This window comes from Cnephaeus nilssonii (assembly GCF_951640355.1).
Source record: "Cnephaeus nilssonii genome assembly, chromosome: 7".
Taxonomy (NCBI): Eukaryota; Metazoa; Chordata; class Mammalia; order Chiroptera; family Vespertilionidae; genus Cnephaeus; species Cnephaeus nilssonii.
Window position 1 is genome coordinate 67,012,306 of NC_137078.1, and position 287,443 is coordinate 67,299,748.

Here is a 287,443-nt window from a genome sequence, read left to right on the forward strand (position 1 = left end):
ACTGGGATAGGGCTGGGCCACAGTCAGCAATGGGGACTTCATTCTAAATCTGAGGGGGAAGCATGGGGTGTACTGAGCAGGGGACTGCCATGATCTTTACAGTTACACGTATTACGTGATCTTAGGGAGTGTAGCTTGGGGTGTGTAGCAACAGGGAGGCTGGAGAGATGAGGGTGGTCCAGCCCAGGGCAGTAGCAGCTGGGGGTGAGAGTGGTCCATGCTTGCATATATCCTGATGGTAGAAGTAACAGGATGGAAAAGATGTAGGAGGTGAGGGGAGAACAATCAAATTGACTCCATGGTGTCTGCTCTGAGGGACCAAGTTTTGAATATGGAGATACTTGCTGATGTCCAAGTGCAGAGGTCCTGGTGGTAGCTGGATGCCAGGGTAGAGTCCGGGCTGGTATGTAGCTTTGAGACTCATCACGGAGTATTGAGAGCCATGTGACTGGCGAGGTCACTGAGAGAGTGTGTGTGGACAGAGAAGAGGCCGGCACGGAGAGAGCCATTAAAAGATCTGGCTGCATATAAATGCGATTATGTACGTCAGACTGACGTGAGCTGGAAGTGGGCAGGTAGTGCAGTGTGATGGGGGGTCTCGGCTGAAGGAGGACCTGCCTGGCCATCCCGGAGGGGCTGGCAGTGAGTACATCTGGACAGGCAGAGCCCTCGGCTCCAGAAGGCAGGGGCTGGGGCTGGGGCAGCCTCTGGCTTTGAGAGTGGAAAAAGCACAGATGTAGAGTCTTGTGGGCCTTAAATCTCATTCTTGCATCCACTTCCTGGCTGTGAGGTCCCAGGAAAGGCCCCTCATCTTTCCAAGCCTCAGTGTCTGTGTCTGTAAAACAGGGCCAGGGGCACTGACCTCTCAGTGCCAGCCACCTGCATGGAAACACCCGGAGAACGAGGGTCCTAAGAGAGTGGGTGCCGATGGATGGCGGATACGGGCCTTTTCCAGGTGTTGACTTGGCTCTCTCCCCACTCCAGGATCTGGACACTAATGGTCTACCCAGCACAGGCATGCCCACTCCATAAAATCTTGGACTTTTGTGTTGGGAGTGTTTGAGTCAGACCCTGGCAGGAGAATTATGCAGCGCTTACCATGTTAACACATCATAAACAGATGGGATGGGTCTGAAGCTCCACAACAGTGACTTCTGCGATGGTCCCCCAGACCCCTTATAAATGAACTGGTAAGAACAGCGACCAGGGCATCGAGGGCAGATGGTCTGCTTTGGGTTCTTTTTCACCTTGTCCCAGCTAATGCTGCTGAGATGGCTGACTCCACTGGCCTGGTTTCCAAATGTCACCTTCTGATTGATCTGCTTGGATTCAGAGGGTACAAAGAAGACCCAGCTTTAATTTAGTTTTCCAACCATTCCCACCAACTGACTATCTGGGCCCTCCGCATCCCTGGATGACCTATTTTGTAGACCCAATAGCTTTCCCTGTTACTGTCAGGAATTAGAAGAGTCGCCTTTTCAGGCATTAAAACCTCTCATCTAATAAAAAGAAATCTGCATTTCTCATCAAATGCAAAGGGGTTGTTTCCCCTGCCCAGCTCTGGGTGAGCCCTGTTACCTCCTCCCCTGCTGAAGGCTGCTCTCGGCTCCTGCAAGGCTGGGTGGGAGGTGAGATGAAGGCAAGGAGGACAGCAGTGCTCTCACTGTGGCAGCTGTCCAAATGCTGGCTCTTTCTCCGGTTGAGAACTTAGAGGGTTTTTTTTTTTCCCCCAGAGCCTTTGATTTTCTCCCCAATGTGGCAAAGCCCCCCATAGCTGGCATCTTCCAACTCTCCCACCGCTCCTGCTCTGATAGTCTATTCCTCATTGCTTCCCCTCTCTACCCGCCCCCCCCCCCACCGCCCAAGGATCCTCTGGCCTCCGTCCTCCCCACAGGGTGGTTGGTTGGGGAGGGGTGGTATATGGGTGCGGAGCCAGCTCAGCTCTCCCTCAGCAAGTCCTGCAGGGGTGGTCTGGCTTCCTTCTTCCGAATTAGGACACATTGTCTTTAGCTCTGGGGCCTCAGTTATGACTTGCAGACACCAGGAAAAGTTCCAAGTAACATTGTGTTACACTTTAATTCCGTTGCCTCAAGTGCTCAACTTTTACCTTAAGTATAGAAAAGTGGGTAAGTGTGCAGGTTCTGGAGTTTGGCACTGGCTAGTGACCACGGGCAAATCATCTAACATCTCAGAATCTCAGTTTCTTCGATGTGAAGCAGGGACAATAGTCTTTAGTCTCAAGGATGTTGTGCAGGTTGAGTTGCTCTTTATATGCCTGGTGGCACAGGGCAAGCCCTCAATAAGCGGAAGCAGTGCTCTGTGCATCCCTGCGGGGTCCCCACTTTCCCCAGCCCAGACTGGTGTCCGGCTCCAGCTAATCCAGAGGTGGCTCCCTCCCGGCATCTCCCTGCCTACAGTGCTCTTCTTGATAAAATGCTTAGCATATCTTGAGCATCGTTATCTCATTTACAGCTCACAGCAATCCTGCAGGATAGGTATTATTGTCATTCCCGTTTATAGACGGCAAAACTGTCACTCGGAGGAGAGGTTGATCTCTCGCACAGGGTCGGATAACTTGTGAATAGCAGAACTGGGACTCGACCCCCATCTCTCTGATTCCAAACCCTGCACGTATTCGACCACTCATTTTACTCCCCCGGCCTGCTCTTTGTTCTCTCTGTTTCCTCTGCCAAGAGCTCTTCTGCACTCTGTGGACACAATGGAGCATCCCTTTGAGTGAAGTCACTTCCTGTTTGAAGTGAACCTTGGAAATGGATCCCCCATTGCTCTGTAGAATGGCGCTTTCTGTGTTGCATAATAACCAATCCCCACGGCAGCTGCTTAGAAGTAATATGGATTCCATCCACTCCCTGTCTATTGTTTAAGCTATATAAAGTTGCATTTTTATGAAAAGCATCCAGTTAGCATTGAGTTAGCATCTACTTGGCATCCAACACTGCTTTAGTCATGAGGGGGAAGGTGTTTTCTGATCTTACGCTTAGAATCTATTTGGAGAGGTAATATATATGTTGTAGACACCCATGAAGGGGAACAGGTAATTAGTACCACCAGGAGCTCAAAAGCGGGAGCAGCCTGGTGGCTGGGTGGGTGGGGCGATGGAAGGCCTGGGCAAGGAAGTCACAGAAGGCTGACTGGAAAATCCAGGGCTGGGGCCGAGCCCTGAAAGCTGGGTAGAATTCAGATAGAAGAAAGTGAAGGCGAAGAAGACATGTTTGGTGTATTTGCAGCAAAGAGCAAGGAGGTGCCCAGAGAGGCAGAAGCCCAGCATGGGTGCAGGAATGCGTTCTTCCAAAGGAGCCTCTCTTTTACAACCATGAGCCTCTTTGCTCCCTGCTTGGGGGATTTTTATGACCCCATCCATCTGTTTGCAGTCAGCCTCAGGTTTGCTTTGAAATTCAAAAGCTGAAAGGGAAATGCTATATTGGAGCCAGAGCAGCAGGCTGGGCAGCTGTCTCTGAGAAGGAGGGAACGGCCTCATGGAGCATAAACCACAGCAGGCAAGCACCTCTTCTCATTGGCCAGGCTCCCTTGAAGCATGGGACCAGGAGCGCTGGAGGGGTGGTGGATCATTAGTTCTAATGAGGGTCTGAGCTGGCACCCTGTGTGCCCATCAGCAGGCGGCCCACGAGGGCATCGAGGTCCAGCGTGCGGATGAGTGGTCCTTCAGCCAGGGCTTCATGCCTGGTCCGGATCTGTCCTGCCTGTGTTTGTTGCTCTTTCCTGCTCTGGCAGACGCGCCCGGGCCCGCTGTGAGAGTTGGCTCAGCCCTCTGTGCCTCCTGAATTCCCTGGCCCAGTTACCATCCCTGCATTCCTTATGAGCCTCAATATCCCAAAGAGGCAAGATATTTTCCATCTTCTCAAATAAAAGACTTTCAGCGACAGTCATTGATCAAACTTAAAATCCACAGTCTGGATTTCCAAGTTCTGTTCTAGGTCACTTACTTCCCTCAGCCCCGGTCCCCTAAGACCCCTCCGAGTTAATGTCCTTTGCGGGGCCCCTGGTGCCTCCTCTAGCAGGTCTCTCTGAGGCCTCCCTACCTGACATAGGGAGGGAAGTATGTACCCACCTCTTCAGGAAAATCCTCCTGGGGCTCCTCTTACCCATCCTGCCCACATCCCACACTCCCAAGGCTGCTCCTCCCGCCTCCCATCCCAAACGCCCCCTCAGCATGTTCTCCACACCACAACCAACCACCTACCCTGGGTGTGCCTCTTGGCTTCCTCTTGAATGTGTTCAAAGTGCTTCTATCACAGAGCGGGAGCTTCTCAGCAGGTCTCGGAGAAGTCAAGGGGCCCCTTTAAAAGACAGTCAAGCTTCTGGGGCTCAAGGCAGCAGTAAGTTGGTGAGCTTTAGCATTTGATGCAAACTAACTTTTTGGAGGGGTAGCTGAGTTAAGAAGTTGGAGTGTAGAGAAGGACCTTGACATTTCAGCCTATCAAAGCTAGAGGGAGGATCTTTTAAAGATCATTTGCTCTAATTCCCACATTTTTCTCAAATGGGAAACCGACTCTCAGAAAGGAGATGTCATTGGCCTAGTGTTATTCATGCAGTCGGTAGCAAAGCAGGACTGGAGCCCAGTTTGAGGCTCAAGTTAGCCATAATTTTCCATTTACACTGTTTGGGGACCCTGAGTGACCGTTAGGGGATTATGAAATTCAAGGCACATGCTCCTCCTCCTCCTCGACCTCCTCCTCCTCCTTCTTAAGGCACATGCTTTTTTATTAACAACAATAATGCGCATTGATGTTGACCTTACAGATAGAAAGCATTTTCGATCCATTGTCTCAGTTAATCACCATTACAACCCATAAACGAAGTTATCCTTACCCCCATTTCCCAGTCGAGGCTGGTAAGACTGAGGGCTAAGTGGCAGGCCTAAGGAAAGACAGCCAGGATGTAGTCAAAGAGAGCCTTGGGCTTAGTCCTGTTGCTCTTTACAGTATGTCACACGACCTCCCTATCCCTTGAAAGGTCCTGCTCTCTTTTGGAAAATCATGCAGAAAAGGCTGGGATAGAACACAGGATAAAAGGATTTTTGCTGCAGATCATAGGGACTGGTACAACATCTCAGGACTTTTCATTTCTCATAATTGAGAGAGCATATAGAGTAGGGGCTCTCAACCCTTTCAATGTTCCATCTTATTACAAATATGTAATAATGCCCCTTTCTGTGCTGAAATGAAATTTGTGGATACTATAACACACTTACATATATGATTTTAAAACTTTAATGTAATGCCCTAACTATATGGAAAAAGAGAAAGAAAAAGGAAATAGTTGATGATAAAACAACATACAGTTTTGTGTGACAGTGCTTGGGTATAACAATACCAGCAACGTCATGCACTAGTGAAAAGCTGGCACCTATCTGCGGAGTCACCGTGAACGTAGCAGCAAAACTGCAGAGGGGCACAGGCATGCTGCCCTGGTGCCCTAAATACACAGGCAGCGTTGACTGCAGGTGGCTCTCGGCAGCAGTGAACAGCTCTTGGTAAAGTTTGGCACAAAACGAAGTACATTCTTCTTTCAATGAACATGGCAATTGCATTCCTGTAAGATGCAGTGTTTATTGCCACTTTGCAAAAAAACAACAACAATCCACAACTTCGTGTTTACATAAAAGAGTCTAGGCTCAGATAATTACAAATGCTTTTCTCCTTTAATGAATGTCTGGCAAGACATGCAAAAATTGTGCCGGATGGAGGCTTATTCTCTGTGTGGGACTCTTTACATCCCTCACCCATGATCGTGTCCCCTTCCCAACAAATGTATGAAAGCTAATCCCCCCGCCTTCCCCAGATTTCCAAAACATCCAGTGGGTGGTGGTCCTACCCCTGTTGAAAAACATAGATTTGGAGGTTTTCTATTAGAAATGATGCATATAACTGGGAAGGCTCAGACCTGTATTGTACCCAGAGGAATAAAAATTTAAAAAAATATATTTTTATTGATTTTAGAGAGTAAGGGAGAGAGAGATAGAAACATCAATGATGAGAGAGAATCATTGATTGGCTGCCCTCTGCATGCTCCGTACTGGGGACTGCTCTGCACACCCTGTACTGGGGGTTGAGCCTGAACCCAGGCACATGCCCTTGACTGGAATCGAACCTGAGACCCTTCAGTCTGCAGACCAACGCTCTATCCACTGAGCCAAACTGGCTAGGGTGCAAAGGAATAAAATTTAATCCTAATCTTGGACAATGCTTAATCTTCAGACATAAAGTAATAAACTAGATATTAGTTCATTCAGGGGATGCAAAGATGAGTAAGACCTGGTCTCTGCATACATGGGCTTTGCCTTTTTTTGTTTTCAAGGGTGATAAGACACATTCCCAATTACTATGTATGGGTGCGAACATTGAAAAGTGAAGGAGCCTGATAAAAAATACATTTATTTGAAATATGGAGTTGGAGGAGAGCTCTACAGAGACCCTGGACCCCCAGAAAGAGGAATGAGTGGGTCCTAGAGCAAACGAAGCCCGAAGCATTGCTGGAGGTGAAAAGGACAAAACTGCCAGTGTCCTACTTCAAGCTCATCATGAGAAGGCAGGGTTCTCTGGAAAAGACAACAATGCTGGGAAAAATAGGAGGCAGCAGGGAAAGAGGGGACCAAATATGAGATGGGCAGACCCTACAAAGAAGCTATAGGCATGAGTCTGCAGGGGCTGGGCGGGGCTGCTCAGGACGGGACACTGTGAGCATCACTCATCATAGGCTCGCCAGGGGTCAGAACCAACTCAACAGCACGTCACACACACAAGACGTAAGGAAACCCTAACCTAAGGCAACATACACATGAAGTGTGGCCTGGACTTTAGAAGAGGTGCAAAGTGTGAGGCTGGGGGACCAGGGCAGCTTCTACGAGGAGCAGAGTTAAACTAGGCCTTGGAGAACAGAAAGAGAATTTTCAGGTAAAAATAGGGAGCAGGGGAAATTGGCTCTGGAGGGGATAGTGGGGGTTGATAGTGGGAGTCAGTAAATGGGGGGTCGGTATAGGGACATGCAAAAATTGTGCAGGATGGAGGCTCATTCTCTGTGTGGGACTCTTTGCATCCCTCACCCTGGATCGTGCCCCCCTCCCAACAAATGTATGAAAGCTAACCCCCCTCCCCCATGGCTCTACGTGGCTGGAGCATGAGTTGTGGGAGGGTGAAGGAGACAGGTGGCTGGAGAGATGGGCCAGGCGAACTGCAGAGGGCCTGGGCAGTGGGACCAAGGGGAGGGGAGGGAAGGAGGAGGCAAGTGTACTTTCCTATCAACTCCAACTCCTGGAGGAAGGCCCGGACCCTCACAGGAGCCACCACACACTGTACTGCTGCCCGCCTCCCCACGAAGCAGCAGGCTTGGGGAGGAAAGGGGAGGGTTCAGTTCTCTAGTTGGGAGCTCAGTGTAGGGCACAGTAATTTTTGGTTGAATAAATGAATTTTTTTGAACAAATCTACACATGCCCAGTTCTGAACATAGGGCTTGGCCCCCTGCCCACTCAGGTTTGTGGAGGGTTTTGGAAGCTGAGGGGAACTGGACTCTCTGGTCCAACGCCCTGTATCCAGGTGAGATGAGGCCAGAAGAGGCACCCGTGAGTCAGGAAACCAGGGCTCTGCCTCCCCTGACAGGTGCCAAGATGCCTGGGGTCAGTTTCCCCTTGGTGGTCCCCTATCTGTTCCATGAGGGGCGGAGCCCTCTCCAGCTCCCACATCAAGCCTCTCTCCTTCAAGTCACCTGTTTGGAGCCTGAGGTCACAGCCTGAGCAGCACTACCCCTGAGGGCAGCTAAGTCAGAACTCCTGCTGAGGGGGACGGGGAGGGGGATGGGGGGGTGGGGGATGGGGGGAGGCTGTGGGTCTGGCTCGGGGGGGGGGGGGGGCGCCCCAAGGGGGCGGGAAGGAGAACTTTGCCATCACCTGCTGTCAGGGCACTCCCAGTGGTGCTGCCCATGCCCGCCCACTCCCAACTGTCATCACAGGAAAGTCCTGGGACCATGTGACTTCACGTGTCCTGTCGCTGGGACCAGGGGGGCAGGGAGCTGGGCCCCTTCATCTTCATCATCCTCATCACCGTGCAGAGACCTCAGGGCACTCAGGGTCTGCAGAGCACAGGCCCACCCTCTTCCCCCTAAGTCCTCACGGTGCTCCGTGGGCCGGGCATCCTCTCCCCTTTTGGTGGTGGGAACAGAGACTCAGCGGGAGGAAGAGACTCCATCCTAAAGCTGCCCGTGGCTCCCTGCTGCCCGCAGGGCAACGTCCAGGTGCCTCAGTGGGTAGGCCACAGCCCTCACACGTAACTCTGGCCCACTGCAGAGCCGGCCTCCCCTGCCACCTCCCCCACACCCTCCAGATCAAAGTCAGTGAGGCCTCCTCAGTCAGGTGCCCGGGGACACACTGCTCAGATCCCTGTGACAGTGGGCACATCTCCCCTCCCCCAACCTCTCAGCACAGACTCCGAAGTGTGAAAATAAGGCCCCCGGAGCCAGCCTCCCCACTCCTTGGCACCTCCTCCCTTCCTGCCCTGGTCCAGGGTGCACCTTCACACTCCTGCATGGGGCAGCCAGGGTGATCTGAGAAATCGGGCCCATCAGATACCGTAACACCAGCACGGCCTGACTTCCGCACTGCAGACGGCGCTCTCAGCACCAGCATGGGTCACTTCGTGTAATCCCAGGGCGACTGAGGAACAGAGAACTTGAGTGATGTGCTCAGGGTCACCTAGTTGACCTCAGGGGCTCCCATTGCCTTCCTGATAAGGTACCAACTTCTGCATGTGCACAGCAAAGGGGTCCAGGCCTGCCGCTGCCCTCCACTCCAGCCGCATCGCCTTGGCCTTGACGGCTGCGCCTGGCTGCGCTAAAATACTCACAGGCCTCCAGCACGTGGCTACAACCACCAACACGTGTGTTGGGCCTTGATGTCCAGGAATTTTACATTCACTATCTCATTAAAACCTATTGCAACCTTACCGGAAGTATTTTTATTGTCCCCCTTAACAAGATGAGGAAAATGAGGCGGAGGCCCCTGACCACCTGCCTTTGACCTGGCTGAGCCTGGAGAACCTTTGTGTGGGGGAGGAAGGGGGAGGGGCTGCTCTACTGAATTTGGGGAGCCAGGCAAGCCTGGGAAGCAGCTCATGTTTTCAAGATCCCCCGGAGGAGGACACTGCTTGCTCCCAGACCTGTCCCTGGAGGCCCACCCATCTTGGCCGCTCATCCCAGGCCACAACCTGCTCAGTGAATCCACGCCGGGTCCCTGCTCTCGACAGACACCGCTGAGTTCTCACTCCCCTTGGTCCTGACCCTCTGGTCTGTGTTTTTCTTTCTCTCCACTTAGGCCTCTTCCCACTACTCTCTTTCATTCTTCTCTTTACCTCTCCCCAGAAAGTCTCTGACTGTCTCCTCATCTGCCTTTGTCTGTCTCCGTGTTGATCCCTCTCCCCTTCTCCGGATCCCCACTCCAGTTTGCTGCGTATTTTCTGTCTCTTCCACCTATGGCCCCCTGCACCCTTTCCCCAAGCCCGCTGCTCCCTTCCTGCTCAGCCCCGCCCACCCTTCCAGAGGCTCAGGGAAGTGGAGGTGGTGAGAATGAGGAGTAGGGACCCTTCTGGGAAGCCTGGGAGGCTCCAGCCCTTGCCTGGGGGCTTGTGTCTTCAGGTTGGAAACTTTATCATTCCTCTTTCGTGACTGATGGGGCGGAAGAAATGGAAAATACCAAAAAAAAAAAGAAAGAAAGAAAACACAGGAAGTGTTTTGCAAGCCCAGAACTGACATAAAACAGGGTATTATGAATATTTTCTGAAAATAATTTCTTTTTATGATGCTGTAACAGTGGCCAGCCCTGTCTGGCTGGCTTGCTGGCTGCCGACAGCAGCAGCTGGAGGCCCCCCACCCTCACCCCACCCAGCCTGCCCCAGCCCGGATCCTGCCCCTCATCAGGCCTGGGTGTTTCCTCGGTGGGGGCGGCCCTGGAAGGTAATGACGAGGTGGGAGGGCTTCCTGCAGACTCTGAGCTCTGGAGCTCCTGGGTCCCTTAGCTCAGGGAAGCCCAAGGCCGGCGGGTATTAGCGTATCTCTATTCACCTGCAGCTCAGACGGCCAGGCATGCTGCTCCAACATACTTGACTGAGATCATCTCGGACACCCAGCTCCGGGGCAGGGGTCCAAGCCCTCCCAGAGATCCTGATGCCCTGGGACTTACACTCTTGCGATCTTGTCCTGTCATTGAACTCGACACCTCTGCTTCACATCATGTGAACTTGGCCACGAAAATTCCCTCAGCCCTGGCTGAGTGGCTCAGTTGGTTGGCGCATGTTCTCATACTCCAAAAGGTTGCAGGTTCGATTCCAGTCAGGGCACATACCTAGGTTGTGGGCTTGATCTCTGGTCAGAGAAAGTTTGGGAGACAACCGATTGATGTTTGCTGCTCACATTGACCTTTCTTTCTCTTTCTCTATCCCTTCCTCTCTCTTAAAAAAGAAAACAAAACACACCGATAAAACATATCCTCAGTGAGGATTAAAAAGAAAAATCAGCCCCTTTTATGGAGACCCTTGTTCCAAATTACCCCAAGCAATGGAGGTTATTGGCGACTGGGAGAGCTGATGGAGTGAGGACTCTCACAACACCCGGAAAATGATTATTGACTGCAGGTCCCCGCCCCCACTTCCCCTGCCCGGAGGAGCTGGCATTGTCCACACCTCCCTCAGTGTCTCTCCGTCTTCCTAGCTCCTCACTTCTTTCTTTTGCTTGCAAAAGAAATGACAAAACTTCTCGCCCTGATCTTAAAGGTATCTGCCCTCCAGCTCCTCTGAGGAGGGAGAGCTGTTTTTTTCCTACCTCAAGTCCCACGGAGCAGTGTTCCACACAAAGATGGTGCTCTTTTCCAAAGGAATTTAATGCATACAATTTGTCCCACTTCCTTTCATGTAGATATGGAACTGAGGTCCAGAGAGATCAGAGGGCACAGAGGTGGGAGAGATCGGCCTGCCTCTGCCCTGGGAGGTATCCCTCCTCCATTGAGAGTTCCCCCATTACCCAATTCCCATGTTGGGGCGCTCACTACTTTCTTGGCAGTGGGTCTGGGTTCTGGGAAGCCCTTCCCCTCCTCCCTTTAGCTTCCCCTATGGGCCCAGCTCGGAGCTTGGTAGCTATACAGAGAAGCCTCCTGTCAGGGGCAGCCCCACAGAGATTTGGGGCCAAGATGGGGTCCCCCTGAATCTAATGATCTAACAATATCAGACGGGGCATCTGGTTTCTCCCCAAAAGGGTACTTCAGCAGAGCCAGCTCAGAGCAAAGATAGGAGGGGGCACTGGGGCTCCCAGGTTGGGAAATGCGGACACTTGAGTGTTCCAGGTACCGAGGTACAGACACTTGAGTCTCCCCCCTGCCACCCACTGCCATGTGCAGAGGAGTGTGTCAGGGGCTCTGAGGAGTCCCTGGTCCCCTCAGCCACCCATTCCATCATGTCTGAGACCCCATTCCTGGGCAATAGCTTCTCCAGGGGGCACTTAAGCTGAGGACTACTTACCCCAAAGAAGGACTAGGTCTCACTCTGCCACTGAGCTTGCAGGAGGGTGTGTGTGTGACAGAATCCCCCTTCCTGATAGCAGCTGGTGTGTGAGGGGCCCCAGCAGGAGTCCTCACACCACTGAGACCATCATGGTGGGGCTCCCCACGCTCCCTGCATTAGGAGCTGGTGGATGGGACAGAGGTCTGGGCAGGCTTCAGGACACGGGAGAGGCTCTGTCTTGGTCCTCAGATGGGTCCTGACCTCACCCACCGGCCTGTGAAAGGGGATGGGGATGCCTCCCTGCCCTCACCGGCCACAGCCCACACGGAACAGCACAGCATCGCTGAGCTGAAGTTAAGAGAATCGGTTTGGAGCTTGACTGCTTAGATTGCAATCTTGGCTCCAGCATTTACAAGCTGTGTGATCTGGTCAAGTTACTGAACCTCCCTGTGTCTCGGCTACTTTATCTGTAAGATAGAGAGAGCAAGAGCAGGTGTGAGGATGAAATGACTGAAGACTTACAAATGCTTAGAACATTGTCTGGTACATAATAAATGTTCAATAAATGTTAGCTTCCAGTTGTTGTTATTACCTAATCTGAGGGGTGGGCCCACCACACGCAGCCCACATTGCTCTTAGTAGGAGTCAGCAAGAGCTCACTAAGCACGGCCAGTGACCTGCCTCTGGTGAAGGCTCTGCGGTTCCAAAAGCAGACACCTCTCCCCACCAACCTCTCAGTGACCTGCCCCTGTCCCCCCAAGTCCCATGGAGGGCACATCGCTGGGCTTCTCAGAGATGTTGGTGCTCCCTCAAGAGTGTGTTAAAAGCAGAGAAGGTATGCGGAGAGCTCACTCAGGCTGTAGAGGCGAGAGTGGACCAGAGGGGACACAGCTGTGGGTGGCAGTGAGTGGCTCAGAGGAAGGTGAGGAGGTCTGGGCTCTAGCACTGGGATGGAGAGAGGAGAAAGGATGAATAATGAAGAATCAGTAGGTTTTGGAGAGTGAGGGAGTGAGAGAAAGGGAGGCCCCGAGGGTGGACCTCAGGTTTGAGGTCTGTGGGCAGCTTATTCTTGCTGGAGAGGGCTATCCGGATCCCCTTGGCATGAGGCCTCTCGAGCCATTGGACTGCTGCCCAAACCACCCTCCCAGAACCGGCCTGAGTTTTGCATGGAAAATGGGCCCATCCCAGTCCCTCCACGCCGCTGCCTCGGGCCTTGGCCCTCCCAACAAAGGCAATTTCCCCCAATGTTCTCTGGCAGGAGGAGGGATCCGTCAGCACACAGAGATGCATCCTGCTGAATTCATAATGTCTTTTATTAATATATTATGCTACAAAAATATTTTTGGCAAAATAACATTAATAGCATCTTTCTTTGTCTTCTATTATATTCTTAAAGAACTCTTCATGATAATTCACAGAGGTGCAGGGGAGAGGTGATCGAAAGAACAGCATCACGGATACTTTCAAATACATTAAGGTCTGAAGCATGTGTCACACAGTGCGAGTCCGGTGGGGACCTTCTGCGATCCCTCTGAGGCCCAGGACTGGAGCCGGGGCTCTGGCTGCCTCTGTTCTGGGCCAGAATCTCCCTTGGCCAAGAGCCAGGCCCTGCCACCCCAGCTACGGGGGCTCAAGGTGTCTGAAAGCCCCACCGGAAACTTCTTAGACTCAGGCCCCATTCAAAGCGCACTTTCCCCCTAGTGGGACTCTGGATGGAGGGGCCCTTTGAAGCTACTCTGCCACCTCTCCTGCCCGCTGCGTGCTCCCAAGCCCATAGCGGACTGCGGGTCCTGGGAGGAAAGCCGAGCATTGATCCTGGGAAGGAGTGGCGCCTCGCCTTCATGGAGCCCCGAGATTGCACACAGCATTTGCCCATATCTCCAGAACACCCCAGGCAGGAAACAAGGTCTCTGTTTGACAGATGAGGAAATGGATGCTCAGAGAGGGGCAGGGACTTGCCCAAGGTCACCCAGCAAAGTGAAGGACTCTCCAGAGTATCTCCGGGAAGGAAGTGCCACAGTCAGAGAAAGGGTGGGGGAAGCTGATGCTCCTGGGCCAGGGCCAGGGCCAGGTGAGGCTCAATGGGCTCTCATGACCCCTTCCCTCCCCAAGGGTTGGGGCAGGAAGGCAATAAGCTCCGGGTTGGAGCCAGGGTCCTGGGTTCCGGTTCAGCCCTCCTCCAGGGCCCAGAAGTCCCCCTGCCCCAGGGCAGCCAGCAAGCCTGCCAATTCCGTCAGGCTGGCCGGGCTCTTGGAGAACTGTGGCGCGCGGCTGGACTGATTCCTGAACCTTATTGGTTTAGACAGCCAGCCGGGTGATTTTTTTGGCTGCTTAGATGAAGTTTTGGAAAAATCACAATGTTCAAAGAACCTGAACATTACAGAGCCAGGAGGGGCTCTCGATGTCATCTGCCTTAGTCCCTTGCCAAGACTTCAACTCTCTGCCATCTCTCTCCAGCCAGGGTGCCTACTGCCCCTACTCACACACCTCTCCTGACAGAAACTCACCTGCAGAGGCACCTGTCCATTCTCAAACAACGTAGGCTTTGTAGAAACTACTCCACTAGCAAAGCTAACATCTGCCTCTCTCCTTCTTTCCTTCCTTCATTCCTTTCTCTCTCCTTCCCTTTTTGCACAGCTGTTGAGTGCCATCTTTGTGTCAGATGAAGATACAGATAATGAGTTCACATGACTCTTGCCACCATGGAGCTCACAGTCCAATAAGAGAGCACACGTGCAGTTAGACAGTCTCAGTGGGTGTTGTGCTAGATGCTAGAAAGCACAAAGGAATCACAGGGGGTTTCTTGGGGGAGGTGTCATTTGAATTGATCCTCAAAAATTGAGCAGCTCGGGTAAGAGAAGGGAGTTCCCAGGCCTAGCAAGCGGCATGTGTGAAACGTCCTATCTGTCCTAGCAGTGACAAATATGGTTCGGTCTGGTCAGGCGCAGAGTGGGAGAGATGAGAGATGCGGCTGGCAAGCAGCAGGGCCAGATCATGGAGAGTCTAGAATGGCAGGCTGAGGATTTGGTTCTTCTCCCACGGCCATTGAAACATTATAGCCAGCTCCAATTCTGTTCTCTGCACAGAAACCATCAAAGCTGCCGTTCCCAGGCAGAACGCCTCTTACCCTTCACGGTGTTTGTCATAAGCTTTCCTTTGGTGGAGGACCTTTCCTAGGGATCTGTTGTCAACGGCACCAGACTGGAGGCTGGGCAGGTAGGACAGAACCCCAAGCCTCTAGGTTTGCCCAAGTCTGGCTGAGGCCAAGACATAGAAGATGGAGCATTCGACATCAGGAAAACTCACTGATGGTCTTTCAGAGCAAAGGCGACCTTGCCGGTCAGTACAGGTGTCCGTGCTGCCTGGACTCCAGATCTTTGACTCTCAGAGGTGGAGGGGCCCCCGACGGCCCTGTGCAGCTCCTGGCAGCCTGACTCGTGCACCTTCGGTCCCGGCCTACCCCTGCTGCGGGGTGTCAGGCAGCCTGGAAGAAGACTCACAGCACGGCTATGCTGACCAGCCCCAGAAAACTCCTGGGTCAGTCAGTCAGGTTTCCTGAGAGACAGGGGATCTGGGCCACCCCCGACCTGTGGCCTCGCCTTAGGCAGGTCACGGAACCTGCTGGGTCTCAGCCCGTCCATCTTCTCAAGGCCAATGTGAAAGCCCTAAGACATGTACGCGATGCTCTCAGAACAACAGGGGCATTTTATGAGGCTGAGCACATAGCACATGCTGGGAAAAATGTCAGCAGTGGTGGATAGATCATTTCCAAGTGTGTGATTGGCTGCTGATGGAATGAAGGCTCTCAGGCCCAGAATGAGAGAATTCACGCACCCCAGCCATTCAATTTCCATAAATGTGCCTCAGGTCTTCTGGGATATAAACAGCAAGCTCAGTTCATTTCAAACCCTGGCCAGTGGGTGGTCCTCAGAGATCAGCGCACTTCGGCTGCAGATGTCTGACCCACGCTGGCTCTGGCTGTCCGGGCGGCACAGGTCCACCTAACCAGTTAGCACATCCATCTTTCTTTAAACGCTTGAGTGCTTATCTGAGGGAGAGCTTGGAATCTCCCGAACTGCACCAAGGAGGGATCTGGGGAAGACTAGGGCTGAATCTGCCTGGTTAGGGGATGGATAGGATAACCTCGATGTTCCTTTAGGAGCCCAGGACTGTGCTGCGTGTCCCTCTCAAGGCTGAGTTCCTCTAGGTCGGAAAGGTGGCGAGATTCGGGCCCGACATGGAGACTGGCACTGCGTGTGCTTGATAATCACACACTGCATTAATTTACCTCTGGCCCCGTGCCTGGCACAGATCTGGGCACGCAGTCAGGTGCCTGGACTGTTTACCCAAATGCTTCATCTTTAATTAACCTCAAGTTCCATCTCAATACATCGCATGCCACACTCTGCCCCGAGCAGAGGGAAATCTGGCCTGTGTGTTTCTAATTCCTTTACACTTATCTCATCCAAATAGTGCTCCGCACGAAGTGTTTGATGTCCCCCAGGCCTCTGAGCCTGCTTTATAACTCAGCTAAGCCCCTTCCCGCTCAGAAATAGGAAGTCACATTTCTGCCAAGGATAAACCCTGGCTGGGGTCAAGTTCAGTTTACAGCATGGTGCCCATGGGGCTGGCTGGACCCTCTGAAGTAGAGCTCAGGGCTCCTGCCAGGTCTCAGGCTCAAACACATCCATCCAGGGCTGAGCTGAAAAGAATTCAGAGGCCTGCCAAGATGCCAGTGGGACCTCTGACCATCCAATGAGCTGCCCTGGACCCTACTACCTCAGAAGGGAGACAGCTGCCCAGCTGGGACTGGGGCTAGTCAGTCACTGCCAGGGAAAAGCCTGGTGCAGTGACGCTGGAGAGCACTGGTCTGGGACTCAGCAGATATCCAGCTGTGCAGTTTTGGGGAAATGCCCCCTCCCTGGCCTGATTATTACTCTTACAGTTAGAGGTCAGATGAGGGGTTCATTCTGCTCTCCGGTGCCAGGGCCCTATAATTGATGAGCTACCAGCCCTATAAGGGCCCAGGACTGGAAGGCAGCTGGACAGGGTCCTCTGACTTCTCGGCCACCGCCTTGGGGGCAGAGGAGCTAGGTCTGTCTCTCTGAGGCGAAGTGGCCTGACCGTCCCCATTTGACTGGCTGCCAGTCTCCTCACGCTTCCCACAGCTGCCCCCCCGCTCCCCCCGCCCCCTCTACTCCCTAGCCTCTGATTTGGCAGAAAAGCCTCTCATTGGCTTCAGGATAAGACAAGTCTGGGCCTGGGACACGTGGCACACACAAAGAGCCCTTTGGCAAGAGTGACCAACATGAGCAACTGTGGCCAAACAGTCTCTTTGGCGGAGTAAGAAGCTTGTGCTGGCCCTTGGAGCTTCCCTGTGCAGAGAGAACGTGGCAGAATATGATCCAGGAGATAAGCATCACTTTTCAATCACATTTCTTTGGGGCCATGTCCTGGCTGGGTGACCTTGAGCAAGTCCCTTTACCTCTTTTGGGGGCTCGGTTTCCTCACCTGTGAAATGGGGATAGTTGCATCTCATAGAACTGGCGTGGGGATCAGTGATAAAGTGAGTGTGCAAAGTGCCTGCCACATGGTAGGCTTTGGACAAATGGTGGCTCTCGTTACAATCATTACCATGTGACTCCTAGAGCCCCTGTCCCTAAAACTGCCCTCTGTGCCGACTCCTGTCCTTCGGCGGCTCATTCCAATTGGCCGTGACTTCAGTAGCATCTCCTGTAACCCAAGCTGGATTAATGCTATCAGAGCAGAGAGGTCTGGATTCACATCCCGGATCTCCCACTTGCTGTGTGACCTTGGGCAACCAGTTTCCTCTCATTGGATCTTAGTTTAACCATCAGGCGCATAGGCCTGGGAAACCACCTCCCTCAGCACCGACATTCTTCCCCCACCCAGTGCTTTGGTCAGAACACTTACCAAGAGCTCCGGAGGCCCGTTCACAGACACCCAGGGTTTACAAAATAGCAGCATTCTCTTTCCGAAAGTTTCTTCCCAGCCCTAGGATGCATCCACGGGAGGGAAGGACCGTCAGCGTTCACATCTCTGGCTCCCAAATCCAGCTTCACAAAAGCTAAGCTTGTCTGCCTGCCCCTCCCTCCGAGGTCCCCACGGTGGGAGAAGCCAAACCCAGACACGGGAGGCTTCCGCTGGTCCAGGAGCAGGCACCGCACAGCCAAGGTCCGCATGAGGTCGCAGATGTCCTGACAGCCTGGCTTCACTGCCTGGGTTGGCGTTGGGGCTAATTAAGGGGTTATTGATATAGGCCACATAAAAATAGTTTTATCAGTGGAATAAATACATTTTTCTTTTTTAATATGGACACATATTTTACAAAAGAGCCCCATAGCACTATGGGAAATTAAGATCCTTCTACAAAAAAGAAGATGTAACTCGGGTACAATAAAGCTCTAGGGTTCTAACGGATCCCGACTGGACTGCCCGTGAGGTGTCAGGCCCCCCTGGGAGCGGGGTGGCAGGGGCAGTGGGGTGTGGCCACAGACCCTCCTGCGGTTTCTCTGGCTTCTCTGCATGGGCAGCCGAGGTCAGGAGGGCCCGAGGGTGTGCAGCAGGAAGGGGGCTGCAAAGCTGGCAGCGACGACGGCAGGGAGGAGGCCCAGGGCCGGCTGTGAGTGGGCAGGCACTGAGCTGCTGGCGGACCCCGGCTCCTCCTGCGGCTGGAGCTGGTCGGAGAGCTGGAAGAGGGGCCTGGCGGTCCCGGAGCTGGAGCTGTGCGTGGGCTGGAGGGGCAGCGGGGGCGGCGAGGCGGTGGTGCTGGAAGGAGAAGACACAAGGAACTCTGAGTGACCGCTCAGCAGCCCCATCCCGGGCTGTGGCCCGAAGGTTCAGATCTGACTTTATAAAATGGAGAAGGAAACAGGGGAAGTGAGCAGCCCAGAGCCAAACAGCAGGCTGGCTGAGCTCCAGAGGTTGCACGCACCCTCCTGTGCCAGGCTCCAGGGGGTGGGGGAGGAGGTGGACTGGGCACTGGGAGCCACAGGGCTCGTGTGACCACTCAAGAGAACTGAGTCCCAGGCAGAGGGGATTAAAGTGTTATGGAGAATTAAAGTGTAATTAAAGGGTAGCTGGGGTCATAGTGGGGCCATCAGCCTCCACACCTCTGTATACAGATGCCCTGCCCTCCTATTGCTCTCCCACAACACACACACATCACCCCTCCCCACCCCCTTAGCCCAGCAGCCGTTTATTGAGAGCATCTCTGGTCCTCCGAACAAACCTTCACAGTGGCTCGCATCACCCCCTTCGCCAGAGGAGAAAACGGAGGCTCATGGGGGCTATGCGGTGACCAGGTCACTGAGGAAGTGGAGGCAGCACCTCCACGGGGCAGGAACCCTGGGGTCAGCGTAATCTCAGTTCACTCAGGAGTTTGAGTGAAAGGTGCAGTCCTTCATGAACTTATAAAAACAAAATCCTGTTTTGGAGGCAATGGTTAAGGATCTTGGCTCGAGAAAGCTTATGTGAGAGAGAGGAAGGGAGAGAGACAGGGAGACAGAGTGAGACAGAGAGAAAAGGAGATTAAGGACGGAAGGAATTGGTGCCATTGGGAAGTGAAGGGTAGGATGGGGGCTAGGCGGGGTGCAGGACCAGGTCACAGTTCAAGTCCTAGAAGGAGAGATGGAAAATTATGAATAGAGGGACAGGGACGGGGCAAGTGGGGGGAGGGGAGGGGAGGCTCAGGGATAAAGGAAAGGGCTGGCCCTAGAAGCTATGGGCACATTTGCCCTATGGACCCTGGGCTGGGGGAGGCAAATGGACATGCAGGCCGAGGATCCAACAAGCCCCAAACAGCAGAGGGGCAAGGATGTGAGGGGACAGCAGGGGCAGTGGGGCACAGAGGGCCGCTCCAGTGCAGGGCCAGGAAGGCCTCCCTGAAAAGGTGACTCTGCAGCCCCCCATGAAAGCAGGAAGTCCAGCCTGCACATGGCTGAGGGGGCCAGCAGGACGGAGAGGTGCTCACAGAGTGGGGCCCGAGCCGGCTCTGTGTGAAGCCCTTAGCATATAGTGCTTCTCACGACAACCCCACAGGCAGGTACAACTGTTATCCCAGTTTACTTCTGAAGAAACTAAGGCACAAGGGGTTAAGTAACTTGCTCTAGGACGCAGGGCGCGGGGCACACAGTACGTGCGGGGTGGGCAGGAAGCTTGCCCCTCTCTGGGAGACGTTTGTGTTGTGTGCCGGGATGGGGACCTTTTTCTGTGGGTAGCCTCCTCCATAGGAGACACTGCTCCACTTTCTCACCCTCCCACCTGGACAGGCTGCTCACCCCCGGGGGTCTCCTGGAAGTCTCCCACCCCACCCTGGCCAGAGTTTCCATGTGCTGGGTACAAAGTCCCAACAGGTGGCCACAGTCACCTGGATGAGATCTGTGAGCATCTCGGCCACAGCCCTGCCCCACCGCCATGTGGCTGGATGCCTCTGACACAGCCTGGCTCAGCCTCAGCCTGGGGCTGCTGGGCAGGGCAGTCTGGGGTCACCAAGCACAGCCCTGCCCCTACGTGGGCTGGGATCTCTGCTCTGGGAATGGGGTCTAGACTTTTGCTCAAAGCAAAGTTGTTACTCTCCTTCTACTCTGCCACTGGCCATGCTCCGACCACAAGGGCCAGGTCCTTGCAGGAGGTTCTCAGGAGAGGAGGGAGCACACTCGTGCCATGCACAGGGGACAGAGGGACGTGCTCCTGGAACAGGAGGGAGGGGCCAGACCATGTGCTTTGAGTGCCCCTTATAATGCACAACATCTGGCCTGTTGTGCTCCCCATCCCATGCCTCAGCCATTGGAGAATGGTCATGGTCTGGGGCCAGCTGACCTCACCTCCCAGCACACACCAACCCTCTCCAGGCACATCTAATGTTCTGTGGCCAGTTTCCCACTCCCCTTCGAATGCTACTCCCCTTCGAATGCTACTCCCCTTCGAATGCAGACTCAATGTCCCCTCGCCTAGGAGCCTCTTTGTCCGGCAGCCTCATTGCCCTCTGGGAGCATTTAGGCTCCCATAAAATCTGGTACATTTCTCACTGATCACACTGTGTCACAGGTACCTAGAGGGCACACAAGGTTTGGATGGGTTTCTGTAAAGAGCTTCGAATGATGCCAGGCACATGGTGCTACATGGTATTGGCTATTTTTGTCATCATTACTAATACGCTTGCATGTGTCTGCCCTACTAATAACATGCTCCATTCATAGAGCACTTCCCACGTGCTGGCAGACACTGTGCTGGATGCTGGGTGTGTGCCTTTGTTATCATCCCCATTTCCAAGATGCAGAAACTGAGCCGGAAGTAGGTTAGGACACAGATGTGTCCTGGGCAGTCTGCTGTCCAGCCTGACCCGGCCTGGCTGCCGATCTCACTGTGCAGATGAGCAAGTGTGCGATGGGAGGGCCCAGGGGTGAAGTGTGCTGCTTCCTGCTGGGACCTCGGAAACCCATGCCCGGCAGGGTCACTGCCTCAGCCCCTTCCCTCCCTTTCTTTTCTAAGAAAAGGACCCCCATCCCTGCATACAACACAAAAGGCCATGAAAGTTCCTCCCAGCTGCTGCCCCGTCCTTTCAGCCTGAGCAGCAGGAAGGCGAGGAGGGCTGGCCTCAGGAGAGGAGCCTAGGGTGCCATGTGGGGTGCTGGAGCGGCGGTGGGGGCCCAGGCCATAGAAGGAAGACCCAGGAGGAGTTATGAAAACTATCTCACAAAGCATCCGAAGGCATTTGCTTTTACACTTTGAAAACCAAAGATGCAACCACTCCTCTTCCCGCTTGGAGCCAGAGTGGAGTGGGGTTTATTGCTTGGAAGGAGTCCCAGGGAAATGGGGGAGGCGGCAGGCGGGGGCAGAAAGCCCCTCCAAATGCCCCACCTCCCTTGCTCACAGAGCTTATTCCCCAGTCCAGATCCCCTTCACCCCCCACCCGGACCCATGCTGGGAAAAGTGTCTCATGGCAAAATGGCCTCAAAGCCAAACCAAACACTCTGAGTGTTCCCAGGCTCCGCAGATGGCTGGCACCGAGGGGCCCAGTCTGCTCTGAGCCGAGGGGCTTCTGGAGTGGGGAAGGACCCTCTGCCCGAGGGAAGGCAGCAGCCTCGTTCTAGCCAGCCCTCTGTTCCTGCTTGCCACGTGACTCTGGGCAAGTCCTGTCCTCCAGGCCTCAGTTTCCCCAGGTGTACAATGAAGGAGCCTTGGACTTCTAAGTGTTTTCTAGCAGCAGAAGCCAGAAGGTAGAAGTCCAAAGTATAAAGCACAGAAAAGCAGGCTGGTGCTTGAGACAGTGTCAGCTGTCTGTCCCCCAAGACCCCTTCATAGGGCTTCCTGGAGCAGGTGGCCAATCTTGGCATCAGAGGGTCTCCAACAGCCATCCAGGCTGGGTTCTGGGAATCTTGGGGCTGTGGCTTTCTTGCCAACACAAGGGGCTGCTGGGTTGTGTCCTGGGTGGCTTCTGAGCAGGCTCTAAGGAGACAAGGGGAGATGGAGCCTGGGACAGCAGAGCCTGGTGCCAGGGGGCCCTGGTGCTGGGGGGCCCTAATGCCAAGGGGCCCTGATGCTAGGGGACCCTAATTCTGGGGGGCCTGGTGCCAGGTGGTCCTGATGCTAGGGGGCCCTGACGCTGGGGGTGGAGGTCTCAGTGCGATCCTGCTGGAGGAGACCTCACTATGGTTCCAGCCCGGGCCTGGCCTCTCTGGGCCAAGCGCGCCAGACACGGGCAGAAACGTAAGTGACTATAGAAAACCTGGGCAGTAAACTATCTGATCTTCCTTTTAGTCACATTTTTTTTTCCTGACATATCTCCTCAGGCAAGGGAAACAAAAGAAAGAACAAACAAATGGGACTACATCAAACTAAAAAGGTTTTACACAGCAAAGGAAACAATCAACAAAATGAAAAGCAACCCACTGAATGGGGGAATATATTGCCAATGATACATCTGATAAGAGGTTAATATCTAAAATTTATAAAGAACTTACATAACTCGACACCAAAAAAATTAAACAATCCAATTAAAAAATGGGCAGAGGACCTGAATAGGCACTTCTCCAAAGAGAACATGCAGATGGCCCATGGACATATGAAAAGACGCTCAACGTCACCAACGGTCAGAGAAATGAAAATGAAAACCACATGAGATATCACCTCCCACCTGTCAGAATGGCTATCATCAATAAGTCAACAAACAACAAGTGCTGGCGAGGATGTGGAAGAAACGGAACCCTCGTGCACTGCTGGTGGGAATGCAGATTGGTGCAGCCACTGTGGAGAACAGTATGGAGGTCCCTTAAAATATTAAAAATAGGACCACCTGATGACCCAGCAATTCCAATTCTGGATATATATTTGAAGAAATCCAAAACACTAGTTCTAAAATCAGGCACCCCTATGTTCATTGCAGCATTATTTATAATAGCCAAGATGTGGAAGCAACCCAAGTGGGTAAAGAAGAGGTGGTACGTATATAAAATGGAATATTACTCGACCCAAAAAAACCCGAAATTTTACCATTTACACCAACATGTATGGACCTAGAGGGTATTACGATAAGTGAAGTAAGTCAGACGGAGAAAGACAAATATCATCTGATTTCACTGATATGTGGAATCTAAAGAACAAAATAAATGAACAAACAAAACAGAAACAGACTCATAGATACAGAGAACAAACTGAAGGGTGCCAGATGGGAGGTGGGCTGGGTGAAAAAGGTGAAGGGATTAACAAGCACTAATTGGTAGTTACAAAATAGTCAAGGGGATGTAAAGTACAGCAGAGGGAGTATAGTCAATAATATTGTAATAACTACGTATAGTGCCAGGTGGGTACTAGAATTATTGAGGGATCACTTCATAAATTATATAATCGTCTAACCACTATGCAGTACACCTGAAACTAATATAAAGTAACATTGAATGTCAACTGTAATTGAAAAGTTAAAAAAAATTTTGGGTTTGCCTGCGGCTCAGCATCCCGGCATCTCAGGTCCACGGCAGCCTCCACCCCTTTGGCCATGTGGTTTTCTGTAGAAAGCCCTTCATCTCCCCTCAGACTCCAGGGTCACTTCTGACCCTCAGGGCCCCGAACCCCCAGCCCTCAGTGACTGATTCCCTTCGCAGGCAGCACAGGCAGATGGACTGTGGCTTCAGGGCTCTTTCAGTTGCAACATAGTGGGGAGTTGACCCTGCCCAGCCATGGCCTGAGCCTCTTCCTACTCTGGTCCCCACCAGCACTTAACACAGGGCTGGGCATCCGTCTGAGGCCAATGAGCTCCTGCTCAGTGGGGTGGAGGGCAGATATTGTGCAGCGCCAGCCCAGTGGCTCATTTAAGGCTGTGAGTCTTTGATGTGCCGAAGGCCCATGAGCAGCTCCTGCTGTGAGGGGGGCATCTTAGACCAGACGCTGAGAGTCAAAGGCTCACCGCTGGCCACCAAGCCTGGAGACAACTGGTACCACTTTACAAGCACCATCTCGTTGATCCTCTACGCCTCAAAGCAAGTATGAGGCGCAGGGCTTAGGATCCTGTTCTACCTGAATTTGTCTGTGCTTTTACTCACTGAGGGAGCTGCTTCCCATTTCTCAGGGGGCATCTTCTACCTCTAATAGACGGGGTCCTGGCCGCTAGCCGATCACCCTGCCTAGAGAGAGGTCGGGGCTCTGCTAGGAGAAAGCAAAGCTGGAGGGCTTCAGGCAGGAAGGGCTGGCCGGCAGGAGGGGCGCAGAGCCCGCCCGGAGCCCAGGGGCTGGAGCCCTGGTCCTCAGCTCAAACTTCAGAGGAAGCTGAGGGCCAGACGGCAATGACCCCTGTCCTGCACCCCCTACCTCTACATGGTGGCACCCACAATGCTCTGTGTCCATCACATACTGATGCCCTCTTCTTGCTTCAGGCCATGCCCAGCTCTGGCAGCACCTGCCCCCTCATGACTGTCCTTCCAATCCTGGTGGCCCAGCACCCTGCTCCCTTGTTCATTCAAACCTCTACCCCACCACACACACACACACACACACACACACACACACACACACACACCACACACACACCCTGTGGACTCGGAGAACCATAGAGCTGGCATGGCCTTCAAAGACCAGTCAAGGCCCTAACAGCACAAAAGGAGAAACTGCCACAGGTCCTAGCTCGTTGGGCGGTGCTCTGCTCAAGGCCAGTATGGGGACAGCCCTGCCCTGCTGCCCTGCCCGGCTCTCGGATGTGGAGCCCTCTGCCGCCGGTGTGCAGCCATGTGCGGACACAGGCTCAGCCCTTTCCACGGGTCCCCATAAATCATCCTGCCACGGGCTGCTGCTTCTCTAAACTTCCTCCCGTGTGTTTACATCTCGGGTAATGAGGGGCAGGGGGAGGCCAGCCTGCTCCAGGTGGTATCCTGCCCAGGCGCTTGCAGCCCCTACCCTGGCTCTCGCCCTCCTCTCCCTCAACACACCCTCAGCGAGGCCTCCAGGGACGCACAGAAGTCCAACCCAGATCTGGCCCCCAGGGGCTCCCAGCCTAGAAACGCAATCTAGAAATTGCAGTCTGTGTGACTACTTCAGGATCAGACACCCACAGGCGCTGCAGGAACGCAGGGGAGGGGGCAGCAGGGAAAGCTAGGGCAGGAAGGGAGAGTTCAGTGAGGATAGGGAGACGCTCGCCAGGTGAGGGTGGCAAGGGCGTCTTCATGATGGTCGAATGACTGTGACCCTTAGCATTAGACAGACTCCACACCTGACTTGCTGTGTGGTCTTGGGCAAGTTACCTGACCTCGCTGAGCCTCAGTTTTCTTATTCATCAAACAAGGGCTCCTGAGAGGACTGAGGGACATGGTGAATGTAAGAGCCTGGCACAGAGCAGGAGCTCACAAATGTCCACTGGCACCCACCCCAGCCGGGAGAGAGGCAAGTACAAAGGCGGAGCTGGGGGCTTGGCACAGTCCATTGAGAGGCAGCCCAAAGCCTGGCACAAACAGGGCCCTCTATCCCTTGGGAGGAGGGGCAGTGGGTAAGCAGGAAAGGGGTGACAGGCACTGCATCTGGGCAGAGCTGCAGGAAGTTAACCTGGTGGTGGTGGGAGCTACAAGGAATCTGAATCTGAGGAGCAGCAATGTGCTAGGACCAGGAGGCCTGTTAGGACCCTGTTGCAGGATCCCTGGTGGAAGGTGAGCTGGACAGAGAGGAGGGGATGGAGAAGATGAAGAGGAGGGGTTGGAGGGGATGGAGAGGAGGCGGTGGAGAGGAGGGGATGGGAGGAGGGAATGGAGGGGAGGGGATGGGAGGAGGGGATGGCTCTAGTGGGATTTAGGGGAAAGAAAATGAGAAAACTGAATGGAATTAAAGTCCCAAAGAAAATAATTTGGTTAGAAGGACTATAAATGGACCCTAGTCTCCCAGAGAGCTCTCCTCAGCCTCCTCTTGGAGAACTGGGGAACCTGAAGAGGACAGAGTGGGACCTGGGAGCCACAGAAGCTGTGCCTGCACCAGGCCGCCCTGGAGCCCAGGCCTGCTCCCTAAGAAGCAGGGAAACTTTCAACAAACAGGCTGCCTGTTGGTGGAAACTTCCTTCTCCAACCCAACCAGATGGGAGAAAGTTACCCAACCATAGTTTACCTGTTGGGACCGGGAAGGCTCCCTTTCCAAAGAAAAGCTGTTTTCTTCTCCTGAAACCAGGCTCTGTGTTTCAGAGCTACGTGTTGTGAAAAGGAAACTGTTTTGGAGTCATTTGCCCAAATTTACCTTTCAGACATGGTTAGGGGCTGGGGGTCTCATGCTAGAGCTGACAGCCCAGCCTCCTGTCACCTTGGGGGCTGGACCCGCCACTGGCTGGGTCTCCTGGTCACTGGGCAGGTTGATCAGGGCTGCGGGACCCGCTGGATCAAAGCGCTTTAGGGGCTGCCGGGGCCTCCCCAGGCTGCAGGAAGCAGCTCAGCAACCCTATGCCCTCGCTCCAGGTCTGAAGGGGGCGGCCATGCTGGGCCCATGCTGGGCACGTGAGTCGAATGTGTTGCAGCCAATACAGCTGCAGCAGTGCCTCTGCCCAGGCAGGCCGGGCTGGCGAGGGCTCTGCAGAGAACATTTCCCAGGAACCCAAGTCAGGCGCTTTAAGCCAACACACAGCCAAAGGAACAATGGACTCGACTCTTGTTTGCTGGAAGTCTCTTTAAGACCGTGCACACCCTGCACTTTAAGAGAGTGGACTGGACTATGTCAACTTCATGTCGATGACTCAGACCTGGCTGCAGGAAGATCATGCCTGAATTGCGCAGGAGGCAGCTCCTGATTTCTGGGTGACCCCGACAAGCCCCCGCCCCGGGCCTTGGTTCAACATCTGTAAATGCAGAATGGGGTCTGCATTTTCCAAAGCTGCTCAGAAGAACCTCCAGTGCACATTCACCACGCGGCTCTCCAGGCCCCTGCATGTGCTGATTTGGGGGGTCTGCAATGGGGCCTGGGAATTGAATTTGTTTAACAAGGGCCCAGGGTGATTCTTTCTGGGAACTCTGAGGGGGTCCAGATGGAGACTCCTCGTCTCCGAGGGCCCACTGCGGGGGCACGATGCCCAGGGTGCGGCTTCCACAGAGAGAAGGTCTCTGCCTCTCATTGATGGTCACTTCCTGGACATCTGGGTGCCCTGGGGACGCTGTTCACCAAATATGAAGATTCTTGCCCCAAAGTGGAATCTAGGGAGACCGCGCTGTACTGAGCCTGCAGCAGGAGAGGTGGGAGGGCAGGAGGAGTTTGGTGACAGCCAGGCAGATGTGGTGCAGGGTGGGGGGAGGGGCACACAGGCAGAGGATAAGGAGGTATCAGTGTAGTAGAGGGATTTCTGCACCTGCCCATTTTTAAAGAGGTTTATCACGAACTCCCCATCCCCTTCTGAGACGGAGCCCACAGCCTCAGGGTGCCAGGTGTCCTCTGCCATCTCCCTCTTGCAGCCTCCCTGCCAGGGTGTCAGCCACTGAGACCTCCAGGCACAGGGAGCTCACGGCCTTGGCTGTAGCCAGCCTGTTCCATTTCCTCATGGCTCCCATGGAGCCCGCTCTGCACACCAGGTTCATCCCAGGCAATCAAGGGCAAAGCAGACTTTTGTCCATGGCACTTGAAGGAAGCTTCTAGTCCCTCGCCTTTAAAATGAAGAAAATTACACTTGCTCTCATTCTGAGGGTAACAATGAAAAGTGAGATGTGCGTGTGCTCTATCAGCCTGAAAGATGAACAGGAGGTCCTTTGGGGATGGGAACAAGACAACGCTAAGGTTTCTGCAGGGCTTGTGGGTGACAGTGTGCCTGGCTCCGAGGGGCCTGAGGCTGCCTGGAGAGATGCCCAGCTCCCAGCAGACCTGCCCCTCCCCAGCTCACCTGTCCTCGATGCGGACCCAGAGGTCATTGAACTGCCGTGGCCGCTGCTGTTTATTCTGCCTCTTGTGCCACTTGTTCTGCCGCCCAAACTCCTCCAGCTGGCTGAGGCTGTCGGGGAGCAGGAGGTGTGGGGATAGGGCTGGGTCCTCCTCCTCAGGCGGGGCGGTGGGGGTCACCGAGGGTGCTGCGGGGACGGCAGCAGCAGGGGTCACGGGGGCCGGGCTCGCTGAGGTCCTCTCGGATGGGGGTGCAGGGCTCCTGGCGGCAGGGCTGGAAAGGGCGACAGCTCATGAAGCTCACATGTTGCAGCGTGTCATTCATGTGTGACAGGGGATGCAAATCAATGGGTGAGCTGTTGTGGCAAGAGAAGATGCTAGCATGCCTCTCCTGGGCCCGGTGAGGATAACCCAGGGCAACCAGTGTCTGGGGCTGAGAGACGGAGCTTTGACTCATTCTTTCATTTATTGACTCAATATATATTGAGCATCTACCTTGCACTTTTCTAGGAATTGGGCAGAAGCAGTGACCTAAACAAAGTCCTGCCCTCTTACCAGTAGAGCTAACAATCTGAAGCAGAAAATGGAGAGTAAGACATAGAGGATGTCAGATGGTGATGACTGCTGGGGAGATCAAGCAGAGACAGGGGAGAGGGTGGGGGTGGGGTGCTGGGTGGGGAAAATGGTCTGGTCACTGCCGGGTGCTGCCGGGTGATGTCTGAGCTCAGACTACTAGGAGGTGAAGGAGTGAGCCATGTCCTTGGCTCTGGGTCTCATTTATTCAACAAGTTCAGGATGAGGGACTTGGGGTGAGTTACCTAACTTTGCTGTGCCTTAGTCTCCTGCTCTGTAACATGGGGATATTACAGCCTGTACCTGTAATATCCCCATTAGGATTATGTAGGTGACTGGCAAATAGCAAGCAGCTGAAACAGTTAGGTAATTAATATTATTAATTAGCCCGGCCAGCGTGGCTCAGTGGTTGAGCATCAATCTATGAACCAGGAGGTCATGGTTCGATTACCGGTCAGGGCACGTGCCCAGGTTGTGGGCTTGGTGCCCAGTGTGGGGCATGTAGGAGGCAGCCAATCAATGATTCTCTCTCATCGTTGATGTTTCTATCTCTCTCTCCCTCTCCCTTTCTCTCTGAAATCAATAAAAACATATTTAAAATATTATTAATTAAATATTAACATTGTTGCTTGTGTCATTCAGCCAACTACCCATTCATGCATTTAACACACCTCCCTGAGCACCTTTTCAGGGAGGCAGGACAGTGTTAAGCAGAAGAGAGCTCAAAGTGGAGACTGACAGACATGGGCGCACATCCTGACTCTGCCACTTACAGGCTGTGTGACTAAGACAGGTGACACAACTGTCTCAAGCAGCAGTCAGCTGCAAAACGGGAGTGGAAATGCTACTCACTTCATGAGGATGGTCACATGCCTGGCACATAACAAGCCTCTCTGTGATGCTGGCCAGCAAGCAAATGAGCCTGGCCGGTAGCAGGCGCTAACGCATCCACCTGGGTGTGAGTAATTCACATTCCCTACAGAGGTGTACACAGACACCCCTTAGCCTGGGCGCATCCTCTGCACCTCTGCTTTTATTCTCTCCTGTCTGTGGCCCAAACAGAATCCCAAGGGGCCATCTGTCTCTGGGAGAAAGTTGGCCACAGTCTCAGGAGCTGCAAAGGTTAGGTGGCCCCCAGGGCAGCGAGCAGCCTGTACACTCCCGTGTGCACAATGGGTGAGGGAGAGAAGGCCATCAGCTCAGCCTGTCCACCCCCAGCCCCCACGGCAACTCCAGATTCCCAGGGTCCAGGAGATGCCGCAGATGCTGGGGAGATAATTCAAAACAGGCAGACAAAACGATGGCTCCAGGAAGCACCTGTGGCCATGATGGCTTTTATTGTTGGGGCCTCCACAGCAGCCCTGCTCCTTCACTCCACCTGCAGGATTTCAGTCTGCACTCAGAGACCAGGCTGAGAGCCCTAGGAGCTGGGTCTGGGGTGGGGAGTCGGGGGTGGGGAGAGGAGAAGGGGACCCTCCTGCAATGCCTGGGATCTAGATGAATAGGAGCCGAGGCGGCCTCTCCAGCCTGCCCCCTCCTCCACCCATCCCTACCCTGACCTCAGATACAATGAGCTTCAAGGTGAAGGGGGAGCTTGAGTAATACTCTGTCCCCAAGGCTCCCTTGTCCCTTACCCCTCAACACATGCCTGCCCAGCCTAGCACCATCTGACTGTACTGTGCTTAAATGTTCAGGAAGAGCAGTCTTGTCAGGCTGGCTCAGAAGATGAGAAGAGGAAGGAGCCCAGAAAGTTTGTAGTCCACCTTGACCCCCAAGTCGGACACAGGGGGTGGTTAGGAGCTTAGGGAGGCCCTAGACTGCCATTTACTTGAGCTGTGTACCCTTCTGAGATGACTTCACCTCTCTGGGCCTCAGGTTCCTCAGTTTTAAGATGAGGATACTCGTAGTTCCTACCACACATGACTGTCATGAGGATTCAGTGAGTTAGAAACGCTTAGAGCCTGGTACACAGTGAGCTACTACAAATATTAACTATGATCATTCAGGCTTCTTTTGGACTCTGGGTCTTGTAACGTCAGGGACGGGGGCCCAAATCACACTGTGGTCACCCTTGTGGGCTGGTGAGGAGGGTTCTTTCATGAAGGCTGGGCGGAGCATGGGCTGCATGGGACCCCTGAGCTCGAGGATCCTGTGATTGACCCCGGAGCTGCCCAGCATGCTGACACCTCTGTGGTTCCATGCCTGGTGCTGGCACTATGGGCCACACAGGGACCCAGCTGACCCCAGCCTTCGGGCAGCTCCTGGGAGGGAAACCCCCCACAGGAAGAGAGGATGCCATTATGTGGCTCTGTGAGTGGAGTGGTGTGCTCTAGCAGGACAGTCGAGGCGATGGGCACGGCCAAGAGGCAGCACTGGGAAAAGTATGGTCAGGGAACGGTGAGGACCAGGTGGGGGTGGGGCTGGGACACAGGAAAGAGGCTAAGCCACTGCTCACCCTGACCATGGCCCCATCTCAGTTCAGAGCCCCAGCATCCCCCAAGTCCTCTAGGCAGCCACCCAGGCATCCTATAGAGCCCTTCTGTCCCACCTGATCACCAGTCTCCAAATCCTGAACAACTCTCAAAATTTAACCCTCCTCCCATTCCACCATCTCTGCCAGGCCCGCCACCCTTCCCTCCTGCCAAGGCTGTGCTCCAGCCTGCTGTCCAGTCTCCCCACCTCCAGCCTAGCTTCTCCTCTCTTAGGTGCCTGGGTAAGGTCAGTGCCTACAAGTCCCCATCTCACCAGATGGCCTGAGCAGGGAGGCAGGGAGCAGCCCGCCATGCAGCCCACGATCAGTCCTGGCCCGTGGACCTCCAGCAGCAGGCCAGCCAGCCCGCCCCCCCCCCCCCACCGGTGCAGACATCCCACTGCTTACCTGTGGATGGTCTGCCCTGCGGGTGTGTGCTCCACCTCCAGCCCCGCCTGCCGGAGGACGTCAATGACTGTGTTGTTCCCCAGAAAGTGACCTGGAACACAAGAGACAAGTGGGCTCAGCTGTATGCCAAGATACCAGTGACTTACACCAAAGCCGAGGCCCAGAGCGGTACGGCATGTCAGGAAGATGTCCTGATGCCACCTTGCCTGGGTCCAAATCCTGGCTCTGGTGGTACCTTCTTGTGCCTCAGTCCTCCCCTCTGTAAAGTGGGCACGATTGTGATAGCAACCTCCAGAGTGGCTGTGGGGACCGCAGGAACAGTGCTGGCATGCAGTGAAGGCTCAGTGTGTCCCATGGCATCGCTGTGCCTCATACCATGAAGCTGACCCAGCCTGGAATGTGCAGGTAGGGACAGCCTACAGCACTCCATTGGTGGGGGGTACATTTATGAGGCTCTTCTCTGAAGCCAGCCTGTGCTAGACACTGAGAATACAGGTCTAAATCCCATAACCCGCAGCCCAGCTGAACAGGTACCACCCTCCTTCAGTGGGACGCAGGCCTGAGGTCTGAGAACACAGTGAGGTTCCAGTTAGGAAGGTTAGAGAGGACTCTCGGGAGACCGAGGGACTGTGGAGACAGTGGCTGCTGGAAGTTTGCACCCTGTTGAGCCCCTCTTGCTCCCTGGGCTTCAGTCTCCTCAACCTGGTCAGTATGGGCAGAGTGGTGGTGGCCCCTGGCGCCCCCACCTATGTGCCCACAGGCAGCTCCCTTCTGCTCACCATTCATCCCGGAACCTGGGGGAAATCCCTGCATGGTTACGGTAATTGCCTGTGACGGGTGGTGACAGGTGGGAAGCTGGGAGGTCAGCATGTTGACAGCCCCAGGGAGGGCTGAGCACAGAGGGTGGACGGGCTGCGGGGGAAAGGAGAGACTCCAGCACAGAGGAAGCCAGGCTGGGGCTGCCCTGTGGCTGGAGTAGAGGGTGAGCCCGTAGTCCTTCACCAGCTGGCCCTACACTCGCCAGCAATTTCCCCACCCAGCAGTCTCTCTTGCCAGCCCGCCACAGTCCCTGAAAGCCACCTCTGGATCACTGCCCAAGATCACTGGGCCGGGATCCCCTACACTCACCCTGAGACCTTGAGCAAACCCATGAGGCTGGCATGCCTCCTTTCTCTCCATGTACAAGGGAGTGGGCTGCATGATACCCATGGCCTCCCCTAGCTCTCAGATTCCGTGAAGAAGGCTTTGACTCCAGAGACCTTTAGGAAAATGTGTCCTCCCTCCCTCCCTCGTTCCCTTTCTGCCTCCCTTTCTCCATCTATCCAGCTGACAAACGTGGAGTGAGAGCGTACCTAGTGCTGGACATGTGCACAGGTAGGGCCTGTTGCAGGCACCCACAGTCTCAAGAATGAGGCTCTTTTGATCCAGGCACCAACACTATGCTGAAGGAAGCTCACAGGAGGCATGTGATCCAACCTGGGATCAGGGCAGACTTCCTGGAGTGGCATTGCTGGCTGAAGGATGGGATAAGAGTTAGCTAGGTGAGGATGGGAGTGGGGTGGCACCGAAGAATGGCTGCCCAGGTAGGGGGAATGGCACGTGCACAGACAAGGAGGTAAGTGAGGCTTCTGGGAAGCCAGCTGCAGAAGACACTCTGACAAAGCAGGTACGACAGGCCCTCCCAGGCTCCGGTCCTGACCCAGTGCTGTTGAGGACAGAAGACCCAGGTTCCTGCCAAGGATGTGAGTCTCCACTCTAATCCTGAGCAAGTGGCTTCTCTGAGCCCAGCCTGTCTTCCTGAGTGTCACATAGGCACATCTCCCTCTGGCCACAGCTCCCTCTGGCCACCTGGGCAGCTCTAAAGCCCTAATGAGGCAGAGGAGGGAACGCCCTTCTGAAGAGCCCAGCGCGCACGTCCAATGGATGGGCTGGGCTGGCCCCTGGCTGAGGCCACAGGCTCATCCCCACTCTTGCTTGTCCCAGAGCAGGACTGGGCGGGAAGGGGGACGGGGCGTGCAGCCTCCAGGGCATCGGTTGCAGGAACTCCTTGCTAGCAGCTCTTGGAATCCACACTTGGCAGAAAAGCCAATCCCTTCCCTGCCTCCATGGAGACCAGTTTAAAGACCAGGCTTCTAAGCCCAACAGTGGTCCACCCAGAGGATTTCAGCGCCGCCAGGGAAAACAGCCGCCTCGGGCTGCACAGGGGCAGCAGTGAGTCTTCACTGAGGGCCTTGCGGCTGCTCCTAACGCAGCATCCCTGGGGCTGGCGCAGGGGCACCAGCAGGGGCCAGGCCTTACAGGATGCCCACCGGACTCGGGGCATTTCCGGTAACTTTTCAGTGTCCAGTCGGTGCCCCATCTATTCCCTCCACCGCAGCCATTTCAGGCCCTAATTGTGCAGCATAAGACCCCAAATAGAAGACTTTAGATACTTGAAGAAGTTGGAAGCAATCAGAAAGGATGTTTTCAAATTGCCATCCACTCCTTCTGTATGCCAACCTTCACCCTCACCTCCTCCCTCTTGTCCCTCCCCTGCACGAGGCTGCTCCTTTTTTAAAAAAAAAAAAATAATAATATTTTTATTGATTTCAGAGAGGAAGGGAGAGGGAGAGAGAGAAACATCAATGATGAGAGAGAATCATTGGTCAGCTCTTTTTTGCATGCTCAGCACTGGGGATTGAGCCCACAACCCTGGCATGTGCCCTGACCTGGAATCGAACCCTGACCTCCTGGATCATAGGTCGACACTCAACCACTGAGCCACGCTGGCTGGGCATGAGGCTGCTCCTTGCACAGCTCCAGGAGGTGCCCTTTCCATGCAGGCTGTGCCCCAGGACCACACATGCAAGCCATTCACACCCACCACCCCAGTCCCATCCCATTCTTTAGGACTTGGTTTCACAGGATCACACAACTCCGTTCTGCCCTGAACCACACTCCTCTCACTGCTCCCTGTTTGTCCTATTGGAGAAAGGGGGTCCTCTTTCTCCTGCCCTATAAATATGGGGACCCTGGGAACTCTGTCCATGGCCCTCTTTTCTTTTCACGCTACGCACAGTTTGTGGACAAATCATCCACCATATGGTGTCAGTTACTATGCAGTGCTGACCTCTGGAACTGCAGCCCCTGCTCAGACCCATCTGTCCAATGGCCTGCTGGAATCTGCACCTAACATCCCCCAGAGCCAACACAATCAGATGGGCCCTGTCTTGACTCCTTTCTCTTCCTCCTCATCCCCATCCGTTCAGTCATCAGAATCCCCCCGATTTTACCGCCTAACCATGCTGGACTGAAATCACTGCCCACACCATCTGCCCTTGTCCCTGCCAGGCCACCATCCTCGCTGCAGCTGGGATGCTCTTCCCATACCCAGAGCTGCCTCTGTCAGAGCATGTTCCCAACAAGCTGCTGGATGGGAGACTGTGAAAGGACAGGGGACATACCTGATTCATCTTTGACCCAGGGCTGAGCCTAAGTCTGGCTCACAGTGGCGGCTTCATGATTGTTGAATGAATGAGTGACAAAAACTGCTACTCCATATCCTTTCCATGATCTCATCCAATCCCCAGGAGGCCTGAGCTCATGATCCCCTCCCCTCTGCTTGTAGCCTGGGCCGGCCCTTTGGTGTTGTTCATGCAGATTCCACCAATCCCAAGAGCTTGGCTCCTGAACCTGCCCCTGGCCCAGTGCATGTTGTCCCCAAGGGCTGGCAGACAGGGCCTAGGCTTGCCTCCAAGACCGGAAGTCCTGAGACCGGTGCCACACCCACCCTGGAACCTGCGGGAAGGTGTGGACAGTTTCCAAAGGGGCCCCGGTGTTGGGGGTTAGCCTGCATGGCTTGCCCAGCTCCCGGGTCTCCTGGCCACCGCTCAGCAGCTCCTGCCAGCACTGACAGCTGTGCTCTGGCCAGCTCTCTGCAGGAAGGCACGTTCCATTTCATCTGCGGAGGCCACGTGGATGAGGAAAGGACGGAAGAGAAGGAGGACAGTGGGGGATGGGGCCCACAGAGCCACAGACAGTGAGGGAGACACACAGAGAGGCAGGGAGGGGACAGAGATGCTCACAGGGACACCAGGAGCTCCAGGCGGAGAAAGACAGTGGCGAGGAGGAGAGGGGGGCCCAGGCCCAGGCAATGAGAGACAGACAGCGACACAGACAATGGTGGGAGAGAAGGCAAAGGAGAGACACCCAGACAGAGAGTAAAAGATAGAAAGAGGCAAGGATGGGGAAGTGAGATACAAAGAGACAGAGACAGAGAGAAAGGCTGAAAGAGGAGAGAGGAGAGAGGGAACCCCGAAATGGAAACAAGGAGCCCGGTGGAGGAGAGACTAACCCACTGAGGACATCAGGATGGCTTCCTGGAGGAGGGGCCCGGGTAGCCAGGACTCCCAGGATGGGATTCGGAGAGAGATGCAAGGAGCAAAGGCCTGGGGGAAGAGTAAAGGTCTGGAGAATGTGGGGCTGCTTTGGTGTCGCCTCACTGACTCTGCAAGCCAGACTGCACGTACAGGGCATTCAGATACAAACGGGAAGGTGTCCTGCTCTGAGCGGGCACAGTCCCACCATGTTTTAGTGCAGAGAAAAGGGCTCCTCTTTCCCCCGGGCCCAAGCAGGCCTGTGCCAGAGCACAAGGCTCAGTGAGCACAGGCTGGGCACCGCCCACCAGCCCCAATTTACCCTCCAGCACAGAAAGGCCAGGTGGGACAGACAGAAGAATCCTATTGCTGGGTTAGGGCAGAAAACCTGGCTCAAAGGCCATCTGGTTGTGTGACCTTGGGCAGCTTCATTGTCTGCTATGTGCCTCCATTTCCCCAAATGGTCCAGAGGTCCTCCCACCTCTATGATTTCATCATCGGATGACCTGAACACAAACTACTACTTAGTGAGCCCCCCGGGTACACGAGGCGTTTCCAACATTGTTTCATTCCATCCTCATGGCAGCCTTCGAGGTCCCCCAGTTTCTGAGGGGACAGCACTCGCCCAGGTCACACAGCTGGTAAGAGGCGCAGCGATGTATGTCCTCACTCACCGCACATCCCTGCACACTATTCTGAAGTACGTGGCGGCTGCAAAGGATCCTGAGTTCATGTGTTGGGGGCAGGAAATTGTCAGAAACATGTGTACCTTCCAAGGTTCACCAGATCGGAGGGAAAGTGTGTGAGCGCTCAGCAAGAACAACCTGCCAATTAACAGGGTAATTTCAAGACAGTTGTTGGGGGGCCGGGTGGAGGGGAGGACCAGATGTTCCCACAAAAGCTCCAAAGTAACACGGGCTCCCCTCGGCCAGCACACATGTTTTCTCTCCCGTGAGTCCACTGGGTTTCCAGTTTTCTCCTCCTGGAAGAGGGATCCCGAGCCCATATTTATGTTCCGTCTGAAATTAATGCAAGGGAAACTTTCAAATGCTAATCTAGCTGCCAGGAGCAGCAGCCGGATGTCAAGCGACAGGGGTGTTTGTTTTCGTGAGGAAGTGTGACAGGAGGGCTGAATGGAGGGACCAGGGGAAGGACGGGCAACGGGGGGCCCCCTGGGGGCTTCTCATCTAGCAGAGCTTCCTTGCTCCTTCTCTGGGCCAGCCCAGGGCAGGGTGTGGGCTTGGACCGAAAGGACACCTCCTGCACCCAGTCTTGTGCCAGGGCCTGAGACACATGTCCCCACTCCGAGGCGATCACAGGGTGGAGAGGAGACAGGTAGCATGAGCCATGCAAGGAGGGAGGGACTCTATGTGGCTGAAGAGAAAGGGGCGGGACCCAGACTAGGAGATCAGTGAGGAGGGACCACAGGTGAGTCAATGGAAGGAAAGAAGGAAAGGCCTTCCCGACACTGGGCATTGCACATGCATGGGCACAAACGGAAAAGCGCGTGGAGTGCGCTGGCCACCAACAGTGGTTCTGGGTTGTTAGAGCAGAACGTGAAAGAGGAGGTGGGTAATAATGACAAGGGTTGGGGCAGGAGGTCTGAGTGGTGGCATTCTGAATCGAGGCAGGGTAAACTAAGGAGGTAGGTTTTAGCTGGTTCCAAAGAACACTTCCCCCAGGCAACTGTCCAGCTCTGCAGGGAGTGAGTGCCCCGTCTCTGGGGGTGTGCAAGCAGAGAGTCAATGAGTGCTTGTCAGGCCGGTGCAGAGGGGATTCAAACACCCTACAGGGAGCTGGGGCTGGCTGGGTGGCACCCAATTCTGCCCCCTTTACTGTTTGATCCTCGCTGGGGACTGTTAGAAGTCAGGGTGTCACAAATGGAAGAGCCCTGAGACTTCAGCTGGCAGTGCAGATCTGTCCTTAATGATGCAAAGATGGGTACTGAGAAAGCAACCCCCTACCGTTTTCCCAGCACTTAGATTGTACCCAACACTTTGATTCGTTTTCTCACTGAGCTCACAACAGTCCCACTGAGGCCAGCAGACTGTCTCAGGGTCACTTAGGCAGAAAGGGCAGAGCAGGGTTTGCCTGTGCTCACACAGATTGTGTCCATCTAAGGCACTCCTTGCCCAACCAGGGTAGCTCAGTTGGTTGAGCGTTGTCCCATGCACCAGGAGGTCACAGAGTTGATTCCCTATCAGGGCACATGCCTGGGTTGCAGGCTTGATCCCCAGTAGGGGACGTGCCAGAGGCAGTCAATCAATGTTGCCCTCTCACATCAGTGTTTCTCTCTCTCCCTTCCTCTCTCTGAAATAAATGAAAACATATTTCTTTAAAAAAGGGCACAAGGCAGGCTCCCTCTTGGGGCTGGAGCTGCTTCTGGGCTTTTGACACCCTAGATTGGGGGTTCCCTTCAGGACCTGTCCTAATTGTGCACTTCCTCTTAAAAGTATGCCCCTCCCCCCAAGTTCGCCCTCCAAGCCAACACTCTTGGTTCCTCTGAAATACCCATTTCCTTTGGACCAGATACTCCTTCAATCAGCATTGGGTTTAGAGGTGAGGACACAGGCCCTGGGGGTTTTGACTCACTCTGCGGGCTGGAGACAGCACTGCTTTCTCCTTTCTCCTTTCTCCAGGAGCCTTTACTGGGACCTCCCACAAGTCAGGCATGTGACCTGCAGGGGACAGTGCCCAGTCTAGGGCTCACCTCAGGCATGGTAACACCCTACAAGAGCCAGAGGCTCCCTTTCTAGAATCACAGCACCCAGGACTCCAGGAGAGCTCCCTGTCGGCCAACGATGTGGACAGGGATGGGGCCTACCCGCGCCTGAGCCTCACTGTCACTTGGAACTGAGACCAGTGGGGTTTCCCTGTAAGTCTCCCAGCTGAGTCCTCACAGGTCAGAGAGCCCTTCTGCTCCTCCCTGGGATGGCCCTGCTTTCTCCTGTGTGGGTCCTGTCTTTGGAGGAACGTGGGCTCAGAGGGGCCAGGACCCTGAAATAATAACAACACAGAGCTCACGTTCACCGAGGGATGGTGCTGCCCAGGCTCTGAGCTGCACCAGCACCAGCCCATGACTCCCGGGCTCGTGTCGCAGAGGGGAAATCTGCAGCCCAGAGAAGCCGGGCCGCCCAGGCTGCTTCCTCTAAGTGCTGGGTTTCCAACTCAGAGCCTGGCTCTGAAGCCCATGCTCTCAATCTAGGACATGCTCTTCCCTCCTGCCTTGCCCACACTGGCTAGATAGAGCGCTGGACCTAAGGCTGGCATTTCACCCATCCTGCTCACCGATGACACAGCCTTGGAGCTCAAGCCTGGAATGAGGACCTCTGTTCTTCTAGACTCTCCCCTGTTCCAGAGGCCAGGGCTGGCTCCTGTTAGGGACAAACTAGCAGATGGGATGTTCCTCTGGCTGGTTGGATGCCCTGCACGGGAACAGTGACTCTGGACAAGGGCTGCAGCCCAGAGTAGGTGTGCCATCTGCCAGATGTGCACGTGGTGGGGCACAGGGTCCTGTGAAGCATGCAGAAATTCTGAGATACTTCCAGACACTGTGGCCCTGCACTCCAGCATGGGGAGCATGGCTGGCCAGGGATGTTTGCCTGAGAGGGGAGAAAGCAGCTGGTGTGTGCTGTCCATTTGTTTCTAAGGTTGAAAAGACCCTACATGGGCCATGACTGCTCTTCTATATCCAATCATGAGCTCTGAAGGGCTTCCTTCTGTTCCTGAGGCCATGGAGTAAAGAGCAAGGGGGGAAGGAAGTGGGTGCGAGTCTTGTCCTGAGGACTATGGGATGATGAAAGAACTCAGAAGTAGCTGGACCTGCATCCAGGAAACTTCAAGTGGTCTCACCTCCTCCAGGGGAAGCCTTCTCTCACTCACTCTGCCTCCTTTCACTCAAACCTCTGTCAGGTATGTGTGGAATTGCTGAATGTTGGGGCTAGAAGGGATGCTAGCCCTCACCCTGTCTGGTGTCAGCCTGGAGACTGGGCGTGCTGGCTGTGGGGGTGCTTGGGGTAGCAGCTAGAGCCCCTCTGTCTCTTGAGCTCACACGGCCTGCCTATTATCCTGCTTTCTGCCAGGACCTCTGCTTCCTGTGGGGGCAGGTGCCAGTAGGCCGACATGAAGGAAGTTCCAGGTCTTGGAAGGCTCTTAGCTCCATACTCCTCCAAAGGAATCCAAGAGGGATTGAAGCAAACTAGGCCAGAACGTTAGAATGCTATGATGATAGACGATGGGATATGAGAACCACATGATCCTAAAACAATAGGATGCTTGGTTCAAAGGACTTTGCCATGTCAGAAGTTAGAATTACTTTCAGATTTTAGCACATGAGGGTTACAGGATGTGTGATAACCTGTGGTAACCTCTGGCTCTCAGAGTTCGACATGAATGAGGTCTCCCTTGAGTCTGGCTAAGTCTCCAGCCCAGCTCTGCCAGTTCTGACATTACTCATTCTGTTCCAGGCTGCAGGATGGTTGCACAAGTAAACACGTCCTGAGAAAGCCCAGTTCCCTGGAGCTAGGGACAAAATTGCCATTTTTGTCTATTGCCTGGGACTGAGCCACCCCTGCCCCCACTCCCTGAGGCTTGGGATGTAGGAGATGCCCTGTGACTGAATGGAATGAACTCGATTTTGGGTGATTTGGTCCTAGATGTCTTTATAGAACATTCCTAGGTGTTGGCAATTCTGAGGAGGTGTGTGCCTGCCCTGGAGTAGTTCATATACAGTGGGAGGCTCACTGAGCAGGGGGTACTAGGATAAATTCAGGAAGTGGCCTGGAGGGCAGCATCCTTATTTGCACCCCAGCTGTTCAGTGTTGCTGTAGGAAAGCTTACAAGCTGTGTCTTGAGATTACTGCAGGTTCACGGGTCCTCATTGCCAGCATCATCTGTGTTCTTGGCAGACAGAGCAGGTATGTGACAGGCATGTGTCCTAATTCTGATCCACAGCAGGCATCACTAATCAATCAGGGCCTCTTCTCTGCTGAGCTCTGATGTGTGTTATCAATCTTTACATCCACCCACTCCAGGTAGCCACTACCAATCAATCACAGTTGGCCCATGCTATGAAATCTATTTTACTTCTGGTCCATGTCAGTTCTTGTGGCCAGTCTCTCTTGAATTTGTGGCAAATGTTCTCTTCTCTTCACACCAAGAATCTCCCATCTTCCTGACTTTTCTCTGCAGATTACTTCACATTTTACTTTACAGAGTGGAGCTCTTATGAGAAGCAATCAGTTGAGACCTCTCTTGCCTTCTAGCCTGCTGGCCTGCTCTCTCCTTCCCTTTGATTACAGGGGGAGGATGTCCTCCTCTGCCGAAGGCCACACCCTCTGTCTGAGCTCTGGTCACTCACCTCCTGCCTCCTCAGAGCCCTGGGCCAGTAATTTGTTCCCACTCTCTCTCCTGTACTACCCTCCCTCTAACTCTAGTCTTTCCAGCGTGTGTTAAATATGCTCACTTCTCTCCTATCTGTAGAGAAGGTGGGTGGAATAATACAGTTACCAACTTTTTATTTTGCCAAGTAAGGACTTGAAAAGCCCCATTTGTCTTATATCACCATTATTTTTTCAAAAGAATAGTTAAACTTCAAACACAGTAGAAAAAAAGATCATTTCAGACTAAAAGATAAGCAAGCAAATTGCATAAACTTAGCTAATAAAAAATTCCCCAACTTGTACTTATTTTTCTCAGTTATTTGAAGATCAGAGGAAATCCAAAAACCCACCTAAGATCTTCGGGGGCCCTTCAGGGTCAGCTTGTCCCTCTGCAGGATCCTGGCAGTCGGGAATCTGACCTCCCCTCCCCCGGGCTGGCTCACTCCTCCACAGCAGTGGCTTGGTTCCTTCCAGAACAGTGATTTGTACACTCGTCACAGCTACCTCCCCGAGAGGCAGGGCTTCCATCCAGGCCCCCAGACGTCACCCAGGCCTGCTCCGAGTTTGCACATGTCTGCCCCCCAACCACCCCTGAACCTGCTGAAGGATTCTTCTGCTGGCCTCCAGAAAAGGCCAAATAGAAACATTGCAGACATGAGGAGAGTATTCTTTTGTGAGGTGCACCAGCTAAAAAGACAACCTCCCCACAAAATGGTCAGCATTTCTGGAAGTATCCAGGCAAGGGCACCTGCACAGGAGAAATGGCCAGGACCTGTACCCAAGAGGCCAGGACCCAGAGGTCTGCCTGCACGGCCTTGTGGAAGACACTCACCCTTTCCGGGCCTTGGTTTTCATCTGGAAAATGTGTGTATTAAAACCCATCTTGTGGTGTTACTGTGAAGATCAAAGGCAATGTAATCCAAGAGGATAGACTGATGGCTGACACACAGTAGGGGCTTTATTATAAGAATCCCTCCACCTTGGCACAGAGTTTTAGCCTGGTGATCTAAAATGAGTGTATCCAACATAATCGGATGAGACGGGCGTATTATCCCCATTTTACAAAGGAGAGGCTGAGGCCTTTGGAGGTGAGATGGCTTTCCCAGGCTCACTTAGGGGACGGTAGTAGAGCCACACTTTACACCCAGGCATCCTGACTCCAAAGCCCTGACCCTTTGCCCCAACTTCCCCTGTGGAGCAGCTCAGAGGAGGGGCCAGTCTGCCGTCAGCACTGGAAAGGTCTGGATAGGCACTGGGCGGGTGTGGGGAGTGGGGGAGAGATAGGCACTGGGTGGGAGGGCCAGGCTCCAGTGCCACTACCCACCGCCTTTCTTAGCTTGCGTGGCCCCTCCCCAGTGCACCAGAGCCTGGAGCCTTCAAGGCCTTCACTGGCTTCTGAGGCGAGCCTGTGGCAGAACCACAGCAGGGGCCCTGCTCAGACACCTGGCAAGGCTGGGCTAGCGTTGGGTGGGTGTCTTATAATTATGTTTCTGTTTCCCAAGCTATTTCCTGGGACACCCAGTGAAACTGGTTCTGGGAGACCTATGCTTGAGCAGACACACATGTGGGGGGTGGCTAGGCATATCTCCAGTGGCATAGACCCTCCCTCCCTTCCTTCCGCAGCCTTGGGGGCCCTGTGCCTTCTTTGAGGATGGGGCAGAGGATGGATAACAAGGGTCAGACTGACTTAGGTCCCCAGGACCCAATGATATGGGAAGGCCCGAGACGGAACCACAGAGGCACCCAGAGTTCATGGCCTTAAAGAGGCTGCCCCAGAGGCCCTGTGTGTCTGAGGCCATCCATGTGCCTCTCCTCATCCATGTGCTCAGGGCTGCAGAGGAGGGAACACAGGCACAGACAGATGAGCCCTAGCTCTTGCCCTTCAAGTATATGGGGTTGAATGGCAGGAGCAGGAGGCAGGGGGAAGGCAGACCTCAAACAGTGGACATGTCCCATAGCGTAATCAGGATCCTTCCAGGTTAGACCGACTGCTCGACTTGGTCTAACTCAGCCTGACCCAGGCAGACCCTGTGTGGGAAACGGTCCAGTGAAGGGAGGGGTGAGAGGGCAGTGGCTGTGAGTGCTCACCAGGCCTCTTGCTTAATTCTCATGAAACAGGAGGTGAACTTCATCAACCCAAACGGTGGTAACATGAAAAAATACATGTTTGTTGTAGCTCTGGAGCAAAAGCTGACTACTAAAGGAGGCAAATGCAATATCCTGGTCCCAACATGGACATCACTGTCATCAGCAGTGCCAGCACAGAGACAGGGAGAAAGAATTTGGAGAAGAAGAGGGATGGGGGGAAGGAACAGGGAGAGACGCTGAGCAAGCCCTGCATCTAGACATTGGGACTTCACTTTGTACAAAGAGGCCAGAGCCCCCGGGAGAAGCATCAAGTTCATGGTCCACATTGGGATAATAAACCTTGTCGTAATTATCATGATGATGATCATGATAATGACCATGATAATGGTAGCCGCCATTGTGAGTTCTTACTATATGGCAGGCTATTTAAATGTTGTCACTGATTTCTACAACTCTTCTCCAAGATAGATATTTTCAATTCATCGAATAGTTATTGCTATAACTCATAGAGGAGGACTTGAGCCTCTGAGAAATTACCACCCAGAGGTCATGCAGCCTGGATGGGGTTGGGGCTGAGATCTGGAGGCAGGTCTGGGGCATATCAGAGCCCACCTCCGCCCGCTGGGTCACATGGCCCTGGCTCTGCTGGAGGAGGCGGGGGGGGCGGGGGTCCAAGGCTGGGCTGGGTAGTGGGAGCAGGCTCAGTTCTGGGCTCCCAACATAGCCTCCTGGGACATGAAGGGGCCACAGAAGCTGTCCTGGCCTTGGCCGGAGCCACCCCCTTTGCCCACGGGGACTATAATGAAAAAACTCTTGACTAGAAGCATGAGAAGCACGTTGGGTCCCAGGTCTGCTGAGCACGTTGTAGCTTTCCCTGCCCCATTGTGGGCCTCAGCTTTTCCCTTTATGAAGCAGAGGTCAGGAAAGGGTTTAGCAAATCTCCCAGCCCTTAGGAATTCCGCAAATAATCCCTTCCCCACTCCGGTCCAAACCTGCTCCGAAGGCAAAGAAACAGATCTTGTCTTCGTTCTCCTGAAGAAGCGCCATGACCCTCTTCCCCATGCGCTCGTTCCGCTTGTAGATGAGCTCCTGGCGGAAGTAGCTGTCGATCTCCTGGGCTGTCACCTGCTCGTGTGGCGGGAGCGTGGTGTTGATAAAGTTGGGCAGCTGTAAAGGTAAGACAGAGGCTGCCTTCAGTTCTTTCTGGAGCAAGGTGGGCTTCAAACACACACACACACACACACACACACACACACACACACACACACACAGACACACACACAGAGACACACACACACACAGCCTAGGTGGGCGAGCAACTTACCTTTCTTATGTCCCCCCAGTGGGCTGTATGTTTTTCATCAGTTCCAAACCCTTTGAGATGAGTGTGGTTATTCCAGTTTTATAAGTGAAGAAAGCAAGAATGGAAAGGTCCAGAGACATGTGCAAAGACACACAGTTAGTGAAGAGGCTGAGCCAGGAAGAGAGCCCAGACTGCTGCCCTCCCACGTGTACCCTTCCGTGTCTCTGCCTCGGTGAACCTCAGCTTCCAGGCGTTGAGGTCCCAGGAGGTGGCCAGAGCTCAGCTGCTTCACTGCCCTCCCTTCGGCAGTCTGGCACTGGCACATCCGGGAAATTTTGTTCAGCAAGCAGGTGTGGATGGTCAGCTGAGCTGCATGGTGTAGCAGAAAGGCCATAGGGTATGGGTTTCAGGCCCTGTTCTGACACTGTGTGACTTTGGACAAGTTACTTAACTTTCCTGAGCCTCAGTTTCCTCAGTTGTAAGATGGGGCTGACAATATTTTTTGGGGTGGTTACATGAGATGATGGCTGCTCTCATGAGCCACATTCAGCCCACTCCATCCTGCAGAGATGAGAGCAGAGGTCCTAACTTGGGTTTTCCCAATGCCTGAGCCTTGTTGCCACCACTGTCTCTCCATCCCCAGCTGCACCACTTCCTGGGACATAACCAAACTCCTCCATCCTTCTTAGAAACTTCAATTCCAAGACACGGCTTCCTTCCATAGTGGTGGCTTGTTTAGCAACCTGGCCTGGAACTATACCGATTTCTCAGCTCTGGGCCCACTGTCCACACCCAGCCACGTGACCTGGGGCCAGCATCACTGACATGCTCTTGAACTAGGCAGAGAGCAACTTGAGTTCAGGGGAAGAGCCTTTATCAATGCCTAGAACAGAAGAGGCATCCAGAAGAGGGTTCTGGAACTTTGAACATAGAGCTGTGTTGTCCTTCCTGACCACATGGCCTTCTGCATTCTTCCCTTCCCGGCATGTTGTCTTTCCATTTGGGTGGCGGGTTCAGATGTCCTGCACCGTGGCCTGCAACATGTTGATGTGACTTAGAGGAAGCCATGGCCATGGAGGAAAGAGAACAGACCTTCTCTTTCCCCAAACCTGTCAACGTCCACGCTGTTGCTCACGGCATGTCTTCCTCCTGGTGTCTCTTCTTCCATTTCTCTGTCTTCACCAATCCAGGCCTAAAGCACAGGCCACGAGGCCCAGCTGACTGATGGACTAGCTAGATGGAGAGTCTGGCACCAGAAGACTAATTTCCTGCAGGTTTTAGCCCCCAGAAGAATCATGTGGCCCGGCCACATGGCTTCTAGAGCCACTGACGAGTTGTCAACACTCTTTCTGAGGAAAATGAAGGCGTCAACGGAGGCTGAGCCCCAAGGGACTTAGAGAAGGCCGAACATCTGTCTCTGATATCTGCTGGCCAAGGACCAGTGTGCTCCTCAGGGTGAGAGGGGAGGGGCTGCTTTGCCAGAAAGGCCTGGCTTGTTGTTCTAGGCTGAGCAGGACAGTGCTATGGTTGGTGTCTCCTATAGAATTGTAGGTAGCAGCCATGCCAGTGTCTGATAGGCTGGTGCCCACGGGCTTTTGGGCAAATGGATAAATGAAGAAATGGAGTTCTTACTACATCCCCTACTGTGGAAGGGATGATTGGCAGCCCGGACAGCACAGGCCACACTTAGATTTGCTGCAGCCATAAGAAAGGCAACCCTGCAGGCTTCCCCTGGAGGGGAATACAGAGAGCTGGGACCCAGAGGGGTTATTTCTGGAAGCATGGCCCTCTCAGGCTTCTCTTCATTCCTTGAATATGGGAAAGAATGTAAGACACTGTTGTACCAACACACAAATATTTGTTCATACAGTGAATGAATGGATGGTTGAATGAGCTGAGAGGCAGTAGAGTTATGGTGATATGAATATGGGTCCGGAAGTCAGACAGCCAGGACAACTTGGGCTGGATCCCTCTTCTGCCACTTTCCAGCTGGGTGGCTCTATAACTAGCAAGTGACTTGGCCTCTCTGAGACTCGGTTTAGAAATTGGTAACATGAGGGTAATATTTTTATTGTCCATACTCAGACACTTTTGAGAGTGAGAGCTCATATATAATTAAGAGTCAGAATAACTACCAGGCGTGGGGAAGTCTGCCCTAACCATGAACCTGGAATGTCCTGGAAAAAACCAAGACATGTTCACTCTGTGAGGTGCCTCCTGTGGTTCCCCAACCCCTCGGCACCCTCTCAGACACAGATCCCACAGTGTTCTCATGGGCAAGTCTGACTCCCCACTGGGCTACAAGCTCCATCCATGGCAGAAGAGCCAGTCTGAGGATGCTCTATGGCCTCCTAGTTCAATACAGGGTTGGACCAGTGGGAGTTCTCAGAAGGTGTCTGTTGGATGAATGGGGTGAAGAAAAGGGATGAGGCCATTGGGGCCTCTGATGCATGAAGGCAGCGCTCAACTGTCAAGACCTGACCCAGTCCTGGTCGTGGGTCAGGGGAGCCCACACTGAGGTCACACCCACAGCCCTAGCCCATCTTCTCACCACCCCATCTCAGACCCATCACTCTAGGGCCCTGGGGACCTGACGTGTCCTCTTTAAAATCTTATCGTGTGTCCTGCACTTACATTTGTCACAGAAGATTTAAGGCTGCCAAAAAGTCTAATGACATCATTAATTTGCTCTCATCCCCACCCAGGCTCAAACCCAGGACCCACAGGACCCACCCTTGGCATTGAGCAAAGGCCCATCAGCATGAAATAGGCAGAGAATGTTGGCAGCCACTGGGCAGCCCAGGGAACTTGGGTGCCTCACCCAACTCCTTTGCAGCTTTGACGTTCAACTTTCTGATTATTGTCCTTTTTAAATGTTCTTTAGCTTCCTAAGGAATGAATGGAGATTCACTTTTCCGCACATGCACACTCTTGGTCAGGAAGCAGAGGAGGCCTTCCTGGTTCTCTGACGGCTCCGAAGGCCATCTCTTTGTCATCTCTGTCTCTGCCCCTGCCCTAAGCCACCCTTACTGTGGCCTCTGCCATCACAGCTCCATGCCCCAGGTTAATCGTATGAAGCTGACATTTAGTTGTGACTTCTTCTGTGCTATGCATTTTCCAAAACTGATCTTACTTAATCCCTAAAATGACATAGGCAGCTCATCCGCCAGAGACAGATCACAGGAAATCTGAGCTTGCCATCTCTGAAGGCCACGCCATTCCCTGCTCCCTCAGCTTAGTGTCAGCCACAGCCTGGCGAGGCTCTGTCCTGCATGCCCCTTCCCCCAGCTAGGCCACACCATGGCCTAGACATCTCAAGTGGTGACCAGGTCGCCTCTGCAACACAGCTCTGTCTGCTCAGGGCTCACCAGCTTCTCCCTAATGGAGGACCCAGGGCAGGGTTCTGTCACAAAGCGAATGACTGGTGGAATGCCTATGAGCCTTGTGGTGTCGGAGTTCTCTCCTGCCTCCTTCACCACGATAGTCAGAGCTCTCAGAATCTGAGTCTCCTGTGGCCAGGTCTCTGGATCCTTTCTCCTTCCTTCTCTACACCAAACCATGCACAACGTGTGTCTTACTACATTCGTTCATGCACCAGTTGCTCACTGATGCACGCTTGTGCCAGGCCCTGTGCTGGCACTGGGACCGAGAGATGAGCACCACACCCTTGCTCTCAGGAGCTCTGGCTCCAGTGGGGTGGTGCACGTGCAGAAGGACACAGCCTAGGCCCTGTCTGTGCCTCCAATGCAAACTCTCACCCTCTTCCTGGTAGGGCCATGCTTAGCCTCTCGGGGTCCCACCCACTGTCTGCCCAGCCTGTGGGTGGTTTTTCCTCTAGGCTTTAAAACAAGGCAGAACGCTCTGGGCTAGACTCCAGCCCAAGCTCTGAGTCTGAGTAACTGTGGGCTTTCTCTCCCTGGGCTTTAATTTCACTAGATGCTGAACTGGACGCCCTGTTCTTCCAGGCTAAACTTCTAGGGTCTACACACATCAGACTCAAATACTGCTCTTCATAAATTGATAACCCAACAAATAATGAGTGGTGTGGCCTTGGGCAAGTCTCTTCCCCTCTCCGAGCCTCAGTTTCCCCATCTGTAGAATGAGGATCCCAATGGTTGGAGAGAAGATTGTGTCTGGCACACAGTAGGCATCTAATAAATGCCAGGTGGGTTCACATGGGCCTGCCCTTGGGAACTAGTGACACAGGGGCTGTCTGGGCTGGAGGAGGGGAGCCTCACCTGTGACGTGTCGTGGTTGAAGATGACGGCATTGAGATCCCCGCAGTTGTAGTGCTTGATGAGGTCCTCCGTGGTGTAGGGCGCCTGCAGGCTCCCAGCCCGCACACTCTCGTGCTGCAGCAGGGTCTGGTTCAGGGCAAACAGCACCTGGGCAGAGGGAAGAAAGAGAAATAAGCGCTGTGCTCAGGGACCTGGCTGAGGTCCCCGACACCTCCAGGACTGGCGGTCCTCCCTCTGGACTTTGGGGCAACAGGCCCTGAAACAGAGAAGGTGTGTGGGGCCGGCACCAGCTGGCGCAGTCTGAGCGTTTCCACATTTCCCGCTCCTTACTCACCGGCCTCTGAACACGTGCAGCCTGTTCCCGTCCCCAGCCCTCTGCCCACACCGTCCCCACTCCTGTGAAGAATATTAACATCGTTTTTTAAAAAATGGTTTTTAAAAATTGATTCTAGAGAGAGGGGAAGAGAAAGTGAGAGGAAGGGAGAGAGGGAGGGAGGGAGGGAGGGAGAGAGAGAGAGAGAGAGAGAGAGAGAGAGAGAGAGAGAGAGATATCTGCCACCTCCTGCATGCCCCCCACCAAGATTGAGCTGCCCGCAACCTGGGCATGTGCCCTGATCAGGAATCAAACTGGTGACCTCTCGATGCATGTGACGATGCTCAATCAATTGCGCCACATTGACCAGGGTTGAGTATTAACATCTTATCTAATGACTAGAGGCCCAGTGCACGAAATTTGTGCACGGGGAGGGTGTGTCCCTCAGCCCAGCCTGCACCCCTCTCCAATCTGGGACCCCTCGAAAGATGTCCGGTAGGATTGGGCCTAAATGGGCCGTCGGACATCCCTCTCACAATCCAGGACTGCTGGCTCCCAACTGCTCGCCTGTCTGCCTTCCTGATTGCCCCTAACTGCTTCTGCCTGCCAGCCTGATTGATGCTTAACTGCTCCCCTGCCAGCCTGATTGCCCCTAACTGCCCTCCCCTGCAGGCCTGGTCCCCCCCAACTGCTCTCCCCTGCAGGCCTGGGTCCCCCCCCCCAACTGCCCTTCCCTGCTGGCCTGATCGCCCACAACTGTCCTCCCTTGCAGATCTGGTCCCTCCCAACTGCCCTCCCCTGCTGGCCACCTTGTGGCGGCCATCTTGTGTCCACATGGGGGCAGCCATCTTGTGTGTTGGAGTGATGGTCAATTTGCATATTACTCTTTTATTAGATAGGATAGAGGCCTGGTGCACTGGTGAGGGCTGGCTGGTTTGCCCTGAAGGGTGTCCCAGATCAGGGTGGGGGTTCCCTTGGGGCGTGGGGTGGCCTGGGCGAGGGGCCTGTGGTGGTTTGCAGGCCGGCCACACACCCCAGCGACCCAAGTGGAGGCCCTGGTATCTGGGATTTATTTATCTTCTATAATTGAAACTTTGTAGCTTTGAGCAGAGGCCAGAGCAGGCCAGGGCGGGTGGGAAGCTTGGCTTCCTCCATCTCCGGGGAAACCCAAGCCTCCTGTTTTCTCCGTGGCTGCAGCCATTTTTGTTGGGATTTATTTATCTTCTATAATTGAAACTTTGTAGCCTTGAGTGGAGGCCAAGGCAGGCCAGGAAGTTTGGCTTCCTCCATTGCCAGGGGCAACCCAAGCCTCCTGCTCTCTCCAGCTCTGTGGCTGCTGCCATTTTTTGGGGGGATTTATTTATCTTCTATAATTGAAACTTTGTAGCCTTGAGTGGAGTCCACAGCCGGCCAGGGTGTGCTTGAAGCTTGGTTTCCTCCATTGCTGGGGAAACCCAAGCCTCCTGCTCTCTTCATGGCCGCAGCCATCTTGGTTGGGTTAATTTGCATACTCACTCCTGATTGGCTGGTGGGCGTGGGTTGTGGGTGGAGTGGAGGTACGGTCAATTTGCATATTATTCTTTTACTAGATAGGATGTGACAAAATGAGAACCCTAATTGTGTCTGGGTTTTGGAATGATGGGTAAGTTTTCCTTTGGGCTCTTCTTTTCCTGTGTTTAGGAATGTTCTAGAATGAGCACAGACTCACTTTGTAATCGGGAGCACCCCCCAAACAAAGCAAACAAACAAATGACCCAAACAAGCTTAGATGTCAAGGCCTAACCCAAATGCCATCTGTTCCAGAAGCCATCCTCATACCAGGAAAGGCCTAGGAGCTGGGCCCCCAGGGCTGACCCATGCCCCCCAGGTCAGACACATTCACACATGTTTCCTCAAGAGCCTCTATGCTGGGCCCTGGGGACACTGCTGCCACCCAGGCAGACCTGCCAGGCATCGGGACCACTTGGAGTGCTACTATCAGATGCCCAGCTCCCACCCCTGGAATTGGAATCTAAGGTGAAGCCAGGATGTGGGTTTTAACATGCTCCCTGGAACTTCTTCACAGCCCAATGGCTCCTGGTGTTTGAGGACCAGGGGTCTAATGGAACATGGCCCACCTGAGGTCTGAGAGCCCTGAGACATGATCTTAAAGGTCCCCTTTTAGATGGGAAATGGAGGCCCATGAGGGGAAGGGACTTGCTCAGTTTCACACAGTGACTGTATGCCAGACTCCCTTGGCCAACCAATAGGAGGAGCCGGACATTGAGTTATTTAGCACAAATATAGGGAAAAACTTGTTGCAAGTCCTGTGCAAAACATTGGGAGGTGGTCTTGGGCTACCTGGCCCGTCAGTCCTCAGGCCCTGCTTATTCTGTTTGTACACTGTGTTGGATGATAGTCCCCCCAGCCTCTTGATCCACACCAATTCAGGCCCAGGCATCTCTCACTGGGTCCACTGCTCTAGCCACTCCCATGCTGTCCCTACAGACCCCTCCTGTCCCATCTAGCCCATATTCTTCTGCCACCGTCATCTTTTAAAAACACAAATCTGATGGTCTCCTCTTTTTTTCTCAAAACTTTCCTGGGTGTCTCCTGCCCTCACATAAAGGCCTAGCTCTTCAAGAGAGTATGCAAGGCAGTGACCTGGACCCTGCTGTGGTCAATGACCATGTTTCCGACCCAGCCCTTGTGTCCTCAAGTGCTCAACTATGTAGCCATCTCTGTGCCTTGTACATGCTATTTCCTGTGCATTCCATCTCCATTCTCCACTTACAAATTCAGACTTGGCCGTACAGGCTCAGTTCAGATATCTCCTCCACTAAACTTCTCTGAGCCCTCCATGGGACTCCCAAGGTCTCCTTGTATCCATGCCCTTGTCCCCGGAACTCAGTAGCTCCCTCCCATTCTGATTCTGGGATGTTAGTAACTAGTTCAAGTAGCAGCCTGAAAAGCTCTAATGTGCTTCTTCTGCCTCTTGCACCTCCACTATTGCCCCAAAGGCACCCAGGCTAGCCTGCGGGGGGATGAGACATGGAGGGCAGAGCCACATTGCTTCAGTTGTCCCACCAAGACCATCCTCACCCAGCCAACAGCCAGCCAGATTCCAGACATGCAAGCAAGCCCAGCAGAGTCCACTTGCAACTGGGCCCAGATAGCTGAGCAAACGCTCACCGCCATCGCCACACAGCACAGTTGTGGCGACACTTCCCTCTGTGTTTCCCTCCACTACAGCATGAACATTAGAATGTAATGCTGTCTCTCCCAATTGGCTATGAGCTTCTTGAAGACAGGAAGTGCTCCTTACGCATTTTATATTTGTAATACTCAGCATGGGACCTGGGAAAGACAGCATGATACCCCACCCTTTCCTTAGCACTTTGATAGCTGCTGTGGTCACTTCATAGTTCAAGGCTGCTTGGCAATCCCCCAGACTAGCCCCTAGAATGTTGGCACCCTGCCTGCATTTGGGGCACACCATGACCACATGGCAGAAGTTCCCACCAAATGGTGTCACTGCATGGTTCCAGACAGAAAAGCTCATGCAATAGGTACACAAAATCTTCCCCAAATACTGTCATGGGCAATGGGGCCAAGCTGTGCTTGTTAGATCAGCTCCACCCATCTCCTCCCACATTTATTTCTGGCGGTGAGGAGAGCTGGATTGAGCTTGGATGCAGCAGTCCAGACTGCTCCCCCTAATGAGCTGGCTGAAGATGAGGTCAGACCCCACCACCCCACCTCTGGGCCTTCTCCAGGCTCTGGCCACTACCCCTGAAATCCGATCTGCGGCCACCTGGTGCAGGGTGTTGATGGCAGCATGGTGGCTGGGGATGGATCACAGGAGGCAGTGGACCTGTTGCTGAGGACATTGCTAAGGCAACAGGCACTTCCTCCCACATGGCACATGCCTTGGATGAAAGCATCCGTGTCAAGCTGGAACGCTCTGCTTTCCTCCTCTGGGGGCTGAGACACACAGACCTCCTGTGACCACACCCTGTTGCTGCACACACCTGCCCAATGCTTCTCAGGGTAGGCCTGGCCGAGCACCACTTGGCCTGTGATGAGGTCATCTGCTCAGGCACCCAGAAGACACGCCTGGAGGAGAAATGGCTCCCTTGGACCTTCTTAGCCACACGAAGTCATTTCCTCAGTCACGCGGCCCTCATGGAGCCTGGAGGTACTCTAGTGAATGAAGCACTTACAATCTGCAGGGTGCTAAGAACAATTCTGGCAGTAGAGAGTGCTGGCTAAATGACACTTGGAAAAACATAGTTAGACCTTAACTTTTCTTGACTGGAGCTGGACGGGACCTTGGAAGTCATCAGGTCCAGTGGTTTTCCAAACCGTTTTTAGCCATGGGATTCCTTCTTTGTTGTTATTGTTTTCCAGAGGAATCTTACTTGGAATTCAAAATGTGGAGCAGATAAAAATACTTTAGAAACTTCCCTGATTGACATAAGGGAGGCAGGCTGGAGCCTGAAGTCCTGCTGTTTCAATGTCCCCTGCAGCAGGGACTCCCAAAGCTTCTCCATGGAACTCATGGGTACCCTGGAGCCCAGTTTGAGAACCACTGATCATCCTGTGCCCTCAACACATAGAAGAGGAGATAGGAGCCCAAAGTGGGCAGGATGGGGCTCACCCAAGGCCACACTGTGAGCTGGGGTGGAGTGGGCTCACACCCAGTCTCCTGACACCCAGCCCAGGATGCTATGCAGTCCCTTGGACCTCTGGGGCAGGACTTCCAGCTGTCCACTGGCACAGTCCACGTTCATCCTGACACACGGCCACACCCATGTCCTTTCTGGAGCCTTGTGGAATAGCCAGAAATGGCCAGGAAGTATTTATTATTAGCTTGTTACAGATAGAAAACTGAGGCCAGGTCACTGAGAGGCATCCAGTGGAGTATGGTGGACTGGGACTGAAACCTAAACCTGTCATCTAGAGACTCCCCCTACTTCTGGGTGGGGATTGGTGCTTCCCTTGGTCTTGGCACTTATCCCACTGAAATGTTCTCTTCAGATCATGCCCTGCACTCTGCTGGTCTAGATCAAGAGCTCTGCAAGGGCAGGAAGCCTGCCCTCTGTTCACTGTTGAACTGCAGACATTCAGGAACTGCTTCAGGTAGAAGGAGGCTGACCCTGAATCCTGCGCCCTTTCCCCCAAGCCTCCCACCTTGGATCCATCCTTGGCCATTTATGAAGCAGTCCTCACCACGTCATTACTAGGATCACTATGTTTACTGAGCACTTACTATGTATCAGGAACCCTTTAAACTCATATTAATTTAGTTAATCTTGATCATAATTCTGAGGTAGGTCTAGTACTAGCCCTATAGAGTTTTAAAAACCCAAACAAATCACAAAGAGACATTAACTCATCAAAGGTGACAAAATTGGGGGTGCGGGGGGTGCGGGATGTGCACTTGCACGTTGGCAGTCTACCGAGGACCATCCTCTTGGTTTACCACTGCTCACCAGAGCCGCCCTCAGCTCTCTGTGGGAGACCGCCAGCAGCAATAGTGTCCCTATTACAAACAGGACACCAAAGAAGCAGAGGGGAAGGACAGGCCCAAGGCCACATAGCTTGTAAAGGAAGAGCTAGGATTTGAAGTCATGTCTGTCTGGCTCCAGAACAGGTCCCCATGACCAGGACTTCAAAGCAAAATGTGCTCCATCCTGAGCATTCTTGGTGCTTCCAATAGACACAGGGAAGCTACACTCATTCATCCATTGAACAAACATTTACCTTCTGCTGATTCTCTGCAGGGATCTGGGATTGGTGAATTAATTGGGTGTGGTTTCCACCCACGTGGAGCTCATTTTAGAGACAGATTTGCCAACTGGCCGTGCCAGTAGAGGGTGGGTAAGTGGGGCTCGAGGCTCTGTGTAGAAGCACCACCTTGCCTCCCTCCCATTCATCCTGAATTCCCGAGCCTGCCCTGCTCACAGGCTCCCGGGCCTTGGTGCCTTCTGCTCCCGGCCACTTTAGCATAACATCCCCTCCTCGCCCGGAGCCTCGGTGGCCCACTCTAGGATAATGTTTATGATAAGGCTTTGACATGGAATAACAAACACCAGGTGAAGGCTAGAGCCGCCTCGCTCCCCCTGGACGTCTGTGTGCAAAGGCCCTGCCACCAAGAGCCCCTGAGCATCCCGCTGGCCCCCCTCGCCAGTGCTCGCCGGCCGGGAGCTGGCCTGCGGCGTCTGCTGAATGTAGCCCGGAATTTAAACACATCTTCAAACACGGGCCTAGGATGGAGTGAGGCAGGCGCCAGGAGGGTGCGGACGGGTTTATTGTTGCAGATTAGTCTAGTAAACAGTCCTGAAAGGGCTGAGATGGTGAACACTGAGGCCTTGTGTTCACTTGACGGCTCAGCAATGTCCTTTAGAGAGGAAGGCAGCAGGGCCCTTTGTCAGGAGTGTGTTGGGACCTGGGGCTCCTTTGGACAGGCTGGGCTCTCAGGCTGGGGTGCGAGGTGGGCGATGAGCACTTCTCACAGGGAAGTCACAGCGAAGGCCCCACCCGCTCAGCGATGCTTACCGAGCACCCGCCATGCGCCAGGCCCAGCTCTAGATGCTGGGGACATAGGGACAAAACAGACCAAAGCCTGCCTCATCGAGCTTACCTGCTGGGGGCACATGGAGAATAAAACAGAGAATTAGCAAATACTAATATTTTGAATGTTAGAGACATAGCAATGATTCCACTGAACTGGAAGTTAAGTCTGCACCCTAGCCACGGGCTCCTCATGCTTCTGGATCAACAGGCAGAGAAGGGAGTCACTGTGCTGGCTGGTGACTGGTCCTGACTACCGAGGGAGCTGGACTGCTACCCTCAATGGAGGTAAGGAAGGGTGTGTGAGCACAGCAGGTCTCTTAGGACATCTCAGTATCACCACACCCTGCCCTAACGAGCATCAGTGAAAACTACAACACAATCCAGGCAGGACTATGGATGGCCCAGAACCCTCAGGAATCAAGGCCTGGGTTAGCTTGCTAGGTACAGAACCACAACCAGCTGAGGTGTTTTCGGGAGGCAGAGGGAATATGGAAGTGGTAAGGGAAGAATGGGGTTTTAAGTACAGGCTCCGACCATGTGACTGGTTACAGGAACAAGGACCTTGTTGTCAGGACTATTTCTTCCTTATTTTGTGAAGAATGTGTATGTTACATTTTTTGTTTTCTTCTTTCTTTTCTTTTTCTGTTCTTCTCCCCCATCATGTAATGTCAGATATACTGACTTTATGTCATAGTATTTAAGTACTGTTGACTCTACATCATATATAGGTAAGTTATGGGACATCAAGCAGAAGAGTAAACAGCATTCTGGGGAAGGCATGAGTGCCTTTAGGTTATACACAGGATCATGACACCAGGTCAGGTGGAATTATGACCTTCCTATTGTCTGTTTTGTTTTTTATTTTGAGATTAAGTATGGTTTAAGGATATGGTTGCCACGTTGACAAGGGTGGACTTGTGATGTCAATTTTGTCAACTTGGCTAGGCCATGGTATTCAGATATTTGGTCAAACATTGTTCTAGATGTTTCTGTGAAGATACTTTTTAGGTGAGATGAACATTTTAAACCAGTAGACTTTGAATTGATTACGCTCCATAATAATTGAAAAAGGGAGGGCTTCATCTAATAAATTGAAGGTCTTATAGAAAAAGACCAACTTCCCTCAAGGAAGGGAATTCTGCCTACAGACTGCCTTTGGACTTGAATTCCTTTTCCCTGAGTTTCCAACCTGCCCTGAAGATTTTAGACTTGCCAGCTTCCACAATGTGAGCCACTTCCTTAAAATAAATATGTATTTAAGTATCTATGTATCTATCCATCCTGTTAGTTCTGTTTCTCTGGGAATCCTGACAAATAGAGTGTTTGTATTACATAGAGAAAAAGAGGCAGAAAAGGGGTGGAGAGTGATGAGGGAAGGGGGAACAGCAGGTGCAAAGAACCTGTGCATATGTGAGGAGGAGCAGAGGCCAGGGTGGCTGGGGCTCAGTAAATAAGGAGGTGAGCAATGGGTGATGAGGTCAGTTGATTAGCATGCCAGGTTCCATGAGCCATTCTAAGGATATTGAGAAAACATCCACCCCATAATCCTTCTGGAAAAGGGATTATTCCCATGTGACAGACGAGGAAACCGAGGCCTTGAGATGGTAAAGTCACCTGCATAAGGTCTCACATTGGAGAACTGGAGCAGGGATTCAAACACAGGCCCAGCTGACAGGCCGTGGGTACTTTCTGATCTCCCTAGGTACCACCTACCAAGCCACCTTCACCCCACCATTGGTGGGAAGAACAGACATAAACAGAAAGTGGGGGCCAGTGTGGGAGGCCCACATTCTGAACAGTGAGCTGGGAAGGAGAAGGGGTGCTAGAACCTTAGCCCTGGAGCCTGGTCAGAGCTGACATAGGAGGAGAGGAAAGAGATCATGTTTGCCAAGGTAACCCTGCCTGGAACATGCCCCCCCCCCCCACCACACACACACACACACACACACACACACACACACACTGTTTTCACTCTTTCAGACCCTAATTTGTGCCAAGCTTTTCTTCCTTGCTTTGCCTCTTCCTGGAACCCCCTGGTTCACCTGCTGCAGAGGCTGCTTCCTCAGAGCACTTCCCCGGGCCATGCACTGGGCAGGCTCCTGCCTAATGCCCCCAAAGCACCTGACACTTCCTGCTTCATTGCCATCCATGCTCATCCTTCCTGCTCCAAGGGGACACTTGAAGGGCAGGCAACTCATTTGTCCTTGTGCTGTTTCTCCAGCAAAGAGCACAGTGCCTGACCTACATAGCAAAGGCTTAAACAATATTTTAGAATGAATTTGAATAAATGAATGAATGAAAGCTGAATGAACCACCCTTTCCAAATCCCATCCCAAGCAGCTCCCTGTGGGGACCCAGTGCCTCTAGGGTACAGAGCGGGAGAGCTGAGCCCCCTGGATCCTGGACCACTCAGTCTGTCAGCGCCCTGGGTCGGGGAGGAGGGCAGTCTACCTGGCAGGAAGCCTCCCTGAGCTGGGGGGACATTTCCTCAAAGGTCAGAGCCAACCAGGCTCTGGCTGAGCTTTATTTATTTATTCTCCTTGCCCCATCGGCAGCACCAAAGCAGTGCTGACAACTTCCCTGCTTCCTGCTCAGTATCCGAGTCCCCTGGGCCCACGGCACAGAATCCTGTCTCCGGATACTGTGCTACTAAGCAGCGGGCATCCAAGTAAACACAGGTTTCCTGGCACTTGGACTGGCTCTGGACTGGGAGGCAGAGCGAGGATCTAGTCACCATCTGAATCACCACCAGGAAGCCCTGGGCAAGTCGCTATTCTTCCCCAGGCCTTGTTTTACCCACCCACGAAAAGGATCAATTCACACGTCACTGAACAAATGTTTATTGAGCACTTAGGTACCCGATATTGTTCCAGGCCTCGGAGGCAGAGCAGTAAACACAACAAATAAAGTTCCCTGCCATAAAGGAGCTTTTATTTGTTGGAGGAAGCTGGCAATAAACAAAAACAACTAGTAAAACATCTATGTTAGAGAATGACCATCGCAGGAGTACAGAAAGTGTGTGTGTGTAGGGGGGCGGGGTTTGACATCTTAGATACGATGTCCAGGAAAGGCACAGTGAGAAGTGACATTTAAGAAGGGATCTGATGAAGATGACAGAGGTGGTCCTATGGGTACCCGAGAGAAGAGTATTCTGGGCAGAGGAAACAGCACGTGCAAAGGCACGGAGGCAGCGTGGGCCTGATGGGCGTGGGGAGCAGAAAGGAGGCAGTGTGGCGGGAGAGAAGTGGGGGAAGGGGAACTGGTAGATGAGGTCTGTCTCAGGCAGGAACCCAACAGAGAACAGATGGCGCTTTGCCAGTGACGTGAGTTCCAGTGAAGGAGCTTCAGCTGAAAGGGTCATTGAAGCGTGTTGAATGATGGGAATATTCACAAGAGTTGTGGACAGGGGATGGGGGAGCACGAGGAGTAGCAGCAGCAGGAAGCTTTCCTGCCTGTAAGCCTTGAAGCGAAAGGGGTGGGTGGTCAGGAACCTGAACCTGACCAGAGTCATCGCCTTCAGAAGGCAGCATCGCTCCCGCTCTCTGGCCTGGACCACAGCGGCCTGCAGGTAGGAGGGGGCTGGTGGGGGCATGGTATGTCCTAATTGCCTTCGTCTCCTGCCAATGCTTCCCATTGGACTTGGGATAAGGGAGCCCAGATGATGTCACATCTGTTCAGGGCTCAGAGCAGGGACAGCAGAGGGTCTTTCTGGAGAGGCAGCGGGGGGATTTCCAGGGCCCAGTCAGAGAGTGTGGCGGGGTGGGCGGTGGGGGCACATCCCGTGGGGCCAGTGGGCTTGAAGGTCTTTGCCTGCACCCCGAGTGAGTGGGAAGCCTAGGAGAGTGTGAGCAGAGGCCTTCCCTGGTGGCTGTGTTGATGTGGAATCAGGGAGGCAAGAGCCAGGAGATCAGCCTGAAGATGAAGGCAGCTCTGTCTTCCTCCTAAGGAGGAGGAACCGAGCACGCTCCTCCCTTCCCCTCACCACAGCCTATCCCCAACCTTCAGCCACAACCCGAAGAACCATTGACTTGGCCTCTAGCACAGACGTTCCCCGCTCCGTGGACGCCCACCCGTTGGAGCCGGTGGTGCTGGCCACATCCTCCATCTGCCCTGCAGTGTGGGCTGGCTGGGCCCTCTGTGCTTTCCTGGGCGGGCAGTGGAGGCTGACTCACTAGCTTTCTTTCTTTTTTTCCCCTGAATGCCTCATTTCTCCACCCAAAGACCACCCTTAAAGATCCCAGCTTTCCTCTTCTGTCCTTCAAGTCATGCCAGGAAATGCTCATAAATCCAGAGCCACCCACATGAGGAGATTAGCATTCTGCTGGATAGGAGGCTGATAGCTGGGCTGGGTCTGGGTGGGAGGGGCAGGCCCAGAGGCTGGGTCTCTAGGAAAGAGTTTTACGTCGAGTCTGCCCTATTGGAGGAGCCCCTTGGTTTTCTGTTCTAAGGACAAGTAAGCCTGAGGGGAGGCTGCAGCCCCAGATTCTGGTGCTGCAGGCTCTGACCCAGTCCAGTTGTGAGAGCCACTCTGCAGGCCGCAGGATGCCCCTGAAACTCGAGGATGTGAGACCCCCCTCAGCTCTGGAAGTCATGCTTTGAGCCCAACATTTAGCAGTGACATCCCATCATCTCATGATTTAAACAGTCTATGGTTCCAGGCACTTTGCACATGGAAGCTCATTTATTCTTTACAGTAGCCCTGTGAGGCCAACATTCCTGACCCCATTTTGCAGACAGGGAAACCAAGGCTCAGAGAAGGAAGTGACATCCCATGCTCTCCCTTTGCTGGGGCTCCGTGGCCTAGGGTGTTAGCTCTGCCCAGGCTTAGTTCCCTGAGTTCTCCCTGCCCCTGATGTCAACTATTTGATACCTATATGAATTGCTTTTGCTCCCCAGGAACCACCTCTGATCATCTAAATTGATTACACGTTGGGCAGGAGAAAAAAAGAACAAATTATATCAGAATGTCCCAGAGGATCATCTAGGCTGACCCCTTCTCAGTTATAAAGCTTTGAGGAACTTCAAGGTGGTGGAGGAGATGGACAGAGAAACAGGAAATAAGGTACCCGCTAAAAACCAAGTGAGTATAAAACCAAGTGATACATTACTGATAAAAGGGGAAAAAAAAACCCCACAGGGGTGTTGGGGTCTTTGAGGGGGCGGTTCAAATACAGCCTGGGAGTCAGTGATGAAATCAGGCTTAAGCTGAGCTGTGCAAGATGAGTGGGGTTGAGAGGGATGTATATAGGTAGAGGGACATGGAAGTAGGTGGCGTGTTTCAAGAGGTGTCAAGAATCAGGCCAGGAACGGGTCCAGTCGGTGGACTTGGCCCCTCTCTAATCCGGACAGCAGGCTAATCCCCAGTGGAGACTGAAAGAGATGGGGACCCACGGATGAGCAGACTGAGAGACCTACGGAGGGGTGTCTACACGGTAGGCGATTGGTGGGCAGTGGCCCTGGTTACCATCATCATCGTTATTATATGAAGTGGCTGCACCCATTGGTTGAAGGAGTGTAGTTTTATTTTTTCTGCTGTCTCAGACCTGCCTGCTGACACAGCTGCCTAGACTTCAAAAGGCAAGTCTCCATTTTCATTTGCAAAACCAGTATGAAATTCCTAGAGGGCTTGTCTAATTCCTTCTGGTCTGACCACACAGCAATTACCAATTTGCAGGGTGGCGGGGGGAGTCTCAGGCCCCGCAGCAGTGTGGGGACCTCCGCTCTGCCTGGGTCCTGGGCAGCAGCCAGGAGGATGGGATTGGAGCACGCACCTCCAGGTGGCCTGGGTGGGAAGCGAGGGGCTGGTTCCGTGAGCATGAGCACTCCATGCTGGTGAGTGACACCGTTTGTCTGCTGAACTGCAGGCTACCAATGCTTCAGAGATGAGTGGTGCATAGCAACAGAAAGCGCAGGGCTCTGGCCCAGGTTCAAATCCAGGCCCTGCGACACGCAGGCGGTGTGAAGCTCCTGGTCTGGACCTTTTGGTGATATGCTGCTATGAGAACATGGGACTGGCCCTTCTGCTCTCTGGGCCTCAGTTCACCCATCTGCCAAGTGGGAGAATAATATTTCTCTTCCCTGCCTAGTGAGCTGGCATTCTAAAAACCTGTACCCTCCTTCCTCAGGGTATTTTTAAAAAATATCTGTTCCCTAAGCAGAGGTGGGGTGGCTCTGAGCAGCCAGCGTGTGTGGATTGGGTTCCCATTCACTCCTCAGGGTTCAATATGGAGCAGTTCCAGGCCCTGTGTTGGGTGCTGGGGCCACGGAACCAAATGCACACCATTTCTATTCTCAAGGAGTTCAAGGTCAGGGGTGAGTGGAGCAAGGGAGGAGGTACTCAAGGGAGACTTGCAACAAGATGCTAACATCACTCATGTCACTTATCACACATGACAGCTGGGCTCAGGGATGGACACAGAGGAAGGACAGACCCAGGCTGCCGGGGAGGACCACATACAGGATTCCTGGCAGAGGTGATTGTACAGGGTCGCCTGGTAGGACCATGCTGAAGAGCAAGAAAAGGAATTCCAGGGAGTGTCGATGCCCGTGCAAAGGCTGGGAGAAGCTGGCAAGTTCTGGGAAACGCAGTGACTCCCGTGGGCTGGAGGGCAGCGTGTGGCTGGTGGAGGGCATGAGATGGGATTGGAGCCGGGAACAGAGGTGGGATCCAGAGCTCAGACTTATCTGAGGGACCACGGGAGCCACTGACATTATGAAGCAGGGACTGACCAGCCAGGCTTTCGGTTCAGAAGCTGCCCTCTGGCTGCTGTGTGCAGTGCAGAAAGGATGAGGGAGCAGAGGCTACAGGCAGGAGATGGTGTTAGCCCTCTCCAGGCCAGGAGAGGTGGGGAGACCCCGCCTGGGCCTAGTGGCCTTGGGGATGTATGGAGGAAGTGAAGGCTGGTTCCAATGCCAAATCCTTCCTGGCTTGGATGTTCTAGAACCCTCTAACTCAGGGCTCCGAGGGTCTCTCCTTGCACACACTGCCCTTTCTCCCTGCCGTGAATTTCGGGGTTGGGCCCTCACCCTCTTTTCCTCCACTTCGGGAAGCCTTGCACCCCACTCAGGGGAGCAGCTGGACAGAGGAGGAGCAGGTCCAGAACGGGAGGAAGGAAAGAAGACTGCGTGGGCCTGGCACAGGACCCATGGCCTTGGGAGCCAGGGGTTGGATGCTCTTGCAGGAGGACATCAAAGGAGACAGCTGGATAGAACTTGACCTCAGAGACAAAACTAAAAGCAGTCTCAACGTCTCCCACTTTTTCCCTGTTCAAAGTCATAGGAGGCACTTCCTGGCGGCAGGATGGGAGCGGTGGAGATGGACTCTGCCAAGAGAACATCAGGCCCGGGAGAGTCCTTAGAGGACACTGAGGCCCAGAGACCGCAGGAACGCGCCCACGGCCACACAGCAAGCTGGGGATGCAGACTAAGGCAGGAATGAGGCATCTGTCTACTCTACTCGGGTAGCTTGCGTCTCCTATGCCCCCTATCCCTTCCTTACCCCCACCACAGGCAGGGGAAATGTTTTTAGACCTGAGGCAAAAGAATGTGGAACTGAAATCTGAGCCTGGGGTCTTGGGAAAAGAACACAGAGCAGTGAGACACATTCTGGATGAGCACAGATCTGCTTACACTGCAGATGGGAAATCCTCAGGGCTATCTGAGGCCTCCTTGCTGTGCATGTCGGACCTGGGAGGGCAGGCCGAGCGGGAGCTGATGGGAGCAGAAAGAGATCTCCAAAAGTGCTGGTTAAAGGGCCAGTCGGCTTCTAGGATCCACCACGGCCAGAGGACTGCTCCAGCCTCTTGCCTGCCTGCAACCTCCTCACGGGGCCTCAGGCCCACGCTGGCATTCCACTGCCCTGCCTGGCCTTGCCACCAGGGCCCTGCCAGGTCAGGGGCAGGTGTCCTCGCTGGCCCCCACTGGTCCACACCCACACATCCATCCTGCCCGCCTGGAAGCTCACCTCCTCTAAGAGGGCTCCCCCTCAGCTCCAGTCCATGTCTGTCTCCTTGTGTGAGCGTCTGGGATTGGGAGAGCCCGTGTTCAAAACCAGGGGGTGTGCTTTTCACAAGTGGATGGAGGGGGCACTCTGGAAGCCCTGATGTGGGGCCAGAGCTGGGCATGGAGGGGGCCCCAGAAACTGTGCAGTCCAGGGCTTCCCGCTGAGCCGTTTCTCCTGGGGGCCCGTGTCGCAGATCCAGGGAGAGGGGCTGTGGGTGAGTAGCAGGGAGCTCACCCCCTGCCCGCAGGCCCTGCCATAGTGGGCACAGATGCGACTGTGGAAAGGCCTCTCCTTGTCCTGTCCTGACATCTCCTCCGGGAAGCTGCACCTCCCGTTGGAAGAGCCAACCTGCTCCCAAGACGGGCCGCTGTCCCTCGGGAGAGGAGGGCCCAGTGCCTTCCCAGGACACAAAGCGGGCCCCCTGCCACCTTCCCTCTTGGTCACACCCAGGCATAAGCAGCCAGAGACGGGCCCTGGGAGGTTAGCAAGCCTGGGAGGCTCCCCCTCAGCTCCTCAGCCCCCCTTTGAAGGGGATCAGGTTCCCCCACAAACATAATTGAACAAAAATATGAGAGAGAAAAGGTCTTTGTTCTCCCATTTACAGCGTCAGAAAATATGTAACAAATTAGCCGTTTATGAGGTAAGAGAACAGGGTTGTGCGCTGCGGCCGGGAGGCAGGGCCGCCGTACAAGGGGGCCTTTCAGCGCTCGGCGTGTGGGGGCAGCCGAGCCGGGAAGGACGGGCTCTGCCCCAGGCCGGCCTGCCTGCAAGCACGGCCTGGCACCGGCAGGACGGAGGGAGGCCCCATCTGACCCCCTGGCTTGGACTGGGTGAAGCCTGGCGAAGAGAAACATGGCGCCAACCCGTCAATGATGAATGCAGCTCTTGGAAGGGGCTGGTGGCCGGCGCGTGGAGCGGGGACCAGCGGCCTGGCTCCTACCCCCGCCTCTGACAGGTTCCCCGGAGTGACCCTGCATGATTTCTTCTCCTTCTGGGGACCTGCTTTGCCATCGCGAACAGGAGGACCTTGTTCACAATATCTCAGGGTTCCTCTGACACTCGTCTAACTGCAGTAAGCCTGTGCGGCGCCCCGGCTGATCGCCCCGAATCTTAGAGATGGGGAGGCGATTCTTGGCATTGCACGGGCTTTCTCTCTCAAATACCTTTGATTCTTCTTCCAGGGCTTGATCAAACATTCCAGCTAAAGCATCCAACACAGGATGTCCTTCAGGCCAAGGGGAGGGGGCGTATGTGGAACCAGGGGTGGGGTGGCTGGCTGAGCAGGAAGCAGCCGCTCAGCAGGGACACGGGAGAGCACCTCTCTTCAACCTTGTCCTGGCCTTTGTTTGCTCACCAGTGTGCCCAGAAGAGCAGGGGGCTGGGCTGAGAGCATATCGCAAGAGGTTCTCTGGGTTATCCAGCGTGGTGATTCTGAGAGCTGGGATTGAACATCCTCTGACTTGACCTCTGACCTTAGCACTGAACAAGTCCATCTCCTGCATTCGATGGCTTTGGCATCTCACCATTTGGAATTTCTGATTCCGAGGTCAGACCCTGTGTTTGCAGGGCCTGCATTTCCCTAAAACTAGGGATGTGGCAGGCCCGCAAGGCCCTGCAAACCTGCAGGGCGGGCTTCTCCCCTGCGGCCATGGTGTGGGACTCTCCTCCGAGACTCAGCCTGGGCTCCAGCCTGGCCGGCCTGCACTCTCCTCTCTGGTCGCACAAGGGCAGGAGGCTCATGGCCCGGGCCTCCTGGCAGATGCTGGTGAGATCACGAGTCCGTGCCAGTCTGGTGTAAGGCATCCCCGAGCAAACGGGGTGCCGGGCTTCAGCATGAATATCCTGAGTGTTTCGTCTGCAGTCACAAACACATCGCTTTCCTGGATCTGATTTTATTTATTTTGATTGGATCTTAACAGTTCTTTACAAGGCTGAAACTGAAGCCGCCTGGGGTCCCCGGGAGACTTGCTAAAACTTCAACTGCACCCAGTTTAGCAGAGCGACTTGAAAGTCAATCAGCGGCGAGGGACAATTCGCCTCATTATTTCCAGTCCTGGAATTTGGCAGCAGATGGAATTCTGGGCCTGGCGTGGACGCGATGCTGGGCGATGAACATAGCAGGGTCTGTCGCCCAGGTATGTCAGTGCAGGGTCTAGGGCTGGACGGGCTGATATTCCCTGGGAGGGTAGGTGGTGCCAGGAAGAATTTCCCGCCAAGGGGAACAAGGGTGACAGGGCCCTGACCCCAGGCTCAAGGCTGCTGCTCCAGACCCGTGTGGGTCAATGCTTTAGACTCAGGATCCCTATCATCCATGTGGGTCCAGCCAGCTGGGCTCTGGGGAAGCAGAGGTGAGATGGGACATAGCTGCTCTCCTCCAGGAAGCAGACCAGAGATGGGGGTAAATTCTAACAGGAGGGACGGGCCCTGGGAACGCACAGGAGGGAGCACCTGAGGCCGAGGCCCCTCCACGAAGCCTCACTTTCTGGGTGAGGTCCACTCGGACCCCCTGACTTAAGATGGTAACTCCGCTCCCCACGGGCACTCCCACCCCCATTTACTCTGCTGTACTTTTCTCCAATCACCACCTTCTAACTCACCATGTTAGTTTCTCGTTTATCACATCTCCTCCCACTAGATGGTAAGACACTCTAAGGGCAGTGATGTTTGTTTGGTTCACTAATATCTCTCCAGCCTCAGCACATAAAATGTGCTTAGTAAATATTTGTCAAATGAAAGAAGGAATGAATGAATGAACCTGTGGTATTTTATTACCGACTCCTCTTCCCAGGTCCCCTGAGAGTCTGTTCTTGCAGCAGCAGGGAGGTGGTACCTGGGGAGAAGGGATGGTGCTTCCATACTAGCAGGTCAACTGCTCACTTGACAGACAGAGCTCAGAGAGGGGCAGGGGCCTGCCCAAGGTCACACAGCACAGGAGCACATGCTTGGACAGACCTTAAGGAGGTGCCTGTGGATCTGTCTGCTCCCAGAGGACTTCTCCGAACTTGCTGTGGCCCCAGGAAAGAGGCCCTGTAGGGAAGGGGGACCAGGAACCCTCAGAGAGGCCAGCAGAGATGGGCAAGGTGGGGGCCCTGGCTGCTGGGCCTTGTTCTTGCCCACCAGTCTCACCTTCCCTCCCCATGCAGGAGTAACAATAAGTCAATAGATGCCATTTATTACATTCTGAGAACTCTGTGCACACATATACAAAATCTCATTTAGTCTTCTCTCAAATCCCATGGTAATTATGAATAGTTGTGTTTGAAAAAGGACAAAACTTAGGCTCAGGGAGGCCGAACAACTTGCTGAGGTCACAAAGGTGGTTGGGAGTTTTGATCTCAGCATGCTCTCTCCTTCCTCCGGGTCTTTGTGCCCCCGCCATAGGTGTTGGTGCTATGTTATGCTGTGTGGTGTGTGGTGGTGCCCTCCCTGCTTGGCACTCCTTCCCCTCGCCCATGGCTCCCCTCCTGCAGAAAGTCGCCGAGGAGTACAGGGCCCTCTGTGTGTGAGTAGCTGAGTCTAAAGCATTGACCCACACGGGTCACTCTCACACACAGGTGCTTATTGGAGGCAGTAAGCCAGGCATCTGAAAAATGGGTCTAAGAACCCCCAGTGCTGTGGCAGGGTCGCGGGGCCCGGAGGAGCCTGACTCAGTCCCAGGACTTGGCTTTGGGAACAGGATTCGCAGCTCCAGGTCTCAGGACTGGAAGGAACCCGCTTGTTCCCCAGGCCTGCAGGCACCCTGGCCTGTCCTTGCCTGGCAGGCACTGGGGGCTGTGCCAAGCTCCTGAGCAGCCCCACCACCACTCCAACTTCCAGAAAGTGCTTTCGCAGAATTGGCCCCTGCCCGCCATCTCGGGTCAGCCCGCCGGCACTTGTCTGTGCGCTGGGATCCTGCAAGGGCTGCAGAGGTTTGGAGCAGGAACCGTCCCTGTGGGTCAGCCCTTCTCCAGGTGGACGCCCGCCTGGAGAGCCAGTTCTCTCAGCACCAGCACGGATTCCAGACCCCCCAGCTCTGGCCACTCTCTCTGTACACCCTCCAGGCTGTCATCATCCCTCTTCAAAAGCAGATGCAGTCATTGGAGAAGGAAAACATTCTACAAGCGTTGGAACAATGAGGTGCCGCTGATTAACTCTCAGCCAACCAGAAAATGTAATTAACCTCCCTGTCCAACCCGGAGCACTGGGTAATGCTCTCTCTCTCAAACCTTCCCACACAGACGCACACATTCATGTGCATGTGCACACTCACTCGCACACCACTGAGCTCCTGCAGTGTCTAATGTAGACACACATCTAGATGGGTCCAGATCCCCAGGCACACACTTAGTCACACTCAGAGTCACACACAGTCTCTCTCTCTCTCTCTCTCTCCTCCTGTGGCGATCCTGCTCATCCCTAGGCCTGACCCATCTACCATGTGTTGTCCCGGGCCCCTTCCTCCCTCCCACAGTGGGCTCACTCCGGGGAGAGGTCTCTCCACCTTTCTCCTCTGGGCATCCACAAATCCCAGAAACGAGGCTGTTGCTTAAGTTTTTCTGTTCCGGTGTGGAGTGCAGCCCCCACCTCAGCTATCTTGGTCTCAAAAGGCCCCTTTCAGTACACCCAGCACTGAGCTACCTCATCACAGGCAGTGGGGCAGGGCCCAGGCAGAAAATCTGGCTATGAAATCCAATGCTACTCACTCAATAAGCTTGGCCTGGTCCCTGGGTCTCTCCAGGGTATTTCCTCATCTGTAAAATGGGAATGTCTTTCTTGCAGGGTTGCTGACAAAGTTAGGAATAATGTACATATTATGCTTTTCATTTTTAACTCTTTTAATCCCCTTAACAAACTTACAAGAGGGGTGCTACTATTAGCATCACCATTTTGAAGATGAGAAAACTGAGGCACATAGGCAGAGAACAGCAAACACGGCTGTGTGCGTTATTGTAGCAGAACCCCTTCCCAAGCGGCCTTTACAACAGCCGAGGGTCAGGAAGCCAATGCTAAGACACTCTTGTGAGCACTATTTACCCCTGATCCAGGTGGTCCTGTGGGAGCAGGCTATGTCCCCCTGAGCATGTTACACAGGGAGCACCATCCTGGGCCACCCTGCAGGTCCTGGAGTCAGTCCACCTGGCCCAGGTTCCCTTGCTGTGAGGCCGGCCTCGCTGTCCTGTGCCATGTGAGGGTCGGGGCTGGGGCTGGTGGTAGACAAGCTACCCTGACGATGTTGCCAGGGGCTGTGCTGTCAGCATCTCATCTTGGACAGTTCCAGGGAAGCTCGCCCTGGGCACAGGACCCAGGCACACCTGTGATTCCAGAGGCTGGCCTGGGACGCTTGGTCCTCCCGGAGTCTCTCCAGGGTATTACCTGCTCCTTATCCCAGGGCTGGTCCCCTTCACCTGAAGGAATGTGACCGAGGGACGTGACACTGGCAAGGCTTTTGGGAGCCGAGTGTAAGAGGGGGCTGGCCTGGCCCAGTCAATGGTGTGATGAGGTCTGGTGTCACTCATGTGTCCCCTGGGCTACTGGCGTTCGCCCAGGGACTGCTCTCTGGAGACTGGTGCAGGCCTGGAAGGCAGGAGCACTGAGCACACATGGCAGGTGGCAGAAAGCCTGCCATGTTGGTGTAGTGTCAGCACATTTTTGGAGCAAATGCTCTGAAAATCCCATCCTCTGACTTCACTTCCAGGTGGGAACCAGGGCCTTGCTGCCCCAGCAGGGTCGTGCCCGGGTCACTGCCTGGGGCTGGAGACTTTGGGGGCAGGAGAGAGCCCTGGGAGGCCCCTCCTGATTTCCCTGCCCTGGAGCACAGGCCTCTGCTTGCGCTCCCCCTGCAATGACACCCAAGGCTTCAGGGAAGGGCGCTCCGGGGGGCAGGCCTGGCTCTTGAGAGTGGGAGTATGCTGGCCGGTGTGGCGGGAGCAGGGCCGCTGCTTGTCTGGGAGGAGAGAGGGAAGCCTCGCCGCAGCCTGAGGCTGGGCTGGTGGGAAAGAGGCCTCCAGCCCCGCAGGACCTCTGGACAGGACAGCGGAGGCTTTGCCACGGAGAGCAGTGTGAAGGCCGCAGAGGCCTGCAGGTCTCCTAGTCTAACCCTCTGGGCTCTCATGAGGTGGGGCAGGCCTAGAACTGAAGCCTGAGTCCCTGTCAGAGCACCTTCTGCTGGGAAGCTATATAAGGTGTGATATTTGAGGGGCTCCAGGAACGCCACCCCACCCCCCCGCCCCGGCAAGAGGGTCCCCCTGGGTCTGACTGACGTGGCACACTGCTCCCTCTGAGGATTGTAGGTGTCTGCTAATGTGAGCAGCTCCCTGGGCTCCACGCCACCCCTCCTCCCCAGGGAAGTGGGTGTGTCCTGTCCGGGGGCCTAGTCCCTGCTGCTGGCCCTGGGAGGGATGTTGGCAACATCTTCCTTCCTGCGCCTGGATTTCCTTGTCTGCAAAGTGGAGGCTGTTAATCCCTACCTCCTAGGGTCACTGTAAGGGTCAGTGACACACGTGGGAATCACTGGGCACAGGGACTGACATGCACAGGGTTTGGGCTAGGACCGTGGTCGGCAAACTGCGGCTCGCGAGCCACATGCGGCTCTTTGGCCCCTTGAGTGTGGCTCTTCCACAAAATACCACGGCCTGGGCGAGTCTATTTTGAAGAAGTGGCATTAGAAGAAGTTTAAAAAATTTGGCTCTCAAAAGAAATTTCAATCGTTGTACTGTTGATATTTGGCTCTGTTGACTAATGAGTTTGCCGACCCCTCGGATGGGCTAGGACCTCCCTGCTGGGTGTGGGAGGGAGCGGGCAGCCCCACCAGGTTGGCTGTAACTGGGAAACAAGGGGCTGCAGGGCCTGGTCAGCCCATGGCCACGCATCGTTCCTAGTCCTCTTCCCTCTCTCCTTTTCACCTGCCCGCAGGCCTGCCTCTTTAGGCAGCGCAGGTGTACCAGTGCCATTCCTGTCAGCACTGCGGAGGCAGGGCTGGGGGTGGGGAGCCTTCAGCACTGAGAGCTATCAGCTCCCCTCAATGCTCCACAATTCAATTGTTCCTCAATGACCACCTCCTGACACCCACTTTGTGGTTATCACACGACACTATGGGTGGATGAGGGTGCCCTCCCCATTTCACAGATGAGGAAGCCGAGGCCCACAGAAGTGCCGTAAGGTGCCCAGGCATACAGCCCACCCAGGAGGCGGAGGAAGTGGCACTTCAACTCCTGTGTGCCTGCCATGTCCATGCCCTGTCCCCTCGCTCCTCACACTTGCTGGAAGCAGTGGACACCGGCAGAGAAGGGCTGTGTGGGAGAGAGGTCCCTGAAACTAAGAGGTGCAGCACAGGTGCAAGTGACAGGATGAATTACTGAGGGTGACATTGGAGGCTCCTGGACCTTTAATAGTTTCTTTCCTTCCACTTTGTTCCATTGTTCCCAGGCCCCGGAGCCTGTGGAGCAGCTAATCACGGGCAGTTACCGCAGTGGCACATCATAAACAGTCTGTAAAAGGCCCAGGGAGCTCAGCTCGCACTGCACAGAGCCAGACAATACCCCCTTGCACACATACACATGCATGTACACACATGTACATTCACATGCACACATTCATATACACATATGCATTCACACACATATGCAAACACACATGCATTTACAAGCTGCCCATAGGAGGAGGCACAGCCCTGGGATTGCTGTGTCTTCATCCCAGTCACAAGCCCCTGTGAGGGAGATGGATGGCCAGGCCTGGGGGATCTGACTCAGAGAGAGGGGTGACTTTTCCAAGGACACAGGGCAGGCTCTGGGTGGACCACGGACTGGACGTCTTGGTTTCAAAGACCAACATGAGCAGGAATAAAGGCTGACCCCGCTGGTATTCCCAAAGCACTTCCAAAGTTGAGTTCTCATGAATTCTCACAATAGCTGTCGTGGAAATGCAGAAAGTGAGGCACAGAGGAGAGAAAGCCACAATCATCACCAGCCCCGGTGCTGCAATGACCTTCCCACAGCAAAAATCTGCCCGCACTGCCTTGCTCCAAAGGCCACCGTGGCTCCCACTGCCCCTTACCTTCATGCTTGAGCCCACTGTTTTTAAGACTCCCCTCTTATTCTCCCACAGTACTGATCCAAAAGGTAGTGACCTAGTCAGGAGTCGCCTAAGACACGGTTCTCTTTCACACCTCCATGCTTGTGCGTAAGCTCTTCCTCCCCCCTGGGAGATTCTCCCACCTCTTCTCCACCTGGATTGAGCAGCCATTCTTTATGGGTTTGCACTGAAGAATTCTTGGATCTCTGGGATTGGATGCTAAACTCTGCAAGGGCAAGAACACAGGGCTCCAGAAACAGCGCCCAGCATCCAGCCTGGCGCAGAGTAGGTGCACAGAAAGACTCTCATTTCTGTGAGCACGGTCCAGCCTTGCAGGAGGCACCCTCTCTTACCTCCTATGAGAGGAATTCCTACAGGTGCAGGGAGCCCTGCGGGGTGGCGGGGGACACTAAGTGGGAGGAAGCTGCAGTGCCCAGCATGTAGCTCCAACCCTTTCGGAGGCTGTAACGGTTTGTGGGGCCTTGGCTGGGAGTCAGGAGCCTGTTTCTTGTTCTGCCTCCACCACTAACTTGCTGTGTGGCACTGGACAAGTGCCCACCCTTCACTGGGTCATGGTTTCCTCATCTGTTCACGGGCATAGGTCAGAGGCTACCACAGAATAGAGACCAGGTCTGCGTGCTCATGAGCACATGCTGGGTGCCTGGTAGATGGTAGACGCTCAGGACACACTTGTTAGCTCACCAGCAGTGATTCTCAGTGGGGAGGCTGGGGTGTCAGACTCCTGCTGGGGGCTGGGTGGAAGGTTGCCTGTGCTCTGAAAATAACGCAGCCCATCCGGCTTGGAGTGGCCAACGGTGGGCTCCCTCCATCACACATGGGCCCGGGCATAGGGTGGGGTTGGCAGTGAGCCCAGAATTAATTGTGGTTGAAGGAGAAACACCTATCTGTCTTGCCTGGTTGTACCATAGCTTTTGGTTGTGGCATAATTCATTACATATGTCATTTTATTTAATATAAAGCATATTTAACTCATGATATCTAGTGTATTTTACATATGTAATTTATTTCAAAATATGTATTTATGTTGAATAAGTAAAAGAGGGTCTGAGATGTTCATGTTGAGTTAGGAGCCATGATGTTCAATGTGCAGAGAGAGGAAAGACACCTCCCTGGAGGAAGGGTTGCTCTGAGGAAGACATTCCTGTGGAAGGTGGTATTCAGGAAGCCACTGGGGTCCCTTGTTCTGTTTCTGTAATGGCCCACTACACGCTGGGAAGCCTCCTTGCCCTGCTGTCTCATGGGTCCAAGATCCATACAGGATCAGGGGAGTCCGGTGTGCGACTGTGGGGTGAGAAGGGGAGGGGGCTCCAGGGCCCCTGCTGGGGCTGCTGAGGGTCCACCCGGGCTTCCTCGCCCCCTTCACACCATCCACTCCAGCAGGCTCCCCAGAGGCAGGCCCCAGCCCCTGAGAACAGTGGGCACGTGGTGGAGGAGCCCAAGCCCAGGACTCTCAGAAACATGAACGACCAAGGACTTTTGCAAGCAGGTAGTTTGGTTTCTCAAACCAACGGTGCGTTTAGAGCATCTGCATGTGCTCTGCAGCCAGGCCCCTGGGTTCGAATGCCTTGTCACCTCCTCTGTCTGTGTGGCCTGTGGCAGGTCCCTTGGGCTCTGCTCTGTATGTGTGGCGCTTAAATTGCCCAGGAAGCGTGGGGTGGAGAATGCCCAAGAGCTCCTGGAGGGTCCAGAGCCTGAGAGAAGCTCTCCTCGGATCCCAGAGGCCCCTGCCTTGCCTGGCTGTAGTGAGCTCAGGTCGCACAGCCCCAGAGGCCCCTGCCTTGCCTGGCTGTAGTGAGCTCAGGTCGCACAGCCCCGAGAAGACAAGGGCAAACTGGGAAGGGGCCTACAGGGAAAATCATCCCAACAGTTACTTAGCGCTGCTGGGATGGGCTCGGAGCCCCAGCAGGGAACACCCACCAACACTTTGGCTCACAGTGCGATCCCTCCTATTTTAATAGGAGGCATTAAAACAAGTGATTGACTCAAGCTGGGGCTGTTACCACCTCAGGACAAGACAGCCTCTTCAAAGGCCAATCAAGAGAGCTGGATGCTGGGCCATAGGAGGTGGGGGGTCCTGGCAGGGTCACAGGTGCAGGGACCTCAGGCCAGGGACCGCGGGCTAGAGCCTTGCTTTCTTTCTGTTAACTGCTCAGGGCCACACAATGTAGGGATTCCACATAATAAATGCTCCCCCTCCTTTCTCCAAGGCTCCTCAGCTCCCACCGTGGGCCTCACCCCAGTGGGGCAGCATTTTCCCCCTTGCTGGCTGGTCCCCTGGAATTCCAAAGTCTTCCAAATTTCCCTTCTTCCTCACAAACGGGTCCCTGAACTGAAAATCCCCCCACCAAGCCTGGCTGGTGGGGGTCTCTTAACCTGTAATTTGGCCCCCACAGCAAGGGCGGGGCAATGCAGGTAGGAGGGATGGCCAAATCGCTGTCCCTCCTGTCCTCTCACCCCCTGTGCGAGAGGGTCACTGTGAGTGGGAGGTGCATTGGGGCCACCGGTTGCAGCCTTTGAGGGGACATGTAGCCTCAGTTCACAAAACCAATAAAAAGGACCCTCGTAGAAAGGTTCTCTTTGGGATGAGCTGGTAGAGGCCAGAGGTGCAAGCCCTTGGGTAGGTGGCTCCTTGCCAGGATGTGGGCTCCCAGAGGAGCTCCTGTCCTCAGGCCTCTCCCAGAAGCTGCCTGTGGTCCCTCCTATTCCACATGGACTGGATTTACCCCAATGACAAAGTGAGTTTCCCCATCAAGAACTTGTGTCCTAGAAAGTGAGGACCTGAAAGATCAGGGCATTGCGGCTCCTCACCAGACAGGTGTGGCCTGGAGTGTTCCCACAGCAGAGGCAGCAAGGCAGGGCCAGAGCCCAGCACCTTCATCGCCACCCCTCAGCTACGGTGGGCTGCCTTCTTCTGTGCATGCCTTCTTGTCTGTGACACGCTATCCACATGCCAGCAGAGCTGGTGGGGCCTATGGAAGATGATGGTTTCATCTGATGCCTACCTAGGACAAGAGGCCTGAGAGGAGGATGACAGGCCCACGGTGGCCCGGAGAGGGCCTGTCAGCCTGTCCCTTATGCTTGGACAGGCATAACTTGGTTTTTCAAATTCTTCTAAGAAGCTAATTTTAAATATCCCATGGGCAAGACACAAAGAATGTGCTGGCGTCTCAGACCCAGGCTGCCCACAGAGCCCTAGATGGCCTTGAGGAGAAGCCTCTTGGCGGTTCCACAGGAGCCCTCCGCGGGGCTGAGATTGGGCAGAATGGGAGGGAAGTGAGAGAAACTCAGGAGCTCTAGGGAATAGGGACTGAAACTCAATTCTCGCACAGACTCAGACCCGTAGAGGAATGCTGGCAGATCACTCCTCCGTGCCTTAGTTTCCCCAGCTGTCACATAGGGCTTATAATTTTAACCAGCCTGCAGGAGTAGATGCCCTGGTCTCCACCCTCCTGGTCCTCAAGCCCATCTCCCAACTTTTCAAGTCACCACTCCTCTCTACCTCACTCTCGAGTTCAGGTCACCACTCTGGTCCTCCTTCCCACATCCTTGTCCCCTTCACTTCCTTCTCCATCAGTTCTAAGATCCAAATCAAAACACAAGCCCCCATGGCACAGTCAATGAGTATTCCATGGATAAATCCATGCGCAACCCTCAAGACACTCCTGGAAAACACTGATGACAAAAAGTCCTTAGGACAAAGGCAGGTTGTTACCCAGCATCAGGGCCCCTGGCTCTCCTGGCCTTTTGTCAATGCTCATCCATGGTTATGACCTGGCTGCTTCTCCAAAATGTCAGGCCCTCTCTGGCCTCTGGCCTTGAACTTGCTTCTCTCTTCCACTCCTCTGCCTAACTTCAGGAATGAGGCCCTTTCCTGCCCGGTCAGGAGTCCCCCAGTGCTCCCGGCACTCAGAAGGATCTTCCAGGGTCTCACTGCCCTGCCCTGGGATGGCCCTCTCACGGGACAGGACCTCCTTCAGGGCAGCAGAACACCCTGGCCTTATTCCCAGACGGAAGGATGGGCCTGGCCCAGAGGAAGCCCTCAGCACATCTCAGATAAACAAACGAAAGGCAGATCACCTGCAGTGACATCTAAGACTAGTCCCTGGGGGGACAGTCGGGACAGAGGGAGCTCCAGGGTATCACATACACCAGGCATCTGCTACTGAGAAATGAAGGGACTTAATACAACCACTTGAAGGAGAAAACCCTCCAGGCTGGCAATCAGAAGGAGCTGGGTTCTAGTCCCAGCTCTGCCCCAAAGCCCTATCACATCCCTTTTCCAGGGCCTCAGTTTCCCCTCCCAACAAAAGGGACATGACCCCACTTTGCACATCTTTGAGGATCAGACAAGATAGTGGTGGTGAAAGGGGCTTTGAGAAGTACAAAGCTCTAGCTAGACGTATAGGATGACAGATATTATTCAGGCACAAAGAGAGGTTTCTCTGGGGCCTGTTATCTCTTCTTTATTTTCTTTCAAGGAAATGTCTCAGCTCAGCCCGCCGGCATTATTGTTGGCACTGCGCGCCAGGGGCTGAGGGAGGCAGAGAGGGAGAAGGAATCTTTAAGAGAGACTCTCTGGGGGACACTAATATTTTTAATAGTTTGTGGGTTATGAAGCAAATCTCTGTTCTCCGTATTATATATCTCGGCTGAGCCTGAAGAATGTTTCCAGAGACTTTAATGAAACTGAAGCAGTTACCCAGCAGAGAGAGAGAAAGGAAGAAAGAGGAGATTTATTTGCAGAGATGTTTGCTCAGAGAGAGGAGAAAGCGGCCGGAGGCAGGGGGCCTGACTCAGCCACATTCCCGGGGCCATCGAGTGCCCTGATCCTGTCCTTGGTCGCACTGGACCACCTGTCCTCACCTTTGAAGAGCACAGACGTGCACATGGCCTCTTCTCCCCAAGGCTGGGGGATGCCTGTGCTTTCCCCTCTAATTGTCTGGAGAGGAGGGCGAACTCGCCAGCAAGGGGGGGGCAGTTGGGGGGGGGCTGGCTTTTATAGCACGTAAGAGAGCCGGCTGCAGCCCAGAGCCTCGGTGGGAGAGCGGAATTATTAATAGGTCCTACCGAGGCCTCGGGAAAAATGCAGGACTGCGTGGAGTTTAAAAGGTCAGCGTGAATAACAAAAACAGACTTTCTGGGGAGTAAGAATGGATTTAAAATACACTCAGCGGAGCCTGGGGCTCCTTTGCTGTGGTGGGCGCAGCATGAGCGTCTTTGTGTGTTTGCAGGCCTGTGTGCACACCTCTGGGTTCTCGAGACATTTGTCAGCTCCCAGGGAGCTTTGCTAGAGCTTTCAGCCTCACAGGATGTGTGCTCTGGGCAATTTTTGAGTGCCAAGAGTGGCAGCTCAGTGGCTGAGCGGCTGTGTGCCAAAGCAATCACTCACTCCCTCTCTCTATAAAGTGAGGAGAGTGAATTAGCTGGTCCTGAGAACATTTCCAAAGCTGTGGAAAATGGGAAGAACCTGGCCCGGCACTACACCAACCTGGGTTCCAGTCCTCAGCTGGCCATGCAATGGGTTAGGTGACTTTGGGCAAGTTGGTCCCTTCCCCTTGGCCTTGGGGTGTAGTTCCCACCCTACAGGGCTGCTGTGGGGACAATGTGAGCAGAGTGTGGGGCATGCCTGGCACACTGAGGTGTTCAAGACACGTGGTTCTTTTCTCCTCACGGCAGGTCACTTCTTTCAGAGACTCAGCATTCATCTTCTACCTGCATTTTAGAAGAGTCATTCGTTCGATCAGACCAATAGTTACTGCATACCTACTATGTGCCAGGTGCTATTCTAGGATACAGTAAAAAAAAACTCCTGACCTCTGGAGCTCACATTTTATGATCCTTGGCATCTGCCTGTACTGGGTTAGGTGAGTCAGATGCTAAAAGAAGATGCTGGAGGTGGGAGCAGAGACTGGGAGCCCCAAATCTTGCATCTAGTAAGACTGACATTTACCATGACTGTGGAGGAGGTGCCTCATCTCCCCAAACCTTGGTTTTCCAATCTACAAAATGGGGTAACAATAGCAATCCTTTTTCTTTCTTTCTTTTTTTTAATGCACAACATTAGTAGGGACTTAATAAATACTTGTTAGTGAATGACTAGTAAATGTAAAAACATTTGTAAACTTTAAAGGACTATAATCCTTCCCTTTCTACCTTTCATAGTCTTTTGCACATATATTAAAGCTTCATGTTGATGGGTTGTAGTGAGAGTCTCTAGCAAGTCCCAAGAACTTTGTAGTGGGTACTATTATTTGAGCACCTGCTATATACTGGCCTGGTGCTGGGTACTGGTGCATATAGATGAATCTTCTAGGAGATTCCTTGCCCTTGTTATATTGGGTGGTTGGGGAGACACAGCTGAAAACAGTCATGAACCATTTGGGGTTATCTGTGTGGGACAGAGGGAGGCATTGGAGCTCATGGGAACCCAGAGAGGCATCTAGCCCTGCTTTGAAAATCTGGTAAGACTTGGTGACTTCTTTAAAAAAGGACCCCTGCCCAACTGTCACAGTCATAGGCTTCTAGTCTCAAAGCATTCTTTAAGACCACTCCCCCTTTTTTTCCCCACAGGTTTAGAAATTAGGATCATATAGATCAAGTTCTTAGGGCATACATATGGAAGGTGGCAGAATCTACCAGGTATGACTTCCAGACTAGTAACCCCCTGGAACTTACATTTCAGGAAATCTGAATTTCTTTTAGTACAAATGTCTGTGTAAGGCAGTGATTTAGTGATGATGGTGGAATGCCTGGAACTGTGGGAGATGGTGTCTGAGAGGTTCCAAGATTGGAAGTCCTGACCTGAGTCTGGATTTACCTCTTCCTGAGACAAGGTCAGCAGGGGAGAGGACACATCACAACTGAAGAACCATGGTGTGAGGTTTTAAGATAAAGTCTCAGGTCCTACCTGGCTTCTGGTCAAAAGGTATAGCCTAGAAGAGAGGCTAAAATTTACAAACTAAAATGACTCCCCCAGATGGAGCAGTGGCATTTGGTTGGGTTCAGACAACCAAGATCCTGAAGAGTTGTCAGGTGACAGAAGATGCTGGGATGGGTGAACGAACCTTCCCCCTTGGCAGTCATAGAAAACCAGGATCTCATCTCCTTCAGTAACATTTACCTGTACTTCAGTCTACCTTGATCATCCCCTCCTGAGGACTCATATGACCCTTATTATAATAACCATGTCTTTTGGGACCTAATAGATTTTCAGAATATTGCTTTTTTGTACTCTCCTAAACACAACTTTCCCCTCATGCCACATATTCTGCCTCCAGGCAAAAGTGCAACACATTGGCCATCAGGGAGCCACCTGGTGGAGTAAGGACTTCCAAAATTTCCCTCCTCCATAAAAGCAATAAGAACACTGTGAAAAGAACAGTCAGAATCAATTTTTTTTTTTCAGAACTCTGGAAATTAACAAAAGACTTGCAGCAATCTAAGGAGCATTTATTTAAAAAACAAACAAAAACAACAGCTTAACTTCAGTAAGAATAGCAAATGTTGTGTTATTTTAACCTTCCCTATTCCCACCCCCAAATCCCTTAATGGTAGCCTTGAAAACCAACACCTGCAATCACAGTAAAAATCAGCAGCCTGGCAGCCACTAGGGGGTACAAAACGGTGTGGAAGCTCCTTTAAAGCCTCATTCCTAGAGAGCTGTCATTCTATGACCTGTCTGGTGATCCCTGGAAGACTTTATCAAGGCTGTCTGCATTTGACCTAACTTGGAGTTCTTTAGTGCTAATAGTCATGTCCCCAAGGGTGTTTGTTGAAAAACAACCAGAGGCAATTGTTTAAGCAGCCTGAGGCAGTGGATAACAGTTGGGGCAAACAATAGATCAGTAGCTGACCATTAAATGAACTGAGGTGAGACTTTAATGGCCGCACATGACAAAGAATACACACATTAGAGTAGTTAGAGTATTAGTGCAGGAAAGTCACTAAGCAAACAGTAATAACAACAAATAGAGACAACATATCCGGACCTGAGTAAGAGGCAGAATCTAATTTCTAGAGTTGTCACATTGTATGATTTTAAATACCCAGTTTTTTTAAAAAAATAAATAAATAAAAATAAGACATGCATAGAAACAAGAAAATATGGCCCATAAACAGAAAAAGCAAGGCAATCAATATAGAAAGTGTCCTGGAGGAAGTCCATAAGTTGTACTTACTAGTAGACAAGGACTTTAAATCATCTATTTTAAATATGTTCAAAGAACTAAGGAAATTATGTCTAAAGAACTAAAGGAAAATATAAGAATGGTGTCTCACCAAACATAGATTATCAAAAGACATAGAAAGTATTTTTAAAAGAACCAATTGACTTCACATATTGCACAGATAAAAAGTACAATAAATGAAATAAAAAATTCACTTGAGTGGCTCAATGGCAGATCTTAGCAGGCAGAAGAAAGAATCTGTAAACTTGAAGATAGGTCAATGAGATTACTCAGTCTGAAAAACAGAAAGAAAAAATAAAGAAAAATGAACAGAGATCTGTAGGAAACCGTTAAGTATATGAACATATTCATAATGAGAATCCTAGAAAAGAAGACAGAGAAATGGACAAAGAGAATATTGAAGAAATAATAGCTGTAAACTTCCCAAATTTGATAAAACCATTAATTTACACATCCAAGAAGTTCAATGAATTTCAAGTAGGATAAATTCAAAGAGATTCAAACTTAGACATATCATAAACAAATTGTTGAAAGCCAAAGATAAAGAGAGAGCCTTGAAAGTAGCAAGAAAGAAATGACTCAGTACATTTCTGAATAAAATTAATAATTGACTTCTTATCAGAAATCATAGAGGCCAAAAGGTAGTTGGATGACATACTTCAAAATACAGAAAGGAACGGAATTTCAATTAAGATTTCTATATCCAGTAAAACTATACTTTAAAAATAAAGAAGAAATTAAGGCATTTTCAGATAACAAAAACTAAGAGAATTTGTTGCCAGCAGACCTTCCCTATAAGGAATTCTAAAGGGAGTCCTTCAGGCTGAACTGAAAGGACACTAGACAGTAACTTGAATCCATATGACAATATCAAGGTGAATATATGAGATAGTATAAATAATTATTTTGGTTTGTAACTCTTTTTTTCTACTGATTTTAAAGGCAACTGTATTAAACCAATGACTTCAAATCTGTTGATGGGCTTTATGATACCTAAGATTATGATTCGTAAGAGAGCTACACAAAAAAGGGGGAGGAGGAAAAGAAGCTTTGTAGAAACAGTTTAATATATTATTGTAATTAAGTTGACATTAATTAAGATGTTAATTATAATCCCCAGGGAATCCACTAAGAAAATAACTACAAATACAAGAAATCATAGACCTGGATTCACATGTCACTTCATGGTCAGATGACCTTGGGCAAGCTACTTCCAATTTTTGAATCTTAGTTTCCTCATCAGACAAATGGCTATACTTAATCCACAGATTGATTCATCCCCCAATAAGTGAGCGAATGTGCTGTGCATGTTGGTGGGAGAACACTGGTTCCTTCCATTGGACTGTTGCAGGCCACACTGGTTGTGAATCTTGCTTTCTTAATTGTGTGACATTGAGCAAGTTATTCAACTTCTCAGAGCCTCATTTTCTTCTTCTGTACAATGGCAAAAACAACAGTCTACATGGAATTAAATGTTGCCATGTGCTTATCTTTATTTGGCAAAGTGTACATAGTAGGTATCTATTTCATGTCAGTGATTATTCTTATCTGTGAGCAATCCAAGGGCCGGGATCTCTCCTTAGTCATTTCTGGGTCCCCAGAGCCTAGCATAGAGCAGCTGCCCAGTAGATGGAGTGTTCATTAAACTGAACCAAAATTTGCTATCCCTTTTGTTATCCAGATGAAGCTTAAGACCCTGTGAAAGTTCACACCACAGGGGAGAGGTTTGGGGCTCAGGAAGCCAGGGCTGGAATTAGGAGAGAAAAGTCATGGTGGGATCCATCCCTGTCCCCTGCTGAGCCTGGAAGTCCCCAGCCAGGCCCAGCAGTATTGTGGGTGGACTCCTTAGAAGCAAATGTCATAACCTCAGCACCAAGAGGGGATGGGTTTGCGTTTTTCCCACATTAGGACATCTTGCTAAGAATGGGTTCCTGGCCCAGAAAGATATCTGGGGTTCAAGAGTGACCAGGCCTGTTTCAAATCTCTTAAAGGAGCCACACATTTTCCTTCAGCCCTGCACCGCCCCCCTTCTTCTTCACAGCTTACCATCCTGTTAGTCCCTGCTTCCCACCTCCCTTCTCCTTCCCATGTTACTCTGTATTCCTCCTCATTATGGCTCTGGCCAAAGTCTCTAAGAGCCTCCTGGCTGACTTGTATCACCTGTATCATCAGGCCTTGCAGAGCCAGGAGAGAGGCCAGCTGGGTTTCTGGGGATGTACCTTCCATGCCTCGGGTCCAGCTGAGAGCTCTAAGAGCGATGAGTTGAAAATAATCCCAGAGGGCAATTGCCTGTGAGCAAACGAGCAGGAAGCAGAAATCATGTTGCCCACTATGCGCCAGGCCTTTTCTAGGCCCCATCCACGGGTTTCTCCATTTAGTCCTTACAGCTACCCTATGAGGTAGATACGATTATGTCCCCCAATTCATCCCATGAGAAAACTGAGGTACAAAGTGGTTAGATAATGTGCTCCAGTCACAGAGTGAGGGGTGGAGCCGGGACTGGCATTCAAGCAGTCTAAGGGCAAGGTCACGCTCTTCACCAGAACGCACTTAGCCTCTCAAGATAGGACATCCACCCGCCCAGGCAGGCCAGGGCAGGCAGCAGAGCCCCTGCCTTTGCTTAAATGAGGGCTAATTTCAGAACTTGGGGTTGGATTTCAGGAAGACAATCAGCTTCAGTGAAAGCAGCACCAGGAGAAAGCAGAGTGAGAGAGGAGGAGAGGGTGCAATTTGTTTGCAATCAGACTTGACCACGGTCTTCCCTCCCCACCCCTTGTCAGTCATCCACAGCAGGATTCTGAGCCAGGCTAATTTTTGTAGAAGTTATTCTCCTAGAGACCTGGAGATGTCCTAGCAAGAAAGAATGTAAATGGCCTGCTTGGATGATGGGCAAGTGTAGGGAAGGCTGAGGCCTCTGAGGGCCTCGTACAGCATAGAGCACCCCATCTCTGGAGGGAGTCCACTCCCCTAAGTCCCAGGTTGTAGACTACCTCTGGGTAGTCTGAATCTCTGTGTTTGCCTTCAGCTGGCTGAGTGTCCTTGGGCAGTTCACTCACCTCTCTGAATCTCCTGTTTCCTGTTCTGTAACACAAAGGTGTTGAATGATGCTTTCTAGGGTTAGTTACAGCTGACAGCTCAGATATTCTTCCCCAAGCTACTTCCTGGGGAAGACTAAATCCTTTGGTGGCACTTTTAAAGAGACACAGTACAAACCACAGACCCTGCCTCTGTCTGCTGGTTGTGAGGTTGCAACTTGGGTAAGGTTGCAACCCCACAACCAGCAGACAGAGGCAGGTCCAGAGGACAAGGGACTAACCGGAGGGCCATGCAGCAGATTCAGCATGCTGGGGCCCTGAGCAAGTGGGCAAGGAGGAGAGGAATGAGTGGCTCCGTCAGAGAGCCAAGACTGGCCCACAATGACGCCCAAAAGGAAAAGGGGTCTAAAATCAGGGGCTACGGTTAGAAGTGCACACAGCTTGCTGCCTGGGCAGGTCTGTCATCCCAGTATTCCTGCCTTACCCTCTGCCTAGTGAGCCAGGCTTCAGGCCCCACAGAACAGTCTGGGAACAGGCAGTGTGGGGTAAGTGAGATCACAGATGCGAAGTGCTCTGATGGCAGGACGTGACGCTACACAGCGTAACTGGTGTTACCTGAGCGGCTGCCACTCCACCACAGAGTCTATTCCAAAAGCAGAGCCTGCTGCGTAAAGAACAGGACTCTGACAAAAACAGCCATGCCTTAGCCGGCAGGGGACACACGGGATCAGTTCTACTCCGGGCAGTCCCCACTTCAAATGCAGAGGCCTGACCCCTCCTTTCATCCCGGCCCTGGATCCCCACCACACACAGATGCACACACAGGCACTCAGGCACACACACACTCACACACATGAATGCACACATATGCCCTCTCACACGTTCATGCAGATGCAAGTATGCTCATACTCACATGCAATAACATACACACTCACACTACATGCACTCACACACACATACTAGTACACATACACATGTGCACACACACTCACACCTATACAGCCTCCCAGTCAGGCTGAACCTGCCTCTTAAGTCCCAGACACCACAGACTTCTCTTTCCTAAGCCGACACCACCTGCCTCTGGACCTCCATCCACATCCTCCACCTGGACTAGCCTCCCTGGATTCCTACAATCCAGGCTCCAGCCTACAGCCAGAGGGCATTTTAAGAAATGCAAGTCCTATCTCTGAGAGGAAGGGAAGGGAGAGCAAACTAAGGACGTTCGGAGCCGACAGCTCTAGAGTAGGCCTGGCTCCTGAGTGAAGTGCTTGGTGACTGGGTAATGCTGACAGTGTCTCCCCTGCCCCCACCCCACCTCATTACCACAACTGCCGGCAACAGGACGACTTACTGAGCAAAGTCAAAGGCCATGTGCTTAACATCTGTTGCACTACCGAGTCCTGCCGAGGCTCTGCGCAGCTGGGAGCGAGCCCCCGTCTACCTGGTAGAATAAAGGTGAGGACGCTGAGCCGCATGTGGGCGCTGTGGAGCACAGAGTCAGCCCTCCATCCACGGCTGAGCTTGTCGCCCTCACCGTCCTCACCTTGGCTGTAAATCTGGTTGGTGTGGGCACCTGTGAACTGAGAGCCCTGGAGGGGTTTACCTCCTCAGATTCAGTTCTGGGCCCTGGGGTGCAGCTCAGGACCCGAGCAGAATTTAAATGTGTTGAGTGAACGACTTGCTCATCTTGTCTGAGTCTCAGCTCATAAGAGCATAAGGGGAAGACAGAGAGCAGAGGCAGGGTTGGCAGGTCCATTTCCCAGATGATCTAAGTGTGGCTCCGATATGTTTCAGGACTAGGCTGTGCTTTGCATAGCAGAGCATCCTTGTAGGGAACGGTGGTTCCTTTTTCTACATATGGGCGCTATCACGTTGGGGATGAGGATGGTCTCAATTAGTCCTCAACACATCCTCTCCATTTTCGGAAGTGGAGACTGAGACTCTGAGAGTTTCAGAGACATGTTCAAGGTCACACCAGTCAAGCTTATAAGTGGGAGAGCCATCATTCAAATCTAGGTCCTGAGTCTAACATTCTTTTCTCTGCTCAGACACACCCTACAGGCCCAGCACCTTGGGCCTCCCTGAAGCAAGGCCCCAGACTTGGTCCCCAGCATCGCCCAGATCACTCACGTTTGAAACAGAACTTGGCAGACCCACTGGGATTAATTAATTACAGGCCTATCTTCAGGGTGGCCCCGTCGGCTATCTCGGCGGCTGCATACCTGTTGATTGCATAATCCATAAATACATTTGACATCTTTAATTGGAATCAGGCCCCCGGCCCTGCCCACAGTTGAGTTACGAGCTCCAAACTCCCTGTTGGCAGTCCCGAGCTTCTGCTTGAATGGGGGCTCAGGGAGGAGAAATCAACTTGGGGCTCGATAACATTTCTCCAGGACCACAGAGCAGAGAAAAAAATCATTGCTCCGCTGTGAGGGCCGGGCTCTTCCTCGAGTGCTGCGACAGCGGACCACTTCCCCATCCCACCTCCCCCATCCAGGAAGCCTTCCCGGCTCCGCACCACGTGACAGTAAAACAACCATCCTGGGTTTGACAGATGAGCTTTTGGGGCTCTCTGCTCATCCCGCAGCAGTCTGACTCTCACTCATCTCCTCTCCTAAGGTAGGCTCAGCCCCTCCCCAGTCCAACACACACAAACCAGATGTCACAGGAATAAGACAAGATGCCCTGCTTGCCCGGACACTGCAGGGGTGCCCAGGCTGGCGTCGGAATCCGGGAACTGTCACCTACTGGGTGTCCCACAACCTATCTCGTCTTCCTGGACTCATTCAGTCCCTCACTTGCTCAGCATCACAGAAGGCTATCAGCCTGCCAGGCTCTCTGAGAGGTTCTGGCTGCAGGGACAGAGGGGAGCTGTCGCTCAGGAGGTTCCCTGTCTGGAGGAGCCCACAGCTTGGAGGGAAAGTGTGGACAGAGGGGCCAAGGGAGGCACAGGCCAGGGGCAATTATCTGGGATTGGGGAGGGATGAGGCGGAAGGGAAGGGGTTCCCCAGAACCACAGACCTGAGCTGAGCCAGTCTTCCTGGACAGATCCTGCAGGGTCTCAACCCTCATCCCTCCCCTTCCTCCCCAACACACCCCTCTCCTCTGCCTTGTTTGATAACACAGTGGGTTGTTGTGAAAATTACACAAAAAGCCTGTAGAAAGTGCCTGGCACAATGCAGCTCTTTGATATTAGGTTCTCTTTCCAAGCTTTTTCCTTCTAGACTCATGTGGAAATTGCATTATTGGTAGGGCACACTGGGATAAAAGACAGGGGCTCTGACCACCCCTGACCTTGTGCGGCCACCCCTAGGGCTCAGGGGGTCATAGTTGGGCCCACCTGTCAGGAAACGCCACCTCAGGGTGCTCCGCTCACACCCCAGGCTGCCTCTGTAAGCCGACTGCCCTCCCAGGAGATGGCTCTACCTCCTGTCCTGCTTTTCTGACTCTGCCTGGTCCTCCATTGGGGCTGTGACTGTCCAGAGGGAGGGGACTAGTCCTACACATCGTCCCTTCTGCTCCCTCAGCCCAGTCCCCACGGAAAGCTTTCAGGTGACACCGTTTGGAAAAACAAACTCCAGGAAGGAAAAGGTGTGTCCTGATAGGACACATAGGCAGCCAGCGTGGCGATCGCTTGCTGTGGGCCCTGGGCAAGTGATCTACGTGTCTGAGCTTCATTTTCCTCCTCTACGCCCCCTCTTAAATGGTTAGCTGAGTGATTCAGTCATAGGAATGTGTCTACTCCATTCAGAAGTTGTTGTAGATTCCGGGGATAAGACAGCAAACAAACTCTCTCTTGTGTTGCAGTGATGCTCTAGTGCAGTGGTCGGCAAACTCATTAGTCAACAGAGCCAAATATCAACAGTACAACGATTGAAATTTCTTTTGAGAGCCAAATTTTTTAAACTTAAACTTCTTCTAATGCCACTTCTTCAAAATAGACTCCCCCAGGCCATGGTATTTTGTGGAAGAGCCACACTCAAGGGGCCAAAGAGCTGCATGTGGCTTGTGAGCCGCAGTTTGCCGACCGCGGCTCTAGCGGAAGAGACGGGCTAATAACCGAGTAAATACACTGTGTCATGGGGGATGGCAACCTCTAGGAGAGATGTAGTCGGGGTAAGGAAGATCGGAGGGTGCGGGTGGGGTGCTATTTTATTTAGTGAGGTCAGGGAAGGCTTCGCTGGAAAGGGGATATTAGAGCACAGATCTGAAGGGGGTGTGAGAGCAGGCACGGGGGGGGGGGGTGGGTATGGAAGAACATTCCAGATAGAGGACATCTCTAACACGAGGCAGGGCCTGTGGCGCAGTGAAAGGAGTGGGAGGAAGAGAGGATGTTAGGTGAGGTCACGGTGGTAACAGGTTGGGATGGGGTGGGGGGATCATTACGAAGGGCCTCAGGCCACCATGAGGACACTTGTTCTTTTGGAGGGCTCTAAGCCAGGGACGACGACATGTATTTTAGAAGCTAACCTTGACTCCTGTGTGGGAAGTGGAATACCAGGGGACCAGGGGGAAGTAGGGAGCCCAGGAGACAGGCTTCCTCCCTAATGGGGAGTTAGAGCGGGCTTTGGGCCAGGGAGATAGAGGAGAGATGGTGAGCGTGGATGCCTTGGATCCAGCATGACGAACAGCCCACAGGATGTGGGGATGAAACGGACACAGATAGGAGGGGAAAAGGCCAGTTGTTTGGGCTGGAGCACCTGCCGGAATGTGGGCTCCATTTCCTGAGACGAGGAGCAGGTTTGGGAGTTAATGGGAGGCCCCAAGTCTGTTTTGGGGTGTGCTAATGTTGAGGTACCTGCTAGGCACAGAGAGACATTGGGAGGCAACTGGACACAGGAGTTTGGGATTTATAGAGAAATCCAGGACGGAAATAGATGTTTGGGAGATGACTTTAAAAACGAGTTATGATGGGGAAGGGAAGGGGTGTGTGGATGCACCCCGGAGCTCTCCATGTTTAGAAGTCAGGAACGAGGAGAGCCAGTGAGGACATTGCAAAGGCAGAGCCAGCCAGATAAAGGGAGAAGAACGAGGGGTGGCCTGAAATTCAAGTAAACATTGTTTTAAGAAGAAGAAATTAGCAACTGAGTCAAAGATTGCTGACAATTAGACCCCCTTGTAGGAGAAGACAGATAAGGTGTATGTGGGACCTGAAAAACGGAGGGAACCAAACACAAGGTCATTGACCTCCTCTCCTGAGATGCCAGCTCAGAATGGGTCTTTTTGGAAATTGAATGGCCAGGGCTGTCCAATCTCTCTAGATGGGCTCCCAGCCCCGGGGCCATAGCCTGAGAAGAAAGCCCCAATAGAGGCCGATGTTGGCCCCAACGCCTGGAATGCCTTTGAACCCCATAAGGAAAAGTGGGAGCTCGGAAGCAGGTAATTTCAGCCAAGTGCACTGTGTTTGCTTAGAGTTTGGGTGCAGCAACCAGTTAATTACTGAAGTAAATCATGTCACCGTCCCCTGTAGCCGCAGTGCAATAACACCATGCTGACCACACTTTTAAGGGTGATATAAGCCTCTGAGTGCAAGCTAAGAGGTTTTATAGGCCACCCTTTGAATGAGCCTCTTTCTCCCAGAGCCCACAGGAGTCGTGTGTGCCCACACCCACTCAGCGGTGGGCCTAGAGGGTGGCTTTTGGGGGTCACCTTCTTAGAGAAGGTCAGTATGACTTGGGACCAGTCCAGAGCTGGCTGGTAGCCCAGCTGGGAGGTGGGAGAATTCCATCTTTTGTGTCTTCTGCTCATGTCATTGTGACGTGTTTCTCTCACTGTCCAGACACTGCCCAACTCAAATCCACATCAGTTCAACAAACATCTACTGGGCCTGGCCCAGTGCTGAGAGCTTAGAACCCAGAGTTGCCACCGTACTGCCCTCCAGGCAGTCGTAAGAGATGGGCAGAGACTCTGCTCCTGGAGTGAGGCAGGATGAACTGAGTACCTCACAGGAGACAAAAGCATAGAGCAATGTGAGTGTCGAGGGTGGATGATGGATTCTGGGACATCTGTTCCTACAAGGCCTACACGGATAATATTTCAATAGACAGGATTCAGGGATAAAGAAATTCCAGGCAGTGAAAACAGCACGCGCAAAGCCCAGGGACTCATTGTATTGCACAGTTGGACCCTCACAGAAGCTCAAATTCCTCGACTCAGACACTTAGAATCAGACTCTCAGGTTGCTTGGGTCCTAGAATGCAAGAATTTTGGCTCATTGAGCAATACAGAGGTGCACCTGGCCAGATCTCTCCCCCAGGGCAGGAGAGCCCACCTCCAGTCACCCACAGGCGACACCTTCCAATATGGGTGGAGACACAGGGGCGGATTCCATCCTGTCCAGTCATCCACTCAGCATCTTTGTCCCCATCCATCAATCTCCAGACACTGACCAGGTGCGCACTGTGACCAGCTTTGTTCCACTGTGTTCCAACCCTGCTGCCTGTCCCTTCCTTCCTTTCCAGCGGGGCTGGCCTTTCTGTGGTGTGTCAGGGGCAGGGCCAGGCCCATTGGTGTGCTTGTGCTTGATAGCAGCCTAGGATCTTGCTGAGGAGCTTAGATTCTGGCCGAATCCTACCCTAACACATTTTACCTCCCTAAGCCCCAGCTTCCTCTTTAATTTAGGATAATAACAACAACAGCAAGCAATGATTCTGCTTTTACTACGTGTCTGGCACTGGGTTAAGAGCTTTATAGGCATGATCTCTGCTAAACAATCTATGATACAGGCAGTATTATTTTTCTCTCTCGTACTGGGAGACCAAGGCACAGAGAGGTAAATTAATTTGCCCATGGTCAACCAGGTAGTAAATGGCGGAGCTGGGATATGGACCAAGAAGTCTTACTCCAGAGCCTGCTATTAATGACAGTGATAATCATCGTCATAATAATCTACCTTTTTCTAGGAGTTGGTGTAGCAAATGTATTGGATCAATGGATGTTTAAAGTCTGTATTGAGGGGCTTTGGATATCAAGTATATGGCCTGTGGCTGCTGAGAAATTGTTGTTGTTTTTTTGTAGTGAGGAATATATTTTTTACCATCTGAGTAATTTCCTTTTAAAGTGTTTAATTCTCATTAAAAACTGTGTTTAATATGTTCATTCCAGGAAATGAAAATGTTTTATTCAAGTTGACATCCCCAGAATAATGCCTGGCACACAGTAGGGGCTTAATGGATGCTTGCCAAATGAACAAAGCCTCCTCCCAGACTCACACAGTGGGCCTCCTCTCTCCAGGCTGGGCACGTCCAGGGGTGGAGGCAGTGAATCTATGCTTATAGGCATTTGCCAAGGGTGTCTGGGTGAGTGGCAGGCACGTGAACATCCCGTGGCTGGTTCTATGGCGATACTTTAACATCTGCTGTGAAAAGACCCCTAAAGCCCCTCAATGCAGAAGCTTAAAAAAAAAAGTAATATACAGCTAAGATGTGGTTAATACATTCAGCATGCCTTCCCTCTCCAGTTAATTAGAAAACTTTATTACAGGAAAGTCAAAGTGGCTTTTCTTTCCAAGGGAAACGTACCAACTTCGGAGAAGTGAGAACGAGGGATGCCAAGAGCTGCTCCATCATCGTTCCCACCCCATTCTTTCTGTGTCTGCTGACGCTTGCCCACTGCCCGTCCAGTCAAGCTAATCTGAGAAATGGCTTAGCTTGCACCTGGGCCGTGAGAAGAAGCTGACTTGGTAGAAATGATGTGTGCTCGCCTTGAAATCAGAAGGCCCAAGTTCTGGTCCCGTTTCTCCAATTTGCTGCATGACTGCAGCAGGAAATGCAATGGTACAGGTCTGGTCTCGCACCTGTTGAAAGGCCTGATAACTGCCCCTATCTCTGCGGTGCCTGGGAGGTTGGGTGAGACAGTGAGGCACGTGAAATATGGAGGCTGGCTCAGGGACACTAGTACATCTGGTCAATTCAGGGAGAAAAAAAAAGAGAAAAAAAATCCCTGTAGGGGCTCATCAGGTCCTGCAGACCAAGCATCTGCGGCTCACTGGGATTTCTGTAGTTCAAACCACGTTGAGCTGGTGCACGGACAATGGGTGGCCATATGGGGCTGCAATGCCTGCCTAGCCCGGGAGTGATTCACATCCTGGAAGACATTCTGACTTAACATAATGCAGGCCAGGTTAGGTTGAAGCACACACATCCACTCAAAAATGAGGGCTGGCTGCCCTCTGACCCTCAGTGCAACAGCTACCTCCCGGGCAGTGATCCTAAGGAGACAGGAGTGTCCACATCAAAGGCGGAGAAGGGGCAGATTTATGGGTGTGCAGGGGCTCCTCCCAGGTGTGCCTGCTCCGACCCCTCCCCGCCGGAGCATCTGGAGAGAGGCATTGGCCTTGGGAAGGCGGAGAGAAAGGGCTTTTCCTGAAGCCAGTGCCTTCTCTGGCGTCTGACTCAGGGAAGCTGGGCCTGCTGCCAAGGCCCCAGCTGGGGTTGAAGGGAACATCACCTCAACTGACAAAGCCTGGAATGGGTCCTTCCTGGCCAGGCAAAATGACTCCTCCTTCGTGGTGCTCTGCAAACACCTTCCCCAGGAAGCCTCCCCTGGTTCCCTCAGAAAGGACAGGTCACCGCTGTGTTCTCAAAACGTGCGTCTACCATAGACCTTCTCTTGGAGGGAGGGCCCGGATTTCATTCATCCTGCAATGCCTGATGCATAAAATAAGCACAGTGCCTGATGCATAAAATAAGTGTGGCGTTGCCACGAGGGGACTCGTTCTTGACATTCCTATGTAGAAAATCTAAACAGTGCCCTCTCACAGGAAAGATGGGGAAACTAAGGCCCAGACTTGCCCAAGGTGGCTGCCAGGAGCCAGCAGCCCATGCAGGACAGAGCTCAGGATGCCCTCCCACCCACCGCAGCGCCGGTGGCCTTTGCATGCTTATCTGGGCTTCGGTAGAAAGTTCTCTCTCCCCGCCCTGCCTTAATCCACCGATGAGGCTGTGCACAGCCCAGCCAGAGGGGGAAATAGCCGCATTACAAAAATCATACGAAAGAAATTATGGATGGAAAAATCATTACCTTATAAATCGGCCGAGCTGTTCAGAACTTGTAGGAAACAGGGCATATAAAATTCATATGGCACGTTGGGGCTTTGATAGCGCCTCATTACAGCTCTCAGACTCCAGTGAAAAATGTCCTCACCCAGAGAAGGCTAATTTTCCTTTATTAATGACATGGGGCGGGGCTTATACCATAAATTCCAGCTACCTGAGGGCCCTGGGCTTGGGATAAACTCTTTTGAGTGACACATCTCTCAAGGCTGCACTGTCCCTCCTTCCTCCTCCCCCACCAACTGCTGTACCCAAAGGAAGCAAGACAGGGGAGGGGGACACTACTCAGGCCCCCCACCTTCACACCACAGAAACACAATTTGGGGGTGGTGGTGGAGGAGGCTAGCTTTTCTCTGATGAGGGCTTGACCTGAAATGTTTAATAAATCAACTCCTTAATGGGATATGGAGTGCTGAGGATAAGGGGAATCACGTATTATCCCCAAATCTAGGTGTAATTCCTATAATGGGAGTGGTGTGCACTATGCCACACTCCTCACAGCCTGACTGTGACCAGGATCAGGGCTCAGGCTATTCCAAGTGGGCAGGACTGGACCCTGGTCACAGGCCCAAGAGGACCCAAGAATATAGAGTCACAGTCATAACATCAGAGAAGAGTCAGGCAAGCCTGTCCCCTGAAAGCAAGCCTGGCTCCTAGCCTATGGTTTGCCTTTGTCACAGCTGCAGTCAGCACCCAGAGTTCCACAACGCAGAGGTCTTCTAGTTAAATTCTCTCCCTCCCATGACACAGATGAGAACACTGAGGGGCCACACATACTCCCCAAATGCCAGCACAGTGACCTGGAGGGGCAGGGAAAGTGAGCCCAGGCCACCTGCCCCTACCTAGGGCGATTTCAGCTGCCCACACTTCCTCTGCAGGATGAAATGATGGAAAAGGACACCAGACACAGCCAGGCCCATGGGCTCCCAAGAGAAAAGGAAAAGGGAGACTTTGTCTGTCTCCCCAGGTAATCACATGTCCTGAAACACTCCCCAGTGGCCACAGCTTCTTGAAATGCCCCAGCTGTCTTTGTCCGTTTGGGTCCACATTGAGCAGCCCTTCTCACCTGTGTGTGGCCATTCCAAGCTTGTGCATGCCTAAACTGAGGTCTACAGCAGCCTCCCAGTCCAGGTTACAGATGAGAAATTCGAGGGGCAGAGCAGGAGATGGTTGTTATGGGCTGAATCGTGTCCCCCAATTTCATATGTTAAAACTCTCGTCCTGGCTGGCGTGACCCAGTTGGTCATCTGTGCACAGAAAGGTTGTCAGTTCTGTTCCTGGTGGGGTGGCTTGCGGGAGGCAGCAGATTAATGTTCTCTCATCTTTGTTTCTCTCTCTCTCTCTATCAATCAATCAATAAAATTTTTTTAAAAAACAAAAAACTCTAATCCCAGTTCATCAGATCATCAGATGTGAATGTATTTGGTGATAGGCCTTGGAAGTAGTTAAGTTAAAATGAGGCCTGTAGGGTGGGCCCTAATCCAGCTTGACAGTTGTCTTCATCAGAAGGGAGATTAGGAATCACAGAGGGGCACCACATGTGTGCACAGAGAGACGGCTGTGCACAGAGGCAGAAGAGGGCTGCTGTCTGCAAGCCTGGGAGAGAGGTCTCGGAGGAAGCCAACCCTCTGGCACCTGATCTCGGACTCCCAGCCTCCAGGGCCATGCACAAATGCCCATTATTGAAGCCCCCAGCCTGCGAAATTTGTGATGGCAGTCCGAGCTAAGATAGCGGTTTACCCAAGATTTCCCAAGATGACATTTGAACCCAGGTCTTCTGACTCCCAGTTCTGATTCTTCCCTACTGACCAGTGGGCACCTCTCAAAGCCCCTGGGCATTCAGAGATGACAGAAGTCGCATCTCCAATGCCTGGCACCTGGCTTGGCAGCCGGTTTTGTGAGTCTTGGCTGTTTTGTTGAACCATGTGTGGGCTTATGAGGTGGGTTTGCTGGGTGAGGGGGTGATGGGGGATGGGAGGGAGGATAGGGCATGCCCGGCCCCCGAAGGCAAACTTGGCCCCCACTGGGTGCTTTTGCCTTTGTGACAGCTGAGGTCAGTACCCGGGTTACACAACCGCCTTCTTGCTCCGTCCCCACCCCCCTGCAGCCAAAAGCGGAATCCCCTGATGGGATATTTGGCACAACCTGGGGTTTCACAGGCCTGTTCCTTCCAGAAGAAGCTGCAGACCCAGCCAGCACTGGCCCACAGACTCACAGGAGAATTGCAACACCGAGGCGTTCACCCAGATCAAATTCCCCACCGTGGGTCTTTGAGCTACTTATTTATACGGTAGAAAATCTATTTCGCACCCTCAGCAGGGAGGTGGCTGGACACAGACAACAGTGCCATTGGGGCACAGCCTAGGAAGCATGGCTCCCAGGGGACTCTGCCACCAGTCACAGAAGTCCGCCAGCTGCAGACTTCTCCCAAGAGCTGGCGCAGACGCCCTGGCCAGGGCAGGGACAAAGCCTGGACACAGGCTCGGGGCACACATGACTGCACAAAGGCCTTTCTCGCAGGCTGAGCTGCCTCCTGATGCAGGCAGCGGGCTGTCCCCAGCGGGGCTGAGCTCGCTGGCAGCAGTGGTGGACAAGCTGCTGCTGGACATTGAGGAAAGGCCCTTAAACATCACATGGAAGGTTGACCAACATGACCCCGAAGGCCTCTTCCAGCCTTGGAAAGGCAGGGGGTTAGGATCTAGATCCATCCAATCACTGAACATTTGCTGATGAGCCCTGTGCCGTGACGAATGATACTGCCAAGGGAGCTGGTGGGGGAGAGGGAATGGGCTATTACAATCCAGAATCAGGTTCACAGAGACAGACGAACGTTCAAGGTGTGCCTGTGGCTGACACTGTCCATGCCCCTCCCACCCTCTCCCTGAAACACTCCCGGCCCATTTCCAACTTCTCGGCACCTGCATTTCTTTGCCCGAGGCCCCCTCTGACCACCAGGTCGCACTGGCCTGAGCAGATGAGTGCTGCAAATGAAGGCTCCCCTCTGGACCAGCGTCCATAGGAACCAGGGTGTGGAGACCTCAGCTCCCTGCCTCAGTGCAGGGTTTGAGGTGCGTGTTCTATACCATTTCTAGGTCCCAGCAGAGGGAGCTTCCTCTGCCCAGCTCACCTCTCCCACCCTCTGGGTTCAAGTCTCCAAAAACAACTTGTACCCAAAACCTTCACTCAGGTCTGCTTCTGGAGGAACACCATCTAAGGCAAACGGAGGCTGTCCCGATCCCACAGAAAGTGGGGTGGGGGTTGTGGCCAGGGTTTGCCCCCAGAACAGAGCTCATTCCAGAGGAGAAGGGCGCCTTGCAGGTGGACGAGGGCAGCTGCACAGACAGCAGTGTGTGGAGGACAGAAACAGCCTCGTCAGGGCAGAACACAGGAGGGGAGACTGAGGCCGGGCCCATGGGGCCTCCTACTCAACCAGCCTAGTGAAGGCTGCACGTCACCCATAGGCCCACCCCTCTCACCTCGCAAGGGTCTCTCTGCCTCTGGCCCCCACCCCTGGCCCACATCTACTCAGCCTTCAGCCCCGCTTATCTTCCCCTCCTTCAGGAATGTCTCCCTGGGCCACTTCCTCACTCTGCCCCTCTCCTGCTGTGCCCCCTACACCCTGTGGGCACACTGTATGGATGCAGCAGAGCTGAGATGCCACACCAGGTCTCTCTCATGCCCCAGACCAAGCTGCTTCCTGCCATGCTATCTCCCTTTCCCTGTGCCTGAGCTGCGAACTGGCTCAGACCAGGAGGGGAGTGAGTGTTGGTTGACTGAATAAGTGAGGAACTGTAGGAGGGGGAAGGAGGGAAGGAAGAAATCCTGCAGGTTGGCCCCTGACCCCCCTCTCAGTCTCCTCTGGCCCATTCCATATTCCATATCCTCTGTGTGGACGTTCTACCAGGGATGGCAGAAGGGGCCTGAGCTCGAGGACTAACTGGCTGACAGATCCCTTTCTCCGCCTCAGGCTGCCTGGAGTTCTTTACTTACTCTCCTTGCTACCGCACACTCCGCCACCCACCCCAGTCCTCAGAACTGAAGTAGCTTGTCAGCACCTAAAAAATAATGACTAATAAATCCTCGGAATGGGAACCTCGCCTCTGAAACACTGAGGCCTCTTGGGGTGATAACCATGTCCCTCAGCCTAAGCGGATTCACAGGAATGTTCCTGGGCCTGCCGAGTGTGTGCAGGTTAGTTACCGAGCAGGGCATGGGGTGGGGCAGGAAGGGAGGGGAACAGATGGAGAGATGAGAGAGAGAGACAGAAAAAGAGGGGGAGGGAGAGATGAGAGAGAAGGAGATAGGGAGGAAGGAAGGGAGAGACAGAGAGAGAGGGAGAAGGAGAGGGAGAGGGAGAGGGAGAAGGAGAGGGAGAGGGAGAGGGAGAGGGAGAAGGAGAGGGAGAGGGAGAGGGAGAGGGAGAGGGAGAGGGAGAGGGAGAGGGAGAGGGAGAGGGAGAGGGAGAGGGAGAGGGAGAGGGAGAGGGAGAGGGAGAGGGAGAGGGAGAGGGAGAGGGAAGAGAGAGGTTTATTTTTTACCATTATGTTCAGAAAGAAGCCTAGGCTTTCTTTTGAGTTAAACGTTAAGCTGAAAAGATGTCAGTTTTCTGGAGTCAGAGGCTTCTGTTCAAGGCCTTCTGCCACTTGCTAGGGGAGTGACTTTTAGGCGGTGGCACTCAGTATCCCCAACCCTAATGGGAGTGATGATCTCAACGTCACAGGCCATGGTGAGAACTGAGTGTGTGCGTGCGCGTGAGACGGTGCTGACTTACTAAATACTAGACGAGAGCACATCACCCCACCTGCACCCCTTTTCTGGGTCTTCCATTGACCTTACAGGGCAGGAACTATTTTATTGATAAGGAACCACTTTATTGGAAAGGGAGCTGAGGCTCGGAGAAGTCATGTGAATATCCCAAGATAACTCAGCTAATACTAGTATGTGACAGAGGTGGGATGTGAGCCCAGGCCACGTGACTCCAGAATCTATGCTCTTAATTGACACAATTAACATAGTAGGTCCTTGAAATGAGAAAGGAGCAGCCGGAAGGCAGCATAAACCAAAGCCAGGGAAGCCGCCAGGAGCCATTCTGAGCTCTGCACTGGGGCTGAGCTGGGAAAGCAAAACAGAAAGACAGAAACTGTCCAAAATATACCCCAAACCCAAACACCACAAGCCACAACATGGCCCCTGGCGCAGCTGGGCTCCCTAGAAATCCCGAGACAGACGAGGCAGGGAGAGGCTCAGGGCAGAGCTGCTTGGGGAGGCCTTGGGGCTGCCTGCCCCAAAGAGCCCCTCTCCTAAGGACTCGAAGACTGTCTTTGTTGCTGCTGGAGACTAGAAATTCCAGCCCAAAGTCATCTAACCCACCATGAACAGAATTGAGTTTCTGTCTCCCCCCACCTCCCGACCCAGGATTCATTTTCACGATCCCCTTTGAATGGTGCAAGCTGGAGAGAGCCAAAAACAGGCCCCACGTGGCCACACAGTGCCAAGAATCTGAGCCTCCCCACAGCCCACCAGGGCCACCGCTGCCGGACAGGTCTGGCCAGAACTTTCCGGGAACCAGTAAACTCTCCAAGCATGCCGCACTGCTCTCAGCTCCTGCTGAGCTGATCCATTTCTGCTAACCCAGAACCAGCCAGGCTCCGGGCGCTTGTCGCACATTATCTCACTTAATCTTGGAGGAGGCAGCGGTACTATTGTAATCTTCCCTCTGCAGATGAGGAGACGGGCTGGGTAATTTGTCCAATTTCACTTTCCCAAGCGTCTTTGACTCAAAAGCTCTTAACAACCGTAATACCCGGCCCAAAGCTGAGTGACTCCAAGAGTATTTTTCTTGGCCATCTCTAAAATGGGGGAGATGGGGACTCACACCTCTCCAAAGGCCAGGCGGAGTTCTCATACTCTCTTTGATGTTTAAGAGTTTCACTTCCAGGACGTCTCAAAAGCAGCCAGAACCTGGCGGGGCAGATAGAGGGGGGAGGGTGGGAAAGCCTGCCATGTGCCCTGGAAACAGGCCTCGCAGAGCAAAGCCTTTCCTAATGAATGTGGCCAAGCAGAGTGGCCCCTGTGCAAATACCCTGAATCGGGGCTCGGTTGGTGCTGGGACCCAGGTCCACTCACCGGGGAGTGGTCAAGCCTGGAAATGTCAAGCTCTGGGGGATGAGCAAACAAATTCCTGTGAAATCCACATTCCTTGGGCTGCAGCCTAGGGCCCAGACCCACCAGTGTGCCCTGGCATTGTCCGGCAGTGGCCCGAGTTGGGCAAGGGGGCAGGATCAATATTTGCTGGTGCATATTGGGTCCCACCTCCAGCAGCATCTGTGTTTGGACAACCCTACCTCCCACTACCCAGCATCTCTTGTACTTGGAGCTCCAGGGTTGGGGATAACTTTGGTGGGATTTCTGTAGCATCTGACCTCTAACCTGTCACATATTTCAGAACTAGACAGTCGTGCAGGAAGCCTCACTCAGGGCCTGCTTGCAGACAAATTTAGTTAATATGGGTAATTCTGGAAGTCATCCTTGATTCCTCATCTCTCCTTCCAAATCCCACTGTCAGCCTGTCCATCCATCCATCCATCCATCCATCCTCCCAATATTTATAAAGTTCTAAATAGTTCTGAAAGTTTGTTTCCTCTCAATAGTCCCTGGCCCTGCCCAAGCCCAAGCCCCTCTTGCCTGAATACCTGTATCCTGCCTCGAGCCCTGCAACTTGTTCTATAGGCTGCAATTTGTTCTAAACCACCATTACGAGCCTGTCTCTCCCTGCCTAAACCCTGCCATGCTCCCATACCTGCAGGACCGAGCCTAGCTCCTCAGTGATTGCATTACTGTTTCCTTCTCCCTCTGGCCTCATTCTGGCCTCCCCTCCACAGGAGTATGATGTAACGCAGGGCTCTGGACTCCGAAAGACACGGCTTTCAACTCGGCCACTTACAAGCTATGTCCTTTCTGGCAAGACACTTACATTTCTCAGCCTCTGTAAAATGGAGGCTATTGGGTATGAAACTGGGAAAATGTATTTCAAACTCTTAGCACACGCGTACCACCTGCAGAGTTAGCAAGATTAATCGTGCTACAACCCAGAGACCCTGGAAGGGGCCACATGGAGGTGTGTGAATGCCTCGCCGGCTCTCGGATTCTCTCAGGAGGCTTTCCCAGGTTTGCTCTCTTCCTTCCTCTGATCTCTCCACTCCAGAGATTCTGGTTAGGGTTTGAGCAGGGAAGGAAAATATTGGGGATAATGCCTTGGGCGTCTGAATTAAGATTTCCTTCCTTTGAGGTTATACAGTCAAGATGCAACCAGAGCAGGAATGTTTTCTTCAACCAGTGAAACTGAATCTCTTAGCTCGTTGCCTGGAATAAACCATAGTCCTCTACTGTTTAGTGGCGAGGGTCTCGGCTCTGAGTGTCAGGAGCCACACTTTAATAAGTAGTGTGAACCACGCAGAAAAGAGTGCCTTAGGCCCTACTAGGGTAGCCACATCACAATTTGCATTTTGCAGTGAGGGCAAGTGAAGCTCAGAGAGGGAAACTAATTCACCAAAGGTCAGGTTCTGACCTCTCACCCCTGAGCTGGTTTTCATTTTGTTTGTTGTTTATTTTATTGAGTTTATAACGATTTATTGAGAAAGGCAGCTTGTGTAGGTGCTGAGTGGAGAGAGCATGGCTTTTGGGGTACCCCACAGTCTGAAGTTCAGATCTTCCACCTAATTAGCTGTGTGACTTTGGGCAAGTTGCTTGCCACCTCTGAGCCTGTTTCCTCATTTGTGAAACAAGGGTAATCAGCCTCCTCCTTGGAATGATGGGAGATGAAATGTAAAAAGGGTCAGCAGAGCACCTTGCACAGGGCTGGGCCTCCAGAGGACCTCAGACTTGTGGCTCACGTGGGTTTTCGAGTCCGACTGTCTGGGTTTTGTTTAAACATCTTTACTTGAAGTATTTCAAACAAACAGAAAAGTACAGAGAAATCGAACAAATACCTAGGTATTTGCCACTGAGATTTAACATTGATCTTTATAATATTTGCTTCACATATTTTTTAAAATAAATGAAATTATAGCATCAGAAGTCTCCTTGCCCTCCCCTTGACCACCTCACTTCTCTCCCCTTCAGAGGTAATCACTTCAAAGGCTGGGGTGCACCCTTTCTGTCCGCATTTTTATTCCTCTATTACATGCATATGTGTGCATAAACAATATGGAATATTATTCTATTTTTTAAATTTGCATAAGTGATAGAAGACTGCACACATTGTTCTATTATTGGCCTTTCTATCCATTATGTGAGATTTACCCATGTTGACACATGTAGGTCATTCATTCCAATTGCCACCTATTGTTCCATCGCACAAATATACGATGCTTTATTTACTCATTTGATGGACAACTTCCCAGCCGTGCTCATGCTGTTTTCACTAAACAATCATAAAGAAGAGAGGTGGGGGAAGAGAAGCCACTCTCCCTGCAGGATGGACAAGCTACTTTCTGCGAGGCTGGACTCAAACAAAGAAAGGCCCCTGAAATGCTGATCAGCCTGGGTGAGTGGTGCCAAGACAGCCAAATGTTTCCCCCCCTTGGAACAGGAGGCTGCTGCGTTCTCTGCCAGGAGGAGAGAGAAGATGAGGCAGGATCCCTGCCCGCTTCCACACACACATCCCCTCCACACACTCTCTGGAGTGCTCCCCACCTCTGCTCTGTGGGTCTTTCTGCCCCCCATGTTTGCTATGGACCCAGGCTCCCCCCTCTGCTGCTCTGTCTGCTGCAGGCTTGGTGTTTGGCACACAGTAGGTGCTCAGTTAAATAATAGCAATGGATGCCTAAGAGAGTGAAGTAAAAGTGAATGAGTGCATGAATGATGAAAGGACTTAGCAGATGAATGCAATTAGCTGTCAAATGTCATTTTGGGCTTAGAGAGCCTCTCCCACAACTTGGGAAGGCAGCTTGGATCGGGCTGAGATTCCCATCCTTGGTTCTAGGCTCAGCCCTGCCGCTGACAGCCCAGGCTCCCCGCACAGCACGTGCTCAAAAGCTGCGGAGTCTTCCCAGAAGTGACGTTTGAGGTTCTGAGCAACGCTAAGCCCCCCCCCCCCTGCTCCAGCATATCCGCCCCCATGCCCGGGCTGCACACTGTCCACACATGGCCTCTCATTTTTCAAGAGCACAGTCTGGGATGAATTCCTTGCTCACCACCTATGGTAAAGGAGATTTATTACCCCACGAACTCTTTTTATCCTCTTCCTTCCCAGAGACTTGGATGGATTTTATCTTGATAAATGATGAGGCCTGGGCCCCGTGGGCAGGGAAAGAGGTAGGCGGGGAGCTGTGCGCCCGGATAGGAGAAGGAAAAGGAAAAAGTACTAGAGGCTGTTGATGTGCAGGAGGCGCTGTCACTCAGAGCTCCTCCACGGCCGGAGATGGCCCCAACTAGGAGTTTTGGGACAATTTTGGCAAGCTCCGGCAACTTGCTGGGTGATCCCAGTGGCACGGCCTTCTTCATCTGTATCCTCTGGTGCTTTGGACTCAACTGTTATAAAGGCACCCTCCGCATCTAATTGCTCAGTCTTGGTGCAAGGCAAGGATTTTCCTGAAGTGGCCTCTCCTTCCTCAGCCCTGGGCCCTTCGTAGGTGCTCCCTAATCAGGGACCTCTTTCTGTCCTCAGCCTGCCTCCTTCCTGAAGCCACTCCCAGAGGTTGCTGCCTGAGTGCTCATCTTAGCCTGCAGACTTCGCAGGTGCCCTGCCTGGCTCTGGTCCTGTGAGCTTGGGCTCTCACCACATCCTAGCCCTGCCATACTGTGTGTACCCTCCTACCTATCCTTCGGCAGGGCCAAATGCCCTCCTTGGGGAAGCTTAAGGTCCCCTTCTCAGTACCTACCTCTGATCCCTCAAATTCCTCCTGAAGACTCTGCCTGAGGCCTGACTGCTCACCTGTTTGTCTCTCCAAGTCACCCCACCTTGGCCACTGGGTCTGATCCAAGGCCCAGTGGGGCCTGCACAGAGAAGGCCTCCGACAGTGAAAAAAGGGGTCGAGGGAGAGAGAGAACGCTCCCTGAGACCCTGTCTTAAGTCAGTGGTCTGTCCCTGGACACGGGGACTGTCCTTTGCTTCTCTGAGAACTGTTTTTGCCACACAGTAAATGCTCCACACATGGTAACTCCTGCTAACAGTGTCTCTGTGCTAAGCACTGTGCCAAGCACTTTGTATCTTATTTAATACACTTAATGACCTGCGTAGTAGGGTTTATCATCCCGTGTTAGACGATGAGGGTAAGCCTGAGCAGAGGGAAGCGACCTCAAGTCCACACAGCCTGTAAGTGCAGTCAGATCTGAACGTGACCACCCTGCCTCTGGAGCCTGCGTTTCCATTCTGCCTCGCCCGCACCTGGTGAGCAGCAGGGCTGCGGCCTCTTGTAGAAGAAGCCCGCCAGGCAGAAGGGGCTCGCCTTTGCCCCCTGGAGTGGCTAAGCCTGCAGGCACCCCGAGAAGGGCCTCAGGCTGGTGGCTTGGTGGTAGCTGGAAGGGGGTCTGGGAGCGGTGGGGAGCTCCTGCCTCGGCTTGGGGATTGTGGTGGCTTGGTCAGGGCGGTGGCCCTGTGTGCTCCCTAAGCCAAAGACAGCCAAGCAAGCAATGGCCACTGCTCAGCTTGGAGAGGAGCAGAGGAGCTCCTGCTGGGAGTTTGCCATTTCCTTTTTTAATCCTCACCCGGGGATATTTTTTCCATTGATTTTTAGAGAGAGAGGAAGACAGAAGGAAACACTGATGTGAGAGAAACACATCAATTGGTTGCCTCCTACACATGCCCTGATCAGGGCCCGGACTGGGGAGAAGCCTGTAACCGGAATCGAACCCGGGACCCTTCAGTCCACAGGCTGATGCTCTATCCACTGAGCCAAACCGGCTAGGATGGAGTTTGCCATTTTTTCAAGACACGGGCTGCCTATCCTACAGCTGGCACTACGCTTCATGCCAGCACCTGGCTTTGTGGGCCTGACCCTCGTGTTCCCCATCCTTCTTTTCTTCTTCCTCCTCCTGCCCTCTCTTCTCCATCTGGCCTATCCTCCCACCTCTGGCTGTCCTCTGCCTGCCAGTGCTGCGGTCCGGTGGTTACAGCCCATGGGGCCCAGCTGGCCCATGTGAGCTCCAGCTGGAGCCCGGTCCCTGCATCCAGAATCAACCCCCAACACCCTTCTGCCCCTACCCTCCATTTCAACAACCGTGTCTGAGAGCAGCTCATGAGCCCCGGGCATGGCCTGTCTTGGTTTTGACTTGTAAAGCTCTGGATGTGGAATTCCGAAGTCTTTTTGCAGCGGCCCCTTTCTGGCCTGGCCCTGGGGTCAGGGGAGGCTTCTGCATGCACCCGCAGGCCCTCAGGCAGAGCCCAGGTGGGCGCCTTCCTTGGCCGCTGCTGCCCACTTTGGTAAGAGAAGCTGGGGTTACACCCCTGGGCCTCAGTGGCCCACTCCCCATTTCCACCTGCCCCAAAGGGAGAAGGCTCCGCCCCGCTGCCCCCTGGAGGGGGAAGTCCTCAGTACCTTCTAGCCCTGGCACCTCTATCTCAGGGCTGATCTCATCCCTTCATCCCACTTGGTATGATAACGATCACTCCTCTCACCGGGCAGCTCTTCACAGTTAACCAAACCCTCAGGCGCTCATGAGCTCACTCAGCCCACACCACAACCCCGGCCTGTTGACAGATGTGGAAATGCAGCACAGGGAGCTGAGGCCCAGCGGGGGACAGAGTGGATCGGAGATGTGAATCCTGCTGGTCAGAGGACATGTCCGTGAACGCCTGCCATGGGCCGGCTCAGTGCAGGGCCCTGACAGTGAACAAAAGGCCCCCGACCTTGGCATCCCGTGCCTTTCGTTGTCCTAGAGAGCTCAATGCTGGGTGATTTGGACAGACTCACGCCACTACTTCTACTCCTTCATTCTTGCCTTTCTCTCTCAAACTCTTCTTCAAACTCCCAAAGGCTCAGCTTAAGTCTCCTTTCTCCAAGAAGTCTTTCCATGGAGGCCCATGTCCCACTGCAGGCCAGCTAAGCTGCTCACCTTACTCTGCTGCAGGCAGCCAGACTGGTGACCTGCTGAGTTGACCAGCAGAACAGCCTGATTCCTCCTTCCCTTGTCTCTTAACCACCGCCTCCTGTCACCTGGCACAGGGCTGGGCACCTAGAAAGAATGCCTCATACACTAGCCCAGGGCTCACATGTGTGGGGAATGGACCCAGAGCTGAATCTTTGCTACAAATGACATGGAGCTCTGATGAGTCCTGGGTTCCTGAGTGACAGCAGGCACCTTCCTTTCCTCCTCTGGACCCCAGTGTCTTATTAGTAAAATGACAGTCTCATGGTCCAATGGAATCTAAGCCCTGGCTAGCATCAATTTCAACCTTCAGTGCTGCAGGGGAGGGGACAGGTTCCAGAGATGGTCATTAGTTCCTGGCAAAACCAGGATGATACCTGGTCTAGCCTAGGTGACCAGAACAATCCCTTCCAAGTTTAAATTCTTTATCTGAGTCTCATTTTCTCATTTGTGACGTGACCATTAAGTTTCTAATGACCCTCCCAACCTTGCATCCTGGGCTCCTCTCACTTTCTGGGAATGGTGGTCATAATCCTGGCCAGACCCAAGCTTTGAGTTAAACATGCAAATCAGTGAGAGAGGCAGACACTTCTGGGCAGTGGAGGGACACAGCAGCCTGGGAGTCAGTGGGGCCTTGAGCTCCAATCTCAACTTCCCTCTTGCTAACAATATATTACCTAAACAGGTTTCCTTATTCCTGTAAAAGGAAATACTGAGAAGTGCTGCAATGATACAGGTGACATGAGGTGTGAATGGAAAGGGCCTAGCACAGTGCACAGGTTATTGTTACCATGACGATTGTTACTATGACGATGGTTGATCATCAGAGGTCAAGAGGCTCATCTGCACTGACTAGGTGCTCAGCCCATGTTCAACAGGAAGGTTAGCCCTGTCCACATGCTAGGGGCTCCCAGGCCTGCAGGCGATCAGTCTGGACATAGAAACCATCAGGGACCAGGGCCTCTGCCCCTCGAAGGTCCCAGTCTGAAAGAGGTAGACGAGGGCAGGCCACTCAGCTCAGGGCTGGTCAGATTGTCAAGAGCAAAGAGAACACGTCTCTGTGTAAGTCCCAAAAGGGGACCTTTAATTCTTAGGAGATGAGGGAAGTCTCAAGAGATATAATTCAACTCTAGAAGTTTTGACTGTTTCTCTCCAGTGGCCCTGAGGAGGCAAGAGGGGGTCCATCCTGCCTGTTTCCCGAAGTCAAGGGCTCACACTCTGGGAGAAAGACATTGGTCCCATCTCTTCGAGGCTTCTGAACCAGTGAGTGGCCCGGCCAGGATAGCACTCCCTGTTTGCCAACCCCATTATCACCAGCACAGACCTCCCCAACCTTTCCTAGTCCAGGAGAATCTTGGAAAACTCCCAAGGCATGTGCTGTGATGAAGGTGAAGGCTAAGCCAGGAGGCCCCTTGGCTGTGTTCCTCCTGTGCTTTAGAACTTGGCTGTGCCTGTGATGCAATTCAGCGGACCCTCTCCACCTCACCCTTCCCGTCCAAGCCTGTTATTCCCTGACTTTCTAACAAGCGCCCAAATGAAGGCAGGCTGAAAGGCCCCGGGGGCCTCTACGTCCAGGAATGGGCTATTAGTGGATTTCAAAGGCCCATATTTGACTGCAAAGCTGCAGCCAGCTAGACCCTCATCCTCAGGCCCTGTCATAGCCAATCTGCCCCTCACCAGCTGGTAAGAGATTTCCCTAAACTCAGCTCTACAGTCAGACATCAGAGCCACCTGCCTGTCTCCGCAAGGAAGTAAAATGTGTAATGACAACTGCATTTGCAGAGCTGCCTTGGATTGTGGACCCAGATGCTCTGAAATCATTCTTGGCTGTACTGTGTGCAGTGGCACATCCGCTAACAAATGAGAAAACAGGGTCTTTAGCAGAGAGGGAAGGCGAAGATGTCAGTCCTTCTCTGGCTTGCACCCACAGCCAGGCTCCATATCTACCTTTTTCTACAAAGTTGGGGAGGAAATGGTGTGGCATCAGGATGTGAAACTAGGAGTGGCTGGTGGGAGAAAGAGAGCAAAGCGATGAAGCTGCAACAAGAGGAAGGCAGCACCTGGTGCTTCCTAGCAAGGTGACCTGGGTCAAGTTCGCCAGCCTGTCTAAGCTTCAGAGGGGCCTGGGAGGAGGATTAAATAAGATAATGTTTGTGAAGTACTTAGCATTACATACATTGGCTTCCTTCCACTTTTTCTGGAAAGGAGGAGAGAAGGAGGGAGGGAGTGAAGACAGAAAATGGTGATCTCTTCCAAGGACAGGCAAACATGCCCAATGGACATCAGAAGTGTAAAATTGTGTGTTTGCAGGCTCTGGAATAACTTTCCTGTGACATTCTGGGTTTTAATGGATTCCAGAAACCTTACAATTTCTCTGCAGTCAGAACAGGATGTTTAACTTTCGTCCTTTGTAAAAAAAAAAAAAAAAATACCGATGCGCTCACTAATCTCTTCATTCACTGGAAATATGTGGGAAACAATGAGACGTGGGCTAAAAAAAGGCCAACGTGAACTACTCCGTTTTTAAATAGGAGCCACCAACACGAGTGTAGCAAATGTGGCTGGAATCAATAACAAAACTCTTGGAGATGAACCATTGCGAGTGATACTTGATCAGGGGCAAGCGCTTGGGAGGCTCCAACTTCGGAGGCCGGGAGTGGGGTTTGGACTTCCTTCAGTACCTCAAGGGCAGGAAGAGGAAATGCTTTTATCGGACGGCGGTAGGAGGTGACCTGGCTTACCGAGAAGACACCATCCCCTCGTTCTTTTCTCTTGAATTCCTTCCTAATGTGAGATGCGGGAAGGAAGCTATTTTACAGGAAACCTCAACGTGGGAAACTGAGCGGTACCCAGGCCCATTGGCATTTGCCATCTAGAGGAGAGTGTCATTTTTTTTAGACATGAATCCCTGAGCCAGATGCTTCAGGACCTTGCACATGACTGTTCCCAGCTTGGTCACTGGTGCTCGGTGAACACATCTGAACGAAGGAAGGAAGGAAGGAGGGAAGGAGAACTGAATGAGAGCACAGGTGGGACTCGGCTTTTTCAATTCGAAAGCAAGGTTCAACTTGGGGACGTTACTCTGCTCGGCTGCAATCAGCCTAGAAACCTCTGGGGACTTTGAACCATGAGGCCTCACCTTCCCCAGCGTGGCAGGTGTCCTCAGTCATTTTTGTAAAAATAGAGATGTCTGTCCTCATTCGTTGGGAGACAGGGGAGTCTCAGTCCCAGCCACCCCTTCTCCCCGAGGCTTTGCTCTGGACCCTGCCCGTGAGCATCACACAACAGTCAGGGAACGGTTCAATGCCCCTCTGAAGATTCTCTGATTGGTCCTTCTTCCTCTTCCCGCCTCTCCTTCCCTCAAATGAGCTAGGTTCATCCTATATCTGTGCTTCCCCAAAAGGGCCCCACAGCATGGGGCTGTCTCTTAAAGTGCCAGTTCCTCCCCACTTGAGGACAGGAGCTGTTCTATCCATATTCCTATCTCGGTTGCCTAGAATTTAGTTAGTTTTCAATAGTAAGTTTACTAAATGGTGGGCAGATAATGATTGGATGGGAGGAAAAAGAAAAGGAAAACTCTCCAGGCTTGTTGAACATAAACACATAATTTAGAGCCACAGGCCCATCATGCCCCGGACAGGGTGCTCATCATCACCACCAGGACAGGCACGTCGGTCTGTTTAGGCAGGTGTGCACCACCTTGGTCTCCAAGAGAAAGGGACGCGTGATGGTGCGCGCCTGGTCTCCATGCTGATCGTTCCCAGCCTCCTAGGCTCAGCTACCTAGCAAGGGGTGGCAGGAAGCATGTTGCCAAGTCTTGGGGCCGTGGAGTTGACTAATTCTTGGCAAGGGCTGCTTCCTCTTTGTCAAGGGAGAAGGCGGGTAGAGGACAGGGAAAGAAGGCTTGAGGAACATATTTCTGAGGCTTGAAGGCCATCAGATATTACGCAGAATCACGTTGCCTTGAGCACAGGGGAGCTGAATCAGAAGCACATGGCATACATTCCCTCCCAGTCACACATAGTTTGAAAAATCAGGGCAAAGCAAAGAGCACTTGGAGGCCACCAAGGCAACCAGAACTGGCCCCCAGAGGTTGTTCTAGGGCAGGAGGGCAGGGGTATGAAGGCAGAGGGTTTTTTGGGACCTACTCCATCATACCATTAGCCCCTGACAGATACACTAGGGCCCCCATCATACCAACAAGAAACTGGGGGCCCTAGTGTATCGGTCAGGGTCTAATCAATAGACAGACACTGAATGGGTTGAATGTTTATGTTCCCCAAATTCATGATGAAACCTAATCCCTGAAGTGGTGCTGTTTGGAGGTGGGGCCTTTTGTAGGTGTCTAGGTCATGAGGGCAGAGCCCACATGAATGGGATTAGTGCCCTTATAAAAGAGACCCCTGAGCACTCCCCTGTCCCTTCCACCACATGAGGACACAGAGGGATGAGTGCTGTGAATGAACCAGGCCCTCACCTGAATCTGACCCTGGACTTCCAGAACCGTGAGAAATACATTTCTGTTGTTTATAAGCCACCCAGTCTATAGTAGTTTGCGAAAGCATCCCACACTGACTACGCCAGAAGCAACACAGTGATCGGAGCTGTTGAAGCCCGGCCCGCCGATGGGAATTCTGTGCCGGTATCTGTAGAACAACTTACACCTTTAAAGCATTTTCATAAATAACTGAAAACTTACAGCCTCACCTCCTCTTCCTCAAATTCCAAGCTCAGCTCCCCCCATCCCCCAGCCTCAGTCAGAAGGAACCCTCTCGTGAGTACCCCCCTGCCTATCCCGCAGTGTGGCTATTATCACCTGCCGTGGAACCTCCTGGGCCGTGTCCCCCTCCTGTCTCCCAGCACCAATTACGGAGAGACGAACACTGCTCCCACCCCCTGCCCCAGGCCTGTGTTTGTGTTAGGGACGCAGAGATGGGTGAACCACTTACAGTTCCTCAAGCCTCTCCGTCTGGTGGGGAGACAGACCTGTGAGGGGAGAAGGCAGCAGACAGCATGATGTGCTCTAAGTGTGATCCAAGTGCAACAGGAAGCACTGTCAGGGCGTGATCAATGGTCCATTAAGGGTGCCAGAGACGACGGGTCAGCCTGAACTGGACCTTGAAGGATGAGGACGGTTTTCTAGGCAGAGGGAACAGCCTAGGAAAGACGTGGAGGCACTGAATTTCAGAAAGTATCAGGGCAGCAGGGCGATGTTCCTCAGGGTTAGAGCACACAGCACCATCATAATTGCAATCATAGGAATAACGGCAGATACGCTCACCAGTTTTCTATATGCCAGGCGGGGTCCTAAGTGCTTTACCCGTGTCTACTCTTTTCATCCTCACAAGCAAGTCTATGAGGTGGTACTATTATTTCCATTTTACAGTTGAGGAAACGGAGGCACGGTCGCTTGCCCAAGGATGCATTTATGGTAAGAAGCTGAGAGTCACCAGGGCTGAAGCTAGAGGGCTGGGCAGGACTGGGAGTGGGGGGAAATTGGAAGGACCTGGGAAGCCTTGCACACCTGCTGATCAGAAGGGCTCCTCCCTACTCCCCCCCCCGCCCCCAAACACACACACACACTCTAACCAGGACCAGACCTGGATCAGGTTTGAAATCTGATAAGAGGCAAAATGGCTTGGAGTCAGCAGAGGAAATACATTCACTTCCAAGAAAATTACATTGTTGTTTAAGAAGAAAAAGAAAAGAAAACCTCTCCCCACCCCCATTGAGCAACTTGGAGCCCTGAATGAATGTGCTGGCCTCCCACGGTGTGACCCTTTCACCCTTGATGGCCTCGTCCATAAGGACTCAGGAGGGGCGATAGTCAGGGCAGGTGGGAAGATGTGTTAGAGGGGCTGGTCCTGGCCCCTCACTCGCTGCTTCACAGATGGGGAAAGAAAGGTGGGGGCTCCCCATGGGCCCAGGCAGGTTAGTGGCAGAGCCTGTGCAAGGGCCCTGGTCCTCAGACCTCCATTCCATGCCCTTTCTTTACCTCATTCACCCATTTCCTCCAGGCTCCCTGGAAGTCATTAGCTCTTGTCACCAGCCAGTCCTGGATCTTGGTACAATCAAAGGCAACAAGGCCTCTGCAAGGATCAGGGTCTTCTCTGAGGCGGGGTGGGACCAAGAGGGCCAACAGGGGCCTGTGCCTTTGTGCACTGCTCTGCTCCTGGGACAACTGGGACGGGAGTCATTCCACACTTGCCCCTGTGGGAACAAGTTCTACTCACGACCCATTGGACTGTGGACTCCTAGAAGAGAAGGCGGCTCTTACACCTGTGACACACCAGGTGTGTCAGCCAGTGTACCCTGGAGCTTCTGTCACCACTGGGAGAGCAGCCCGCAGGGAGTCACAATAGTGCTGTTCCCATCCTCTCTGGGGAACCCTCTCCATCTGCTCATGTCTACTTTGTCACATACTTTCTAGCTAGTTTAGTTCCCCCTGGACCCACGTCTGGTCTCCTGGGGTGACTTTCCACGCCCTGTCCGGGTGGGACATGACTCAGGCTGTTGTCGTTCCAGATGAGCTTGACCAGCCATTGCATCCCTTGGACTCATAGACACTGGCTGCCACCCTCCCCTGCCACCACAGGGAGATGTGGGAAGAATAACGGATGAAGGAATGGATGGACACATGGGTGGATGGATGGGTGAAGAGATGAATGACGGGCCCAAGGTCCCACTAGGAGCATGGCAGACAGAACTAGAACCCAAGAGTCCCAACTCCCAGCCCAGGTACTTGCTTCCACCTCCATGTGCTCCAGGAGGCAGCGGAGCAGAGGTGAGTGGGGTGAGGGAATGGAAAGCGAGGTGAGGGAGGGGTAATGCAAAGGGACAAGTGAAGTGAGAGAGTCAGAGAAGGGCTGCATAATCTTGGGAAAGCCACGTGGCCTAGCATTAATATCTGACTCAGTCACCAGACTGCCGAGATTCACTTACTAGCTGGTGATTAGCACGTTACTTTAACTTTGGGTGCTTCTATTTGTTTGTAAATTGGGGATAATATCAACTGCCCCCCTTATAGGGTTTTGATGAGGTTAAATGTGTTGATATTTTTAAAGCACTTAAGACAGAGCCTGGCACACTGTGCCATATAAGCATTCACTCTCATTCTTAGTTATGAAAAGCTGAGCATCAAATGGCAGGAGAGGTGCCAAAGAGGGTGACAGCCCACAGCTATTATTCCTATGTGCTGACCAGGTCCCATCCACCAACCCAGCTGTGCCTTTCCCAGGAGCCTGCCCTGTGGACCGCTCTCAGAAGGAACCACACTTGCTTTGTGTCCCTCCCCTAACATGCATCCCGGGAGCCCTGGCAGCATTTGCCACCAATTGGCCCTGTGGCTGCCCAGGCTGCCCACACCTGACTACTCTCCAGCACTCACGTTGTAACACTGCAGCCTTGTATAGTCTTCACTCCACTTGTTTCTCAGCAACTCCACGAGGTGGGTGGGACATAGCATCCTTGTACACAAGAAGAAACTGAGGCTCTGAGAGGTAAGGCAGCTTGTTTGAGGGCAGCAGAGCCCTGAGGGCCCAGTGGAGAGTGGAGGCCTTTTAGTGAGGTTCTGAAGGGCCCAGGAAGGAATCACAGAAGAAGTCCTATGCAGACCGATCCTTAGAAGTTATTTTTATATATAAAGGGAAGGCGAGTCTTGGGGAGAATCTGGCTCCCTCCGGGGATAGAGAAACCCTCGAGTTGCCTGAAGACTGGAGAAACGAAGGTCACAGGAAGGGCGTGAAGGGCTAGGGGTGTGAGGCATCCAGGCTGGGAGGCTGCTCCCCGTGGGGCCCCTCAGGGCTCCTGTGCCTGCCAGACCGGGTGCCTCCCACGCGTGAACCCAGGACCCGGGAGGGGAAGAGGGCGGTGTGTGGCTTGCCCAAATGTCACAAAGGGAGCTTTCCTGAAGTGTCTGTGATGCTGTTGCCAGGCCCACAGTCTTTATTTGCTATTTTCCACCAGATTTACTGAGTGGACACATTCACTTCTGGCTCACTATCTAAAGAGCTGCAAACACACACTCTTTACAACCAAAGGGAGCCGGGGCCGCAGTCAGCGTGTGGCTGGGGCGCGGGGACGGTGCTGCACGGAGCAAGCCCACAGGGCCAGAACAAGGAAGCAGAGTGTCGGCTGTGATTCGAAACACAGCACTGCCTTCCAGATGTGTCTACACCACCAGATTTTCCTGTCTAGACTATGGGACTGATTTCCCACTCCCAGTGGAGAACTATGGAGAGGTCTGAACGGGTTTCGAACAATGCAGGGCCTCTGTGGCCCAGGGGAGCCTGAGAGACTGCCCCAGCAAACACCTACTGTGTGCCAGGTCCGGGGGTGAGAATGTTGCCTGGAACATTATTTGACTTGGTCAGGAATAAATGCAAAGGGCAGTGGGCTTGGGAGCCATTTTGACACTAAATAAAGTTGGTCTTTGCCTTTTTTTCCTTTTAAAGGCAAAAGCTGGCTTTCTACCTAAGAACAGGGGCCATAAGAGGATTCTGATACTAAGGGGGGACGTGTGATGGGAGAACTGGCTGTCACATGCCTCAGAGCAGGCCATGGCCAGGCCGGGGCCTTGTCGTGCAGAAAGAAGACTGCCTGCCTATCAGAGGTCAGGACAGGGTGCACAGCTTGTAAAACTGGAAACCTGCCCAGAGAGCCCCTGTCTAGTGCTGGAGCAGCGGGTCCCGTGGTGAATTCCCACCAGGCAAAGTCAGTAACTGAGTGAGCAACTCAGCAGCTCCTTCCATCAAAGGAGGTAGGAGGAAGCAGACTTGTGACTTGGATTTTAAAAGACAAAAGGCATTTACCAGCAGATAAGGAGGTGGAGGGGGCTAGGCTGTTTGCAAGTCCTTATGCTCTTAACCAAGAACCTCACAGGCTTGATGGATGCTAGGCCGGCCTGAGACAAGAACCACAGATCCTCTCAGCTGGCAACTGCCTTTTGGATGCTTCAGATTGGTACCCACTGGCAGAGAGTAGAATGCAGGATGGTCAGTTGGCCTGGCACCAAGCCCAGCCATGTTCAAGGACCTGTGTGGTCTAGTGCAGAACCTTGGTTTTCCCAAGCACAAGTTGGAATAGAAGTCCTGTCCTATAGCCCTCATCACCCCACACAGTAAGCACAGCTCCTAAAGGTCTTTTGCAGAAAAGATAAGAGTAGACAGAGACACGGAGGGTTAATGGGAGACCATGGCAATACTTATGCTTGCCAGGTGGTCTGGAGTCCAGTGATGCATGGAGTAATTGAAAACAGAGCTGGAAGGGACATTAGAGATAAAATAAGCTCTGTCCCCCTCACCCTTCCACTTTAGAGATGAAAAGACTGAGGTTCAGAAGTGAGAAGTGGTTATTCTTATCTCCCCACTCGCTGCTTCTGAACCCAGGAGTTCCTCAACCTAGTGTCTCCTTACACATCTGCGCGTACTGACTTGCAGGTCCTGAAGGGTTCTGGTGACACACTCAGCGCTGTCACCCAGGGCTCTGCACACTGAGGGAAGGTCAGTGCTGAGTGGCTCACGGTTCCGACTGAGTGGTTTAAAATGTGTCTCTAGGGTGGGCTGAGCCTTAGGTGTTAAATGGAGATCAGCCCCTCCCAGACAGGAAACAGCCTCTGCTCCAAGTTGTTAAAAGCAGGTTAACACTCCACCGAGACTTCTTCCTGAGCCCACGAAACCGGACGTTTTCCTATGGTGATAGCCACGGGGATTCGCTCTCCCTCACACATGCACGCTCGCATGCAACCTGAAATGCTACCCATTAAACCTGACGTTTACAGCTAAGCTACAGCCACGTTTTCTCTTCGGTATGACTGATTCCATCCCCGGGGCGGTCACTACACTTCCTCAGGGTCCCCAGCTGAGATGTGCACCAGTCACAGACTACTATGGTCCTGGCCTCCAAACACTGAGGTCTGTTCATGTTCGTGGTTCCCACTGACCCTCCTACCGTGCTGTGCACTGCATAGACACACAGGATATAGTTAAGCAGCGAAAATGGGAGAGAATAATGTCCCAGATCAAATCCAAGACAGAGCTTTTCTACAACTGATGGACACGAAAGGAAATGAGGCTCCGTCCAGCGGAACAGGGGCTCTGCCTCCCAGAGGTCAGCCGACCTGAGTCCGTCCACTCACCACTCCTACAGGCACAGTCATGAAGAGGAGCCTGTGGTCAGGCGAGCCTGGTTTTGTCCCTCAGTAGCTGTGGACCTTGGACAAGCCAGGTGGCCTCCCTCTCTATGCCTCAGGGAGAAAAATAGCCCTAAGATATTAAGGCTGCTGAAAAAAAAAATCAAATAGAATGACTCTCGGGGAGCCATGCGAATCCTCACTCAGAACAACGTGATGTCATTATTGCTATGTGTGAGAGCACAAGGCAGAGATCCAGCGAGGGGACCCCAGCTCAGGACACTTTGGAACCCTAACTACTCCTGACTCTGACCCCTGGCACAGACTCTCCTATCTCTGGAGCATTCAGTCATTAAGTCAGAAGGTCAAGGGGTCACCGTGTGGAGACGGGCTAACTGTATGGAGGGGCAATGGGGATGGGTGTGCCTGTACCTCTAGGATTCAGAGCTGGAGAGGAAGGCACAGGTCCATGCAGCAGGAAGCCACAGTCCTGTCTCCCAGAAGCCCACGTGCACACATGCCAGAAACACCCCTGGCCCAGGTACTGGCCCCCGGCCCTCAACAAGGCGGGAGGGTCCTGGGGGTCAGTGAGTGCTGCCTCGATCCAGAGCACGTGGGCGGTGGCACTGGGTCATTTTCTACTTACTCATTAAATATGCGCACAGGAAGCACCAACTATGCGGCACCGGGCTACGTGCGAGGTCGTTCATTCATCTATCATTCCTTCAGTAACAAGTGTCTGTTCGGTTCTGTGTGTTAGGCACTAAGCCAGGCGCCGTGCATCTAGTAGTGGGTGAATCACACATGGCCTATGGTCCCATTACGATCCCAGTCAGGTGGGGGAAGGGAGGCAAATACAGGGTGAGCAAACGTAGGCTTACAGTTGCTCGTATGAAAAATAACACAGTAATTAATAACTAACAATTCAAGAATGAAGTTCATGTTTCCCATACTCACAACTATAAACCTACTCCCTCTCCCCCGTATATGTTACAAATTGTGGTAGGTATCATAAAGGGATCACATTGGGGAGAGCTAATAATGTTGGTGACAGGCAAGGGGCATTGAATCAGACATCTGAAGAGAAGTCTGTTGAGATTTAAGTGGAGGCCCAAAGGACGGGAAGAACTCAGCTATGTGCACTTGTGGCAATGGGGGTGGGTGGGGCAGGAGAGTGAATGGAGAGCAGTGTGGCTGAACGAGAGGGAAGGGGAAAGCAGCAGAGCAGCGGCAGGTGGCCTCCGGGGCAGCGCTCCACTCTCAGTGCATGTCCAGCTTCGGATGACAAAGGCTTGGGGCCCTTGGAAAGACACAGATACATCTGTGGCCCTCCCTTCCTTCCTACTCCCCTATTTCCAATAAATGATGGTACTCCGTGTTGGCATGTGCTGTGAGGACAGGGATTCTTAGAAACTTTCTGGAGCGTATTCTGCCATCCCTATCAAAACCCTCACACACGTGCATGCTTTCTGAGCCAGCAGTTTCACAGCCTCAGAACTCTCCCTAAGAAACACACTTGGGAGGCATGCGAAGGGCAGTGTGTGGTAGCATCATTTATAAAGTGACACATGATCTAAAAGTCAGTAATAGAGAAGTGATAAAAAGATACAGTCTTCCATAAGAAAGCACTATGCAGCTATTAAGAACATCTTTGTAAAATGCTTTAAGTGAGTAGGTTATAATGAAATAACTAAATGTGCATAGAGAGGAGAAGAGATTAAACTGAGGTGAATTCACACAGCGCAGCATCACAGGGCAGTGACACGGACACACAGCATCTTACAGGTGAGCCGCCGATAGGGGCAGCCTCAGGGGTGATGCTGAGTGAAGAAGCAAGTCTTAAAAGTATATGCACAGCATCTTTCCCTTTTTAATGAGCTTTTTTAAAGGAAAATCAAACAATAAATAGTAAATATATGATACAGATATCTTTTTTAAATTAAAGGAACGAGAAATTAAAAAAAAATTTAGTTAGTGTGAGTTATCTCTGGGAAGACAGGCCAGGAGAGAAGGAGCATATAAGTTGATGTGAGTGACTAGTAGTAATTTTAGCTTTGGTGTTGAGTGGTATGTCCATAGTTGTTTATTACGTTATTTATAAATAAAACAAAAACAAGGAAAAAAATAAGGTCATGTAGAGGCCAGTGATGAGAGTGTGGCATTGTGATAAAAAGATAAGAGTATGTGGCCTTATGTCAATCTTATTAAAAAATACACAGACATAGAGATATACAGTGGACCCCTGAACAAGTCTGAAGTCCGAGTATAACTACGGTCAGCCGTCCACAAACCAGGATTCCCAACCACAGAGTTGACCCCTGAACAATGGAGGTTTGAACTGCGCAGGTCAATTGAAACCCGCCCCCCGCCCCCCCCCCCCAGCATGTAAGTGGACACACGCAGTTCAAGCTCATGTCTTTCAAGGGTCAAATGTATACCCATTGGAAATAGATGGAAAGCAATAATGTAATAATTATTTCAGAGTGATTTTTACAGACAGAATGCACTTTTCTGCCTACAATAAATTTACATGTTGTAATGAGCTTTAAAGAGAGATGGCCAATTCAAACGCTAGCTATAATTTTGCAGGGAGCTCAAGAAGACCAGGCATGGGAGTGGGAGACCAACCCACAGTCCAGAAGGTTGATGTGGGTGGAGGCTAAGACTGAGACGTGGATAAAGAACCATGGGAGGCACCCCAGGCTCCAGGCCAAACCCCGTTCTTTCACTTTTTTACTTCTTCAGGCATCAGCATCTATTCCCTGTCTGGCTGTCTCCCTCCCACCTAACCCCTCAGCATCTAGAAGAGAAGCCTCCTTAAAGATGGGAAAGTCCTTTTAAGTGCAGGTTTTATTTTTAAGTTGGTAAACAATAAGTACAGACCCTGTGAGATGATCAGGGTTGTGTTCAGCCACTGGAGTGGTGGCTATACTGTTACACAGCAGGGGACGTGGATGCAAGGTCAGAACTGGGGCTGTGGAGGGCTGAGCGGGAGCAGGGCCTGGGGAAGGGACACGGGGAACAGCATGTACACAAGTTCACTGCCCTTCCACCGGGGGTGCCTGTCCCCCTCCAGCGCTGTCTGGAACTGTGCTGCCCCATTCTGGGACCCAGTCAGAAGGCTTCTTTGCCTTTCACAATAAGCTAGGAGCTCCAACATGCACTTTCTCAGCAATGAAGATAATATTTGGCCCCCATATTCCATTTCATTTCTCAATTGTTTAGAACTTGAGAGGCACTGTTTATTGGGAGCCCCCTTAGAGCAAAGTGGGGATGCAATGGGAAGACAGGCTCAGGAGATTGGATCTTAGCCTGCAGATCAGGGGGAGCCATGGGAGAGTGTGTGTGTTTTAAACCACACATCACAGCTTGTGCCTTCTTGGCCAATAAGCCCTTCAATTAGCCTCCGCTCTGCATGGTTTGGTCATGTACCTGCAACCAGCTTGGGCCTAGGTGGTGCTGGTGGAGAAGGGAACGTATGAATACAGGGCCACACGTGGTCAGGGAGAGGTGGGTTTGTTTGGGAGCCCGGATGTGTAGGATCTGAAGTCCCTCAATCCTGTGTCATCTGGCCCAGGTGTATCTGAACGTATTTGTGTCCCATGTGTCCATGTGAGCCCAGGACCGGAAGGGCGCTGAGAGAGAATGAGACCAGCCAGCGTTCTGAGAGCGCTTCGTAGGCACCAGGAGCTCTGCTAAGAGCTTTACGCTCACTTTCTTGTTTTTATCCTCATGATACCACGAGGTTGGTACTATTATTATCCCACTTGATAGCTGAGGAAACAGAGGCACAAGAGGTTAAGAAACAAACCCAAGGTCACACTTCTAGCAAAAGGTACATCCACGGGCACACTGAGGCTTTCTGATTCTGAAGCCACATCCAATTATGTCCCAATGAGTCTGTGGGTGGGTGACCTTGTGCCATGGGTCCTGAATGGCACACGTGCCAGGTTTATCTGAATATATGTGACAAAGACCATGCTCTATGTCCCGACAAACACCACGTGTCCGTGTGTGCTCTTGGCATCTTTGTGTCCATGTATGTCCATGTCCGTGTGTGTGTGTGTGTGTGTGTGTGTGTGTGTGTGTGTGTGTCCCAGTGGTCCTGTGCTTATTTGCATGGATCTACGTGTGTTTCTGTAGATCTATGTGTGCCTCTGGCTGTCTGAATGTGCCCATGTGTCTGCACATCCGTGGGGAGTCACACAGGGCTCAAAGCCACATCTGGCTCTGACATCCTGCCTGTGGGGAGAGAGTGGCAGACACACTAATCCCGGGCGTGTGAGCCATGGACGCCTCCTGCCCTGTGAAGCCTGGAGAGATCCCACAGACGCCCGCTCCACAACAGCGAGGCAGGCAGGCGGGCACGCTGCTGGGGGCCTGGCTGGGTTTATTTTCAGCAACCGAGGAGGCCCCGGGGCATTTAATTAATTCCACTCCCTATGTAAACACCAGCAAACACCGGGTTCCAAAGGCAGAAGCATGTCCCGCCTCGCATCCCCTGCGGCTGCTACCACACGTAGGGACGTCACTGTGGTGACCGCCCATGTGTGCCTGCGTGCCCGCCAGAACCATCTCGTCCGTTCTGCTGCCAAGTCAGTCTTCTCACCCCCCTCCTCCACCCTATGGCACCTCCCCTGGCTCAGCCCTCACCAGCTCTCTGCTGCACTCCTGCAATTCTTGGGGGGTCTCTGTTCTCAGCTCCCTCCAGTAGTCGACCCTCCTCCCAGGGACCAAAGGGGAGGGACCGAGCTTTTAAAAGGCTGGCATGTCTGATGTTTGGTTCAGATGGAGCAGTCTGCTAACCTTGACCTTGACATGCACAGTCTGCCTGTGTGACAGTCACCTTGTGTGCCAGACAGAGAGCGCCTCCACGAGGAGAAACAGGCCGAGATCCTGGGTCCCAGGGTTGGCTGCAGCAGGGACGAGCTCTGTGAGCAGTACACACTGTGCAATCAGCATGAGGGGTGTGGGAACTCACGCAGATCTCCACGTCCGGCCCCGTGGAAATAGCCCTAGTGGGCAGTTCTGGGGACATTTCTTTTCAGTGAGGAAGATGGGAGTGAGGAACGGCTGAGGCCCCTGAGGGGCAAAGCAGAGGTGACTGTCAGGAAGGGGGCAGGTAAGCGGTGCCCATGGGGGTCAGGGACCCAGGGATCAAGAGGAGAGTCTCAGAGCAGAAGCTGCTCACTCCCAGGTCACATGGCAGGTCCTGCTCCACTAGGTGCTAACAGTATGACCTCGGGGAAGTCCCTCGGTGACCCAGCATCTTTCCCCGAGTGTGCTGTGACAATGACTGTTACTCTAGGTGCTTTCACTTTCTAAGGTGCAGCGCCTGGCTTCCCACATCTTCACTCACTTCCTCCTCACAGCATCCCTGCTCTCTGCCCTGCCCCAGATGGCAGACAAGGAAATGGAGGTTCAGGGTGGCAACTAGTCCAAGGCCACACTCTGGTTAGGCAGCAGAATTGAAATTTAATCCCAAGTCAGGCTCTCCCAGAGCCCTTGCTCTCACACTGCCTCAGTTCTCTAAGTCAGAATGCTGGTATTTCAAGCTTGATGTGCAGATCCACTGAAACTCAGACCGACTGGCAACAAGAGGGAGATAGCTAGTGGGTAGGGAGTAGAAGAGGAAGGCTGAGAGAAGACAGAGTGGAGGAGACAGAGAGAGAATAAGCGTGGGCCTCTATCTGGGGCTGTTGCTCTGAGATCCTGGAGGAACCAGGAGCCTAACGCCCTCGTCTGTGTCATAGAAGCAAGATATCAGCTGGTTAACTAGCTCCAGAATAAATAAAAGGCCCTAGGGCACGTGTAATGTCTGCACCAAAGCAAAACACATTTGCAATCATTTTGTTCCAACTACCGGGAGGCAGCTGCTCAGTCTCTGACAGAGGGTGGCAAACGCAAAGCCCTGGTTCGGTCTCCATGATGTCTCACTTAGATGTGTAAATGCCATTGGCTTTCTCTTTATTTACCAAGTTGCTTTTATTTCTTATTTTAGTGAAAGTTAAAAAACAGGCACAAAGCATTTGGGAGGGCTACGCCCACCCCAACTTTCCCAGAGGCTCTGAAGTTCCTGAACCCTTACTTCTCTCTCCGTGGGGATTTTAGGAAGCTGAGCCTGGTGGCTTGGGAGGGGTGACTGTGCCTGCCTCCCAGGGCTGGTGGGAGGGTGAAATGTGACCAGGTACATGGAAATAAATTCTAAAAGCAGCAGACCCATGTTTGTGATGCTTATGTAATGGGAAAGCTGCGGAGCCACCCGCCTCATGTCCATAAATAGGTCTGGTTCTCTGGTCTTCCCGGAGCGGAGAGGCTCTTTCCTACTCACTTTGAAAACAGAAGTGGTCACTGCTTTGGCCAATGAAAAGTGAATAGAAATGGTGTTCGCCACTTCTCAATGGAAGCTTTACAGCCAGGATGAGATCGGCCTGTTCTCTCTCCATGCGGCAGATAGCGGCTGCTCGGAGGTCCCCAGAGACTCGGTGTGAAAGACATCTCATTCATCCCAATCGCTCTGATGGCATCCACTCCCTGCTCCCCTATTTATGACAGTCATGCAACAGAGACGAGAAATAAACCTTTGTTGCTTGCAGCTGCTCAGAGTTTTAGGATTGCTTGTTGCAGCAGCAAATCCTACCTATCCTGACTCTAACCTCCCATACCTACATACCTACTGGAGGTCCACAGAGACTCGGAATGAAAGGCATCTCATTCATCCCAATCTCTCTGATGGCGTCCACTCCCTGCCCCCCCCCCCCCCACTGTCCATGCACTACACAGCAGCCAAAGTCATCTTTTAAAGCCACAAAACTGATCACAGCAAGGCTTCCCACTCTCCAGGCCACTCTAAATCCCCAAACAGGATAAAGTTCAAGGACTTCCTGGACCTGATCCAGCTTAGCTCTCCAGTCACAGCTCCCACCACCTCTTGCTTCAGTCTCAAAGTCCTATTCATACCAAAGTTGTTTCGCTCTTCCAAAGGTGCCATGCTTTCTATCACCCCCAGGGCTTTGCACATGCTGTTCCCTATATCTAAAGCACTCTTCTCTGTCCCCCTCATTTAACTAACTCCTACAGCTTTGGGCCTCAGCTTAGCTCTTACCTCCTCCAGGAAGGCCTCCCTGACTCCCAAGGCTATGTGTCTCCTTCACTCTTCTGATTGGTATCACTGTGTATTGTCTACATACTTGCTGACCCCCTTTGGGCTGTGGACTCCTTGAAAGCAAGAGCTGTATTTTGTTGTCCAGAGTATCCCCAGTGCCCATTATGGTGTCCGCCACTTGGTAGCTATCAAGCAATTTTGAATGAATGGATGATTAGTCTCTCCACACACACAGGTCCTGTAGCTGTGGGAGGGGTCAGCGGCTTAATGAAGCAGGAGAAGCTTCCATACACACCTCCCCCCAAATCTCTGGCATGAAGGGAGAAGGCAGGGAGTCTGTGGTGATAAACGGAGACCTTCCAAGTGGCTCAGTGGCCAGGACACTTGGAGGGCAGCAGCCTGGTGCCTCCTGGGGAGTTAATGGTTTTCAGGAGCAGTTTAGAAACAAGTCCCACAACCAGCCCAAACAAAACATAACCTCTCCAGGCCCCTCTGTCCCGAGTGCTCAGCTCAGAGAGAGCTCAAAGGGGCTTAATGAATTATGTCCACATTTCTTGCTGATAAATGACAGTCTCATGCTCCATTACCAAGTGCTGGTTGTAATATTTAATCAAAGTCTAGTTTCATGCATCAGTTGGTTTTGGAAATAATATTTATGGGTCTGGAATGCCTTCAACCTTCAGGCATATGGCCGAAAAGAATCATTATTTTGTAGCTACTGGTCAAGAATATAGGAAATGAGATAAAGGAACTTTGAAGTTCATTGGTGCATGCTCAATGCCAGGACCTTTACTAGACTAGTTTCTTCACACCCAGGACCCATCCTCAGGTTCAAACCTTTGCTCTATGGTGCCTCTATCCTCTCTCAAACCCAATTCATCATCTAACCCATCAGTTCAAGTCCCACCTCCTCCAGAAAGCCCTCTGTGATCAACCCAGCCCCCAGGGAGGTCCTGTTCTGTAAGCTCAGCTTGCTCTCTGTCTACCACACATGCACGTGCCGGGATGGCTGAACTTTACCCTTGGCCATCCCACATAGCTGGGGATCTTCTGGGTTTGCTTATTGTCCCTCTCCACCTCTCCTCATTGTTGGACACCTACTGGTGTTAGTGAAAGTCCATTTGGACAGAATTGAATTTATAGCCTTTGGATCTTGCACACAAAGGAAGTTTAAAAGTTATCTGATTCTATCGTAAATCACTCCCTGAGTTTTGCTCTTTTCTCTGTGCTCCCTAATTCAGTGAATATGCCAAGCCAGACACCTGGAAGTCATTTGTGAGTCTTCCTTCTGCCTCTTTTAATCATTCATTCATTCATTCATTCATTCTTCCATTCTTTCAACAATTAAAAAAAAGAGGTATTACCTGCTTACTGACTGCTAGGCATGTGCTAGGAGCTGGGGGCAAACTGGTGCATTAGGCAGAAATATGGTCTAGTGGGATTTTACCTTATATATGTTCAAATGGTTTTTCTCCTCTACATTCCCAAGGCCTTGGTCTGGACCTCTTCATCTCTAATTGGCTTCTAACCAGTCCCCTGTCTGCAGCCTTCTGTACCTCCACAACTTCATCATCACACCAGGTCCACAGTTTTGAGAACATGGAAGTGGGAGTGGGGTGGGGTGGAGAAAGCGGTGAGGGCGAGCTCACAGGGGCTGGCTTCTTGCTCCCTATGTGAAGTTGGCTAGGTCTTTCCCCCTTGAAGCTTCAGTTTAATCAAATGTGAAGTGGGTCAATAATCCACACCTTCCTGTGGATCTACCTTGGAAGCAGATCTGGAAGAATTAACAGGAACAATTTACTGAATGAATCAAGCACATTACACATATTTACTCAATCTTCCCAACAATCAGAGGTGGGCAGCAGTTCCTATTCCTACTATTCCCATTTTGCATGAAAACTGAGGCTCAGAGAGGTTAAGTGGCTTGGTCGGGTCACACAGCGCTAAGTGGCAGAACTGGGATTCCAAACACAGCATTGATTACTCCAGATCTTAACTTTGATATTTACTAGCTCTCTCAGTCTGTGAGCGGCTTTGAGCGGGGTGGGGTTTGTGAGTCATGACTCAGTTTCCCCCAAATAGAGAACAAGAGATACCCTGTCTTAGGAGACAATCACACTTAAATCTATGGCTTTCAAAATGTTTTCAGATGCTTCATCTAAGTGAAAGTTGTGAAAGCCCTGGGGGTGGGGGTGGTGATTACAGGATAAAGTCAATAAAACAGTCTTAACCTCAGCAAAGCAGGTGGATCTTGCCAAGGGCAAGAAGGGCCAAAACGGTGGTATCACCGCAGACAGGAGCACCCTGGGGAAACAGGTCTGCTTCTTCTCAAGGCTGGAGAACGGTGCCGAAAGGGTCAAGCAGGAGGGGAGGGGGCCAGGTTCTTGTCTCCCAGAATAGCCTTTCAGTTTCTCCCCCAAACCAGTCCTGGGTGCTCCCCACCACCCCCAGAAGCTTCCCCTCTCATTAGGGTTTCTCTGACAACCCCAAGGATTTACAACGTGAAATGTTTCCATTTCCCTGACATGATGTCTCCGCTTCAAAGCACCCGCGCCTGCCCTCCGGAGCCCGGGATGGCGGTGATTTTGAGAGAGAGACAAATGAATCAAGGGGCTGACACCCATCCCTTTCTTTTCCCCCCATAATACATCTGTTTATTATTGAACGGGGGCTCGCATGGTTCCGTGATGAATTGTCTTCTCCTCCGTAGCCGTGTCCCCAGACGGCTGGGCAGGCTGAAGTGTCTTCCAGGAGCATCTGCTTTTGATCTCTGGTCCTTTTAAATCTCGGGTTAAAATCTTTAGCCTGACGGGTCTGAAAGGCAGCTTCTAGCAGGCAAGCAGCCCTGACGCTCTCGGAGAGGATCATCTGGGTTCTCTCCGGAGAGAGCCCTTGGACAGGCTGACAATAGAGTGAGGGACTTTCTGGCCGGAAGCAGCCCCCGCTTGGGGCCCGAAGGTGCCATTCTCATCTGTAGGCGTCGTGTCCCTTGGGACCACGGAGAGTAGGACTTGGGCTGCTCCATCCACCCCCTGGTCTGGGTGCTGCCTGGACACAGGCTGAGCCTGGTCACCGGGTCTCTTTGGAAATGGCACTTTTTTAGGGAAGCTGCATTGACTACCTCCAAATTGGGCCACCTGCTCACCAAACTCAGGCCCTCCCTTCCCAGCACCCAGCTAGATGGCTTCTCCAGCCTCCCTTACAGGGGACAAGGCAATGTAACTGGCTCTGGCCAATGGGACACAAGGCCACTTGCAGGCCTGGCCCTAACACCGTCCCCTGAGTGATTCCTGCTGACTCTCCCCACAAAAGCTGCCTGGTGTCCCGGTCCAGGGAAGAGCCTCTGTCCGCCTGGGTCCCCGAGCTTTTCCTTGACCCACCACGATACTCACACTGCGGCTGTGAAACCACAGAAGTTTGAGCTTTGCTATCACCACCATTAGTGTTGTTCTGGGTTTGGTCCCTGAGGTATTGCAACCTTCCCCTAACCCCCCACTCCAGCCCCCTCTGCTTCTTGGTTGTGCTCGGCACCCTTGATATTTCATTCTCTGGAGAATTCATGTGATGACTGCATCTCCCACTAGACAGTGTTAGTGGAGACCGTCTCTCCTTCACCACTGAACACGTGGGCTCAACACAGCACTGCACACACAAGAACCCAGTGAACAGCTGTAGGACGACTGACTGGCTAGGGCAGTGGTCGGCAAACTCATTAGTCAACAGAGCCAAATATCAACAGTACAACGATTGAAATTTCTTTTGAGAGCCGAAAACCGACTTCTGCGCATGGGCCACGAAGTTTCAATCGCACTGTACGTGCGTGCCCACACGTGGTATTTTGTGGAAGAGCCACACTCAAGGGGCCAAAGAGCCGCATGTGGCTCGCGAGCCACAGTTTGCCGACCACTGAGCTAGGGGATGGTAATCCTTCCAAGACCCACAATCCTCCTTGGCACTGGAGTGGAAGTATGGGTGGAAGCTGCCCAGAATGTAAAGCCAGGAGCCCTAGCTTAGATTCCAGCCCTGTCATGCAGGGGCTGAGAATCTGGTCATCTCATGTCACTTCTCTAGGCCTCAGTTTTCCTTATCTGTTAACTGGGTACAAGTGGGACAGAATAAAGGATGGAGAGTGTGAGGAACTGCCAAGCACAATGTGTGGCTTAAGTCACATCAGCAGCGGGTACCTGAATCTTAGAATGCCAGGGGTGGAGGTGACCTGTTACAAACAGCAGGGAAGGTAAGGCAGATGTTATCAGCAGACGATCAAGATAAGACACTGAAAGGCCTAGATACTAGGTCAAAGGTTGGCAGCTGCATGGATTCAGTGGAAGGATTGCAATGGAGGAGATGACAGTCACATCTTAAAGCCGTGGTGAAGATTAAGTGGTTAAAACTTGTGAACGCACCTGGCGCAGTGTCTGACCTGGGGGAAGGCCTCTGTAAATTCACTTATTTAGCTCTGTCTGGTCTCTAAGCTTCTTATTACCTGGAAAACATTGTCTAAGTTGCTGAATATCTCTGCCTGTGTCTTCTTTACCTCATCTGTACAAGACGCCCTGCCTACCTCACCAACCTGCTGTGGCCGCCAATGCAAGCATGGTGTCACTCTGTAAATTGCACGGTATGCTACCTATGTTAGTGGTTAACCACAATGACTATTGTTAGTGGTAATATCAGCAGCTGCGGCTGAACATAGTGAAGTAACTCCAGCAGAATTGGAGCCCAGGATGAGGTCCTCGGCACCGCGGCCATGGTTGTGAGGATAGAGCCACAGTGAGGGGGATAAAGAGGGGCTGCTGCGGGAAATGTAGACTCCAGGGCTGAGAAAGGGGCAACAGGAGGGGACCAGTTAGGAGGTTACTTATCATATACAACTGTGGATGGTGACTCGGCCTGAGGTACTGAGCGGGAGAGGTGGTGAGAAGGAGGGGGATCTGGATATATTTAGAATGTAGAGAAGACACAAATGCTGGTTGACTGGATGTAGGGTATGAGAGAAAGAAAGCATTTAAGACAACTCTCAAGCTTTCGGCCTCAGCAATGGGCAGAATGGAGCTGCCATCTGCTGAGCTGAGAAGCCTGGATGAGAACCAGGACTGGGACCAGTGGAGGGAGAAATCAACTGTTTGGTTCTAACGCTGTTAAGTTTGAGCTGTGTATTTGCCATCCAAGTGAAGATTCTATCAGCTGGTGGGATAAATGAATTCAGAGACTTCATATGAATGGAGAACTTGAGCTGAAGCTATAAATGTAGACCTCAGTGTAGAAATAAAAATGGGGATGAGCAGATAAGGTAGAGAAGAGCACTGAGGATTGAGCCCTGGGACCCCCGCCCCCCCCCCACTCCAAAGTCAGGTCAGGGAGATGAGGAACCAGCCAAGGAGATTGAGAAGGAGCATCCTGGGAGGAAGGAGAGCCAAGAGAGAGTAACGTTCTGGAAAGTGTTTCAGGAAGGAAGGTGCGCTGATAGGTTGAGTGAGGTAAGGGCTGAAAAGTGAACTCCGGATTTATCAATGAGTGCATGGCAAGGAGGCGATAACAGCTGCACGAGGTCTTGCCTCGTCTGGAGGGAATAGAGGCCATAATCAGAATGTGGGCCATCTCCGTGGCTCCCGCAGGGCCAGTGCAATGAAACAGCGGGTAGGAACCCAGTCTCCAGTTTCAGGGCCTGGGAAGTGCAGTCTGACAGGCAAAGCTTTTAAATTTTATGAGGGCATCCAGAGGAATAGGAAGGGGGAAAAGGTAAGCTGGTAGGGACAGATTTATGCTCACCATGGAACTACATAAAAGGTGCCAGGGGTTCGGGCACCCTGCACAGACCACAGTGAAGTCGGAGACAGAAATCATTTCATGGAGTCCCTATGGAATGTCGTCCAGCCAGATGGCTCCTCAGCCGGTGGACACGTGTCATCTCGACAGAGTTACCAACAGGAGTGGATACAGTGACTGAATTGCTATTTTTTGTTTTCCAATTCGATTCAATTGATCATATGTACCATTTTCAAATACCTAAAAAAGATTCGTTTTCTAGGAATTGCCCTCATTCCAACTCCCAGCTTTCCCAGGGACGAAGCGCTTTCCCAGGGACTCCCGGGAGGAGCAGCCAGAGGGAATGGCCAGCATGCGGAAGTCAGAGCGGGGGTATTCTCACTCCGTTATTCCTGGAGGGGTGCTACAGGGCAAGTAACTCAGCCTCACTGAACTTACTGTCCTAGGTGTCATCTTTTCAGAAAAGCTCAGTTCGTACCTGCCCTTCTCCAAGCCGGTATCCATTCCCTTTTCCACCTGCTCCTCTCACAGCTTGTTGACAGTTTGAGTGTAAGCTCCATGTTTAATTTGTCACTGTGTACACTGTGCAAAGAAGTCACTAAACACACAGTTGCTGAGTAAATGCGCAGTTGTGACCTTCCCAGGGTTATTCCAGGGACTAAAGGAGAACAGGCCTGAGAAAGCCCCTGTCCACAGTGTGATGACGGAGCAGGGGCGCGCAATGCTGGTGAACAGCCCGGATTCATCAGAAGGAGGAACTCGGGTTCTGTGAGGGCTCAACTGCTCTGGCTGCCCCAGGATCCTGGCTTTGGTGATGGGCTCGCTAAAAGTGATTTGGGGGTGACAATGGTCTTCCAGGCCTAGCCCTATTTTCATAGTAGAGGACAGGTGCTTCATACCCCAACCCTCCCCAAAAAACTGCTGTGCATTCACCCTCTGAGAGTTAATCGTGATCCTCCTTGAACTTATATTCTCAGCCTGTATTCATTCACATATTCACCCATCCATTCACATTCTTTCTTTTCTTCAATAATTCAAATACTATGAGTGAGTGTTTAGTATATGTGGTGTACTGCTCTGTATGCTGGAGATAGAGTGACAGCAGGATGGGGTGGGGGTCTTGTGGACACACATGGGAAGAATATTGAGACTCTATAATTGAGGGCCAGACTGCTGGGTCCACATCCTGGCTCTGACATTTAGCAGTGTGACACCAGGCAAATTACTTAACTTCTCTGTGCCTCAAGTTCCATATCTGTATAACGGAGATATAACGGTGCTGACCTCGTTGGGAGGATTAAATAACTCAATCATATACTAGTAAAATGCTTTGAATAGTGCCTGACACATAGCAGGTGCTCAACAATTCTAGCCATTCTCCCAGCAGTGAACACGACACAGCCCCTTGTCCTCACAGAGCTTACACAGACAACAGGCCCACAATACCGAGCACCTGGTAGCAACATAGCACAACAACAGGGCAGGACCAGGGAACAGATATGAGAGACCAGGGTCAGGAAGGCTGTCAGGGGATTGAGGCTTCCAGGCAGAGGGGACAGGGTGTACAGAGGCTGGGTATCCAGGCCCCGTGAGCCTGTCCACAGGAGGGAGCCTGCCTTTCTTTTATTTCCTCTGCACTTGCTTTCCTCAGCTGTGCAGAGCACTGATGGGGTGGGTGGGATTTTAGAAACGCCTGTTATTCACCACTCTCTTCTCCAGCTCTCACCCCCGGCCTTCATCCTTCCCCAAGCCCAAGGAGGAGACCAGGGCAAGGGGATGGAGGGCCAGGAGCAGGGCCCTTGGGCTACTGCTCGGCCTTATTTATCCCAGCTGTGGGTGAGAGGACTCGTGGTCCTGTGATCTCCAGGGTGGTCCTGGAAGCAGGCATAGAATGAATTCCATGAAGGGCATGTCACTCACAGTTGTCCTTCCATACAGCCACAGGGACAGGATGAAACAAAGGAAGAAGGCTTCCAAGCCCCCCCCCGCCCCCCCCCCCCCATCACTGGCTACATCACCTGGCGAACTTCACATGAGGGGAAAGGCTCTGGGCACAAACTGCACCATGGAGAGCCTCACAGTCAAGAAGCTTGCCAGACAGGCTGGCTGGTGTTTAAAGGTTTGGCTACAGGTATTTTCTGAGCACCTAACGTGTCTAAGTGCCAGGGCTGGTGAGGCCTCAGAGGAGCAGGAGAAGAGGGGGTTTCTGTCCAGCTGGGAAGGCAAGACTCCAAGCTCTGAAGTTTGAATCCCTGCTCCACCACTGGGATGGAGTGTGAGCCACTGGTCATGACACCTCCCCTCTTTGGGCCTCACTGTTCTTATCTGAAAAATGGGAGCAAGGATCCCTGCTCATTCTGCCTCAAGGAGTGGAGGGCTGACCAATCTTGAGGATAAGAGTGACACTGTCAAAATATGAAGCCCTGTGTAAACTTCAAAGGCCACCTGGACCAGATGAGCATTCCTGCATAGCATGACGCTGGGGTCGGAGACCTCAGCTCCAGATCCAGCCCCACCATCTGCTAGCTGTGTGCTCCTGGGTCGTTCACATCCACGTTTGAATGTTAGCATCTGTAGCACGGGCTCTTGGGGCTGTGGTAAAGATTAACTGAGAAATGTGTGGGAAGTACTTCAGGAACTAGGAAAAGCCAGGCAGGTGAGCAGCTGTTACTATTGTAGTAGTAGATCATTTGACATACTTGACCATTGCAGGAGGAAGGGACTGCTCCCTTCCCTTTGTCATGGGATACTGGGACCACAGCACAGTGCCTGTGGGATGTGGGGAATTCCCTCCCTTAGGAACTAGGCTCTGCGGGCACCGGACCCTTGGAATATTTGAAGTTCGGTGTCATGCTGGTTTTGCAAGAAACATGTGACCAATTTTGCCCCGCAGACAAGGAGCACCTGAGCATGCAGCAAGAGCACTGAGGAATGCTGGCCGCCTTCTCAGACAAGTGGCTTTTGCAGGAAGGGAAGGTAGAATGTGGTGAACTTCAAAAACAGGCAGGGCTGCTACACTGTCCTCAAGTAACCCAGCTTAGTTTCAGGGTTAGGGCAAGCTCAGCCTCCATTTATTTATTATTTGTGGTTTCTCTCTTAAATCTGTCACTTTTAAAAACATTTTGCTGACATAAACAATACATAAAAATACGCAGATGTCATAAGTAACAGCTGGACAGTGACATTAAACCAGTCAGCGCACAGATCGTTCTCAGTCACATGTTTGCCTCTAACCGCCATCCTAACTTCTACAGCCATTGATTAACTTCTCCCATTTTTAAACTTTATATAAATGGAATTGTACAGGGATATTCTTTGTACTTGGTGTCTTTTGAAAAAAACATCTTCATAATTTTGTTCGTGATTGTTTATTTTATTGCATGACACTGTGATTCATTCACTCTCACTGCGATATCATATCCATTGTGAGAATACACCATCACTTATTCAGCATTCTACTATTGATGGGCACTGGATCGTTTCCATTATTAGCTGTTGTGAATAGTGGTGTTAAGAATGTTCTTGTAATATTTTTGGTGAATATATGTGTTTGTTTTCCACTGGGGAGTGGAGATCCCAGGTTGGGGGTATACTTATGCTCTGCTTTATCAGACCCTGCCAGAGTCTCACCCACAGTAGTAAGAGTTCTAGTTGTGAAGGAGGACATTTCCAGTAAGAGAAAGAACAGGGCGGGAGTAAGGTATGTGGATGTGGCAGTGAGCTCCAAAGAATTTGGAGCACTGCCTGGATGCATGCCCGGTGACGTGTGCTAAGGGCACAGACGTGGTTCAGATGCGACTCTAGCTTGGGGCGATGGCCAAGGTATGACCACGAAGAACCAGAATACCTGGTAAGAAGGCCTCAGGGAAAAGAGGTGAGTCAATGGAAGGACTGGAACAAGGCTCCTGACCGCCTGCCTTCCATCCACCACAATGTTCTAGCTCAGGTTTGCCTTGCCTTATGAGGTTTCTAGAAGTGCCTCCTGGAGACTGGCAGATACTCAAAGAGCTCTCAGGACAAAACCAGGACCAGAACCCAGGTCCATCTAAATCTAGAGCTGCATTCCCCTGTAGCTCTTGTCCTATCCCAGGCATGTAGATGGGACACTCTCCAGGGAATTCCCAGGAGAGGGAGATCTGCGCTCCAATGCACAGTCTTCATCACAGCTCGAGCCCCACACCCAGACACAGAGGATGAGTCCAGGGGCGAGCAGATGGTGTCATGCCATCCACTCACCACTCCAAGCCCAACACCCGCTTCTCCTTGAAGTTCCCATAAAGCACAGCCTGTATCTGGTCACTATGTGTGAGCGCTGCAGAGAGCTGAGGGTTGCTCTGTTGAGCAGAGGGAAGCACACACATTTTCAAGCTCAATAACCTCACTGCCTGGCAGTGGGTGCCCTGGGACTGCCCAGCCCTGGCCCCTCCCGCCATAGCGAGAGAAAGGCTCCTTGTTGAGGAGAGGGGCTGGCAAGGCAGCCTCCATGCCTCGCTCTCCCAAGACCAGGTGTGTTGCCCAGCAGCAAACCAGAGCTGTCCTGGAACCAGCCTCGTTTAGACTTTGTCACCCCGTCCATCACCCTGGCTTGGCTGCAGGGCCCAAGGTGCCAGGAGCTGGAGTTCGCTCCTCATTTATTTTCAGCAGTTCCCTCAGGGGAGGCTGGAGTAAAAGTCTCTTGCAAAGACAGTGTCAGAAAGCCCTGGGGTGCTCTTCTCTGCTGATGGGGACCCAGAGGGCAAGGACTTCTTCAGGTTCCACTTCAGGGGAGGGTGGGACAGGGATGGAGCTGGAGATGAACCCAGACTCCCCCCAGCTACCAGCCCTGCCTGCCAGTATCAGTGTTTGCCTTTCTCCCAGAGCCTGCCCATCACCCCCATCACTGGGACTTGCTCCACCAGTGGAGGGGACAAGCTACCTGGCGCTCCAGCCCAGGCGGCAAGACTCACTCCCACCGTGGCTGTCGGGGCACGGCGCCCAGCTCTGGGCTGCAGAGGGGCATGTTATGATCTCCAGCCCCAAACCGCAGGCCGTCCCTGCATCTGTCAAGTGCGATCGCTCCTGGGCCCCTGCCGGCCCCTCCAAACAAGCTATCTTTATGAAATGGAATGACTACCCTTCATATATTAAAATAACACCTCCCCAGGAAGGACCTCGCATCAGGGCTGCCGCACAAAGGGACATTCACGGGCTGGCAGAGGGAAGCTGGTGGAGGCTTGGCCCAAGGCCCAGAGGGAAGAGAGGATGGGGAGCTTGGGGCTCTGGGGTTACAGACAGGAGGGCGGTGAAGGGGAGGCAGAGATGGGGGCTGTGGAGGCAGGCCAGGTTTCCCTGAGTGCAACCCTGGGCATGGCTGTTTCCGGCCTGGTCCTCAATGCCATGGTCTGCACTGCCTAAACGTCCCCCTGGAATGCAAGCGGGGACCCTGGTGGGGAGGTGCGGGTAGAAGACCTCTCAGGTGCCAGGACCCGCTTCCCAAAGACCCCGTGGGAAGAGTGGGCATAGAAGCTCAGCCTGTGGGTCCACAGAAATCGGGCGGGCGTGGGGAGCCTGGCATGGCTGCATGCTGCCCGTGGGCTGAGCTCGCCCTCTCTGGGCCCCTCCGCCCCTCAGGCTGGGGATGCTGCTCTGGACTCGGATGGACCTGGGTCATGGTGAGGTAGGTGCTCTGCATCTTCAAGGGGACTTCTGAGCCCAGAACCAGCCTCGGTAATACCGCCCTCACTCCTTGCTGGCAGTTCTCGAAGCCAAGGAACTCTGAAGAACCACAGGTCTTTGGTAACCTGACCTGAACCTACATGAGGCTCAAGTCTTTTTTTTTTTTTAAGAAAAATTATTAAATGTTTAATTAAATATCTACAAAGCCATAATGTTGTCAACCAAAGAGCCTTGATCTGTCCCACTTTTGTGAACAGGCATGTTTTGCTGCACCGCTATTAATGCGTATGATTATGGGTGCCCCAGAGGAATGTTAAATGGTAGCTGGATATATACCATATACCATATTTTATGCTCTAAAATAAAAATAAAATAGAAAAGAATTATGAAGCAAATGTGGCTTTTAGGGTTCTGGATAAGGGATTGGGGATCTGCTCTACTCGGTTGCAGATTTCTTCAATTGCTAGTACATTCATTTGTTCATTCATTCACCCAGCAAGTCTTCACCGCTTTCACCATGTACTTTTATCCTTTTGCTGTTAGAGAAAGTCCTGACTATGCACTTGTTCATTAGCAAGCACCCACTGACCCACACTGGATGGGGGATGCTGCGCTGGTCTCTGCTGCTGAACTTGTCCCACTGAGCTACAGTCCTGTTTCCATCTAACTTCCATCCCAGGCCAGGCTTCCTGGTGCGCAGGGCTGTCTTCTTCCACCTTCCCCCTCAGAGTGTGGCATGCACTGGAGCTCAGCAATTCAGTGCCCGCAAGGATCTCCTACAGAGGAGAAGGCCCAGCCCTGCTGGCTAAGGCGCTCATGCGCACCTGCAGAAGCAGGTCATCACAGTGTGGCCTGGAGGCATCACAGACCAGGAGGGCAGAAAGGGCCTGCCAGCACTCTGGTCCAGCCCTTTCCAGTGCTTTGGTCCCCTCAGTCAAGGTTGTGCCAAGGTCACCTGGACACCACTGAGACCCATCCCATAACGCACAAGGCCAGTTACAAAATACTCTGCTATCTGGTAAGAGAAAATCCTCTTTCCTGGCATTCTACCCATGAATCTCAGGAGCAGTGAGAGATGAAATTTGTTCTAATGAGCCGGGGGGGGGGGGCGGGGGGGGATCAAGGAAGGCTTTCTGGAGGAGGTAATATTACACAATTCTGAAGAAAAAAAAGATAAAGCCCTGTGTATTTGTGCAGGGGTCCTATGTGTGTGTTGTGTATGTTTGTGTGCTGTGTGTGTGTGTGTGGTGGGTAGATGCTGTATTTCAAGGAAGGCACTTGGGAACAATGACGAGTCCTGGCCATGGAGGATCCTGTTCCAGTGAAGGACTCGCTGCCTCACCTGCTGGCAGTGCTGCTCTCAGAATGCAGCCTTTCATTGCCAGCCACTCGGGGCCTGCCTCAGCCAGAGGTCAAGATCCTGCCCTTCTAGGAGCATTCCTCACCCAGTGATGGACTGGGACAGGTGTATGGAGTCCCAAGCTTCCCCAAGGAAAGGTGTTCACACCTGCATCTCTGTGCCCAATATGCTTCCTCTGCAACCCCTTTGCCAGACAAATGCGTCAATCCCAACGGGATCCTTAATAAACTGTCTCAGAATCTGCTTCCCAGAGACCTCAACCTGTGACACTGGGAATTTCAAAAGAAGGGCATGAGGGGACAGTTGGAACAGAAGGCTGAAGAGGCAGGCATAAGGCACCTGCCCTTCAAATTATAGGGCCTGGCCAGGCCCAAATGCCCCTCTCTCCCCGCAGACCTAGTCTTAGCACGGGGCCAGCCTGTTCTCACAGAGGTTCAGGGACCGGTGCTAACTGGCATTAGCTGAGCACGTGCCACTTGCCAGGCGCTGCACACCTGTTATTTAATGGGGTCTTCACAGCAGCTCTGCTAGGAGGTATTACAACTCCTAATTCTTAATAGACGAAGAAACTGAACACTGGAGAGATTCAGGACCTGCCCAAATCACGCAGCTCGAAAGTGGCGGAGCCCAAGATTGAACACACGTCTGATTCCTAAGTCTGGGCATTTCCCCAAAGGTGGCCTCCACTCTTCCGCGGAACAAAAGCACTGCGATCTCCAAGGCCCGAACCTGGCCAGTAGTCCGTGCTCTCTAAGTGGAGGCTGGGAAAACCTAGCTTTCTTCGTGCTAAGAGCTCAACTATGGCCAGGGTCAAGGCTGAGGCTGTGGCTGGGGTCAGGTGTGTGTGTGAGTTTGGGTTCAGTCTGAGACTACCCGACAGCATTTTTGTCTCTGTAAAATTAACTAACCATGACCCTACTGGAGCCATCCTGCTCCCTCAACCCAAACACCATCTTTCAAGAGAGAAAGAAAGCAGAAAGGGGTGGGAGTGGGCACCACAGAGTAAGGAGACGGATTTGAAGGGGTCCTATTCAACCTTTTATCCATCATCAAAACCCTCTGTCATTAGGATCGCTGTGCCCGTCTGTCCCATAACATTTACAGACAATCATAAAAGGGAGGGTAATGACCGCAATTACAACTGAAGGGCTGCTTTAATGAATATTAAACAGCTTTGAACATCAAAGTATTGACTGAAGTGGAAACCTAATATCTCTCCTCCCAGCCCCTTCCACCCGGAGAAAGGGCAAGGCAGATGGCCTGGCCTTCTGCGGGGCTGTCAGGAACAATTTGCACGAGTCACCAAGTGGCACTTTGAACAAGCCCTTCTGCCTAGAGGCCGGCCCAAGAAATAAAGGGATCTGCCATTATCTTCTCTGCAGCAGTCAATCAGCAGGGAGGAGAGGGGCCATCGCACAGAGGCAATCTGGAGCCCATGAGAGGCACACAGGGTGTCCCCTCCGAGGGGCATCTGCTCAGGTCCGACTGGAGAGAAGATCCTGCTAACCAGCACTGCTCAGCAGCAGGGAGCGGGGGCCTTGCTATCTGGCCAGCCTCCTCTGGCTCCCTCAGCCCTCCCAGGCCCCTTCCTGGTTCTGTCTGCCTGCGAGTCCTCTGCTCTTCTTGCCTCATTCATTCAGATATTTAGGGAGCTGAATGAGACAGTCCCTGACTCAAGCAGTTGCTAGTCTAATGGTGGAGACAGAGGTATTCTGGTGCAGAGAGATAACCATGTGGGCAGACTCATGGGGAAGAGAGGTGTACATGGGGAAGACCTGGGCCAGGGGAAGACCTGGGCCCTCAAAACACCCAGAGTTGCGTTAGGAAAATGGACATGTCGGCAGCTTGTGGGACAAGTGCCATGTGAAAATCCAGGAGGAGGAACAGTTGGGACTCCTTGACCAATCTGGGAAGACTTCAGGGAGGAGGTGACCTTGGAGCTGGGCATAGAAGAGAGAGATTGTGGGGCAAGGAGGCATAGGACACTCCAGGCATAGGCAGCCACTCTCCCATGCTAAGCCTCCTCCTTCCTGATTGCCTCCACCCACTCACTCTAACTCCCCAGCACACCCTTCTCTGCACCAGCTCCCCACACCGGCCCTGGGATTTGTTGTTCATGAACTGCCAGACAACTTAGACCAAGCCTCCTACAAGTTGCATCTTCCTGTGCTGGTCTGGCCAGTCCTTAGCAAATGTTTACTGGGGTGGGTGTGGTGTGACGGACAGGCGTTGCGCGTACTGCTTTCTTGAAGGACCCTTGTAGTCTGCCAGCCTTGACATTAGTGAGGCAGCTTCTGCTCCTTCTCCAGAGCCAGGTTCTCAGGTATGTTTTTCTCTTGTAAACCTGGTATAGGAGGCACAGAATATGACATCATGAAATGGCTGTGGAATGAATGAGCAGCCTTTGTTCCAGCAAATGGAGGTCCAGGAAAGAGCTGGCACCTTCTCTCCCCCAGGAAGGAGTCCAGAGTCCCTCAAGGTCACTCTTGGCCCTCTGCAGTCTGACTCTAGGGACCCTGCAGGCTCTTCGCTGTGGATCCCAGCCCCTCTCCACTCTAGGCCCAGTGCTGGGTAATCCAACTTCCTCTGAGGATGGAAATTCTGTAATCTATCTGCACCACTACCATGCTGACTGCTGAGCACTTGAAATGTGGCCAGGGCAACTGAGAAATTGAATTTTAATTCTGTCTAATTTTAATGAATTTAAATTTAAATAGCCACATGTTGCTAGCAGCCACAAATTCATCATGGTCTCTCAAACGTGCCAAATTTTTTCCATGCCTCTGGGCTTTGGTGTATATTGTTCCCTCTGCCTCAAATGTCATTTCCCTCTTCTCTTCCAGTTTCACAACACAGCTTCTTGAAGAAAGCTTCCTAGGCTGGGTGAGATGCCGCTGCTACTTCCCGCAGCTCCTGCGTTTCCTCCGGCCACAGCACCCACTGTGTGTAGTGTTGCCTATTGATTTGTCCATCTCATCTTCTAGCCTAGGGATGGCTGTGGGAGAATGCCCTCCAAGGGTGTGCATCGTATCATTTGGGAACTTCTGCACACCCCACACCTGCGGCTTCTGCACATTCCCTATGCTCTGCTCTTGCCTGAGACCTGACTGTGGCTCTCCTACCCCTCAACTGAGCCGCATTCATTGGTGGCCCAGCTACATAGTACTGGGCAACAAAAAGGGCTGGCGATCATCCTCAGGGCAGAAATGTGTATGGGGGGGGGCGGCTCCTTGGGGTGAAGGAGCTGTGTCAGCTTCATGTCTGTGTCCCCATTGCTCAGCACAGAGTCCAGCACAGTGATGGGGTAAGGATTCTATGGGGAGTGATGGAGGGAGGGTGGACCAGGAGCTACCTGGGGTGAATCAGGACTTGAGAGCCCAAGAAAATTATTGGAAGCCAAAGGTCCATCTTCACAGGGTTTCCTGGCCAGCGCAGTTGGAGTTTGGTGGGGGAGGGGCTCTGAAACTGGTCTAAAGGCAGGTGGAGGGAGTTCCCTCCCCAAATCCCCCAGGGTTGCACTGGCCTCCCATTACTATAAATGAGAATGGCTGCTAAATCCCACATTAGGCTAAAAACTTAACACCTAGTAAATATTATTAATCACATGTACTGCTAATTAACCCCCACTGTCCCTGAGGTTCCAGCAGGCCAGGCTACAGAATCTGTCTGCATCCCCAGGTTGCTCTTGCTTGTCCATACACACTGCACACAATCTCTGGGCCCGAGCCCATGGGATGAACCCATGACTGAGCTTCCTCAGGAGCTCACAGTGGGGAAGGAGATAGATAGATTTCTCCAAAACCTAACTTGAACGTAAACTAGCATGAAGCATGCAGAAGGAGCTGCAACAAGGCAATGAAGGGAGATGGGTAGTTGCAAAGGGGAGAGGAAGGAAGGTTTCCTGTAGGAGGAGGAATCTGAGTCTGACCTTGAAGAATGGGGAGGCAGGTTGTGCTAATGGGTCAAGGTCAGGGAGGCCATTAAAATAGATGGGACAGGGTGACCACAGGCTAGAATGGGGGAAGCACAGGATGTGGGAGAAGCAGCGAGGAGTGTATGAAGCCTGGGTGGGAGGGAAAGGGGCAGGAGGAAATAAGAGTGGTGTAGTTAGCAGGGTTCACACTGGGGACACCTGGCAGAGGAGTGTATTCTGTAGGTGGAGACACTGAGGTACTGAGTCCTTTCCCAATTCTGGGCAAACTCTTATTGGAGTAATCCCCAATCCCTATAGGAAACCATGTTACTGTGGTTACAACAATAGAGCAGAAAAATGCTACTGCCACAAAAGTCCTCTAACCAAGTGCCTAGGATATGTCATCCCCTCTCTCTCCTCCAAGACAACCCAGCACAGGAGGGAGGAGAGACCCAGAAAAGCATGTCAATCCACAACCCACTGGAGGACTCTACTCTCTCCCCATACTCATCACTGCTCTTCCCTCTGCCAAATGCCCCAAACATCCCCCACCATAAATCTGCCTCCAGGTGAGAAATCCCACTAGTGCCATTCTTCCACTGGAGTTAAGTATTGTCCTCCTGATATTATGTACTCTGTTTTCAAACGATTAATTCCTCCCTCCGCTCTCCCAATATAACTGACTCCTAGTGCAGCAAATCACATAAATTAAATTTCAGTAAGCTTTCCTTTAGATTAATTAGATTTAATTCAACATAATTTAATAAACAGAAACCAGTCAACATTCTGAAGTTGAAGCCTGGGGCTTGGAGGACACAAAGATGGAGCATGCCCTCCAGGAGCTCACGTCAAGAGGGAAGGGAGGGAAGTGGAGCATAAATAACAAGGGGCGCTTGGAGATCAAATTAAGTGAGGCAACACATGTATAAGTGCCTGGCATGCCTGGAGGGTCTCAATAAATGGTTGCTAATTTTAAACTCCACCCCTTCATTTTTCTCAAAGGATTGAAGTCTTGGAGACACTATGGTGAGAGGAACAAAGAGAACAAACTTTCCAGAGAAGGTGAAGGAGAAGCAGGCCTGGCCAGGGCATTGGCAGCTGGGGCTGGGTAAGGGGTGCTAAGCTAGGTGTCTAACAGGAAGTTGTCTGAACAGTCCCCTGACTCAGCCTCTCTCTTTGGGCCTGTTTCTGGTTGGCTTTCTCTGGGGAGTCGGTGTGACCACCTCCTCATCCCAGGCAGCAGAAATGAGCTGGTATCCCACATCTACCGGGTCACCCAGCCTCCCGGGGCTGCACTTTAACCTCAGATGGATATCTGCCCTTTTGCCTCCTTTAGGGCTGACTCCAGGTCTCCCACTCTGTGGCTCTATATAAACCCTTGTCCTTTTCTTTTCTCTCTCTGCATGTCAATCTCTCCATCCCCCCCTCTCCCTCTCCCCTTTCTCCTGCCTCTTCTTTCTTTACCTCTCCTCCCCCCAGTCCTGCCAAGCCTCTGTCTCTCTGGTTTGTGCGTGTAAGAACATACCGACATACATACATACATACATCTCCAACACTGAACCAGTTTCAGAGGGAAAGAGAGGGGTGCAGGAAAAGGCTTTAGTTCTGGGGAAGGCTTACCTATTGGCTATCACCCTGCCTTACCGGCCCCTGTCTCCGCGCATGCCACTCAGACCCAGGAACTTTGAGTTTTGACTGAGTTTAGAGGCCTTCACAGATCTACTGCCACATCTAGATTTTCTGCGCCTAGAAATGAGTTAAGGATGGCTCAGAGAGTGGTACAGACTTGACTAAGGTCATATCACAGGCCCCTGGCAGAGCTGGGATCAGAAGCCAGGATTCAGGACACCAGCTCTGAGCACTCCCCACTCTGATGCTCCACCTGCAGCACTAAGGCCCGTGACCGAGAAGTAATAATAGCTACATCTGTGGTGTCTGCCATGCACCAGGCACTGGGCTCAGTGGTTGCATGACTCATCAAAGAAGACCATCACTCATTTCATCTTGAAAACAAGCCTATGAGGTGGTCACTATTATTTTCCCCATATACAAACGAGGGAACTTAGGCTCAGAGAGGTGAAGGAACTTGCTAAAGATCAACAGTGGTTGAGCTGGACTGGACCTGGGTCATCTAGCGCCAAGCCCCATGCCCCTTGCCGTGGTGCACTAATTATTGCCTTTCTGAGGACCCAGAGATTCTGATCACAGTCTCTCTCTTTCAAAATCTCAGTCTTGAACATGACCTTCTTCCCCTGCTCTTTGCTCTATTCTACCCTGACAGGGTTTGAGCAGATAGGGCTCTGTCCAACCTCCCCATGAACATAGACTCCCACTCTAGACCTGCTAGGCTGCAACCCCGGTTTGGTGGCAGCCTGGCTGAGGACGGTCAACCACCCCACAGGGAAAGCGGGATTTCTTCACAGCTGCCCCTGAAGTTCAAAGGAGAAGGGGTCCAGAATCTTAGCAGGATGGCTTATACTATGACAAGTCCTGGAACATTAAAAGCAAAAGACAGCTTAATAATGCAGGGGGAAAAAAGCAGTTCCCTTGGCCGGCTCTCGAGGGCATCCATCCAGAGCTTAGTGGGGTCCTGCCAGTGTCAATCCCTAGTGCTGTCTGTCCTCCTCTGGCAACAGGCGCGATGTGCCCTAGAAACACACACAGTTCCTGCCCAGGTTCAGCCCCTTCCACGGACAATCAGGGCCTGTCCCTGGAATAGGCTTGGAAGTCTCCTGCCTGCAGATGACAGGCAGACCATGTGAGCACTGGCCTCGCTGATCTGGGGAGGAGGTGGGGGGAGTCTGGCTCCAATAACACACATGTTCCAGGCACAAAAACGTGGCTATTCAGGCAGGGATGCCATAACTTCCAGCAGCTGGGGCTGCAGGGCCCAGGCTGCCTTGGCAAATATACTTTCATACTTACTGGAAACACTTTCTTTCATGCTGGGGGATCTGTTCATTCGTTGGCTGGGCCACTAACACAGCTTTTTATAAGGGAGTTCTGTGGTCAGCGGATTCTGATCGCTAAGCTCTCCTCAGCCACCATTGAATAAAGGGGATATTTAACCAAGAATGGGTAGGCCCACCTCGCAAAGAAAATGATGAGAATAGAAACTAATATAATTTCCAAAATTATTTGTTAAACAGCATTCTATATGGTGTCATATACCCAACCAACCACCCTTCACATTCCCTGTATCCTTTCTACTTAATAGATGAGGAAACTGAGGCCCAGACATAAATCAGGGCTTGAGATTGCCCCATAAATATGGGGGGGAAGCCAGGATTTGAACCTGACTTCGAGCCTGATGCTTTTGTATTATGCTGAGGGATAAGGAAAGAGGGACTGGTTAGGGTTTTTGCTGCCTCTTTCACTACACATTTTCTGGATTTCTTTTCCTTTCTCCTTGGAAAGTTACATTGATAAGTGCTCTCTACCACGTGATTACAGAGACTCAAGAATGAACTGTGCTCTGTGACCACGAGAACTGAAACCATGGACACATTTTCACTGCAGTGGAAAGCTTCTCACGAGTGACTGTGAACTGAATAAAGGGCGGTGTGTACAGTGACGAGCCCATTTTTATAAATATGCATTCCTCTGCATGCACCTACATAGACATGGGTTTGCATGGGGAAATGTCTGGATCGACCTACACCAAATGTTAACATGTTATTCCGCCAGACAGTGGAATTTTCTAATTTTTTGTTTATGTCTTTTGTAAAGATTGCGCACTCTGTAATAATACATATTCGTATGATTTTAAGAAGAGAAAGAGAAAACTTTGGAAGCAGATCACCAACTGGGTGAACTCAGGCGAGTCACAGAGTTCTCAGCCTCAGCCTCCTCATCTGTAAATGGGGCTCAGACCCAGTGCTGCCAGGCCTGCTGCTGCCAGTAGATAAGCTAATGCTGCTCGGTCTCTCCTGGCTCCTGCTGTTGGGCTCCAGGCCTCCCCTGTTTCCCATAACCAGTCTCTCACCACCTCCTCTGTCCCTCTTTGCCCTCCATCCTGCCTGCAGCTCTCACTCCTTCAAGCCTCTCTGGCCCTTGCTCCAACCCATGCTGGTTCAGAGCCAGGCCAGCCGCACAGAATCCACCGATTTCCCAGCCTGGACCAGGGTGGCATTCTGATGGTTTTCTCCACTGACATGACCTTTGGAGATGCCCTCTGGACAGGCTTGGGTGGGATGCCCACCAAGATGACTCTCCAGAAACTGCTGGCCCCAGTTACCTTCTTCCCAGTGCCATGTTAGCATAGAAAGACACAGACATTGGGGAGCAAGTGCCTTTTATTCTTAAGGGGGGGAAAGTCAAAGAATACCCAAGTCATTGAATCTTTTGGAATCAGTCAGAACAATGCACTAACCACACATGGGTGAGGTCCTGGACATGGGTCCAACATGGTCCCTGCCTCAGGAAGAGATCAGGGGTTCTTATAAGAGCCATGTACTTCCAGAGGGAACGCCCTTACCTCCTCTATCTCTCATCTTTCCTCCAGGACCAGCTGCATCATTTGTAGGGCCCAGTACAGAATGAAATGATGAAGAATTTCACAGTGGTGATAGCAGAACACTGAATCAGTGGGGCCCTGTGTGACCACGTGGGTCTCTCACTGAGGGAGCTGGCCTGCCCCATTCAGAGCCCACCCCATGCCCTGCGCACAGTAGGCAGGCAGGCAGGCAGGCAGCAGGCACATGCTTGTGAAAGTGGACAGAATCGGTGTGGATCATGCAACCGACAGCACTCTGGCCTCCTCATCAAAGCAGCTGGGCTGAGGTGGTTTTGTTTTTCTTTTCCCCAGTCTCAAGTCTTTACATCTCTTGGAGGAGGGGGATAAGGGAAGCAGGGGGTCAGGGGCCAGAGGCCACACAGAACACACGCCTCCCTGGATGAGTGAGTGGGCAGGAGCGAGCATCAGGCATTTCTGAACCGTTCCCCTTCTTGTTTCTTGCCACAAGATATAAACTAATCTATTTAGTTAGAAAAACATGGTTTATTGCAATCTAAGTAATTTGTATTTCTTTTTCTACCACAAGATGTAAACTAATCTAGTTAGCTAGAGCAAGTTGGTTTAACTGAATTCAGAGTAATTGCCCTCCAAAGCAAAGCGATGTGTGTGTTTTTTTGGTCTCCTGGCCTTTTTTTTTTTCCTTCCCAGTATTCAAAGGTTGAGACGTATGTGCACTTATGATTAAATAAAACCCAGCCGTCTTTTGGTTTGCTGGGGCCTTGGCCTTTCTGGAGGGTCTCAGCCCCCATCGCCACCACCTGGGATTTCCCGAAAATGTGCTGGAGGTGGCATGGAAAATCCAGTATGTGCTCTGGTGGAAAAGCAATTTGTAACAACATTTCCTGGAGCAGTGGAGCTCCAACTCATTGGGAGGGTATTTACATACGCTGGGAGGGCTGGCGGGGCAGCCCAAGCCTGGGGAGATAGATGGACATGGGGCCTCGTGGTCATCTCAGGCTGCGGGGGCTCTCCAAGGTGGCCCCTATATGCCCGGCCCTGTATGGCAGAACTCCCTCCTCCCAGGCCTGCCACGTCCTGGGGGCTGGCAAGGATGCATTTCATACTCCTTAGCCACTACTCTCCCCACGGCCATGGAAGAAGACCTGGGGGTCTCAGGGAGGAAGTGACCTGTCTGTGGCCTACAGGCTGGGAAAAGCCCGGGCTGCCCAGGCAGCATGCCAAGCCCACGGGCACACCCCTCTGCAGCAGGCTGCGGACTAATTCCCCGAATGGCTGGGCAGCTGGACTCTGAGAAAGTCCTTTCCACTTCGCCAGTTCTGTTTCCGCACCAGGCCTGGCTTGGTCTTCTGTGAAACAGCCTTTTCCCTTTGCTACTTGGGGAAAGCGCCTGCCTCCTCCCCAAGCGCCTTTTCCACGCTGACCCCTGGTGCTTGTAGATCCTCCTAGCCCCTGTCTCACTCCCCACCACCGCGAGACAGACTCCCCCTCTCCGCAGCATCTGTGATCCTGGGGAGGGCACAGCCTTTTAGCCACCTGCCCTGGGCTGGAGACAGGGTCTGGCTGGAGTTAGCTGCTGTGGCTGCCAGGAGTCACCTCACTGGAAGCGGGACAGCAGGGAGTGACCTCGATGATACCATTTGTAATGGCAGAAAGACACCCGATAAGAAACCTTTGGTTCTGGCAGAGCCAGCTGGTGGCTCCCCTGGCATCTTATTCTGCCCTTCATCCTTAGATCAGGTGCCCACCCTTCCCTGCTAGGCTTTGATAGATGATACTCGAGGTGGCTACTTTTTTGTCCCTTGAGGCCCCAGCACAGACCCTGGCTCGTGAATGTGAACTCCTATCGAACAGTAGAATCCGCATTTCCCTTCTCCCTGCCTTTCCTACCTGTCCCATCCCCAGCTTTAGGAGCAGAGCAGACATGTCTTTTTTTAATCAAAAAACATCAGAGAGGCAATCAACAATAAAGGGACTTATGGAGAGGAGGGGAAAGAACCTACTGTGTGCCTACACAGGCAAATGTTCACATAAACACTCACGAGGGGTATTACTGCTGGCGCTTTATAGATGAGGAAACGAGGTATGGTTGATCAATCTGCGCAAGCTCAGCAACTGAGACATCTCACTGCAGAACCCAGCCCTGTCTCCAGATCCCGTGTCACAGTCACAGCCCTGCATGGCCACCTACTTTGGGTAAAATGTTGGACCTTCTAACTCTTCCAGGCTTCTCAATTCTCTGTAGATATCCCAGTGTTTCCAGACATCCCCATGGCAGGGTCTGGATAACTGGAAATGAGGGAGATCATTCACCTTCAAAAAACCTTCCAGCACCCAACAGACAAGGCTGTGAGCTCTGAACCCCAACAGTGTCCCGGAAGGTCAGGCCAGAGACCACAAACACCTTCCTTTTCAGTCACCTTGACAAAAGGACGCCTGGCTTAGCCCTCAAAGGCCAGAACCAGCCCCAAGAATGTGAGCGAGAGCGTAAGGAAGAGGGTGGGATCTGACCTGAAACCTCTCACACACAAATGTTTTTCTTAGGGAATTTCCACCCCTCAGCTCTTTCAGGTTCCTGTCCTGGTGACCTGGACAGATTCTGCTGAGCATGCCGGGGGAGGGCAGGCCTCCTGGGGAAGGCCACGGAGCTGGGCCAGTGTGACGGACTGTTGGAATTAATGAAGGAAGGGGCCCGAGCCAGCTCATTTGCCCATGGGCAATTTTAGCAGCAGTGTGCAATGGGATAATTGAAATCAGGGCTGAGTGCTGGTATGCAAGGAGCCGGCTTCCAATACAAATACAGAAGACAACTCCGGCACCCACTGGGCCTCTCTCCTTCCATCACCAAAGTGTCTGGGCCCAGCCCCCCGTGGAGAAAAAAGCCTGTGCATTGGCACTGTTGCAGAGGCCCAGACAACAGAGTCTGAAACGGGCTATGGAGATGGAATTACCCTTCTAGTGGGTCCCAGGGCTTAATGCTGGGGGGGCCATGGTGCATCACATAGACGCGGCCCTCTGTGCCTAGTGCTGTGGGTACTGACCTGGTTATGTTACTGCTGCAGTTAGCTGGTTATTGATAATAGGAAAGGAGCAAAAGGAAGGCCGGGCATCATAGGCATGTCCTCTGGGCAGCTTCACCAGGAAGCTGAGTTTTACACCCTCCACTCCCTGCAGATTACTGGGGGAAGGGACTGGACAAAGGGGGAGATGGGCGCATGCACCGTGAGGCAGGGTGACCTTGGGAAGGTGCTTGCTGCTAGTCAGACCTGGGAACAGAGATGAGTGGCCAGAGGGGGCGGGGCCACGACAAACCCATGAAAATTTGAGAATACATAATCCCCCAAACAAAGGAGTTTGCTCTCTCTCGGCTCTCTGGTTCCTCTGGCTTTGCTCCTGCCCGTGTTCCTTCCATAGCCATGTGGCCCCGCGAATCCCACGTGGAATGGACTGATGAGCTGCAGCAGGTAACACAAACCAAGCTAGCCTGATGCCGGATTGGACTGCATCCCAACATGGAAAAGAAACTCTGGGCAATGGCCTTGATCCTAGATCTGCTGAAAGCAAAATGGGACTTCTTCTATGGCGGGATGGAGGAAAATGGGACCTTAAACTCAGCGGTGTCATTCCATAGAAATAAAGCTTTCTGCAATAGCTCATCCTCCTGTGCAAGTCTCAGAAAATTCTTTTTCTTGGGACATTGCAAGAAGCCCACTCCCACAAGCAACTGATGTAGACCAGGAGAGCTCCCCACTGGTCCCTGCCCCCTCAGAGCTCAGTCATGGGGAGACAGACACAAAAACAGCCCCCTCCAGTACAAGGAGGTAAATTTCACAAGGCAGATGTAGCAGGAAATAGGGGCACCGGGGAGCAGGAGGGGCAGGCAGGACTTGCTCACCCAGGTCTTCCCAGTACTTACAATAGTGCCTGGCACATAGTAGGTGCTCAGTAGGCATGTCTGCAGCTGAAAAGAGTGAGACAACTGGGGAAAGGCATTCCAGGCAGAGGAACTTCACACATAAAACTTCGGGGGAACAAGTGATAGGGTGACCTGTATAGGAAACTAGAAACATCTCCCTAGAACTGGGCCTCAGGAGGTGCGGGAGCAGGTAGAGACTATAGACCCTTCTTAAAGGCCCCTGACAATTAAAAATACCAACTCAAGGTCACATACAGTCCCTCGGTGATGTATTCCAGAGTCAGAGGCACAGGGGCTCACATTTAATGAATGCGGAATACACCCCAGGCCCTCTGCTGGGTCATTTACACACTTACACCCACAAGCTGCCTCACCCAGTCCCATCTCACAACCCATTGAGAAAATCTTTATGGGCCCATTTTACAGATGACTAAAGTAAGACCCCAAGAGGAAAAATAAGATACCTGAGCTCACACAGCTCGAGAGGGGCTAAGAAAGCCAGGTGGTTAGAACACTCAGGCTCTTTCACTCCCCAGAGCAGAGCTGAAGTCAGAGACGGGGGCAGGGACGAGGGCTAGGCCTTTGTCCAGTTGTTCTCTGAGGGCTGGCCCCAGCGAGGGCCCAGTCAGAACCAGAGCACCCTGGCTCCTCTGGCTGGGGGTGGGGTGTCCTGTCAGTCATAGTCTCCTGTAACAGGGCATGAGGTGGCTGCTGTGCCCGATTCCAGGCCCTGGGAGCTGAACACTCGGGGTGAGCCCTGCTGTGCCCCCACCCCTCCCCTGCCCCTGAGGTGGTGACCCCCAGCTGCCTCGCAGCCGTGGCTGACAGGTCTCTGGGAGACACCTGTTTTTCATTGCAAGCCCCTGTGGCTCTCTGGCAGCGGCTGTGTTTGCTTTTGGGAGTGTGCAGGGTGGGAGAGGGAAGCTGTCTCTGTAGGTCTGTCTGCAAGGACCTGGGGTTCCTGAGGAGGCCGCAGACAGCCCTGAAGGAAACAAGGGTGGTGAAGGGATCCCCAGTGCATCACAGATGCTGGCCTGTCTCCTGTCCCTCACTCAAGGAGGGGCAGCAGACTTTTGGTGGGGGGGGGGGCACAGTAAGCGATAGAGGGAGACGAAATCACTGAGGACAGGCCCTTAAATAAGCCTCCCTGCTGCACAGCCATTCATTCATTCATTCATTCATTCATGCATTAATCATTCAAACAGTCTCTGAGTGCTGGAGCCACAAAGATGAATCAAACTCCTCCCCCTTGGGCTCCCCCCGCCCCGCCCGACCTCAAGGGGCTCACAATCTGATGGTGGTAGTGGGGGGAAGAGCTACGCAAACAGAGCAGCCTTGTGATGAGTGCTATGACAGAGGGCTACAGCAGAGAGGGCTGGGACAGGCATGCAGGCTGGAGGAGCTAACGTCTAGGGAGAAGGTCAGTCAAGGAGGGCGCCCAGGAGGACGGAGCACTTTACAGAGTCTTAAAGGTGGAAGAGGAAAATGACACCTCACACAGGGTGAGCAGCAACGGCCGAGGGAACAGAAGCGAAAAACTACACAAATGGCAAAAATTCCATATGGCTGGAGCACAGCCTCTTAGGCAAACAGCAGGACTTGGGGCTGGAATCAGGAAGGGGCAGGCTGAGGGGCTTTTCATCCCCTCCTTTAGTGCCCGCCCATCTGTCCTCTTCTCTTCTCCTAGTCAAACCCACTTCCCGTTCATTCTCCTCTCCATTCTCACTTTTCAGTCCTCTCCCTTGCCCATATTCCAGCCCTGACAGCAAGAGCCACACCTTGAAAACCACTACTGTGCCTCAGGCGCTGGCTGAAGCACTTTACACAGTTTAATGTTTGCACTTAAAAAGGTTTGATAAAGAGCACACTATTTTCTTATTTTACGGATGACGAAACAAGCTCTCTGAGGTTAATTTGACCAGATCACCTCACAGCTCCTGTAGAGCAGAGCCAGGGGTCACACCCAAAAGCCAGGTGTCCCAGACTGACTGCAGTAAGCAGCAGACCAACCGGAAGACTGTGGGCCATGGAGGTGAAGGAGAGCTCTACAGGCCCTGGGCCTGCTCCCATGATGAGCACACTGTGGGCCACACAGAAGACCCAGCGACAACGCTTCCCAGGCATGCCCGTTTCCTGAAAAGGAAAAAGGGGGGAATCCTAAAATAGTGTCTGGCCCAGGTGAGACTACTAGAGCAAGAGCCTCTGTGAGGAGCTCTAAGAAGGGGTTGGGGAAAGTCATGGAAGGCTTCCTGGAGGCAGGGGCACTGGGGCTGGCAGTTCAGATAGAGCCGGAATTCCAAAAACCACTAGATGGTGAACCTGAGATGCTAGATGTGTAGGCCCAGGGTGTTCCTCTGAGATTCTAGCCTATCTTTCCTGCCACAATGAAAATCCACTCTCTCACATGTGGGGGAAGGTGGGGTGCAGCAGGACAATGTGGAGAGAGAAGCTGCTGCCTCCATCACTCATGGGACATTCTTCCCAAGCTCTAATGGGTTAGCAACCAGTGCTACTGCCTCCCTCCTAATCTTTCCCGGGCCAGGCCTCCTGGATTCCTGTTGTAACCTGTGACATACATGGTGAAGAGTAGCTCTGTACCATTCCAAAGCCTGTTAACATGCATTGTCCTGCCTCATTCCCACAACAGTTATTCTTCTTCCCATTTGGCAGTTGGAAGAACTGAGTCAGAATGAAGTCTTAACAGTCAGGTGCTGCTTGGACTCAGAGAAAACCTCCGACTTACACAGCTTTCAAGTGCCAGCTAGAACTCACCACCTCTCTCGCGCGTTCTGGGGCTCTCAGAGTGCCCCCAGTGGGCCTCAGACCCAGGCTCCATCACACTGCATGGAAAGCGCAGGGCCACCTGTCTGTCTTTGGGCTGGGCAGAGAATGCTTTATTTATCTGGATCCCAGCAGCTCTTAGGCAGTCTAACACACAGGAAGAGCTCGACAAGCACATAGCAAGTGGATGCATAATAAAACATTAGTATTCTGAGAGTCTATGGTGTTTCAGAGTGGATCCTATAGGTTAACTGCTATCACGTCTTACAGAGAAGCAAACAGACCGAGAGAGACATGGTCAAGGTCACGTAGCTATAAGTGGCAAACCAGAATTAGAATCCAGGTCTGCCTGATTCTAAACACAGTGGCTCTGCTATCCTACAGGATAAAGACATTTCTGTTGACTTTACTAATCCTCTCTCCCTCCCCTTCCTTTCTTCCTTTTCTCTGTGGCAGACAAGCAGTGGTGGAGGAGGCCACGTGGAAGCACGTGCCCCAGATAATCATCGGAAAGACTGGCCAGAAACCAAGATGGGGCTGGAAAGAGAAGATCAAGCTCTTCACACCCAGCCAGACTCCTTGCCTCCTGCACCCCCACGCAGCCCGGGGGAAGCCAGTGACCACAGCCAGAATCAGGGCGGGGAGTGAAGAGATGCGGAGCTCGCGCTCCTCCTGCCCAGGCTGGCGGGGGCAGAGGGGCTTCGTAGCTCAGGTCTAAGTGGCCCCAGAGAACCTCAGCAGGACCTAAGGGACATTTCGTCCTCCTCTCTCGTTGGGGAGGAACGTGTGGATGCCACTTCTGCTGGGGTGTCTCCTTGGAGCCCACTGTTTGATTATCAGTCTCTCCCACCTCGTGCTCTGTGTTTACTTGCTAAATGAATGAGGCAATAAACAAGTAAGTGGGCCAGTAAATAAAAGAGTAAATAAATGACTAAATAAACAAGGGAAAATGAAGTAGATAAATAAACAGATGAATGAGAATGAAGGAGTGCATGGCTGGCTGGTGGGGTGAGTAATGGACGGCGTGCACGCGGCCTACCCCACAGCGAGCTACCCAGGAGACCGAAGTCTCTCTGCCACAGGGAGCTCCAGAAATCTACGGTGAGCCAAAGAGCAAAGGCTCCTGAGGCTTCAGTCCTGTCCTGGGGAGGCATTGCAGGCAGAGAGGAGCTTCCTTAACCCCCTCCCAGGAGAGTCTGGGAGAACAGTGGGGCTGCTGGTACACGCTGCCCTTACCTGCCGGGTGACCTCGGGGAAACCAGGGCCTCTGTATGGACCTCAGGCTCCTCATCTGTAAAATGAGAGGACCGGGCTGGACTAGGCAGGTCCTAAGGGCCTTCTAGTGAGACAGCGCACAGGGAAAAAACTCTAGAGAGGACGCCACTCAAGGAACAGAACTCACATCTCCGAGTCAGCCCTGGTGCCCGAGCTGGGTCACTCCTGCAGGTCAGCTCATGCAATTAATTAGTCCTTCCAATATGGGACACTGAGTGCATAGCATGCATCACCTTATGCACATGACTCTCAAGAACTAGGGGAGCTCAGAAGGGGATATATCAAGAAGGACTTCCTAGAGGAGGGGGTTCTGGTGCCGGGCCAGGAAGGACAGGAGGATTTAAACTGGTGAAGAGGTGCTGAGGAGGCTCCAAGGTGGGGTCAAGAACCTGTAGGAAGAATGCTTCCTTCGGCAGTGGGAGCTGAAGGAATGGAAAGGCACCTAGGACCAAACAGGCCTCAGCTTCCTGAAGGCCTTTCACAGGAAGCTCAAAAACCTCTGGGACTGGCCTGCTACTTTCTCCTTGGATATGCGAGTTTGGTGTTTTTGTGGTAAAATGGGAATGACCATGGTGCCTGTATCAAAGGGTTTTCCTGAGAACAAGAAGAGGTAATGCATGCCCAGTACCGGGCACATAGTAGGAACTCTGCATCTCTAGGAGGTAGGAAGAGGCACGTGTTATCACTGTGCTGCACAGTGAAGGCAATGAGGCTCACAGAGGGGAAGTGATGTGCGCAAGGTCACACAGCCAGTCAGCCCTAGGTCTCTGGACTTTCTACCCCTAGGCCTCATCCCCAGAAAATCAGAGGTCCAGGGTGTATCTGTTTAAGACACTAGACTCCTCTGTCTTCAGAATGATGCATCACCTAGACCAGTGGTTGCCAAGAGGTGGTCTGCGGACCACTGGTGGTCCGTGAGGTCCGAAAGGTTGGCGACCGCTGACCTAGACCACATGACTCTAAGTCAGAGCATTTTTATCCAAAAGTGCTGCACATTCAAGGTTCCAGGTGGCCCTGGGGAAGCGGGGTGGCTCCCCTGAGACCTGCCTACCTGCCCTGCTCTGGGCCTGAGGCTGCCTCTTTGGAAGCCAATTTTAAAATGAAAAGCATTTTAAGGGTTGCTCTGAAGAGAGTAAACCTTGATTTTCGGAGTCTTGTTTCTGGTAACCAAAGCTCAACACTCGACTATACAGCCACGGTATTTTGAGAATCTGTAGGTTATCTGTAGTCCTCCGTTCTATCTCTTTTATGATGGCCCAGCAAAGGAATGGAGCTTTCCCAAGGCCACCCGGAGCCAGTGGTGCACGCAGAACCCTAACCCACCCTCTCAGACTCCAAGTACAGTGCTCCTTCCACTGCAGAGCCCGGCCTGACTACGGGGACTGCTCATTTTATCACAGGACCTAGCAATGCCTTTGAGGTTTGCATCCTCAGCACCCTGCACCGCACTTGGCCAACCGCACGCTCACTCAGTGCTTCTCAAACCAGGCCTCAGCATTTCCTCTGTGCCTGGAGCTTGTGAAACCTCTCCCTTCGTGGCGTCTCTCCTTGTCTTCAGATCCCCCAGGTATGACAGGTCAGGATGGTCCAATGGTTGGAACGAGCTGACCTGTGAATTTCCAGAAGTGGAGGCATTTCTGGGCTGGAGATGATGCAAAAATGCACATTCCCTCTGACAACAGGGCAGGCATTCTAGGAAAACAAGCCTGCGGTGGGGCTGGCAGGCTGAGCAGAAGCTTCCTAAGTCCTTCCTGGACTCCTTCCAGCTCCCAGCCCTCTCTAGTCTGACACACACTACCTTCGTCACAAGGGAGAAAACACAGAGTCACTGTCTCCCTCCAGGCACCCCAGACTGAGTCTCAGTGCTGGGGGCTCCATCTCCCCTGTCCACCGACACAGTGGTACCTCTGCTCCATTTTAACTCTCTGGATTTTTTTTTTTTGGTATGTTGCAAAGATGCTTGGAGACCCTAACAGTGTGGGGCTCAGCAAAGCCAACTGTCTCAGAAATGCTCTTTGGCCCCATGACCTTATTTTGTTGTTGTTAATCCTCACCCAAGAATACTTTTTCCACTGATTTTCAGAGAGAATGGAAGGGAGGGAGAGAGACAGAGAGAGAAACATCAATGTGAGAGAGACACATCTATTGGTTGCCTCATGCACGGGGCCCGACTGGGGCCAGAGATCGAGCCTGCAACCGAGGTATGCGCCCTTGACCAAAATCAAACCCAAGACCCTTCAGTCTGAGGACTGATGCTCTAACCACTGAGCAAAACTGACCAAGGCCCCCTGACCTTTTATTTGCAAAGTATCTACTGCGTGCAAGGAAGTCTGCTAGAAATTCTGACACTGCCTGTCACCTCTGTATCCTTAATAAAGGACTTCACATCCATTTCATAGTAGTTGCTCAATAAATGACTATGAAGAAAGTTAAAGGAGCTGATATTTACTGAGTACCTACTACTATATGCTAGATTCTGTACAAATAACTCCAATCCATTTCGCAATAGAAAAGTAAGTCCTGTGATCCCCAGGTGACAGTAAAGAAACATGTTCAGAGAGGCTAGGTAAGCTGCCCAAGGCCACACAGCTAATAGGTGGCAGAGCTGGGGTTTAGACACAGGCCTGTCCATCTGTAAAGCCACACACTTTCCTCTGTCTCTGCCGCTGCAGCCCTTCAGGTCTCCATTTAGCCAGTGGGGTGATCAGCATCTACACTCTTCTTGCTCCCTGGAAAAGCAGCAATGTGGGCTGGCCCAGGCTGCTTGCTATCTGTATGGAGGGTGACAGAACCAAGAGGCCTTAGGCGGGACTCCACTAGAGGCCAGGAGCAGAACTGAGTGGGTGACCAGGGTCGGGGCCTGGTCTAGGGCCAGGTGGGAATCACTCAGTCCTTGGCTGGAGCCGGGGCTTACTCCCAGTGGGTGGCCTCCCTACACCAGAGCCCTGCCTAGTGAAAAGGGGTCCCAGTGACACCCCAGGTGAAAAGGGATCCCAGTGACACCCACTCTGCTTACTCGTCCCCAGTGACTGTGGCACAGGATCAAAGCAGAATACGACACAGCAGTGTTTTGTGAGCTGAGAGGCTCTTCACCCCAAGTGACACCGCCGTCCAGCATGTGGACTGCTGCCCTGGACCACAGTCCGCCAAGGAAGCAGCCACGCCAGCTCTCCCTGAGGCGGGAGGAGGAGTGCCTGGGGGGCATCTCATGAGAAAAGGTAATCCCGTCCCCCGGGACTGATGCCTCTAGCCCTCCCATCCTCCCCCCAATTCCCACCTTCTCCTGCTTGACCCCCAGTAGGAGTGGGTGCTACTGGAACCCCAGATGGCTGCCGGACAAATGGTGTGGCATTTTCAAAGCAGTAAATTTGCCCTCACGTAGGAAGAGGAACGGAAGGGAAAACCTGCAGAATACATCCGCTCCGGACCTCCTCCCACGGTTCAGATTTCACAGCTGCTCCTCGAAAGAAGGTTCTCCTGGGCCGCTGTGGCAAGGACCAGAGCTCAGGGCCGGTGCGGGGAGGGTGCCGGGAGCCAGCCCCCCTTTGTGAGTCATGCTGCTTGAGTGACTAAGACCTGCAGGTGCGAAAAGGGCAAGGCTCTCCTGTGACCAGAGACAGGGCTCAGGTTCTATTTGGGCCAGAGGTGTCAGGGAGTGACCCCAGCTGGTGTCCATTCCTGAGAGGTCATCCAGGCCAGAAAGTAACTGAATCATTCCCCTGATATTTCTAGCCAACCGATCTGGCCTTTTTGAAACCCAGCCCAGAAATGTCAGCTTCTTTACATCATAAGGTGGGACAGAAACTTCTCATGATTCTGGTTTTTATTAGTCCTACCTCTAGTTCCTTCTTGTCACTTTCCCCCAAAACAACCCTACACTTTCTCTGGTCTCCTTCCACGTTTCCCGAGGGTGGTACTGAAAATAGCCTGCAAAGACATATTAACACCTCGCACAGCCTCTTTCACCTTTGTAAGTGGTGAAGAACTAAAACGGCATCAGGAAGTTAAATTGAAAAAGAATGAGAAGGAGCAGGGATTTGAAAGAAAAATTTTTATATTTTATACTAGGAATAATCCTGGTTAATATTTCACTTCATGTGATTTAAGCACCAGTCCCCGAGTGAACGGGAACAATATCTGTACTTGAGTGGCAGCAGGAACTAACATTTACCGAGAGCTAATAACTTATCAAGTTCTATTTATATAAATTCTTTCATTTAATCCTCACTGAACACAGCTCAGAGAGGCCGTTACCATTATTATCTCCATTGTACATACTGCAAAGGATGCTGGAGCCTTGCGACCTGGCTTAGTGTAGATTCCATCTCAGAGGGCACAGAAAATCTCAGCCATTCCGTTTGTTCTATGGAGTAGGGTCTTTTCTTGGGGGGGGGGGGCGGGGAGGGGCAGTGAGAGATGAAGTTAATACTTCTTTGAGCATTTACTACATGCCAAGCACATGCTAAGCTGTTGGCAAGCATAATTTTTCTAATCTTGAATCCAGTTATATGAAACGTGTTATTATCCTATCTTATAGAGATGTCCCCAAAATCTGAGTTTGCCGTGGTGCATAGAAGAGGGACTAACGAGGAGGCTGGGTCTCTGCCCACTCAGTTGGCTACACTGCAGGGAAAAGCTCCCAGGCCCAGGATGACACCGGGGAGGCAACATTGCATGCCACCCAGCAAGCACGGTGCAAGCGTGCATCTGCTCTCCCTTCTGCAAGTCTGCCCTGGCCACGTCACGGTGCCTTGAGCCACTGGAGAGGAGCACACGTTTCTACCAAGGGGCTCTGGCTCCCAGGAAGGGGTGCTTGGCTTCAGCCCTACTTGATTTGTCAGGGCTCTGCTGCTGTGCAGAATGGTGGGTTCCAGCTGCCCCAGCCAGGCTGCTGTTCTATAACCGTCCCCTGGTACACCATCCAGACTGCCTCAGATTCGGCCTCAGATGCTGCCGGCCGTGCTAAGAGCTGGGTGGCAGGACCTTTCCGGTTGAGAGGCGCAGCCATTGCTACCCCCAGTGGCCATGTGCACAGAGGGGTTGGGGAAGATGGGAGGGTAGAGGGTAGACATATCTTCCAAGCATTTTCATAGAGGAAGGAGACCGAGGAGAATTCCCTGGGGCATGCAGGTCACAGGCTGGTGCAAACCTCTCAGCCCATCCCCCCTCCTCCAGCCCCCATGCTTTCACGCAGGGGGTGCATCTTAACAACCTTTTCTAAGTGCCAACTGTGGATTTGCCCGAGAGACGCAGATACAGTATAAATCCTAGTTCCAGGTTCAAGAAGTGGATGGAAACCAGGATCTACCCACAAACAAGTTCATGCAGCCCAAGTACGCACTAGTGGGGATTGTATGACGCAGGCCGAGTTCACAGAATGGAGAGATGGAGGTGAAGGGGGGGTAGGGGGAGTCCCCTCGAAGGGCCTTGGATGGCCTGGGCGGGCTGAGATTGAGAACTGCAAGAAGCTAGAAGGCCATGCTCAGAAGGGGGTCAACATGAGCTAAGGCGAGGGCAAAGGCCTGGTGCAAGGGACGGTGGCCCTGAGGGCTGGGTGGGCTCCGACCATCAGAGGCGCCAGGTGCTGCCTTCCTACTCTGAGTGACTCAGTCCTGCAGTCCCGTTTCCCTGGCAATGTGGGTAAATACGAGGCCTGTAAATCCATCCACAAACATCCACTGTTCCGGCACCTTCTCTTTTCCAAGTTAACAAGCCCAAAACCATCCCGGGGAGTGTGAGCGTGGCAGTGCCAAGCACTGCAGAGCCACTGTGGGCGTGAGGACAGGCTTCCCTCCTCCTGAGCCCCTCCCTCTGGAGAGCCATGCCCTTCTAGGCCAAGGGGGCGGCAGGGGAGGAGCAAGCCAATGCCCCAATTGCCACAAAGGATACTGCTCCTTTATCAGGAGAGGCCTCCCCATTAGGAAAAATGCAGGACCACCTATGAGAAGAGGTGCCTATTGAGGATGCTGGCCCAAGGTGCCAAGAAGAAGAGGCTGCCGACGGGAGAAAGCCCTCCCAAAGAACACCGGGTAGGCATTGCCAGGAGTGGGCAAGCCCCAGGCCTATCTGAGCTTCTGGTTCTTCCAGAACAGGGAGACATTCTCCTTGCCCTGACCTCTGTCTAGACGCTGAATGAAATGGAAAGAAATTGCAAGAAAGATCTTGGCTTGAACAGTGTGTTTGCTCCTCTTCTCTGCAAGGGAGCCAGTCTTCGTGGATAGGTGAGCGCTTGGAGATGGTTCAGCCCTTGCAACATAGAGGGTGATCCATGGACCGGCAGCATCAGAAGCGCCTGGGAGCTGGTCAGACAGGCTGACTCTTGGGTCCACCTCAGACTTTCTGAGTTAGAATCTGCATTTTGAGAAGATCCCCAGGTGATGCATGGGCACAGCTAAGTTTGAGAAGCACCTGCTGCTCATTCTACTTGTATACTCTTCCTACTGCTTTTCAAAACTATCTCATCCTTCAGTTTCTCTGAGTCAAAAGCCCTCTCCCAGGCTCTCACTGCACTGACTCCTGTAGGAAAATAGCTGGGTATAGTGTAGGTGGCTCACACTACGCCACCTTTATCTCTCCTCATATTCATTGACCATGATGCTGCAATGCTCAGTGGGACCAATGCTTCCTCATCTCTGATTCCCCAGCACCCAGCCAGGTAGGTGCTCAGGTGTGGAGTGGAGGCTGGTTGAACTGCATACCCTCCCAGTTCCCTGGAAATCACATCTTGACATTCCCCTCGCCCCTCCCAGAAGGTGGATCCTGAGCCACCCGTCAGTGGAGGTTTAGGGTTCCATTTCCCGAATGGCTTTTGGTGTCTGACAGAAGACACTAAAGAAGAGAAAGACCAGGAGGCCAGGTGATTTATGAGGGAAGCTGGGCTCTGACAAAGCCTGAGCCCCGGAGATTGGGGCAGGCAGGTGCACAGTGCGCAGCCCCTTCCTGAGGGGTGCGGGGATTTCTCTAGGTATCTTCACCTTGATCCCTTTGGATCATCCCTGAGCTCCTGGCTGATTCCAGCAAGCCCCTGGGTCCACATTCTGAGACAGAACACGGCCACTGGCAGTTTGGGAGGTCGCAAAGAAAGGGAGCCACAGCCTCGGAGGCTGTTAACCAGGACTGCATTGTCCCACCCCCTCCGCAGGGTCTCTGGTGGACAGAGAGCCTGAACCAGCTATGTGACAGGATACGCATGTACACCTTCGCTTGTAAGTTGGCAGCATACAGCTGAAAACTAATGTCCAGTCATCCCTTGGTCCCCCTTCCAGGGTGCCTTATTCTCAGGAACACCCCCTGACACACACACACCCACACACACCCACACACATCAAAAAGCATCTTGAGGCTACAAGTGGTCCAGGTGGTCTCTCCCTCCCAGCAGCCCTCCTCTCCAGGGCCCCAGGTGGTTAGGATGTGATCTAGGGTCAAGCTCCTCACTTTACAGATAGAAAACCTGAGGCCCAGAGTGGGAAAAGGACACAATAGGGTCTCACAGCAGCTTGGGAGCAGAGCTGGGACCAGATTTTCCATCTGTTGACTCAGGTGTTCCAGAGACCACACCCCAAGGGTCTTCTCAGCACACCTGTCCAGGCAGAGGAAACAAAGGTGGGTGTGGCTGCCACTGGGGGAAGACAAAGGTCTGGCCATATCTTCAGGGCTGAGCTGGAGGCTCTCTAAAGTCCCTCCTGCTCTAGAACACCGAGGACTCCACACAAAGAAGGCAGGGCAAGAAGGATCATCTCCATTTTTCAAATAAGAAATCAAAACCTGCACAAGAGAAGTGGCTTGTTTTACACATAACCATCCATCCATCATTCTGATACCTACTATGTGCCAGGCACTGTTTTAGGTGCTGGAGATAAAGGAGTGAATGAGACAGAGAAGGTCTCAATGCTCACAGAGTCCGTATTCTTGGAAATGACACAGGATATAGGAAACTGAGGTGGATAGAGGCTAGAATGTCAAGGCAGCAAACTGAAAGTGGCCACCAAGTCTGACGTTCCTCCCATCAAGAGGTGAGGTCCCCACTCCTTGAATCCCGGTGGGTTCTGTGATGGCTTTGACTAAGCCATAGGGTGAAAGTGATGCTGTGCCCAGGTCAAGGGCACTGGCAGTTTCCACTCTGGTCTCTTGGAACACTCACTCTTGGAGTTCGGTGCTGCCACGTGAGAAATGCAGCTGTGCTTCTGGGGACAGCACGTGGAGAGCCCCTGAGACTACATGGAGCGAGAAGGTGAGCACCCAGTGGAGCCCAGATTTCTGCGGTACCTGCCTTTGAGAGGGGAACCTGCCTGAGCCCTCCACACCAGCCCAGCTGCCAGCTGAATACCCTGAGTGATCTCACAGGATGCTATGAAGTGTAGAATGGCCCAGCTGCTCCCTGACAAATCCCTGACCCGCAGGTCATGAGCATAATAAAGGGACTGTTAAACAACTAAATCTGGGACAGTTTGTTGTGTGGCAATAGATAACCCAAAGGTCAAGTAGTGACAACTATCATGAGGAAAATAAAGGAGAATAAAGGGATATAGAGTGACAGGGATGTTACTTTCTAAGATTGCGCCTCTCTGGGAATGTGATATTTGACTCAAGGCCTTAACAAAGGGAGGAAACCAGCATGGAATGATCCAGGGGGAGAGTGAGGGCCAAGGAGCCTGAACTGGGAGGGAGATCTGCTCTTCTGAGGAACAGCGAAGCATCCAGAGAGGCTGGCCACAAGGCCCTGGAGAAAGGAGAAACCTCTGCACTTCTTCTACGTGTGGAGGGAAGTAGGCATGGCAGGGCCAGAAGGGCAGCAATATGCTCTGGGCCATAAGGATTCCTTTGGCTCCTGTAGGAGCGAACATCACTGAAGTAAGGACACGCATTGGGAGGCTCCTGCAACTCATACAGGGGCTTGGGCGAAGACGGTGGCAATGGGGATTGTGGCAAGAGGCAGGATTCAGAATTTAGAGTGAAGTGGCCCAGCTGGGACTTTCTGATGGCTTGGATCTGGGGTGTGGAGAGGAAAAGAGAGGAATCATAGATGGCTCCTGGGATTTTGGCCGGAGCCATTCGCCAAGACAAAGCCTTGGAGAGGAGCAGCTTGGGAGGTGCAGGAGGGGTACCTGACATGCAGAGTTCTAAGATTCCTGACAGACATCCAAGAAGAGTTGCTGAGTAAATAGTTGGAGATACTTGTCTAGAGCTCAGGGCTAGAAATAGAAATTTAGGCGTAATCAGCATGTCCCTAGCTAGCTCATACTTATTGGATCCTTATAAATCCTGGCCTCAGTTCTAAGACCTCTGTGTGTCCATGACATACATGGACAGTATACGTGGAGTGCAAACATGGCTTGGCCTACTGAGTGACTGCTGGGCCACACTTCTCCCAGGTAGCAGCTGAATCAGGGGTCTATGCTGCCCAAGAGAACGTTCTGCAATGACGGGCATGCTGTGGGCCTGTGCTGCCAGTACAGCGGCCACTCAGCACGTGTGGTTACAGAGCCCTTGAAATGTGCTGGTGCAACTAGGAAACTGAAATTTTAATTTAATTGAGTTTAAATTAAATTTAAATAGTCACAGATGGCTAATGACTGCTCTATTGGACAGCACAGACAAAGGGTAGAAGGAAGGTGGGGGAGGACTGACGTTATGAAGTTTAGTATGTGCCAAGCTTTTGACTCTGTTTAATATGCTCATCTTCACAACGATCCTGTGAGATGGGAAATACAATTATTCCCATTTCACAGACAAAGAAATTGAGTCCTGGAGAGAGGCAATGACTTGCCGTGGTCCTTTCAGCTTGAAGCCTGCACATAGGTCTTCTGATCCTCAAATCTCTGGTTCTTCCCACCATACTAGGCTCACCCCACACCTCTTCAGGTGCTTGAGTGGAAGACCCTTCCCCGCTCCAATGCCCTCCTCCCTCAGTCCATAGAGTGTGCCTGGGTCAGGCAGTGCTGCCGCAGCCCACTCGCTCAGAGATGTCTGGGGACACGGCCTGATGGTGGTGGGGCACAGGGGCCCCTGGCTGCCTGAGTGAGGGGCAGGAGGGCCCCAAGCCTGCAAGCATTACATTCCCACTTGCGTGAGCAGCTTTGGGGAGTTCTCTCGTGCTGTTGTAATTTATTGTTTCTGCTCTAATGATTGCTCCATGTCTGATTATAAATGCCTTCTGGCTGGGGGCCCAGATTCAGAAAATTCCCATGATCTGCTTCCAAAGTTGATGGAACCACAAACGGGACCCATGTTCCCTTTTCGTCATCGGCCACATTTCCAAGGTAGGTAGGGGTAGGAGCAGTTCAGGGCCTGACACAGGGCTCCGGGTGGGGCTGTAAGAGAGGAACCTGATCACCCGGAATTCCAATAAGAGTCGCAATGAGGCATCTCCTGCATCCTAAAGAACCTCTGAGATGGCACTGGAATGAGCCTGCTCCTCTCTTCTCAAAACAGAAGGCAGAGTCTGAGTTAGAAGCAGCAGATGATACAGCTCACAATGAAAGGGGCTTCCAGACAACTCGTCCAACCTTGCGAACACCCTTCTCTCCTTATCCACCTGCCAAATTCCACCTTATCCTTCAGGAGGCAGCTGTGGTGGCACCTCCTGCAAGAAGCCATCCCCCCACAGGTCGTCAGTCTCTGCTACTTGTAAACCTCCTCTAACATAGTATAGAACTATGGTAAGGAGACCTGTTGTGTATTGAGGCTCCCCTCTTCGCCAGGTGCTGTGCTGAGTGCAGGATGCAACTTATCTAATCCTCATCCCATCCCTGTTGGGGAGGCACTAACTTCACTCACATTTTACAGATGAGGGAACAAAAGCTCAGAGAGGTTAAGTGACTTGCCTAAGGTCAAACAGCTATCAAATAATGGAGCTGGATTTGAATTCAAAAGATTCTAACTTAACCTCACACAGCATGTGCTTTCACACCTGTCATCACAGCAATGCAATGATCGGTTTCATCTCTCACTTCGCTGCAATAGAGCTTCCGGGGCTGGGGGCAGGTCTGACCCCACCCAAGACAGGTGCTCAGAAATGGACCACCGTGAAGACAGCCCCACTGCACAAAGTAGGTAGTAGAATTAGGGTAGTCTCTCATTACTGGCAGGGTATTTAAGTAGCCTAAAAAAAAAGCAGCCAATGCGTGCTTAATGAGCAAGTGAGACATGGTTACACAGACAAATGTTACATCTCAACAGGGACTGAAAGGCCTGAGTTTTCTGGGTTAGTGCTAATTTCAAATAGCACATCCCACTAGCTGCTAATGTCACCGGAGTGGCCTAGAAATACCAATATTCAGGTACCTAAACTGCATCACCTCAATGATTCTCATGCGCGGAAGAGGCATCCCCAAGGTCCCCCCTTGTCTTGTGATTTTCAATTTTGGAAATAAAGCCACAGAAGGAAAGAACATCAACTTTATGGGCAGGCAGACCCATGCAAAATCCACTTTGGCCACTCATTAGCTAAGCCATCTCGGACAAGTGTCTTCCCTTCTCTGAGCCTCAAATGAAAAAATGGGGCTCAGAACTGCTGCCTCGCAGGGCTGTTAGGAGAGTAAATGGAGAGTCTATGGGGAAGCACCCAGGAGGGGCTTAGGAACTATGGGGTCTCCCTCTCTCTCAGATGAAGTCAAGGAGGAGAGAGCCATTCTTAACCACAGACCTGGCTGAATGCAGAGGCTTGGTGCTCTGGTAGACCAAGGACCAGAGAGAAGACTGGCTGACTTGGGGCTGCCATCCTGAACTGGATGCTTCATCACTAACAGACTCACAAAGAATGTGGATCAAACAACAGTATAGTCTAAGACCAGCCCGGCACCAGGGCAGAGGAGAGAGAGAGGTGGGCAAAATCTTGCCCCCTCCCAGCTACGAGCCCTTATATGCTAGGATGAAAACACAAAAGGAAAGGAGATCAGGATGGGGAGGTGAGGGGGGACGGGCAAAGGACAGGTAGACAATGTGGGCACCCAGGTGCCGATGTGGAGCCCCCCTCCCCAGGCCTGGGAAAGTCAGGGGATGCTATGGAAGAGCTGTCTTTAAGAATGGGTAGAACTTGTATGAAAGGGTGTCTCCAGTTAAGGAGGGGACAGACAAAGGAGAAAGCATGAAGAAAAAAAAAAGATAAGAAATTTTAAAAATTAGATTGCCATTATATTTTAGACTTGGAAAGGAGCCCTGAAAAATCCTCCTTGTTGTCAAAGGTATTTTGTTTCTTCCATTTATGAGCTGTGTGATCTCACCAAGTTAATAATTTCTCATCTGTAGAAAGAGATGATCATAGTACCCACTACACTGGAATGCTGTAAGGAATAAGTAGGTGGAAGCCATCTACAACATATTGATGAATAAATAAGAATAATCACTGTCATCACCACCATCATTGTCATCACCATCACCATCACCATCACCACCACCATCATCATCATCCTTAGTATAAATGAGGAAACTGAGGCCAGGAAGAGGGAACTGTCCAGGGTGACTTAGAGTGGCCGGCCCCAATACTTTCATTTTTCTAACAAGGACAGAATTTTTCAGACAAGCTTCCCATGACAAGTGGTGCTCAGAGATCCCTGATAAGGGAGCAGGGGTCCTGGAGATGGAGACACCCAGTATTTACACAAAAGCATCTTCTCTCAAGGTCAGTCTTTCCACCTCCTGCCCTGCTGGTGCCACTGTCCCTCAGCCGGGCTGTCCCCATCTGCAGTCGATGACAGAGGGCAACATCCCAAACCCAGCCACCAGGGAGAGGAAGCAAAGGCCCAGACTCAGTGAAGGGTTTTTGGTGTTTTTTTTGGGGGGGACACACATCTGTCACGACTTCCTTGTTCCAAGAGGAAATGGGAAACCCCCAGATCCCAGCCCGTTCCCACAGCGGTCTCCAACAATATCATCATTCTCCAGCTCTACTCCTCATTATATATTTTGCCAGCCGCAAACGGGGCCTAAATTACATATCACAGCTACCAAACCTCGGGCGCAGGCCCACAGAGCAAGGCCTGAGGGAAATTAGGTGAGAGCAAGGGAACTCAGGCCTGGAAGAAGCTAGACACCAAACAGAAGGGATGAACAGTCCTCTCACAGGATCTTTCTCGCTTAGGGGTGAGTGGGGTTCAGGCTATAGGTGTGGCGAGGACAGAGGGGACCAGGGAGAGAGAACTCAGGACTAAAGAGTCACAAAACCTCTGGACTGTTCTAGTCCCAGCTCTATCCATCGGCAACATGGCCTTCCACAAACCTGTCAGTCTCCTGTCTGTTTATCTGACCCCTCCTTCTGTCTCCAGTCCTGGGCTACACATAACTGGTAGGTCGGGGTGGGAGGTGTGCACGGAGACATGTGCTCAGTCTGTCTTCCTTCTAGAACCACTGGGAAAAGACATTTTCCTCTCCTGCCTCGAGAAGTAGTGTGTTTTCTGTGACTTCAGTTGAGAAATAATGTTTTCTGTGACTTTAGCATAGTAACAGCTGGGAGTCCCAGAGGAGTTCTGTTCTCTGGGATTGAGGCTGGGAAGGGAGCAGAGGGATCTTTTTTTTAAAAAAAAACATTTAATCACCTTTATTTATTTGTTTGCTCTTGTTAATCCTCACCTGAGGATATTTTCCCATTGATTTTTAGAGAGAATGGGAGAGGGAAAGACAGAGAGAAACATCGATGTGAGAGAAACATCGATTGGCTGTCCCCTGCAGGAGCCCCGACCAGGGCCAGGGCTGGGGAGGAGCCCGCAATCAAGGTGCATTCCCTTGACCAGAATCGAACCTGGGACCCTTTGGTCTGCAGGCCAATGCTCCATCCACTGAGCCAAACCGGCCGGGGCAAGAGGGATCTTTTTAGCAGATTCTTGTGCTCCTGCCTGTACAACTGTGGAGTTAGGCTGGATTCCACTCAACTGGAGCACGGAGCACCCGGCACTTGAGACTTGTGGGGTGGAAGCGATGCACACCCCTGGAGAGATGGCCCTGGCTGCTCTACAGAGTAGTTATAACAGACAAACAGGGCCTGTGAGGGAGCCGGGGACAAGGCCCACTCCTAGAAGCCGAGATCTGAGAAGGCTTCCTGGAAGAGATGGGATACGAGGTTGACTCTGACGGGTTCATAATCCCGCAGAAGAGGAAGAGTGTGTGTGTTTGTACGTGTGTGTGTGTGTGTGTGTGTGAGAGAGAGAGAGAGAGAGAGAGAGAGAGAGAGAGAGAGAGAGAGAGAAATACTGGCAGACAGACACAGGGGTCAGGAGGAAGAAGCAGACCCAGAGGCAGGGAAGAGCTGTCCAGCCTCAGGGCCTGGGGTAACGGCACTGAGAGGAGGACCAGGACCAAGACCCTGTGATCACACAGAGAGCCTTGAAGATGGAGTCCTTCAAACATCTATGCAGAGCTTCCCGTGTCTCAGAGCCTGCCCGAGCCCAGGCCTCTGGGACCCTTCTTGCCCGCCCCCAGCCTCTGCTCTCTGTCCATCCTCCACACGGCACTCTGAGATCCAAGCAAAGTTAAAAACCTTGCAGGGTTTCAATGCCCCAGTGAAAACTCTGTCAGGGAAGGTCCTTCACAATCTGGCCCCAACCTGATTGCCCAGCCTGTTGTCCCACAGCATCCCCGAGGCCCCTTCATCCCAGCAGCATCAGGCTACCTCTGGCCCCAAGCACCATGCCCTTTCCCCGGTGACTCTGCCCACACTCTCTGCTCCTCTGCTCACAATACCTGTCCTGTCAACTCTGATTCTTCAAGGAACAACTTTGAAAACTCTCTCCTGGCTCCCCGGTGCCGGCCAGCCCCTAGCCGATGGGTGCAGCAGGCTCTCCCTCGCCCTGCTTCATGAGCAGCTCCCACCATCAGACTGAGCATCTCAGAAACAATAAAAAGGATAAGCAATTAAATGGGCTGTGTTGAGGGTTATTAGGGGCAGGTACTATTATCACCTCATTTACGAACTCATTACTGTTCTCATTACTATTATTATCTCAGCTCCCATTCCTTGGAAAGGACTGAGCTGGGACTGACCATGACTATCTGATAGAGGCCACATGCCAACCTCTGTGTCACCACTGTCTCCCCGAGCGATGACATGCCCTTAGTGACCTGAAGAGCAGCGGTGCCAGCCCCGGAAGCCTCCCACGCCCTGCGGTTGTTCTCTGCCCCATCTGCCGGCCAGCTTCCTGGGCAGGCCCTGGCCGCCCAGCGTGAACCTGGTCCCATCTCCCTGTCACATGTTCCTGGCACACAGACACAGATGGCAGCAAGACGTGAGCCTGCTCATCTGCGTGGAAGCAGGGACAGAGGCGGCATGTGGGAACCCAGATAGACAGGCTTCAGTCAGAGAGAAAATAAAGTGAGCAGTGTGGGCCGGAGCTGGGGAGGGGGTATGGCAGTCCAGGAATTTGGAGGGGAAAATGCCCATAATGGCATATTTTCCAGCAGTGAAAAGCATTAAGACCCACTTTAAAAATGTAGTTCTCACCACAGCTATTCCTGGACGTCAGCCCAGCAGAGCAGTCGGGCGTATGAATGACAGTCTGCCCACATGTACCCACTCCCAGCTCTCTGTCCCGGTCCCAAACATCTTGCTCTCCACACCCCTCCTCTCTGCTCACTGGAGCTCCCAGCAGCAGAGAACAACCTAAAAGAAGAGGGCCTCTGAGACTCTCCTCGCCCACCCCTCACCTATCGCAGAGAGAAGAGGGAAGGGACCTAGTCAAGGTCCCAGGATCTCAGTGGTAGAGCCAGATGCACACCAAGGTCTTTCAGTTGGAATCCCTCAGAGCTTCCACCGGCCACATTGTGTCTCAGCACCCTCCCCAATCCACCTGACCCCTCCAAACAGATGCACACACATGCATGCACACACACCTATGAACACACATGCATGCATGTATGCACATAGAAATGTATGCCGGTGAGCACACAAACACAGTGCAGATATCTATGCACATGCATGCAATTATGGCGCACGCACACACACACGTGCACGTGTGTGCGTGCAGCCCAGTGTAGAAAACACTAAATTAGTATATGAAGAGCCAGGAAACCTGGGTTCTAATTTAATCTGGTCATGCCATTTCACAGCTCTGGTCCTCGCATTCATAAACCAGGCTGATAACCCTGCCTGCCTCGCAGGGTTGTCGTGAGGCTGAGAGAAGGCATGAGAAGGCGCTGATGAACTGTGTGACCTGCCTGCATCTCTTCAGAGGCTGAGAAGTGGCAGCGCTGAAGCCCAGCTACTTGGATTGAGTCCCTTCTCTGCCTGCATCAGCTGTGTGACCCTAGGCAAGTCCCTTACCTCTCTGACTCTCAGTTTCCTCATCTCAAAACAGGGATCATCCAAGAACTGGCCCTCTGGGTTTTAATGTGATTAAGTGAATCCACAGTTGTGAAGTTCTTAGAACAATGCCTGGAATTTTGCGTGTTCAATAAATGTTAGTCAGTGGTGTACCATTATCGAATTAACACTTACTAATGTTGTTTGGCAACACGTTGGAGCTCAGGAAATGTTTGTCCAGTGAATGAATGAACACTACCGGGGAGGGCAGTGATGCTGTCAGATTCCCTCCCCCCGCTGTTGGAGAACTGCTCTGCAATGACGTCTAGCCCCGCGGATGCCAGGAGCTCCTGGGATGCCTTTCATGTTGTCACGTCCTCCTCCCACAGGGAGCACCAGCCTCGCTCTCCTGGAGCACAAGCTGGGCAGCTCCTGGGCTCACCAGCCCAGAACACGTAAGACCTTAAGACAGAGGAGGGCCAGGGCTGGGAGCGGGCAGGGCTGGGTGAAAGGCCTAGAGCACGGGGTGGCAGTGTCTCCATAGTTGGGGTGCTTGTTTATACACGTTTAGGATCCTGCTGTAGCAGCCAGCAAGCAAACACTCCAGGAAACTACCGTCTCCCAGGCCAAGTAGGGCTCGGGCGCTGTGTGTTCCTCTCTATGAGTGAATGGGCTGGACTGCAGCCTAGCAGCTGCAGGGACACGCCCCACAAGGACATCCCTAGCTACCACCGAGTGTCCTCCACAACAGAAGAGCCTGCAGAAATCTGCTGGATCCCAGGCTTGGAGGGAAATAACAATGACCATAACAACAATAATAATAACATTAAGGAGAATAATTCCGAACACTTATTGCATATTTACTAGGTGCCGGGCAGGCACTACTTTAAGCCCTCTATGCATATTAACTTGTTTGATGTGTGTAGGTAGTAGATACTATTATTATACCCATTTTACAGAAGACAAAATGGAAGCAGAGGAGGTTGAGGAACTTGCCCAAGACCGCAAGACTAGTAGGGGACACAGATGGGATGTAAACTAGGCTGCTGATGTAAGAGCACATGCTTCTTACTTTCTATGCCCAAGCATCCACTGACTTGTCATTTCTAAACAGTTTAGAGGTTTTGTTGTGTGTGTGTGTGTGTGTGTGTGTGTGTGTGTGTGTGTGTGTGTGTGTTTTGGAAGCCTAGATGCAGAGGCACTTGACCTCAAAAGCAGAGCACAGGCTTTGGAGCCAGGGCGCAGTGGGTTCAAAATCCAGTCATTGGGTGGTTCCAAGTCTTTAGGCAAGTTTCTTCTTCCCGCTGAGTCTTGGTTTCCCAGTCAAAACCAGTATGAGAATAATACTGGCTCCCCCAGAATGGGGTTTTGAAAGTTCAGTGAGGACATGCACACAAAACCTCTACACTAGGACTCGCACACAGCTAACATGCAATAAATGTTCATTTTCTTCCCCCACTTTTGGCAAGAAATTTCAAATGTGGGTGAAAAATAACTATGTTCCCCACAGGTAAATTGTACCGAAGTGCAATCAATATCAAATGACAAAGTGTTTATTGAGCATCTTTATAACTTTGTGTTATTCCAAGTCCATATGACGAACTCTTAGCCTTCATGGAGAAAGGTGATGGGAAGAGGAAAGAGCGCAATCTCAAACAAAAAAATACCCAAGATTTTTTCTTTTTATATTGCTTCTGGGCAAGAACACAGAATCTAGTTCTGCAAAGATTGTGGGATTTTGAGCCTGATTCTCTATCACAGTTGGTGAAACTGAGGCCCAAAGGAGGACAGGGTCACATAACGAGCTGTTGGCCCAGCCGCCCAGGCTTGCACTAGGTCTCCGACTCCAACTCCACCCCACGAGGCATGCATATGTGTGTCCTGTGTCTCAGGAAAGAAATAACACAATGTAGAAGGTTTCACCGTCTCTCTCTTTCCCAGCTGTGCATGGGATGCATCAACAAAAAATAAAATAAAAAACACAGAATGCCTTAGAAGGCAATGTCAGCTCCAATCTACAAGATAGGCCATCAAGTGGAATTTACTGGAAATCAACCATGTGTATTTACCATGCACCTATTGCCTGCCAGGCCGCATGCTTGGGGCTTTACCCACATTATCTCTTCTAATCAATCCTGACAACAGTCATGTGAAAGTCACTCAGACTGTCAGCTTGCAGTTTCTGCACCCTAGTACATGCCATGCACTGTGGTGAGCAGTTACCAAGCCAGGGCCATCCCCTGAGATGTGTGGAAGGTCTGAAAGAAGGAAGCTAACTAGAGAATAAGAGATGGCACTGAAAGACCCAGGAATGCATAAGCCCAGGATGAAGGGGCCACAGGACATGGAATTCCTGTGTGGTGTGTGTGTGTTGGACAGAGGGCAAAGGCAGATAAGTTAGATCCAGCTGGGTGCAGAGGGAAGACAGCAACCCTGACATTGAGCTGCAGATGGTGGGCACCGTGAATGGTAGGTCTGTTGAATGAATGAATAAGTGCATGAATTAAGAGCCAGTGGAGGAAGAAGTAAAGACCAACGGGAAAAAAAGTAATAATCAATGAGATGCTCTTCTGGAAGCAGAAGCCAGACAGAGCAAGATGTGCAAGTCATTTGCTGGGGGTAATGCTTGCAAAAGTTCAGGGGGGGATGGGGAGCAGAGCAGGGGGAGTTTTCTGACTGTGATGATGGCCATGGGCACCACAGTCAGAGACGTAACAAGCAGACTGATTCTGGAACACAGAAGAGGAAGAATGCAGCTCTGACCTCAGGGGGACTCTCCAGGAGGGAGTATCTCAGGGGAGCCTTGGAGGTTGAGAAGACAGAAAAAAGGGTGCTGGAATTCTTAGATTAGGGAATAGCTCCATGAAGGTATGGAGGTAGAGTGAGTCTGATTTCGACAGCAAATACAAAGTAGTGCAGCATTCCTGGAACTCAGGAGGGGCTGGGGAAGTCGTGGTGGCCTAGGGAATGGATTCAGACCTCCCAGCACAGGCAATGGGGAGCCTCTGAAAGGAGGGCCGGTGTGTGAATTTCTGTTTTTGATCTGTGGGAAGCATGTGCAGGGGCAGAAAGTAGGTAAGCAGAGAGCAACGAGGAGGCTGCTGCCTGTTCCAGGGAGATGACAAGCCTCTAGAGTAAGCCTTGTATTGGATGGGCATGTAGCAGTCGCTCTGAAACTAGTCTGAGAGACTACTCTCTAGTTTTGCCTTTCCAAGAATGTCATATAAATGAACCTGCAGTATGTGGGCTTTTGAGTCTGACTTCTTGCACTTAGCATAGTGCATTTGAGATTCATCCATGTTGTCAGTATCAGTAGTTTTTTTCCTTTTCTTTGCTGAGCAGTATTCCACTGTACAAACATACCACAGTTTATCCATTTCCCAGTGTAGAGACATTTGGGTTGTTTCCAGTGTTGGTGATTACAATAAAGCTACCATAAACATTTGTGTACAGTTTCTGTGTGGAAATAGGCTTTTATTTCACACTAGTGGCCCAGCGTGTGATATCGCGCGCAGTAGGCTGCCTGCGGCTTCCATGGGAGCCACGCTGCTTCTGCGGGAGGCAGGAGGGACCTGCGCTGATTCCATGGGAGGCTGGAGGGAGCCGCTGCCGCCTCCGCCCGCAGAAATGGGGGGTGGGGGGACTTAGAAGTGCTCCATGCGTGCGCAGCCTGTTGAACGGCCGTTACTGTGACACCGTAATGGACAATTAACATATTCCCTCTTTATTAGATAGGATGGGTAAATATGTAGGAGTGGGGTTTTCACGTATATTAAATGTGTTTTTTTAACTTTATAATAAACTGAAAAACTGTTTTTACAGACTGGTTATTCCACTTTGCACTCCCAGATGAAATGCTGAGAGTGGTAGTTGTTCCATAATCTTGCCAACACTTGGTATTGTTAGTTTTGCTTGTAGTAATTTCAATAATGTAGCAATTCTTACAATTCTCATGACAGTCTTATTTTGCATTTTCCTAATGACTAAAGATATTAAGCATTTTTAATGTGTTTATTTGCCATCCATATATCTCCTTTTGAGAAATGCTCAAATCTTTTGCTCATTTTAAAATTGCATTCATTTTCTTATTGAGTTTTGAGGGCTTTATATACAGCAGTGGGCAAAAGTAGGTTTACAGTTGTTCATATGGAAAATAGCACAATAATTAATAAACAATAATATAAGAATAAGCTGTTTCACATACCACTATAAACCTACTTTGCCCACCCCTGTATATTCTGGAGACAACGTTTTTTTTTAAAATCGGGTAGGGGATTTGTCTTGTTCCCAATCTCAGGGGGAAAGTATTTAATTTTCACCATTGTGTTTGATGTTAGTTGTAGGTCTTTTGTAGATGTCCTTTATCAGATCAAGAAAGTTTCCCTCTAATCCTGAGAGGTTTTATCATGGACAGTGTTGAATTTATTTGTCTATTATTTGTCTATAGTTTTCTTTCTTGTAATGTCTTTTCTGGTTTTGGTATCAGAGTAATGCTGACCTCATAAAGCTGGGAAGTGAGTTGGGGAGTGTTCCCTTCTGCTCCCTCTGTTTTCCCCTTTCACTACTTTATAGTCTCTTCCATCAGCATTACCACTTTTGCTAATTCAAATGACTTCAGAGACTAACTTGTGCTACAGACAACAGCCCAAAGATAACTAAGATTAGGTTTCTTCCACCAGGAACTAAAGAGAAACAATAATAATAGGTACCTGCTCTTTCCCATGCATTTTACTAATATTAGCACCAAACCTACTGCAATCCTGTTATGCCAGTGTACAGGGTTTTTAGGGTGAGAAAGGTGAAGCTCAGGAGAGTTAAGCAGACTGCCTAAAGCCACACAGTTCCCATGGAGCAGAGGTATGGTTTGAACCCATGTTCAAAGCTTCTGTTCTTCACACCTTGTTTTGTCATTTCTCCTAATATTTATGAGCACCGACTAAGTGCAAGCTGCTTTGAATGCTTTAAGGCTAGTATTCTGTTCACAGTTGATCACTGTGAGTTTCTGAGGTACGTGTTACTTTCCCCATGTCAACAGTAAGGAAATTAAGATGCAGAAAGGCCAGAGGCCTCACTCAAGGTCAGTCAATGGTGTGAGACACCAAAGACTCACAGTGACAGGGCACAGGAGGTAATGAGCATAATAACATAATTAACACACTCATATATGACCTATCTACAAAGCAGCTTTGCAGAGTGCTATAATCGAGACATAAACGGAGGGGGTGAGAGCAGGGGAGGGATTCACTGGGACTTGGGCGCTTCTGGAAAATGCACAGGAAAGCTGGTAAACAGTGAAACCAGACCGGAGGGCTGGAGGAGCCGGAAAGTGGACTGAGTTAAAAATCTGGGCAAACAGCAAAGGGTGGACACGGCCCATGGAGCAAATGAAAGCCAAGACAAGCAGGGCACGTAGCTGGATTTTCCAGTGTCACGACGCTGACGCTGAGCAGGGCTGACAGGCACTAAAATAGGAATGGCTCACATCTGTGCAGCACTTTCCTTTCCAACACATTATCTCCTCCATCCTCACAAGCCCCCGCTGGGTTGTTGGTGATCTGGATCTTAGAGGTGAGGAAACTGAGGCTCAGCCAGGTGCACAGCTTGTTGATGATTCTACTCTGCCTCCCAGAAGCCCCAGGACCGGACTTGATTCCAGAGCCCATGATTCTACCAGGAACAGAAAGGCAAGGACAGAGCAGACCAGAGAGCATGGATCTGAAGTCAAATAAGCATCTGAAAAGGCTCTGGGGCTTTGTTGACATGGCTCTAAAATTCGAGGCAACCAAAATTCTTGAATTTTAGGCCATGGGCTTTGTGATATTGAGATAGGAAGTTCTGAAATTTTGATGGCACAGGCTCTACAATCTTGGGGTCAAAGACTATAAAATAATGGGGATGGGAATTGGGATAATGGGGATAAAGGTCCTGTGATCCTAAGGACAACTCCCGGGGGTAGCAGACAGACCAGCTAAAGGTTCATAAGCAAAATGGAATCATCAAAGATAACAGGGGTTAAGCCCAACATCAAACTTTCAAATCTGTCACCCAAGGCAACCTGTGGTCTCTGGAGTACCAGGTGGTAAATACACCTCTCAGACCATTGACATTTCACCTCCTGATGCCCCTGACCCAAGGGCAAGGAGATAAGAGTTGGGCATAAAGGATGGCCTTCAGACTTAAACCCCAAATGTGCTTCTTTCCACTCCTTGAATTTTTTAAAATATATTTTTATTGATTTCAGAGAGGAAGGGTGAGAAAGAGATAGAAACATCAATGATGAGAGAGAATCATTGATCAGCTGTCTCTTACACACCCCCTACTGGGGATCGAGCCTGAAAACTGGGCATGTGCCCTGACCGGGAATCGAACTGTGACCTCCTGGTTCATAGGTTGACACTCAACCACTGAGCCACACTGGCCTGGTTCCACTCCTTGGATTTTTTTTAAAAAAGGGTCAACATTTGTATTTGTAGGAGGGTGATGGAGAAGAAACGCAGCTCAAAGATCTCACTCCAAATTCTCTTCTTGGCACTTGGCTTGTTGGGAGTCTCCTCACCCCTCTCTCCCACCTCCGGAGTCTCTCTTCTGCCTATAGGTCTTCAGTTCCCATGACTTTGCTAAGCACTTGATGTGTAGTTTTTCAATACATCCCCATGACAAATCTATGAGACCAGTATACTACCAATAACCACAGGAGAGAAAACTGAGGCTTAGGAAGGTTACGTGACCAATATAAGGATACATGGGTTGTAAATGTCAGAGGTGAGTTGGAATAATAACTGTAGTTCTACTACTAATAATAATGGTAAAAATAGCTAATAAATAATAATAGTAACAGTAATCATGGGTAACACTGATAGATGCTTACTATGGGCCAGGTATTATTCTAAGTGCTTTTTACCTATTAACTTCTCAAAACAATTCTTGTGGGAAGTATTATTATTATTCCCATTTTACAGATGAGAAAACCAAGGCAAAAAGAGCTAAGGAAAATGACCAAGGTCCCACGATATGCTTGATCTGAAGCCTGGTCACCTAACCTCTCGAGCTAACTCTGCTGGTGTCTTCCCACCAGTCTACTGTAACTTTCTAGGCCATGGTTCTTCAGATCTGTATCCTCAAGGTCCCAGAAACTTACTAGGGAAAACAATAAAATATTCTGAGAAAAGTCCCTGAAAATCAAGACATGACATTTCAGATTTCATTCATTCATTCAAAAAATACACACATTTGCCAAGCTCCTAGAATGGGCCGGGCAAGGAGCTTACATCCTCGACGGGGAGAAAGAACTACAACACGTAAGCATATAAATACTATGATTTCAGGAAGTGACACATAATATAAAGAAACGGAGAGAAAGGTAAGGAGTTAAAGAGTGTGAGTGAGAGGAGACCATTTAAATCAAGTGGACCTTTTATTGGTCAAGGACCAGCCATGCCAACCTCAGGAGAAAAGAGCTCTGGGCAGATAAACTGGAAGTGCAAAGGCCCTGAGACAAAAGTGAGTGTGATGTGCTAAAGAAACAGCAACAATAGAATGAGACTGGACAAGGACAAGGAAAAGGAGACATTTTTGGTGAAGCTGGAGAGGCAAACAGGAAACAGGTCTCTAGGGGCCAGGGTACGACTCTGATTCTATTCAGTTCACGATGAAGGCTTCAGCCCGGTTACAGGAGGAGTGAGAAGAGGAGGCTGAGACAAGCCGGTAGGGAACACTGAAGTCACCTGCTGAGGCTGCCTTGACCACCCTCAGCCTCTGCTGACCCACTGACCTTCGCCTCTACACAGAGTGGAAGAAAGATGGACCCCCAAATCTCAGCCACCAATATCTCACGGTGTGAACTTGACAAGTTGCTCAGCCCCTTAGAGCCTCCATTAGTCTGTCTGCAAAAATGACAATGAAGATTTAGCTAGAGGAAACAGTAGAGGGACCTGAGACCTGAACCCTGAACCCTGGGCCTCCCTCCAGGAGGGAGGAGAGCTTCACTTCTGTGGACACAGTGCCTGGCACAGGGCAGGCCCTCAACACGTTTCTAGAGAGTCAGGCTCCAAAGAGAGAGCTCTGGGGGCCACAGGGGTGTGGTGGCCCCAGAAGTCCTGCAGGGCCTGGTAGGCCGGGGGACAGAGCAGCCAAGGCCTCAGGTGCCTCCTTCTCTTCCTTCCCAACAGCCAAGTCAAGCGGGCAGCGGCAGGCCCATGGACCAAGGGCAGACAGGCGGGCGGGCAGGCGGGGGCGGGCCGGCGGGTACGGGGAGAAAGAAGGGCATTGTCTGCCAAAACCCAACCAAGGGGCCAGGGCCACAATGCAGGGGATTCTTTCGGGAGAAACAGACATGCCTTTCTTTCCACCAACCGCTGCTAAAACAGCACATTGGATTTGATTCTCTCCTATTTCACCCCAAACAAATGATAAATAAATAAACCTTGGTGAGCTCAGAGTACTGGAACCAGGACCCTGGGCCCACAGCAGAGTGGACGCACCCACCCGGGTGAGCGGGCTCCAGGGCCAGGTGTGTGGGTGTCTGCAGGGGCGGTGGGCAGGCTCCAGGCCATGTGGCCCGAGGAAGTCCTTCCAGATGTAGGGTGGAGCTGCTCAGGCTGCACTGTCCTCAAAGCCGAGGGAACATGGTGGGAGGATGGGGAAGCACATCAGAGGAGGCGATGGACCTGGCCGTAGGAAAGACGGCCCTGGTGGGCCCCAAGTAAGCAAAGTCCCAATGTCTCCTGACCCCTCGAGTCTGTCTGAAGTTGTCTCTGGAGTGATTTCACTGGCACATCTGCCCGACCCTCCCAAATGCTCAGTGAGGTGACAGAGCAGTGGTGTTTCAATCTCCCCACTTTAAGCACTGGGCAGCGAGTCTCAGATGCGACGTGCCTTGCTCCAGGTTACCAGGCAAGGTGATCACAGAATGCCAGAGGTCTCCTCCAAGGTCCTTGTCCTCCAGGTGATCAAACTGAGGCGTGCAGTGGTAAAGGACACTCACTGCCTGAGCCATAGGAGCCAGGTCATCTGACACCCTGACTCACACACTCAGCATCTTCAGTGACGGGACAAGGGGAGGCCCCTCCCACTGGGGGAGCCTTCTCTTGACTCAGGAATTCTTCTCAGAGAAGTGAGCTACAGCCTCATCTGAAGAGGCCAGGCACTGTGCCAAGTGCCACTGCAAGGCACCCCTCAGTCTGGGGTCCCCCCCATGTCATGTTCTCATATGGCCCCTGTCTCTGTGCACCTATGGGGCTCCTATCCTGCTTTCCTTCCTGCTTGTCCTAACTCTCTCCTTCCTCGAGGCCACTGGCATACCTCCTCCTCCAGGAAGCCTCCCCAACTCACTCCTGCCTCCACTAATCTAGGCCTCCCTATAGCCTCTGCTGGCCATCCTGACAGCTGGGTTCTACTGAGATGCCAGGCAAAGACCCCCAGCAGCCCTTAGGTAGGGTGCGGAGGGCAGCCAAGCCAACACTTGCCTCGCACCAGAAGCGTGCCAGGCTGCTGCAGGCCTCTGCTCCCACCCACTGGCTGTTGTTCCTTGTATCTGAGACATTTAACTTCTCTTCTTAACTCAAACTCCTCCCCCTCTTTGACTCCTCCCCCGACACCCAAGGCCCTTGGTGCAGCACGCCCCTTTATCTCAGCACCTGTCACCCACTCTAAACTGACATGTGCATGCCTCTCGCTCCCACTACGCGGTGAGCCCCTCAAGGGCGGGGTGCACAGTGTGGAGAGCAGAGCTATCTCCATGGCTCCTTAAGTCTGTACCTAGTCCCACTCATTCAGTATGTGCTGGGCTCCAAGTGAGTAGGAGGAATGACCCTGCTCTTACACAACTGCTCTCCCACGTGACTTGTTTCCTGCCTGGGGATGCTGTGACCTTCCCAAGGGCAGGCCCAGTCTCTCCTCTGGGCTGGGTCTCCTCTCACAGACTCATTTTGCTGTGACAGAGGGACTCCACCTGGCTCGCGCCCCCTGCCCCAAAAGGCTCCCGCTCAGCCCAAAGGCCACTCAGGGCCGGGGAATGCTTTCCTTGTTTTAATTTCTTAGCTCCTGATAACACATGACTGAAAAATGCCACAGAGGACAGCCCAAACGCCCCAGAAAAATGGGACCGAAGGAGCCAGCTGGGCATAAGAGCTTGTCCCAGTGCAGATGAAGCAGAGGGGCCTGGACCGACTCCGAGGAAGAACCAACAGCTTTCTGAGAAATCAGGACAGCCGAAAATTAAACACATACATACGTGCAAAGGCCAAATTCCTCCCTTGGAGCTTTGGAGAGACACTTTCACAGTTTTTCATGACATCATGTCAAATGTTTCCAGGCATCCCAGACAGAGTTTGGCCCTAAATACTGTGTATTCAAGTCACACGGCCCTTTGCTCTTAGAATGATAGGGCCCAACAGGACAGAGGACATCCCTGCCTGCTCTGCCTTCCTGCCCCTCCCACGCAAAAGGAAACCCTGCTTCTTCCGAAGTCCTCTGGGCTGTGGGCCTCGGGCGTCCGATGCCCAGTGCAGCTCTGCACTCGGGCCAGAACCAGTCTTAGCGACACGTAAGAACCACGCCGTCGGGCAGCCTGTGACCTACCAGCTCTGTGACCTTAAGCTGGTCACCTCACCTCTTTGGGTTGCCCCATGTTATTAAATAAAATGAAGACAAGGACTCAGCATATGAACCAGCATACGGACTTGCTCTGTGGGTCCATGAGACAAAAGCTTCAAGCCTGGCTTCGGGAGGCACCGAGAAAGTGAGTTTCCCCCTCCCTTCCCCAGCCGGGGGTCGGTGGCTGAGGCGGGGTGCCTGCCGCTCACCCCAGTGCCTTTCCAGTGACTGGCTCTGCCTCCCTCAGAGGCGTTCCAGGGACTTCAGAGACCAGACACTCGGAGCTCCATTCTCCCCGAGTGGTGGTCAGCCTCTCTTCTTTCAACAGCTCTCATTTTACAGAGACTACGATTCACTCCCACAAGCATTTCCCCAGGGCCTACTGTGTGCCCAGGTATAGGAGAGGTTCAGGTCACAGCTTCAAAATGTGGCAGAAACAAAAGATACCAAGTTACAAGGAAAGGCGGGTGGGGGCCACAGCCGGATCCAACCGGAGCACAGGAGAACAGTAGGTGACGGGCAACTTGGAGATGAGTGATCCCGGCAGGTGGAACCATGGGGTGTGTTCTCTCGATCACACGTTCACCCCTACTACCTTCCACGCAGGCTGCAGCCTCCAAGGCCCCGGCTGAACGCCCCAGTGCTTGTTCAGGCCTCTAGCTGCCCCACCTCCCTTTTCATAGAAATTCTCCTCCATCAGCTGCCACCGTTCATGGAGTTCTGTCCCGGGCTGCAGCACCATGGAGGGAGCAGCCCTGGGAAGCTCACGGTGGAGAACCTTCCCTATTGCAGGTAATCGCATATCATCTGCTAAGTGCTGTGGGGAAGGTGGAGCAGGGGCTGTGGGGGTGAGAGGAGGGAATAGCTAAAATGGTGGTTGGGGAGCTGCCCAGAGTTTTCCAGAAGAGATAAAAGACTTGAGCTGACAATTGCCAAAGGTCATGGGGTTGAGCTGGGTGCTTGCAGGCATGTGTGTGCATGCCGTGTAGAGACACACATGCAGGCACGGGGGCATGGATTTCAGCAGAGGGCCAGCCTGGGCAAAGACGCAGCAGCTCTTGGCATCTGGGCACAGGGAGAAGTTGCGCTCTCCTGTTTGCATCCCACGTCTCTGGCCACTGCGACCCCTCTGGTGCTGCTACGTCTCCTCTCCCTCCTCTTGGCCCTGAGGATGACTATCCTAACTGCAATCAATGGTCTCTTTTCTTTCTCTCTGTGCTCTATCTCCTCCCCACCCATGGCTTCAATCCTGCCCCCGAGGCCTCCTGAATCCTCCTCTCCAGCCCAGACCCCCTCCCTGGGGCCCCACTTTCTGACAGCCTGCCCACTGGGGCCCTTTGAATTCATCTCCCCTTCTAAACAGGCCCCACCCCGTACACATGTGTCCTGTACCTCATCAGCCACCAGGCCCTAGGGCTCCCTCCTTCGTGATATTTCTCCTGGTTCGGATCTCCTTTCCACACCCCTCCTACTGCCTCCACCTAGGCCTCTGCACTTTCCAGGCTGCTGCTGACAACTACGACACTGCTCTGACCACCTCTTATCATCTCCTCCTCCAATCTCATGCTCCTTCCAGCGCCCTACCTGAGTCCTGCCTCTCCTTTATAACCCAACTGTCTGCGGTACAGACATATGGAGTAGTGTGGACTCTATGCCACCATCTGATTCTTTATAACAGTCTCCTCAAAAAGTGGCCAGTGGCTCTGCATCCCTGGCTTGGCCTTCAAGGCTCCCTTGCCTGGTCTTCTCTCCTTGGTCCAGTCCCAGGCTTCTCCCCTGCACGCACAGGCCACCAGTGCTCTGCTACAGGCACACGGCTTTATTCCTATCTCTGGATCGCACCACCCACACTCCCACCTGAGTCTGCACTTGACTTTCTCCCTCCAAGTCTCGACCATCCTCTCATCTCAAGTCAAGGCCTCCATGAAACCCCTCCCGCCTAAGCCTCTGATATCTCCAGTCCCCTCCTCTGCCGCCCTCCTTTCCAGAATGAGGCTCACTGCTCACTCTGCTCCTGTGGGCCTCAGGCTAAGCCGCACCAGACCAGAGTCCCCTGATCAGGAATGCCAGTAGCAGGGGCTTATGGTCTGCCCATCATAGACCTGATTTCAGTTATGCCTATGGATAACTCTGGGCAGCTTGTATCTATTAGGCCTCTGCCTCGGTTTCCCTACTAGGCAACCTCATAAATCGCTGGCCTACCTAGTTGGCCCTGGACCACCCTACCTGATATTGCTCATTTCCTGGATGCCTGTTTCTTTCATGACATCAGTAAGAGAGAGAGAGAGAGAGAAAGAGAGAGAGAGAGAGAGAGAGAGAGAGAGAGAGAGAGAGAGAAAGAGAGAGAGAGAGGGGGAGAGAGAGAGAGAGAGAGAAAGAGAGAGAGAGAGAGTTGTTGCTGCTCAGAATCTGAACCAGGAGAAAGCTGCTGGCCACCCCATTTCACCTATGACCTCTTGCCTCTACCACTGTAGAAACCCTCCCACCATATAAGACCTGAGGGCTACAGAGAGTTAGTTACAGTTTTGGAAACTCAACTCACACTGACCACCGCCCACCAGTCAGCTACTTCAGCTTCCCCTCCTCCCAGCCCTTCACCCCTCTAGACACTGAGTTCCCTAAACCCTCCGATCCTGACACCTGGCTCTCCCCCACAATAACAATAACAACGTAAAGATCTGGTACTTAATAAGCACTTACTACGTGCCAGGCACTGATCCACACACTTTACATGTAGTGATTCCTGTAGGCCTCACAGCAGCCTTTGCAGTAGGTTCCTATACCTCTACTTGATAGGTGAGGAGACTGAAGCACAGGCGCTTCAGAGACTGTGCTCTTTTCCTCTGTTCCTCTCCATCTCCCACCCCTCCCAGTAGGGCCACCGCACACATTGGTGCAATCTGACTCCTGCCCGAGACAAGCCATGTATCCAGCGCAGGGCTGCATGCACTCATGGATGTCTGCTTCTATGTCACACAAAGGCACCACACACGTGGGCCTGCTGCCCAGATGAGAAACAAGGTAGGCCTAGCTGCTTATTTACCTATGAGTTGGAGCTAGATTTCTATAATTCTGGTACCTATTCATTCATTCAATTAAAATTAATTTTACGTCTGTGTCCGTCCCAGTGAGATAAACTGACGTAAACATTCATATGCATGGACCTGCTCCCAAACAGGAATTAGCAGGTTCCTGAGAGCAGGGACCATCTCACAGAGAAGTGCCGTCACACTCATTCCCTGGGTGTTGAAGATAATGACAAACAGTAGGTGACATCTGGATGAGGCTTAGCTGTCCTTTACTACCTCCATCCTCAGGTGGCAGATGGTAAGCAGACCAGAAGGATGGGGACCAGAACCCATCCCTCAGACTCTCCACTGCCTGGAGCTGCTCTTTGGGGAAAAGGAAAGTTATCTGCCCACCAAAGCCCTTCAGGAAAAAAAAAAAAAGAGCAGGCCATTCCTTTAAAGAAGGGCACGGAGGGCTGGGACAGCAACTTCAGCTGCCTGGGTGTGGGAAAAACTCTGAAGGTCAGAGGAATGGAAAAGGTAAGTCAAGAAAAGAAGCTGGCATTTAGCAGTGGAGATAAACTGAGCTGATAACCGGCCTTTGAACATTTGGGTTATTTATTCATTTGCATTCAGTTCTTGGGAAGTTGTTAATTCCAGCTAAAATTCCCCGGTGCCCTGCTCACGTGTGGCACATTCTGTACCCATCTGGCAGCAAGACAGACACCTCTCCTGGCAACTGCACTCTGAAGTTTCAAACACATTTACATGTTTCCTCCCAACAATACTGGGGCAGAAAAGAACACCCGGGGTTACTGTGCTGCTTCTCCCTGGCGGGACTGCTAGTCTTGTCTGCAGTAGGAGTTCAACAAACACGCGAGGAAGTGAACTTGGGCCAGGCCCAAAGCTGGACTCACCGAGACGCTTTGTGAAGCAAACATGGCCGAGGGAGAGTCAGAGAGGGACGAGGGCTGAGGTAACCACGAGGTCCCCTTTGCAAGATGAAGATGATTTGTTCTGGTAATTTTTTTTTTTCACATTCCCTCTGCTTAAAGAAACCCTGCCAAAGAGAACTCCTGCTCTGATTGTCCATGGAAAGGTTCCCTGGAATGTTGGACCGAGTCTCTGGAATGTATGGATTTAACGAGCCAATTTGGAAATTAACGGAGATGAAAAGGGAGCATTCTGGTTACATTATACACAGAATCCCTACCTGCGTGAGCGAGGGGGTGGGGGGAGGGACCTTGGAGCTCCCCATGAGCAGGCTTAGCACTTTCCAGACCCGAAGCGTTGGCCACCCTGCAATTTTAGGGACGGGAAAGTCCAAAAAAAGATCACTCACAGTGGGGGAAGGACATACCCTTCATTAAAAATCCTGAAATGCTGAAAACATGGTTTCCAAACTTTTTACTGAGCAAAGACCTTCCCACCCAAGGCCTGCTGAGTGTCATGTTTTGAAATATTTTCCCTTACGGTACACATTGCATCCCTATCCCAAATGATTCTGTCCGAGTGCCAATCCAGGCTTCTGATCAGGAGGAGATAACAGAGTCTGAGCCTCGGATACTGATCTGATGTATGCAGGGGCTAAAAGCTTGCCATTTGCGTTATCTTTGCCGTTTTGCTTCCAATAAATAAAACAGTCCTTTGGTTGCTTGTATGTTTAATATTGAACAGCCTTGAGATTTCAACAAGTGCTTTCTACTTGGCCCGGGAACTTGGGGCCCAGGCTGGGACCGGTCACTTCATCCGGCTTCTCTCCTGTGGCAGACGAGGTGATGGACACATAGGGGAGGAAGACAACACATCCACCAGGTGCGCACAGGCCAGGGAGAGGCTGCCCCCAGCACGCCAGACCCAGCTCTCCTCACCCCAGGTTCTACCTCACGCTTTAGGGCTGCTTCCCTCCATTCAGGGCACTGAGCCATCTGACTGGGTCTCAAAACATAAATCCTTTTTGTTTCGAGATGTAGTCCGGGACTTTCAGCACTGCACATGATTTTTCCTCGGTCTTTGATTTTTCTTCCAGGACTTGATCAAGTGGGTTCAACTCCAGCATCAAGGCCAGTTCAACCCAGAGTCCCTGGGGAGGGGGGTGGCCTGTCAGGTGGGAGACTGGGAGGGTTTTCCACAAGACACAAGTCTGACTCTCCTGGGAACTTGAGGGCTGCCCCCTCTGGCATTACAAAGTGACGGGAATATCTGGCAGCATCCAGGACCAGGTTACAGATCCAGATTTGCAATTAAGCATCCTCTCCTGGTAAACAATCCCGTTTAGGGCCAGAGAGTCCAGTGAACTCTCGTGGAGCACGTCAGGGTGGAGGGAGAACCCGCCAGAGGCCTCCGGGCTCTCCTGGGTAACATCTGGCATCTGACTGCCCCCTCCCTCCTGTGTCTGGAGGATGGCCGCCCAGCTGACCCTAGCCCTGCCCCCTCCCCAGGCCAGGAAAGAAACTGACCTCTGGGGGAATCTGTCTCTGCAGGGCCTCTGATAAGGAACCCGTGATCTAGGTGTGATTCATACCCTCCTCCTACTTTAGTTCACAGGGAAATGGGGTGCACCTTCCTTCCTGGCATGCTGTGATTGGGGCTGGCCTAAATCAGTGTGAGTCCCTCCCACATTTAACCACCGGGTACTCCAGGTCATAGAGAGCGGAGGTACTCAAACAGGTTCCGGAAACTTGCGGCAGCCCCTGCGCCGTGAAGGATAGAGCAAGGGAGGAAGAATTGCCCTCCCTCTCCCCTTCCTGTCCAGCCAAGAAGACAAGAGGACGACTTTGCAGGCAGACACTCCTCGCTGTTTACAAAGGGGGAATAAACCCAAACAAATAAAAAGCCTAGGCCACACTCAGCATCACAGCCACACGAAGCGATCCGCGTCACTTGAAGACTGTTTGGTACAGTTTACAAAGAGGCCCATTGAGCAGTAGGGCAGTGGCAGGCCTGCACATTCTGACATCTGGAAGCATCAGCCAGGCCACGGGAACCCGCGAGGCTGGTCTCCAACGTGGACACATGCAGAGCGGAGCCTGCCTCATGCCCACAGCTGGGCTCATCACTGGCCCGGCTGTCATCTCACACCAAAAGGGAATGTCAGCCATGTCTAGGTGTGTAAGATGCAGGTCTCACCTTAGGAGCCAGGGAGGGACTCAAGGATACTCGGCTTTCAGCGTGAATGACAGAAGGTGGTGCTTCCTAGACTGCCTGACGGACACGACAGAAGCCGGGTGGACTAAAACCCACCTGGAAAAAGGGGTGCATCTCAGCCTGGGCTGCCAAAACAAGAGATTATAGAGGGGGCTTGAACAATGGAAACGTATTGTCTCGTAGTCTGGAGGCTGAAGTCCGAGGTCAGTGTGCCAGCCAGGCTGGGCTCTGGCGAGGCCCCTCTTCCTGGCTTGCATATGGCACCTCGGGCTGTGTCCTCACACAGCAGAGAGAGCCAGCACCAGCTCTCTGGTGTCTCTTGATATAAGGACACTAATCCCATCACGAGGACTCTACCTTCACGGCCTCATCTAACCCTGATTCCCTCCCACAGGCCCTTTCTCTAAGCACATCGGGGCTACGAACCTCCAGCCTGTGAATTTGGGGATGACACAAACACTCAGTCCACGGCAGCCGCTCACCTGAACGGCCGGATGCGGTGGGCGTGCAGCGGGCTTTTCGATAACAGCTTTGCCCAATCTTAGGAACAGACTGTAAAAATCAGTCAGGTCCATACTTCCAATATGACAGTTTAGTGTCCATCGAGTAGGCTTTAATAACGCCGACAAAATTTCAGAAATTTGAAACCCACGTCCATCACTTGGCAGATGTTTAAATCCCCTCAACCACGAGCTAAATGAGCAGTTAGCCCCCAGCCTGCGTTAGAGCAGCTGCAGTGATGGGAAGGCAGGGCCCCGGAGGCAGCCTCCCACCGGTGGACTTCTCTGCCTGTGGGCTGATTCCTCCTTGCTGGCTGCGGTCGGCCTCCTGGAAGCTTTCATCCACTGATCTGGTGCCGAGCGAGAGCAGTTCAGAAACGGAATTAACGGAATTACCAAGCCTCACCCCCCACGGCCTGTGAGTATATGTGGATAAACCTGAACACACACACATACACACTAATTCTCCATGTAACCAGAAGTCCCATATCTGGTAACTTCCCATCCGGAACACATGTTCACACGACAACATCGCCACTGCCCTGCATTCCTGCACTTGACTCCTAGAAGAAAGCCTTGGCGGCTTCATCTGAAATGATTTAGTTTAGCTCTGCACTCGCTTCTGATAGACCTGGTTCTCTGGCTTCCTCGCTCCCAAGAGATTAAAAGCAGCCAATAGGTCGCAGAGGACACCGGCTCTGGTAAGAAGTCAAACCTTCAGCCTGACTCTGACGGGGGAGATGGAGAGACAGTCACCAAGACTCCCAGAAACTAGAGGACGACAGCAGTCTAGGATCATCGAGGGAAAAGGGGGCCCCTGGTACACACCTCTTCATGCATGTAGGGCTACTAAAATGGCCCCATTGAAGAGTTTGCTGTTGTGTGTGACAAACATACTTTTAAAAACTTCCCATCCAAAATCACATGTCAGCTAACACCATGATACCTAAGAGTTATGATTTTATTATGTAGATAATTCACTTTTGGTGGAAGCGCTCACTCTAAACTGATGTTGCCTAAATGAAGTGTCGCTGTGTGTTATCTCACAGTGTACGATGTGGTTTTCAAGAACAAAAAATAATGCTCTTGATTATGATGCATGGTGCAGTGGTGGGCACCACCCTGGATGACTGATTCCCATGGCTACCGGAGCAAGGCAAGAAAGTATTGCCTAGTAGAGGCACTTACATTACCTGCTTTCATAGTGATAAGAACTGCTGAAATTAGCATCTTAATACTTGATTCAAAACAAATAACATCCCTGCCTTGAGATAACTGGGTGTTCATGACCCAGATGCACATTTCCCCATGAATATTTATTTTCAATTCTAATTTGCTCAGTAAATCCTTTTCTAGAGAGCCAGGAAGGTAAACTGCAGGCTGCTCCTTCCTATGACAATCACTGTGGTTTTACTCCCTCCACTACCCCCGAGGTCCCAAGCTCCCAAGAGAGTTGCCAGAAGGTCAGGACTTGAACATGCGTGGCCAAGAAGGGACAATAACTCTAAATTGTCTGAGAAGCTGGAGGGGTACAGCTAATGCTAAATAATGGTTAATCCAAAGTCATTCATCCTGGGTTCGAGGAACATGGGATCACACCCCGATGTGCACATGCAAGTGCACGCATGCACACACACATACACACACACACACACACACCAAGACACCACCGCCCCTTGGAATCACCACAACCACTCAGCATGTATGAGCCCCAAGGGCAGAAGCACCAGCAACAGTTAGGGGTCACATGCTGCTCTATCCTACCTAATAAAAGGGTAATATGCAAATAACCATCACTCTGCTACACCCACGATTGGGCTGGTGGGAGGCTGGGGGGCGGGACTCGGGGTGGCCTATCCGGCCATTGAGAGGCGCAGGGGGCGGGACTCGCAAGTCCCGCCCCCTGCGCCTCTCAACGGCTGGATCAGCGGCCGCTGAGGGGGGGCCGATGGGGCCGAGGGGGGACCGATGGGGCCGGCGAGAGTTGTGGTGGGAGCGGTGGCAGCGCCTGGTCCCGCCCCTCAGCGATCTGCGGTCGGAGAGGCATAGGCGTCCGGGTCCCTCCCCTCAGCGATCGCGGTCAGAGCCCGGTCCCGCCCCTCAGCAATCGCGGTCAGAGCAGCGGTGGCGCCCGGGTCCCTCCTATCACTGAGGGACCTGGGCGGTGGCGGTGGCAGCGCCCCAATCGCAGATGGCGGCGTGGGGCCCAGCCACTGGGGTCCAAGCCCCCACCCTGAAAGAAGGTGGAAGGAAAACTGCTACCAGTAGCCAGGTGAAGGAAGGTCTATTGCACGATTCTTCGTGCAAAGGGCCTCTAGTATTAGATAAGACTGTCTCTGTGGGGCTGGGCAGGGGCACTTCAGAGCCTCTTTACCCTCTCACATCGATGTCTCTCTCTCACATCGATGTTTCTCTCTTTCCCTTCCTCTGTCTATATAATCCTATCTAATAATAGAGTAACATGTAAATTACCATCACTCCGCTATGCCCACGATTGGGCGGCAGGAGGCTGGGGGGCGGGACTTGGGGTGGCCTATCCGGCCATTGAGAGGCACGGATCCGCTGCCACTGAGGGGGGCTACCCTGCTGTTGAGAGGCTCAGGGGGCGGGACTCCCGCCCCTGTGCCTCTCAACGGCCAGATCCGCGGCCGCTGAGGGGGCCTGCCGTGGACACCCAGTTGCGCCTCTCAACGGCAGGATAGCCAGGTGTCCGCGGCAGCCCCCCCTGCAGCCGCCCCCTGCGCCTCTCAACAGCAGGGTAGCCCCCCTCAGCGGCCGCGGACCATCAAAAGTGGGGGAGCTGGGTGCCTGTCTGCTCTGGCACCAGGCCTTTCAGAAGCCTCCGCTGAGCCGGAGGCTTCTAAAAGGCCTTGTGCACCAGCGGACAGGCACCCAGCTCCACCGCGAAAAGCGAAAGCATGTAGGGGACCCTACACGTGCATGATTCAATCATGCACTGGGCCTCTAGTCTATATAATAAAAGCCTAAGCAACCATTACGGAGGATCAACCAAAACGACTTGTCGTTATGATACGCACTGACCACCAGGGGGCAGACGCTCAATGCAGGAACTGGCCCCTGGTGGTCAGTGCGCTCCCACAGGGCGAGTGCTGCTCAGCCAGAAGCCAGGCTCATGGCTGACGAGCACAGTGGTGGTGGCGGGAGCCTCTCCCACCTCCACGGCAGCGCTAAAGAGCAGCAAGCCGAGCGATAAGGAGTGAGCAGGTGGGTGGTAAGGAGCGAGGGCGCCTGGACTATGAGAGGGATGTCCACCTGCTGGGAGTGGGCCTAAGCTGGCAGGCGGACATCCCCCAAGGGGTCCCAGACTGCGAGAGGGCACAGGCCAGGCTGAGGGACACCCCCCCCCCTCCTCGCGGCCCAGTGCACGAATTTCATGCACTGGGCTTCTAGTATTAAAAATAAACATATCCTCAGGTGAGAATAAAAAAAAAAAAAAAAGACAAAGCAAATCACATAGCCAAACCCTACATCACTTCAGGCTTAGGGAAGGAGAGGCAGGGAGTGAATATTTTTAAATAGTGATCTAATCTGATACCCCATCTCTGCCATAATGAAATTGGGCAGTACAGTAAAAGAAATCGGGTGCTGGAAATGAAAGGCCTGGGTTTGTATCGTGGCTACACATCCTACACATTTCTGAAGGCATCCGACATAGCATACGTACTCCTAAAATATTCCTCATTCACTGCATATGCACTGAGAACCTGCTATGTATAGGAATACCATGGCAGACCCTGAGCCAGACGGGTGAATCAGTCAGGTATGGCCCGCTCTCCTGGAGGTGTGAGTGAACTCTTTTTTCCCCTTATTTTTTTGTTGTTGCTATTGTTGTTTTTGTTCATCTTCACCCAAGGGTATTTTTTTCCCCATTGATTTCTAGAGAGAGTGGAAAGGAAGAGGAGAGACAGAGAGAAAAACATGGATGGGAGAGAGACACATCAATTGGTTGCTTCCCACAGGCACCTCGAGCCCACAACTGAGGATGTGCCCTTGACTGCAATCGAACTTGTGGGTGACGCTCTAACTACTGAGCAAACTGGCTAGGGCATGAGTGACTCCCTTAACCCTCTGAGTGCCAGCTCTCTCATCCACCAAGTGCAGAGAGACCACCTCAAAAACATGAGAGAACCATGGGAAGCTGGCCTGCCTACGTGCAGTTTAAGTGGAGAAAGGCCTCTATCAAACACCATGTCTTCCATGACGCCCAGGCCAGTGAGTCCTGCTGGAAGTGAGCTCTCACCAATCTGAATCCTTAAAACAATTAATTACCATGAGGCTCAAGGTGCATCCAATCAATGAGAATTATTGAGGTCCACCTTGTGCCAGGTAGACCTGCCCAGCCCCAAGCCCCTGCCTCCCAGACACACATTCTAACAGGGAGGAGAGGTGCCTTCTTCCAGCGTATTGTGTCAGCACCCGGCCCCATGCCCACAATAGGTGCTCCAGAACCTCCGGAACCTCCTCAATCGATTTTCTCACTCTTTCCTGGAAACAGCCTCAATGACAGATTTCCACCAAAGCCTTCTCATTCACCCAGAAAGAAAAATGCAGTTAATCAAAGCAATCTGGACTTTTCTTTCCATTCCCACCACCCCTCCACCCCCACCCCAGCGTGAAAGCTCCCTAAGTGATTAAATGTTATAATAAAGATTTGGCATATTTACCTTGACAAAGACTGTGCTTTTGTGGCATCTCATGGAACGCAAACAGATTGAAGAGCCAACACGGAGATGGACTAGCAGCAGAGACCAACCAGGAAAGAAAACAACCAAACCTCCAAATAAAAAAGCCCTCTTGGTCTCCTCCAGGAACCTCTAATCACACACAGACGGGGCCACGCATGGAACTAACAGCGCCTTTCCAGCAAAAAGGACGCTCATTAAGTAGTTATAGAAATTATTGCTATTATTAGCAGTACCGTTATTATTACAATAAATTAAATACTGGCTAGAAAATCAAGTCTTTCTTTGGGACCTGGTTCCTTCCACTTTTCTGAGACACTGATGCTATTCCGTGGTGGTTCTTCATGGCCCACAGGCGACACTGACCTCCTCGTCCTTGTATCAGAGCCCCCCTAGGCAGTGGTTAGCAACTTACTTTCCAATCACTCACTCATCCAGCAATCGTTTTTGAGCACCAATTCTGACCCTATGCTGGTCTACAGACCATACTTTTACCTCTCCAACCCTTTCTCCTTCTAATTCTCTAACAGAAATCCTGGCCACATGGCCTCGTGCCTTCAATGCCCTTCAGATTTATGACTGTTTCCACCTCCTCCAGGTAGCCCTCAATGATGCTTCTAGGCATCCCTGGGGACATGAGTGCTCTCCCTTGTGGCCAACTGCACATGTATGAACATGCTACCCACACTCCATCCCTTACCCACCTAGACAGAGACCTTGGCTCCTGCCTAAGACAGCATTAGGCAATAGTTGGTGTTCAATAAATACTTGTTGACTGACGTTTTTGTAGACATAAGTCAACACCAACCAATATATGCTTACTTAATGGCACACTTGAATCAACAAACAGAACACTATTCCGATCCTTCCCTGTATGTGATGTCCCAGAGGGGGTGCTCAGAGTGGTGCCAACAAACGAGATTTTGGTGAAGCTTTTATAGTGGGGCCTTGGTATCTCATCTTAACCTTTTAAACTTGTTCCTACCTCAGCCTCTCCTGACTTCATTTAACAGTACCACCATGTGCAAGCACAGTACCAGTTTCTGATCTCATCAGATATTGTCAGCTTCACCTCCAAAACCCACCTCCATCTGCTCCTCCCAGGCCCAAGCCATCCTTCACCTGGACTATTCCACCAGCATCCATACTGGTCCCCCAGTTTCCTCTGCTCTTGTCCCCAGGGGAGCCCATTCTGCACCACAGCCAAAGCCATCTTTTATATATAAAAGAAAATCAGATCTTCCCCCACTTTAAACCAATGGCTTCCACTGTTAGATTAAAATCCAAATGCCTCCTGTTAGCTGTAGGCCTAGCAAGATCTCACCCCGCCTCCTCTCTGCTCCACCTCCTGACACTGTCCTGTGCACATAGGGCTCCAGTTACGACATCATTTCTGTTCCTTAAACGGGCCTCAGGGCCTTGGCATCTGTGTTCCTCCGCCCAGGATGTGCTTTCCCAGGTGTGCACGGCTGGCTCTCCCTTGTCCCCCTGGATTCAGCTGGAAAGGCACCTTCTCCTGAAAACTGCCCCTCCCCCCTCCCCCCCACACTCCCCAGCACCCTGGTCCCTCTCCAACCTATTGCCTTTTCCCTTTATACCCCTTATCAGGCTTTACAATTATTTACTTGTTTATTCACTGTTAAACTCTCCCTGGAATGGAAGTTCCACGCAGGAAAAGGACCTTTTCTGCCCCACTCACCACTCTATTTTCAGCATCTGTAACAGCCTGGCACATAGTGAGCATTCAAAGCGCACTGATGGAGGGAGAACAAAACTCCCCACTCCTAGGTGTGGGCTGCTCACAGTAACATCTTTCCAGAGAGTGCACAGTTGGAAAGATGAGAAAAAGAGTAACTTTACTGTAGAGAAAGTGATAAGCAGTGCGTCAGCCAGTGACCACGGCTAATATCAACAGTGATAAGTCGTGTTGATAGCAGGTGCCATTGATATAATATGAGGAGAATGGCACTAATCTTCCTCCCCCAAACACAACCCCCGTCTAACCATAAGAAAGACACCAGAAAAATCCCAAATGAGGGACAAGGATCAGATCAGGACTCAATGCCAAGGTTATCAAATCCAAGGAAAGTCAGAAAAACGGTCATAGCCAAGAGGAGTAAAAGGAGAGATGACAAGTACATATACTATGGTGTCCTGGAACATAAAAGGGACATGAGGGGGAAAAGGAAAGCTGAACCACGCAAGGATTTTAGTTCATAATGATGGATCAATATGGTTCATTCATTGTGACAAATGTACCATCTGTAATAATAAAAGCATAATATACTAATTAGACCAGATAGCTGAACAGTGGAACGACCGTCCGGATGAAGCTGGGGGCTGCTGGGAGCTGCAAGGGCCAAGGCAGCCGGGGCTGCGAGGGCCAAGCTCCTTGCACGAATTTCGTGCAGCGGGCCTCTAGCATTAACATAAGGGCCAAAATAGGGGGAACTGGGTATGGGGAACTCTTTAGATCATCTTCTCAATGATTCTATACATCAAAAATTATTCTAAAATTTAAAAATCTATCTAAAAACACATTTGTTAAGTGAGTGAATATACAGCAGTACATGCTGCAGAGATATTTCCAAGTATTTTTAAAGATGTACTGAGTGAGCACTGACTCTAGCATGACACTAGAATACTGACGAATTCCTGAGGCCAATTCCTGAAGTTGAGCACTTGTGGGACACTGTTTGCAGCATTATTTTGTTTACAACACACTCTGAAACACTGTAAAGGCAGCCCTACCCGAACTGAACTTCCAGTGGTTCAAAATGAGGAGATTGGGTCAAAGACAAAAATAACAAATCTTGCCCTCTTTGAGGAAGAATCATATTTCCTCACTGCTCTTAATTCCGTCCAGCCACTAGCACTGTTGAGGACCTACTGTGCACCCAGCCCTTGGCTTAGCAGCCAGCTCCTGTTCTGGATGGAAGTTCAAGTTCCACCCACAGTGATGCTGATCCAACATAAGACTCTTTTCCAAAGGGTCAAGTGGAGCAGTACAGATTACACATGGCACAGATGTTCAGAGAAGATGGATCAAAGGAGTGGGGCAATCAAGGAAGCCTTCCTGCAGGAAGTGCCAGGTTGGATCTGGAATTAGAAATGGGATTTAGAGAAAGAAGAGGAAGGAGAGAGGGTACTGCAGGCAAAGGTCAGAGATGAGCAGAGCCAGGGTGTCCAGAACTACCTGCAGCGAGCAGCCTAATTAGAGCTGTAGCATATCTTGGGGGAGCCATGGAAAAGGAAGTTGGCAGGTTGAGCCGGGGCCAGATCAGAAAAGGCCTTGAGATCTTCCCAGAATGTTGAGGCCAAGAACCAACACCTCCTCCATGGAGGCTGTCCCAAATGCCTTGGCTGCAAGTAAGCCCTCCCTTCTCAGGGTCCTTCCCCAGCACTTTGACTTGGCTCACTTCTCTCTCCATTCTTCCTTGTCATACGCTGTTTGCATTCCTGTCCCATCTCTCTGTTACCCACCTGTAAGCCTCCTGGGGGCATAATCCTTTTCTATCTTATCTCAGCTTGCTCTAGAGGGTCCCAAACATAGTAATGGCTCAAAGAAGCATCTGGTGAATGAACAAAGGGAAGAAGAAACTGAGTGCCTCAGAAACTAAGAAGCCAGGACTTCACCCCTCACACCACAGATTGACATGCAGGGTTTGCAGACAACTCTAGGCTTGGTCAGTACGATGATACTTCCTCTACCATCTCACCAACCCCTCCTTCTGCTTTGTTTTCCTTCAGCACTTACCCAACTCTGACTTGTTTCTTGTCTGTCACCGCTCAGTCATTCAACAAACATGAGCTGAAGGCCTACTATGTGCCAGGCATGTCCGAGGTGCTTAAGGGTACAGATAACAGAGACAAAAATCTGTACTCTCATGACATTGACATTCTAGCGATGGAGTAAAGGGTAATAAACAAAGTATGTAAAGTATATGCAATGCCAATTGGTGACAGGTGCTACGGAGGAAAGACAGAAAGGAGTGATGTGCAGTTTTAAATAGGGTGGTCCTGGGAGGAAACTATCTTTGAGAAAATATCTGAAGGCAGGGTGAGCAGGAATTATTTTCTGTTGTGTTCACTGACACATGCCTAGTACCTAGAGCAGTACCTGCATGCAGTCGGCACAGAAACATGAGTGTGTTGGGAAGGTTAATTAATTTTTCTAATTAAGCTTTTTATTTTGAGATAATTGTAGATTTAAATGCAGTTGTAAGGAAGAACACTCTTCCCCCAGCTTCCCCATAGGTGACATCTTATATAACTATCGTACAGTCATATCGAAACTAGGACATTGACACTGACACAACCCACTGACGTGACTCAGATTTCACAGTGTTAGATGTGCGTGTGCGTGTGTGTGCGTGTGTGTGTGTGTGTGTGTGTGTGTGTGTGTACATGGTGTATTTGGTTTTATGCCATTTTAAGGGTTAATCCATGTTTAACTAGGAGGCTGGACATTTTCACATATGTGACCTCCATTAATCCTCACAACCACCCCAAGAAGGTAGGTACTTCACCCCCATTTTACACGTGTGAAAACTGCAGGGCTCGGAGAAGGAACTTACTGGAAGCCACACAGTTGACAAGCAGAGAAACCAGAACTCTAAACCCATGGCGGTCGGGTTCCTTCCCTGGGGCTCTTTCCTGAACACAAGAATGGCCTGAATAAAATAAAACAAGATGAATAATCTGCGAAAGCAGGGACCCAGAGGAAGGCCCGGCTCCAGGAGACGTTGGAAGGGAGAGGAAATGAGGGAGGAGTGGGTGAGGATGTCGCTGGGATTCTGAGTCAGGGAGAACAGAAGTACCATTCACGGAAAGAGGAATGGAAAACTGGGGATTCTGAAGGAGGAGAGAAGGGCTCAGCCCAGATCTGATGAGTGATCTTGGGCAAACTGATTTACATCTCTGGATCCATGTTCCTCACTGGGACAGGGGTGAGAATGGCCACCCATCCCATTTGCTCTGAGGCCAAGGAGTGATGCAGCCCTTTGCAAAGCAAAAGTGACAAAACCAGCAAGAAGGCAACCCAGCCCGGCGGCCTAGACTGCCTGTGGTCTCCCGAATAGAATGACTGGCTGGCTCTCCCAAAGATGAAAATGCGGAATTTAGGTCAGCACACACAGAGAATCTCACTTTGTTTACAAGAGACAGAGAGTGGGTGTTCCTATTAAATGCCTTTGAATCCCAGCGATGATGAGAGACCCAAGGCTGTTTACCACTTTGGGTATTTACTTTTCTCATATACAAATCAGCTCCAAGGCCGTCAGCACTGACGCCACCTCACAACCAGGCCCTCTGACGTCCCTGCTCTTCCCCAGTGCCCACACATGGTTTGAATTTATTGGTTTTAGCAGCTTTCATTTATATTGTGTGTGGATCACGGAATGGCCAGCAAACAGAAGCTCTGATCCGTGCCCTGGAAAAAAACACAGAAGCGTGAGGAAGGGGGTCGAGCAGGAGGGCTGGGAAGATGCCTTCACTCCTAGGAGAAGTGGCTTCCACCCTCAGGGAGGCCCAGGGGAAGCCCTTGAGGCCCCTGTGGGAATGAAGGATGAGCAGGAAACCACAGCTCCACCGGGAGACGGTCTGAGGACGAGAGAGAGAGAGAGAAGGCACTCAATGGTCACAGCCACCAAAGCCAAACACCTGGGTGCCTCAACGCTAAACATCTGGAAACCTGGGAACAGAGCAGAGGTACAGTTGGGGACTTTCTGTTTCCCACCCAGAGACTCAGGCGATGAAGTGTAGATACAGTCGGTAATTTTACAGCGACCCACAGCATCCCCGAGTGTGTACTTGGAGCCAGGCCCTAGCCTAGGCAAACCCATATTCATTAGATGAGGTTCCTGCCCTCAAAGAACTTCAGACTATGGAGAAGGCAGACATGTAAACATGTACAAGACAATAAAACAAAAAATGCCCTTTTCTAGTAAGGTCAGAGCTAGCTGAGAAAGTGGTTTCGCAGCAGTGGGGTGTGGTTTCTGGTTTACCAAGTGCTCTCACACCCGCTAAGGGGCTCAGAGATGGGAGGGACCTGCCCGGGCTCATGCAGCTGACTCTCATTCAGGGCTCGCATAATTTACAGGCCATTTACAGATCACAGACCCTCCCACGCCTCACTTCCATTTGGGGAGCCCTCAATGTCTCACCCCACTCCCCCTTTGAACAGGTGGGATCCCCCAAATCTGCCATCAAATGGGTCTACATGAAATGCAGGGACATGCTATCCTTCAGTAGCTATTTTAGACATGGTGATCAAGGTCTCATGCTCCCTACAAGAGGCCCTGTAATATACAGGGTGTCCCCCCAAAGTGAATACTCACTTTGAATGATTATAAAGTTTATTAACATACCGTCATTTTCAAAATTTAAAAGAATCTACAGAAATGAGTAGTTGTGTTGTTTTTTTGTTTTTTGTTTTTGTGTGTGTGTGTGTTTTGTCAATGCCTGTTTTCAAACTGATGACTGATCTGGTCCAGGCACGGCTGATAACATGAAGCAATGGAATAGCAAACATCAAGAATCATTTTGTTTGGTATCTGTGTGCCCTCAGTTCATCAATTGTTGCCAGTTTTGTACTGTAAGCTTTATCTTTTATGTAGCCCCATAGAAAAAGTCTAGCGGCACTTTAGGATACATTTTCTTTGTTCAAACTTAGTCTGGCATCACCCATTATTTCAAATCAGTTAAAGGTGAAAAGGAGTGAAAATAAGGTCAGTTATCAGCTATTAAAATGTGCATTCATTTTTGAGACACCCTATTATTTAATTAGGGATGGTGTCATTCACCCACCACCACTTTTATGATCCAGTTTTTAGGAGGACCCCCTACCCCCCAGTTCCTATTCCGGAAGTGGAGAGTCTGTCTCCTCTGGCGCAGCTGTGAGAGCATCCCGCATCTGATGACGAAGAAGACCCTCCCTCACAGGGCAGCTCCTGCCTCCGGCCCAAGCTTGAGATTTCGAGGCCAGCCTGGTGAGAGGCTCCAGTTTGATGAATGACTATATTACAGAACACAGGAGTGGGCCCCCCAATGCACCCAGGATCAAGCCCAAACTTCTTAACGTGGCTCCGGAGGCTTCCTCCACGTGGCCCAATTCCGTACTCTCCGTGGTCACGGCCCCGTAACGGTGCTCCTTCTGAAGCCAGGAACACCTCTTTGGCCCTCAGTGCTGGGCTCAGGTGACATGAAACTGCAAGTACAGTATAAGTATAGGTCTGAATGCCTAGCCCAGTGGTGGGCAAACTCATTAGTCAACAGGGCCAAATATCAACAGTACAACGATTGAAATTTCTTTTGAGAGCCAAATTTTTTAAACTTAAACTTCTTCTAATGCCACTTCTTCAAAATAGACTCACCCAGACTGTGGTATTTTGTGGAAGAGCCACACTCAAGGGGCCAAAGAGCTGCATGTGGCTCGCGAACCGCAGTTTGCCGACCACGGGCCTAGCCAAGCCTGCTTCTCATAAGGAGAGGTGGTCTGCCTATTGCATAGAAATCGAGCATCTTCTCCAGCAAAGAGTACTCCTGGACAGCAAGGGTGCAGTCTATCCATCTTAGTATAGCTTCCATTTGGCCTCCAGAGGACCGGCTGAGTCCCTACAAAGCCCCCACCACCATGGGGGTGTAGTCTCAGGGTCAGGGCTCAGCAATGACAGACAGGTGGGAACTGATATGCTGTCCAGCTATTGTGGCTAATTGAACAGACTCCTCGGGGCTGGGGGGCTGGAAGTGGCTCTCTGTCACCTTTCCCCATGCGTACACCCCCATAGAGAGCTCTGTGGGGAAGCACCCCAGCCATCCAGGCTGGTGCTGTGACAAACTGATAGCCTCCACTTCTGTTGGGCCCTCAGGCTGCTGTGCCACCCCTTCACCTGCCAACATCAGCTTCTGTTCTCAGTCCCCACACAGCCTCTCTCCTCACAATCCTTCTTGCCGGAAGTCCTCACAATCAGGCCACCTCATTCTTTCCTTCCCATAGTGGCAGCCTTCTGCCGGAGGGAACATCAGAAGTCTATCAACTCCCTGCCCTCCCAACCTTTCATACTTCCAGTCTCAGAAAAAGAGATGCCCCCCCCCCCTTCCCTAACTATCAGATTCAGTCCCTTTTCATCAGATACAGAGGTTGAGAACACAGGCGCTGCAGCCAGACTTCCTGGGTTTGAATTCGGATCCTCCACTCATTGACTGTGTGACCTCAGGTGAGTGAATTAACCTATCTGTGCCTCAGTCTCCTCACCTGTAAAATGGGGCTGAATAATAGTATGTACCTGAGAGACTGGGGTGAGGATTAAGTGGGGCAGTGCATATAAAGGACTTTTTTTAAAAATTGATTTGAGAGAGAGAGGAAGGCAGAGAGAGAGAGAGGGAAACATCGATTTATTGTTCCACTTATGTATGCATTCCTTGATTGATTCTTGTATGTACTCTGAGAGCTAATAAAGTCCTTCCCAGGCTTTACCCCTAAACCTTGGCATGTCAGGACGATGCTCTGAGAACTGAGCTACCCGGCCATGGCGATTCACCCCTATTCTTAGCACTCTGCTGTGAAGCACCTTCCACTGAGGTCTCTTCAAACCCTCCCTTCCTCACCAGCCCCACATTGGTGACCGGGAACTAAGCCTGGCACAGTGTAATTCCCAGTGTCACTTGTTAACAAACAGAGATGAACAGTTGCATTATAACAAATTTAATTCCCTAAGTCTTTACAGGGTGTTTCTCTCTGGGAAAAAAACAGAAAAGGAAAAACACCTGCACACCAAGTACTGAGAGCACAGAGCACTTGAGAGCTAATGAAGTCCTTCCCAGGCTTGAGCCTTGATTCTCCTCTAACTCTGAGCCCCTGCCATTGACATCCAGCCCACCTGTGCAGTAGAGGGAAAGGACCCTCGGAGAGGGAATCGCTCCAGATCATGGGTCTATAATCCCTGAAGAGCTGGGCCTCAAACCAGGTCTCCAGCCTAAACTTCTTGACCCCTCTTTTTGATGTGTCCCCACTCCAGGTAGCAGTGGGAGATCACAGGAAAGCCGAATGAGGAGGATCCAACATGACACTCTGCAGATGGTGAGAAAAAAACTGACCACACTCCCAGGTATCAGACTACCTGGTTCCCATCAGGACAGCCAATCACCAATCCTGCTCAGGGGGAGGCTCAGCATGTGAGACACTGAAGGATCTCTACAGGATGGGCTTCACCTCAAAGCACAGACAGTGTGAAAATGGGCCCATAACAATAATTAAAATCACCTTAACTTCAACCACCACAATCACCATTCACCACCTTCCACCGGCTGCCAGGCACCCAGCTACATGGTGTACTTGCATTACCTCATTCACTCCTCACAGCACACCACGGGGGGAAAGACTATTGTGAGCCCCGCTTTTTCAGATGTAGAAACAGACCCTCAGTTGTCCAGCCAACCTGGTAAAGCTTGGAATTCCAACTCCAGTCCAATCTCTCTCGTTAGGCATAGAGTAGAAATCCTGGCTCCATCATTTTGCTCAAAGTACTCAGCCTCCATTTCCTCAAAATGGGGGAAACAATACGTACCTTTCAGGAGTGTTTCAGGAATTTCAATGATAAACCCTTAGACATATCAGGCCCTCACAATGGCTCCCGTGGGAAAGGAAGGTATAGGCCCAGTAGAGGGAGGGCCAGGCACACCCTCTCATGTCCCCGGCCTGGCGCGTTGGCTGAACAGTCTCCTTTCCTCCAGGCGAGGCCTTTCCCACTCCCATATCCAGGGACCCCAATCCTCATCAACCCCATCAAGAACCCCGCTTGCCTTTCTCACCACCCTCTCCACAAAACTATAATGATGGAGCAGAATAATGTAAAACCACCTGCAAGACCACCAGCAGGCATGGGGATTGTGTAGTCCTGGGGCCACTGGTCATCGCAGTCAAGGGCAAGCACAGTGACCAAGTATCACCACTGAGGACCCAACAGGTCTTCATGTATCCCCCTCCCCCATGGCCCATCTGCTCTTCAAGATACATCTCAGCCCCCACAGACATCTGGTGCTCAAAAATGTCCCTTAATCCAATAGATGCTGTAGCCACCCAGCAGGAAGAATCCACCAGGACCACTGGGAGTCTGAACACTGCGGGGAAGGGGTGTAGTGGGGGGAAACCGGTATAGTCCTTTCTAGGTGTCCCCAAGGGGGTTGGGAGGAAGGACAGTAATGCATGTGAAAGACTGAAAATTGCAAACCGAGATGCAGATGGGTGGAATTATCATCGCCTATTAAGCTTTTGTCTCTTCTCAAACTCAGGGCTGAGCAGCTCAAGAAAGGGAAGCCTCGTGAACAAAGGCTGAAGGATGAGCCAGAGAGATTTCCAAAAGGCTTTTTCCACCGGAATCTTCCTTTCTATAAAGGGCTTTCAAATGGGACCTGAGGCTTAATTTGCCAACTGCCTAGAAGGGGCATTAAGTCCCCAGGAGACAAAACTGGCTGGAAAACTTTAAATAACCTTAATAGGAAGGAAACAGGTAAGCCCTTTAAACAGACAAGGGTGGGGGGAGGCCTTGCCTTTTATCTTTGCACTGTACCTTCCTGGGGCAGGGCTGGTCGTGGAGATGGGAGCTTGGCACTTCCCCAGGTGCCAGCTTGCAGGCCCGCCTGCGAGGTCCCAGTGGGGTCGCCAGCCTGGCCAAAGGGTGGGCGGGAAGGCGCGCTGCTCTTTCAGGAAGGATCACTGGTGCTGGTGAAATCCAGTTCAATCCAGGGAGGCAGAAGAGCGGCCACGTGGCCTGAGCAAAGCAGACCAGCTGGGAGACGGGCCTGGCACATCTCTGCGCTCTGTCCAGAACGGCGCCCGCCGGGCAGAGGCGGAGGTGTGCAGACAGCAGGCAGGTGGTTTCATTCAGCCTCAGCTTGCCACAGCCTGTGCACCGGGCCAAGCTGAACTTCGGAGAGTCTGCACCACGCCGCTCCTGGCTCTGGTGGAGACACCCCCAGTCTCCTGGGCCTAGAACCCCTCAGCATTTGCCTGCAAAGTTTTACTCCTTCCGTTCTCAGCTTCACCTGCGCTTCCTCCAGGAAGCCCTCCCAAACCTCCCCAGGACTGGGGAGTGTGCTGTCTTCTGTGCTCCCACAACACACTACTTGACCCGCAGGCCGCCCTCATCCTGCCACAATGCAAAGCACCTCTGCCCGTTCCCACCCCACCCAGAAAGGGAGCACCTGGGAGCAGCAGCATCTTGTTCCCTGTTCTTTCTCCAGCACATAGCCCAACTTCTGGCACACAGTACGAACGAAAAAACATTCCTTCACTTGTAGTAAAACGATGCTAATTTAAAAACACACTGGTAACTATGAACTAGCGTTTCCTGAGTCTCCTGGGTGTGTGGCATTGCACTACTGTATACTAATCAGTCCTCACAGCAATCAGATGAGACTGGCTCGTGAGGAAACCGAAGCAGGGAAAGGGCAGGTAACTAGCCCAAGGTTACTTACACCCCCAATGAGTGCCATGATTCCGGGCACTGAAGGGGTGCTGGGCTGTGGAAGCACCCCGACCCAGCTGAGTCAGCACCATGCTGCGTAAACTTATTTGACTAGTTCTTGGTTCAAAGGAAGAATCAGACCAGGATATCCCTCTGAATGAGGGACATGGGGTAGGAGTTTTATGCAGAGGACACAAGGCTCATAAGGAAAGAGCAAATGAGAAGTAAACTGTAATGTTTCCCCTGGCCCTTCCTGACCCAATGGGAAGAAAAGGGAGACCCCAAAGCAAAGAGGTGACAGGGTGTCAGCAGGGAATATTGGCACTGTCTGCAGGGGAGGAGAATGGTGGTCCGCACTGATCTGAAAGCCTGCAGGGTCCCCCAGGGAAGCCCCCTTGCCTAGCCAGGGGGGGATCAGACTCCAGCATCAGGTGCCACCGCAGAGACTGCACAATCCTAAGGCCCCAGGCTGTCGTCCAGAGATGGCTTCAGGGCTCTGACCTGTATGGACCTTGCCTGGTGATGTTCAGGCTCTTTTCAAGGGTACTCAGGCATTCAGTGTGACCCAGGTACATCTCATCTACTGCTGTGGACTGAATGTGTGTGCCCCGCCCACTCATATGTAGAAGCCCTAACCTCCCATATGAAGCTATTTGGAGATGGAGACTGTGAGGTAATTAGGTCTAAGGAGATCATGAAGGTGGAGCCCTGGTAATGGGATTAGTGCCCTTATAAGAACAGAAACCAGTGAGTTTGCTCTCTCTCTGTTTCAACTCATACCTCTATACCTCTCTCTCTCCACCCTTCCCAACCCGGCCATGTGAGCACACAGTGAAAAGACAGCTGTCTGCAAGCCACAGAGCTCTCACCAGAACCCAACCGAGCTGGTACCCTATTGCATACTTCTAGCCTCCAGAATTGTGAGAAAGTAAATTTCTATTGTTTAAGCCAATCTATGGTATTTTGTTACGGCCGTCAAGCAAACTAAGATACCCACTGATCCTTTCAAAACACAATGCAACTTTGCAATGTATACAAATATACAATCATTGCATTGTACATCTGAAACTAATATGTTATGTCAATTATACCTTGATAAAAAATTAAGGAAAACCCCCCCACCATGCTAAAAGGCAATCACATCATTATATCTAAACTCAAACTGCTGAGTTACTAGTATGATCAGCCCATGGGGAAGTGCAATCTTGTGACTGTGAATAAAGCGCTATAAATGGCATTTGTTTGAAGAGTCCAGACTTTTATTAATCCTCACCTGAGGATATATTTTCCATTGATTTTTTTTAATTTTTTTTTTTTTTAGAGAGAGTGGAAGGGAGGGGAGAGACACAGAGAGAGAAGCATTGATGTGAGAGAGACACATGGATTGGTTGCTTCCCACAGCTCCCCCCCGACCCCACCCCAACCAGGGCCCCGGAATTGAGCCTGCAATCCAGGAATCAAACCTGGGACCCTTCAGTCCGTGGGCCGACACTCTATCCACTGAGCCAAACCGGCTAGGCAAGAGGCCAGTCTTTTAAAGTGGACTGCCCTCAGGAACCTTTGCTGCTGCAGAGGAGTAAGAATTAGCCAGAAAATAAAAACTGGGAAGGTAGAGGGAACAGCATAAGCAAACAAATGGAGGCATGACCAAGGTTTGTGTGTGAGAGGCAGGGAGGGAGGGAGAACCAGGACAGGCCACATCGCTACAGCCCAAACCAAAGTAGTAACGAATGGGTCAAGTTAAACATTTAAAAATGAAAACAAAGTGGGAGGGTGGGGTGAGCCCGGCGAGGCTCATGTGTGCTCTGGGGAGTAAAGAGGATAAAAAAGAGGCCTTTGTTTGCAAGTAAGTGATGAGGAAGAGCAAACAACCAAGTGTTCCAGGCTGGAGAGAGAGCACTCCAACAGGGACCTCTGGATGCTGCAGAGCCCCGACCAAATGGGCCAACGTCAGCGCAGAGCTCGCTACACGGCTCCGGTGGGAAGTCGAAGGGCTTTTCCGTGCATATGGAGGCCAAGGTGCAGCCTGTGTTTAACAACCAAAGCTGCCAACACCCCAACCACAGAATGCACCACAAAGCCCCAACTTCAGACCTGGAACCCCTTCAGTCTAATTTTGCAGTCAATTGTAAGCATATTTTAAACTAGGTTTCGAATCTGGGTCTATTAGGAAAGAAAAGACTGCCCCAGTAATCACTGTAATATAAACTAAAATACATAAGTGCTGAAAGAATGTCATAAAATGTCATAAAAAGTTCCCAGAAGGGGAAGAATAGATGTGGCTGGGGCATCAAGCAACGCTTGGAACCAAGCCTTCTCAAGCAGATTGGATTTAGGAGCATTTGGGAGGACTTCCTGGAGGAGGTGCAGCTTTGAGCCGAGCCCTGAAAATCTCATAGGATTCAAAAGCAGAAGAGAAAAGGAGGAAATTCCTCCAGAGGGAGTGGCCCGACACAAGCAACAGTGCTTCCAGGCTCGGGGCAACAGTGTTGTGTTCCAGCGGCTACAGGGCACAGATGTAAAAGCCTGCGGATCCTGGAGGAGCTGCTCGGCGAGACAGCTTGGCAGCCGCCAGGCAGAGCTGAATGCTGGGCCACCGGCTGCCTGTGGATTAAGTGGGCGGACAGAGAGCCAGTGATGGGAGATAAAAGGGAGTGAAGTGGATAATATTTAGAAGCAAACTTGAGGGGGAAAGAACGTCGGCAGCTTGGCTGGCAGGCCGCGGCGCACGTCGCATTCTTCAGTTTCCTCCCTCGGAAAGCTGCATTACCAGGCGACCTCTTCCTGGCTTTCAGAGATGTCCAAATGGGAACTATTAACAAAGGCACGCTCCCATTTTTATCTCCGTCACAAAATGCTTCACCGCTCAGGCTTTCCGTCCCGGGCCTGCCATTGGCTGGCAAGTGTGTTCCGGGAAGGAGATCAATGGGTTTTCGGACCGGGCTTCTTGGAATTCTTGAGAACTGGTCCCTTCCAACTCCAAAATTTTAGAAGTCTGTCTATGAGCTGAAAATTCTTCAAAGCTGAGAGGCTAGGATTTCATAATGTGAAGATTCTTCGAATCCCAAAGTGCCTCTAAGCCTAACATTCTAAGATTTCACCATTCTTCGTTTCCCTGAGCCTCTGAGTCCTAGCTTAGGATTCCGAGGTTCTGTAATTCTGAGAGATTTCATCCTGCAAATTTCTAATTTTGAGACTAGAATATTTCGTGACATCCTGGTCACCTCTCGCTTTCTCTCTCCTTCCACAGAGGCACCTAAGCCATCCTGCGCATCTGCTCCTGTGTTTGTTCCCACCCCCCACTCCTCTATTGTGTCAGTATGTGAAATCTTAAAGTCTCAGTTAACCAGCTCAGAGAGAGCGGACACAGCCTGCCAAGCCAGCAGGGGCGCTCTGCAAACAGCTCTCTGGGCACAGAAAGAATCTAATACGCATACTTAGGGGTTGATGCTAACAGGTGCCCCTTCCTGTTAGGGACTTCCACGCCATGTGCCAGGTATTTGTTGAGAAGCTCCTAACCACAGGGCTCTGTGTGGGAGACACAATGGGGGTGGCAGGCTACAGAGCACAGGGTAGAGATGGGCCGGAGGAAGCCAGCTTCCCAGCCCAGGAGCTAGGGTTACACGGTGCACACTGGAGTCACACGGTGCACACTGGGTCAGCCTACACTGAGGGACTCTCACTCTGCGGATGACTTCTGGGGAGAAGAGGACTCTGCATGGTCTGAGGGGTGCCCTGCTGCCTTGGGGAGGTGTCTGATCCCTTACTCGGGAGGGCACATAGATTTGATGGGGAGCCACCAGTAGGGACTATGGCTGTGGACTAGAGGGACCATTGGTCAGTGCTGTGGTAACTGCCATGGGGGCTCAAAGAAGACAGAGGACTTGGGAATGGCCATTTTGGGAGAATGGGAAATGAGACAGGTTCTGAAAGATGGGGACAGGAAGGGAAAGGGAGGACAGGGTCTCCATGAGGTGTGGAGAACCAGGACACAGGAGAAGCTAATGCACAGGCGCTCCGACCTCGGTTTCCACAGATGTCTACGAGGACTAATGATGCCCACTCTTCCCAGCTAGTCAGTGAACTCTCTGCAGGAAAAGTAGGCTGTTCCCAGGTCTTTGCTCCCAGCATTGCACTGGTTTAATACTAAGGTACTCTGGTTGAATGAGTGAGAAAGTGAGGGAGAGGAGTCCTAAAGGAGGAAAAGACTCCAGGGCTGGGCAGGTGTCCAGCAGACTGTGCTGCGACAGGCTGGGCTCTCTCCGCTCTGCAAACTGCAGCGGGAGACAGCAGGATCACCCACCAGAACCAGCAGGCTTCTGGGCAAGCAGGTATCAGCAGCAGCCCGCCAGAGACTGCCAGTCCCTCCCAGCTGCGGAGAACACAGGCTCAACATCTCAGGGTGGCTCAGGGTCTCCAAGATCTGGGGCCAAAGACGAGCACCGCAGAAATGAGAACTGGGCCAGCCCTGGGAATCATACAGCCCGCACTCTCGTGGGACAGAGAAGACAACCTAGGCCCAGAAAGGGAAAAGGCCTAGCCCAGACTCACAGGGAAGGTAGGAATGGGGTCAGGGCTGGAGCCTACTTTGTATCTGAACAAGCCACTTGATGATTTTCATATTTTGTGTCCTTGTAGGAAGGCATGGAGCTATTAAAGTTCAAGGAGGGGGCTCCTCACGTATGAGGTCCATTCATTCATTCATTCAACAGTGCTGCATGGTGGAAGGAAGGGAAGCAGCAATAGTCATATAAATGGTTCTGACCATTCATTCATTCTCTGAATACTTATAGAGCACCTCATAATATGTGTTGGCCCTGCAGGGTGCAGATATAGGAGCTCTGACTAGAAACCAAGGAGACTCTCCCTTATTTAACTGTACCTGCTTAGGGGTGCCATCCTCACAGTGGTCCCTTGGAAAGCTGGGGATGTCTTTGAGAACTCTAATTTTAGAACCACCTGTAGATCCAACTTGTAAGCCAGTAGAAAATCAGTGTGAGCACTTTTTAATTATCTCTCTCTATTATATATATATATATATATATATATATATATATATATATATATATATTAGCAAGATATGACCATTTCTCACCACTCAAACACACCCCCAGATAATGCCCTCTAACTCTTAAAAACAAAAATCACGTCAGCTCTCACATACCTAAGAAGCATGGGCTCTGGCATCAGACACACCCAAGTTTGGACCCTGAGTCTGCCTGGCCTGGTTGTGTAATTACAGCCAAATGACTTAACCTTTTTAAGCCTCCATTTATTGTCTGAGGACGAGAGATGATGATACGTCTTGTCACATCTCTGTGAGGTTGAGAGATGATGTACTTACAAGGTCTAAGGTAGCGCCCTGTACAGAGACAGAGCTCAATAAATGGTGACTTTATGGTTTCTAACTCCCTAGTGAAGGGCTGTGGAATTTTACATACATCTTGGATAACCTTAGCAGCCATGCCCAAGTGTTTAGGCTTTGCACACCCTGGATGGGTGACATCGCATGTTTGTTAAAACAAACAAAGTACAGAATGGCAGGGTCCTCGTTTTCTCATTATGCCTCAGAGAATCACATGACTTAGAGGGCCTCTCAAGCAGCTCCTCACCAACTGGTGGGGCGGGGCGGGGACTGAGGTCCCCTAGAGGGAGAGGGAGGTCTCCTAATCAGCCCTGCAAGTGAGTGGCAGCCGGTACCAGTCCCTGGAGGCAGCTGACGGAGCTGATTGAAATCTGCAGGTCCCAAGACTGTCACAAGATCTGGACTCAAGCTTCAGGTACCCACAGGCCCCTGAGGGCAGGGGCCAGCACCACTCCTTATGACTCCAGCTTTACTCTGTGCAACACAGGATGGGCAGTGGACACGGCTGCTAGGAGAAGGGGCTGACAGGGCAGAGAGGAGGCTTCCCTCCTCTTCCTTTCTCAGTCCCGGAGCCGGCCCAGACTCTTGCCCTCTATCTGGGTAGTCGTTTCACCCTCTCAGTAACCTCCCGCATGTAGAGTCTTCTCACGTCTTCCCCAAACCAGCTCTATTGTGAAAGACTGGTCACTAACTGCCCCATTTGACAGGCAGGAAAACCAGTTATACACAAATCATTGGCTTTCAAGCCAGAGGAGGGACTGAAATCTAGAGACAAATCTCCTTTCAGCCCACGCGGCCGAGCTGTCTGTAACACATCAGGGAAACCGTTACAGGACCTGCCTTCACCATCCCTGCTTCGGCCCCATGGCCAAAAGAAACCACTTCTCCATAGGTAGACATTTTCTAAGCAGTAAACTTTTAAGCCCTCAAGTCCTAAAAGGGAGAAAGAAGCGGAAGAAAGGACTGAAGGAAGGATTACAAGAGGATACCAAGTACCTAGTTATATGGGTGGCAGGAAGCGTGCATCCTTCATCGAGAGCCAGGCAGACGGGTTCTGTTCCTTATTAGCCACGTGACCTTGGGCAAGTCACCCAACCTTTCTGACTGCCCACCTTAGAAAACCACGGGGCTGTGAGAATCCAACAAAATGGAAAAGCATACGGGGCTTCCCGCAGAGTGCCAGGCACGTGGAATTGATTACAGCCGTCCCATGGAATGTCAGGGCTGGAAGGGACTTGGATGATGACCTAATCCTGGTGTCTCATTTCACAGAAGGGAAAAACAAGGCCCAGAGAGGGAAACTGACTTGCCCAAGGTCACACAGCAAACTCAAGGTGATGCTGGGTCTCGCACACTCCGTTTATATTAAAATCACAGACTAGGGCCAATGAGCCCAATCTTCCAAGCTGTGCAAAGGTGGAAGAAACTTTTTCAGTGATTCCCCAACCCATGGAGTTCCAAAACATAAGCTTCCTTTCTCCACTGAGCCAGGAAAAAAAATGTGGCATTTCAGCCCAGAAGAAAATATAAAAATTTGAAAAATACTCAAATTAAAATCCCAGGTCTTAATAAAAAGGCACTCTCATTTAAGGCTACTATTTCCCACCTTCCTCTCTCATTGCTCTCCCCCCCACCACCAAAAAATATTTTGCAATAACAGTAATGCTGAAAGGAAAGAAAAAATAAAAATCTGATGCACTTAACAGATATTTTGGTACAATAATGCATCACAGATGTTCATATCAAACTGTGCACACGCGCATACAATTTTACTGAGAAGGCTGTTGCATTTCTGACGTTGGGGTGGGGGACCCCGAACAACCCCATCCACCCAAGCTCTGGAATCCCTCCCTTCCCAGTTAGCCCACAGCAGCTCATGGGGATGGAGGAGAGATTTCATCACCTCACTCCAAAATGATAACAGGACAAATTGGCGGGGGCCGGACACTCTGGCAGGTGGTGAAGGGTGTGGAGATTAGGGAACCAAGAGGAGACCTGTTTCCTTTTGTTTGGGACTTGCTTCCTGCAGCCCTCTTGACGAGCTGGACCCAAGAACTGGGTTCAGAGCGGGCCCAGGCTGGAGATGGGGTGGGCGCGTTTGTGAAACCAGAGACTGGAGTCCGTTTGATCTTCAAACATGGGCTTTGGAGACTGTCAGCGGGCTCCTCGCTGGCCGATGAATGGCTCTCAGGAACTTTTCCTAAAACATAACCTCACACACTTTCCAGCAAATGTTTGCAACCTACCAAAGCCGTCACTCGGTTGAACAGCAGTGTTTCCAGACCCCGAAGAAAGATAGTTTTGTTGTTTTAAGAGAGACAGATTAAAGCCAGGGGCTGTTTAACCAGGGGGTTGGTGCGCTCCCTTCAGCGCTCGTGGATTCCTCTGTGGTTGGTACAAAGAGGGTGTTGAGATGATGGTGGATCCCCCACCTCCCCAGCCTAAAAAAGATATCGAGGCCAGACATGAGGCCTCTGAACAGAGGGGCCTCCCACAAGCCTGCCTCCTCCAAAATGAGAGGGGCGGCGAGCGCTGGGGAGCCCGAGGCAGATAATATCAGCTCCCGAGGCTGGCAGGGGAAAGTCACTTCAGAGGGAGAAAGCCGGTATGTTCAGAGGAATCAGCGCGGGGCCAGAGAATGCACAGGATTTTCCCCCGTGGAGAAGGAGTCAGGCGTAGTCAGAACCCTGCGGGGCGTGACTAACTGCCCCAATATTCCTGCCACCAGGGCCCTCTGGGTAAGGACTCCACAATTATGGGAGAGCCAGCAGGAGGACCGACAAACCCGCCTTTCATTTGGCCGGCAAATCAATCTGGCTTCTTACCTCCCTGGGGACAATATTGCATTTCCCCTGGAAAAACAAAGGCCAGAGATCTCTGAAGGGGGATCAGTTTCTGCTGCTGTTTCCCTGGTGAAGAGCTTGCAACATCCCAGGAGCAGCGAGCAGCTCTGGTCCCAGTGGTAGCGGCTAGCCTGGCCAATGTATGGGGCCGTCTCCGTCACAGAGGAGCAGGTCTCCCAGGGCCACGCCTCACGCCCCACTCCTCACTGGGGCATCGGCCCAAGTCCCATTCTGGGGCCTCCGTGCAGAAGCCACCAGCCCTGATGCGAGCCCCCATCCCAGACAGACAGCCTGCTCTCGAGGCGCAGATGTGAACTCATTGTTCCCAGGGCCTCCGAGTTGAGTTTGGGGCCAGTGAGCGGCGAGTGACCTCTGCCCATGGAAACAAGGGCTTTTAATGACTTTTTGCTGGATCAGGTCTCTGGCAGCCCGAGACTTTAAACCTCCTCGGCCCGTCCCTTCTCCCTGCCTCCACTCCTAGGTTCAGGAATCAGAACTGTCAACCTTTAAGTGAACACATTTCTCTGAAATTATTAACCCCAAAACTATCCTGGCTGGCTTTCTCCCAGCCTAGGGAGGCAGTCCGAGGGTCGCCTGGAGCTTCGCAAAGGTCCGGAAAACGACAGCGCTTCACATCAACAGCAAGCCAGAGACACCAGGCCCACTCACCACACCTGCCCTGCCCCCAGGCCCAGGCACCAGGCCTCCCTCTCAAGTCCTCTGTTTACTCGCTGCTGCCTGGATGTGCCCACACAGCAGCCTCAGGACAGCCTCTTGATCCTGAGATCCGGGCCTCGAAGGCAAACGTTCAGCTCCCTCTTTTTGTTTTTCATCACTCTGATGCTCCCAGGGAAATTCTTTCTGCTCAGGCAAGCACGGCCGGTGGGGAGTGTATATCCCCGACAGGTAACACCACTGAGAGGGAAGCCAACACCCGAACTCTTACCCCCAAATCCAGCACATACCAGTGTTCCCTCAGACCACCCCAAACGCAGCTGGAGAGCCGCTCCCCGGTCCAAAAGACCCTCTCTCTTTGGGGGAATGGCAGGCCCTGGCTGCCAGAGAAGGAAGACCATCAGAGAAGAAGACAAAGGGGCACAGGGGCTCCCAGCTCAGGGCCCAGGGGCCGCGTGCTTACCTGGGAGAAGTTGAGCCCATTGAGGGGATGGCACTGCTCCTCCACCCGCTCCACGGCCCCTGTGCTCTTCCTCATCTTCTCCGCCTGCTGGGCCAGGTAGAGGTCGAGCACGGGCACGCCCCGGGAACGCACGTCCGTCTCCGTGAGGGAGTTCACCATCAGCATCACCCACACGGGCCTCTTGCGCTCCCAGTTGCCCGCGATGGCATTGAACAGGTAGTCAGCGTAGAGCCCCTTGCCCCTCTGGGCAGGCGTCATCCACGAGGGCATCATCAGTTTCACGTAGTCCAGGTGGCGCTTCAGGCGCCAGTAGAGCTCGCGGGGCAGCACGTCCTGGAGGTTCTCCCCGTGGGGCAGCAGCTGGCAGCTGGCCAGCGCCGTGATGGTGTAGGGGTCCGTCAGGTCCAGCTCGAAGTAGACACGGGCACTGGCCTGGAAGGCCGCCTTGGAGTTGTCCGGGATGAAGTCCCAGACACGGGTGTAGGGGACGTGGATGGTGCCAAACAGGTAGGCCGGGGGGTCACGCCGGATAGTCCACAGAAAGGAGTTGAGGTCCCTTTGCTGCAGGAGGAGAGGAGAAGGAAGGCAGTGAGGCTGATGGCAGCAGAGTAAACCAAGGTTAACACAGAGGGGGCAGGAGGAGGTGGGGATGGCAGGCAGACACCTACACGGGCCACGGGAAAGAGCAAGGGCTTTGGAAGCTGAAATACCCAGAGACAAAGCCTTTGCTTTGTCTTAGCTGTATGATCCTGAGCACACTGCTTCACTTCCCCAGACTCAGTTTCCCCATCTGTAAATGGGGGTGGGGGGGTGAGATAAGCTACCTCAGGGGTCAATGGGAGAATAAAAACACACAATATATCTCAATGAGCCCTAAGAGCAGTGCCAGGCGCAGAGGAAGGGGCAATGAAGGAAGCTCTCGTTATGATTAGCTTTCACTGTTTGTGCCAAGGTCTGCCACACCACCTGAGAACATTCAGGCTTGGGCCAAGTCAAACCTTCACCAGTGGCGTGTTTCATGGGGAGGGTGGGGAGAGGGGGGGGTTAAGAGTACTGCTCTGGTAAGAAGGGAGGAAGTCATATAACTGAAATCCAACCAGTAGAAGATACTTGCCAAGAGCACTTTGAAAGCAGAACACCTATTAAAAATAGCACACCTATTTAAACAGCGACTTCCCATTCATCAGGGTGGATACAGTTTTCTTTTTGGAGGGCAGATCTGGGTGTCAGCTACTCTGCTCCACCAGCTGAAACCACAGATGAGAAAGTGCTTTAAAAGCTGCAGGCTAAGTGAAGTCTCAGGCCCTGGCCTAGGAGAGGAGGATGCCATAGAATCGGTACCAAGAAATGTACATAGTCTGGGTGTTTGCGGGCTGCTCCCCTAAATAGGTGCACCTGGCCTCCAACCCTATTCTCTGTCATCTATGACCTAAGCTCTGACAAGAGTGTGTGTTAGGGGTGAACACCGAGGGGCATGGAAACAAGGGTCATTTCTCCAGATCCAGTTTAGGGTCAGGGGTTAAGGGGCATGAGAAAGCAACTGTCATTTCTCACAGGCCAAGTCATTTTCCAACCAGAAAAATCCCTGGACTGTCTGTCCACGTGGCACCTGCAAACTTTAGGTCATTTCAGGGTGGGTGGAGAAAAATGGCACCTTACTTTACTAACAACCAACAACTGTAAATCCCAGAATACCGGAGATACAGGCTGGCTCTGAGCGCCCTGCAGGTCACGGAGCTCCGGGTTTCAGCAGGAGTCAGGGCGATGGAGGTGCACCTTGTCCAAGGTCAACTACCTTTCTAACAAGGCAGCGAGTGAGGACCCTACAAAATCATCTCCTGCTCGCCTGGCCCCCAATCCAGGGTTATTTTCAATGTATTAATTTACACGTTGAGGGGGTATACTGAGGGAAATCACGAGATTCCTTGGTCTGGAAGGAAAATGAGGAGAACCAATTATTACTCAACCCCAAGGAAATATTAGGACAGCATCTATTTCCTGGCACTGCTTTTCCTGTCCTCTGAAATAGGGCATTTGGAAGAGTGGGTGCTGGGGTCTGGGTTGGGAAGGGAGAGAAAAGTGGAAAACTGCATTAGGGAAAAAGTTTGTCTCAGGTCAGAGTGGAGAGCAGGGCATCCAGGGAGACTGGGAGGGGGCAGCGTGTGAATGAGAGAGAAGGGTTCGATGGAAATCAGATGAAAGACGGCAGGGAATGGTAGAAACAGTCACAGTAGGCAGAGAGAAAACTGGAGGGTAAAGACAGGTTAGAGGCAAGAAAGTAGGGAGTCCAAGGGGCGCAGAGGAACCATCCGAGTAGGACTAAAAGTTGAGGAGAGCCCAAGAGCGTCAGTGTGAGCTGGAGGAGCGGCGAGGGAGCGCCCATCCAGGCTCCCGGCGGAGCTGGAGCCGGGGCGGCAGAAGCCGGGAAGGGCGCCCGAGGCAGCACCTGGCGGGCGGAGGTGGAGCGGGTGTGGGCGGAGGTGGGTGCGGAAGGCAGGACCCCAAACCATCGTCCCCACGGGGCTGCAGTGCCCGGGAGGCCCCGAGAGTGGCCGGGCAGGCGCTCGCTCACCGATCCGGGCGGCCGACACTGTCCTCCGTCCAGGGGTTGCGGGCGGGCGCGGGCGGTGGCGAGGAGGGCGGCGAGCAGCGGCCCCGCCAGGGCGGCGTGCATCCTGCCGGGGCCCGAGGGCGCGGGGGACCCTCCTGGGCGGCGCCCCCTCTGCGGGGCGGGGAGCCCCCAGCTGGGCACCAAGGTTCCTCTGGAGCGCGGGGCTCGCTGCGGGATGCTGGGAGCCCTCTGGGGTGTGGCTGGATGTCCCTGCCGAACCTGGGGGTCTCTCGGGGGCGGGGCTCCGTCAGTTGGAAGTGGGGTACCCGCTGGAGCGGGGGCGGGGCCCCTCACCAGGGCACGCAGCCCCGTCCGCCTAGCCCGGGGTTCTGAGAGCGCGCGGGGGTCCAGGGCGCGCAGAAGTCCCGAGCTGCGTCGCGGTCCCGGGCGTGCGGGACTCCTGGGGCGGTACTGGGGTCCCGGCGTGCGGGGTCCGGGATTATGCTGGGGACCTGGGGTGCGCAAGGTCCCAGGGGTGCGCCGCGCTCCAGGGGCGCGCAGTGGGACAAGTGCGGCAGCGAGCGCGGCGGGGGCGGGGGGTCTGGTCTGTGCGCCCAGCTGCCCCCGAGCCGGGCTCAGAGGGGCGGCGGACGGCCGCGCGGCCGCTGCCCGGGCTCCGCCATGCTGCTCCGCGGCCGGGAGGGAGGGAGAGAGGAGGGCGGGAGAGCGGCGCGGAGCCGGGCCGGGCGGGGGGCTGGGGCCGCCGGGGCGGGGGGAGGGGAGGACCCGGCGCGGGACGCGGGGGGCGGGGGGCCGCGCCGGGCCGGGCCGGGCCGCAGGGAGTCCGGGCGTGCTCCGCGCCCCGGCGCGGCGAGGCGGGGTCTGATGGGCATGGCAGGCGCTCGCTCTCTCTTCTCTTGCTCCCTCGCTCGCTCCCTCACACACGCGCGGAGGGAGGCGAAGCCCGCAGCAGCCACTTCCCAACTTTCCAAACTTCCCAGCGCAACTTTTTCCTCTCCTCCCCTGCCCGCGCCTCCGCCTCCCCTATCCCTCCCCCTTTCCCTCGCCTGTTCCCTGCCGGGCGGTAGCTTCCGCTCGCGGCCGCCAGAGGGCGCCCGGGCCGAGGCCCCGCTCCACCATCAGCGGTAGGCTCTGAAATGCAGGAAGACTGGGCACAAGGATGGTTTGAGGACCGGCCTCTCCCAATGCATCTGATGCGCAGATCCTGGGGGGAGTGAACAGCGGGAGGGTCAGGATGGGTAGGCTGGCTGTTAAGGCAGCACTCAAAAGAATCAGGGAAGCTGGTCTGTACAACTTTGTATTCCACCACTTTTCTGACTAACTGGCATGCGCTGAGTGGGTGCTCTGCAAACACTAACTGAATTAAAATAGCAAAATAATCTTCCTCAAAATTCCTTGGAAATTTCCAATTAAACAACCCTGTCCCATCAGTATCTTTGGACCCACATCGGATCCCTGAGAGGGGCCTGGGAGGTAAGAATTGAAAGTGCCCTTATGCCCTAGCTGGTTTGGCTCAGTGGATAGAGCATCAGCCTGTGACTGAAGGGTCCCAGGTTCAGTTCCGGTCAAGGGCACATGCCTGGGTTTCGGGCTTGATCCCCATTGGGGGACGTGCAGGAGGTGGCCAATCAATGATTCTCTCTCATCATTGATGTTTCTATCTCTCTTTCCCTCTCCCTCCCTCTCTGAAATCAATAAAGATATATTTTTTAAAAAAAATTTTTTTTAAAAAAGCAAGTGCCCTTAAAACCAGCTCCTTTCTGCCCAAGCCTCTGGGCATTTATTTCCGGCAAATGTGGAAACTGAGTCACAGTCACCACTGTCCTGTTAAATGAGAGTTGGCTGACTCTTCCTATCCTGGCGACTGAGACTGAAGTGTAAATTAGGTAGAATTGTCAGAAGCCCACAGGTTTGAGAGGGAGACAGACAGGGACAGACACACCGATGATTAAACTATAAGTGATGAGTGCCAGGAGAGACAGAAGCACAAGCAAATGGAAACAGAGAGAAAGGGCTCCTAACACAGTCCAGAGGCTCAGGGAAGACTTCCGGGAGTGGTCTTGAAGGGTAAGTCACAGGTAGTAGCTGAGTGAAGGCGGTGCACAAATTCTTCCTGGTGAAAGGCCTGGAGGTGGGAGAGGACAGGTGCCTGCAGAGGTCTGCAAGCAGGGCAACCTCTGGGGAGATCGGCAGGGAGTGGAGGGGTCTCCTGAGTCCCAGCCCAGTGCTCTCCCACTACCCCACTCATGCCTTTGGCCACAAGATTGAGTAACTGGAGAATGGCGCTCTAGGAAGTTAGGAGAGGAAGACCAGCTGGGATAGAGGGACAAAAAGACTTCCAGGGCACAAGACCTGGGCCTCTGGCAGGAACCCAGGGGGACAGCAGAGACCGGCAGTTTGAACCACATGAGTTTGCGTTTCTGTAGACCAGAAATTAATAAATGTTGACAATTTCATGTAGTTCAGCCTGCTAGGTGTCCAGAGCAACTTCAGTCTCTCAGCCACGCACACATCTGGTGACAGACGCAGAGCAGGCCCGAGTGCCCAGACAGTTTGGAGAACAGTGTGGCTCCGTGTTTCACACACACAGAGCTCTGAGAACTGCAGCTGTGACCAAAGAGCCCGTTAGAGCCTCCACCCACCAGGCCCCCAAACTCCCTTCAGGACCAGCACTCTGCGTGGGGGGATGAGGTGGGAAGTGGGAGAACTGAATTCCACTGAGAGGGAGTGTGATGGTCTCCATGGGGGATTAGGACACACAGGCAGACAGACAGAAAAGGACCGGACCAAGTTAAAAATTGATCCATATCATTAAAGTGACGGTACGTATGAATATGTGTGTGATTTTTAAAATGTTCCAGGGTTTCCCCCCTAAAATTATACCAGTTTTGTTGGCTAAATGTCATGAGTTTTAACTATATCTCCTTTTTGGCCCTATCCTATGGCTGTGTGACGAGAGCCAAAATAATTAACCTCTCTGCATCTCTCTCCATCCAGCTTCCTGTCAGTATTCTCCGAGGCAACGTGTGCAATAATGCTTTAGTATTTCCACTGGTATTGTTACTAAAATTGTTCATGAGATGCAAGAACCAACAGGTTTCTCTTCTAGGGACATACTCAAGAGAATTGAAAATAACACACAAAAACTGTGCACAGATATTGATAGTAGCATTATTCAAAATAGCAAAAGGGAGAAACAACCCAGTGCGGCAGCGAGCGCGGCGGGGGCGGGGGTCTGATCTGTGCGCCCAGATGGATATACACAATGTGGCCTTTTCATGTGATGGAATATTATTTGACCATGAAAAGGAATGACGTGCTGATGCAATATGGATCAATGTCAAAAACATTATGCCAGATATAAGAAGCCAGTCACAAAAGGACATAATATGAAATGTCCAGAATTGGCAAATAGATGGAGGCAGAGAGTAGATGAGTGGTTCCTTAGGGGAAGAGGGGGAAGGGGGAAGGGGGAGATTGGGGGACCGTAGCTAAAGGGCACTGCATCTCTTTGGGGAGTAATGAAATACTCTAAACTTGATCGCCATAATGGTTGCACAACTCTGCGAATATATTAAAACCATTACACTGTACACTCTAAAAGGGTGTGTGAATTGTATTGCCATAAAGCTGTTACTAACAAAGAACAAACAAGTGTGGAGCCCAGGAGAGAGTGCTCCCCAAGGACAAGGGTCTAGTGTTTTCAAACAATTTTTTTCTCCCACCTGGTTCATGAGGAAAGCACTGGATGGTCCGGAAGTCCTAGAGATTCATCACGCTTCTGCGAATGTCTCACTGAGCAGCCTCGGGGGGCTCTCTTGTCCTGGGCCTCACTTTCCCGATCATCAGTATGAACAAACTCACAGAGCGGGTAACCTTTAAGCGTCTTCCATACCCAACTCCGGAGTTCAGAGTTCCCTGGCCACCGCCTGCCCAGTAGCCTCTAGGCAGGATGGGAAGGGCACAGGGCTCAGAAGGCAGGCGGTGGACTCAGATGCCTGCCTCCTCTCCCTGGGCACATCTGGCCCACTTTCCTTTTATTGCACTTTAATTAAGTTGTTCAATCAGATGGGTACCAGGAATCCGTAGGCTGGAACAGCTCAGGCAGGAGCAGAGCCTTGTAGTGGAACTAAACCAACAAAGTCTGCCTCCTGAGCAGATCCAGGAGCCCAGGGTCCCGCCTCAGGGCGCCTCTTGGGGCGGGCGATGAGGGGCTTTCCTATTCTGTGAGCTCAGAGGGGAAGATTTGCTCTGGGCCTGAGGGCTGCCCTCTTGGTTAGCCATTGCCTGAGCCTCTGACCACACGAGTGCTTTCAAATGGACCTGGCCTGGTCTGACTTCCAGCTCCAACTCCTACCCCCGTTGTGCCTGACTCCCACTCACTCCCAGGCTCTATCTTCTCTGCCCCAGCTTTAATGGTTGGAAGTTAATCCTAGATTGAAGGGCAGGATTGCCTTGGAGAGTAGGGGGACGTAGAGTCCAGGAGCATGCAGAGGTCCCCAGTCTTAAGAGAGTCTAGAGTGATGGGAAGAACTAGAAAAAAAGGTAGACACTGAGACAATTCAGAAACGGGCATTCCCTTACAGGAGTGGGGAAATGGACGCATGATCATAGAAGCACAATCAAGCATTAGAGTTGCTGTACAAGGTGAGTCATTAAAATAAAAAAGCCAACTATAGCTCAGCCCAGTGAGGGAATGGAGAACACAGAGGAATCAGCCCCAGATTTTGTCCTCAGGGAGCTTGCAACCCAGTGAGGGAGACAGAGATGCAAACAAATAGGGAGCTTTGGGGAGGATGGGGGATGAGGGGCAGAGCAATCTTAGGAGAGAAGAAAGTCAAGTTAAGGAGAGAAGAGATCAGCAAAGATCTTTGCGAAGAAGGTGATGTTTGAGTTGGGCCAGTAGTTGGACAGGGAGAATGAGGAAAGCAAGCTCATTTCATTTTTTTAAAAATATATTTTATTGATTTTTTACAGAGAGGAAGAGAGAGAGGGATAGAGAGTTAGAAACATCGATGAGAGAGAAACATCAATCAGCTGCCTCTTGCACACCCCTCACTGGGGATGTGCCCGCAACCAAGGTACATGCTCTTGACCGGAATCGAACCCGGGACCCTTCAGTCCGCAGGACGACGCTCTATCCACTGAGCCAAACCGGTTTCGGCAAGCAAGCTCATTTCAGACAGTGGGAACAGCACATGTAAAGGCACAGAAGTGTATGTCTTTGGCATATTTGGGAAATTATAAACAATGGGGAGAGATAGAACTCGGGGACTATTGGGGAAGTTCAGAAATGAGTTGGCACCAGGAAGGGCCTTGCATGACCTTGGGAAGAGCTTCATCTTGATGTTCAGAGGATAACATCTTAGCTGCTCTGCATAAATTGCCAGTATTGCTTGAGGGTGGCTACACGGCAGGATCCAGATGAGGTGTGTTCACATCCTGTGCGCAGCCATCAGTGACGTAATAACAATGATGTACATTCTGTTAACTCGCAAATGCTTATTGGTCCCCACATGCACTGTCGTGTGTTAGGCGTGAAGGAATATAGTCCCGCCCTCTGGCTACTTGCAACTTTTCTACAAAAAATACCCAGGTGACTAGCTAAAATGCATTTCAGTGCCAGGTGAGTAACAGTTTATAAAAGTCCAGGAGAGTCAGTGAGCGCTGGAGTACAAAGTGGGGGACAATGATTGTTCTTGGAGTGGCAGGACATCTGGGAGGAGAGGGGTTTGAATTAGGCCCTGAAGGAAAAGTAGGACTTAACAAGGGAAAGAACCTTGCTTGCATCCCAGGTAAGGAGGATGATGAACGGGAAGGGACAGAGGTGGGGCAGGGGGGACTAGAACTTTCTGTCTAGAGAAGAGCGGTGATGTTGAGAGAGAGTTGGAGTGGAGGCTGGGGAGGGGGTCATGGTTAGGGCCTTGGCAAGTAAAGGAGCTGGGGGGTACTGAAGACCAATTATGTGCCAGACCCTTTATTTAAACTCTAAAGGATCTCAGCAACACTGTGAGACTGATATTTTTACCCCCATTTTAAAGATGAGGAAACTGAGTCTTAGAGTGGACACATGATGATAATTAGAAGGCTTAGATGGTCAAGTTCTTTCTACTAAACTACTCGCTTCATTTAAGACACCACTGGCAATGTACTACAGGTTGAATGGGTCAGACTAGGCATGGCTGGTGAACACACACACACACACACACACACACAATCACTGGGGGACACATTTACACAGCATATGGCACATACTGGGCTGTTTCTCCTAATCTAATTAGGAGGTGGGACGATTGTCATTTAGGAGACTTTTGCCTTTCACTGTAGGCCAAGCTGTGCGAGACTCCATTCCTCTACATAGGATCCAATAGATGTATGGAAAGGGAAAAAAGAAATGTGATGCTTGAAACAAAATACCCCATGGAGCTGACCACTAAATAGCACTTAGACCCCAAGTATACACACAGCTGCTTTCTGTAATGAAGGCTGCGGACCATGTTCCTGGATATAAAATAACAAACCACATATAACGTTTTACATTGCTGTGTAATTAGCACGCATCTGTGAGTGTGCGAGCCGACCAGGGTGAGCGAAGGGGGGCTGGGGCCTCGAGCACAGCGCGCCGTGGAGAAAAGAGCATGTGCTGTGGGGCCAGGAAGATGGGACTTTGAATCATTGTTCCCCACTTTGTACCCCTGTGACCTTGGGCAAGTTGTTTAAACTCTGTGAACTTCCAAATTCATATCAGTGCTAGGGGTAAAAGTTCATGCCTTATAGCAAGAAGTCCAGCAAAGCCAGACACATAGGACACCGGGAAGAAAAATCTAAGAGATCCATTTGCCCTCCCTTCCCCCACAGGGGCACTTGGCAATATCTAAAGATATCTTTTTAAGATATATTTTATTGATTTTTTACAGAGAGGAAGGGAGAAGGATAGAGAGTTAGAAACATTGATGAGAGAGAAACATCAATCAGCTGCCTCCTGCACACCTCCTACTGAGGATGTGCCCGCAACCAAGGTACATACCCTTGACCGGAATCAAACCTGGGACCCTTCAGTCCACAGGCCAATGTTCTATCCATTGAGCCATACTGGTTAGGGCTCTAAAGACATTTTTGATTATCAAAACTGGGAAGGTGCTACTGGCCTCTAGTGAGTAGTGGCTGGGATACTGTTAAACGTCCTACATGCAAAGGATAGTTTCTACAATCATCCAACCCAAAATACCAATTGTACTGAGAATGAGAAATCCTTTCTTACAGAGTTGCTTCTTCCCAGGATATAATCATTACTGACTTTTATTGAACATTTATTGTGTGTCTGGCACTGTTTGATCACTTCAGTCAAATGTGTTAACTCCCTGGATGAAGGAGGTACTATTATTAGCCTCATCTTATAGATGAGGAAACTGAGGCCCAAAACCTTGTCCAAAGTCACACAGCCATTAGTGGTGGAGCCAGGGTCTGAACCCAGGAAGTGTGGCTTGAGAGCATGCCACCTGCTAAGCAAGCTCATGCTAAAGCAAGTGCCTCTTCAGTGTGTGGCACGTGATAGTGGCGGTGACTTCTGTAAAGAGGAGGAGAGGAGTCATTCATTCATTCATGCATGCATGCATGCATGCAAGGCGTATGTAGCGAGAGTCTAATCAATGCTTGGTGCTAAAGAATTGGTGAACAAGATAGGTAGGGTCTTTGCTCACATAGACCTTACTTTCTGGTTAATGAAGAAACATAATAAAGAAGTAGCCAATACCAATGAAGATTCTGGAAGTGATAATGAGTATCTGGTGGATGATGGGGAGTCTGCCAGGAGAAGGCAGGGGGAGGAACACTCCAGCAGAGGGGCCAGCCTGGGCAAAGTCAAGGGAGGGAGCCACCTTGGTGTCAGAAACAGAAGGCCAGCAAAGCCAGACACATTGGACACCAGGAAGAAAAATCTAAGAGGTCAAACAGGGAGATGGGAGGGAAAGGAAGACTTTATAGGTCGAAGTCAGCAAGGAGTCGGAATTCCAGCTTTACTGAGAAGCTAGAGGAAGGTTTTAAAGAAGAATAACACAATCTGATTTGCATTTTAACAACAGGTTTCAGACACTGGTGTGGAGGTTGTTGTGGTGACAGGTGAGGAATTCAAGGGGTCCAGTAAGGGCACGAGGGCAGTAGTTGAGGTGAGCAATCAGAGGCAAGACAGATGACATGATTTGTCCAGGATCTTCCAGCCACTATGCTCTTTCTGACCCTAGATCGTGCTCTTTCACTGACCACACTGCCTCGATACAAAGCCAGGGCTTTGGGATCCAGTCAGCCTCGAACTTTCGCCGCTGAGCTTTTTCTTCATCTCCCCAGAGTGTTAGGCAGTCCCATCTCTTTCTTCCCCCTCAGATCATCGGATCACGCCTGTGGTCTAGCCGCTTCAATGCTAACTGAGTTAAGTTCTAGACCTTTCTCCTCGAGACTTTGCAGACACGCTGCAGCTGGAGGGATCCTCATTTCTAGCTGTCGCACAGAGCCTTAGCTCAGGACTAGGGACAGGAGTTCTTAAGAGTGATTTCAAAGGACTTCATCCAGGGAAAGACTGGTTAGATAGAAGCTTGAGGAAGGTAGAAACCGCCAGAGTTTTTCATTTAACACTGTGCATAGGCCATATTCATTGTAGCTGTTACCACTAGCTGCTATGGCTAATTGCTACCACTGGAGCACTCCGGTGTCAGGCATTTAGCGATGTGTGAGAGTTACGAGAGTTCCAGTTATGACCTCATCAACACTTGCTCTTGTCTATTGTAATTATAGTCATCCCTTGGTACCTGCAGGCTATCAGTTCCAGGATCCCTGTAAATGTCAAAATTTGCAAATGCTCAAGTCCCTTATATGAAATAGCATAGTATTTGCATATAACCTATGCACATCATCCCATATACGCATCCATTGATTGCCTCTTGTATGTGCCTTGACTGGGGATCGAACCCACAACCTTGATGTATCAGGACGATGCTCTAACCAACTGAGCTACCCAGTCAGGCCTCCCATATACTTTAAATCATCTCTAGATTACTTATAACATCAAATACAATGAAAAGGCTAAAAAAATTATTGTTGTGCTGTGTTGTTTATGGAATGATGACAAGGAAAAATGTCTGTACGTGTTCAGTACAGACGCAACCAGCATAGGCCTAACTGCATAGTACATGTCAGCAGATATGTAACTTTTTTTCTCAAATATTTTCTGTCAGTAACTGTTGAATCTGTGGATGTGTAGCCCGCTGATAAGAGCTGACTTCAGTCATCTTTGTGGATGTGAAGTGGTATCTCATTGTGGTTTTCATTTGCATTTCTCCGGTGACTAATGATGTTAACCATCTTTTTATGTGCTTATTTGACATTCCTATGTCTTCTTTAGTGAAGCCTTTGTTCAGATCTTTTGCTCATTTCTACTGGGCTGTTTGGCTTTTTACTGGGCTGTGATAGTTCTTTAAATATCCTGTTTACAACTCTTTTGTCAAACATAGTTTTGCAAATACATGACTTGTATTTTCATTTTCTTAACAGTGTCTCTTGAAGAGCAAATGTTTTCATTTCGAAGAAATCCAATTTATCATTTTTCTTTTGTTTTAGAATTTGGGCTCTTTGTGTCTTATTTAAGAAATCTTGGCCTAAACCATGGCCATTTTCTCTCCTTTTTTTCTTCTAGAAGTGTTATAGTATTAGGTTTAACACTTAAGGCCAATAATCCACTTCTAGTTGAATTTTGTGTGAGGTGTGAGATAAGAATCAAGGGCTTCTTTTTTTTTGGAAATGGATATCCATTGTCCCAGCATCATTTGCTGCAAAGATTGTGTATTGGGTTACCTTGGCACCTTTATCAAAAATCTTTGGTAATTTATGTGTGGACCTATGTTTGGACCTATATTCTGTAGCATTGATATACACATCTATATTTACAGCAACACCACCCTGTCTCTATTGCTATTGCCTTATCATTAGTCATGAAACTGGCTGCAGGTCTTCCAATTTTGTTCTTTATTTTGAAATGTGGTTGCCTTGAATCATTTGCATTTTTATACAAATTTTAGAATAAATTTGTCATTTTTTTCACAAATCCTGCTGAGATTTTGATTGACATTGCAATGAATCTCCAAATCAATCAGGGAAGAATTTACATCTTAATAATATTGTCATATGATCCATAATTATGGCTTATCTTTCTTTAGATTTTCCTTAACTCCCCCCACCATCCCAGCAATATTTTGAGGTTTTTCAGTGTATATAATTTATACATCTTTTGTAAAATTTACCCCCTAAAGCATTTCATAATTTCTGATGCTTTTATAAATAGCATTCAACATTTTTCAATTTATGACTGTACTTGGCAAGTATGTAAAATACAATTAAATTTTGTATATTGTTACTTTCCACAACCGTGCATTTTTTTGTATCTACTGAGATGACCATATGGATCTGTAATATCCTCTTTTTATTTCTTATTAGTAATTTAATGTGTATTTTTGTTTGTATATGTTCTTGCAAATATGTATTGTTGTGTTGTGTGCATGTATTTTTAATTTATATAAGTGATGCTGTATTATTTATCTGATTCTGTTCTTACTTTTTGCACCAAAGAGTATGTTCTCACAATCAATTTATATCTCTTCTGACTGCTGCCTAATATGCAATGGTGGTATCCCATTCATTTTACCTGTTCTCTCTCTGAGGGATAATCTTCCAGGATGCCTCCAACTCCCTAACTCCGCAAATAATGGTACAACGAACATCCTTGTCTATATTTTCTTATAAATCTGGGCTTGCTTTTTGTGGAATGCATACCCAGTCACTTAAGAGCTGAATTATAAAATATGCACATACTTAATTTGGCTAAGTGATGGGGAATGTTCTCCAGATTGGCTCTGCCACCTCACAGTCCTGCCAGCCTGAGGGGTATAGGGAATCCTATGTCCCTGCAAATACAGGGTGGATGGAGCAAGGGTAGGTTTTTCAGTTGTGAGTATTCAAAAAACAGAGTTTATTCCTGTATTATTATTATTAATTATTGTACAATTTCTCTGATTACTTATGATTTTGAGCAACTCTCCATATATATTTTGTCTTCTTTGGGTTTTCTCTTCTGAAAATTGCCTATGTGTGTGTATCCTTTGCGCACTTTTTTTTGACTTTTCTCTTTTTCTTGCTGATTTGCAGGAGCTCCTGGTATCTTCTAGATGTCTGTCTTTGTCAGTTTAGACATTGTGAGTGTCTTCTCTCCTGCCTTTTAGTTATTAATTTTCTCCATAGTGCCCTTCACTGAACAGAAATCTTATTTTTATAATGGAATCAAATTCATTTTTTCTCTTATTGCTTGTTGAAAAATTCTTTCCCATTTTTAAGTCAAAAAGATATTCTTCTACATTTTTATTAACTTGATATTTTTCATTCTTCTATTAACCTTCTTATTCTATTAACTTTATATTTTGTCTTTCACATTCATCCTTTTAACCTACACAATATCACCTCTGTGTGTGGTATTTAGTAATGAATTCTATTTTCCTCTTCCACATGTAAGGAAGCTAATTTCTAAACACAATTTACTTAACAATCTGTGTGATCTGATCTATCAAGTCACTTCTATTGTATGCTAAGTTTATGCACATATGATCTACCTACTTACCTACCTACCTACCTACCTATGAGGAGGCTAGCAAAAAAAACAGAATGCAAGCCCAAATGGAGTAACTGAGGAGTTCAATGAAGGGATAGTAGGTTAAGGAAACCAACATGGGTGGGTGGGCACTCAGGTAGCAACAGTGGGGAAGCTCTTATCCTTCCCTTCATTCCTGATCCTGCACGCCCCAAACATTTAGGGGCAAGGGAAGGGAGTGACTATCACCACCCAGAGAAAGCTTTGGTCTTTAGAAGAGGAATGCAGCCTGGACCAAGCTGCAACCTGCAGGGAGAAAGCTAGGGCATAACTATCCGCTACCTTTCTTTCCTCTCCAACCTCCCTCCAGTGTCTCCGAATAGCCAAACTCAACTGGGAATCACAGGGCAGGGGAGTGTGGTTAAGCAATGCAGGGGTGGGGGTAGCCTCTTGGAATAAGAGTGGAGTAGAGAAGAGTGAAGAAAGGACCTGGAAGGGCAAGCAGAGACTATCCAGCATAACATACGTGTGAATGTGAGTATATGTGTCTCTGAGCTCTGTTCTATACCAATGGCATACCGGTCCTTCTGTTCTTGCGCCAGTACTACAATGTGTTTATGACCATGGTTTTGTAGCATGTCAGTATCTGGAAAGGTGACTTCTCATTTCTTCATCTTTCTTTTTTAATGTTGAAAGTTTTTAGGTTAAATGCATTTGTAATTCTCCATGTATATTTTAGAGTAAGGGTATTGAGTTCTCAAAAAAAATCAACTGGAATTTTGATTGGCCTTTTATTAAAAGTTTATATTGATTTCAGAGAAGGGACATGTTTTTAATATTAAGTCAGCCCATCCATGAGCAGGAATCTCTCTCTACTTATTCAGATCATCTTGTATGTCCTCTACTGATGTTATATTCTTTTACGCAGAGGTCTGTTGTATTCTTAGTTTAATTAATTCCTACTTTCTATGTTGTGGCCACTATGAATGGCGCAGGCCCTACGTTCGCTGATAGGGATACAGTAGTGAACATGGCATGGTCCCTGGTCTCACAGAGCTGACGCTGCAAAGACAGACATGTAAACAGACAAATCTGTGACCACACATTGTGGAGAGTGTGCTGAAGCAAAGGCCCAGCTTTCCCCCTGGCCCTCTGCCTTCCCCGTGTCATTTCTCAGTGCTCTGTGTCACTGCTCTTACAAAGATCCTGACCAGATGTCAGGAAGCCAGGATTTCCAATCCGAGATGTGATTCCATCTAGCCAGTTTGTTCATCTTAAGAACAAAGGGTTGACTAGACAATGTTTTAGGACTCTTCCAGCACTACCCATCTCCCTCCCTCCCTCCCTCCCTCCCTTTCTTCCTTCCTTTCTTCTTTCCTTCCTCCCTCCCTCCCTCCCTCCCTCCCTCCCTCCTTTTCTTCCTTCCTTCCTTCTTTCCTTCCTTCCTTCCTCCCTCCCTCCCTCCCTCCCTCCCTCCCTCCCTCCCTCCCTCTCTCCTTCTTTCTTTTCCTTCTTTACTTCTTTGTTCCATGATAGAGTGTGAAAGAAAGAACAGTATTGCCTGAGGAAGAGAAACTGCTCTGTCTAGTTTTGAGTGCTGTGGGGCTAGTCAGGCCAGGTGTCCACAATAGAACATGCGGGTGTGACTCCTGGGAGAAGAATCCATGCTAGCGATAGACAGTTGAGAGATACATGTACAGTCACAGAAGTGAATGAGACCTTTGAAAGAGTGTATAAAATAAGAAAAGAGGAAGATTAAGAATAGAACCTGAGGACTAAGCCACTTGAAGTAAAATTAGAGAAAACAAACATTGGTTAGCTTTATAAGGCAAAGGTTTTTCATCTCCTGTGAAGGCACTTTGGAAGGAAGTTTAGTTAATGTTTCATAATTAATCTTTTAGAATCCCTTTTTATATCATCCTCACTCTGGGATAAAACTGATCAAATTGATTTTCTCTGATTCCAGGAGTATAGCACAGACTTTTAATTATATGCACTTTATTGTTTATTGCCTCAGTGTCACCATCTATAAAATGGGCACAATAAAGTTTATTTGATGAGGCTATGATGAATGTGAAATTCAATTCTAGGAAAGTAAGACATTTCTATGGAATTAGGAAATCTTAGCATTACCAGTCTTTATAATAATACCAAGGGTTACATTTGTTTTCTGTCTTTGACTATCCCCCCAACCCCCATCTAGTGACTAAATTTTTGTAAACTAGTGTTCATTCCATTCTCATATATCTCTTCATTCTGTCTCAACTCCTCTGGGTTCCCCACGCCCAGCAGTTGGGAGATCAGAAAGACACCATCTGCAGATGAATAAACAGACATGTATTCATTTATAAGTTGATTGGATCAGGGTGTCTCCTGATGTCCCTGTTCTGAGTGTTCATACATTCCACCACAGAGTCACTTATCTAAGGTCACACACAGAGGCTCTGTGGCTGGGATGAATCACATATGAGCTGACCAGTTTTTCCCAGAATTCATGGGCTGCAACATATGTGAGTTTAGCCAACGTGGACACCTGCCACCTACTCAGAACAGGACTGGCTTCTGGTGATCATTTCGTTACAGAGCCCACTTGGAGCCCTGTTCATTGAGGGTGAGGATCATGAATGGAGCTTCTATTGAGCACTGTCTGCATACTCAGTACTGGGGTGTGTGTGCATGTGGTGGATTAGAATAAACCAGGAGTTTATGCTAATAAACTGGGTCCTGGTTCCTTGGAAGGAAAGAGGAGAGCAGGGGATGATGACAGGTTTGGGACAGAAACTTAAAGCATTTCATGGGAAGCTCATTATTTATCGAGATCAGATTGGGTCCCAGCAACCCACAACTTCCCCCAAATGGATGAATTCTCTGCGTAAAGATCCAAAAATATCTGGAGTCCCTCTGAGCTTATTGGCCTCTGCTGGCTCCCATCTCGCTCCGAAGCGTGCTTATTTCTCTGGGAGTTGCAGGCTCTCATGTTCGCAGGGCTTGGCCAGGGCCGTGGCCTGTCCTCTTCCGAGTGGAGATGAAAAGCTGCAGATTGATCTGGGCTCCATGGCCATCTTCCCTGCATTCTTTATCCCCTGCTGGGTGTCCCAGAGACATTAATAGATGAAGAGGGAGTGTTTGCTTTTTTAAAAAAAAGAGATGTTGAAGAAGCAGAACGAAGCACAAAGCCAAGAGGAGTCAGTCGTCCTACTGCCTGAAAGTTTATAGGCGCAAAAAATCCTATTGTGAGAAGAGTACGGTGCTGGTCAGTTTGCATGGCACTTCCGTTTTCCAGAAGGGACAACCAGGCCCCCAAATTTCAAGCACTTGTCCAAAGTCTTGTGGCAAGTCAATGGCAGAATCGAGATTAAAATCCATGTGTTCTTTCCCCCAGTCTGAGCCTCTTAGGACAGCCTATGGAGACAGAGCCTGGCGCCTGCGGTCACCTCTTCAGGGCCTGCACTTCACTCCCTGGGCCTTCAGGCCAGCCCTCCCTTGCTTTCTAGAAAGAAGGACTACCATCAACATAAGAGAGATGATCCGAAGGAGCAACCAGGAGCTGTGTCCGTTGGTACATCAGCTCTGCGGGCCTAAGCTGCACACCCACTACTAAAAGCAGGGTCTACACGCCAGTGGGTGGTGAGTGGATACTGGTACTGTGGATGGAGCATGGACTGCGGAGTTGGACAGATATAAATTCAGGACCCAACTCTATCAATTCTTAGTTGTACCATCTCCCACAAGCTACTTTCTGAGCCTCACTTTCTGAATTTGATGTTCACACCACCCCATGTGAAGAAGGCATATTAAAAAACTAAGAATCAAAGAGGTAGCATGACTGCCTCTTCGTGATACCAATCCTAAGAGGGAGGGGTAGGTCATGGCAGGTTGACCCTCATCACATGCCAGGTACTGCGTATTCATCCCTGTGCCAGCTCTGAGGGAGCTGCCATGCTTGCCCCATTTTATGGATGAGGAAACTGAGGCTTGAAGAGAGCAGGTACTGTTTTTGAGACCTCAAATGTTCTTCATGTGTCTCTGGAGGCAGGCAAGGAAACCCTCCCCACTTTATAGGGGAGAAGTGAGGCGTAGAAAGCAAGATAAACAGTGTGCCCAGGGTCACCCAATAAGGAATTGGTGGAGGAGCTGGGTCTGCATCCAGGTCTCCTGGCTCCCAGCTCAGGGCTCTCTTACCGCCTACACTCACTGGGCCCCGCCAAGCCCCACGGAGGGCATTCTGCCCTGGAGTGGTGCTCTCCCAGGCCAGCCTCGCCCCCTTGCCCAGGAAGCACTGCCCTTATCCCCTGCCAGAAAAGCCTTGTTGCCCAACTCGTGGGAAGGAGCCAAGCCTGGCAGCCTTTGGTGGGCATCCAAGTGGAGCTGCTCTTTCCTGTGCCGAGCTTAGCACGCAGCATGGCTTCATCATCCAAGTATGTCCTGCCAGACAGCCCTCAGCTGCTGGCCGGCGGGGCACTTGGCGGCCGGAGAGAGCTTGGCGCTAATTGGGCCCAGCCGACATAAATCATGGTTCTTGTTAAGAGGAAGTCCAGCTGTTCTCTGGCAGGCGAGGGGTGAGAGGTGGGGAAGGATGGCAGGGTAGGAACCTCCCACTAAAAGGGGTTGGGTCCTGCAAGGGCCCAGAGACCTCAGCAAGTGTCTGATCTCTCTGGCCCTGTCCGTCCATCTGAAGAGTAAAAAGGCTGCATCCAATGATCTCTGGTAGTTTATGCCAAACTATAGAGCTTCCTGGTGTGTGTGCGCGTGTGTGTATGTGTGTGTGTGTGTGTGTGTGTGTGTGTGTGTGTGTGTGTGTGTGTGTGGTACTGCTGTGTTACTTTCTGCTTGGAGCACCACAGGGATAAATGTCTTTATATAGGTGATGCGGTGGGCTGCGTGTCTGTCGCCAGACTTGGGGAGGTAAGAGAAAGTCCTCCATGAACAAATGACCTCCCAGAGCTATTTGGTGTCTAGAACCTTCATAGCAGAAGGTGCAGATTCCTTGCTCTGCTTGGGACAGAGCAAGGCCCTCCAGGCGTGAGGGCTGCCCAGCTAAGCTGGGTCGCTCATTGATATGATAGGGAGGTCAGAGGTTGCTTGTCAGGGTCTGTCCTAAGAAGCTGAGCTACAATCAGTGGTCAGCCATGCTAAGATGAACTTGGAAAACGTTGGGTCCGTTTGAATTATAAATTATAACCACCTTACAACTTCTGACGTTACCAAGCATGCATGTGCCTAAACACCCAGGCATGGGCCCAGGGACCTCAGCATGTGCTAGGGCATGCACTCACACAGCGTTTATGAAGCACTAGCTGTGTGCTGAGTCCTGTGCTGGGCACTAGCGATATCAACCAATTTGACTCCATGGTTGCCTTATTCAAAGTCATGGTCTATAGAGAAGGACACACAGTGGAAAAGTTAATGACAAGATAGTGTGATACATCCTTTACCAGAGATCCTCTGAGTATAGAGGAGGAAGTTAGGGGTTCTGACCTGGGCAGGGCGTGAAGGGGGCAGACAGGCTTCTCAGAGAAGGAGGCATCAGCAGGGCCTTGGAGAATGAGCTGGAAGTCCTGGAGAGGATGGAGGAGAGAGGAGAGTATGAGCAAAGGCTGAACAGAAATATAACGTGGACACTATGGTCAAAGAGCAGTAGAGTTCCCTGTAGTTTGAGGAATGATGGAAGGGATAAGGGGCAGAATAAAGGCCAGAGTTGAGGCAGAGGGTTGGGGGGATTTTAGTTTGTTCCAGTGATTTTTCACAGCAGGTCCCAACCCTGCCTGTGCATCAGAAACACCTGAAGAGATTTTATAAAGTGCAAATAGTCCCCACCCTTGATTTGGCTGGCCTCCTGGGAGCCAGGTATCTGCATTTTCAAACCAGCTCCCTAGATAAGTCAGAGGTAGCTAGCTGATAAGTTTGAGGCCAGGCTGAAATGCTCAAAATGTACGATTCTGATAAATGCAATAGAGACAAATAAAGCAGAATAAGGAGGCAGAGAGTATTGAGGGAGGAGGGTGGCATGATTTTAAATACTATAAGATCTAAAGGAGTGAAGGAGAGAGCCATGCGGAAATCTGGAGAAAAACCATTCTGGGTGGAGAAGACAGCAGGTGCAAAGGCCCTGAGGCAGGGCTGACTGATGTCTTAAAAGAAGAACAAAGAGACCAGTGCTGCTGGAATATAAGATAGGAAGTCAAAGAGACAATGGGGCAGGTGGATTATGTAGGGTTTATACCATGGCCTTTTTGAACCTACCACCCAGTGAGGAAACAGGCCTGGAGAAGGCACACGTTAGTAGCTACCTCTGCTCTCTGTCCCTCTTTGCTCAGGGTTCTGAACAAGGCTGTATGGTGTAGAGGAGCATAGAGATGAGTGAACCGTAGGCTCTGTTTCCCCAAGGATCCCATTCTGGAGGGACAGGCCCAGGCTCATGCTGTCCTTTCCAATAGAAGGCAGACTGCAATCCACACTGCTACTCCAATTCCAACTACAACAGAAATAGCAAGCACCAACCTCCTGGAAAGAGGTGGGCATGACTGAGCAGATGGTAACTGAGTAGCACCTGGAAGGGTGGGTAGAACTCCAGTCGGCACAGCAGGAAGCACTTGCCTGACGAAGCAGGGCTGACATGAGGATGAATGGATATCTGTGGTTTGGGGGAGGCAGCATCCGAGTGTGGGGTCAGCAAGGTCTGGGCTTCAAGTCTGGCTCAGCCTTGAAACTTGAAACCAATGGAAGGCTCTTGACTTTACTTCTTTGAGTCTCTCTGGCCTCATTTCCCCCATCTTTTCTAGAGGGTAAATCTCTCTGCCTATGGGTTGTGAAAATTAATAAAGTAATGTGTGTGTGTGTGTGTGTGTGTGTGTGTGTGTGTGTGTGTCTAACAGCCCAGGGCTTGGTGTGACTCTATGCTCAGGACGTGGGTTTCACGTTGCCCCTGTTGATGGGAGGCATAGGCTATTTCCGTCAGCTCCAGGAAGAGGAAGAAAGGCAGGCGGTAAGGGCAGGGAGCACAATTCGGTCTGTTTCCTTTCCACATACACCTCCACTTGCTGGCTTGAGGGAAGCCATTGTGAGCAGGGTGCCACCCAGGAGTCCACCCTAATGATTTCACTGCCCATCCCATTGGCTGTCTCTCTATCTCAGCTACACTCTGTAGGTGGCATCATCATTATCACCCCATTTCCTGGGTGAGGGCATGTGGAGGGGGCAGCAATGTCAGTGTCAGTGAAGAAGCCAGGGCTTCTCTGTGTGTTTTCCTCTCTACCCTGCTAGGCCTCCCTCATCACTTCCACTTCACACGCCTGCGCAGGTGCAGTCAGAGGCAGACTGAAATGCTCAAAAATCATAAAACATGAGCATGAAGACAATGTCAGACCCAGGGTCACCCCTGTGGGAATGTGAGAGCCCCGCCTCCCCCGAAAGCCAGCAGTACCTCTTTGGTCACATCCTTCAGAAGAGACCCAGAGCTCTGCCTCTGCCAGGGGCCCAGCCCCTTGAAAAGGCTCCTTCTTCTCATCTTCATTCTACTGGTTCTCTCCATTACCCCTGAATGGAAATGGAAGCTTAATTTTTCTCACTTGAAGCCCTTAACACTCTGGGCTCTTGACAGGAAACACAGCTCAGCTTTAATTAGCCACAGCAAGCTCCCTGCAGGAGCTTCTAGCGCAGCCGGGCACTTCAAAGATAAAGGCTTCTCCATTCTCTCTAATCACAGCTATTAATGAGCCAATTAAGGCTTTCTCTGGGGCCGAGGCGAGCAGCTCTCTCAGTACCTCGGGCACCCTGCTCTGCCCAACTGCCTGCCAGGAAGCTTGGGAAGGACTGGGGTTGGGAGCCCCAGCTCTGCAGCTCATCCGCTGTGAGTCCCAGCATGGAGCGCATGTCCTCTCTGAGCCACTGTCCACAGCAGGGGAGAGTAAGGCTGTTTCTCCTGAGGAGCAATTATCACAACAGGAGTAATTCCAGGTCAGTGGTTCTCAAACGCTCGCATGCTTCAGAATCAGCAGGAGGCCCTATTCAAATGCCTGACTGGGCTCCACCTAAGTTTCTGACTCGGTTGGTCTGGGAGGGGCAGCATGCAAAGTGTACATTTCTCACTTGTTCCCAGGTGATGCTGCTGCTGCTGCTGGTCGGGGACCACATTTTGAGATGCACCCCTCCAGACAAGACTTTGATTGCATTCCCATCTCTAAGGGCCCCCGCCACCTCTTTCCCTCACCTCTGTCTCACCTGACAGTTTCCAGGGGCCTCCCCTCGGGGCTACGTGGACACAGCAGTATTTACCACTGTGCAGTGGCACACCAGTTTATACCACTCAGGTGTGCTCAGTCCTGGGCAGAATTTGTCAGGACCATGTCTTTACCTAATCTTTTTTTTTTCTTTTTTTTTCAGAGAGAGGAAGGGAGAGGGAGAGAGAGATGGAAACAGCAACGATGAGAGAGAATCATCCATTGCGCGTCCCACACTGGGGATGGAGCCCGCAATCTGGGCATGTGCCCTGACCGGGAATCGAACCGTGACCTCCAGGTTCATAGGTCAATGTTTAACCACTGAGCCACTCCAGCTGGGCTGTCTTTACTTGATCTTGATACTCAGATCCCAGGTTCTGATGTTGGTATCTTAAGTCTGTAGCATCATCTTTGGGAGGGGAAATGGCTCGGGACTTCCCGATTCCAGAGAAGGCAGGGAGCACAGAGTCTTCAGTCTTCCTGACGGATCCACTGCAGAGTGGAGGCTGGCAGGATGGAGATGTGTAGAAAGGAGGACACTTCAGGGCAGAGAACCTGAGCAAAGGGCTGGGTGTGGGATAATGCGTGTGGTTTATGGGGGACTGCTTAGACTCCTTTATTAATGGCCTAACCAAAGCCTAAGTGAAGTCCCTCCTGCTGCATTTTGCCTGTTTCCTTAGGCAACAGAGACACACATTCATTTCAACTACTGCCTCAGGCCTGCAGTGCCTGACATAACTGGAATCACTCTGTGCTTCTGGCTTTAAAGACAGACTTTTGTGGTCAAAGAAGAGGTTTGCAGTTCAGGTACTTAGGATGTTGGCTTTCTGCTGGGGCTGTTGCCTCCCTGTCCAAACCCCTTATCACACTTATCGCCACCCGCACTACATCTGTCCTTCTTCCTGCCCCCTCTCATTCACATCCAGTTCCAATGGCCCACCTTAAGTTCTCAGGCGATTTTCTGTTTTGGGTACCATATCCCAAAGTGCACAAGGGTTTGGGGGATGTCAGCGGCTATCACATGACTGAGGTGTCCTCCGGGGAGTGCTGGACCAGGTGGATTAGGAACCTTCTCCGCAGGACCTCTCAGAGCCTTGCACATACCACTGTGGGTTGGGGGACTCAAGAGGAATGCTTAACATGCAGCGTTTTCCAAACTTGTTTCACCACAGAATGTATACATTTTTCCACAGAGGACCTCGCTTTGATACAGAGGTGTGTCATAAGCTTCAGATCCCAGCAGATTAAGGTTCCAGTCCTGGAACTTCCATTTCTTCATCTATAACATGGAGATAGTGGTCCTTACCTTGGAGGCTACGGCAAGGTTTCGGTGAGATGATGTATGAGAGGTGCTCAGCCAGGGCCAGGTGAACAGGGCTCGGTAAATGTGTGTTTTCTCCTCCTTTATTTTCCCCTTTTCTGGTGGAAGCTACAATCTGAGTCAAAAATGCCCTGTACCGAACAGAGCTGCCGATGCAGCAGGTCCTTGAGTAACGCCTTTTCCTTTAAAGTCGTTCCATTGTAACATTGCTAGGAAAAAAAAAAAAGGCCTGTGTGGAGTTCACACCTTCTCCCCATGCCTGTGTGGATTTTCTCCTGGCATCCCGGTTTCTTCCCCAAAATATGCACATTGGGGGAATTGGTGTGTCTGAATTGTGCCAGGCTGAGTGTGCTGTGTGTTGAGTGTCCCTTCGATGGAAGGGTGTCCTGTCCAGGGTGGGCTCTTGCCTCGTGCCCTGATCTGCCAGGATGGGCTCTGGCCACTCTTGACCCTGAACTGGAGTAAGTGGGTTAGAAAATAATCTTCTTACTTGTTTTTATTAATCTTTCTCAAATGTATGGATAGTTCATATTTACTTCAATGTTTAATATTAGGAATGTTTTTGGTCTCTATTTAGAAGTTTGCTGATGTTTTCTGAGAACAGAAATAGGATATGGGAACTTAACTCTTGTTTACATCAATTAGCTTATGGCAAAATTGGTCTTGTCATACATCGTTTCACTTAAAGTCGCAGATTCTAAGAACCTATTGATGGTGTTAAGCAAGGACTTATGGTACTTGGCATATGAGGGTGAAGCCACACTTAGATACACAGGGTCAGAGGCATGAGAGCTCAGAAGGGACCAGGCCAACCAAGCAGGCTTCCTGGTGGAAGCATGCCCTTGCTAGGTCAGAGCCTGAAACTAGTTCTCCAGCAAAAACCTGGGGCGGGGAGCTGGGAGGGGGAGGTTTGAGACCTGCAGCTCTGTGCGAGCAAGCTACAGCAGGAATCCTTCTCTTTATTTTTCTTTTCCACCCTGGAGGCCCATTTCCCCATCAATTCCAGCCGACGCAGCACTTGCCTTCCCCTCCCACGGCCTGAACTTGGCCAACATCTCAGGTTCCAGAGGTGTGAGCCTTTGAGTGGGGCCCTCCTGGCTTGTGGAAATTCACTGGGCCCGCAGAAGCCTGCTGTGTGTACTGGCGCCTCAGGAAGCTCAGGGCGAACAGGCCACCAGGACCTGGGTGCTGGCCCAGACCCTGCCTACTCCAACCTTGGCCATGGGGGCAGTGGGATCCAAGCAAAGCTGGGGAGGAAGCCACGCTGGAGATTTTCTCTCGCAGACTCTTTCTCATCCCTACCTCCACCCTCCCAACCAACCATGTCAGGAGATCCCACTTTGAACCAGGCACGGTTCCTCCATAGCTCATTTCCCATCTACTGATGAGAAGCAAAGCCTCAGTGTCAGCTTGAAAGGAAGCCCATTTGGTCCAAAGTCCAAGCTCTTCGCACTGGTGCTCCAGAGCCTTTTATTGCCCTTTGTGTCTTTCCTGTTGTGCCTGGCATGTCACCACCTCCAAGGAGCCTTCCTAGTAGTAGTCATCCGGGTCCAGACTCATCTCCCCTTCTTCTGAGTGTGCACAGTTGGAACCACAATGCCTATGCCCCTTAGTCTGTATTTCTGGAAGGAAAGGACCATGTCCTACTACACTGTAACCCTGGTGAGGGCACAGCACACATTGATCTCTGTTGGGAGAAGGGATAGAGTATGATTTTCCTGACTACACAGAAAATCATGACCTCAGTACTGAGTCGCTCAGTATCTTCTGTCCCCTCTGTAATTCTTAACTCTTCCTTACACCACACAGGGCTGGCCTCAGATACTCATTGTCTCAACTTTCCAGTCTTTCATCTGTTCTATCCTCCTGCAACTCAGCTTGCTTGCTAGAGGTCAGCAGGACCCCCAGATATTCATGAGCAGACCCCTGTGGCTGGATAACCTCAGGAGGGGCCCTGTGTAATCTCGGCTCTGATTCTCTTCCTCCGCAGGAGCTGCGGTCCTGCACGTCCGCATCAGACCTGGAGCTCGCCCCGCTGCCCGCCAACACCCGCTTCAATGACTAGTGAAGGTGCCAGGGAAATTATGAAAAACATGTGACAGGTAAGTGGCTGCTCCTGCAACTTTCTTAGGTTTCAAAGGGAGGACGGCTTTCTCTAGTGTGTGCGCTGGGCATTCAGGCTTTGGAAGAGCTTTCAGAACGCATGGGGCAGAGCAGATCCCTACAGGATTCTGTTTTTCTCATCAGTGGAATCCGACTGGGCCTCTGGGCACTGGGTTACTGAGACTGATCATGGAACGGGCTCCATCCAAACACTATGGCTTTGTTCCCCTCCATGAAGCACAGAAAGGCAAATGGGTTCTGCGTAGAAAGGGAGCCAAGTAAACAGGTTGGAGGGTTCCAGAGCTAGAAAACAATTCTCTAAGTTCAATCCTTTTACTTTCCAGACAGATAAACTGAGGCCCAGAGTAAGGTATGTGCATAAAGTCAAATAGCTTCTTAGAGACTGGGCCATGACTAGGGTGAACACATCAGTCTCTCTCTAAAATCTTAGAGAAGCGAGTGATAAAAGTCCATGAGGAATTGTGTCTAGAAGCTTCCATTTGCAGTACATCAGGTACGTGGGATTGGGCCTAGCCCAGTGGTCGGCAAACCGCAGCTCACAAGCCACATGCGGCTCTTTGGCCCCTTGAGTGTGGCTCTTCCACAAAATACCACATGCGGGCGCATACGTACAGTGTGATTGAAACTTCGTGGCCCATGCGCAGAAGTCGGTTTTCGGCCTGGGCAAGTCTATTTTGAAGAAGTGGCGTTAGAAGAAGTGGGGGTGTCGGTCGGTCGGGCGACGGGAGCCACGGTTTGCTGACCATTGGCCTAGCTTATCTGTGGCTGAGGCTGGCCATGACCTGCTAAGGGGTATAAGGTCAATGCAGGTTGGTTGGGATCCATAGCTGATGTGTGTCTACCAGCCTGTAGCCACCTGGCTCTGTCCCCAGGTATCTAGATGCCCAGAGAACTCATAGACAGACTGTATCCTAGAACAGAGTTCCACCTGGGCACCGAGTTGCCTTTGGCTTGGGGAGAGGATAATCTGTAGCTGTTAAACATCAGGCTGTTTCAACAGGGTCCCATGAAATACCTGTGAAAGCATTTTCCATAGCTACCAGTGCTGGGCTCCTACAGATGGCCCTTATGTAAACATATATAGTACAACTCTTAGGTGCTAGTACCTTCAATGTCTCCTGTAACCTGCAAGAAATAGAGGCTAAGTCCTTCCCGTGATGCTCAAGACCTTTATGTACCTATCCGCCCCACCTCTCATTGGTCATTTCTGGAAACTCACCAGTGCACGCCATTCCAGCCCATTGCACTGAGAACACCGCCCATTGGATGCCCCTGGATCTTTTTTCAAAACTGCCTGCAATGTTCTTTTCTCTTTATCTGGAGGAACCCTCATCTTTCTCTGCATCCCAGAGAAGTGTCACCTTCTCTGTCAGGTCTTCCTTCTCCCCATCCTTAGGTAGTTGGACCCCAAAGTAGATCTCAAACTTGACCCTTTCTACCATCTGTACTGCTGTCTCCCAGGTCCAAGCCACTGTCGCTCTTACATGGTCTACTTCAGTAGGTTCCTAATTGGTCTCCCTGCTTTGCACCTTTTCCCATTACAAGCCATTCTCTATGGTGCAGCAGGGTGATCTTGTACATCATAAATCAGATCCTATCACTTCTGTGCTGAAAACCCTCAAATGGCTTCACGTTGCAAGCCTCACCATGGCTTGCATCGTCTCCCCTGCCTGTTTCTCCATTGTCGCATCATCCACTCTCTCTGCCTTGTTTCCCATGTTCCAGCCACAGTGACCACCTTTGTTGTGCTCCTGAACAAACCAAACTCGTTCAGAGACCTTTGCCTTCCTGTGTCCCTGGATGTCTCCCCCTACCCCATCCTCCCAGATCCTCCTGTGGTTGGCAGTTTTCATAATCCAGGCCTTGGCTCAACTATCACTTCTTTGGAGAGGTCTCCCCTGACCGTCAGTCTAAAGTAGCCTCCATTATACCCCCAGCTGTATTGTATTTGCAACCATGCCTCTAACAGTGATTTTATGTATGTATTTATTCCGTGTTTTTTTCCATGTCTCCTGCTGCATCAGAAGTTCAATGATAGCAGAGATGTTGCCTGACTTTATGGATGTGCCCCAGGTTATAAAACAGTCCAGGGACTGAGTCGGTACTTAATAAAGAAACATCTATGAATACCTGTCTTAAGTGGTGCCCCAGCATGCAAAGCCTATGGGAGGAGATCTTTGTGGGCTTCCTATAGGAAGGGAAACCTGGATGAACCATAAAAAGATGGCAGGATTTGTGTAGGTAGAGAGAATCAGAGAAGGTATCCCAAGAAGTAGGCTTGGCCAAGAGCGTACACTGAGTGGTTGGAAAGAGAGAGAGTGCAGGACAGAGAATGGCTGGAGCAGGGAGGCTGAGTGAGAACAGAGGAGACAAGGTTAGCTCTGTGCCTAAGCAAGAGGCTGGGAAGGGCCATTGGGGGGTAGGAGTGGGACAGCAGACTCTGGAGGCCCTTACAGGACAGACAGGGGAGCCCCTTTCCCTCACTCTTCGCACTATTTCCAAAGCCATTCCCTGCAGCCTCCCTTCACATGCACACAGGATTATTTCTAATAGAAAAGGTAGACAGGAGCCACAGGAATTTAAGGCGTCACATAATATCCTCATTGGCAAATAGAAGTGAAGCGCACCCCTGCTCGGGCTGAGCAGTGTCTGTGCCAATACCAATAGGGGGTCTCAGGGAAGTTGGAGTAGAATTCATCTGGACGGGCAGGAATAGCAAGTTACAGAGTCTTTGCCTGCAAATGGGCTCAGATGAAATCCAGCCACAGAATCTTTGAATCACAAACTTTCAGGACACACTGTTCTACAGGCTCGGAGAGGCTATACAGTCCAAACTCGAATGGCCTTTAGCTTCATTCAAAAGGACATTCGTTGCTCCTTGCACATCTCCAGTGACAGAGAGCTCCCACTCACATTGCTGGGAAGCTCTGATTCTCTGAAAGTCTTCCTCATATCGTGATGAATCTAGTTGCCCTGGATCCCCCTGCCTGGACTCACTGTGACCCTGGGGCTGCTCACTCTGCCCCCAGGCAGCTTGGGGGACACACACAGCAGCCATCACACCTCCAGGGCCCTCTCGCCAGACCACACACTCCTCAGTGTCGCTTCTGTCTCCTCCCCACTCTAAGCATCTCCTTTGGACTTGCCCCAGTTAGTCACCACTCTGCTTCCATTGCTCTGGGGAAGGTGTCTGCAGAAGGGTGCCAGGTACCTTGTGAGTCCATCTTACACTCCTTTAACTCCCAACTTCAAGACCATATGGCACTGCTGGGAATGTAAAATGGTCAGCTGCTGTGGGAAACAGTATGACGGTGCCTCAAGAAATTAAATGTAGAATTACTATATGAGCCAGCAATTCCACTTGTCAGAATAATACCCAAAAGAATCGAAAGCAGGGACTTGAACACTTGTATACCTATGCTCATTGCAGCACTACTTATAATAACCAAAAGGTGGAAGCAACCAGTTATCCATCAACAGAAGAATGGATGAATAAAATGTGATATGTACATACAATATTATTCAGCCTTAAAAAGGAAAAGAATTCTGACACATGCTACAACATGATGAACCTTCAAAACAGTATGCTAAGTGAAATAAGTCAGGAGAAAAGGACAAATAATGTGTGATTCCACTTAAATGGAGTACCTGGAATGGGCACAGAGACGGAAAGTAGAATAGTAGTTACCAGGGGTTCGGGGGAGGGTAAAGGGGGAGGGTTATTGTTTAATGGGCACAGAGTTTCTGTTTGGGATGATTATGGGATGATATAAAAGTTCTATAAATGAATAGTGGTTGCACAACATTGTGAATGTATTTAATGCCATTGAATTGTTCACTGAAGAATGGTTAAAATAACATATTTTGTTATGTATATTTACCACAATAAAAAAATTAAGTCCACATATATCTACTCTCTATTCTCTGCCAAAGAGCAGTCAAGCACCAGGCATTTGTAAAGTGCCTTCTAAGTACAGGGACTGTTTGACACGCTGTGGGCCATCGGGTCTGGCAGTAGAGACTCTCCTTATTCATGAAGACTAACAGCCAAGTGCTAGGTTAAGCAATTAACATGGATTACTTTATTCAATCCACACAGCCTTCTCAAGTTACAATCATTGCACCAATTTGACACTAGAACTGAGACACAAAGAGGCTAAGTAGCTTGCTCAAGATTACACAGGGGCAAATTCAGGATTCTAATGTGCATGTCTGATGCCAGAGGCTAGGTTCTTAATCATAATGCTTGACTACTTTTTGAAAGAAACTTGGGAAATGCTTAAGAGGAAGAAAACACATGCATGTGCATACACACACAGGTACACCCCCTCTGAGGTGGTTTGCTGGGTGAAACGTGTGCAGAGACTTCTTACAGAAGGGAGCAGCCATAACTCCAGGAGTGTGCAACTCACCTCTCGTGCTCACCGTCCCATTCTCAGTCAGTGTTTGTGGAATGGAAGGGTTGAATGACCATCAGCGTGTCCTGAAGGAATCAGATTTCCTGAAGGAGGTGACATGTCAGCTGAGCCCTGCAGTGGGAGGAAGGAGGGAAGAGGATCTCCACCCGCACTGTGTCTGGAGGCTCCCCTGACCTCCAGGCTGGGCTGGGGGACACCTGTGCCCCATAGCCGTCCTCCACCCCCAAGCTTCCTTGCTGACAGCGCCTGTGCCATTGTGGACTGATCTCACAGGTTCACTGTTTACTATTCCACTAGATGGGCACTCCTGACGCGCAGGGCAGGGCCCCATTTTCACCCTCTCTGCCCAAAGCCCAGCTAGGAACTGCCACAGAGTCCATGCTCTGGGCTTTCTCACTGGAGATGAACAATGGAGAGTGTTGGAAGAGCCCTCCAGAGGAGTTCAACCTTGAGGAGCTCTTGTTCAATTCTCCTTATTTCTTTATAATTAGAACAAATTCCCTGTTAGCTCAGTTTCCATTCCCGAAGGTGGAAGGAATTCAGGAAACTTCTCCCAAGATGCCGAGCCCCGTTCTCAGTCTGTCTAGACATATGATGGAGGCTGCCCTCCATGTGATCTTGCAGAACTGGTGGGGGCTGCAGCAGCAGCTGGTGCACGTTACCTCTGGGGCTGGCAAGGCCTCCCCTCTGAGCCGAGGAGTCCTCACCCTGAGACAGCAGCCCTGGCTGAATGGCTGAGGCTCATGCCTGACTGACAGCCACCAGTGCAGGTGAGGCCTGGGCTGCTGCTGCAATGCACAACCTCAGGGGCACAATTCACATGAAAGGCAAAGTGAATGGGGTTCTCTGGAGGTGTGCATCTGGGGCGGGGGCGAGTCTGCAGGGAAGGTCTGTGGTTGGGGACATCTCCCAGCTGTGTGGGAGCCTGTCGCCCTCAGAGTTGGCCCGCTGACCTGTGCGCTCTCTGGCCTGGATCCCCCACTGCCGACACTGCACCGTTACTTGGACGTCTCTCTCTTCCAATTGAACGAACAACACGGAGCAAAGAAGGGGTACAGGACAGACCTGGCTTCAACTAAATGCGTCACATTAGCTGTGTGATTTCATCTCTTGGAGTTTCAGCCTTGTCACTTGTAAATTAGAGATAATAAAATCTACCTTCAGGGTTCTTAGGAGGATTAAGTAAGATAATATTTATCAAGTGCTTAGAACAGTGGCTGGGACATAGTCAGTTTTCTATGAATGTTTGTTAAATGAATGCAAATTTATCTCAGCGTCTCAAGTGTCAGTCTGGGACGTGCGACTTTGGGTGAGTGCGGGGCCCTCTCCATGCCTCACTTCTCCATTTGTTTGATGGGGTGCATGACACTATCCTGAGGGTCTCCTCTGGCTGGAACATGAGAGGGCTCAAAAGCTTGCATCATAGACCCCACCAGACATCCTCGATTGGCTCCAGTCTTGGCCGACTCTATCCCCAGCTACCCTGACCCCTAGAGGATCCGGGCCTTCTGGGCTGCGGAATTCAGGCCCCTTGGAAATAAATGCCTGGGCCAGGATTGTCAACATGGATTAGTTCTGGGATGCACAACAGCTAGCAGTGTCCCCAGAGAGGGTGCTTATCCTGCCTGGTCACCCAGGGGGTGGGCTGAGCATGGCTGAACATTCCAATCAGCCCAGTGGCCTCAGGGGAGAATTTAGAGAAAAGGGCAGTGGGAAGCTGGTGCTGAGGTCTCTTAATCCTGGGGAATTTAAAGCCACCACAAAGTGTACTCCTAAATGAGTAGGGATTTGCTGCTCCTCCCAGCTTCCAGACTGCTGCAGAGAGAGAGGTTTTAAATAGCAAAGGTGACTTGGCTTGATTTGGCTGAGCTTACAGTTGGACACATTCCTCCTCTGGTTCCCAGGGCTCAGAAATGGTCTGGTGGAGGATGGAGGTGCCCTGGGAGAAAGGAGATGGTGGTCTTCTCAAGTGTCCCCGGTACAATGTTCCAAATAAATGTGGAAGGCCCTCCTGGACCATCATGGGATGTTTTATGGCTCAGTAGGCCTTAGAGCTATCTTTTTAAGGCCCTCCTAGATTGAAAAATTGAGTCCCCTGGAAGAAAAAAGACCTGCTCAAGGTTACTCTTGAGCAAACTAAGTCAGTGGTAGAGCCAGGGCTAAGATGTGGGTCTCCTGACCCTAAAGTTGGCTGACTCCTACTCCTTAGACACGCAGCTTCTGCGCCAGCTACAGCAATCTAATGCCTGTGTGATATTTTGTTCAGTGCACACTTATGGAGACTTTGCCAAGTGCAGGCCCTGAACAAGCACAGGGACATGTGGGTCTGGGATGGGACAGAAATGAACCAGGTACCACCCTTGTCCTCCAGCTATTAAGGCAGGAACTTTAGCAGCCTGAGAATAGATGCTTTAGGAAGGAGGAACCGAGGGAGCTGGGATTGGGCCTGGGCTGGGAGCTGGAAAGCTCCTGTTTTCTGTTTTTTCTTTTTCACTGGTTTTATCTTCCCTGTTGGCCTAAGGAGAGGATTAAGGCTTTTTCAGTAGCTGGGGCGCTCCCTAAAACCAGGTCTCTAAATCAGCCTCTCTTCTCCCAGAGCCCAGCACGACCTCCCATTGAGTCTCCGTTCCAGTGGCCTCTGGTTTGTCCCAGCCTGGCTCCTGCCTGGCTCAGGAGAATCATTTCTTATGTGGCATGTTTCTGGCCTTCTGCGCTCTAGCCCAACATGGTCTCTTGCCTCCTGCTCACTGCTGCTAGAGTGGCCTTTTGCACCAAAACAATCTTTAGAAACTGAGCTGTGTGGGAAGCTGACAATGCCTTGAATTCTCTTCAGGGATATCCTGGGACAGGTGCAGCCCCAGCAGTTCTGGCAGCCCCAGAGGCAAAGTTAGGACAAGTAAGAGGAACACATGAGACAGGTTGTTTCAGCTCCAGGGAAACAACCTGCCAACCAGATGGTTCGGTGCTGTGACAGGCTGCTAGGTGGGGGAAGGAGGGAGAAGGGAAATGGTTTCCCCATCTTAGGAGGTGTATGAACAGGGACTTGAGACCCCGTTGCCTGCTTAGACATTAGAGTGCCTTTAAGCAGCAAATACAGGCAGCAAATTCCAGACCATAGCCCAAGATTGTGAGCACTCAGCACACTGTCTCTGTTTTCATGTCTGCATCCCTTCTTGGGCAGAGAGCAATTTGAGAGCTTTTGTGGTTGCAAATAAGCATGTGGGTCTGATTCATCTCAGCCTCCTTGGCCTTTAGCACAGAGCCTAGCACTGGCTAGGCTCAGAGGCACTACGGAGTGAATGAATGACTTGTGAGCATCTGAGACCCAGAATGACTCCAGGACTGGGCCCAGCCTCTCCAGCTGAGAACTGATGGGGACTTGGCTGCCAGTCTCTGAGAGATCCCCAACTTCAAAGAACTTGTAGATAAGAAAGGCTTTCTGGGCTAAGTGAGATTCGGCCTTTCCCCAGCTTCCCCTCCCCCTACACCAAATGTGCACATGAAAATCTAGCTTCCTTATCTGCCTAGGCTCCGATTTGGCACCCTGGGGCTTGAAAGGCTGAGAGAGCAACTGATGTTTCATCCAGATGTCCTTAAAGACCTCCAGCTGAGGACCATGGGACATTGTTCCTTCGGAGGTGCCAGCCCTAACTTCCACCTGCATGAAGGTGTGAGTCCCTGCTTGGATAGGAGTACAAGACAGAGTACTAGAAATCAATGGGAAGGCAGAGGATCTCAGTGGGAGTGACGGACCTGGCTAGAAGGATCCCAGAAAGAAGGATCCCAGATGGAAGGATGCAAGAGGACAAAGAAGGTGGAGGCTCTCATCTTTGAAGGGGGAATTCCCTGTACAAGACAGAGTGGATGATTGGATGGCTGGATGGCCAAAATGCATGGTGGTCCATTCATTCCAAGATTTAATGGATGCTTCCTTAGGTTCTGTGATAAATCAGACTCTGTCCCCAAGGAGCTCACAATACACACTGGATGACACCACAGTTGTAATTCAACTTGAAGAGAGGCCTTGAAAGATGATGGAGAGGGTTGTGGCTACATGCTGAAGACAAGATCGAGCAAAAGTCTCAATAAAGTTCAGGGGTTGTTGCTCTGGGATTTGAGACTCTCTGAGCATGTCATCAACCACTTTGAGATGAAATTCAAAATGACCAAATATCTTGGTTGGTGCTAAGTTTATGCCTTCTGAAACTGAATTTCACCTATAGTGGTCATACAAGATCATAAAAAAGCTTATGAAAGAAGATGAAAATGGAGAAAACTGTGCCTCTTAATGTGGTTTGTTTGTGTGAATTGAAAACTTGAAGGAGAAGAGTACTCACTACACAGTCTTTCATTTAACACAATCCATATGAGGATTACTACACACACTTTTCAGATAAGTACACTTGGGTTTAGGGAGGTTAAGTAACTCATTCAAGGTCACACAGCCAAAGTGACAGGTTGGAACTTGGTGCCATAGCTCTGACTTAAAAGTCAGCTGATCTCTCTTACATCACATGGATCTGAAGATGTATCTCAGCAGAAGGACCCCTGGGTACAGTCCTGGGACTCCAGTGGTCCAGAAACAGAGATTGAAAGTCTTAAATCTAGACAAAAACCTCTAAGCAGGAGAACCAGGGTCAGCTCCGTAGAGAAGTAGTTACTGTTCATCATGACCAAGGAAAGCCTTTGCTACAGGGAGGAGAGGAGACGAGGCTAGGAAGGGGGGCAGGCCAGTTTACAGGGGGCTTTGCACATCAGAGCTGCTCCACTTCCCAATCAATGCCCTTGGTATAGAGCTAATACCCACTAGCTCTCTGTTGGAGATATTTATTAAAAAACAACAACAAACAACAAAATGGAAAAGAGGCTCGGTATGGTAGGAGAAAAAAATCAGGTTTGAGTTATTTGAACTCAGTTTCTGCTGTTCCTAGGAACAGAATTTAGGACAAGCATTTCAACTATGAGTAACATTTATTGACCACTTACTTTATGCCAGGCACTGTTCTAAGAACTTTACATAAATTAACTCATTTATCCTCATAACAATCCTATGAGGTGGGGACTGCTATGAACCCATTTTACATAGGAGCAAATGGAGGTAGTAGCTGTCACATTGGACAAATGTCACATTTTCTGAGTTCCCATTTTTACATCTATCATATAGAGAATTGAATTGAATAAAATCACTTCTGTGAATATGGCCAACACAAGAAATGTTTGTTGCATCTTAGTCTGACATGAGAGATGACACAACAGACCAATGTTTTCTGACTCCAAACTCTTTGGTTCCTTTGCTACCCCATCCCCATCCCAAAGGTCTAGCACATAGAAGGTGAGCACTGAATGTCTATTAAGTGGGTGAGGAAATCTTTGTGAATTCCAGGGTGTGTCTCGGACTGGCTGCCTCCCAGGACGCCACTTGTAGGAGAGATAGGTATGTTTCTTGAGCTGCTTGAGGAAGGTCTCCCCTGTGGATGCTGCTTCTCTGACTCACCAGCTGCCTGATCTTAAAATTGAGAAGTTACAGGCACTCTCAGGGGAGGGGTGGTGGGGATCCACACCCAAGGTTATGCTTCCCTTTATGCTCATGTCAGCCTTGGGCAGGGTGGCTCCCTACTCTCTGGGGTGTGTGTGCAAGACTGCCAGCTTGTGAGAGCCAAGTGTGGAGTGACGTGCATGTGCCTCCCACAGCTGAATGTGTGCAGCAGCCTGGTTTGTCTTAGTGCAAAGGAATCGATCTTCGTGCCCATTTCCTCCAAGAAGTGGATTTCCTTCAGAAACAAGATCAAGGGCACTCATACTCTGCAGTGTCAGGCTAGGAAGGAGTTGTGATGTGGATGTCAGACAGTGGACACCCTGCACAGTGCTCTTTGCAGGGGTCTTCTCTCTAACCCTCACTCCCTGCCTGGGATTGCTGAGCATTGGTGACAGGACCCTTGAGTTAACAACATCTGGCCTTGCCTGGGCTCTGGAGGAAGAAAAGGGGGAGATGAAGCTGATTCCATGAAAGGTAAGACTGAGGCAGAGAGGGCATAGATAAAAAAGGGCACAGTCAGGCAGTGGGAGCCAACCAGTGGGGCTCCCTAGCATTCTGTCCCTCCCGTGGCACCCAGTGGCGTGATGATGCAGTGGGAAGCACAGGGCCTCTGATGCCACCTACTCCTGGGGCCTGCAGCAAGACCCAGGGGTTTGCACTGAGTCCAGTCAGTGCAGAGCTGACCAGGGAGGGGCCCTGTTACTTTGGAACAGGGAGGTGGGGCGGAGTGACTTTTAAAGTCAGCCTGTTGGCTGAGATCACAGCACCTGGAGTTCACCAGCCGGGCTCTCAGCCCCTCTCCAGAGCCTGTAGAAGGATGCATTCTAGGCCACCTTGGGGTGGGAGCTGTTCTCAGGAAAGCCCAGCTCACCCTGACCTGTCAGACCTGCAGACCCTCCCCCAGCCCTCTGTGGAACCTGCCAGCTGGAGTCTGTTTGCACAGCTGGGATGGAGTAGAGGATGGGTGGGGAGGGGCTGCCCTTTGGGTCCTGAGGCTCTGGCCAAATATCCTTAGGCCAACTGGAGCTAGCCCAGGATGATGAAAGCGCCCTGCAGATCCATGAATGGGACACGGAGCCCTGGGGCTGCTACTTTCCAGCTGCCTGCTCTCTAAGTCACTCGGCCTCTATGAGCTTTCATTTCCTTATCTGCAAAAAGGAGAGGATAAAATACATAGCAGTCTTTGGGGAGAATGAAACCTGATCAGAAAGTGGGGGTTTAAGATATTAGTTGCCTTCTGTTTCTTCTCTTTATATCCTTTTCTCCTGTATCTCACTCTGCAAAACCATACTTTAATTACTCTGATACATACTCACGGAGTGCCATTAGCAACAGTCGCTGTGGATGCCTAGCAACTTACAGCCTCGTGGCGGTGACAGACAGACAGGACCATGCTATAGAGAACATGAGGACAGGACCCGGCTTCTCAGAAAACATGTTGCCTGGACTGATTCTAAAGTATCTTCAGCTAACATTCCTAAATGGTCAGATGCCCTCCTGTTGCCTGAGTAGTTTGGGCAGCTTCTAGTCATCCTTTAAGCACTGCCTCCTCCAGGAAGCTATCCAGGTTTCCACCCGACCTCCCGCAGGGCATTGTACTAAAGACACGTGACTGTCCAATCCTTGGAACAAGGCTGTGATCACCCGGTTTACAGATTTGTCACCAGGACTTAGAGAAGTCAGTGAACAATGGCAGGATGTCATCGGAATTCAGCTCTGTCTGAGTCCAGGGTCTGAGCTCTTTATACAAAGCTAATTTGCCTCTTCCTTAGTCCTTTCTTCTACCCTGAGCCACTCGGCCCCTCTCAGAGCAATTATTACCTGGTTTTTAATTATTTGTTTGCTTAGCCGTTGTCTCCACCCATCTAGAAACCTTTCAGGAGCTGGACTATATCTTATCCTTCTCTATGACCAGGGCCCAGCATGCTCCCACACAAAACAGGCCTCATTGAAGGTTTGTTGAGACATAGCCAGTCCAAAAGTACATCACAACAGCCCCCCCTACCCCCGCCGCACCGCCCCTGCCATACATGGATTGGGCAGAGTCTGTAATTGGAATGGTCACCCTTCTTTATGACCCCATCTCGGCAGTGTGACCCCACCTGGTTGGCCCAGGTCCCTCCTACCCTCCTTTCTTCCTGGTCCCAGGTGTTCTGGGGCCAATAGGGTGTGACAGGGAAGGATGTGTGGTGACCACACGTGCCCAACCAAGCAGAATTAAACCTGATCGTACATCGAGGGCATGAGCTCTGGCTCACACTGAAGTAAGGAAGATGGCGAGCAGAGGGAGACATGCCGGACAAGAAGTCACACCTCATAAACCCAGGAAAACCCAGGAAGGCTTTGCAAAGGAGCTTAAGGAATTTAGGGTTGGGACAAAGGGCTCAGAGAATGGGCCCAAAAAGCAAGAGGCAAATCTGGCTGATTCCTCAGACATGGGTCCATCTGTGCTGGCGTCTGAGTGGCTGCTTCTCCCCGCTGTCAGAGCCCAGCTATGCTTGGCCCATTTGCTTGGGTCCCAGCAGGCCTGAGGCCGTGGGAGCCTGGGAAGGCGCTCACCCGGGGGAGTGACTGACAGGTTGTCAGGCGGGCTGACTTTTGGATGGGAACTCGGTTCCTGGGCAGATCAGACAGCAGCTCAGATCCCAGGGGGAACTGGCCCTGGTGATGGATGCTCTGAGACCTCCCCGTCTGCCTCTGCTCTGTCTCCTCTGCCCACCCCCAACTTTCATCCTGCCTTCTTGTCCTCTCCTTGGTCAGTGGCCAGTGGTGCTGGGGTGGAAGAGCCGGCAGATTCATTAGGCGGGGATGCAGGGAGGCTCGAGCCATCAGTTCATGAATCAGCTCGGCTCTGGCGCTCCTGTCAGTTGGAGACAACACAGCGGCACTCAGAGTCTGTGCCCCAGGGACACTGTTACAGAAGGAAGGAGGCCCCCAGGACCAGGCAGAACTGGCCTCAAATCCTGGCGCCACCACTCATCAGCTCTGGGACCTTGGGCAAGCTACTCAACTTCTTCAAGTCTCAGTGTCTTCCTCTGTAAAGTAGGGAACTAACAATTTGTTGAGAGGATCAAGTGAGAGAAAGGGTTTCCACATTGATGCCACTGGACATCACCATTCTTGCTAACCGCACAGTGGGCAAGTGGGAGAATGCAGCTCAAACCCAAATCTCCAGCCTCCCGGACTCTTGTTCTTACTGGGCGCTAGCCCCTCCTATTGGCCTAGCCTAGCTGTTTGCCTGGTCTGGAGGCGGAGGGTTAGACTTGATGACCTTGGGTTGAGCCTATTCAGTCCCAGGGATTGAGAGCACATAAGAATTGGGCCACTGGTGTGTTTAATAGATTAAATGCCTGACCGATGAATATTGCTGATGAAACTGAACCTACCCACGAATCTCTAAACTGATCACTGGAGACTCAGGTGAGAGGTGTGTGATGGGGAAGAAACGGATACAAGCTCCGGCCATTCAGAAACTTGCAAACTCTGTAGGGAGGTGGGACATCCATTGAAGAGCTATTAGCTCAAAATGTAGGACTGAGCATCCAAGATACCAAGTCTGGTCTGTTCATAATAGTATCCCCAGTGCCTAATGCACATTGTCAGCACTCAATAAATGCCTACCAAGAAAAGGAATAGAGAGATGAGTGAATGGCACAGAACACTTTCGTATGTTGTTTGTATGCCCCGTGGGACTTCCATGCTCCTGGAGGTTCGGGGGAAACTGGATCTCGGGCTCTGGCTGCTCCACAGTTGTTGGTCATGCTTTCCTGTCCTGCTTACGAGAGTTCAGCCTCCTCCATGCACATCGAACCATCAGACCCCCACACAAGGCTTTGCCCCTCTCCTTTTCCTACAAGAATGTAATCCCTGGGAATGTAGCTGTGTTTGTCACTTTACTGAAGATTTGTGGGGATCACAGGTTTGGCCAACTTTATAAGTCATCCCATAGACCTCCCTCTCCTCCAAACTCCAAGTTTTTGACCTGTGGCCCTTCCCCAGCCTTCTAGGAAATGTGGCCTAGAGGGTACTCCCTCCATTCCTTTTCTGCCCCCAATTCATGGCTTTTCTTGCAGGGAAGCTAACTGTCAGCCTGCTTTCCTCTGTCTCAGAGAAGTCCAAGGAATTCATTATTCTCTACTTTTTCTTTCCACAGCAATCTCCCCAGACCCTGTGAGTTCCCAGAGGGTAGTGAGTCAGGTTCAGACTCAGGGTAGAGAAGGCCTGTCTAACGCTGAGAGCTATCTATATTGCCTAGAGGTGCTGGGCTCCCTGTCATAGAAGGTATGCCCGCAAGAGGGGGGTTGCAGAAGATCCCTTGGGGGTGCAGATGTGACTTCTCAGGTAATTATTCAATTTGGGGCTTAGAAAGGATGTGAAGCCAGGAAGCAGGAGAACTGGGTATATGGCCCCACCAATCTTACCGACTCTCAAAGTGGGCCTGATCCAGTCCTCCCCTGTCTCTGAGCCTCGGTTTCCCCTTTCGCACAATGGTTGGGAAGCAGAGGAGAGGAAGGTCAGACCGGGTGCTCTCTTAAAGTCCCTGTGGCTCTGAGATACTGTGACTTCCTGATATCTCAAGAGAGGAAGGTGACTTGCTTTTTCTGCAATGGGAACTGAGTGTCAAGTGTGTGGGAAATTGAGTGACTGGGTCTTCTTATCTCTCTGGCTCCAGGCCCAGTTGGAGCTTCCTCTGGCCACAGCATAGGGGCAAGGGGTGCCCAGGACCCTCCTCTAGTTTGGAAAACATGAAGCAGGCCTTTGGCATCCTGTAGGAAGTAGGCCTGGCCAGGCAGCCTGTGGAGACAGAGGATGTGAGCAGCACAGAGCAGTGTGGGGTGGGTGCGGGCCATCTCTCTGCATCTCTGTGCTGCTCAGGGTCAGGGAGGAAAGCTCTGCTCTTGTGATGGGACAGGGATATGGAACCCACACCCGTCTGTCTTCCTCTTGCAATGCAAACTCCATGGGGGAATATGTGAAACATGGCCCTCTGATTCTCATTGAGGTTGGTCCAAATATTCCAAAAACTTTCCCATCTAAAGTCTCCAGAGATCCCTTTAATTATTAGTAAACATGTTTAAAAATCAACTACCACATGCCAGGTTTTGTGCTGGGCATGGAGATATAGTAGTGAATAAGGGAGAAATGGGTGGCCCCAGTCCCACAGCACACCCACTGCTCGCCCCCACCAGCTTCTGGAACCATCGCCAACCTTCCCATACCTTCCCATCCATCACGCTGGAGGGCATGCCGTGTGGCCTGGTGGGTGAGGTTATCAACAGCTTTGAGCAGAAGGCATTCCACCTTGTGGCCAGGAAGTTCCTTCAGGCCTCGGAGGGAGGGACGCTGGGAGCAGCACTTGCTGGCCTGAGAGATGGGCCATTCTTTCCCTGTCTGGAGAAATAGAGGAACTCAAGGTGGGTGGTGGCCATGCCTGGGAGGTGTTCAATGTGGTGAAGTCAGGACCAGCTGTGCTCTGGTAGACCAATCCAGTGGAACTGAAGCCTGACAGCATTGAGGGGACTTCTGCATGCAGATTGTCAGGAACGTCACTCATAGTGGTGATTCAGTAAAATGTGCTGATAAAGAAACAGCCTAGCCCTAGCTGGTTTGGCTCAGTGGATAGAGCAGTCTGCAGACTGAAGGGTCCCGGGTTCGATTCCAGTCAAGAGCACAGGCCCAGGTTGCACGCTCGATCCCCAGTGGGGGGCATGCAGAAGGCAGCCAATCGATGATTCTCTCTCATCATTGGTGTTTCTATCTCTCTCTCCCTCTCCCTTCCTCTCTAAAGTAAAATTATATATATATATTTCTTTTTAAAGAAAGAAACAGCCTATTGTTTAAGCCCAAAGATTGATGCCTACAAGTCTAGTGCTTTTGACTGGAACTAAGAATGATAGGGGGACAAAGTCACAGTCCCCTTCGGCACCACTTAATGTGCCCCTGGACACAGTGCGGTGGTCTGGAGTTCCAGTTTTTACACTTTACTCATTCATTTTTTCTTTTATTCATTCATTCATATTTTTTTCTGGACTGGGCACTAAAGGTGCAAGATGAACAGTCTCAGACTTAGAGATCTGTGAACAGACACTTGCAGCCTTGAGTGAAGACGGGATCACAAGAGGCTAAAGAGGAGACGAGGGGAACAGGGAGCCTTTTCAGAGGAAGTGACATCTGAGCTGACACCTGAAGGATTATAGGATTTGGCCAAAGGAGTGGTGAGGGTTCTGTGCAAAAGGGTGGGTGTTCCAGACAGAAAGAACAGCAGGGAAGGCCTGGGAGCGTAAGGGAAGGACCCGCACCAGGTGCCGGGGAACCTGAGTTTGTGGCCTGTCTGGGGATGAGGGTGGACAGGTTGTCTGAGACCATATCACAAAGGGATTTAGGGAGCCAGGATAACAGATTTCAGCTTTATCTGAAGGGCAATGGAGAGCCACTGATTGGTCCTCATCCACCCAGCTGTGAATCAGAACTAACACCCCTCGCCTTCATTCTAGTGTCTCCTCTGCTGTTATCTCATTGGGAGACCTTGGGCCTGTCCTCTGCCCCATCCCAACTCTCCCTCCCCTTTTAGGCCTCTTCATTTAGACCATGGGGCATGTGGACTAGGTGATCGTTAAGGCTCTCCTGGCTCTGGGATGCTTCAACTCTGTTTGATTCATTAATTAATTGATTAAATAGCATCTACTGAGCACAGATTTCGTGCCAGGCACTGGATAAGGAGGTGGAGCTCTCCACTGGGGAGGCAGATCCGCGAATCTGTACCCGAAACACAAAGCAGTATGAGCTCAGAGCTGTGGGAGCACAGTGGAGTGAGTGATTCACGCTCCCTCCGGGGCCTGGGGGCGGCTTCAGAGAGGAGGCAGTAGATGATCTGGGCCTGGAAGGATATGCTGGGGAAGAAGATAGGGCCTGCTTTGTTCAGGAAGAATGAGTCACCTGGGGCGCTGGAGGCAGGAAATGGGGCCTGGAGACAGGTAGCCACCAAACCCCTGGAGGCCCTGAATGCCAGGCAGAGGGCCTGGGGAGCACGGAGGAGTTTGAGGAGGGGGTGAGCTCATTCACTCTGTCTTTGGGACACAGGAGTGAACTTTGCTTCAATGGACTGCAGTCAGATGCATATGGTACATATGGGAAAGGTAGGTCCATTTAGAGCCCCAGCTTTAGGCCAGGCTGTGAGCCAGGTGACTGAAGTGCATACCTTTCCTGTTTAACCCTGACAGCAACCCTCCAAGATAGGCATGGTCATTCAGCTGTTCACAGGAGGAAACTGAGGTTCGGAGGCAGGAAGCACCATGTCGGAGGTCACATAGTCAGAAGGTGGTGACCATACCCACATCCCGGTTGGCGTGCCTGACTCCAGAGCTGTGCTCTCCCACCAACACCCGGCTCTGTGCTCTGACTGCTCAGCACCCGGCTCTGTGCTCTGAGCCAGGACTTGCCACCAGAGCCGGTGCCGGGTCCGAGGGCTCCGTCCAAGGTGTTTCCTGCTGTCCTCTGGTGATGGGGGGTGTGGAGGAGAGTGTGATGGAGACAAAGGGGAGGAAGTACCTCCCCATCTATCCTGTCACTGGACACCCTCCAAGAATGGGCACCAGGCTCCCCGCTGCCCGGGTGGGAATAAACTCTTGAACTCTCTGCAGAGATAAAAAGCGCTATCTCCTCCCAGCCCTGAGTGTCGGCAGATGGGGCCTCTCCGGCCAGCCTCCACAGGCAGCTGTGAGGCAAAGCTGTCTGAGGCGGTGGGAGGGGCGGGCCCCCAGTTTTGCCCTCCTCTAGGAATGCCCCATCACTTGCTTTCTAATAGTCCATTCCGCACAGCCCCTCCCCAGTGGAGTGTGTGCAAGACCTGAGTCAGGTAGAAGTTCACTTCCCAGTTCTGCCTCTTTCTCTTTGTAGAGCCTCAGCTTCTTCATCTGTAAAATGGGCATGATTACTCCTCCTAGGGGTCAAGTGAAATTGATTCCTGGTGCATAGCAAGCCCTTGGCAAATGAACAATGATTTCAATGTCATGATAAAACGGAGCCAGATCGCCTGGGTTCAAATGCCAGCTCCTCCTTCTCCAGCTGCACGACTTTGGGAAAGTTGACTTCAACTCGGTGTCTTGGTTTCCTCTTCGGTAGAATGAGGGTAGTGACACTGGTTCATTCAGAAAAAGCACATGGGACAGTGGCTGGACAGTGGAAGGTGCTGTGTAAGAATCAGTTGTTTATTATTACTGTTGCTCTCTAATCCACCCTCTGATCACCCATCTGGGTATCCCAGCCTTCTCCCCTGGTCCCTCCTTTCCCAGAAGCCCCGTGTCTAACTCTGTTCTCTGCCCCTGGGTGGACCCCTCATACCCACATCCTCCCTCACATCTTGGGGGCAGGGGTGCTCCGTGGGTCCCTTCCCAGCATGTGTGGAGGGGTTTGAGGCTGATGGGGACACAGCCTTTCTGGCCCAGCTTAGCGTGAGTAGGCAACACCCCTCTGCCTCCCACATCATCTGCCCAGTGCTGGAGAACAGAACATCCTTTTCCTGGCCCTACAGACAACATGCCACTGTGGTGATTCATGGACTCGGGATCCCAAAAAGTCAGGGTAGAAAAGGGCCTCTGAGGGCATCCCTTTGATCCACCTCCCTTGCTCCCCACCCCCAATAGAAAGCACTAGACCTTCAATAGAAGTCTCAGGGCAACAAGACCGATCCAGTTTACCCTGCTGTTCAGAATGACGCCCAAGGACCCCTGGGTCTGGGTCTCCCCAGGCCTGGGGATGAGCCTGTGTGTCCCTTCACCGCCACAGCTAGGCCAACTGGCTCTGAGCCTTTGCTATTTGAAGGGATGTTTTGATAACCTCTTTCTGTGCCTCCCTCTCCTGCAAAGCCCCACCTGATCACCCTGCACTCTGGGCCGGCTCTTATCTCCTCGCTCTAAGCTCCCCATCCATTACTGCACACGCGTTTTATCTGAGCCTCCATGAATGAGATTGATTTCTATGAATAATTGGAATAGCTGGCTGGTGACCCAGTGTTGCTGCCACCAGGGTGGTTGGGGCTGCAAAGCTCACATCCAGCTCTTTCTCTATTTCCATTCCCGTGACTGCTGTCTGGCCCAGGACAACCTAACCTTTGTTTTGGCACAGGCTGACTGCTCCTCTCCCCCTAAACCCCACCATCCACCCACTCCATCTTCTCACGAGCAGCTGGATCAATCTGTAAGGCTCGAACCTTCTGAGAGCACCCTGCCCTTGGCTTGTCATTCAGGGTCTTCCTGACCTAAAACCCATTTAACTTGTTAACTTCACCAGCAAAGCTTCACCCTTGCATTCCCTAAACTAATCAAAGAAGTCCTTTGCCCAAGCCCCACTCTCTGAGGGTGTTCATGCTTCAGTCAATTAACTACTCTCAAGTACCTACCTTGTCCAGGCCTTCCATAGGGCACTAAGAACGCAGACACGGGCTAGTGGGAAAGGCAGCTTCACAGCCAGTCATCTGTGATGGGGTGAAATAGGTGTTCTAGAGAAGCACAGGGTTGAGGGGGTGGAGGAATAGAGCTGTGAGAGCCCAGAAGGTCCTAATGCAGTCTGGGGTTAGTAGGGAAGGCTTCCCGGAGGAGGGAGCATAGAGTAGGGTCCTGACAAATTAGAAAGCTGGCCAGAAAGGCAATGGAAACTTCACCTGTTGAACAATACTGGCCTCTTGAACCAGCCCAATTCAAATGTTGCTTCCTGCAAGAATTCTTCCTTAATTGGCAAGACCTCCCTGCCCTCCTTGAAGGGCTGGCTCCATGGGTGTGCCGCCTGGGTAGTCACACAGGGCCCCACACTTTGAAGGGTCCCACAGCTGGTTTAATCTTCTGCTATTACTGTCTTGAAATTATTAGTAATTTCAATAATTTTCATTTTTCACTAGGCCCCTCTGATTTATGTGCCTGGTCCTGCCTCCTCAGCTCTTGTCCCTTCCAACCTTGTGTTATGTTTTTTCCCTGGAGGGCACCTGCAATTCTGGGGGCTGGGGGTGGGCGGATCTGACTCATTTTTGTCTTCAGGGTCCAGCCCAGAGGAAGGTCCCCAGAGGCCTCTGTGTCTATTTTGGTGAATGCGATGAAACCCTGCTGGGACGCAGCCCTTCCATCAAAGCCAGGATACCATCCCATGGGAAGGGGTGTGGTCCAGCCTGCACATACTCCAGGAATTCAGAGAGAGGAGGGATGACTGAGGCCAGAGGCATCAAAGTGCTCCGCAGAGGACCCTCCACCACTCTTCTGTCAAATGTCCCTTCTTGGCTGAAAGCCCTTCCCGATCTCTAGTCTCACTTCTTGCTGCAACATTCCCCTCCCCCACCCTTGTGGACCTCTCCCCAGGCCTCTGGGCTTAGCAGAGAGAGGCTGGGAGGTAGGATGACAGCATCTTAATTTCCCTGCTAATTACAAGTGCTGGGAAGAGGGGTGCTAAATGCCAGATAATTACCCAGGAGGAGACACGTGCCAGACTCCTGGCTGCTCCCAGGCCCAGGAATTTTACTTTAATGGTTTTCTTTTCTTCTTTCTTAAAAAAAAAAAAGAGAGAGAAAGAGTTAAAGCCTGGCTTTCTCTCTCCTTAGCTTTAGGAGGTAAAGAAAGCAATGGCTTTCTTAAAGCCCCCTCCTTATCAAGGACTTAGATTCAGACCCTCCGCATTGGGTCTGGGGAGAAGGTCTAGGGATCAGCGACCGTGTTTGTACTTGACTTAGGCTGAGGGTGTGGAATGGGGTGGGCAGGAGGAGGAGCCCCAGCCCTCCCCTCCCTGTGCACCACCAGAGACGTGTGCACGCGCACACCCACACACACCACAGCACCAGCACCAGCACCAGCACCAGCACCAGCACCAGCACCACCAGCACCAGCATCAGCACCACCACAACTACACTTTGGAGAGCAGGAAACCTGAGCTGCTGCCTTGTTCAGGGTTGCAGGGCATGAAGAGACAGGGAGGGGTTCCCTGTGGTCCCCTCCATGGGCTCTACTACTCATCCCCAGGGCGGGGAGGGGGGGTAGGGGGGAGGAGACAGTGTCACCCAGTTGCTTGGCCTCACTCCCGTGCCCTGATGCCTGCCAGCTTCAGGCGCAGCTTGAAAGGTTCCCAACAGGAAGCTATTAAGTTGATGAGCATTCTTGTGGTCCTGGATTGATACAGCGACGCTCTGTTTCTTAATGCCGTTGTAATTTCTATAATAACATTTTCCTCTTCTTAAGTAAACTTGGACCTCAGCCCGTAGAACGTGGCTGGCTTTGCCTGGGGAATTCAGGACCTGAGATCGTGCAGGGAACACTCTCTGGAAAGGTGGGAAGGGGAAGGGAGAGGCTCAGCTCCCCCACCCCAAGGGCTGGGCCTCAGATGGGCTGGTAGAGTTGGGCTGAGCAGGAATCAGGAAGGACCCACAACTCAGCTCTGGGCTTGGCCAGCGCACCTCCATCCTCCTAAATATATACCTCTTATAACACAGGGAGGCAGCCTGGGACATGGTTAATTACATGGACTCGAGGTTTCGATGGGACCACTATATACTACTTGTGCAATCTTAGGGAAGTCACTTAGCCTTTCTGGCCTCAGTTTCTCATCTGAAAAATAGGGATAATAATAGCACCTAACATAATGCACTGTAAATTATGACTGTTGAATAAAATAATATGTGTAAAGAGCCTAAAAGAGTGGCTGTTGCAAAGCATGTGCATAGTACATCTTCAAATGAAATCCACACAAATGACCATGTCTCACAGGTAATCTTATAATTTTAAATTTCTCAGGTTCCAGAGTCAGGGAATTATAAAATCTTACTGTGTTTTTTTTTTTTTTTTGTCATTGAGTTTAAGAAATCTTAAATTAAGATCATGTACTAATAAAATAAGATAAAAATTATCACGTGGAGTCTTAGATTCTCAGGGTCCTAGACTATGAAACAAAATGGTATTCACATCTTAAGGTCTTCAAGGTCAACCTGGCACTGGCCACCCAGCATCTGCTCCCACATCTCCATGACTCTGAGTCCACCACCTTGAAAGGGTTGTCTCCTGGGACGTTAATAGTGAGTACAGATTTGCCTCCTTTTTCAGCTCCCATTGGTCTGAGCTCTTCTCTCTGGGCCACCAGAGTGTGTCTGCTTCCTCCTCCCATGAGAGCCCTGAGAGACTGGGGGAGATGGGGATAGCGGGTCTACCCAGTGCCTGCTCTTCCAGCTGCTTTCTCTCAGAACAAGGCTTTCCATTGTGTCACCGGTGGGCTGCTTTGGTCTAACCAAACCTGCCACCTAATATCCCAGAGTGAACACCAGGTGAATCTGACCATGGCGGGCTCAGAAGGACTTCTGTCACCCATCCTTGTCTTCTAATGTGGTCCAGAACCAATGCTCTTTCTGGCAGGTTAGCTTCTCTGGAGCTCACCTACTAGAGCCCATGTCATTAAATAAGTATGTGCAAATGTGTAGAAGGTAGGTAAGGGAGCTTTGGGGCTGGATCTCAGAAGTTAAGAACACCAAAACTAAAGAGGGAAAAGAAAGGAAGCGAGCCTGGCCAGTGTTGCTCAATGGTTTAGCATCAACCTATGAGCCAGGAGGTTACAGTTTGATTCCTGGTCAGGACATGCCTGGGGTTGCAGGCTCGATCCCCAGTGTAGGAAGCAGCCAATCAATTATTCTCTATCATCATTGATGTTTCTGTCTATTTCCCTCTCCCTTCCTCTCTGAAATCAGTAAAAGTGTTTTTAAAAAGAAAGGAAGGAAGGAAGAGAGATGACTGGCAGTCCTTTCAATGGGAGACTGGCCTCGCCCTCTCCATGAGTGGCATTTGTTGAAGTGATGGCACTTGCAGCAGGCTGGAAAGGCCCCTGTCTTACATACCTTCCAACCGGTGTAAAGCACATCCATAATTCCCATGATGGTTTCATACTTTTCCCACACCCATTCCTTTTAGAAGAAGCATGTTCTGCAGGTGGGAGGCCCATTAGCCCCTGTGACTGAGAGTTGAAGGTATTTTCCCAAATATCACTGGTTGGGCATCTTGGTGAGAGTTGGGAATGTTGCGTCTGACTGTATGGATATGTCTTACACAATAGTGCCTGGCCAAAGGGCAAGGTGGGCCAGGACCCAGCCAGTGCTCTGCTCTGCTCATAAGACACACAACCTGGCATGGTGCTGCCTCCAACCAGAAGAGGAGGTACCTTTTTCTAATGCACATACAAGGTCTAGCAGCAGGCAAGGGGGTGGTGGACTGGGTGATGAAAAAAATGAAAAATGTAAGCCCAGGGATACAGAACCTGGGAAGGGTAACAAATTTATTTTGCAGTGAGAGGCACAGAACTGACTCATACCCAACCCCTCTTCTTAAGGGACTCTAGTCTAATGCAGGAAACACCCAAACAGACCATTGAGAGGCCGTGGGAGCCTGGATGAAGATGGGGATGGGGGGTCCAGCTCTGGGTCCTGGAGGATGAATAGGAGTATATCGGGTAGGAGAGGCTGGGAGAGGAGGCCCACACAACATGGCGATGTTGAATGGGAATGCAATATTGTGATTTATAAGAAATATGTATTTGGTGATCACGGTTCCTGGCTCACAGCTTCCCAAACCCTTGACAATAAGAGCAATGTTATAATGTTTTGGTCACTTGTCCTCAGTTCCTTCAGTCACTTCAGAGACACAAAGGTGAGATGGAAGTCTTATTATTCATAACAAGCTCCTCTCCACCCAATTGTTGATGTTGATGGGGTGCCTTTTGGAAATGCTCTCAGGATGGGGGATGGTTGACAAAGGAACTGAGCAAGAATGGAGGATCAGTACTATCAGTCCCACTCCCTGATTTCCCTGGAAGAGAGAGGGGCTGGAGGTTGAGTCATCACCAATAGCCAATGATTTAGTCACTCATGCCTATGTCAAGAAGCCTCCATAAAAACCCGAAAGGATGGGGTTTAGAGAGCCTCCAGGTTGGTGAACACGTGGAGGTGCTGGGAGAGTGACCCACCTGGAGAGGGCATTGAAGCTTCACGCCCTTTCCCCACACCTCGCCCTCTACATCTCTTCAGCTTGCTGTTGGTTCCTATCCTTCAACATCCTTTGTAATAAACTGGTAATCTATTGAGTACACAGGTTCCTGAGTTCTGTGAGTGGGCCACGTTAGCAAATTAACTGAACCCAAGGAAGGGGCAGTTGGAACCTCTGATTTATAGCCAGTGGGCCAGAAGCACAGGTAATAACTTGGGCTTGGGATTGGCATCTGAAGTGGGGATAGGGAGCACAATCTATTGGGACAGTGCCCTTCACCTGTGGAATCTGGTGCTAGCTACAGGTAGATGGCATGGAATTGAATTTTAGGACCCCAGCTGGTATGGGAGAATTGCTTGGTGCTGTGGGACCCCCTCCTTCCATCCCTCCCCCACAATGGAATTGGGTGTTAGTCACTTTAGGAATGGTTCTCAGCACCCAGCAAAGGGCTTAGTATGAAGAAGGCCTTTAACACATAATTGGTAAATGAATATTTGATTGAATGAAGGTGCATGGGTGATTGTAGGGGGACTGGAAGGAGGCAGAGTTGGGGAGGTGGGCAGGGCCTGGATCTGAATGGCCCCCTTGGGCTATATGTGAAGATGCCAGAACATTTCTCTTTCTGGTGATGGGGAGCCATTGAGCGACATTATTAGACTTGTTAGAATCATCCCTCTGGCAACGTTGTGGAGTTGGCTCGGAAGGGTGAGACTGGAGTAGAGTCTCCATCAGCCACAGGTGTTGTCATTGCTCTTTGGGAAGCCCTGACCTTGGATTGGATGACTGGGACCAGGCAGACTGTACAGGGACCTCCAGGGGTTGAGGAAGGCAGACCTGTGTAAACACTGAGCTTCCTCTGCAGCTGGAAAAGGAAGGGAGGCAGAGATACATTCAAGTGCCCCTCAAGCCTGGGCCTCATGGATGTGGGGCTCTTTTTGTTCCAACAAGAGTGTTACTTCTATGGTAAATTGTGCTGCTATGGGGGGCATATATCCTTTCTGATTGGTGTTTCTAGTTTCTTGGGAAATATTCCTAGAACTGGGATCACTGGGTCAAATGGGAGTTCCATTTTCAGTTTTTTCAGAAAACTCCATACTGTTCTCCACAGTGGCTGCACCAGCAGCAGATGAGTGGATTAGAAAACTGTGGTACATCTACACAATGGAATACTACACTGCTGTCAAAAAGGACTTCTTACCATTTGCAACAGCATGGATGGAACTGGAGAGCATTATGCTAAGTGAAATAAGCCAGTCAGAAAAAGATAAATATCACATGATCTCACTAATTTGTGGAATATAATAAACAACATAAACTGATGAACAAAAACAGATCCAGAGACAGAGAAGCATCCACCGGACCATCAAACCTCAGAGGAAAGGGTGGGGGTTAGGGAGAGAGATCAACCAAAGGACTTGTATTTATGCATATAAGCCTAACCAATGGACACAGACACCATGAGGGTGAGGGCAAGAGTGGGGGGTGGGGGACAATGAGGGGATAAGGACACATATGTAATACCTTAATCAATAAATAAAAAAAATTAAAAAAGAGTGTTACTTCTCTAGACCTGAGCCTGCAGGTCAGAATCAGCACCTGTAGGCTCTCTCAGAATGGACAGGTGACAATCTTCCTCTCAATTTCAGAGCTTGGAATCAAGGGATCACCTGAGTGGTCAGCAGCTCTGGACCCCATCACCTGCCTCCTTCCTCAGGACCTTCTATGAAAGCAATTCCATGGCTGCTGGGTTCTGTGCAGGAGGAGCTAGGAGATCCAAATGGGTAAGACTAACAGTGGTAGAAAGCAGGGGTGGGCATGGTTTGCCAAGTGACCATGGCTAGGTCACCACCCCATCCTGCCCCAAATCTGGAGAACTCACCAAACATCAGTCCAAGGAAGGGGCACATTCACCTCTCTGATGGGGACTTGAGGCCCAGGGCTTTCTAGCCTGCTTCAGAAGAAGCAGGTGGATGAAAGGCATGCTTGGAAAAGGAGAGAATCTGAAGCTTGTAGAGGGCTGTGGGATGATGTGTCCCATGAGTGAGGATGGGGCATCTCGAATGTGAAGGAGTCAGGGGGTGAGGCCAAGCAGCTATTCTTTCTTCCTTATTCCTTGCAGCCTGGCATTCATGACCCTCTGGGATCATCCTGGACAATATCTATGGCCATGTCTCTAACTTAGCTCCCCTCTACTCCCACTACTTCCTAGACTCCAGCTCTTTGCTCTTCTTCAAGCACTTCCCTCCCTCTCTGCCTCCACTTCTGAGCTCATCACTGATCCCTCCTGTGCACCTTTCTGGTCTGCTTTGGAATGCCCGCAGCTCAAGGGCCTCTCTCCTCTCCCTTCTTCACCTTCCAGCCTGGAGCCAGGTCCCTCCCTTCTCCTCTTAGGAAACCTTCTGTTTCACCTGAATCCTAACTATGTGTATATTGTGACTGGCATCAGAGGTCCGGGTTTGAACCCCTGCTCTTGAGAGGGATGTAAATGTGGGCATAGTGCTTAAACCCCCAAGGCCTCATTTTCTGGTTTCTGAAACAAGGACATGTACCTTTGAGACAGGGCCCACATTTGTCCTGGTGTGCTGGGGACAGCAGGGTTTATGCTGATTGTCCTTTGGAATTATTAGCAGTGCCCCCTTACACTCCCAGAGTGTCTTGGTTTGTATGATAAATTATATGTTCACCTCACTCCTGAAGCTCTTATGAAGATCAAATTAGATAATCTCATGATATAATCCATGTGAAGTTCCTCAGCAGAGTGCCTGGCATAGAGTAAGTACTCATTAAACATCCACTTGTTATTCTGTTCCCCACAGACGAAACTCCTTGAGAAAGGAGACAGGGTGTCTGGTTCAGTTACAATTACCAGATGAGAATGGCCAATTATCCGAGAAGTTAGAGTCCAGTGCAGTCCAGTCAATGCTAAAATAAGGTGGAGGGCGACTTTGTCTCTCTTTATGAGTCAAAAGCCTGTCAGCGATGTTATGACACCACTTTTTGGCACTGTGCTGTGGCCTGGGAGCAGGAAGAGCCACATTTCCTGTGCACCTACTATGTGCGAAGCTTGCTCTTTTTTTTTTTTTTGTCTTGTCACTGAATCCTCACATTCATCCCAAGTGGTGGGTCTGAGGTGAAAGGACTGTGGCCATTGAAGAGCAGTTCTGCTTTAGGATGGATGATAAAAAATAGGTCCTGGAGTGATGAGACTCGAAGAAGAGGAGTTTGCAGGGAAGACATGGCTCAGTGCCTAAGAGGCAGGGATAAAGAGTTTGTGTTGTAAAAGCCACTGCAGGTCTTAATCCAGCCAGTGATGTGGGCAGAGTCAAGCCTGTATTTTACAAGGATCACTTTGGCGCTGGTGTGGGGGATGACCTGGGGTGTGAGTCCAGATGGGAGATGACTGTAGCTGCAATCCAGGGGGGAGTTACTGAGGGGCAGGGCCAGCAAACTCCAAGTTCAAATGTGCAAAGATGTCTAAGGTAGTGGTTCTCACAGAGCTTAGCACATGCCTGGTGCATCGTCTGTTCCCTGAGGTTGCCTTCCACTGATACAAGCTAAGGCTGACCCAGGGAGGGAGCAACTGGGGAGCAGGGGAGGCCCCATCCCCTCACTTCCCCAGGTTTTGGTCCCCTGGTGCTTCTGGGATCATCTCTCTTCCTCCAAGATCTGTGCAGTGGAGCCATCCAGCTTCCTCCAGAGACCACCATCTCTCTTCTAATTGGTGGAAAATTGGTTGCTAACTGTCAGGAAATCGCCTATTTTCCATCCATTACTGGGGGGAACAGGGCTGTGGAGCTGTGGGGGTCTCTGGGTGGGAAGCAGATGCTGATTAGGCCTTGCAGTTAATGATTAGGTTTGTGGACCTCCTCAGGCAGTCCTCCCAGACTGCTTATTAACTCCCTGCGAAGACCCATTGGGTAGGAGATATTGGTTAAGTAGAACGCAGAGCCACAAAAGAGTTACTATTCATTAGACTTTGGTTGTGGGGAGGGAGGAAACTGGGGGGGAAAAAACACTGTAACCTCAACCCAGGAATGTTAAACAGTCTCATAAGTTGGCAGAGAACTTTATAATTGTTGCTATTAAAATATATGTATTTATATAGGTGATTTGTTGGAGGAAAGAATTTCAGCATTCGAGGGAGATCCCTGCTATGATCTCACCCAGGATTAAGTTGTTAGGGACTAGATATTAATTAAGGCTGAGGGCCCCAATCCCTTCCTAATTAGCTCATGGAGTATAATTTGCTACTGTTATAATCACCTCAAATTTGCCTGGAGCTCTCCTCCAGCTGGATTGGGTGAGCTCTACCCCAGTTCATGAGCAGGGGGAGAGGGGAGGCAGGAGGCCTGGGCTCCACTCACACCAGTGTTCCTGACTCAGGAATGGGTTTCTCTCTCCAGTTTCCTCACCTGCAATGAAGGGTCAGCTAAGGGAAAGGGTGGGATATGATTGAGAAGCCCTTCTCAACTGGATGTTCTGCGGCCCACAGTGTTGGTAAAAACTCGACAGTGGCATGACATTGGGGATATATTGATGCCAGGCTTCTTCTGTGTTCTTCACAACCCAAGACATTCAAAGGCCTTACCTAAGGGGAGACAGAGAGTTCTCCTATGGGGCTGTCTTCTGAAGGTCAGGAAATGGGGTCATTTGTCATCTCGGTGACAAGCAGAAGTACACACCCAGCGTTCTCACCCAGGGGGCCCCCTGCGTCCTCTGAGCTGTCCATCTCTGTTCACTGAGCACCTTGTGTTCACGCCGACTCTGCTCTTAGGAATTCCTCCCTTCTGCTCTACACTTACATGGCAAACTCCTATAAATTCTTTAGCACCCAATCCAAATGTTCCTTTTCGGTTAAGCCTTTTCTGCTTGTCCCAGGAAGGGCGAGTTAGGCCCTTCTCTAAACTGCTTTTCTTGAGTCCTCTATCCAGACTTTCAGCAAGATGACTGTTCATGCCTGGGTCTTACCTATCAGACTGTGAACTTCTTGAGGGCAGGACCATACCATGTCTGATTCAACTTGGCATCCACAGAGCTCATTCCAGAGGCGTGGCTGGTTGAGGTTGCTTTATATTTTGGGTTTATGCAGTCCTTGAGAAAGGGCTCCCAGTCCTTTGCCTCTGGTGTGAGGAAGAAAATGGGCTTTGGGAGCAGGTGATGTCCAGGTCCTTGGATGGTTTCTGGGGCTGTGAGGTGTGAACCTTGTTCTTAGTTCTGATATTGACAGGTAAGAGGGGGTCCTATAGCTCTTCACCCTACCCTATATCTTCCTCTGCTTCCCCATGAGATCCCTAAAACAGACCTGGGAATACAAATGGTGTTTGGAGGAGGAAGTGAGCTATATTGCACTGAATTCAATTGGCCACGATGGAACCTACAAAAGAGACTGAGAAAGGCCCTTCAAACCCAAGCCCCAGGCAGAGGAGTTGGCCTGCAGCTCCGTGGGCTGGGAGCAGAGAATCAAAAGCAAGGGAGGTGCTGCTGACTGGAAGTATAAACAGGTTCAAGAAGGGCTTAAAGAAATTCCCGGATGACAGATCCCTCGCAGGTAACAGGTCATTAATAACCATGAAAGATAATGATGATAATAATAATAATTAATAATAATACCTCCAAGAGAGCTTTTATATTTTTTAAAGCTTTTTTTTTTCTTTGCCACTATCTCCTTAAATACTCTCCACCCACTTAGGGGAGACAGTAAATTCTCCACAGGGAACAACTTGCCTGTGGCCACACATTGTTCAGGGCAGAGCCTGTACTAGGTTGAGATGGTCCTGATTTCAGAGGAAGTGTGGGATGTGTTCTGAGCCTAGGGCCCCATTTCTGTCTCTCTCCTCCCGCGCCCCCCTCCCCATCAGTCCTGCACCATTGTAGTGCTTTGGTAAGCTCTTCATTCAAAGGTGTGTCCGGGGTCCTTTGTCCTGCTCTGTCAGTGCTCTGCTACTTGACATCGATCATGAGTCTTCCTCTTGCTTCAGTTTCCCCAACTGTACAAGGTGGTGGTTGGATATTCTGGGAAGTTAACCTCTTGGATCCACTTTTTCCCCTTTATAAAGTGGGGTGGGAGGAGTGCTTGTCACTGCTATGAGGAGGAAATGGCACAGTGTGTGTGACGTGCTTAGCAACCTTCCCGGCACATGGTATGCACTCAACAAATATGAGTTTGGGGCAAGGCCTGACAAAAGCAGCCCCAGGGTGAGACACTCCAGGCGGGTACAGGGCAGGCTGAGGGGCAGTGTCTTGTCTGCCGGCTGTCTGTCTGCTGTCCTCCCGCTCCGAGGGTTTTTCCCCCTGGGTTCTGTAAGCCCTGGTGGACTTCTGGGGAATTTTACTCTCGTTTCATGGACTCTTTGCAACAGTTCCTTAGAAAGTTATTGGCGATCTGTGGTATCTTGCTAGAATCCTGAAGAGGCTATTTTACGAGTGGAGAGAGGCCTTGGAAATTGTGTAAATTCACCAGATGTGCTCACATCTGCACTGTGTGAAGATATGTGTTCTGAAGCCAGTTTCTCTTAACTTACCCTGTTCTCTGGAGCACTTGTTCTCAAGTGAGAATCATGGTTCCCCTTGGGGAGTGAAAGGGATCTGTGCTGCCACCTACAGATGGAAAATATATTAGATTTATTTCTTGAAGAGCCTGTTTAAGAACAACAGAAAAAAAGAATTAGTTGCCAGCCCCAACTGCTTCCCTCATCTTATTACCCTACTATCTAACAATCCATCAGTGTCCAAAATTACTGTCTTCAGATGTCCCACCTTAATGGAAATTTCTGGTTGTGACACAGAATGTATATGGTGCCACTTCTGCTTGGGACCAAGACTACAGCCCTGACTCTATCATGCAGCCTTGTATAGGGTACAAAATGATTAGGTATCTGTTCATTCATTGGTCATTATACATTGTAGAATTGCTTTGGTGTTGGATCAACATTTGTAAAGGTCCCATGCAAAGCTTTGGTTTAGCAGATCCCATTGAGATAGTATGATTCCAAGGGAGATTATAGGAATTGGCCAACTGGGGAATTTTTGCTTTTGTGGATCAGTGAGCTCAGAGGAGCTTCCTCCAGATACAACTTGGGCCAGTGTCCAGATTGCAAAGAGGACATATTCTGGGTCAGAGATGCAACCTGGCTGGTGTAGACAGCAAGGGGGAGAGCTGCGAGTCCCTGAGCTCCAGGTCTCAGGGTGGAGCGGTGGCTGGTTGCCAGTTTCCCATTGCCATGAAGAGCAGTACGTGAACTTGCACTGGACAACCTGTGTGTACAGAGCTCACAGAGCCTGAGAAAAGCAAACATGTATAGACTTCTTAGGGGAACATATACTAGAGGATCACAAAGGACCCAAAGGAAAGTTCTCTGGTATCAAAGGAGGAAACGGGAGCTCAGAATGGGGCAGTGCCCTGTCGAGGCCCCCAGCAGGTGGAGAGAAGAGCCAGGACCAGAACCCAGGCCCCTGACTCCTCCTGGGAGGCCCTCTGGGAAGCCTTTCACAGTAGCTGACCTCCTGGAACAGGACCTCACTCTCCACCCAGAGCTCCCTTTCCCTGAGGGCTACGGAGATGGAGCTTAATTTTTAATGAACTGGCTTTCAGTTTAACTTCCCCCTTGGCAATGATTAATACCCAGTGACCTAGTCTGGCATCTGCTGATCCTGACCAGGGCTGACCCATGAGAGTGTTGGTGGCCTCCAGGCCCAGGTATGGACTCATATGCAGCTGGAGGAGGTTTGAGGGGTGCTGGAATGTTTTCCTACCTCAAAGAATCTCTTCTGTCCTGTGCCTAGAATTCTGTCATTAGATATCACTCCTCAGAAGTAGGACTAAGAAGTATTCTTAGTTGGGGAAACTAAGAATAGAAGGGTGTTGCGAGTCTTCACTGGACTATTGGTTTGCCAGTTCTGGTGTCCAGCAGCTCAGAGACATGGTTGGATGCATACTTTTTAGTCGAAGGTTAATCTAGTGAGGCCATAACACAACCAGACTGTAAGGCAAGGACAGGGTCTAGAGAGCAGAGACTCATCAGGGGAGAGCTCAGATTTGGAGCTTGAAAGTCTAGGTCCGATAGCCTGTAACAGGAGAGCGTGGGCAAGCTTCTTTCAGCCTGTTTCATTGCTATCAGATGGAGAACACAATGCTTCCAGGCTCTTTTGAAGATGGGAGAGACAGTACCTGAGAAGCATCTGGTCTAGAGGAGGCACGGACTAGATGGCGTTTGTTCTCCAGTTTTTTCCCTTCTCTGACTCGCCTTAGCTGACTCTCTGCTGAGAAGTAGATTCCAGGTGCATCTGAGAAGGAGGACTTTTCCTGCAAATTTGGGATGCTTACCAGGACTGGGTCTCCCCTTGTGAGACCGGGTAGTTCGCCCAGGTGTCAGGGCTCCATTCTTTCCTGCTCCTCGAGGCACTGGAACCAGTGAGCAGGGCTGGGTCTGCCTTCCTCAGTATCTGCCTGCCTCTTCTGATGATTGTATACACTGAGCTGAGAAAGTGCCTGGGTCTGAGTCCCTCACAACCTCTTGCCTCTGTGCTGCATCTTAGCACCAGCTGGCACCAGCCTGGGCTCGCTTGGCAGCATCTCCCTCCCAAGTCCTGGTCTGGGGCCCAGTGCCCACTGCCCACATTTTCCTGGGACCGCTGAGATGCAGTCCGGTGTGGAGGCAGGAAAGTGACTCCTGTGACCTTCCCAGGGAGGATCGATGGGGAGGCTGGGTTGGGGTCAGGCAGGCTGAAGCAGGGAACCATGAAGCCCCCAGCGGAAGCCGTGGCTCCTTTTCTGTTTTGGTTTTGCTTTTGTGGGCTTTTCATTTCAGAAGTTAATCTAGTTAATGCCAACAATGTCATTTCGGCAAGCCAGCAATTTCCTCTTGCCCTTTATTTAATGAGCTCCTGCCCCCACTCCAATCTCTATAATAAAAGGCATGCAGGTGGGTAATTACAGAGGTGTAAAATAGGGGTGCTGGGCCACGGCCAGCTGAGCATTCTGGAGCATCCGTTGGGGAGGATTCTAGGGAACTACCCAGCCCCACTGTTCAGTTCCAGGTAGGGATATTGAAGCTTAGAGAGGCCGAGGAACTTATATAAGGCCACCTAGCAGGTAGGAGACAAGACCAGAACAGGAATCCAGATCCTTAACCCCCCAGCTGGGTCCTTTCCACTACTCAGTGCCAATTCAATATCCTTGCCTGTATCCTGCAGAGCATGCCATAGGAGCTCCCACCTGCTATCCATCCATCCATCCATCCATCCATCCATCCATCCATCCACCCATCCATCCACCCATCCATCCACCCATCCACCCACCCATCCACTCATCCATCCATTCACCATATACTCTATAGATACTTATTGATCACCTAATATGTGTCAGGCACTGTAAACACAGGAAGAACCAAGACTGTCACAGTCCTATCCTCATAGAGATTGTCATGTCCAGTTACATTCTCATACTCAACCTGAAGGAGGCACATGGCATGAACAGACGATTTCAGTACAGGATGGCAATGCTATGTTTGTTATAAGCACTGGACCCCTAATTCTGCTTGTAGGGCCAAACAGAGATTTTCAGAGGAGAGAATAAGGCATTGTGATGAGTATTGAACAGCAGGGCAAAGTTTGTGAAAGGTGGCATATTAGAATATAAGAAGTTTACAAAAGAATCTGGAAGGATATTTACCTAAATGTTAACAGTGTTTATCTTTGGGGAATGGGATTTGCAGGGTAGTAAGTGAGAAGGGATAGAGGACAAATTTTTACTTTTTACTTCCCCCTTTGGTATTATTTGAATTAGAGTGTGTACGTATTCAAATTTTAATTTAAAAAGATATTGCTATTTGGGGAAAATGGTATAGGGTATTTAAGGAACATCAAGGGGCTCCGTGTGACAAGTGCAGAGTGTTGGAAAGAGAGGGGGAGAATATGAGGCTGTGGAGGTCAGCTGGGGGCAGTCCAAGAAGATTGTGAAATGCTGGGCTAAGGAATTTGGACTTTATCCATAGGGGTCTATCGAGGCGAGAGCAGAGGAAACATTCACAGAGCCGAGCAGTGCCTGCGCACATTAGATGCTCAATTAATCTATACCTGGTGTTGAATCAATGGGATGGTCAGGTAATGTGGAGTCACCTGAGGTCTGAAGCTGAGGGTTGTGGAGGTGTGGTGCTTTACCACCACGTGTTGGTGGTAGGGATTGGGCAGTGGGGAACCCACTGTGGGAAACTGTGTGCCTGCAGAAGTGGGTAAAGAGGATGGGGAATCCATATGAAGAGAAAGAAATGCTGTGGTTTCTTGTCAGACCAGAGCAGCATGGAATGGGTCCAGAACGGTCGATCATGGGGAGTACTCTTTTATATAAGAACGTGCCCAGGACATAGGCTTTTCCAGACCACACTAGAGTTTTTGGTGTCCTTTGTGGCCACAAATCAATCAAAGCAGGTTACCATCCTGCTTTGCCCCCAGATGTGTCTACTTCAATCTCTCTTCTCTTCGGTACATCTTCAGCATCACAGTGGGAGGGCACCTCCTAAGATGCAGTTCTGATCACCTTTCCTCCTGGCTCGAATCCTTCACAATAGACGTCAGTCGCCTCACTTTGGCTCAGGAGGACTTTTTGATCTGTTCCTTGTCGGTTTCTCCAAACTTATTTGCTACAATGTCTTACTCAAGCTCTACTCTGAGCCAGGTCCAGTGCTCTCAGTTAAGTGAGTTACTTCATGCCTGGATCACTCTTCCCTTCCCTCAGGGTGAGCCATCCTCACACCCTCCTTCTACCTCCCATTTGCCTGATTGACCCCTAGCCCTCCTTTAAGGTTTCATTTTTGAGTCATCTTCTCTCTGAAGCTTTCTCTGATCACATCTCTACTCCTATCGGTACCTCCCTCCCCAGAGAGGGTGAAGAGGGGGCGGGGATTTGGTCAGGCTCTGCCTGGGGCCTTGTGCCAAAGTGTTCTGTACTATTAAATAGACTTACTAGTAAATCACCGTGTCTCCTCACCGAATTTAGTGTTTGTGCATCTACCTCTTTCCTGCCCCACTCCCCACTGCCCCTTCTTGCTTTCCTATAAGCTTCTCAATGCCAGGGACTATTTCTGCTCTCCTTAGCCCCTGGCACAGAGGCTGGAACATACTAGGTGTTCAGTAAGTACTTGGTGAACCAGTGCATGAATGAAGAACAGGGCACCCCTGCAATGTTTTCTCTTATAAAATAGAAAATCGTATCACACTCCTACCTTCCCTCACCTTGAGGAGCCAGGAGGGTCTAAACATTCCTGCAAGAGGCAGCAGCCTCCTTCATTAGAAAGATGTTAGGCAGGGAAGCAGAAGATCTGAGTTCTAATCCTGGTCCCTCTGCCCTTGGGTGATCCCCTGCCCTTCTTTGGGCCTCAGTTTCCCCATGTGTACAAGTAATTCTACTACTACTTTCTCATAGAAATGTTGTGAAACTCAAAGATGAGCTCCAAACCACTTCCTATATACGCTCCAGGCAGGACAGAAGTGTCAGCTGGGAAAAATGTGGGTGTTTGCCAAGCAGCCAGGCCCAGGTTCTTTTTTTTTTTTTTGGGGGGGGGGGCATTTCCACCACTGATGGGGACCTGCTCAGAGACCCTCCCTCCTCGAGCTCACTCACGTTGTGGGGCTCAGAGAATGTTAATTATTAGGCCCCAGCCCACCCGGAGAGCCTCAGATGAAAGCAAGCTCAGAGTGTAAAGTCTAATCGATGCCCCGTGCCTGGCGTCAGGGCCTCGGCTCCCTCTGTCTGGAGATGGATCATTAATCCAGACACTGCGACCTGGAACACTGGGCCCAGGAAGTCCCGAAACATTCCTGACCACCCACGGCTCAGACCAGCAGCCCCACGAGGCAGCCAGCCTGCTGCCGCCGAGTCTCACAATTTTACAATCTCCAAGTTAGATGAGACTCAGAGAGCAGCTGGTCCAGACTTTCACCCGGGGCAGGAATCCAGGCTCAGTCTGCATACTCCCCGCCAACCGACTGTCGGCAGAGGTGCGCCTTGACCGGCATCCCTGGACTCGGAGGGGACAGATCTGCTCTGCATGACTTTGGGCCTTGCTATTCCTATCTGTGAAAGCGGGATAAGGTCACCTAACTCACAGGACTGAGGCTGGGAATTAATTAGGTGGCTTGAAAGTTTTGAGGTTTGTGAATGATATTCACAGGTGAGCTGTCATTATCTTTGTTTACAGTGTGAGTTCCTGGCCCCAGGAGATATTAATTCTTTATCCCCAGAGTCTTCTTTCATTGACAAGGAGTTACTTCTCTGCTTGAAAACTTACGTATCCCTGGGGCCTTAAATAGAAAATCAGGAGCCTCCTGCCTTGCACCCAAGGCCCTTCAGGCTGTAGCCGCCATCTCCCTTCTCAGCTGCATCTTCTGCTTCTCCCCACCTAGCCACTACTTCCCAGGTGCAGAAAACTGACCTTTGAGACTGAGCTCCTCACCCCTTTTCTCTTGGTGAATTTCTACTCATCTTTCAAGGCCCTGATTAACTGTCCCATCCCCTGAGAAGCCTTCCGATTCCCTGTGACAAACCTCTGGTGATGCTGGTTGTTGCTTCCCCTGTTTTCATGCTATACTCTCACTCCCACAGGACCATGGTATATTGTTTGAGTGTTAGTTATTTTTCTTCCTGAATGAAGAAGGAATATTAAAATGCATCTCCCATGAGGACCAGCATTGTTATGGCTTATTACAACAACATCGGTCATTGGTTCCTCGGCATAATGCTTTTTTAACAGCTGGATACCTGGGTTCTAGACAAAATGTCTCTAGAATCAAACAGATATGGGTCTGAATCTGTATTCAACCACTTCACAGCTTCATAACCCTGGATGTTACTAAGTTTTTCTCAGTCTGTTTATTTGTTTGAACAATGGGACATTAACAAAGCCCACATCTTAAGGTTCTTGTGACGATGATGAGATGTCTGCACTGAACAGTAGAGCACCTTGCCCTGACTCAGGACCATTAGTCTTATTATCTGGGCCTCTGGCTCTCTATTTCCTTGTCTGTAATAGAACATTATTCTACAACCGAATTTTGCAGACTGTGATCCTTGGTCACATGGCTGCATCATACAGGGTGTGGCCTTCCAGGTGGAGGCCATTCTTGACCACACAGACCCATTCTTATTGATTCGTAGATTTTCTAAGGTGTCTAGATTGAGTTCAAAGGACCCTTCTGGCTCCAAACTCCTATGATGCCATGATTCCGGGAGTGAGGCAGGTGACAGGGGAAGAGTTGTGATGAGGGAATGAGATAGAAGAGGCTGAGAGGCTGGTCTGGCCATGTCCTTCATCCTAGTTGAAGGATCCCAGGTACCTGGGGCAGGTGGAGAGAGCAGGGATTTGTCTGCCTTTTGCACATCCCCCATGCCTTTCATAGTGTTCAATTCCTAATAGGTGTTAAGTGAGTCTGCTGAATGGCGAAAGGGAAAGGCTATAATGAATGGTCCTCAGACCAGGTAAACTGAAGTGATGCCAGGCCTGACCACTGTTGCCTCTCCTGATTACTCTCCTAAAGAAATATTCATTGATTGTGCTCACCCAGCCTAAGTTTCTACATTCCATATTCTCAATGGCCACCACAGCTACCAGATCACACCTTTAGACTGGGATGTGGAAACTTCCTATAGAAGGGAGGATCTGAAGAGAAAGAAAGGCTGAGGGAAACTGAGGTAGGCAGGAGGTGCTGATATATCATTGAGTTTCTTAGAGAAGAAAGTTGGAGCCCCTGAATAGAAGCAATGAAAGAACTCTGGGGATTCCCGAATTTTTGTCCTGTGTCTCTATCTGTGACTTTGTTACTAGGGTGAGTCTTCCAAAGGAGTAGCTGTAAACTCTGAAATGGAGAAAGACTCATGAGATCAGGTCATTCACAGGGATTGGGGAGCTGGGGAGGCAAAATTCCTTGCAGCGAGGAGCCCAAGATGATCACAGACAAGGACTGAATTATAGAACTGAAGAGGGGGGCAGGCAGAGGTCCTGGGGTTTGTGTATAGAAAGAAACACAAGGGTCCATTTGGGCATAAGATGAGCCTTGGGGCCACTCTTCCCACTATTGTGAACTCTTAAAGGACAGAACTGGGGCTCAGTGTGGCTTAAAGGATGGGACAAGGGGGCACTTTACTGTCTCCATGGGCTCAGCATTAAGCGTTGTAAATATTGGATACATGATGAACACTGCTGGAACTCAAGTTTCCCTCTTCTATTTTACTCTTTTATTTTTAAGCTCAGATCTTTCTCCTCCAGATGGAGTTCTCCCATCTGGCTACAGAAACTGGATCAGTGGAAAGAGAAACTCTAGGATGTTGGAATTTCAAGAATGTTTCCAGGATGCCAAGAAAAATAGCTCTGTGATGAGCCAATGGCATCATGATGGCAGATCTGGAAAATAGATTTGATTCCGTCTGAGTCGCAATCTCATAGGATCACAGGGACATTGAGGTCATCTGGTTTACTCCATGGTGCTACACATGGAGGATCTGAGGCCCTGGGAAGGGCAGAAATAGTTGGTGGCAGAGACTGGAATTGAACCAAGAGCTGCAGCCATTAACCTCATTCCAATCAGATGCCAGGCCCCCACTGCCAGGCCCTTCTATGAGCAGTCTGGCATGTGTAGCTTTGCCTTATCTGCAGGAAGAAAAGATGACAGTGCAGTCTTTCCTGACCAAGCATCCATTGGGACCCACATAAATATTTTCCCAGCATCTGTATGGCCAGCATCTAGTTTGGCTATGTTCCAGGGAACAGTAAATAATTCAGATGACTAGTTGCCTCCTGACACTTTCTTGGGTGTGTTTTCTGACGACTGTTTTTGGAGCGGATGTTGTGGAGACCTTAACGAGGGCAGTGAGCCAAGCTCTTACTGGACGCTCTGATGGCATTTCTGGTCAGGAAGGAAGTACCCATGGTGTCTTGATGTCAGCGCACTTGGGGCAGAAGATTACTTTCACTTCTTTTGAAAGGCCTTTCAAGTGGGGCCAGAAATTCATTTCAGGGATTAGAACAGAGTGAGCTTAGAGACTCTGGACCAAAAAGTCAGAAGAAATCAGCTCAAGTGTAGTGAGTTGGGTAAACTTGACCAAAGGCATGGTGGGGTCTTGGCAGCTGAGCTGCTGGGGAAAGTAAGGATAGTGTTGGAGCTGGCATGGCCTCAGGTCAAAATGACCAGACTTGGAGTTCAAAGGTCAGGAGGGGTAGGATATTTGGGGCCCATCTGTGCTGATGCCCCATCCAGGGCCTCTGACTGGGGCCAGAAGTGGGAATTTCAAGGAATTATTTGTTGGTCAGATTCTGGTTGTTCTGCCTGGTTTACAGTAAGACTTCAGTCAGCTATTTAAAGATATTGGAACGGAGGTGAGGGCAGGAAATATCTAGAAACAGTGGCAGAGTCAAAGAGTCTTAGAACAGATAAACCTGATATGAAGCTTAGGAAAACAAGACAACATCTAGATTTCACCCTCTGGTGGGAGGGTTCATTATCCTGTCTGCATGGGACAGGATGGTCTCAGTGATAGTGCAGGTCTGAGTGTGCAGCGGGAAGGCTCTCAGTGCCTCACTTGTTCAGGGCGAGGAAGCCGGGCTGACACTGAAGCAAAGGTCCAGCATCCATCTCACTTAAGGAAGAGCGCACTGTGTCTCTGATGGGTGTAAGGTTGTAGAATCCTAGACTGCTGAAAGGACCCATGGATGGTCTTGCCAGAGCTTCACAAGGAGATTGATGGTACCCTGACTTCCAGCTCACAGCCCCATGTGGTTTCCCTTGGGAGCCCAGTGGAGATCACAATTGCTCTACGAAGTCAAAGAATGGGAGTTTGAGGCCCAAGCTGAAGTCCTTTATGTGGTTCTTGAAGTGGAATTCTTCAGCCCCCAGCATGGTTCTGTCACCTAGGTGTTTGGTAAAACTTTTTGGACCAGCCTACAGTCTAAGCTTGTATGCTCTCTAGGGATGGGAGTTCCTAAATTTAATTCATCCCAAGCTATGTGGCAAACACATTTGTTCTGATTCTGAAAGGAAATGCAGGATGGTTGAAAGACTGGGGGCACTGAAATCAGCTGACTTGGGTTCAGGTACAGGTTGAGCCACTGTGTACCCTTGGACAAATTACTTAACACCTCTGAGTCTCATTTTCCTCTTCTGAAAGAGAGAAATGGTCATTGGAAGGCTGAAATGATGTAATGAGCATAAAGTGCCAAGCCCATTTCTTGAAACAAAGTAGATGCCATATTGATTACTGATTGCCTTATAAGTAATTATTGATGGCCTTATTGCTTAATTTGAAGCAACGAAGACCCGAATTCTGATCTTGGATCTGCTGAGTCAGGTTTGGTGTCCTTGGGCAGTTAGTTATCTCTCCACTTGAAGACACAGTTGTCTCATCAGTAACATGGAAAAAATAATGCCCACCTCACAGGGCTGTTGTGAGGTTTTAATGAGATGCTTGTATAAACCCCCCAGGCTCCTACTAGTTCCCATATTGAGGGGGGAACACTTTATCATGTAAATGACTAGAAAAATGGGAGCTCACCCTCCAAATTCCATATGAATGCAACAGCCTCTGATTCTAGGCTAGATCCCTTCTTCAGTCTGTTTCCTCCTTTCTTCACCCCTTCCTAATTCAGGCCTCATTCCCCTCACCCAGGTGGTTACACCTGCCTCTTTATGGATCTCTCTCAGCCATGTCTCTTTGTTCCACAGCAGGTTTTCTCCACAGCAGGTTTTTTTCCACTCTACTCTCCTGCTCATTTCTTCCTGTGGCTCCTCAAAGTGGATCTCACCTCTTTGTCACAGTATTCAAGACCTTCCATACTCTGCTTGGCCTAACTTTTTACTCTGTCCCCAGATTTTTCCCTATAGCCCCTCAAATAATTTACATTTGCCTTTTCCCAAATCTTCATTAGGAAAACATCCTCGGGCTCAGAATCAGCAGATGTATATTCTGGGCCTTGTTCGGCTGCCGCCTGACCTTCTACACACTGCTTCCTTTCTCTGCGCCTGCCTTCGTTTCTCTATCTGAAACGTCAGGACTGGATAAGTAATCTCAGGCCTTTTAAGAGTTAAGGCATTTTAATCAAATTTGATAGTCTCTCGGGTGGCCAAGATTTCTTTTTCTCTTTTTCCTCTCTCACCAAACATATACAGCACACAAAGTCACAGATCCCCTAATACTTGCATGCAGACTCTCACACAGGTATACACTCACTTGTATGCACTGACATGTGTTTTCACACAAACATAACACATCCTCACATATACACTTAAATACTCCCTCATGCACTCTAGGACTCACACTTGTTTGAACACACTCTCACACACATACAAAGTCTAGTCTATCTTGTTTATCACTGAATCCCTAGTACTTAGAGCAAAGCACCCAGCAAATCAAAACTCATCTATGGAATTAATGAGTAAACACTGACACAGGATGGGCACACACCACACCCATATGCACAAGCAATCAGATGTTCACACTTGGGGACAGGGTACTTGCTAACCTACATTAGACACACCCAGCACACTCACTACCACCAACGTTTTCAAACTATAGAGCTTCATGGTCTCTTCTAGGAGTTCAGCTAAGGGAGATTCTTTTCCTACATGTCACCCTGAAGGCTCCCTTGTTGGTATCAGGTTTGGCTCCAGGAACACCCAAGGACCGTAGTCCAGGTGTCAAGGATACTTGATAGATTTCTATGTGACAGTGCTTGGTAGAAGTCTGACCCTTTATCAAATGATATCCCACTTGATTCTCTCAGCAGAGGTGACAGAGACCTGGAAAGGAGGGCCATCTGCCCAAGGTCAGAAAGCCAGCTGGGAAGTGACTCAGCCACCAGAACCCTCACTGCCCCGTCCAGGACTCTCTCTATTGACTCTCCCAGTGACTGTTTTAAGAGGATTATTTATTCTTTAGTTGTTTCCCCCTCTAATTTATTTCGTTCTTTATCTTTTTTTTTATCCCCTGTTTCCGCCAGCAAAGAGTTGGGTTTCAGCACGGAGTGATGGAGGCCAAGTTCACTGTCAGAAAAAAAATCTAAAAGTACTTTTCTGTAAATCCCAGCCAAGATTCCTGTCACATGTAGTGAGAACTTACCACACCTGCATGTACCCACCTTCATAAAGAACCAAGTTACAAAAGGAAAAGAAAGCATTAATAAAGTTAATATATACTTTAGAGAACAGAGTAAGGGGCCTGGACATATAATTTGCCAACTAATTAAAAAATGATTCATACTGTTTTATGAATTTTAAAAATTTGCCTCATTTTTTGATCCTTGGACAAGACAGGTGAAGCACACACTCCAGTTGTCTTGGCTTTGGGATGACTGGTGAGTTTGTGGGTCAGTCTGAACTGTTTTTTTCCCCACTATGGGACAGCTGGGGACTCCACTTGGGGCTCTGAGGAGTGCAGGCCTGAGTGTAGCCTTGCTTGCATCTCTCTTCCCTGACTCTAGCAGCTCTCAGTGACACAGTGATAAAGTTTTGTGACAAGACCACTAATTTCGGAGTCAGACTGACTTGTTTGAATACCAGCTCCATCCCTTAGTGGCCATATGACTTTGGCCACTTAATCTCATGGGTCTCAGTTTTTTTCCCCCTCATCCGTGCAAAGGCTATTGATACTCCTGCCTTGACAGGTGATTGCAAGAATCAAGACCAATATACATAAGGATCCTGACACATAATAAGTACTTGAGAAATGGTAGAGACCATCAGATTAACAAATCTGGTACTTGACTCCACTCTGACTCAGATTTCTAGGGGGAGGTTTTATGGAGTGATAGGTCAGGTGTGGGAGAGGGAAAGAGGTTTTATGGAGTTATGGGTCAGGTGTGGGAGAGGGTCATATCTAATTCTATAATGGATTTGGGAAATTCCAACCCCTCTCTGGGTCTCTGTCACCCCATCCAGATATCCCTAAGAAGTTCACAGTCCTGTGAACTCTGTGTTCACCAAGGGTTAAGACTGTATCTTCTCCTTTCTCTACCTCAGGAAGGGAGGATAGGTCAGATACACAGTAGATGTTCAAAGATACCTTAGCTGACTGACCTTGACCACTGCTGGTCAACCAATCCCAGAGAAATGATGGAAACCAACTCAGGTATACGCAAGTCTAGCTGTGTACATTGAGTAAGAGAGACTCATGAGGATATATTCAAGAAACAACTTTTACCGATTACTCGGCAGGGCTGAATCTCTTCCACCCTGTTTCATGGAACTTGAACTTGATCAATGACTTCTGTTTTCTCTTAGGTAATAAGAAGTTCCCCATTTATTTAAAATCAGAAAACATTTTTTTCTGCTCAATTATTAACATGTCTTGTCCCCTCTACTACTCTTACTACTGTTAACAATAATCCTATATAATAAAAGCCTAATATACTAAGTGTCCGGTTATCCAGTCATCCATTCAACCAATCAAAGCATAATATGCTAATGATATGCTAAGGCTGCTCAACCACTCACTATGACATGCACTGACCACCAGGGGGCAGATGCTCTGACCAGTAGGTTAGCTTGCTGCTGAGGTCCAGCTGATCGGGACTGAGCAAGATGGGTCAGACATGCCATGGAGCCCTCCTGCAGTCCTTCCCCGGCTGGCCAATCTCCTGTATCCCTCCCCGGCCCTGATTGTTGGGTGGGTGGGTGGGAGGTAATCAACCTAAGACCATCCTATATAATAAAAGGCTAATATGCAAATTGACTGAACGATGGAATGACCAGTTGCTATGACACGCACTGACCACCAGGGGGCAGGCGATCAATGCAGGAGCTGTCCCCTGGTGGTTAGTGCACTCCCACAGGGGGAGCACCGCTCAGCCAGAAGCCTGGCTCACAGCTGGTGAGCACAGCTGCGGTGGCGGGAGCCTCTTCCACCTCTGCGGCAGTGCTAAGGATGTCCTACTGCCAGCTTAGGCCTGCACGGGGAGTGGGCCTAAGCTGTCAGTTGGACATCACCCAAGGGCTCCTGGAATGTGAGAGGGCACAGGCTGGGCTGAGAGACCCTTCCTCCCCTGAGTGCATGAATTTTGTGCCTGAGCCTCTAGTAGTAGAAATAAACTTCAAACTTCATTTTGTTTTTTTCTTACTATCCACTTGAACCTGGGACTGCTGCTGGCAAGTCTCCTGCAGGGAGAATGAGGATCAGTTTCTTCTTTCTTTTTCTACCTTGAGTATCACTTTTCCTTCTTCATTTTGCTAATTGTGGTGGATTTCTGGTCTCTGCATTGCAAGAAACCAAGGGAGGGAGAGGAGGAGAGGAAGACAGGAAAGTTCTTACCTGACTAGCACAGACTTGAAGTCCCAGGGTCAATACTCTCTGAGCTTGGCAGGCATGTAACCTTGATTGTTCTCTCAGGGGGTGTTTTTGTGGGTTCTTTGGAGGAAATCCATCCTCCTCCCCATACAGGTGATCCCTTGATGTGGGTAAATACATTTCTACTCCAACTGACTGCTTCTGTCTTCTCCCTAGCCTCAAGGCATCTGATAGCACCACCAGCCTCTCTCTGCTGAGCTCTTTCTTCTGGCCACATGGCCTTCTGACAGGATCTAGGATGAGCTACCATCTCCCTCTTATGTGGCCCAGATCGGATTCAGAGAAAACACTTCTGTGTCCTCTGCTTGATAAACTCTGAGGATGTGGTTACTCCAGTGCAGTAACTTACTTTTACTCTGCTGTTAGAATAGCTGGTCAGCCAGTCTCCTGCCTTTAGATTTAGCAGTGTGAGCCAGATTCCAGACCAGTGTATTCCCCAAATATAGGAAAAACACCAAGATCTCCAACTATCCCATTAAGATCACTTTTCTTGGGCTTGAGTTAAGTGAGGGAGTGGACAAAGATGTACATGTACTTACAGCTCTTTCCAGAAATCCCCTATCTAATCTTGGCTCTGTTCTTGGCCTCTCCTACCTCTTTCATATTCCAGAGGTGGGTGGTCACCAAAGAACCACAAAAGCGGTTTTCAACACCACCTTTCTCAGCCCTTGCCTGGTGGTCTTGCGTTTTACTTGGGGATGTGTTATCGATTATCTTGGGGCCTCCCATGAAGTCTGAACTAACATAGTTAAGTTTTAAGATTTTCTTTCCATTTAAAAATGTTTTTCAAGGCAAAACTTTGAGATAGATATTGCTATCTCCATTTAAGAGCTGATAAACAAGTTCAGAAAGGCTGAGAAACTAACTCAAAGGCATACAACTTGTTGGAATAAAAAACCAGGTTAATCAGATTTCAAAACCTGAGACTGAGGCTTTACCTCTGTAGCAGCTGGGGGACAGCATGAGGTTTGAGAGCCCATCGTACAGTCAGCAAGAATATGAGCTAAGACATCATAAAATTCCAGGTGACTGTCAGCCACTTCTTAATCTTAAAACATGTTCTTACCCATAAACTCTTTTGATGGGAAGTCATCCAGTACAAAACTCTTCCAGGGAATTGCTTTGGAAGAACCTAGCAAGTCGACAGGTTCTCTTGTGCTTCACCCCGAGATTGATCTCCTCTTCCCAGATTCTCTGCAAAACTTTATTTATTTATTTATTATTATTATTTTTTTTAGTTCTTCTGATTATTATATTGGAGAAAAACCTCCATTAACACCATCTTTTTCATCACCACCACCACATATTAAAAAAAGTGTTAATTTTGCCCTAGCTGGTTTTGCTCAGTGGATAGAGTGTTAGCCTGTGGACTAAATGATCCCAGGTTCCATTCTGGTCAAGGGCACAAGCCTGGGTTGAGATCTCAATCCCCAGTAGGGAGCATGCAGGAGGTAGCCAATCAATAATTCTCTTGCATCATTGATGTTTCTATCTCTCCTTCCCTCTCCTTTCCTCTCTGAAATCAATAAAAAAAATAAAAATAAAGTGTTAATTTGTTAATTAGCATCTTCTTTACTCTTATTCATCTTCTGTGCAGCAGTTCTTAGTAATACTGTTGCTCAGTAGAGGTTAGCAGAATTAATTAATTGGCTGAACATAGTTCATTTGTGAGTAGGTTAGGAGTTCAGGGAAAAGGATGAGAAGGAAAGAAAATGTGTAGCTAATGTGGGCTGTCACATCAACCAAGAAGGGCTCAGCTCTAAGTCCTGACTCCCTGGGATATCCTGGATGAGTCATTCTCTGTCAGCTTTAATTTTCTCCTCTGACCAATGGGGATGAGGGTCCCCATCTTGTCGGCCTCATGGGGAGTGTAAGATGAACCTCAGAGGAGATCAGAGATGTGAAAAGGAATGAAGGAGTATCAAATGTATGGGTTTGGTCTGGGAAAACAAAGCTTCTGAGTCAGCCTGACAGGCCAGGCTGCTCAGACAGCGGGCTGGGAGGACCCAGAGAACCACCGTGGCCTTTGTGGGTCTCAAACAGAGGCCTCTACTTTCTGGGATAAATTATCCACAAGGCAGAGGCGTCAGGGCTGTCTGCTCCCAGTCTGGCCTTCTTGGCCATCTTACTTTATGAGACGTGAATTCCCAAGACTCACTAGTCATTTTTAATCTTCATCAGTGTTTATTTTTTCAGTTCTGTCCCCCTTTTTTTCTACCTTAGAGGCTGCTTGGTATTTTATAGGGTTATGGGCCAGGAGGGCAGAATGCAGCTACAAATCTCCCAGCTCTCTGTGCTGAGACAGTGGGACACAGGGAGTGAGCTGCAGTGGTCTGAAGCAGAGATGCCCCAAGAAGCTTTAGCCAGACTGGAGGCACTGCCTTGGTGCCTTTCCTAGGGAGTGGGCTCTGGAGTTCACTCTCCTGTTGTACCCAGGCCTCACAATTCAGAAGCAAATGGACCGAGTAGCATGCTCACGTGGAGAGAACACGGGCATGGCACTGGACTCATCACCTTCACATCCTGCTGGGTGACATTGACTAAGCTATGGAGTGTCTCAGACTGTGTGCCTCTCTTTTTAAATGGAAGTGACAGGGTGGGTGGGAAGAGATCAAACAAAGAATTTGTATGCATATATGCATAACCCATGGATACAGACAATAGGAAGGCCTGGGGCAGTGAGTGGGGGCTGGGGGTGGCAGGAGCAGGCTAGAAGGGGTAATGGGGGGGGGGGAAGGGACATATGTAATACTTTCAACAATAAAGATTTTAAAAATAAAATAAAATAAAATGGAAGTGACAATACTTCATTATTGTGACTCAACCGAAATGACCAAGAGGTCTGACACATTGTCTGGCTAGCATACTGCATTCAGTACAGAGAATTCTACATCAATACTCCTCTCTTCAGAGGCCTGCGGTTGTGAAGTAATGAACTTATCATCTGATCTTCCTCTAGACCCATGGTCGGCAAACTGCGGCTCGCGAGCCACATGCAGCTCTTTTGGCCCCTTGAGTGTGGCTCTTCCACAAAATACCACGGCCTAGGCGAGTGTATTTTGAAGAATTGGCGTTAGAAGAAGTTGAAGTTTAAAAAATTTGGCTCTCAAAAGAAATTTCAATCGTTGTGCTGTTGATATTTGGCTCTGTTGACTAATGAGTTTGCCGACCACTGCAGAGCCTCTCAAATGTGAGCTCATTGAGGGCAGGGACTTTGTCTGTCTCAGACATCCTGGCATCTAGTATAGTGCCTGACATATTATATATTCAATGAATATTGACTGAATGATGGATGAAGCCAAGTCTTCTGTGTGATTCCTGTCGGTAGGGAGGAGTCTCATTCAAGAGAACATTGTCACAGACACATTGAGGCATTCAGAGTGAAAGGACTTTAGAACAACATTCAGCTCGAGAGTTTCACTGTTGAGAAGAAGGCCTTAGGTTCAGGGAGGAGGAGGGAGTTGTCCAGGATTCACCAGAAGTTATGGGGAGGCCTGGGGCTGGAACTCAGGCCTTCTGATTTCCTATCTGGGGTTCTTTGTAGTACACTATACTGTTAGTCATCTGTTTAAGGTAGAAGGAAGAGGTAGAGAACTAAGTAAAAGACAAAGCGAAGAAAAGGAAAGAGGAAAGCTAAGGAAAAGAAGGCATTTCTGCTCAAGGTGAGAGAGAGAGAGAGAGAGAGAGAGAGAGAGAGAGAGGGAGAGAATCTCAGGATTTTAGGACTGGGACTGACAAGGAAATAAGTCCCAAACAGATTGTGTCACATGACCAACAATCTGAGTGCTTCTGCAGCACAGAGCCCTGCCCTGGCTCTGGGGCCCTGAAGTGCACTTGACCTTTGTCCATACAGCTCACAGGGGTCACATAGTGGGGGTGGGAAAGCTTCAACTTCCACCAGAAGCCAACCCATACTGCCTGTTTCATCCTGGCTAGCAAGTCCTTATGTTTTCCTCATAACCTACACAACGATGTTACTGCCACTGCTCTTCCTAATGTTACTATTACTACTACAAAAGTGTAATTTTTTTAATGTTTATGATGTGCCAGGTACTATCCTAAGTAGTTTACATGTATTAACTCAGTTAATCCTCATAACCAACCCCATTTTATAAAGGAGGACAAGGAGGTTAAATGACCTGCTCATGATCATTCCCTTAGCACAGAGAGGAACCAGCCTTCAAAGCGCAGCCATCGCGCAGGGTTTGAAGCCTGGCACCACTCCCGCCTTGCTCCTGCTGTCCATCTAGATGCCACTTTACTTTCATTGAACACGCCCAGATTCTTCTGTTTTATTCAGACGTGCTTTGACCACACTTCCCACTTTTCATGTCTGCAATAAAATACTGTTCCAGGTTTTGTGCTAGGAGCTGAGATACAGAGATGAGAAAAGGTACCGCCGAATGGGCAGACTGATATTTAAATGGGACATTGGAAGACTGTGCTTTAAGACCCTGGGAGAAATGCAACCTGAGTGTGTGAGGAGTTAGAGCAGCATCTGGAGAAGAAGGGGAGACATCTGAGCTGGTCCTAAGGCTGAGTGAGCACCAGAAGGGGGAGAGGACATTCCCGCTGGGGGAACAGGGACAGCAGATTGATGTGCTGCTGCCATGTGGGGTACTGGGGGAAACAGTGGGGTTCACAACGAAGAGGGCCAGATGTGAGATTGGAAAGGGACTTGGGGTCAGGTCTGGGGCTTAAGCTTGGGGGCACTCGCCTGTGTGAGGACTTCAAGAATGAATGAATGGCCCAGCCAGCATGACTCAGTGGTTGAACGTTGACGGATAAACCAGGAGGTCACGGTTCAAATCCCTGTCAGGGCACATACCCGGTTGCAGGCTCTATCCCCAGTGTGGGGCGTGCAGGAGGCAGTGATCCATGATTCTCTCTCATCATTGATGTTTCTATATCCCTCTCCCTTTCTCTGTCTGAATTAAATAAAAATATATTTAAAAAAAAAAGAATTAAAGAACATCCTGTCCCCTATGCTGACTAGCACATAGAAGGTGTTTAGTAAAACCAGCAGATTTGTTGATAAAAGTATTTGTCGAAACTTCTCCATAGCACCAGGCAAAATACTGGGGTCCTTTCTGTTGGAGGCCCAGCCCTGCCACAGCAGAGAAAACTTTCTTTCTGCCCTCAATTTTCTTCAAGCTGGGACTTCACTCCTTCTGGCTGCTGATGGTGCTCCTGGCTCTGGGATGTGTTGGGCTAAGAATTTCTGCCAGCCCCTGGGCTTCTTATGAAATCTGAGATTCAGGCCAGGCCCAGTTTCCTGACACATGCCTAAATCACTTCCACTGCTCCACAGTCTACCCGCCTTCCCACCACTCACCACGGCCAGAGGGGTCTGCGGCCAAGTTGGGAAGGATCAAACCTCCCAACTCCAAATCCTGGAAGATGTGGGGTTAGGACCAGGCCTGCGGGAGCCCAGGGGTCCACCCTCATCCCTGGTAGGAGAACTTCCCAAGTGTGCAGCCGCAGGCAGCTTTAATGACTCTGGGGCCTGCTCACAGACATCAGCTCTCAGTTTTATTTTGCTATTTATAGTTACTTGTAAAATAAATAACACATTGGATTGGAGGCTGTTAAGTTGGTTCTTGCTGCCTGCCAAGGGCCTGGGAAGCCTGCTTGGCTGTGAGCACTCTGAGCGTTCTATGTAGAAGCTTGAATGTTCTTCCTCCCATCCTGGTTTACAGCACTCTTTCCATCTGGCTGTGCTCACACCTGAGGCCTGTTGCTCCCTCTGGCAGCCTCGCTCAGAACTGGCTAAGGCCTCCCTGCCTTTCTTTATCCCAGAGGTCAGGGTATACTCTAGCATCTCCCACTATCTTAGAATCATAGTATTCCAAATCTAATTTTTTTTAAAAAAAACACCTAGTCTATTAAAACCTAAGAATACTCAAGCTGTAAATTGTGAGAAACGTGGGATTCTGAAACTTAGAAATATGGAATACTAAAATATTGAATGAGCCCGGCTGGCATGGCTCAGTGGTTGAGCGTCGACCTATGAACCAGAACGTCATGGTTCGATTCCCAGTCAGGGCACATGCCTGGGTTGTGGGCTGGATCCTCAATGTGGGACATGCAGGAGGCAGCCAATCAATGATTCTCTCTCATCATTGATGTTTCTATCTCTCTCTCCTTTCCTCTCTGAAATCATAAAAATATGTTTAAAATATTGAATGATAAGCATATTAAGAAGTAAGGAGCTCAGCTTAAATTTAGGCCTCTGTCTATTACTGAGGTTTAGACAAAGTTGACCTCGCTAAGCGATGTATGTGAGTGGGCTGGGGTTGACCTAGTGATGCTCAGTACTAGGAAGGTAGACCTGGCAGGAAAGTGAGGAAGGGCAATCCATTTCCTTTCTTCACCATCCTTTATATTCCCATTTACTGAATTGCCCAGTGAGAAGCCAGAAGATACGACCTTCCAACTGACCAGATGTATTCATGGAGACATGTGAGATACCTGTTAGGAATTCAGGGCACATGGGGCAGGAACTAGTGCAAATTTGAGTTATTACTATATGTAACCTCATTTATTTCCTGCAGAAATTCAAGTTATACTTAGAATTCTACACTCTTATGGCTTTAGAATGTAACACTCTCAAGTTCCTAGAATTTTAGGCTCCCAAATATTTAGACTAGAATCTGGAATATTAGATTGCTAGAATCTTAGAATTCTAGGATATCATAGCCTGAAGGGGCCTGAGAAAGAATCTAATTCTTTCGGAGAGCCTGGGCTACCAAAGACCCATTGGGAGCTATTGCAACTTTTGTTGACTCTTACAACACCCAAGGCTGGCGCTGGGCATGGTGAGAGACGAGGGAGGGCAAAGCAGTAGCACATGGTCACCACTAGCAGAAGACACCTAACCAGGATCTCCATTTAATGCTGCCCAGTGCAGTTAATGTTCAAATTAAGAGAGATTCCCAACCCAGTGTCCTCACTTTATGCTGAGAAAACCTCAGATGGGGGTCTGGAGAAGGAAAGTGATTAGTCCAGTTTGGAACAATCAGTTAGTGACAGATCAGATCTGGACACCGACCCATGTTTTCTGACTTCCAGCCAGTTATTTCCCTTTCCCTTTCCTGGACTGAGGTCACTCATTTCATTCCTTTGACAGCTTTATGGGAAGCAGTTAGCTTATCACTGGCCTATTTAGTAAATGGAAATATAAAGGATAATAAAGAAAAAAATAGATTGCACGATGGGAGCTCTGAACAAAACTCACCAGTTAATTTAGGACAAAGCTGTGAGTTTTGCCCAACTATGGCCCATTGTCTCTTTCTGTCACAGACCTGTTCCTGTTCTTGATGGGCTGAACCTAGACCATGGTCATAAAGCAAGGCCCCAGTCTGGTCACAGACCAATCCTTGACGTTGGCAAAAGCCTAAGTCTGGATGTCTGTAACAAAATAAGAGAAAATATTTAGTGAGAAAATGAGAACACAGGCCATGTTTTGTTCTGAGCAGAATACAGGGCATTTTATCTACTGAGAAGATTTTCTGGTGTTGGGACAAGACAGTGGGCTCTGGAGTTCCCCAGAGAAGAACCTCCTGGTTTCATGCTTAGGGGGTTTCCGAGAAGAAAGCTTTCCCACCAAGCACATTCCAGATTTCTCTATCACTGTAGATAAGAAGTGACTTATCTGATTGGTGAATCTGGGCAGAAGTTCTGGGCATGTAGAGCTCAGCACTATTATTTTCCTTATCTTGGAAGGCATCTGCCCACAGGAAGTGACTCTTTGTTGGTGCCTTGGGCCCTTGTAGCTTGGGGTGGTCCCTGGTCTAGTATGCTCTGCCTGGTTGCACAAGTCTATCTATTTATGGGGATCATTTAATAGTACTGCACAAGTAAGGATAAGCTAACTTTTGAACCAACAGCTCCCATATTCCAGTGGCATTGTGTAGTAAAGCTTAGTTTCTTGGTCATGATACTAACAAGTGTGGGAAGG

General features: G+C 51.1%; 1 protein-coding gene across 1 annotated transcript; it reads right to left on the reverse strand.

The window, feature by feature from the left end:
• Positions 1-16,759: 16,759 nt before the first annotated feature.
• Positions 16,760-212,868, reverse strand: TRABD2B (TraB domain containing 2B). The gene is made up of 7 exons (XM_079777617.1): positions 211,923-212,868; positions 209,351-209,911; positions 48,677-48,823; positions 44,128-44,302; positions 31,312-31,402; positions 27,865-28,134; positions 16,760-18,308 (listed from the first exon to the last, which is right to left on the reverse strand). Exons 1-7 carry the CDS (start codon positions 212,022-212,024, stop codon positions 18,080-18,082), a joined length of 1,575 nt encoding a protein of 524 aa, XP_079633743.1. The 5' UTR covers positions 212,025-212,868; the 3' UTR covers positions 16,760-18,079.
• Between the last annotated feature and the right edge of the window lie 74,575 nt (positions 212,869-287,443).

Coding starts and splice junctions, on each gene's coding strand:
- TRABD2B (XM_079777617.1), bottom strand. CDS start 212,024: ATGCACGCCGCCCTGGCGGGGCCGCTGCTCGCCGCCCTCCTCGCCACC. Junction 209,912..211,922: donor AGTGTCGGCCGCCCGGATCG/GTGAGCGAGCGC, acceptor CTCCTCCTGCAG/CAAAGGGACCTCAACTCCTT. Junction 18,309..27,864: donor TGGGTCCGCATCGAGGACAG/GTGAGCTGGGGA, acceptor TTCTCCTTCCAG/CACCACCGCCTCGCCGCCCC.